The 277,320-nt window shown below is 46.1% G+C and overlaps 4 protein-coding genes, 2 long non-coding RNA genes, 1 other non-coding gene and 1 pseudogene across 7 annotated transcripts; 7 read left to right on the top strand and 1 right to left on the bottom strand.

The window, feature by feature from the left end:
• The first annotated feature begins 22,056 nt into the window (after positions 1-22,056).
• On the top strand, positions 22,057-26,294 carry LOC123072682 (putative box C/D snoRNA protein SPCC613.07). The gene is made up of 5 exons (XM_044496290.1): positions 22,057-22,341; positions 22,434-22,659; positions 24,211-24,279; positions 24,733-24,865; positions 24,960-26,294. The coding sequence occupies exons 1-5, from the start codon at positions 22,092-22,094 to the stop codon at positions 25,923-25,925; spliced, it is 1,644 nt and encodes a 547-aa protein (XP_044352225.1). The 5' UTR covers positions 22,057-22,091; the 3' UTR covers positions 25,926-26,294.
• A 968-nt stretch (positions 26,295-27,262) lies between these two features.
• LOC123072679 (ubiquitin-fold modifier 1) lies at positions 27,263-29,630 on the top strand. The gene is made up of 4 exons (XM_044496287.1): positions 27,263-27,469; positions 27,557-27,654; positions 28,771-28,803; positions 29,417-29,630. Exons 1-4 carry the CDS (start codon positions 27,381-27,383, stop codon positions 29,494-29,496), a joined length of 300 nt encoding a protein of 99 aa, XP_044352222.1. The 5' UTR covers positions 27,263-27,380; the 3' UTR covers positions 29,497-29,630.
• Positions 29,631-43,083: 13,453 nt separating this feature from the next.
• LOC123072681 (uncharacterized) lies at positions 43,084-44,192 on the top strand. The gene is made up of 3 exons (XR_006435301.1): positions 43,084-43,544; positions 43,664-43,846; positions 44,077-44,192. It is a non-coding gene; the product is annotated as an uncharacterized lncRNA (long non-coding RNA).
• A 5,993-nt stretch (positions 44,193-50,185) lies between these two features.
• Positions 50,186-51,789, top strand: LOC123072678 (GDSL esterase/lipase At5g03600). The gene is made up of 4 exons (XM_044496286.1): positions 50,186-50,598; positions 50,714-50,994; positions 51,089-51,365; positions 51,445-51,789. Exons 1-4 carry the CDS (start codon positions 50,295-50,297, stop codon positions 51,681-51,683), a joined length of 1,101 nt encoding a protein of 366 aa, XP_044352221.1. The 5' UTR covers positions 50,186-50,294; the 3' UTR covers positions 51,684-51,789.
• Positions 51,790-58,227: 6,438 nt separating this feature from the next.
• On the top strand, positions 58,228-127,933 carry LOC123072680 (ubiquitin-fold modifier 1-like). The gene is made up of 7 exons (XM_044496288.1): positions 58,228-58,313; positions 58,740-58,749; positions 59,040-59,081; positions 96,134-96,153; positions 126,141-126,166; positions 127,211-127,243; positions 127,851-127,933. The coding sequence occupies exons 1-7, from the start codon at positions 58,228-58,230 to the stop codon at positions 127,931-127,933; spliced, it is 300 nt and encodes a 99-aa protein (XP_044352223.1).
• Positions 127,934-130,900: 2,967 nt separating this feature from the next.
• On the top strand, positions 130,901-164,124 carry LOC123066874 (GDSL esterase/lipase At5g03600-like; annotated as a pseudogene).
• Positions 164,125-194,475: 30,351 nt separating this feature from the next.
• Positions 194,476-194,549, top strand: TRNAI-AAU (transfer RNA isoleucine (anticodon AAU)). The gene has a single exon. It is a non-coding gene; the product is annotated as a tRNA-Ile (tRNA).
• A 75,672-nt stretch (positions 194,550-270,221) lies between these two features.
• On the bottom strand, positions 270,222-275,348 carry LOC123066873 (uncharacterized). Its single transcript, XR_006431462.1, has 4 exons — positions 274,889-275,348; positions 274,613-274,721; positions 270,833-270,913; positions 270,222-270,397 (listed from the first exon to the last, which is right to left on the bottom strand). It is a non-coding gene; the product is annotated as an uncharacterized lncRNA (long non-coding RNA).
• Between the last annotated feature and the right edge of the window lie 1,972 nt (positions 275,349-277,320).

The raw sequence follows: 277,320 nt of genomic DNA, 5'->3' as shown, positions 1-277,320 counted from the left end.
GACGCCACGCCTGCTTAGCTAGCATTGCGTCATTGAACTTTTCCAAATCCCGAAATCCCAAGCCTCCCTTCGATTTGGAGATAGCCATTTTTTCCCAAGATTGCCAATGGATTCTTCGTTTGTCCAATGATTCATCCCACCAGAACTTTGACATCACTGTCGTTACTTTTTGACATAAGCCTTTAGTGAGCTTGAAACAGCTCATAGAATAGGCCTGTATGGCTTGAATCACAGCCTTAAGAAGAACCATACTTGCTGCAATCGACATCAACTTCTCACAGTAACCTTGTACCCTGGACCTTGCTTGCTCCTTAATATGAACGAAGCTATTTTCCGTGATCTTTCCCGCTGCTGTAGGCAACCCCAGGTACTTCTCGGTCAAAGCTTCCCTGCAGATTTGTAAGTTATTTCTTACCCCTGCTTTGGCCGAAGCCCTACAATTCAGGCTGAAAAAGACGGAGCTCTTTGCCTTGTTTACACACTGGCCAGATCCCAAATTGAAAGCTTGAAGGATTTCATTCAGTCTCTGCGCACTCCTTGAATCTGCCTTCATAAAAACCAAACAATCATCCGCAAACAAGAGATGCAAGATCCAAGGGGATCTCAACCCAGGTCGGATTCCTCTGTCAATCCAGCCAGCATCGTAATTTTTTAGCAAGCATGAGAGCCCGCAAAGTAAAAACAAATACGAAGATATAGGATCACCTTGCCTTAAACCTTTGGAGGGATGAAATGATGGCAAAAGTTCTCCATTCATCTTCACTTGGAAAGATACGGAGTTGACACATCTCATAACAAGAGACACCCAGTCCTCAGAAAAACCTAGCTACAACATGATGCCTTGAAGATAAGACCATTCAACCCGATCATACGCCTTCATCATGTCCAGTTTAACCGCACACCATCCCTGCTTAGTCCTCTTCCTTTTCATTGCATGAATGCATTCATAAGCCGTAAGTGCATTGTCAGTGATCAAGTGCCCTGGAACAAAAGCACTTTGCTCCTCCGCAATGATTTCATCTAAAATCTCCCTCAACCTGTTTGCCAACACTTTGGAGCAAAGTTTGTAAATAACATTACAGAGGGAGATAGGTCTATATTGTGCAATATTTCTCGGATTTTTAACCTTTGGAATAAGTACTATTACAGTCTTATTAACAGCCTTAGGCATGTGGCCACCATTCAAGAAATTTAGAACAGCACGCGTCACATCCTCCTTGATAGTCGACCAATGATGCTGATAGAAACCCGCATGGAAACTGTCTACACCAGGTGCCTTTGAAGGCGCCATTGCAAACAAAGCTTTTTCAACTTCTTCTGCGCAGAAGGGTCTAGTCAGCCTGTCGTTCATCAAATTAGTTACCATCACGGGCACATGGTGCAGAACCTCATCGATAACCACTTCATCCTGAGCTATATATAGCTGAGTGTAAAAGTTCCGCACCTTCGCCTTTACCTCGTCCCTGCTATCAATTATCATACCATCTGCTTTCTCAAGTACCACAATTTTTTTTCTATTTTTTCGCCTTGACGCCTGGGCATGGAAGAAACCCGTGTTCCGGTCTCCTGCCTTCAGCCAGTCTGCCCTCGACCTCGCACGTGCCATGATTTCCTCCTTCAACAGGAGATCATTTAACTGTCTCGCTAGCTCCTTCTCCCTCCCGGAGGACCCATGATAAAGTGAGTTCGCCTTCTCCTGCTCAAACTCCCTTCGCACCTTCTTCAACTTTCTCTTTATGTCACTGTCGGTGTCAAAACCGGCGGATCTCGGGTAGGGGGTCCCGAACTGTGCGTCTAGGCGGATGTAACAAGAGACAAGGGACACGATGTTTTTACCCAGGTTCGGGCCCTCTCGATGGAGGTAAAACCCTACTCCTGCTTGATTAATATTGATGATATGGGTAGTACAAGAGTAGATCTACCACGAGATCGGAGTGGCTAAACCCTAGAATCTAGCCTATGGTATGATTGTTGTTCGTCCTACGGACTAAAACTCTCCGGTTTATATAGACATCGGAGAGGACTAGGGTTACACAGAGTCGGTTACAATGGGAGGAGATCTTCATATCGTATCGCCAAGCTTGCCTTCCACGCTAAGGAAAGTCCCATCCGGACACGGGACAGAGTCTTCAATCTTGTATCTTCATAGTCCGGGAGTCCGACCAAAGGTCATAGTCCGGCCAGCCGGACACCCCCTAATCCAGGACTCCCTCAGTAGCACCTGAACCAGGCTTCAATGACGACGAGTCCGGCGCGCAAGTTGTCTTCGGCATTGCAAGGCAGGTTCCTCCTCCGAATATTTCATAGAAGATGTTGAACACCAGGGTAGTGTCCGGCTCTGCAAAATAAGTTCCACATTCCTTCGTAGAGAGAATAATATTTGCATCAATCAGATCTGCTGATGTATTCCGTGGCGTGACATCATGCCATAGCCAGGTTCTTTATTCATTTTATTGTTCCACCTTAGCGCGCTTTAGCGAGGCGGTTTCCCTGCCACGTCTTGTCAAAGCAGAGATCGTGTCCCCTTATTCCGGGATTATCATCAATACGGGTGTGGGTAACCCAACCGCGCCATTTAACCGCCGCGCTTGGGAGATAAGCGAGTTTTATTAGGCCGGTGGGGGGCTTGTTGTTTTGGCCACCCATATAAGGGGATAAGAATCCGCCCTTTCCATTCACGCCTTCTTCCTCCTCTGCTTATCCATCTCCGCGCACTCGAGCTCTAGCACCCAAGTCCGCACATCTCACCTCAACCTTCTTCAACCATGTCCGGAGCGGGAGGCAAGTGGATGGCCTCCTCCGTTACGGAGGGACACATCAAGAAGCTGCGCAACACCGGATATTTGTCCAGCGACATCGCGCACCGGCTCCCCGACAAGGGGCAGCTCATCCCCACCCCCGGGCCCCATGAGAGGGTGGTATTCCTTCCCCATTTCCTCCGCGGACTGGGCTTCCCACTCCACCCCTTCGTCCGGGGGCTCATGTTCTATTATGGCCTAGATTTCCATGACCTGGCCCCGAATTTCATCCTCAACATCTCGGCGTTTATCGTCGTGTGCGAGGCCTTCCTCTGCCTCCAGCCCCACTTCGGCTTGTGGCTCAAGACCTTTAATGTCAAGCCGAAGGTTGTGAAGGGCAGCCAAGCGGAGTGCGGAGGCGCCATGATGGGCAAGATGCCAAACGTCACATGGCTCGAAGGCGCCTTCGTGGAAACCATCAAAGGATGGCAATCGGGGTGGTTCTATATCACCGAGCCGTGTGACCCTGAATGGGCAGCGGCCCCCGAATTCAGATCTGGCATCCCCACACGGCTCACCTCCTGGAAAGAGAAGGGCCTGACATGGGGCGATTCGGAAGAGCTGACCGGACTCCAAGCCTGCGTCCAAAAGCTAGTGAACAAGAAGCTCAAGCTTGTCAACGTAGTCCAGGTCATGCTCATCCGCCGGATTCTCCCGTGCCAACAACGGGCTTTCAATTCATGGGAGTTCGATCCGGCGCAGCACCAGACCTTGAACAGGCTCTTCGACACTATGTACGAAGAGGCCTGGAAGGTGTTGTTCAAGGGTGCCGAGGCCCCCGCATCCACTACTGAAGATCGCGGATTCAGCTCGCAGCGTCCAGCTGACGAGGTAAGCCATGTTATCCTTTATGGGACACGTGCTTTTCATAGTTTGACTCTATGTGGGATCTAAACTCCCCCTCCTTTGACAGGGCTGGCCGAAGAAGGCCGGGCAGACTAACTGTGCGGCTCCTTTGCCAGAAGACCCAGCGGACGCCCGCTTAACGGGGTTGATGGTTCCGGCGCCTCACGTGGTGCTGGATAAGAAGGCCAAGAAGAAGGCCGCGGGAACCCGAAAGAGTTCCCGGCGCCAGGTGTTATCGGATTCATCGTCCGATGACTCCGAGGCGGACTCCTCCCGCGAAGATGAGGAGGAGAAGAAACAATCTTCTTCCCCAACGGGGGAAGGAAAGAAAAGGAAGGCCTCCCTAACTAGGGAGGCCAGAGGGTCCAAGAAGGAGAAGACCCTTCTGCCGGACTACGCCCCCGATGCCGAAGACGGCGAGGGGGAATGGCCATCCAGGGTCAAGCCCCTGGCAAAATCGTAAGTGTCCGGCTACCCGAACTACTTATGGCGCTCCTCTAGTATTTGATAGCTTCTCATGCCGAATTTTAATGATGCAGCCCGCCCAGAGCTCAGCTCGATGACTCGACGAGCGGCTCCTTGGGCTCGTCGGATGTGAATAGTGCTTCACTTCCGACGGCCTCCTCCCCTCTCCCTACGGACGACGCCGAGGTGGAGTCCCAGAGGGGACTAAACCAGGAGGTGGTGGTTCTGGAGGCGCCACAAGGCGACCTCTCGGACTCCAGGCCCAAAGGGGACAAAGCCCCGGAGGTATCCAGATCCGGCCCTGGGCCGGACACTGCTCCGGAACCATCAACGGTTCCAGAGTCCAACCGGCGGCGCCTTCACAAGAGGGGCAAGCCTACGACGCCGGTGACCTCCGTCCATCCGGAGGCGCTGGACAGTCTGCTGGAGGCGCTTAACGGCGCCTCCATCGACGAGGAACACCGCACTGTTATGAGTGCGGTGATTCAGAAGGTTCAGTCCGCCAAGAGCGGACTGACGGAAGCCTGCACAAGCCTGTTAACGGGCTTTGAGGTATGTGTTCAAAAACATATATAAAAAATGTTACCGTATAGACAGTAGCCCCTGATGCTTAGTTCGGTGTTTGGAAAGAAAAGCCAAACTGAGGATCTTAAAAGATATATGCAGGAGTCTAATAGGAATATGTCAATATGGGAATGCAGGCAGCGCTGCTGACCTCTGCCACACTGACGGAGGAGGTCAATGCCTTGAAGGAAAGCCTCGAGCGGTCCGAGAGCGAGCTCGGTCGTGCCAAGAAGCAGCTCGAGGATAAAGAGGGTACGTAGCACCTCTTGTAAATGTATATAGAAATACTTGGTTGCATAATAATAATAACAGGACCAACGTTAATGTTGCAGGAGCCACGATCGAGGTGGCGACCCTGAAAGAGGCGGTCTCCGAGGCCGAAAAGAGTGCGGCCTTGGAGCGCACCGAGCGAGAGAAGCAGGAGGCGCGGGTGGCGGAGGTGCGGCAAGAGCTCCAGGCTCTCGTGGAAAAACACGAGAGTTTGGAGCGTGAGTCGAAGACTCGAGAGTCCGAGCTTGCCTTGGCTCTTGAGAGTGCCAAAACCGCTAAGGCCGAGGCCCAGAAGGCCCTTCAGGAGATCGAGGCGGTGAAGAAGATAGCGGCGGGTAAGGCATTCTTTATGCAAAGCAAAAATATAAAAGTTAATTATCTGCTACTTACCCGAATCCGGAGCTCTCCAGGAGCGTTCGCCGATCTGCCTCGTAGTGTGTCTGATGCCGCCGCATACTTCCGAGCCGAAGAGGGGAGCTCGACGGAGAAAATGTTCTGTTCTCAGTATGCTGAGGCCGAACATCCGGTGCCCCTGAGCGACCAGCTGAAGCAGTTGGTCAAGCTCCACAAGGTGGCCGAACAGGCCATGAAGGGCCTCATAGCTCGGCTGTGGCCTGGAGAAGCCATGCCTGGGAGCTACTTCGGTCTGGTGCGGCGGCTGGTGGACGCGTGTCCATGGATTGAGGTCGTCAAGCGCTCCACTTGTATTGAAGGTGCCTGTCGGGCCCTTGCCCGTGCTAAGGTGCATTGGGGCAAGCTAGATGCGGAGAAGCTATTGACAGATGCGCCACCGCCGGGCAAGGAGTATCGTACGCCCAAGATGTATTACAATGGCGTTCTGAAGGGTGCCCGCCGCATAGCGGATGAGTGCTCCAAAGATGTAATTTTTGAATAAACTCGCATTTGTTATCCTGTACGCTGAAGCTTTGTTCATATGCGTTAAGCAACGCTTGTTGATTTAAAATATTACCTTCTGTGCGGCCGTTTATCAAATCTGAGAGATGCAAGTCATCGGCTTCGACCCCCATGCCACGAGTGCTGAGGTGTTCGGGATAAACCTGAGCGCTCTTGTTCTCATTCTTGGGTCCGTCTAGGGAGGCGTTCAGCACAGCGAACCAGGCCGTCGGACTTATAATGCTTTATCACTCTCACTTAGCCATAGAATTCTATAATTTTAAATTTCGGCGAAGCCCCTAGCATTTGAAAGACCGAGTTTGGGGCGCTATCCACGCCTAGGCCGGATAAGTCCGGTTCTTCGCTCGAAGCGGCATAAGTCTTTAAGGACTCGAAAAAACCTCGCGAGCAGCGACCAGTCTCTCGCACTATCATGGCAGTCAGTTTTAGCTTTCTCTACTGAGGTGTTAACCCAGCTCAACTGGGGCACAATCGCAGTAGTTCTCCCAGCGCTACCTTAGCCAACAATGCGGAACGTAAGGTACCAAAACATGGGAGCCGGGCAAACCCAACTATTGACCAAAGACATGATTCGGAGCCGATGCATATAGTGCTATAAGTTTGGGGTGCCGCACTCGTGAGAGTGTTCGGTCTTCTCACACCATGTTATGGGGTGTTGTAAGCCCCTGGTGTATTGTCCGCACCAAAGTGTACGGCTGCAGAATGTCATGACTGAACATATTTGTATATAAAAATGGATAAGTACAATAATAGGTAAGAGCTATGTATTGTTTATTAAAAAAGGGCTGCTGCGAAAGCAGAACGGTACAAAAAGTGCGGTAAGCAAGATATGGGAGCATTTGACATATTCCCCTTCAGGGGCAAGCTGCAGGATTGTAAGAGAAACATGTATTAAACTCGTTATAGAGACCACCTTGACCTTCGACGTGGCTTGCTTCCTCCCTGACTGTTGCATCGTTGGTTCGGCGATAGGATTGCCGGACAGGCCTTCCAAATAGTTGGGTCCTGAAAGTGTGTGAAAAAGGAAAACAACGAAATAGGGAGCCCCCTAGTGCAGTTGAGACGCATTCTGGGAGTGCCGTTGTTGTGCCCCTCCCCTTATCACCGTTTGGCGGGGGCTGGGGTCGGGGCCGCACTGCTATGCTTGCTCGGAACATGCCAGTTGGATTTGTTGTAGGTTACTTCGGGCTCGCTTGACGTTTTCCGGACGTTTGGCGCCTGGATTGGAGAACTGCCTTGAGAGGCTACTCTGTACTTCCGCCGCCAGGGCCGCCGTGTGCTCCTCCGTTCGGAGAGAGCGTTCTGTGTTTCCATTTACCGTGATAACTCCGCGAGGTCCTGGCATCTTGAGCTTGAGATATGCGTAGTGCGACATCGCATTGAATTTTGCAAATGCGGTTCGTCCGAGCAGGGCGTGATAGCCACTGCGGAATGGGACTATGTCGAAGATTAAGTCCTCGCTCCAGAAGTTATCCGGTGATCCGAAGACCACCTCGAGTGTGACCGAGCCTGTACAGCTGGCTTCGACCCCTGGTATGACACCTTTGAAGGTTGTCTTTGTGGGTTTAATCCTTGAAGGATCGATGCCCATTTTTCGCACTGTGTCCTGGTAAAGCAGGTTCAGGCTACTGCCGTCGTCCATTAGGACTCTGGTAAGGTGAAATCCGTCGATGATTGGGTCTAGGACCAGTGCGGCGAATCCGCCGTGACGGATGCTGGTGGGATGGTCCCTTCGATCGAAGGTGATCGGGCAGGAGGACCATGGGTTGAACTTTGGGGCGACTGGCTCCAACGCATAGACGTCCTTGAGAGCACGCTTCCGCTCCCTTTTGGGGATGTGGGTTGCGTATATCATGTTCACCGTCCGAACTTGCGGGGGAAATCCCTTCTGTCCTTTGTTGTTCGGCGGCCGGGGCCCCTCCTCGTCATCGCTATGTAGCCCCTTGTCTCTGGTCTCGGCACTTATCTTGCCTGCCTGCTTGAACACCCAACAATCCCTGTTGGTGTGATTGGCTGGCTGTTCGGGGGTGCCGTGTATCTGGCACGAGCGATCAAGTATCCGGTCCAAGCTGGATGGGCCCTGAGGGTTTCATTTGAATGGCTTCTTCCGCTGACCCGGTTTAGAGCCTCTGAATCCGGCATTGACTGCCGTATCTTCAGTATTGTCACCGTTAATGCGGCGCTTATTCTTGTTGCGGTGTGACCTGCCGTTGTTATCCTTGTTATCCGAATTGCCGGGACTCTTGCTTATGTTATTGCTACGAGCCAGCCAGCTGTCTTCTCCCGCACAGAAGCGGGTCATGAGTGTCGTGAGGGCTTCCATAGACTCCGGCTTTTCCTGTCCTAGGTGCCGGGCAAGCCATTCGTCTCGGATGTTGTGCCTGAAGGCTGCGAGGGCCTCGGCGTCCGGACAATCGACTATTTGGTTTTTCTTTGTCAGGAACCGTGTCCAGAATTTTCTGGCCGATTCCTCTGGTTGCTGGATTATGTGGCTTAGGTCATCGGCGTCTGGTGGTCGCACATACGTGCCCTGGAAGTTGTCAAGGAATGCGGATTCCAGGTCCTCCCAACAACTTATTGACTCTACTGGCAGGCTATTAAGCCAATGTCGAGCTGGTCCTTTAAGCTTGAGCGGGAGGTATTTGATGGCATGTAGATCATCGCCACGGGCCATGTGGATGTGAAGGAGATAATCCTCGATCCATACCGCAGGATCTGTTGTGCCATCGTATGATTCGATGTTTACGGGTTTGAAGCCCTCTGGGATTTGATGATCCATTACTTCGTCTGTGAAGCATAGTGCGTGTGCGGCGCCCCTGTACTGAGCTATATCGTGACGCAACTCGGACGATCTTGGTCTGTTGTATTCGGCCAGGCCGTACTTATTATGTCCGGCGTGACGGCTAGCGTCACATGACGCGGGGCGCCCATGCGATCCGTAGATCGATCTTGTTTGCCTTGCCTTATTCTCCAAGATGTCTCACAGGTCTTTTGCGTCTCCCCGTACTCTGGTATGTTTTGAGCAGTGTCGGGGTGCGGCTTGGGTCGAGGGCCTGAAGGCCTCTCTATCGCAGCCACGGGGTGGCCGATCGGGCGCATCGTACGCTGGTGATGTAGGTTTAGTTGCTTCCTCCTCAAGTTGGGGAAGCAGCTTCCGCTTCGGGTAGCTCTTGTTGGGGAACGTAGTAATTTCAAAAATTTTCCTACGCACACGCAAGATCATGGTGATGATATAGCAACGAGGGGAGAGTGTTGTCTACGTACCCTTGTAGACCGAAGCGGAAGCGTTGACGTAACGTAGAGGAAGTAGTTGTACGTCCTCCGGTTCAACCGATCCAAGTACCGTTACTCCGGCACCTCCGAGTTCTTGACACGCGTACAGCTCGATGACGCACCCTCGATCTCCGATCCAGCAGAGGCGCCGAGGGGGAGTTCCGTCAGCACGACGGCGTAGTGACGATCTTGATGTTCTCCTGCCGCAGGGCTTCGCCTAAGCACCACTACAATATGACCGAGGTGTAATATCGTGGAGGGGGGCACCGCACACGGCTAAGGAACGATCAATGATCAACTTGTCTGTTCTAGGGTGCCCCCCTACCCCCGTATATAAAGGAGGGAGGGAGGAGGTGGCCGGCCCTAGGGGGGCGCGCCATGAGGAGGGGGAAACCTACTCCAAGTAGGTTTCCCTCTCTTTTCCTTATCTTATTTGGAGGGGGAAGGAAAGAGTACTAGTATTAGGAAGTAGTACTAGTAGTAGTAATAGGAAGAGGGGGAAGGAGAAAGGAAGGGGGGGGGCTGGCCCCCCTCCCCAATTCGGATTGGGCTTGGGGGGGCGCGCCCCCTCCCTTGCTCCTTCTCTCTTCCTCCTACATGGGCCCAATAAGGCCCATATACCTCCCGGGGGGTTCCGGTAACCTCCCGGGGCTCCAAACTTCTCCGGAACCTTTCCGGTGTCCAAATATATCCGTCCAATATATCAATCTTTATGTCTCGACCATTTCGAGACTCCTCGTCATGTCCGTAATCATATCCGGGACTCCGAACAACCTTCGGTACATCAAAATACATAAACTCATAATATAACTGTCATCGAAACCTTACGCGTGCGGACCCTACGGTTCGAGAACGATGTAGACATGACTGAGACACATCTCTGGTCAATAACCAATAGCGGGACCTGGATGCCCATATTGGTTCCTACATTTTCTACGAAGATCTTTATCGGTCAAACCGCATAACAACATATGTTGTTCCCTTTGTCATTGGTATGTTACTTGTCCGAGATTCGATCGTCGGTATCCAATACCTAGTTCAATCTCGTTACCGACAAGTCTCTTTACTCGTTCTGTAATACTTCATCTCATAACTAACTCATTAGTTACATGCTTGCAAGGCTTAGGTGATGAGCATTACCGAGAGGGCCCAGAGATACCTCTCCGACAATCGGAGTGACAAAACCTAATCTTAAATTATGCTAACTCAACATGTACCTTTGGAGACACCTGTAGTACTCCTTTATAATCACCCAGTTACGTTGTGACGTTTGGTAGTACCCAAAGTGTTCCTCCGGTAAACGGGAGTTACACAATTCTCATAGTTACAGGAACATGTATAAGTCATGAAGAAAGCAATAGCAACATACTAAACGATCAAGTGCTAGGCTAACGGAATGGGTCAAGTCAATCACATCATTCTCCTAATGATGTGACCCCGTTAATCAAATGACAACTCTTTTGTCCATGGCTAGGAAACATAACCATCTCTGATAAACGAGCTAGTCAAGTAGAGGCATACTAGTGACACTATGTTTGTCTATGTATTCACACATGTATTATGTTTCCGGTTAATACAATTCTAGCATGAATAATAAACATTTATCATGAAATGAGGAAATAAATAATAACTTTATTATTGCCTCTAGGGCATATTTCCTCCAGTCTCCCACTTGCACTAGAGTCAATAATCTAGTTCACATCACCATGTGATTTAACACCAATATTCATATCTATATATGATTAACACCCATAGTTCACATCATCATGTGACCAACACCCAAAGGGTTTACTAGAGTCAATAATCTAGTTCACATCGCTATGTGATTATTACCCAAAGAGTACTAAGGTGTGATCATGTTTTGCTCGTGAGAGAAGCTTAGTCAACGGGTCTGTCACATTCAGAGCCGTATGTATTTTGCAAATATTTTATGTCCACAATGCTCTGCACGGAGCTACTCTAGCTAATTGCTCCCACTTTTAATATGTATTCAGGTTGAGACTTAGAGTCATCTGGATCAGTGTAAAAGTTTGCACTGATGTAACTTTTACAATAAACTCTTTTATCACCTCCATAATCGAGAAACATCTCCTTAGTCCTTATTAAGGATATTCTTGACCAATGTCCAGTGATCTACTCCTAGATCACTATTGTACTCCCTTGCCAAATTCAGAGCAAGGTATACAATAGGTCTGGTACATAGCATACTTTATAGAACCTATGACTGAGGCATAGGGAATGACTTTTCATTCTCTTTCTATTTTCTGCTGTGGTCGGGATTTGAGTCTTACTCAATACCTTTGCAACACAGGCAATAACTCTTTCTTTGACTGTTCCATTTTGAACTATTTCAAAATCTTGCCAAGGTATGTACTCATTGAAAATCTTATCAAGCGTCTTGATCTATCTCAATAGATCTTGATGCTCAATATGTAAGTAGCTTTTACTGAGGTCTTTTCTTTTTAAAGAACTCCTTTAAAACACTCCTTTATGCTTTGTAGAAAAATTCTACATCATTTCTGATCAACAATATGTCACTCACATATACTAATCAGAAAGGCTGTAGTGCTCCCACTCACTTTATTGTAAATACAGGCTTCATCGTAAGTCCATATAAAACTATATGCTTTGATCAATTTATCAAAGCGTATATTCCAACTCCGAGATGCTTGCACCAGTCCATAGATGGATCGCTGGAGCTTGCACATTTTGTTAGCACCTTTAGGATTGACAAAACCCTTTTGGTTGTATCATATACAACTCTTCTTTAGTAAATCCATTAAGGAATGCAGTTTTGACATCCATTTGCCAGATTTCATAAAATGTGGCAATTGCTAACATGATTCAGACAGACTTAAGCATCGATACGAGTGAGAAAACCTCATCGTATTCAACCCCTTGAACTTGTTGAAAAACCTTTTGCAACAAGTCGAGCTTAGTGGATAGTAACACTACTATCAGTGTCCGTCTTCCTCTTGAAGATCCACTTATTTAACATGGCTTGCTGATCATCGAGCAAGTCAATCAAAGTCCATACTTTGTTTTCATACATGGATCATATCTCAGATTTTATGGCCTTAAGCCATTTCGCGGAATCTGGGCTCATCATCGCTTTCTCATAGTTCGTAGGTTTATCATGGTCTAGTAACATGACTTTCAGAACAGGATTACCGTACCACACTGGTGCGGACCGTACTTTGGAAGACCTACGAGGTTCTGTAGTAACTTGATCTGAAGTTTCATGATCATCATCATTAGCTTCCTCACTAATTGGTGTAGGAATCACTGGAACTGATTTCAGTGATGAACTATTTTCCAATTCGGGAGAAGGTACAAATTACCTTATCAAGCTCTACTTTCCTCCCACTCACTTCTTTCGAGAGAAACTCCTTCTCTAGAAAGGATCTATTATCAGCAACAAATTTGCCTTCGGATCTGTGATAGAAGGTGTACCCAACAATTTCCTTTGGGTATTCTATGAAGACGCACTTCTCCGATTTGGGTTCGAGCTTATCAAGTTGAAAAATCCTTTTTCATATAAGCATCGCAACTCCAAACTTTAAGAAACAATAGCTTAGGTTTACTGCTAAACCATAGTTCATGCGGTGTCGTCTCAACGGATTTAGATGGTGCCCTATTTTAAACGTGAATGGAGCTGTCTCTAATGCATAACCCCAAAATGACAATGGTAAATCAGCAAGAAACATCATAGATCGCACCATATCCAATAAAGTATGATTACGACGTTCGGACACACCATAATGTTGTGGTGTTCCGTTGGCGTGAACTGTGAAACTATTTCACATTGTTTTAGTTGAAGACCAAACTCGTAACTCAAATATTCGTCTCCGCGATCAGATCGCAGAAACTTTATTTTCTTGTTACGATGATTTTTTTTTACTTCACTCTGAAATTCTTTGAACCTTTCAACTATTTCAGACTTATGTTTCATCAAGTAGATATACCCATATCTGCTCAAATCATCTTGTGAAGGTCAGAAAATAACGATACTTGCCACGAGCATCAACACTCATTGGATCGCATACATCGGTATGTATTATTTCCAATAAGTTAGTAGCTCGTTCCATTGTTCCGGAGAACGGTGTTTTAGTCATCTTTCCCAAAAGGCACGGTTCGCAAGTACCAAGTGATTCATAATCAAGTGGTTCCAAAAGTCCATCAGTATGGAGTTTCTTCATGCGCTTTACACCAATATGACCTAAACGGCAGTGCTACAAATAAGTTGCACTATCATTATTAACTTTGCATCTTTTGGTTTCAATATTATGAATATGTGTATCACTAAAATCGAGATCCAATGAACCATTTTCATTGGGTGTGTAACCATATAAGGTTTTATTCATGTAAACAGAACAACAGTTTATTCTCTTACTTAAATGAATAACCGTATTGCAATAAACACGATCAAATCATATTCATGCTCAACGCAAACGCTAAATAACATTTATTTAGGTTTAACACTTATCCTGAAAGTTTAGGGAGTGTGCGATGATGATCATATCAATCTTGAAACTACTTTCAACATACATCGTCACTTCACTCTTAACTAGTTTCTGTTTATTCTGCAACTCCCGTTTCGAGTTACTACTCTTAGCAACTGAACCAGTACCAAATACCGAGGGGTTGCTATAAACACTAGTAAAGTGCACATCAATAACATGTATATCAAATATACCTTTGTTCACTTTGCCATCCTTCTTATCCGCCAAATACTTGGGGTAGTTCTGCTTCCAGTGACCAGTCCCTTTGCAGTAGAAGCACTTAGTCTCAGGCTTAGGTCCAGACTTGGGCTTCTTCACTTGAGCAGCAACTTGCTTGCCGTTCTGCTTGAAGTTCCCTTCTATCCCTTTGCCCTTTTCTTGAAACTAGTGGTCTTGTTAACCATCAACACTTGATGCTCTTTCTTGATTTCTACCTTCGTCGATTTCAACATCACGAAGAGCTCGGGAATCATTTTCGTCATCCCTTGCATACTATAGTTCATCACGAAGTTCTACTAACTTGGTGATGGTGACTAGAGAACTCTGTCAATCACTATCTTATCTGGAAGATTAACTCCCACTTGATTCAAGCGATTGTAGTACCCAGACAATCTGAGCACTTGCTCACTAGTTGAGCGATTCTCCTCCATCTTTTAGCTATAGAACTTGTTGAAGACTTCATATCTCTCAACTCGGGTATTTGCTTGAAATATTAACTTCAATTCCTGGAACATCTCATATGGTCCATGACGTTCAAAACGTCTTTGAAGTCCCGATTCTAAGCCGTTAAGCATGGTGCACTAAACTATCAAGTAGTCATCATATTGAGCTAGCCAAACGTTCATAACGTCTACATCTGCTCTTGCAATAGGTCTGTCACCTAGCGGTGCATCAAGGACATAATTCTTCTGTGCAGCAATGAGGATTAACCTTAGATCACGGATCAAATCCGCGACATTGCTACTAACATTTTTCAACACAGTTTTCTCTAGGAACATATCAAAATAAACATATGAAAGCAACAACGCGAGCTATTGATCTACAACATAATTTGCAAAATACTACCAGGACTAAGTTCATGATAAATTTAAGTTCAATTAATCATATTACTTAAGAACTCCCACTTAGACAGACATCTCTCTAGTCATCTAAGTGATCATGTGATCCAAATCAACTAAACCATGTCCGATCATCACGTGAGATGGAGTAGTTTCAATGGTGAACATCGCTATGTTGATCATATCTACTATATGATTCACGCTCGACCTTTCGGTCTCCATGTTCCGAGGCCATATCTGTATATGCTAGGCTCGTCAAGTATAACCTGAGTATTCCGCGTGTGCAACTGTTTTGCACCCGTTGTATTTGAACGTAGAGCCTATCACACCCGATCATCACGTGGTGTCTCAGCACGAAGAACTTTCGCAACGGTGCATACTCAGGGAGAACACTTCTTGATAATTAGTGAGAGATCATCTTAAAATGCTACCGTCAATCAAAGCAAGATAAGATGCATAAAGGATAAACATCACATGCAATCAATATAAGTGATATGATATGGCCATCATCATCTTGTGCTTGTGATCTCCATCTTCGAAGCACCGTCATGATCACCATCGTCACCGGCGCGACACCTTGATCTCCATCGTAGCATCGTTGTCGTTACGCCATCTATTGCTTCTACGACTATCGCTACCGCTTAGTGATAAAGTAAAGTAATTACAGGGCGTTTGCATTTCATACAATAAAGCGACAACCATATGGCTCCTGCCAGTTGCCGATAACTTCGGTTACAAAACATGATCATCTCATACAATAAAATATAGCATCATGTCTTGGCCATATCACATCACAACATGCCCTGCAAAAACAAGTTAGACGTCCTCTACTTTGTTGTTGCAAATTTTACGTGGCTGCTACGGGCTTAAGCAAGAACCAATCTCACCTACGCATCAAAACCACAACGATAGTTTGTCAAATAGACTCCGTTTTAACCTTCACAAGGACCGGGCGTAGCCACACTCGGTTCAACTAAAGTGAGAGAGACAGACACCCGCCAGCCACCTTTAAGCACGAGTGCTCGTAACGGTGAAACCAGTCTCGCGTAAGCGTACGCGTAATGTCGGTCCGGGCCGCTTCATCTCACAATACCGCTGAACCAAAGTATGACATGCTGGTAGGCAGTATGACTTATATCGTCCACAACTCACTTGTGTTCTACTCGTGCATATAACATCAACGCATAAAACCTAGGCTCTGATACCACTGTTGGGGAACGTAGTAATTTCAAAAAATTTCCTACGCACACGCAAGATCATGGTGATGATATAGCAACGAGGGGAGAGTGTTGTCTACGTACCCTTGTAGACCGAAGCGGAAGCGTTGACGTAACGTAGAGGAAGTAGTCGTACGTCCTCCGGTTCAACCGATCCAAGTACCGTTACTCCGGCACCTCCGAGTTCTTGACACGCGTACAGCTCGATGACGCACCCTCGATCTCCGATCCAGCAGAGGCGCCGAGGGGGAGTTCCGTCAGCACGACGGCGTAGTGACGATCTTGATGTTCTCCTGCCGCAGGGCTTCGCCTAAGCACCGCTACAATATGACCGAGGTGTAATATCGTGGAGGGGGGCACCGCACACGGCTAAGGAACGATCAATGATCAACTTGTCTGTTCTAGGGTGCCCCCTACCCCCGTATATAAAGGAGGGAGGGAGGAGGTGGCCGGCCCTAGGGGGGGCGCGCCATGAGGAGGGGGAAACCTACTCCAAGTAGGTTTCCCTCTCTTTTCCTTATCTTATTTGGAGGGGGAAGGAAAGAGTACTAGTATTAGGAAGAAGTACTAGTAGTAGTAATAGGAAGAGGGGGAAGGAGAAAGGAAAGGGGGGGCTGGCCCCCCTCCCCAATTCGGATTGGGCTTGGGGGGGGGGCGCCTCCCTCCCTTGCTCCTTCTCTCTTCCTCCTACATGGGCCCAATAAGGCCCATATACCTCCCGGGGGGTTCCGGTAACCTCCCGGGGCTCCAAACTTCTCCGGAACCTTTCCGGTGTCCAAATATATCCGTCCAATATATCAATCTTTATGTCTCGACCATTTCGAGACTCCTCGTCATGTCCGTAATCATATCCGGGACTCCGAACAACCTTCGGTACATCAAAATACATAAACTCATAATATAACTGTCATCGAAACCTTACGCGTGCGGACCCTACGGTTCGAGAACGATGTAGACATGACTGAGACACATCTCTGGTCAATAACCAATAGCGGGACCTGGATGCCCATATTGGTTCCTACATTTTCTACGAAGATCTTTATCGGTCAAACCGCATAACAACATATGTTGTTCCCTTTGTCATTGGTATGTTACTTGTCCGAGATTCGATCGTCGGTATCCAATACCTAGTTCAATCTCGTTACCGACAAGTCTCTTTACTCGTTCTGTAATACTTCATCTCATAACTAACTCATTAGTTACATGCTTGCAAGGCTTAGGTGATGAGCATTACCGAGAGGGCCCAGAGATACCTCTCCGACAATCGGAGTGACAAAACCTAATCTTAAATTATGCTAACTCAACATGTACCTTTGGAGACACCTGTAGTACTCCTTTATAATCACCCAGTTACGTTGTGACGTTTGGTAGTACCCAAAGTGTTCCTCCGGTAAACGGGAGTTACACAATTCTCATAGTTACAGGAACATGTATAAGTCATGAAGAAAGCAATAGCAACATACTAAACGATCAAGTGCTAGGCTAACGGAATGGGTCAAGTCAATCACATCATTCTCCTAATGATGTGACCCCGTTAATCAAATGACAACTCTTTTGTCCATGGCTAGGAAACATAACCATCTCTGATAAACGAGCTAGTCAAGTAGAGGCATACTAGTGACACTATGTTTGTCTATGTATTCACACATGTATTATGTTTCCGGTTAATACAATTCTAGCATGAATAATAAACATTTATCATGAAATGAGGAAATAAATAATAACTTTATTATTGCTTCTAGGGCATATTTCCTTCAGCTCTTGGGTGGGCGTTCTAGTTTATACTCTTCGGCCGCCAGGACTTCGGTCCATCTGTCGGCTAGCAAGTCTTGGTCAGCTCTAAGCTGCTGCTGTTTCTTCTTGAGGCTGCTTGCCATGGCTATGAGTCTGCATTTGAAACGCTCTTGCTCGACGGGATCCTCTGGCACGACGAATTCATCGTCTTCGAAGGGAGGCATGTAATTGTCGTCCTCATCCTCTTTGTCGGCCGCTCTCTCATGAGGGCTGGCTCCTTCGTCCTCCTGCACTGAATCCTGCTGGAGGGGGTTGTCTTCGGCACTGTCCGGCGTATTGTTATCTCCGGTGTCGGAATCGCTGTTTTTGCTTTGGCGGGACTTAGAGCGGCGCCGCTGACGTCGGCGCTTGGGTTGCTTCTTGGAGGGGTCATCCTCCGTTTTCTCCTCGCCATCCCCCGCTTTAGGGGTGTCCACCATGTATATGTCATATGACGAGGTGGCTTTCCAGTTCCCTATAGGCGCTGGTTCTTGTTCGTCTCCTTCATCGGCGTCCATGCCATCGATGTCTTCGGAGTCGAAGTCGAGCATGTCGGTTAAATCATCGACAGTGGCTACAAAGTGGGTGGTAGGTGGGCTACAAATTTCTTCGTCGTCCGCGTCCCAACAGTGTTGGCCGTAGTCCGGCCAGGGCTCTCCTGACAAAGAGAGAGACTTTAACGAATTCAGGATGTTGCCGAAAGGTGAGTGCTGAAAGACATCCGCAGCGGTGAACTCCATGACCAGAGCCCGATCGGGCTTAACCGGGAGAGGTGCGGGATTAACGGAGTCCGGATCGGAGTCCGACACCTCGGAGTCACGGCCTTGCGAGGGACTAGGCCGGTATCCGGCTCTATCGCCGTAGAGATTGCAGTTTCCGGGGTGGCGTCTAACCGTCGGTCCCCGACTGGCGTAGTGGGCTCCGAGCTAATGGTCGGAGCAGACACCTAAGCGGCGCTCTGGGCGTTGTCCGATGACAGAGCTAAATCGTGCCCATCATGACAGTGCAGCGCGCCCGGTTGTGGCTCGAATCCGTCGAAGATCAAGTCCCCGCGGATGTCGGCCGTGTAGTTCAAGCTTTCAAACCTGACCTGATGGCCAGGGGCGTAGCTCTCGATCTGCTCCAGATGGCCAAATGAGTCAGCCCGCAATGCGAAGCCGCCGAATACGAAGATCTGTCCGGGGAGAAAAGTCTCATCCCGGACCGCATCGCGATTGACGAGCAAAGAAGCCATCGGGCCTATAAGGCGACGACACAGAGGAACTCTCGATGAAAGCACCAATGTCGGTGTCAAAACCGGCGGATCTCGGGTAGGGGGTCCCGAACTGTGCGTTTAGGCGGATGGTAACAGGATACAAGGGACACGATGTTTTTACCCAGGTTCGGGCCCTCTCGATGGAGGTAAAACCCTACTCCTGCTTGATTAATATTGATGATATGGGTAGTACAAGAGTAGATCTACCACAAGATCGGAGTGGCTAAACCCTAGAATCTAGCCTATGGTATGATTGTTGTTCGTCCTACGGACTAAAACTCTCCGGTTTATATAGACACCGGAGAGGGCGTCGGTTACAATGGGAGGAGATCTTCATATCGTATCGCCAAGCTTGCCTTCCACGCCAAGGAAAGTCCCATCCGGACACGGGACGGAGTCTTCAATCTTGTATCTTCATAGTCCGGGAGTCCGGCCAAAGGTCATAGTCCAGCCAGCCGGACACCCCCTAATCCAGGACTCCCTCTGTCACCAAACTTCTTGTGCTTCCAATCTGTGAGTTGGCCCTGCATGTCATATAATGAGGAGTTGAGGTCCTCTAGTGTAACAGCCCTATCATTCTTCTCCCATGCAGCCTTCACCGTAGGCTCATACGTTTCCTCTCGTCGCCATGCTTCCTCATACATAAAACGGCATGGGCCACTCGCCTCCCAATCCACTTGTTTCTGTATTCAATCACCAACAAACAGTGATCAGATTGTGGCGTCGGGACATGCCTAACACTAGTTGCATCATACTGCTGGATGAAGGCTGGATCAGTAAAGTAACGGTCCAGCCGTACTTTGACATTTGCTGCACCCTCCTGCCGGTTGTCCCACGTAAACAGAATTCCGGCAAACCCCAAATCCTGAAAATTACACACATCAATGGTCTCCCGAAAACCCTGCATTTGCCATTCAGCACGTTCGTTTGAACCGAAATACTCCGTGTTGTCTGTGATCTCATTAAAGTCACCACCACATAGCCATGGAACATCACTCTGAAACTGGAGAAATTCCAACAGTTTCCAACTTTCCTTCCTTTCACTTCTCTTCGCCTTGGCATAGAAGCCTGTAAAACGCCACTCTTTTTGGTTGCTACCCACATTCCGTACCATAACATCAATATGCTGATCTGACAAGTTGCTTAGCTTTACATCCACCTCCCTAGACCAAAAAAGGGCAAGTCCGCCGCTCAAACCGACACTACTGACTGGTATACACCCTTCAAAACCTAACCTTGCACGTAAATCTGCTACTCTGTTCCCCTCAATCTTCGTTTCAGACAAGAAGACCAGGGTGGGCACTTCCACTCTCACCAAATGGTGGAGTTCCCGAACTGTCTCCGGGTTCCCAAGCCCTCGACAGTTCCATATTATGCAATTCATTGCTCCTGGCGGGGTTGTACACCAGCCTCCGCCTTTTCACTTGATATTTCCCCCTCAACTGGTTTCTTCTTCTTGGAGTCTCTACTATCCTCCTTTGAGAGGTCAAGTTGCTCGCTCTCCATAGCTCTCTTCTTATTCAGAGTATCCTGGTCCAAGATCATGAGCTGGTTTGAGCGATTCCCAATGCCTTCTGTACTGAGATCCACTCGACGATACACTTTGTTCTGACCAATTCCACGTGACCTATCAAGACCTCTTGCAAAACCAGCCCGACCAGCATTGGCGCCACCACGTGAGTTGAACTGATACACTGCATTCCTGACCACACCCGTGGTGTTCTTCAATGGTGAAGTCACTTCTTCTTCTTTCTCCACCTCCTCTTCTTCGTCCTCCCAAACCTCTTCTCTTCTGACTCCAGAACCACCCGCATTGCCACTCTTCGGGGGTGCAGTCCCCCAGTTCTTACGATTCCCTGACCATCTAAGCTTCTCTCCATATGGTGGAAAGCCCTCAGCATCATGTTCTCCTGGTTCTGGGCAGAAAGCTTTTGCATGACCCAGACGACCACATGAAAAGCAGAAATACGACACTCCTTCATATTGAATATCATACAGTATAGTTTTCTTGGTTCTGGACGATTCCAACTGCACCCATCTCATTAAAGGTTCCTGAACTTTAATCCACACTCGTGCTCTGAGTGATTCTCCAAATGCAAAGCCCTTCGAATCGACATCTAGCTTAATAACTTCTCCCACCATGCCCGCAATCCTCTCCGGCCATGGCGGATACCGGAGATTGAACGGCAGATTTATCACCCTAGCCCAAACCTGTAATTTTTCAAACTTCCAATCAGAGGGTCGGGCTCTGCTGTCAAACAACTCCAAGATCACCGCGTGTTTCCCCACCATCCACGATCCACCTCCGTAGATGCGATCTCTATCACGTTGGGTCTCCAGATTTGCCACGAACCTGTTTTCCCCTACCGGATTGAAGTTCAGTCCCCGTGGGTTTCCCCACGCAGGGCGAAGGGCCTCTTCAATGGTGTTAACATGAAGAAATTTCCGATGCAGAACCTTCCCCACCAGCGCCCACTGGGGGGGGGGGGGCGCTCCTTCATCCTTCTGATCATCCACCACCAGCTTCCTGTTCTCCTTCTCAGTCAGACTCATCCTCTCCAGCATGTGTTCCACCCGTTCCCTTGATTTCCTTGATTCCTCTGACGCCATGTTGACTCTCCCTGACCCTAGACACCGCCCCTCCTCGTGCTCCAAGGGTGGGAAGGTGCACCAGGCTCCCCCTTGATCACCCCGAGAGCAGCGACCGGAGAGGCGCCGATCCAGGCTCGAGGAAGCGCCGCCCGCGTCCAGGAAAGCTTGCGAGCGCGTCGTAGATCGAGATCGCCGCCGCCGTCGCCTGTCTCGCCACTAAACCCTAGAAAATGGTTCGGGCATGGTCCGAGTAAAGAGCAATTTATGGAGTTTCTTATAGGTGACTCTAACCCTAGAAAAAAAAATCTTTATTTTACACTCTATCAAACATATCAAAGCACAAATAGAAATTAGTAATTGGTGTATCACCCTCCGCCGGATAAAAACCCCACCTTTCCCACCTCGCTCGCCGCCAGAGAGACGCCCAAACGGTCACCGCCGCCGGCCGCCCCGCCCCGCCCCGCCCCGCAGCTAAACCCCTCGCTAAACCCTAGCCAGAACCCCCCCCCCCCCCCCCCCCCCCGCCGCCGCCGCCGCCGCGCCGCCTGCCCCCCGGCCTCGGCATGGAGGGGGAGCCGCCCGCCAGCGCCGCCGCCGCCTCCGGCCCCGGCGGCGGCGGCGGCGGGGAGAAGGGCGCCCCGTGCCAGGAGTGCGGGGAGCAGCCGTGGAAGTACCGGTGCCCGGGCTGCTCGCGCCTCACCTGCAGCCTCCCCTGCGTGCAGGCCCACAAGCGCCGCACCGCCTGCTCCGGCAAGCGCCCCCGCACCGTCCCCGTCCCGCTCGCCCAGTTCGACGACAGCCAGCTCCTCTCCGGTGACGGATCCGCCCCTCGCCGCCCCCTCCCTCGCTCGCCGTGGCCTCCATCCGCGCTCACCGTGCGTCCCCTGTTTTTTCCCCGCCTGCAGATTACAACTTGCTGGAGGAGACGGGCCTGGTCAGGGAGTCGGCCCACCGGCTGCTCGGCGACTTCGGGCGCAACTACGGCTGCAGCTTCGAGGGACGGCACGGCGCCCAGCTGCCGTCGTGGCTCTCCTTCCTCCGCAAGGCCGCGGAGCGCCGGGGGGTCCGGCTCGCCTTCCTCCCCAGGGGCATGACCAGGAGGGAGCGGAACCGCTCCCGGCACGACAGGAGGTATATCTTAGTGCCGCTCTTTCGATCGATCGATCCTGTCTGTCGCGATATGATGATGATATTACTGAAGTTGATTTTGTGTCAATGGCTGTTAACTGAAACTGAAGATACTGAAAGTAAATGGATACTGTAGAGAAGTGAAATGCTCTTAAATAAATATAAGAGTGTTTGAGTTATTGCTTTGCCTATGTATTCAGTAATCATCTACTCCCTCTGTGAATAAATATAAGAGTGTTTAGATCACTACTTTAGTGATTTAAAGTTCTAAACGCTCTTATATCTCTTTACGATTAAATTTGGGTCCTGGTGATATATAAGAAAGTCAATTAAAATGTTTTTCATTGACCATTTGTAGTAGTATAGATTTCTCAAATGATTAAACGAAATCCTCCTATGTCTAGAACTAGAAGACATTTGCCGAAAATTAGGATGCAGAAGCTAGAAGGATGCACAACTAAAGGCAAGAACAACTAATTAACTAAAGAACAAGGCTTCCTTAAAAGAGAAACTAAAGAACAGAGGGGCAAGAGTAGAGACGAAACAACCTTCGGCAGCCCATCTGTTGACTGAGGCTGATGCAGACCATGAGGAGGCGACGCTTGGATCTCTGGTTACTCTGTGCCACGATCACAGAGGCACAGACCAAGCAGCGAAACACAACTCTGATTGTTCAGATTTTCAGAAGGGTGGATTGGATGTAAAATCAGTAGGAAACCCCCTAATTTATATGTTGCAGTTGAAAGAACCTGCAGCCCACTGCCATCGACACCTCTCTTCTCAGGAAATTGAGAATCCATCGGAGGAGAATAGAGCAAGGATACGAGGCGTCCAAGAGTTAATTTCCAGCTATTTAATTTGGAGAGATTTGATTTGCCACCGAGCTGGGGCGAGTCAAGGAAGAGAGAGGCCGTGTGGAATTTGATGCGCTATGTAAACCGCCTCTAGAGTTCTCCTGCGTGTGAATGTGATAGAAAGAGATGAAGAAGAGACAATAGTTGGGCCATGGGCCTGGGTTGGTGTTTGGTTCCATGGTTGGCCCGTGTCTTTTTCTCTTTATTTATAGTTCAACAAACTGATTAATCTTTAATCTCTTAATCAGAACTGATATAATACTTAAAAGAACTGCCTAAAAAACGTAAAAGAAAGTTGGGGGGCCTGCACAGCTTCTCCAGTTGCACTGCTGGATGTATGGGCCTGCATGTTGCTCAACAACTTTTGCTACTCGGAAGTTCAGCAAGTTTGCTCTAGTCCTTGATTGTTGTGGTTTATGTCATACTTAATGTGATTATGATTCAGTTTGACCTTTGCATGATTCCATGGTTAGGCGCTTCGACTCACAACTGATAAGTTTTCCATGCAAGTTTGTCCTCTCCTTGCTATTTGGGCAATAACACAACCACTGTCAGCACATTGGCTACAACACGTTGAGAATCAATATACAGTGCTTTATTTTGTTAATAATTTGTGCAAGCATCCCATGTCTAAATACATTTGAATGAACCTTACCAGTGGTATCACTCCCCCTCCTTATGTGTAAATATCTCTTTTCAGAAGTGACTGCATATACTGGACAGTCGAGTGGAAGTTCAATTCAACAGATATTGTCCTAACTGACGAGCAGTAAGTTTTCTAATCTATCAGCATGGAATGTCTCCTCCTGTTTTTCCTGTTTGCAATCCTTGTTAGTTTAGCACCATTTAAAGATGACAAGATATACTCCCTCCGTTCCAAATTACGCGTCATGGTTTTAGTTGAACTAAAACCACGACGAGTAATTTGGAACGGAGGGAGTATATGTAAAAGCTACTCCCTCGGATCCATATTAACTACCGCTGATTTAGTACAAGAGTACTTAAAATTTCTGAAGTAGTTGCTCTGTATGTCATGGAGATGATCTGTCTATCATTTTCAGACTTCTTATGTCACATATTTTCTGATTCTGCACTTACTTAGTACTACCAAACATTTGGAAGCAGAGCTAAACATTCATATATATCTTGCGCTAGTTAGTTTGAGCCATACATAAATATAGAATCTCCCTTTCCTTCAATGCTCATATGCCTTCTTTTCCAGGACAGACGAGAATGCAAGCTTGCTCTCTTTACTGGAAAAGCATCTGACTCCTTCCCCGTGGAAGGACCAGCTTACGCCATATCGCAATACTGAACTGCGTGATTTGAAACTGTTCATTCAGAAGTCTGCCAAGGTACTGCAGTCAAGTTACCATGTGTCTTCTGCGGTTATTGATCTTTGCTCTAAATTTGTATTAAACCGACTTCTTGTGTTTAACATTGCTGTAGAATTCAAAGTCGCCACACCGTCAACTCAATATAGAAGAGCCCTTGCGCCCCCAGCTGAGGGGCACTCTTATTGTCGAGTACCCAACTATCAATGTCTTCCTTCCATCAGATAGTTACGAGTTTCAAGTCGAGAAGCCTGCAAACAAGATTAGTAGACAGGAGCAGCCCCCTGGCAGCTCGAACGATAGTCCCCCTATAGAAGGCACTCAGTTTCAGGAGGAAGAAATAGAGGAAGGCGAGTTGTCTCCAGAGACGCAGGTTATTGATCTCAAGGATTGTGGACCGTCACGTACCGCAAATCTTTCTCAAGTGAAGGTTACGAGTGAACCTAAGATGGACAGCATGCCGTCGTATGTCCGCGGTCTGGCATTCGGTGGTAAACAGGGGGAAGTGGATCAACATAGCAAGATGGCATCGAACATGACTCCTGGGTCTCCCAAGGCTAAATCCTGCATGAAAGTCTACCCGGTGGACTTGGACGAAGAAGTTGAAGGCGGGACCTTAGAGGGGCAGGTCATAGACCTCAAGAATCTTGTCACTTCAGATCCTGGCAATATTGGTCCACCCAAATACATGAATTGCAAGACGGATTCTTCAGTGCTGTCTCCCATCAGTACTCTAGCATCTGAGGTCTCGAGTTGTACTCAGGAAGAAGAACACAACCTACAAAGCACGCTGCCACCGAACACAACTCCTGAAGCTCTGAAAAAGAGATCTCTCACGAAAGTCTACCCGCTGGACACGGATGACGCCCAGGGGCTGCTGCTCTCGGAGCTTCCCAGCGTGGAGTTGGAGCAGGAGATGGGAGACGCCTACGAGGATCTGTTCGGGGACTTGAACCCCGACGACTTCCTCAACTTCGACCTTGAGACAATGGACGTGGACGGATACGGCGAAATGAGGTCCCCGTTGAAGCTCTGGGACGACCTGGACTTGGAGGAAGGCGAGATCCCCTCGCAGCTCTGAAGAAGAGACCTGGGTGCTCGGAACTCGACACGAGAGCTTGGAATCCGTTTGCCCGGAGTGTTGTGGAACACTCCCATGTAGCATTGGCATTGGTACCACCTCAGGTGCTATTTATTCGTTGTTGTTTTTCTCTTGGTTCCGGTTGTCGTCGGGGCGGCATGGAGTTGTATTTCGAGTTTTGATCTTGTTTGCTGCTCCTTGTAGTTGCAGAGATTTTGAGGCTGTAACTCTGCAGCTGCAAGGCCTGTCAAGCAAGCGGTAGTCGTGAACTGAAGCTGGTGGTCGGTTTATCGATCATAGTTGTGTGTAAAATGCCGTTGTGCAAAGGCTGTGGTGTTATCTATGAACGCATCATCAATCTGTTGATCATCAGAGATATTTTGCTTTCTTTGTTCACCGTTGCTGAACCTGCAGTTTGCATAGCCTTAACTGAAGCTTGCTCATGCTCCGCTGGTAAGGGATTTTTTTAAAATGCAGGTAAAAGCTTTGCCTTGTCCATTAGATAAGAGAGTAGAGTTTGTTACAAGACATTCAAATACACGGCATGCGGATTGCTCTCGTGAAATAAAAGACCCTAACTTCTTTGCACCGACGATGACCCAAATGTTGGCCTCGGTAGAGATGGAGGAAAACAAGATCGGCGGTGGAGCACTCTTGCGTTTTGCTCGTTTCATATTCTCCATGAGACAAGTATGATGATGGAGGCCTTGGTTTGTCGGTTTGGCGTGCCGTTGGAGCAAGTGCTTGCCCACCACTCTTCCACCGAGTCGAGCAAGGGCCAAGCGGATGTGCCAAGCCCGAGTATGAGGAATTTCCGAATGACTAAAGACCAAAGCCGTCGGGTGTAGCGGCACTTGTAGATAAGATGAGATCCTCATTCTTGCATCCTCTTGCAAAGAGGGCAAAGACCACAATTTGCCCACCCTCGCTTTGACAATCTATCCGCCCACTAAATTCTATCTTGAAGGGGCTACCAAGCAAAAAATTTGACATTTGGAGGTGCCCGAACCTTCCAAACCATCTTATCCATGGATGAAAGGACCATCCCTAGGAATTGCACCTTGTATGCGGATGCCGCCCAATATCACCCACTAATCCTATGTTTTTATAGGATTTCATCCTCGGTGAGCTCGTCAAGGTGGACCTCATTTAGTAGGGAATGTGTGAGTGAGAGACGGAAACTGCAAAAATATGTCTTCATGGTACAGACATACTATAATTTTTTACAATATGCATTTACTTTGGAGATATTCGTCGGATCTGTATAAATATTTTCTCCAACGAAATAAAAAAGGAAAGAAATGAAAAAGCAGTAACGCGAAAAGGAATTTTCCTACACAAAAAGAAGGGCCAGCAGGACTCGCGAGGCGCATCGCATCGCATCGGCCGAACCAAAATTTCTATCACGCGACCCCGGCAAGGCGAACCAAGGCGGCGGCGGCGGCGGCGGCACCCATGGCGGCGGAGGGCGGCGGGGGCGGCGGAGGAGGGAAGGTGTCCTTCAAGGTGATCCTCACCTCCGACCCCAAGCTCCCCTTCAAAGTGTGAGTGCAGATCGCCCCCTCCCATCCCCTCCCCTCCGCGGACCAGATCTCGTCCTGATCCGTGTGTTCCGTGCGGTGGCCTCGCAGGTTCAGCGTGCCGGAGGCGGCGCCCTTCACCGCGGTGCTCAAGTTCGCCGCCGAGGAGTTCAAGGTCCCGCCCCAGACCAGCGCCATCATCACCAACGGTACGCCCCCCCGCCCCTCCGCGCGTCCTCCCCGTCGGATCCCGTCGGGATCGTAGTTGTCCTGCTCTGATGCGGTTTAGATTAGGTGTGTCGCGTGAGTCTATCAGGTTGCGATTTAACCGGGGAAGTGTTAGGTAATCCGCGGCTTCTCTGCTCGGTGGGATTTGTCTTCATGTTGGAATGGTTGATAGTAATACAGGTGTTCTGTTAGGTTCAAATATGCCCTGTGAATTTGGGGGAGAAAGAGAGTTACTTTGTATTGTCGACGAAGATGAGGAATTCAGTGGGAAGTCTGTATGGTCGTGGGAACAGGGAATGCGTAGCACGGTTTCAACATGTAGTCTCATCCAGACAGATAGGTTACTCATCTGTTCCGACTTTGGCAATCTAAGTGGTGATTCCATAGGGTGATTTGAGGCTCTCTGCGGATGTTTTTCGCCGCTCCTGAAGTCCTGAGGTATGGATAGCGCGAGTAGGAGCCCTTGTGATTTTATTCTTGCTTCCCAGGGCATGCCCGAGGTTTTCCAGTGATGGCTGGCATTCATGGCCCTATGTTCTTAGCCTTATGAGTTGCTCAGCAGTGATTTCTAATGTTTCAGCTTTTTCACCTAGACACGGCCACCGCATATTTTTGGGCTTCTAGTGTTTGATGATTGAGCCTACCACATATACCTTATCATTTTTATGATGGTGTAGTGGTTAGGAATATGGACTTATAGTCCTTTGATTTTCTAGTGAATTCATATGTGCTAATCTCATTTTGGTAACACAAATTTTTAGCCCATCAAAGATGGAAATTTTTAGTCCATCAAAGATGGAATTCTAGATCAGCATGCAAGGATGTGTTATTTCCCGGCTTGTTTCTTTTTACTTTGCTGAAAACCTGCAGTGTAGTTTTGAACTGTTAGTTTCGTTGCCTTTTGGTGTGTGGTTGTCAGAGCTAACATACTAACATGAGCCTTTTTAACTTCTTACAATGCAATCATCATTTGATTATGCGCTGTCAAGCTTCAGATAGTTACAGCAGAAAAATGTTTGTTCCTTATTGTTTTGCTTTTTTGTTTGACATAGACAATGTTCTTATTTGAAATAACATTGCATTTCCCCCCTTTGCAGATGGAGTCGGCATCAACCCACAGCAAAGTGCAGGTACTATTTGCAGATACCCACGTTTACATTTTGTTCAGATCTGTGTTCTTTTTCAGTTCTTGACGTGCAACAATGTTCTGTTAGCTACAGGATTTCCTTGACATGCAACAATGTTCTTGTTAGCTACAAGAAGTCCACCAATATGTTTTCGCCACACTAATTATGTTGCATAGAAATATTTGAGTTACTGGGCTAAGTTAGTCGTCTGAGTTAAGCAAGACTGGTTGAACTGTTTGGGGCCACTGCTTTTTTGCATGTTCATATTATGAACCATTCGGTTTGTGTTGGTCTGCTGGCACTAAATTTGGCTACTAGAACTTAGATAAGGTGGCCAGTTTGATTGTAGAAAGGAGTACTTGATAAACCTAATAGCTTTGCAGCTCTCTCTTCCTCAAAACACAGTTCTCTCTGAACATAAGATAAATATCTTCAGGGCACTCATTGCCCTTCTCTTATATCTTGATTAACTCTGAGCGGCATTCTAGGGCTTGCGTATGGTATGCCATATATTTAGTACATGTATCTTAGTCTAGCCAATAGGACACCACATCCCTATGTAAATCTGCCCGTTTTCTTCCATGCCTGCTGATGTAAAACTATTGTTAATTTGCAGGCAACGTGTTCTTGAAGCATGGCTCTGAGCTGCGCCTCATCCCCCGCGACAGAGTTGGAGCGCCGGTGGCGTCTTTCTAGTCATTGTTAGAGTCAACAATGAAGAATCCTATATAACAGGAATAAAAGCATGTCCATGCTTGGTTGTATAATGGATGTAACATGGTTGAGTATAATCCTATGATTGACAGGATGAATATATAGCTTGCCAGACAGTGCCATGTGTTGCTGTCTTTGTTTGCAGGCCCTGATTTCCTGGTAATGCTCTTAAAAACCAGGGAGCGAAAAATATACCTGGCACACCAGTGCTGGATATCTCATTTGTTTCCGAGGAAAAAAGACATTGACCTATGCTTTTGCCTCTGCCTTCTTCTGTTTCTCTGATACCCTTGCGCCTTGTCGGGCGTGAGGCGTCAGCCAGGTCGTCCACAGCGACTGTTGCAAGGAGCAGAGAATGCAGGCGTTGATGTGCTGCGGCATGGGGAGGTCGAACCGCTGCATCAATGACCCCTTTTGCCTATACAGAATCGATCTGATTTTAATTCTCTGTTTTAATTAGAAGCCATGCAAGAAAATGTTTGCCTTCTTAGGTGTCGTACTTCCACTAACATAGGAGGAGACAGGTTCTGTAGTAACACTAGTTCTATAGTTCATTGTTCATTGAGAAGTAGGTACTCCCTCTGTTTTAGATCACTACTTTAGTTATTTAAAATGTCTTAAATTTCTTTACAAAGGGATTACTTTGCATCAGAACCAGCTTTTGTTTTGTGTTCATGACAAGGCACATCTTGAAGTTAGCTTCCAATGCACTCGCAAGCTAGGAGAATATGTGCCGTAGAGGCAAGTGTGTTGTCTATCTTTTAGAGAAAAGGCGACGGCCGAGCCTCAGAAAAGGCTCAGACCTGACCTTTGCCTGGCTTTGAATTAACAAAGCCATCAAGGCTAGGAGTACAAATGAACAACTTACAAGGGAAAAAAATACAGAGTGCTATAACAACTCACAACCTAACAACAATACATACAAACTAAAAAATAGAAGGGGAAGCACAACCTGAATTGCCAAGGCCAAACATTTAGAACAACAGCTACACCAGCAACAAGGTGAGAACGCCAGCATCGGTGGCCATTGCCATCGCCTACTCTCGCAGAGCCTGCAGAAGACCACAATCCTCTCGCCCTAGCTCGAAGGGCACCGTACCGTGGGAATGTAGAAAGCTCACCGAGAGCGACATGAACAAAACCAATGAACAGAACCAATAGAGCATCCCGGACGTGAGGAATCAGAGCCCGAACCACACCCACATGTCTACCACGACCTCACCACCGGGCACAACCAACCACACATCCAAACACGAGTTGAAGAACGATACCACAAGACGAAGACCGGCCGAAGATGTACAGGAAGCCGCCACCATCCGCTCACAAACAAGCAGCAAGAGCCAACCTTGCAGCCACGCACCCCGGATGACGCCTCCGGGAAGGGATGCGACGAGCGGGAGCGAACCTCAACAAGGCCTCCAAGGAGGGAGCCGACGCCAGATGACGTCGTCAATGTCGTGGCCGCCACCGATGACCAAGGGTTTCCCCCGTTCCCCCTCCACACCCCGCCCACATGCCCACAAATTTGTCTCCTGCCCAGAAGGCAACCTGTGGAGCGCCATGCTTCCGATGGGCACGAGAAAGTCCGCGGAGCTTATGCTAGGCATCCTACATTGTTGCCAAATCGAGAGCTAACTGAATTTGCTGAAAAGTAGCTAACGAAGAGGCCAGAGTAAGATGGCTACCGTGGCAGCAAATTTGGGCAGCCATGGCATCCCGCACATCACGAGACAGGGTTTAAGTGGCAACATGGGCCTTTAAACCCGATGGATCAGCAGGGACTGGAATGGTGCTGTGAGATGATAGGGGGGCCTCAATCTTCGTCGGATGCCCGACAACTCCTTGGTTGCGTACACGTGCTAGACGTCGAGATTGCGGCAATGGAGGAAGTCCTCTCTCTGGCCCCTTTCACTGGATGTCACTCCTGCTCGAGCTTGAGTCACTACTCGTAGGCCATAGCTCTGGTAACCCTCAATACCCCGAACACCCCATGAGACACATTGGGAGTTCATGTCATCCGTGTTCAAATGGGTTGCAATGCAAACTCCGTGAGTCATGGCTTACACGCTAGGTAGGGAGCAACCGCGAACAACAGTTTGGCTCGGAACTCCCCATAGAAATTGCCGATGCCATGGACCTTTTTTTTCGACGCCATGGTCATTGATTCTATCTTTATTGCTAGCTAATGTAGTCACTCTTCATTGGTAGAAAAAAAACACCCGAGATATTAGGCCTCTCATAGTGGGTTATGTTCCTAAAAATAATATCAATATGTCTCTTGATGCCCCAAGAAGTACTTGAAACTAGAAAATGCTTCAGGGTGCATTTCATAATCTTGTTTAGAAACAATGTTGACAACACAAAATTCACTCATCCTCGCATAAGGTCATTTTGTTAGAAGGCGCAAGACTATGTCCGAGCTTTTGATCCTAACATTGACTTCATGTCATTTGATAGTCATTCAATTTCCAGGTATCCTAATCAATATAGCCAATTGACATTGATAGAACATGAAATAAAGCAGTTGAGAGACGTGTGGTTGCTTCATGTCCCCAGAATAGCTCAGAATCGAGCAAAATACATAGTTCTTGGTGTCATAGGTGTGTTTTAAAGTTTTATGCGATTAATCCTATTGAACTATTGTGTCAAAATACATATTAACTCCAATAAATTAGGTGCTTATTTGTTGTACAAGGAATAATAAAATCATAAACAAGGAGATATTCATAAAAGAGATTTCATTAATAAAACTATTTTTTGGTTACAAACATAGTACAATTTAACATATTTATTATTTAAATTACTAATGAAAATAGACGTGGATTAAGGTTCTTTATTTTTCTCTTTAATAAAAATTAACCATTTCTAATAAAGGTTCAAACTAACCATGGTGAACAATTTATCAGTCATGATTGTCATAATTCTATCATTGACGCTGACACATCTGTATTGCCTCCGTTTTATCCCTCCACCACGCATATTCGTGCTTCATATATGGATTATTTGCTAGACATAGGCAAAATCAAACGCTTTTAATTTGAAAAAATTACAACGTATGACATCAAGATTCAAGCCACAATATCATATAATGCATCACCCATTTGTGTGTTCACTTTAATAAATTCTGGGTCCATGAGTTTAAGGTAAAAGTATATCATTGAAATGTACATGTGTTGTGCTAGAGTAAACTATAATTTGTAACAAAAGCTATTAATTTTTTTGACTCATTACAGCCTAAAACATCTTAAAATAAATTTTCTTATACATATTATTAAAAACGAATGAACTGTGTATATATGTGTGTGTATCATTAAATATAATGGGTTATTTATCTAACATTTATGGAATAAGAAATATATCTAGATGACAGTGTCATGTTTATGATTTATTACAAGTAAATAGAAAATTCTAGAGTATAAAAGGTGTTTACTAGTAGTCTGTCATGGGATTATTGGCATTTGCTTTACCTGTTTTCTTAGTCAAACATGTCTTACATGATACAGTTGGTTTAGTAACCGTTGTCAACATGTTTGTGTGTGTGGTCTGGACTCTTGACTTGGTATTGAAATATATCATCACTTATGATAATCATCCATGTAGAATCAAGTTATCAACCAGAGGAGAGGTGAATAGAAGATTTTAAGAATTTTTTGAAAAACACTTAATAACAAAGTAAAATAGAGTAAACAAAACAATACAAGTACTGCAAAGAGGAATTACTAAACTAAAGAAGTCAATAACTTAGGAGAATCTGAGCCATAACTAATAAGCTAGAGACAGAAGCACGCTAGATAGGAAAAATAATTAAGTAGAAGTACATGAAAATAAGTATAACAAAAATAGACAAACACATTTCCGTACAACAACATAGAGAACAAAGCTAGACATGAAGCTAGACAACAGATAAACAATAAGTACTCGAGAGCAAGTCTTCGCACCAGTCTCAAAGAATGAAGGAGGGAAAATGCTTCAACACGGAGGCAATTACAGAATGTAAAGTCACTGCAAAGAAATATAACCTGTTGCTGGAGAAACACATTGTGATGTGTTACCCCAGTTCAAACTGCTTGCACAATTCTATGCCTAGGTTGGAGAAGCTGAGCCGCAACTTTGAGAACACAGTGTTTGGTTGTCATCTCTGATTTTGCCTGCATCACATGCATGCATGTCTCAGTTGGGCCTGGTTGAGGAGAACAAGCAAAAAACCACTATCTGCACATCATTTGGTCGCCCGCATCAAAGCTTCCTATGGGAAGCCTATGGTCGTGGGAACAGGGAAATGCATAGCACGGTTTCAACATCTAGTCTGGTCCAGGCAGATAGGTTGCTGATCTGTTCCGGCTTTGCCAGCCAAGTGGTGATTCACTGAGGCTTTCCGTGGATGGCTTGCACCGTTTTCTGAGGTATGGATAGGGCGAGTAGGAACCCATGTGGCCTTTATTTTGCTTTCCGCCACATGCTTAAGATTTTCCAATCATAGTTGGCACTTCGTGACCTGGATTGTTTTCCATCTGGACATGGCCACTACATATCATCTGACTTCTACTGTAGGTTCTAGCGCTTGATGAATGATGATGACGATAGGCTATCACATACCACATTTTGTATGATGATCTGACTGTGAATGTGGAACAACAGTCCTCGGGTTTTTCCTGTCTTGGCGAATTCATTTATGATGGTCTCATTTGTTAACGGAAAACTTTAGCCTATCAAAGATGGAATTCTAGACCAGCATGCAAGGATGTACTCCCTCTGTTCGGAAATAAATGTTAAACTAAAACCGCACCACTTATTTCTGAATGGAGGTAATATTATTTCCCAGCTTGCTTGTTTGCACTCCTTCTGTACACAAATGTAACACGTTTTAGGTCGCTACTTGGTGACCTAAAACGAGGGAATACTCTGTAGAAAGCCTGCAGTATAGTTTTGGACTGTTAGTTTTGTGGCATATTGGTGGTGAGCACTAACATAATAATAGTAGCATGGTCCTTTAATAACTTCTTAATGCAAATGTGATTTGATTATGAGCTGTCAAACATGTGGCCAGCTTCAGGTATTTTCAAACTCATAAAGGCTTGAGACAAGGGGATTCGATGTCTCCCCTCTTATTTAATATATGTTGACCGTTCTTATCGGCAGGTCCAAGGCGAATGGCATAGTAGATGGACTCGTTCCTCATCTAGTTGATGGGGGAGTTTCCATTTAACAATATGCGGACGGCACTATTCTTTTCATGGAGCATGACATTGCAAAAGCTCGGAACATGAAATTAGTTTTATGTCTCTTCGAACAATTGTCGGGGCTAAAAATCAACTTTAAGAAGAGTAAATTGTTCTGCTTTGGTCGGGCCAAAGAGGCGCAAGAAACATATAGACAATTGTTCGGGTATGAATTAGGTTCTTTGCCCTTTAGTTATTTGGGCATACCGATTCGTCGTCGCAAACTTTCCAATAAAGAGTGGAAATGCATCGAAGATCGAATTGAAAAAAAAACATAGCTGGTGGAAGGGCAAGCTAATGTCGTATGAAGGCCGGCTAGTGCCTATTAACTCAGTACTTACTAGTATGCCGATGTTCCTGCTATCCTTCTTTGAGGTACCCAAGGGGGTACAAAAGAGACTAGATTTTTTTCGATCTCGATTCTTCTGGCAGTCAGATGAGGCCAATAAGAAATATCGTCTAGCACGATGGGGTATAATATGCCGACCCAAGGATCAGGGAGGTCTCGGTATTGAAAATCTGGAAATTAAGAATAAATGCCTTATGAGTAAATGGCTATATAGGTTATCAGTAGAGACTGATGGTATGTGGGCACATACACTAGTAGGAAAACACCTATTAGTCTCGGTTCATAAGGGCCTTTAGTCCCGGTTCATGAACCGGGACTAATGGGTCGTTACTAATACCTCCACCAATTAGTCCCGGTTCAAACACGAACCGGGACCAATGTGACTCCATGTGGCCTGTGCGCTGAGCCCAGTCAGGGGGGCCTTTGGTCCCGGTTGGTGGCACCAACCGGGACCAAAAGTCCATGTTTTTTTTAGAAAAGTGGCTGCTTTAGGGGTTTTGGGGGTTATTTTTAGGTTGTTATTAGCTAGCTAATAGAGAGAAGTGTCCTCTCTTATATCTTCATCCTTGGTTTACTAACGCTGCTGCTATATATGTTCATTTCACCCGCTAATATAATAACTCATGCATGCTCGCATCATACATCATCATATATAATAACAAGTCTTACTAATCATGCATCATCATACAACTTCTACTCGTTATTAATAATAAGTCATACGATCATCATCCTCATAGTCATCGAACCCAACCCTACATAATTGTTCTTAGCACATGATCATCAGTATCAGGTAGGACCTAAACACCCTTAAGGTAAAATAGCATAAAACAATATAGACCCTGACTCTTCATTATGAAGAATGGCGATCATCCCGTCTCCAATTATTGCCCTTCGTTGCTTTTTGCTTCCAAGAAGCTCCTTACGACTGTCCATACATTTTTTCCATTCTTTGATTGTGATGTCTCCACTTCTTTTAGAAACCCGATATGGACAGTTGAGATTCGTAGGAAGACCTGGTTGTATGTTCAAAACATGAAGGGTACCGAGCGTATACATCAGATAAGGCACACAATCATTCGGGATTATCTGTTGAAAAACATAGTAATAACTTCGTAGTTAGCAATGATGTATTTTATAAGTGTGCAAAAAGATGCACGGATGTCGTAATAGTAAAAAATCTTACCAGGGTATCTCCATGGTAGTTACCGTAGTTCAACACGTGCACTAGTGGCACGTATTAACCATAATGTTGAGGAGTTTGATTGTAGATATTATAATTCTCAAGATCAGTACAAAATGCGACCAGATGATTTTTCTCATGATAAGTTAATTCGGAGCCTTCGGTGTAGTAGGTTCTATCTACCATCTTCCGCACATTCTTTGAAGAACGAAAATAAGCTATCAATGGAAATAAGTTGTCAACTATTTTAAAGTAAACAATATAAATTACTTAATAACTATGTCAAGCTCACATGGGGGAAGAATTGGAGGTGTATCCATAAGGACGCAAATCGAAGGTCTCTCTTGCTCGATTGTAGGATCACCAAGATCCATGGTGACAAGCATACCCTCATCAAAACCATACATCTTGCAAAGTGCTTCCCAATTTTTGCAACCAAAATGGGTTACACTCTGAGCATTGTACAACTTTACTTGAAAATCCACACCATGATGGGTACTTAGGATAATTTTTTTGGTTTCCATACTTTCATGGTCTTCAAAACCCATCCTCTCCAAGACATAGTGTCTTGCAAAGCATGGGATAAGCTAGTCGAATTGGAAAAGATGAAAAATACACGTTAAAATAGTTGAAGTCGTGCTTAATTACGAAATAAAACTATTGTCGTCGTTGCGTACCGTATGAACATCGAAGGTCTCCTCGAGCTTAATACTGAAGCGCCGATCTTCGTCCAGCTCAATGAACCTGTCGCACATACCTCGATCGTCGTGGCACCAGTCACACTCCCCCGGGCGGTTTTCGTCGTCCGAGTATGACATTTCCGGCCTATGTTCATAATTCAAATATTAAACTAGATCATTATTATTAATCACGGGTTAACTATCGGTGATGTACGTAGCTCCTCCTTTCATTCCCGAGTGAATTATTACACCAAATTGTCTATCACACGGGAATGAAGGAGAACTTATCCAATATGAGCATTCAATAAGCAAAACCAAATCATAAAATAAGCAAAACCAAATCATAAAATAAAGTAGTATTCAAATTAGCATGCATTCAATAATTATAAGCAAAAGTACACCATCTCTTGGTGTCCGTACATCGTCGAATATTATCACTAATATAGCATCACTAATACAACTAGAACCGTAGCGTCCGACGGGTATCGTCGCAGGCGGTGGACACCCAAAGATAAGGAACCATCACAGGATCATAGCTCCAGTGAGATCCCTGAAGAACCTGCCAGGTATTGTCGAACCTGCCCTCCAACGCAACCATGTAGCGACGGACGTGCTCGTCCTCCTCGCTGACACGGTGACGTACCATCTCCGCGGTGTCCGGAAGCCTCAGCACCGTCACTGGCCCACGCGACCGCCACCAAACAAGGATCGGGTCAACAACGGGCTGCCTCCTCACCAACCTACGTCCCCCGGAAGGTAGCACCTCCCAATACCAGCCCGGCGGAGCCCAGCCCCGAATATGGCCCTGATCAAGCAGTCCTCCACCGCCGAGTCGACGACGACGAGGATGCAGGATAGGCATCGCCGACGTTGATGCAGGAACTACTTCTATATATAGTTAAATAAAGTAGTTTTATTAATTAAATCAACTATCTAGTTCAACTACTAAGCACTTACTATAAATAAATAAAGTAGTACTTACTAAAAACAAACTACTTCTATATACAGTAAAATAAATTAGTTTATTAAATCAACTAGCTAGTTCAACTATATATGAAGCACTTACTATAAATAAAATAAAATAGTACTTACTAAAAATAAACTAGTATTTTTCTAACTAATTATATTAAAACATTTCTCTTCTTATTTTTTTCCTTTTTGTAAATACTATGAACAAAAAAATCATTAAAATTCTATGAACAAAATTAATTACACAATCTAAATATCACCAAAAAATCTATTAACAATAATATCACCAAACATGCATATTCAACAATAATATCACCAAAAAAATCTATTAACAAAAAAATCTAACACAATATGAACAAATTAATTACACAATCTAAATTAACATACTATGAACTACATATCTAAATTACTACACATCTAATTTAACAAAAAAATCTAAAAAAAATCTAACACAATATGAACAAATTAATTACACAATCTAAATTAACATACTATGAACTACATATCTAAATTACTACACATCTAATCTAACAAAAAAATCTATGAACTACAAAAAAATCTAAAAAAATCTAACAAAAATCATATAAAGTTGCTCACGGCGACGGCGATGTGCGGCGTTGGGGCGGCGCGGGCTGGGGCGGCGACGTTGGGGCGCGCGGCAGGGCGGGGCGGGGCGGCGACGGCGTCGGGGCGGGGTGGCGACGGCGTCGGGGCGGGGCGGCGATGGCGAGGTGGCGGCAGGGGACGGCGCGCGGCGTCGAGAGAGGAGGAGGGAGAGATCAAAGTGGGGATGCGGTTTTGAAATTTTCCTAATTGCTACTTATATAGCAAAGGCTTTGGTCCCGGTTCGTGGCACCAACTGGGACCAATGCCCCCTTTAGTCCCGGTTGGTGGCACCAACCGGGACCAAAGGCCTCTTTTCAGCAGCCCAAAGGGCGGGAATCAAAGACCTTTGGTCCCGGTTGGTGCCGCCAACCGGGACTAAAGAGGGGCATTGGTCCCGGTTTGAGCCACCAACCGGGACTAAAGAGTGGCATTGGTCTCGGTTGGAGCCACCAACCGGTACCAATGGACCCGTCTAATTACTTATTTATTTTTTGCAGCTGTTTTTTAGTTGATTCTGTCTGCAGCTGTTTTTTTAGTCCCACCTCGCCAAGCGAGAGGCACTCGCAGCTGTTTATAAGCCCTGAGTGCAGAAACAATGAAGAAGAGGCTCAATGCTCACCTGCACATTGGTTAGCTTCAAGCCTTGAGGAATAGGGTAGACCGCACAGAGCTATGTGCAGTGCAGTTGACACTATTCTGAAAGGCTTGAAGCAAATTAACGAGCATTGCGCCTCTTTTTTATTTTTCATGACTTTTTACAACTCAGAAATAAATAGAAAAAAATATATATAGCAGAAAAGAAAAAAACTATATAAAAAACTACTCAGAAATAAATAGAAGAAAAAATAGTCGTGATTAACTTTACTAAAAAAATGAGCATACATGCTTATTTTTAATGACTTATTACCACTCAGAAATAAATAGAAAAAAAATAAATGTAGCAGAAAAGAAAAAAACTATATAAAAAACTACTCAGAAATAAATAGAAGAAAAAATAGTTTTGGTTAACTTTACTAAAAAAATGAGCATAGATGCTTATTTTTAATGACTTATTACAGCTCAGAAATAAATAGAATAAAAAATAGTTGTGATTAACTTTACTAAAAAATGAGCATGATGCTTATTTTTAATGACTTATTACAACTCAGAAATAAAAAGAAAAAAAATAGAAGAAAAGAAAAAAAACTATATAAAAAACTACCCAGAAATAAATAGAAGAAAAAAATAGTTGTGGTTAACTTTATTAAAAAAATGAGCATATATGCGCTTATAGAGAAAATTCGACCTAAATTCATAATAAATTTCTACTAACTTCAGAGAAATTTAGTATGAATTTAGGTCAAATTCCCTGTATAAGGGCATCTATTTTCATTTTAAGAGGAGCTCAACACGGCAGAGAGGGAGGGGCTTATAAACCGGTGTGAACTCCCTTCGGTTGGCGAGGTAGGACTAAACTCTGGCCGCAACGAGGACCAACCCTTTAGTCCCGGTTGGTGGTATGAACCGGGACTAATGGGCTGCCTTTGGTCCCGGTTCATGCCTCCAACCGGGACCAATAGTGGTGGGCCAGGAGCGAGGACCATTGGTCCCGGTTCGTCCCACCAACCGGGACCAAAAGGTCCAGACGAACCGGGACCAATGGCCCACGTGGCCCGGCCGGCCATCGGGGCTCACGAACCGGGTCCAGTGCCCCCATTGGTCCCGGTTCTTGACTGAACCGGGACTAATGGGCTGGCCCTGCATGGACCATTGCCCCCTTTTCTACTAGTGATATATTACACAACAAATATTTGCAATAGAAAACTCTTGCCCAAGTCACCGCGAGGCCAAATGGCTTGGCATTCTGGAAGGGGCTTATGAGAATGAAAGACTTGTTCTTTCGTAGGATCAGATTTCTTGTTGGCAATGGGATGCCAACAAGATTTTGGGAGGATACGTGGTTAGGGGAGACACCTTTAGCCATACAATATCCAAGCCTTTCTAATATTGTGCAATGTAAGGAGGATTACGTAGGCACAATATTACAATCGGTTCCCTTGAATATCCAGTTTAGGCAATCTTTAGTTGGGTAGCGTTGGAATTCCTGGATGCACTTGGTACGGAGATTGATGGATGTTCAATTATTCGACCAACCTGACTCATTGCACTGGAAGTTGGCTAGAAACGAGGTGTTTACGGTAAAAATCTTTTTATATGGATCTAATTAATTCCGGCCCAATCCCGAGGTCTATACAGATCTGGAAGGTTAAGGTTCCCTTGTGTATTAAAATCTTTATGTGGTTTGTCCATAAGCAAGTGATCCTCACTAAAGATAATTTCTTAAAGCGACGATGGGTAGGCAGTTCACGATGTTGTTTTTGTAATCATGATGAGACAATACAACATCCCTTCATAGATTGCCCTCTTGCCAAATTACTTTGGCAAAATTCATATAGCCTTCGATATAATTCCTTCAGGTAGCATTGAATCGTTATTTGGGACGTGGTTAGCTGGGGTGGAACATACTACTGCAGCTCGTACGAATTAGAATATGTGCACTTGTGTGGGCTCGAGGTGAAAAACAGAAAAATCCGTACGTGCGGGGGGCGTTCGTGCGCCGGAAAAACGTTCTGTGTTCTTCCTCCTCTCCGATCGTGTCTCCGGCGATCATCGTCGAGTGCCGCAGCCTGTGGTTCCAACAACCAGCTTTTGTGTACAGAAGAGTAGATGATCACCATGGGGATTGGTCACGTGCAAAGCAATAAAACAGGCATCAAACAGTGCATATCATTTTTCTGACATTTTACATGAAGTGAGTGCATATCTGAATAGCCTTACATTTAGCTTTGTGATTCTCTCATTCTGAAACTTACATCTCCTGGAGTACTCACCGCCATTCTCATTAGCTTCTTTAATCTTCTCCCAGACGCCTTCTTGAGCTTGGAAATTATATGCTTTAAGTCCAGCTAAAAGGACACAGCTTCGTTAGTTAATTCGTTCTTTTTCTTCCATGTCTGGTGATGTAAAACCACTGCTCTTTTGCAGGCAACGTGTTCCTGAAGCATGGGTCGGAGCTGCGCCTCATCCCCCGTGACAGAGTTGGAGCGTCGTCGGCGGCGTCTTTCTAGTCGTCATTGTTAGAGTCAACAATGAATGAAGAAACCTATATAACTGGAACAAAAGCAGGTCGATGCTCGGTTGTATAATGGATGTAACATGGTTGAGTATAATTTACCATGGTTTAGGTTCGTTTTTATGTGCATATACAACACTTAAACACCATCAACTAGTCATGGAGAAGACATGAGCATAACTCTATACCTGCACAACTAGACCCGATAGTCTAACTCACAGGATCCATAACTGCTTTTTGCCAACAACCCACGGCAGTGCACTAAGCAATTCAAGCGCAAACTATCGCCGTGTTGTGAGAGTTTAGATTCGAAGGGTTATTGTCGACAGCAGGGCGAGTTGTCCACAGAGCTTCTTTACACCGTGTGCGACAAGTCCAATAAATTTTTCTATTGGGACGACATGCACCCCATGCACGCGGGATGGGAGGTTGTCATGAAACAATTGGAAAAGCCCTTGAGTTGAGGGAGTTTTTAGATCAAGACTAGTCATGGAGAAGACATGAGCATAACTCTATACCTGCGCAACTAGACCCGATAGTCTAACTCACAGGATCCATAACTGTTTTTTGCCAACAACTCACGACAATGCACTAAGCAACTAGACATGAGCATAACTCTTTCCATTGTTATGGCCAACAATGAAGAAACCTATATAACAGGAATAAAAGCATGTCGATGCTTTGTTGTATAATGAAAGTAACATGGTTGAGTATAATTTACCATCAGCAGCCAGCCAGCCCTATGATTGACAGGATGAATATAGTTTGCCAGACAGTGCTATGTGTTCCTGTCTTTCTTTCTTGCAGCCCCTGATTTCCTGGTACTGGTCTTGAAAACCAGGGAGCCTCTGCTTGCAGTGTGGACTTTTTGAGAGAGAGAAAAAATACACCTGGCGTACCAGTGCTGGATATCTCAATGTTTCTGAGAAAAAAAGGCATTGGCAACCTATGCAGCAGAATTTCTTGCTGTGAAGCCAAAAATGACATGTTTGCGTCTGTCATCCCTCTGCCTATATGCAGAATCAATCTGATTTTAATTCTCTGTTAGTTAGAAGCCGCGAAGGAAACTGTTTGCCTTCTTAGGCGCCACAAAATTGTTAGGAGACAAGGTTCTGTAGTTCATTGTTCATTCAGAAGTAGGTACTGCACTGCACCGGAACCAGCTTTCTTTCGTCTTCATGACAAGGCCCAAAAGATCGTGGCGAATTGGGGTTTAACACAAGCTCTGCTCCCTCGCAAGCATGGCGGCTCCTGCCATACCAATACCCTGATTTTTTTTTCTCTGAGAGTGCGTCAATGGCGTACTATATTTTTATAGAACATACGTACAAAACATGTTGACAAGAAGTGTAGCACAAATGCGAACATTCGGGCGACCACGATGCACCAACTCGGACACCTACACTATCACCTAGGCTAATCCAAGCCATGGCGCAACGGTTGAGGCTGGATGCAGGGACGGAGACAAGGGGGGACGAGGGGGGGCTAGACCCCCCCCAACGAAGTTGTTCTCCTCAATAGCGATTAGTTAGATCCGTTTATTAGCAGGCCTTTTGACTTGATTCGCCCCCCCTGTCCACTTGTCTCGTGTAACACCGTGAAACCCCTCGGGCAGCCCATGTACAAGAAACAACAGATCACAACCCAGCAAAAAAAAGGCCCACCATCGAGGTCAAAGAAAACAGAGCCCACCGGTCAAGGGCTTGCGACCAGGAGCACCAACGCAGTCTGCTACAATCCTGGCGATCGACACGATTTTATATCGCTCCAACAGAACGCACGCAGATTGCGGCTCGTGCGATCTTTCCATCTGTCGTCGCCTCCAATCTCCGCCTACCCGCAAGATTAGCTTCAGTCTCCAAGCGAAGATCATAGGGGGGTTGATCGAGATCCGCCACGGCTGATTACCTGCACGGTTAGTCCCTTACTTCATCTCCTGATCTTTAATCTGCTCTAATTTGTGTGGTTGTTCCATAAAAAACCTACGAACATGAGAAGTTAATTACAGTAGGAAATATTGGCTGTTGTGTGTAGATACGAAGAGGAAGAGAAGAATGGAAAACGTTTCCTAGGGCACTTGCTTCCAACCGTTCAAGCCTAGCAATCCCAATTGATCATTTCCTCAGCAACCATAAAGGAGATTAGGAGAAACACCACCACCATGAGCGACCACGGAGGAGATGATGCACGGAATCTGACATCCTCTTTGCGTGTATGGTACGTCCACTCTCATAATTAATATCAGCTTCAAATATCTGATTTTTGTGGGTTAAAACGAATGATTGTTAATTGATCGACATGAAAACTGAATTTGGAATCAATAGATAGATATTGTATTGTCTACCAAATTCGTAATGCAATCAATTTGGAAACTAAATTTGTCTTGCCAAAAATGCACATTTTAATAGTTTTTTGTAGTGTTCACACTAATGAAAACACTAGTTCAGGCTTAGGTTTTTGCAAGGAATTTTTTTTATGGTTAACCGATGCCCAACTGCCTATAAGAGCTCAAGTCTGCAACTCGCCCCCCCTATACAAAATTCCTGGCTCCGTCCCTGGCTGGATGTCGCTGGGACGGGGCCGTCGTCGTCCGAGTTGGAGCGGCTCGTCCGCTTCATCAGGGAGCTCAGCAGCATTAGGTCATGTCTGAAGCCCAGGATTACTGAAGAATAGCACAAGCTACGCTAGCCTCTCATTACATGTAAGATAATGGCAATTCTTGAGTTATGCGGATCGATCATGTTTTTCTCAGAAAAGTTTATGCAGCGCGATCAATTTGTTAGAGTTGTGTCGAATATATCATTGTACAAGATAGGTTATAGTTGGACATGATTTTGGACTGTATGTTGACAGGGTAGGAGTCGTGTCCTAATAGGACACTTGTATTCTAGACCTCTCATATATAGCGAGGGTAGATACACGATGTAACATGTGGCAACATATTAGCATATGCGCGCAGGGGGAGCCGGTGGCGTGTGCCGGCGCCTGGGCGGCCGGGGTGCGGTATTGTAGCAGTGTCATGGGGAGGAGCGCCCGTAATCAGGACCCGGGAATATATCCATGATGGTGAACCTCGTTAACAAATCTCGGTGTCGTGCTTGTGTGATTGCTTGATCCTCAGTTGATCGACGATAGCCTTGAATTTATTGTAACAAGTGGTATCTCTACTCCTAATGGAGGAGTTGGTAGCCTGGTACGGTTTATTTTCATCCGGTTTTCATTCGTCACCTCCCACCATCCCCACCAACTGGTTTTCTCATTTCCATTAAAAACCCAAATCTTATTGAAGGAGATATCTTGTTTTGTGCTTACTTTGACAGGTTTTGATTCATTCCAATCACGTAAATAAATAGGTAATTAAGAATTCAGAACTCGCACCATATATTTGAGATTACCTTCCTAAAATATAGACATAATATTTTCCTCGATAACCTTCCAAACAAAATGAGATATTCATCAATAACAAATCATTAATCCTGCGCATTATGTCATTATTATTATCTCCACCATTAATTGACTATCACAAGTTTCCTACAACAAAAGAATATATCATTTACTTGTGGGCGTATGCACCCGCGCGCCCCTGCGGAGGACGCCGTGCGCGACACCATGGAGGATGTCGCAGCCGGGCCTAACACTTGCGTGGTACTCGAGAATGCCAAGGCGTGCATCACGGCGTCAAGGACGGCAATGACGGTAGGCGTGTCATCATACCACTACGCACATGTGTTCGTGGACACGGTCATATTATATTTCTTGTCATTAATACACAGAAATACACAGACTACATTCTCAATTCAAGTATGTCCATTCAAATGTCAAGAAATTCGTTAAGGAAATGTGTCCTACAATACTTGGTAGTCACTGTCATTCGTAACAGCCATTCATGCGAAAATATTTTGGAAATCGAGCGCTGAATCAATTTGGAAATAGAACCATTAATGTAATTAATTAACTAGACGGTTAATTATGTATGCAATTAATTAGGTCCATTTAAATAGAAATTATTTTTTACACCCAATCAATTTTAAAATCAAGCCATTAATGTAATTAATGGTTTAGATAGACACTTAATTATACCTACAGATAATTAGAAGTAGTGATTTTTTCCAATTAGGTGAGTAATTAGTCGATTTGGTTGGCAGTTAATTAGGCGTGCAAAGAATTCGGTAGGTTGTTAATTATTTGTGTAATTAATTAATTAAGCAAGCAGCTCATCACGTTGAATCATTTTAAAGGCGCTCGTCGGCAAGGACAATCAACAGGCTCTCAGCGACATGGTCGAGCACCACTTGCCAACATGGAGAATGGACACCATGCGCCCGCGACATGGACGGCCTAGCGTTCACCAAGATGGATGACGACCATGCTCTACAGGATGTCCACATGTTGACGGTTTTCGAAACGTTCGCGGATGAGTACAACACGATACTAGATTGGCGAGGTGGTTCATGCTATAGTTGAAAGGGAGAGTGCTCCATGAATAAGAAGGAAAAAAGGAACTAAAGCGACCAAGTGGTCCATGGTGTTGGAGATGGAAGGAGTGTTCCAAAAAATATAAAGAGAAACTAAAAAGAAAGATTCTTATAAAAAATAACTAGGGATGAGAATTAAAACTGGCGAGGAAGGAGGAAGAAGAAGAAGATGAGGCGTCGCTGACAAACGCGCTGATGTTGGCGTCAACGAAACGGGTTGGCGAAGAGACCAGGAGTAGATGATGTGGGGAAGGACGAGGAAGAGAAGAACATCAATTAACCCTTCTAACAATGAATGGTATCTGGGCTGGAGGTGGAGCTTATTGGTGACTAGGAATACTTTCAGGTTGCCACTTACCTCCCATGTCAGTGTGCATTTGCGAAGTTGAATGGACCTTTGAGACTGATATCTATAGTTATTTATTATTTTATGTCAATAGTATGCGTTAGTTTAAACCACTCTATTATACAGTAAATATGAAAATTTTGATCTTTGTTGCAAAGCATGACGAAGGTGAGGTGGGTGTCCTTTGATTTTAAAGGAGGCTCCAGCGAGAAATGTTCCACTAAGGCGGGAAACCGAGTGAGAAAGAGAGGGTCCGAGCGAAAAAGGGGGCGATACGTTGTGGGGTGGGGTTTTTGTGTTGGACCCATGTGTTGGAGATAACATGGGGATAGTCCAAACAACCGCATTTCTTTTCCGTATTTGGTCTAAATTTGGGGGAGCCCGGACTGTCCATATTTGAATTTTGAAGATCCTACTAAGCGTTTGTTTGATGTTCGAGCACGTCCGGACATTTGAGAACAAATGAGCTTTGATCTTACAGACAACCTTAATCATTTGTTCGATTAATTTATATATGCATAGCCCGTAGGGCGTTTGCTAGTCATAAGCAAGGTTCGAGAAGTTCGCTGATGGTTAATTTAGAGGATGGATTATCGTCAAGTTTGGCACGAGGAGCGTGCGGAAGATTTGTTTCGCGGAGGTCTCAGGTGTGCTCTCGACGAGATCAAAAAAGAATAACGAAACAGGCGACGGCGAGCAGTCTCCAGAAATTCACGTGTCCGGTCGTGAGAAGAACTCGCCGAGACTGGGATCACGGATCAGAAAAGAAATACGGCGGCGGCTTACGCGTGCAGGGGCAGATGACACGTGCGCCTTGCATGGTTGCAGCAATCTGTTTGATCGGCGTGCGGCCCATGCGGCTTGGTGGACAGCAGTCGATGGAAGGCAGCGGCGCGTTGGATTGCTGCAGAGTTGCACCGCGTGAGGCCAACTTGACCCCATTCTGTTCGGATGTGTCTCTTTGAGGCAAAATAGACAAATCGGACGGCCCAGCACGCGGGCGTAAACGGACTTTTGTCCGTTTTCTGTCGCTTTCAACCCATCCCGGCTCAACTTTGCGTCGCTTTGGGGAAACGGACAGCGGGCGGATGGACGGGACGCGTGCGCGTGTCTGTCCCTGACCCGTCCGTCGGTGGCACAAAGCAAACCCCCCGCGCCTCATTTGACGTCATTTCCCCCAAACCCTCCCATGTCCATGGCCGACGCCCCGCCAAATTCCGGCGGCCTGGCCGTCGACCGGCCCGCAAAGGTGAAGAAGAAGGCGGCCAAGGGTCCAAGGAAGCCACGGTCGGAATGCACGCCGGAGGAGCTCGCCAAGATGGACGCGGAATCGGCGAAGAGGAGGGACCGGAGGGCGGCCGTCAAGGGCAAGACCGCCGCGGCCAAGTTCGCCGCCGAGCGCGATGCGGTGGAGGTCACGCGGCGCAAGGCCGAGGTCGACGAGAAGGAGGCCATCGTCAACAAAGTACACGCGCTCCTAATGCTTGGCCTTTGCCATCCAACGGGTTTATCTGGAGCGGCCATTGGCCCGGCGAGCACAGGCTTGTCGGTCGCCAGGCCTCAGCACTGCTCGTCGCCGACGTCACGGACCACGTCTATGTTGCCCGGCTTTCCCCCGCCAAGGCACGATGGACAAACCCGTTTTTCGAGCTCGCCGGATGTTGGCGTGATCACGCCGTCCACCCCGCGCCCCTTGGCTGTCATCGACCTCAACGTCACGCGAGGGTCCAGCAGCGGCGGCCGTCCGTCCGTCGAGATGCAAATAAAGCAAGTACGACCACCATTTACGGGCACCGTGACGTCGCCCCGCGTCCTGTTTGACGAAATGGCAACACCAACGCCAACGGTCGACGACCCCTTCTACAACCAGTTCATGGAGCAAGTGATCTTCGAGGGTGGGCATGGCGTTGCCTACAGTCCCGACGAGACCCAAAGTCAGGATGGCCACGCCCAGTACGTTGCGGATGAAGAGGCCCACGACCATGCGGACGACGACCGTGGTGACTCGTGGCATGAAGATGATGTCATCTATTGCGAAGGTGATGGCGATGAACAAGATGACATTGATATTGATATTTTGGGCGAGCCATTGTTCATCGACGAGCTCACCCAAAGAGCGGAAGTATAAAAAAGGAAGAAGAGCATTCACACGGGTTCATATTCACAAGACGAGGACAAGTTGATTTGCCAATGTTGGATGAAGATTAGCCAAGATCCGAGGACCGGCGTGCAACAAAAGGGCCTTATTTTTTGGACGAGAGTCCACAAAACATTCCATGAAAGAAAGATGTTTGAACCCTACCAAATTACGAGCAACCGTGGCATCACCTCGATTCAAAAGAGGTGGTTGTTCATCCAACAAAAGTGCAACAAATATTGTGCCGCACTTGAGAGCGTTGAAGCACGGCGCGTGAGTGGTCTCAGCATTGGGGACTTGGTATGCTCTCCTCATCCTAGTTCTTTCGTTGCTACGGCCATGAGACTTTGGCCTCATATATGTTTGCATGTTCATTTGTTGTTGATCATGTGATGTCGACGTTTCAATCTTTGGAAGCATTCAAGGCCCGGCACAATGATAAGCCATTCACTCTTACGCATTGTTGGACGCTCATCAACATTGCGGGTGGAGGAGCAATTGATGCTCACGGCGGCGCAGTGGCAGGCACGACGGCGACAATGCGGTGGCGGCCTTGACCACGAGGACAGCGGCAGCAGCACGGCGTTGGGCAGCGGAGGGAGCCTGCGCGGCCGGTGCTACAACTGCGGCCAGCGTGGGCACTTCCGGCGGGACCACACGAAGCCGAAGAAGCGCGCAGAGGAGGAGGAGAGGGCTTTTCTCGCCGCCGACGATGCTGGGCCGGCACTCCTCTAGGCCATGGCTTAGGGGGTGATTGTTGGGTGAATAAGCCATGTCCTGCACGGTGGTGATCGGCGTCGGGTGCGCTAGGTACGGTCTGCAGGGCACGAGCACTGTGTGCGCGTGGGTATGTTAGTTGGCGACAAGCCCAGAGGGGTGATCGCGTCAGGGCGATGGACCCGGCTGCGTTGTGCCACGGAGCGCCGGGCGTGGAGATCGTGTGAGTGGGGTGTGTCGGGAGCGCGACGTGGTGCGTCAGTGCGTGCACGTATAAGTCCCCCTACCCCCGTGTGTTGCAGCTGACGGTACCGAGTTTGAGCTCGTGTGAAAATACAGAAAAGCCGTCGGCGAGGTGAGGTGTTTGTGCGCCACCAAAACTTCTGTGTTCATCCTCTCGCCACACTATCTTGTGTGTGGTGATCGTCGGCTAGCCGTGATTCCATTTTTGGTATAAAAAAAAGAAGAAAGTCTGAGAAAATGCAATAACCAGGCACAACAAGTCAGCTGTCCTAGTTCGCTAAAGCTGGTGGGGAGGAAAATAGATCATTAGTATAGAAAGTGGCGGTGCGCAACAGCGTGGAGGAGGGGAAGAGGGCATGCAGAGATGTGCAGCTGGCCAGTGAACGACGACGCCCCGTCCATGACAAGCCCGATTTCGACTTGCTTTGCTGGTCAATCCGTGTCCGGCGGTGCTGTGGATCTGACTCTGGTCGAGGCCGCAAGCCCGATTTCGACTTGCTTTGCTGGTCGATCCGTGTCCGGCGGTGCTGTGGATCTGACTCTGGTCGAGGCCGCAAGCCCGATTTCGACTTGTTTTGCTGGTCGATGATTCCATAAATTGAAGAGAGGGCAAGGCCATGATGTACGAGCAGCTCAGACAAGCGCTTTGCGTTCCTGATTTTTAGTTGGCGAAACAGTAGCGGCTGGGCGATCGTGATCCTCGGGCCGGCAATAGTAGAACCATCCGCCTCCACACCGCCGGAATCGATGAAGCTTCTCCCGGCCGTCCTCGGCCTCGCCCTCCTCCTCCTCGTCCTGTGTCCCAATGGCGTGGAGGCCCGGCCTGCGCCTACCGGCGGTCATGAGAAGAAGTCGTCGAGCGCCACCTTCTTTGTCTTCGGGGATGACTTCGCTGACAACGGGAACCTCCCTCCGACCGAACCCGTCACCGAAATGTCGCGGCAATGGGCTTACCCCTACGGCTCCAACTACGTCGATGCCGATGGGTTTCCGCGGCCGAATGCCCCGTCCGGCCGCTTCTCAAACTACAAGATCCAGCCGGATTTCATCGGTAAGTACTATTGTTATACTTATTTATATTGCCCTAAAACAAGTATTCTGTTATATTGTAAATCCCTTGTGCATCATAATTAACCCTTACTCATTGTTCTATTGATAACTTGCAGCAACAATGTTGGGGTTGGAGGAAGCCCCTCCAGCACATGCCCGTACAGCAGAGAAAACTTGCGACCCGTCCGGCATGACTTTTGCTACGGGTGGCGCAGCGGTGTTGGATAGTACATCACATGAGGTTCCCACCTTTACCAAGCAAGTAGATACTTTCAGGAAGATGGTCAAAGACGGGACCATCACGGAGAAACAATTGACTCACTCTGTAGCGCTCGTGGCCTTCTCCGGCAATGATTATGCAAGCACCGGCGTCATTGGCCTAAGTAGCCCCAACGATGTGAGTACTATATCAACATAGTATGCATACACTAGTTTGAACAATTAATTTGTTTGTGCATCTTACTAACTTATTTTTCATGTATGTGGTGCAGATTAATGCTTATATTGGGAAAGTGACAAAAGAGATGGCTGCTAATGTGGAGCAATTGTTGAACCTTGGGGTGACAAAGGTTCTTGTCAACAACTTGCATCCTGTCGGTTGCACGCCATCACAAACCCGAACTAACAACTACACTACGTGCGATATTTTTGAAAACTTGGGTGCTTCCATCCATAACAATAACCTGAAACAAGTTATGACAGCAAAGAAGAATGTCCACATCGTCGATCTGTACACCACATTCATTAATATTGTGGATCATGTGCCTGGTATGTATCTGCATGCATTCAAAAGTGTCTTTATTTTAAAATTTTCTAATCTAATTTAGTTTGATGTACATTAATGCAGGTAAAGGCTCAGAGCAATCGAAGCAATTCAAGCGCAAACTATCACCGTGTTGCGAGAGTTTAGATTCGAAGGGTTACTGTGGTCAGCAAGGCGAGTTGTCCACAGAGCTTCTTTACACCGTGTGCGACAAGTCCAATAAATTTTTCTATTGGGACGACATGCATCCCACGCACGCGGGATGGGAGGCTGTCATGAAACAATTGGAAAAGCCCTTGAGGGAGTTTTTAGATCAAGACTAGGTAATCAGCTTTCATATGTCGTTGTAGCACTTTTCATCCATGATGACAATATTCTGTTTGTATTTGTTCGATAATTTCAAGCGTTTCAAAGACTGCATTTTCTGGATTCCAGGATAAATATTATATTGCATTTGCGTCTTCTTTTGTGAAAACTATATTCCTAAGAAGTAGTTAGTGTATTTCATTTGGCACATCTACAATAAAGATGTGTTCTAACTATACAAACCAAATGCTTGCCTTTATGCGGCTCAATAAGCCCAAGGCATTTCCACACCGTTTGATTATTTGTTGCCGACGTGATCTACCGGGTTGGCATGTTCTAGGGGTGACTGATGCCTTGTCTCTGAATTGAGGATTGATATAGGGGTATGTGTGGATACCCACCCGAGTGGGTATGGTTTAGGTTCGTTTTTATGTGCATATACAACGCTTAAACACCATCAACTAGTCATAGAGAAGACATGAGCATAACCCTATACCTGCACAACTAGACCCGATAGTCTAACTCACAGGATCCATAACTGTTTTTTGCCAACAACCCACGGCAGTGGTCCCCGCAAAAAAAAAACAACCCACGGCAGTGCACTAAGCAATTCAAGCGCAAACTATCGCCGTGTTGTGAGAGTTTAGATTCGAAGGGTTACTGTGGACAGCAAGGCGAGTTGTCCACAGAGCTTCTTTACACCGTGTGCGACAAGTCCAATAAAATTTTCTATTGGGACGACATGCACCCCATGCACGCAGGATGGGAGGTTGTCATGAAACAATTGAAAAAGCCCTTGAGGGAGTTTTTAGATCAAGACTAGTCATGGAGAAGACATGAGCATAACTCTATACCTGCGCAACTAGACCCGATAGTCTAACTCACAGGATCCATAACTGTTTTTTGCCAACAACTCACGACAGTGCACTAAGCAATCCTCTCACAAAACATTGCAACCCACCAACACCTCCGGCCCGCTTGCCTCCAATCTGCGACCTTGCCTAATATATCCATGACGAGCTCCCTGGGTCTCTTTTGCTGCTCCACCCTATTGAAGACTCTCACATTTCTGTGCGAGGACCAGGTGAAGACTCTCGCATTTCTTTGCTTTCACGGGGACGAGATGGAGACTCTTGCATTTCTTTGCTTCCAGGGGGACCATTTGACCGCTATGACTAATGTGTCGAAACTCGAAACCAATACCCTGATTCTCCGTGTGTGCAGATTCTGAATGCTACCCCTTTTTGTATTTGCGCGAACCAATGGCAACACTGTTGCACACGGTTTTCACTGGAAACGACTCGTCGACGTGGCATGCCATAGAGTATGGCCTTGAATTTCTCAATAAATAAGAGACTATCCGGCGAGTGGGAAATTGGGTGAACATTTGGGTTTGGCGTGGCCACTCGATCCCAAGAGAACCCCCTGCGACCTACCCCCCCCCCCCCCCCCCCCTCCCGAGGCCAGTGCCACCTCCACTGGGTGGTCGATTTCATCTAACAAGGAGGTAAAAAGAATCCGGCTAGGCTTCGACAATATTTTCTGGAGCTGGATGTTGAGGAGATTGCAAAGATCAAGCCTTAGAGCACATGGAAGCGTGAGCACTCGGAGAAGCATGGTTTACAGTTTGCAGCGCTTATTGATTGCCCTTGGACGAGCATAGGGTAGCGGCGCGTCGAGCAATAAACTGGCTAACACTCGCCCAGATTGGAAGTCCATATGTCAGTGCATGGTGCCCCAAAAATGTGTATTTTCGTATGTAAGTTAGCTTCCAATGCACTCTCAAACTAGGAGAATATGTGACATCGAGGTAGTGTGTTGTCTGTCTCTTGCCCACGGGGCAACGGTGTGGAGCGCCATGCCTCCGATGGCCACAAGAAAGCCTTTTATGGATCCTATATAACTGGAATAAAAGCAGGTCGATGCTCGGTTGTATAATGGATGTAACATGGTTGAGTATAATTTACCATCAACAGCCAGCCAGTCAGCCCTAGCCCTATGATTGACAGGATGAATATATAGCTTGCCAGACAGTGCCATGTGTTGCTGTCTTTGTTTGCAGCCCCTGATTTCCTGGTAATGCTCTCAAAAATCAGGGAGCGTCTGCTTCGAGAGAGGAAAATACACATTTGTTTCTGAGGAAAAAAGACGTTGCCCCTGCCTTCTTGTGTTTCTGGGATGCCTTCGCCCCTTGTGGGGGCAACTGTTGGCAAGAGGCAATCGATATGATTATAATTCTCTGTTTAATTAGAGGCCCCAACCCCCAAGCTCTGCTCCCTCGCAAGCATGGCCATACCAGCACCCTGATTCTCTGCGTGCAGATTATAAATGCTACCCCAATGGCAGCACCGTTGGACACGGTTTTCACCGGGAAGACTCTGTCGACGTGGCATGGCATAGAGTATGGCCTTGAATTGCTCAATAAAGAGACTATTTGGTGAGTGCGAACATTTGGGCTGGAAGTTAGCTTCCAACTGCCGTGGAAGTAACTGTGTTGTTTGTCTCCTGCCCACAGGGCCATCGGAGGATGGCCACCAGAAAGGTCCGCAGAGCTTGTGCAAGGCATCCCTCCCACATTGTCGCCAGACTGCACAAACCGCATCCTCCCGGCGAGAGCTAACATAATTTGCAGCAAAATAGCTAACGGGAAGACCAAAGTAAAAGGGCCGTGGTGGCAGTGATTTTGGGCCCGAAATGCTGCCATGGCATGATTATTCCCGTGCTTCGCGGGATAGGGTTCAAGTGGCAGTAGGGTCCTTTAAACCCGATGGATCAACAAGGACATGGATGATGCTGTGAGATGACAAGGGCCCCTCAATTTCCGTCGGATGCCCGGCAACTCCTTGGTTGTGTAGACGGGCTAGAGGTCTGAGATTGTGTCCATGTAGAAAGGCTTCTCTCTGGCCCTTTCACTAGATATCACTTCCTTACCTCAACAAAAGAAACTAGATGTCACTCCGCTTGTGCTGGAGTCTTGACTGCTCGGAGACCATACCTCTGGTAGCCCCCAATACCTCGGACACCTTATGACACGCGTTGAGTTCATGTCATCCGTGTTCAAATGAGTTGCAGCGCAAACTCCGTGAGTCATGGCTTAGCACACTAGGTAGGAAACAATCACGAAAGGCAGTTTACCGAAATTGCCGACTCCATGGCCCCAACGCCACGGACCTTGATTCTACCTCTTTTGCTAGCTAATGTATTCACTCTTCCTTGGTAGAGAAAAAACACCCGAGATATATTAGGCCTCTCAGAGTGGGTTTAGTTGCTAAGAAAATAATAAATATCAATATGTCTTCTGATGCCCCATAAAGTACTTGAAACTATTAAATGCTTTGGGGTGCATTTCATATTCTTCTAAAATTATGTTGACAACACAAATTCACCCATCTTCGCATAAGGTCATCGTGTAAGAAGTTGCAAGATTATGTCCGAGTTTGTGACACTAACATTGTCTTCATTTCATTTCATAGTCATTCAATTTCCGGGTATCCTAATCAATACAGCCAATTGACATTGGTAGAACATAAAACGAACCAATCAACAGATGTGTGGTTGCTTCATGTTCCCAGAATAGCTCAGGACCAAGCAAAATACATAGTTGTTGCTGTCATCGCTGTTTTTTCAATGTTGTATGTGGTTAATCCCATTGAACTATTGTGTCAAAATGCATACTAACGCCAATAAGCTAGGTGCTTATTGGTTTTAAGGGACGTAATGAAAATGGTAAACAAGGAGCTATAGTTTCTTTCAGTAGAGATATCATTAAAAAATATTTTGTGTCACTTTAACATATTCATTATATCTCCTCCTCCTCCACAAAAAAGCTAGGGTTTCTGCCTCCCACCGGCGCCGCCGCAGGTCCGCCTCCTCTCCGGTGGCCCTAGGGCCATGGGGGCGCAGTGGATCTCGGCAAGGGCCGGCGGGAGGGCTTCGTTTTTAGTTGTTTCTTTCAGTTTTGCTAGGGTTTGTGTCCTACTCAGGAACACGAGACGGCGGCGGCTCGCTGAAGATGGAATAAAGGTCTCCCCGCCTAGCCCCCGTTCAAGCGGTGCGTCTAGCATCGTTGGTGGGCGTGTGAAGGTGTGTCTCGGGTGGATCTATCTTTGGCGGATTTGCTCGAATCTCGTCGTTGTTCGTCTATGTTCGTCTGTCTTCAGATTGGATCTTTCCGGTCTACGTTATTTTTCATCTGCGGCAGTTGCTATTCTGGTGCGCTGGTCCTACGGGGCCTTAGCACGACGACTTCCCGACTGTCTACTACAACAAGTTGTGCCCGACTCCCGGTGATGGAGGGGCGATGACGGCGGCGCGCCTTCGGCTTGCTTCAGTGCTTGCAGTCGTCGCTAGGTGGTCCACGGATCTGGATGTAATATCTATTACTTCTGGTATTAGTTGTATTGCCATGATTGAAGATGAATAGATCAAAAAAATTCTCGCAAAAAAACATATTCATTATATAATTATTGATGAAAATATATGCGGATTCTGTCTGTTTATTTCCCCCTTGGTAAAAATTGGCCATTTCTAATTCAAATTCAGACCATCAATACAACACAGTTTGTTGGCTATGATTATCAAAATTACATCATTGACTTTCATTATTTAATTATTGATGAAAATAGACGCGGATTATGAATGTTTATTTTCCCCTTAATAAAAATTGATTATCTTTAATTCAAATTCAAAATATCAATAAAACGCAATCTATTGGCTATGATTATCGAAATTCCATCATTGGCTGACACATTTGTAGTTCCTCCATTTCATTCCTCCACCACCAATTTTCTCGCTTCAGAAGTGATTTTTTTGCTGCCTAGCCATAACCAAAATCAATCACCTGTAATTTGAAAGAACTGTAACGCATGTGCACCGGGATTTGGTCAACAATGTCAAATAATATAACACTCATTTATTTGTTCACTTTAATAAATTTTGTGTTCACAAGTATTTAAATAAATAAGTGCAGTTCGTGAACTAAAGTCAGTTCAAACATTTTTTATATAAAATTTTTATACTTGAAGTCATCTTTATCAAACTACAACCTTTGTTAATATATTTTATACAATTTAAATAGCATAAATAATGTCTCTAGATATAATAATAGTGATTTTAATACAATATAAAGCATAATTGTAAGATGTACATTTGTTGTGCTATAGTCAACTGTATTTTTTTCATAAAATGTACTAATTTTTTTCGAGACATTGGCCATTAAAACATCTTTAAAAAATTCCCTCAAATTCAAGGGAAAATAAAAATAAAAAAATAAAAAACATATATTTAGGATTACAATATTAAAGTCGTGCAAATATACTATGTATATATTTGTGTGTATCATTAAATATAGTGGGCGAGTTATCTAACATGTATGGTATAACAAATATATCTTGATGACACTATCATGCTTATGATTTAGTATAAGTAAATGGAAAATTCTAGAGTATAGAAGGCTTCTACTAGTAGGTTGTTGCCGGGTTATTTTCATTTGCTTTACCTATTTTTTATTAGTCAAATGTGTCTTACATGTTATAGTGGGTTTAGTAACTGTTGTAATATGTGTGTGGTCTAGACTTGGTATTGAAATATCATCACTTATAATAATTGTGAATGTAGGATCAAGTTATCAATGAGAGGAGGGATGGAGAGATTTGAAGAACTTCTTTGAAAAACACTTAGTAGCGAAGAAAAATTGAGTAAACAAAACAACACAAGTAATGTAAAGAGGAATAACGGTTAACCAAACTGAAGCAGTCAACAACTTAAGAGAATTTGAGGCATAACTAATAATTAGCTAGAGACAGAAGCACGCTAGATAGAAAAATAACTAAATAGAAGTACATGAACATAAATATAAAAATTAGACAAGCATACTTTAGTATAACTAGCAAACATGCCCGTGCGTTGCAACGGGAAAATCACATGCTTTTACCTAATAAGCATTGCTCAAGATCCCCTATAGATCCAAGTCTTCTATTTCAACACGGGAACGCACCGGTGTTGTTCTTTATCCTCCTTTTCACCCTCATCGACAATGGTCATGACGTTCACCGCATTCGAACATGGTCAATTCCAAGGCCATCACAAGGGAATGTTGGACTTGAGGGCCGCCCTCTGCAAACTCTGTGTTTCGCTACGGAATGATGGACATTTCGGAGACAACATCGGAGCGGCGGCAGCGGCCATTCATGATGTTTACATTCATCTCAATATAGACGATACAGACTCCCCACTGAATTCCTGTCTCCAGCTCCTGCACCATGGCTTCCACGACGTCCAGTGGTGCTGGTCCAAAGCAAGTCCATGCCCACCTACAAAAACCGCACCACACGGGGGTCGTGAAAATGAGGACCATAGTGAGGGTAAAGTCCCATGAAAGAAGAGCATACTCCACGGTGTCAAACATAAATGTATAGAATTTGTACATGTATAAGCAACAAATATTTTTTGCGGATGGTATAAGCAACAATTTTAAATGGAATGTAATCCAGCTTTCTGTTTTAAAATGTTGTTTCATTCAAAGTAACCGCATATGGCGGCGGCGTCTCGGTCTCGGCACCCATGGCAGCGGAGGGCGGCGGCGGTGGAGGAGGGAAGGTGTCCTTCAATGTGATCCTCACCTCCGACCCCAAGCTGCCCTTCAAAGTGTGAGTGCATATCCCCCTCTTCCCTCCCCTCCTCGTACCAGATCTCGCAAGCATGGCGGCTCCTGCCGTACCAATGCCCCGATTTTTCTCTCCGAGAGTACGTCAATGGCGTACTATATTTTTATAAAAAAATGCGTAGAAAACTGTTAGCCTTAATCTTGATTTCATGTATATGCATATTTAGTTTGAGTTTTGCATGTAGTTTAGGTAATAGAGTAACTTGCCGTGCGGCTTGTATGTACGTAGTTTTGGTTCAGCAGGGGTGCAAAGGCAAGATGTCGAAGAAGGTTGCGCGATGCGACAAAGACGACGAGATGCCGAGTACCGCGAGACGCGGTGCAGCCGTGTGAGACGGGCGCTGCAGGAAAAAGTTGAAGCCAACTCCGCATGTACCAGAACTGGATGGATCAGTTTGGAGCTGAGGAGAACCAGTATAGTTAGTTAGCACACGAATAGTATTGGATTGCATCGTGTGCATGTTAGAGGTTGTTAGCTAGCTTCACGCACATAGATATGTGTGGCCGTTGAGAAGAGGTGGCGCAAGTGCTGTGCATGGCGTGCGTGTAGGTAGTGGAGTAGTGGGTCAAAGTGGCGTGAGTTTAGGATTAGTAGTGTAGCCGGTTGGGTCATTTGTATGGGATATTTAAGGTGAACAAAGGAATGAGAAAAGTGGCAGAGGCCGTGAGGGCCCGAGGAAAAATGTAGTTCATGTGTTCTCACCAGGAGCAAGAGGCGAAGCCATTTTCCTCCTTGGTGAAGTGTGTGTCTGTGTGTGTTCTTGAGAGAAACCACAAGAAAGAAGGTTGAGATGTGAGAGGAAGTTGCGATGGAGAGAAGAAGGAGCGGCGCCGCGAGGAGGCGGCGCCAACAAAAACATGTTTACAAGAAGTGTAGCACAAATGCGAACATTCAGCTGACCACGATGCACCAGCTCCAACACCTACACTATTACCTAGGCTAATCGATGTCATGGCGCAACGGTTGAGGCTGGATGTCGCTGGGGCAGGGTCGTCGTCGTCCGAGTTGGAGAGGCTCGTCCGGTTCATCAGGGAGCTCAGCAGCATCAGGTCATGTCTCAAGCCCAGGATTACTGAACAATAGCACAGGCTACGCTGGCCTCTCATGCACTACAGGTAAGATAATGGCAATTCTTGAGTTATGCAGATCGATCATGTTTTTCTCGGAAAAATTTGTGGAGCGCGATCAGCTTGTATCTCAAGTTCATTTGTGGAGATGCTTCATCAAAGAGTAATTTGCTGTTCAGTAGTCAAGCGATGTATGCTATTTCTGATGAAATTATGCATCATGTTTTGCCGTTCAATCTGGGCCTGGGCCTGTATCTGTCCACTGGACGGTACGGACACACTTTCTTCCGCAAACCAAGATAAACATAGGGGGCTTTGCGGGCATCCCAGCTCCCAATCCCGTGCCTGACCGCCCTGGCCCATCCAAACCCCCTTTTTCGCCCGCACGCACTTCCCATCCGAAACAGTTCGCGCCACTACAGAGGGTCAGTGCCACATTCATGCCCGGCCAGAGCGAAGCGACCATTGGCGCCGGCGTTGAAGCGACGCGCCTCCCGCCCGCACTTCCCGTCCGAAATAGTTCGCGCCGTTTCAGAGCGTCAATGCCACATTCATGCCCGGCCAGAGCGGATGCGACCACTGGCGCCGGCATTGAAGTGACGCGCCACCCATGCCACTTTCCGGTGCAGGCGACTGCTCCGCGTTTAAACGACACGACGGTCGTCCACACGTCCGTCTGCCGCCCACATTAATGACACACAGTTGCTAAGGCGTCTACTCCGACGCCACCTGTCCGTCCCTCTGCCGCTCACTATTGCTATATGAATTGCTGCCCCTACCATATCGGCAGTCATCCACTTTCGATCCCTTTCACCTGTCCGCACCACTCCCACCATGGCTTTCTCTCGCTCCAGAGCTCTCTAGGACGGGTCCACGCCGCAACAGAAGAAGGAGATGGCCGTCATTGGTGCCAGCTGGCTGGCTGGCAGGCGGATGGAGGAAGACGACGTCCCAATGGAGGACGCGACTGATGACGAGACGGCGCCACCTTCCTAGCCAGCGCCACCCTCGTCGGTGCATTGCACCATGATCATCAGCAAGGCCCATGCACATTACATGGACATGGTGCAGGAGGAGCGGGAGGAGTAGTTCCGGGAGGCGTAGGCCAACGCCACCTACAACCACCAGCTCCTCCGGGGGCACCAACATGCGGAGGGGTAGCTCGCTGCCGGCAGAGAGATCGCGTTGGAGATGGACTTGGCGGAGCAGCTGGCGCTTCTCGAGTCATATCGCTCCGCCCGCGAGATCCGCCTTGCCGGCTGGCGATACCGCCAGCATCAGGCGAAACTAGAGGCCGCCTACAAGGAGTTCGACGAGGCGGCGGACGAGGTGTTGGGCAAGACCGACGATGAGGCGGAGGACAACGTCGGCTCCGTCGAGGCGGAGCCACGACGCCGAGCTCGAGGAAGAGTAGAGCACGGTAGGTTCCTGTCGCTCGGGTCTCAAGAAGGACACCGCTCCTCCCCTTCCATTGAAACCAAGCTTGGTGGGATGAACATCGTCGGTTGATTAGCCGCTTGGCGACGACATGGTGGCGGACAACTTCACTTCATGGGTCTCCAGAAGTGGAGGTTACAGAGCCGGAGCTGGAGAGCGTGAGGCGGAGCTGGAGAAGGCGAAGTTTTAGTTCTCGGGGCTCGTGGCCGGACACAGGGAATGGGCACCAGCGATCATAGATTAGGCGTATTAGTTATATCATTAGAGCCGGACGAGCACATCTTAGTTGATGTATGTCCGAAATGTAATGAAATTCGTTATGCTTATATGACATTCGATATGTTTATATGAAACTCGGCCGTGTTTCAACGAATTTCGTCTAGTTAGTTCACATTGTTGTCCAAATGTATATGGGGAGCGTTGGATGGCGGCCTCCCGCATTCTTATCCACAGACAGATGCTGGAGAAAATTCGCGGGTTGCCGTTCGAGATGCCCTTACTAGGGAGCAGTTGTCACTTGATTGGAAGCTGACACGGATCTTTGACACTTTAATTTCGGACACTTCTACTTTGGTACATCTTTCTAAACACAAGAACAGCCCAGATTAGCACATACCTCTTAAAAAAGGGGCATGATAGTCATATTACTCTTCACCTGTCATATATGTATACATTGTACATGGAGTAGGGTTACAGAAACCGGCACACGTAACCCTCCGTCCTGGGCTGGCCCATTTATTTTTCTTCTGTTTTTAACCTTCAAAAAATAGGTGCATGAAGTAAACCTCTTGGATTGCTTCAACTCACTATAACCAACTAGGACAACTCACTTGTTGTGCCTAGTTTCTTCTTTTATTCTTGTTGTGCATCTTCTCGTTCTGTTTCTTCTTCTTTTGTCTGGCCTTTTTTCTTCGGGTTTATTTGTTTTTAATCTTTTTTTCATTTGCTAATTTTTTGAAGCTTTTCTTAAAGTGAATTTTTTCAAATCCGTGAACTTATTTTTAATCCATGATTTTTTTTCAAATGAATGAATATTTTTAAATTTTTTCTTCTCAAATTCATACGAAAATTCAAATCGATGATCTTTTTCTCGAGTTCACAAACTTTTTCCAAGTTTGTGAACCTTTTTGTCAATTTCATTAACTTCTTTGTCAAATTACCAATTTTTTTAAATCAATGAACTTTTTCAATTTTATGAATATTTTTGTCATACTTTTTTAAACTTATGAAGTTTTCTTTAATCTCAAGGTGGGCGGTAGAAACCGAGAAGTCAATTTTTACCATTCAGTTTATTTTAAATTCCGATTAGCAAAACTGTAAACCAAAATGACCATTCGGTTAATCGGCTTACTCCGTTCGATGTTCAGATTACATCGAGCCAACTCATCAAATGTGCTTCTTTATATTATGACACTCGGTCACATTATATAGCAGAGCTCTATGCCCCCATATTTGTTGCTCAGTGAGGTGGGACTAAATTGAGCGCTATGGACGGCTGGGCGCACACGTGACCGAAAAGCTCAATCAGGTTTGGGCGTGCGTGGTTGGATCAGTCCATATGGCGTGTAGAGAGCGAGCTCCTCCACTTGCTAATTGGCGTGGGCTTGGCCCCTTGGGTCCTTAGCTCCACTCGCTACGGCGACAGTTTCTGTTTTCTTGTTAATTCATTTTTCTCCAAACTTTATTATTCTTTCTGAAACCTGTTTAAAATTTTGAAATATTGTTTGAAATACTAAAAAATATTTTTGTTTCAAACAATGTTGAGGATATCGCTTATCGTTATCGTCTCAGTCAGCTGGAGATTAGAGATTAATCGGAAACTGGCCGATTAATTGATTTTATTGGTCGACTATTAATCGAATAGTTTTTTGCAAATCCCAGGTTCTCAATACTAAAATGCGCTATATTCAACACCAAGACAATATTGGACAGAAGTGTTACCTTGATTCCTAACCTTTGAATCCTCGTATAATGACAAACAAAATAGGACAACAATACATATTGCGTAACAAGGTCCACAAAATACAAATAGACATAGTTTTTGCAAACATAGTGCTATGAATAGGTTCAATTTATCGGTAGTCCCGATAAATCACTTGTAAGAGCTATAAATCGGCCGAAAATATAAACATTGAAGATAAGGCATAATCTTATCGGTCACTCCTCGAGCAGCGATAAATCAGAAGATTAATCACTGAATCGGAAGATTTTTTGAACAGTGGTTTCAAATATTGTTTACAATTTTATAAAATATTCTAGAATTTAGAAAATATTCCTCTTTTTTGAATTTTTTGTTCACAAGTTGAAGAAATATTTGTGTTTCAAAAATTTGATAATTTTTTAATGTATGAGATTTGCAATTTGTGTTCACCATCAATTATTGGAAATTTCTGAAGAAATTTCAAGAAATGATTTGGATATAAGAATATGTTCTTATTGATTGATAATGACAAAAATTATAAACAACCGAAGCATTCAAATTAGGAAACTTACATGTTCACAACAGCACCCATCTGCCCTAGTCTAGCACACTCCTCTTAAATGGTGTTATTTTGGACCATGGGTAAATGATCCCAACTTCTTGCGCAACTTGACACGGACATATGAGGTATCCATGCCAGGTTTAAACAACTTCCAACACCATTTGCATGCGGTAACATGTTTGGCCATTTATAGACCATTTTCACCAAAAAAAACTTCAGAAAATGCAAAACTTTGGTCTTAGAAGCTATTGGGAAAATTTTGGGGCTTGACGGATGTAAAAAATAACATGCTTTCAAGTAGACCCTTCTCGCCCTATCTGAACACCATCGGTTGCACATGGTCTATTTTTGGACATCCTTAAAATGGCCCCAACTTTTTCAAGCAGGCATGCAATGATAGGCATCCATGCCTAATTTGAACGACTTTCAGCATCATATGCAAGTCGAAATATGCCCAACCATTTATCGTCATTTTTTTACAGAGAAAGCTTTAGAAAATACAAAACTTGTCGAAAACTCAAACAACTTGGCATGGTGTCTTGATTGAATTGGTGATAAAAGGCAATGAAAAAAATTGGGGTCATTTAAGAGATGTCGAGAAACGAGGTGCTCCCAAAAGGATCCTTCTCGCCTAGATGAACAGCCTCCATTAAATATGGTCTAGCTTCAGACATCCTTGAAATGAACCTAAGTTTTGCAGGAAGGTGGGCATGCCCATGGTATGAATCCTTGCCAGGTTCGAATGATTTCTGGTCATTTATTGGTATTTTTTCACCGGAAAAAACCAAAAAATGCAAAACTTATTGAAAATCCAAACAACTTGTCAATTGTCATGGTGCCTGAATTGGTCGTACAATGCTATGGAGTAATTTCAAGGATTTCGAGAAACAACATGTGCTCACACAGAGCCTTCTCGCCTACCCGAACACCCTCCGTTCAACATGGTGTATTTGGGCATCCTTAAAATGACCCTAACTTTTGCAAGCAGGTGGACATGCCCATTGTAGGCATCCATGTTAGGTTTGAACTATTTCTGACACTGTATGCAAGTTGCGATATGTCCGGCCATTTATCGGCCTTTTTCCACGGGAAAACTCTAGAAAATGCAAAAATTATCGAAAACCAAAGAACTTGGCATGGTTCCTTGAATTGGTCATGCAAGGCTATGGAAAAAATTTGGAGCTCTTTTAAGGACGTCGATAAACAACATGCTCTCAGAGAGAACCTTCGAGCCTACCGAACACCCTCCGTTCAACATGCTCTATATTTGGACATTCTTAAAATAATTCCAACTTTTCCAAGCAGGTGAGCATGACCATTGTAGGCATCCATGTCAGGTTTGAACAATTTTTGACACCGTATGCTAGTTGCAACTCATCCGACCATTTATCGGCCTTTTTTCACCGGGAAAACTCTAGAAAATGCAAAAATTGCCAAAAGCCCAAACAACTTGGCATGGTGCCTTGAATTTGTCATACAAGTCCATGGAAAAAGATTTGAGCCCTTTGATGGTTGTCGATAAATAACATGCTCTCAAATGGAGCCTTTTGGCCTAGCCAAAAACCCTGAGTTGAACATGGTGTTTTTTGAACATTCTTGAAATGACCACCAATTTTGCAAGCAGGTGGGCATGCACATGGTAGATATCAATTTCTGGTTTGAAGGAAAAAAGTATTTAAAATCATAATTTATATAGTAAATTTTTTTAAAAGCATTTAATAAATATTTGATGGAAAAAAGAATTTCAAACCATAATTTTAAAAACTTCCTTTAAATTGTTATTTTGGTATTCAAAAGTAATGTATATTGTTTGGCCAATAAAAAAAATCAAATAAATTCAAAAGGAAGAAAAATGAATTAACGACAAAAATAGAAGATAACGAAAAATAGAAATAAAAAAACACTCAGGCATGGCCCAACTAGGCGACAACATCGCTCCCGTTGGGCCTGTTGGGTTGGCCAAGGGCTCGCAGATTTCAAAAAGGTTCACCGACTAAAGAAAAATGTCCCTGTTTTCAAAATATGTTCACAAATTCATACCATATTCCTATTTTTCAATACTTGTTCACAAATTAGAAAAATGTTCGATAAATTTCAAATAATTCTTGCGCTTTCAAAATTTGTTTGGAATTTAAATTAAGTTCCTGTTTTCAAATCTATTCTACACAAATACATAAAAATTGTTCATGTTTTGTCATTCTTAGCAATTTATGAAGACACGGAGATTTTCTTTGGAATTTATGTACAATTTATTAAAATATGAATATTTGTTTTCTTGAACAAAATTTGAAAGAACGAGCATTTTTTGAAATTTTAACAAGAATTCAAAGCACGAGCATATTTTGGAAAAAGAAGATTTTTTTCAAAAATGAGCAAAATACAAATAGAAAAAGTAAAGAATGCAAATTTTCTAGAAAACCAAAATCAATAATCAGAAAAAATATTCGCAAATTTGAAAAATACTTCTTGTATTTGAATTTTTTTTTGGGTTTGGCAAAATAAAGTTGCAAATATACTGAAAAGGCTCATGGATTTGAAAAAAGTTCAATAAAGTGTTAGCAAAAAAATTGAGAAAAAGTTCATGGAGTTGGGAAAAGTTCATGAAATTTGGAAAAAAAGTTCACGAAGTTGAAAAAGATTCACATATTTGAGAAAAAATTTGATTTTTTGGAAAATTCATGCATTTGCGAAAATTCAACAAAAATAAAAAGATAAGATAAATATAAATAATATAATATAAAAATTGTGTAAAAACAAAAAATAAACAGCCAAAACTGCCCGATAGAAAAGGAAAACCAGAATCTTTATTTTTAGCGTTATATTTTTTTAGGGGAAATTTTTACCTTATATTTGACACACTACAAAGAGATGAAAAAATAAGTACTTTGACATAGGAGGTGTGGTATCCCACGTGGTTAACGTGTCGGACTATGAACCATGAGCTTCTGAGTTTGAGGCTAACAAAATGCCCTTATTTTTTGAAGGTGAATTTTTTTTGGGCAAATAAAGAAATATAAAAAAGAATAGAACTAAACAAAAATAAGGCCAAACATGTTGGATGAATAAGCCATGTCCTGCACGGTGGCGATCGGCGTCGGGTGCGCCAGCTACGGTCCGTGCAGGGCATGAGCACGTGTGTGTGCACGCGTGTGCATGCGTGGTTATGTTAGTTGGCGACAAGTCCGGAGGGGTGATCGCGGCAGGGCGCTGGACCCGGCTATGTTGTGCACGTATGAGCGCGACGGGCGTGCGAGACGTGGAGATCGTGTGAGTGGGGTGCGTCGGGAGCGCGAGTGGTGCGTCTGTGCGCGCACGTATAAGTCCCCCACCCTCCTGGTTGTTGCAGCTGAGGGTACCGAGTTCGAGCTCGTGTGAAAATACAGAAAAGCCATTGGTGCGGTGATGTGTTTGTGCGCCACCAAAACTTCTGTGTTCATCCGCTCGCCACACTATCTTGTCTCCCGTGATCGCTGGCGAGCCATGATTCCATTTTTGCTATCAGTTGGCATCAGAGCTTAGATTGGATCCTGCCGGCGGCCATGGCGATCGTCCCGCACGACACTGGAGGGGGACGGTGTCGCTCTCGCTGTCGATGCTCACGCCAGACAACTACGCGGTGTGGGCGATCAAGGCAGAGCGATCCTCGACACTCAGACCCTTTGGGAGGCAGTGCTGTCGAAGGGCGATGCGCTGGTTGACGCGAAGAAGGACAAGACGGCGCGGACAGTGCTGCTCGTCGCACTCTCTGAGGATCTATTGATGCACGTGTCGACGAAGAAGACAACGACAGAGGTGTGGGCTAACCTAAGGACGCGCTTCGTCGAAGCCGATTGTGTCAGGGCGGCATGGCTCTCCACCCTCTGCGACAATTTTCATTAGCTGCGCATGGACGACAGCGAGGGGTTGGATGCATATGCTAGGAGGATCAGGGCATGGCGGCGAGGTATGCGAGCCTCGGGTCGACGCTCAGCAACGCGGATTTGTTGGGTTGGATGTCAAACCTGAATGGATTTCTGGAAGAAGAGTTGTATATGATGCAACCAGAAGGTTTTGTCGATCCAAAGGATGCTAACTAAGTGTGCAAGCTCTAGCGATCCATTTATGGACTGGGGCAAGCCTCTCGGAGTTGGAATAAACGCTTTGATAGTGTAATCAAAGCATATTGTTTTATACAGACTTTTGGAGAAGCCTGTATTTACAAGAAAGTGAGTGGGAGCTCTGTAGCATTTCTAATATTATATGTAGACGACATATTATTGATTCGAAATGATATAGAATTTCTGGATAGCATAAAAGGATACTTGAATACAAGTTTTTCAATGAAAGACCTCAGTGAAGCTACTTACATATTGGGCATCAAGATCTATAGAGATAGATCAAGACGCTTGATTGGACTTTCACAGAGTACATACCTTGATAAAGTTTTGAAAAAGTTCAAAATGGATCAAGCAAAGAAAGGGTTCTTGCCTGTAATACAAGGTGTGAAGTTGAGTCAGACTCAATGACCGACCATAGCAGAAGATAGAGAGAAAATGAAAGATGTTCCCTATGCTTCAGCCATAGGCTCTATAATGTATGCAATGCTGTGTACCAAACCTGATGTATGCTTAGCAATAAGTTTAGCAGGGAGGTACCAAAGTAATCCAGAAGTGGATCACTTGATAGCGGTCAAGAATATCCTGAAATATCTGAAAATGACTAAGGATATGTTTCTCGTTTATGGAGGTGACAAAGAGCTAGTCGTAAATGGTTACGTTGATGCAAGCTTTGACACTGATCCGGACGATTCTAAATCGCAAACCGGATATGTGTTTATATTGAATGGTGGAGCTGTCAGTTGGTGCAGTTCTAAACAAAGCGTCATGGCGGGATCTACATGTGAAGCGGAGTACATAGCTGCTTCGGAAGCAGCAAATGAAGGAGTCTGGATGAAGGAGTTCATATCCGATCTAGGTGTCATACCTAGTGCATCGGGTCCAATGAATATCTTCTCTGACAATACTGGTGCAATTGCCTTGGCAAAGGAATCCAGATATCACAAGAAGACCAAGCACATCAAGAGACGCTTCAATTCCATCCGGGACAAAGTCTAGGTGGGAGACATAGAGATTTGCAAGATACATACGGATCTGAATATTGCAGACCCGTTGACTAAGCCTCTTCCAGGAGCAAAACATGATCAGCACCAAGGCTCCATGGGTGTCAGAATCCTTACTGTGTAATCTAGATTATTGATTCTAGTGCAAATGGGAGACGGAAGGAAATATGCCCTAGAGGCAATAATAAAGTTATTATTTATTTCCTTACATCATGATAAATGTTTATTATTCATGCTAGAATTGTATTAACCGGAAACATGATACATGTGTGAATACATAGATAAACTGAGTGTCACTAGTATGCCTCTACTTGACTAGCTCGCTTATCAAAGATGGTTATGTTTCCTAGCCATGGACAAAAGAGTTGTCATTTGATTAACGGGATCACATCATTAAGAGAATGATGTGATTGACTTGACCCATTTCGTTAGCTTAGCACTTGATCATTTAGTATGTTTCTACTGCTTTCTTCATGACTTATACATGTTCCCGTGACTATGAGATTGTGCAACTCCCGTTTACCGGAGGAACACTTTGTGTGCCACCAAACGTCATAACGTAACTGGGTGATTATAAAGGTGCTCTATAGGTGTCTCCGAAGGTACTTGTTGGGTTGGCGTATTTCGAGATTAGGATTTGTCACTCCGATTGTCGGAGAGGTATCTCTGGGCCCTCTCGGTAACACACATCACTAGAAGCCTTGAAAGCAATGTGACTAATGAGTTAGTTGCGAGATGATGTATTACATAACGAGTAAAGAGACTTGCCGGTATTGAGATTGAACTAGGTATTGAGATACCGACGATCGAATCTCGGGCAAGTAACATACCTATGACAAAGGGAACAACGTATGTTGTTATGCAGTTTGACCGATAAAGATCTTCGTAGAATATGTAGGAGCCAATATGAGCATCCAGGTTCCGCTATTGGTTATTGACCGGAAACGGGTTTCGGTCATGTCTACATTGTTCTCGAACCCGTAGGGTCCGCACGCTTAAAGTTAGATGACAGTTATATTATGAGTTTATATGTTTTGATGTACCGAAGGTAGTTTGGAGTCCCAGATGTGATCACAGACATAACGAGGAGTCTCGAAATGGTCGAGACATGAAGATTGGTATATTGGACGACTATATTCGGACACCGGAATAAGTTTCGAGGGTTATCGGATATATACCGGAGTACCGGGGGGTTACCGGAACCCCCCGGGGGGTTAATGGGCCACTTGGGCCCAAAGTGGAGAAGAGGAGGGGCGGCCAGGGCAGGCCACGCGCCCCCTCCCGCTCTAGTCCGAATTGGACAAGGAGGGGGGGGGGGGGGCGCCCCCCTTTCCTTCCTTCCCTCTCTCCCTTCCTTCCCACTCTCCTACTTGGACAAGGAAAGGAGGGAGTCCTACTCCCGTGGGAGTAGGACTCCCCTTGGCGCGCCCTCTTCCTGGCCGGCCGCCCCCTCCCCCTTGAACCTTTATATACGGGGGCAGGGGGGCACCTCTAGACACAACAATTGATCATTGATCTCTTAGCCGTGTGCGGTGCCCCCCTCCACCATAATCCACCTTGATAATATCATAGCGGTGCTTAGGCGAAGCCCTGCGTCGGTAGAACATCATCATCGTCACCACACCGTCGTGCTGACGGAATTCTCCCTCGACACTCGGCTGGATCGGAGTTCGAGGGACGTCATCGAGCTGAGCGTGTGCAAGAACTCGAAGGTGCCGTAGTTTCGGTGCTTGATCGGTCGGGCCGTGAAGACGTACGGCTACATCAACCGCGTTGTGCTAATGCTTCCACTTTCGGTCTACGAGGGTACGTGGACACACTCTCCCCTCTCGTTGCTATGCATCACCATGATCTTGTGTGTGCGTAGTAATTTCTTTGAAATTACTATATTCCCCAACAGGAAGGTGTCCTTCAAGGTGATCCTCACCTCCGACCCCAAGCTACCCTTCAAAGTGTGAGTGCATATCCCCCACTTCCCTCCCCTCCTCGGACCAGATCTCGCAAGCATGGCGGCTCCTGCCATACCAATACCCTGATTTTTTTCTCCAAGAGTACGTCAATGGCGTTCTATATTTTTATCAAAAACACGTAGAAAGCATGTTTACAAGAAGTGTAGCACAAACGCGAACACTCGGGCGACCACGATGCACCAGCTCCGACAACTACACGATCACCTAGGCTAATCCAAGCCATGGCGCAACGGTTGAGGCTGGATGCCGCGGGGGCGGGGTCGTCGTCGTCCGAGTTGGAGCGGCTCGTCCGGTTCACCAGGGAGCTCAGCAGCATCAGTTCATGTCTGAAGCCCAGGGTTACTGAAGAATAGCACAGGCTACGCTGGCCTCTCATGCACTACATGTAAGATAATGGCAATTCTTGAGTTATGCAGATCGATCATGTTTTTCTCGGAAAAATTTGTGCAGCGCGATCAACTTGTATCTCAAGTTCATTTGTGGAGATGCTTCATCAAAGAGTAATTTGCTGTTCAGCAGTCAAGCGATGTATGGTATTTCCGATGAAATTATGTATCATGTTTTGCCATTCAATGTGGGCATGTATCTTTCGCAAACCGAAGACAAACATAGGGGGCTTTGCGAGCGTCCCAGCTCCCAATCCCGCGCCTGATGGCCTTGACCCATCCAAACCCCTCTTCTCGCCCACGCGCACTTCCCATCCAAAACAGTCCGCGCCACTCCAGAGCGTTCGTGCCACATTCATGCCCGACCAAAGCGGAAGCGACCACTGGCGCCGGCATTGAAGCGACGCGCCGCCCGCACGCACTTCCCATCTGAAATAGTCCGTGCCGTTCCAGAGCATCAGTGCGACATTCATGCCCGGCCAAAGCGGACGCGACCACCGGCGCCGGCATTGAAGTGACGCGCTGCCCACGCCGCTTCCCGGTGCAGGCGACTGCTCCGCGTTCAAACGACACGACGATAGTCCACACGTCCGTTTGCCGTCCACATTAATGACACATAGTTGCCAAGGCGTCTACTCCGACGCCACCCGTTCGTCCTTCTGCCACTCACTTTGTTATATGAATTGCTGCCTCGACCATATCCGCGCTCATCCGCTTTCGATCCCTTTCACCTCTCCGCACTACTCCCACCATGGCTTCCTCGTGCTCCAGAGCTCTCTAGGACGGGTCCACGCTGCAACAGAAGAAGGAGATGCACGTCATTGCCGCCAGCTGGCTGGCCGGCAGGCAGATGGAGGAAGACAACGTCCCAATGGAGGACGCGACCAACAGCGAGACGACGCCACCCTCCTTGCCAGCGCCACCCTCGTCGGTGCATTGCACCATGATCATCGGCGAGTCCCATGCACATTACATAGACATGGTGCAGGAGGAGCAGGAGGAGTAGTTCCGGGACAAGCAGGTAAACGCCGCCTATAACCAGCAGCTCCTCTAGGGGCACCAACAGGCATAGGGGCAGCTCGCTGCCGGCATAGCGACCGCGTTGGACACGGACTTGGCAGAGCAGCTAGCGCCGCTCGAGTCCACTACTAGTAGCTCTTGAAATACCTATAGCAGTAGCGCTGGGTCCAGTGCTACTGCTACGCGCTACTATTAAGTTGTAGCAGTAGCGCTGCCCTGACCAGTGTTACTGGAGTAACGCTGGTCAGGGCAGCGCTACTGCTAACTATCTGTAGCGCTGCAACAAAGCAAGCACTGCTGCTAGATGCATTCCAGCGCTACTGCAAGTATTCCTGCTTTCAAAGATTTATACCCCCTATACTTATTTGTGATGTATTTGTGCAGGCTCTATACAGTAGTTTCATCAGATCATAATAAACATACACCATTCTCATCATATCATACACATACAGTAGTCTCGTCATACCATCATCATCATCATTCAACACAAATATCATCACATCTCGAAAATAGCGATACACAAGTCATGTCATGTCTTGAATAAGTGCAACTGCATGGTCATGGCACACACACACAAGTTTCACCATCTCTATCTAAACCATGATGTAGAAGAGAAGAGCGATCAGCATGAGCAAGAGCGCGATTATGTAATACTTGAGGCACCGGCGGTTCCGCCCCCGCTCTTGCCGAAGCGTCCACCTCAAGTAACTACTTTCCGCTTCGGCTCTGCTATCGGACCTTCTGTGGCTAGCACCCGGGTACTTGTCCCCCTGAGCCTGAGCGCCTGGCCAGTGGTCGTAGACTCCTTAAACCCTCCCAACGAACACGGCGTAGCAGTCCTTGGACACCAATCTTGCTACCCACGCATACAGGAGTCCTACCCGGACATGGGGGATGATTCTATGCTCTATCTTCACGGCCCACCTGTCCGGCCCATATTGGATAGGCCGGACACCTGGGGACCCCCAAATCCAGGACTCCCTCAAGGGGCTGGACGCGTATGCTACGAGGATCAGCGGCATGGCGGCGAGGTATGCGAGCCTCGGGTCGATGCTCAACAACGCGGAGATGGTGAAGAAGCTGCTCGACACTGTCCCCAACCGTCTACACTCTGCGGTGGCCGGAATTGAGCAATTCTGCAATATCAACGAGATGCCGTCCTAGGAGGTGCTGAGCCGGCTGAAGGCTTTCAATGAGCGCTCGGGAAGATGCGTGCAGGCTGGCAGCAAGCGGGCGGAGGAGGAATTGATGCTCACGGCGGCGCAGTGGTAGGCACGTCAGCGACAATGCGGCGGCGGCCTTGACCACGACGACAGCGGCTGCAGCACGGCGTCAGGCAGTGGAGGGAACCTGCGCGGCTGGTGCTACAACTGCGGCGAGCACGGGCACTTCCGCGCGGGACTGTACGAAGCCGAAGAAGCGCGCGGAGGAGGAGGAGAGGTCACTTCTCGCCACCGCCGACGCTGGGCCGGCGCTCCTCTAGGCCATGGCTTAGGGGGTGATTGTTGGGTGAATAAGCCATGTCCTGTACGGTGGCGATCGGCGTCGGATGCGCCGGCTACGTTCTGCAGGGCTCGAGCATGTGTGTGCGTGGGTATGTTAGTTGGCGACAAGTCCAGAGGGGTGATCGCTTCACGGCACTGGACCCAGCTGCGTTGTGCGCATAAGAGCGCGACGGGCGCGTGAGCCGTGGAGCGCCGGGCATGGAGATCACGAATAGGGTGTGTCGGGAGCGTGACGTGGTGCGTCAGTGCCCGGACGTATAAGTCCCCCTCCCTCCTGTGTGTTGTAGCTGAGGGTACCGAGTTTGAGCTCGTGTGAAAATACAGGAAAGCCGTCGACACGGTGAGGTGTTTGTGCGCCACTGAGGGAGTCCTGGATTAGGGGGTGTCCGGATAGCCGAACTATAACCTTTGGCCGGACTCCTGGACTATGAAGATACACGATTGAAGACTTCGTCCGTGTCCGGATGGGACTTTCCTTGGCGTGGAAGCTAAGCTTGGCGATACGGATATGTAGATCTCCTCCCATTGTAACCGACTCTGTGTAACCCTAGCCCTCTCCGGTGTCTATATAAACCAGAGGGTTTTAGTCCATAGGACGAACAACAATCATACCATAGGCTAGCTTCTAGGGTTTAGCCTCTCTGATCTTGTGGTAGATCTACTCTTGTACTACCCATATCATCAATATTAATCAAGCAGGAGTAGGGTTTTACCTCCATCGAGAGGGCCCGAACCTGGGTAAAAATATCGTGTCCCTTGTCTCCTGTTACCATCCGCCTAGACGCAAAGTTCGGGACCCCCTACCCGAGATCCACCGGTTTTGACACCGACATTGGTGCTTTCATTGAGAGTTCCTCTGTGTCGTCGCCATCAGGAAGGATGCCTCATCCCGTCTTTAAAGATGGCACTGTTGCTAAAGGAGCTTTGACTATCGGCCAAACTCTCCGGCTAGGTGGTTTTCTTATGACCGCCTGTTCGGCCGCCGCGCCGACGATGACTTCTCGGGTTATCGAAAGCAATCTTCACGTCAACTCGGAACTCGCCGAGCAGTTAGATCCGACGGAGCTCTCTTCCTTAAACGAGCTCCTAGATCGCATCGCCGCCCTGGGAGTCGCTACAGACTACGATCAGATTGGGCTTAAACCCGATCTGAGAGAGATTAACTCTCCCCAGGTCACCCATCACGTTGCTGTGGTGGAGGAACAATGCGGCGACCCTTCATCTATCTTAAGGACTAGCTATGTCTGGATTCCCGATCCCTCCAAGCCGGATACCCGCGGAGGGGAGGACGTCACTCAAGACCTGAACTTAGAGTCAGGCAACGGGCTAGATTCAGTGGACAACATCCAAGAATCCAAGCTGCCGAGTTCGGAAACTCCTTGGCCCTTGAGCCTCAGATCGGGTGAGGTTTCTGATCTAATTCCACCCACCCACCCGAACATAGGCGATCTATCCAATATTAGACAAGAGCCCGAGAAAACAGTACATCATTACTGGGCCAGATTCCTCCTTGTTATGAACAGGATAAAGGACTGCCGCGAGGAAGACGCAATTTCATTCTTCTGCAATAATTGCATGGACAAGGGAATCCTCAACGCCATAGGTCGCCGTGAAATTACATGCTTTGCTGACTTGGCGTCCATAGTATGAAAGTACTGTGCGATGGAAAGCGCCTGGAAAACCGAAGTAAGATTTTGGGACAATCCGGCCCTGAATACAAACCCAATCCGAAATAAAAGGATGCATTATCGCCAATCACCCGGGTTAAACACCAAAAAACAAAAAACCCCTACGGGGCATGGAACCGTACTGGAGGGATGGCTCAACGGACCCTGTAAAATTCATAGTACAGAGGGCGCCACCCCAACTCATAGCCTTAGAGCATGTTGGATAGTCCGGCAGGTGGCCAAAAGTGGCGAAGAGCTTCTAACCCCAGCATCCACAGAGCACCGGCCCAGGGATACCAGTACGGTATTAACAGTCTTCGAGACTTTCGCATCAAATAATATGCGCAAACGAACACTCCGCAGCCTTGCCGAAGTCTACCAAGTAGCAACAATAAATCCATGGAGTGACACGGCTATTACCTTTAATGCCAGTGATGAACCTAAATTCCGAACAGCCCGAGCACCAGCAGCATTGGTACTCAGTCCAATAGTGGACGACTTTCGCCTTACCAAGGTACTCATGGACGGTGGCAGCGGATTGAACCTCATTTATGAGGAAACCCTTCGAAAAATGGAAATAGACTGGAGCCGCATTGAGCGAAGCAGCACAACCCTTAGAGGAATAATACCCAGTCGGGAAGCATGCTGCACAGGAAAAATCACACTAGATGTGGCGTTCGACACGCCGAATAATTACAGGTCCAAGGAGGTCACGTTCCAAGTGGCCCCGTTTAGCAGCGGATACCACGCTCTATTAGGGCGAGAGGCATTCACAATTTTTCAAGCTATACCCCATTACGGGTACATGAAGCTCAAAATGTCCGGGCCCAACAGAATCATCACTCTTGCTAGTGACCCAGACATAGCACTCCGCGCCGAAAATAAGACAGCCGCACTAGCCCTTGAGGCACTATCCGAAGCCCTAGCGGCTGAGGAACTGACTGCGCTGCGCTCCACGGTGAACAAGGACGATGTGATACTCGATAAAGGATCCAAGTCCACCTCCTTTAAACCAGCGGACAAAATAGTCAAATTCCAAGTCCACCCAATGGACCCTACAAAAACGGCCTCCATCGGGGCACAATTAAACCCTGATGTAGACGCCGCACTACGAGAATTCCTACGCGAAAATTGGGACATTTTTGCCTGGCACCCTTCAGACATGCCAGGAATCCCACGCCAGCTGGCCGAGCACAGCCTAAACATCCTAAAAGGATTCAAGCCAGTCAAACAGGCTCTTCGGTGTTTCTCTGAACCTAAGAGACAAGCCATGGGAGAGGAGCTAGCCAAACTACTGGAGGCCGGATTCATCAGAGATATAAAACATCCGGACTGGCTAGCAAACTTGGTGATGGTACCAAAGAAGGACAAATCCTGGCGCCTATGCGTCGATTTCAAGGACCTCAACAAGGCTTGCCCAAAGGATCCCTTCCCCCTCCCCCGCATCGATCAAATTATCGACGCTACCGCAGGACACGATTCATTGTGTTTCCTCGACGCATACTCCGGCTACCATCAAATTAAGATGGCAGAGCCTGACCAAGCCGCAACAACATTTATCACCCCATACGGCCCATTCTGCTTCCACACAATGCCCTTCAGGCTCAAAAACACCGGCGCAACATATCAGCGCATGATTCAGACATGTCGGTCAAACCAGATCGGCAAAACAGTGGAGGCATACATAGATGATGTGGTCGTCAAAACCAAGCATGTCGAAACTCTAGTAGACGACTTGAGGCTCACATTCGATAATCTCCGAACATATGACATCAAGCTTAACCCGGAAAAATGCGTTTTCGGCGTACGAGCCGGAAAGCTCTTGAGCTTCAGTGTATCCGGTAGAGGAATTGAAGCAAACCTAGCCAAGATCCGAGCTCTGTCACAATTGGATATACCAAAGGACCTCAAACAAATACAAAAATTGACTGGATGCGTGGCGGCTCTAAGCCGCTTTATGTCCCGTTTGGGAGAAAAGGCATTACCCCTTGATGTCTACTACACAACCTTCTTCTTGTAGACGTTGTTGGGCCTGCAAGTGCACAGGTTTGTAGGACAGTAGCAAATTTCCCTCAAGTGGATGACCTAAGGTTTATCAATCCGCGAGAGGCGTAGGAGGAAGATGGTCTCTCTCAAATAACCCTGCAACCAAATAACAAAAAGTCTCTTGTGTCCCCAACACACCCAATACAATAGCAAATTGTATAGGTGCACTAGTTCGGCGAAGAGATGGTGATACAAGTGCAATATGGATGGTAGATATAGGTTTTTGTAATCTGAAATAATAAAAACAACAAGGTAACTAAGGATAAAAGTGAGCGTAAACGGTATTGCAATGATGGGAAACAAGGCCTAGGGTTCATACTTTTGCTAGTGCAAGTTCTCTCAACAATAATAACATAGATAGAACATATGACAAGCCCTCAACATGCAACAAAGAGTCACTCCAAAGACACTAATAGCGGAGAAAAAATGTAGAGATTATGGTCGGGTACGAAACCACCACAAAGCTATTCTTTCGGATCGATCTATAGAAGAGTTCGTACTAGAATAACACCTTAGGACACAAATCAACCAAAACCCTAATGTCAGCTAGATACTCCATTGTCACCTCAAGTATCCGTGAGCATGATTATATGATATGCATCACACAATCTCAGATTCATCCAACCAACATAAAAGTACTTCAAAGAGTGCCCCAAAGCTACTACCGAAGAGTCAAGAACGTGTGCCGACCCCTATGCATAGGTTCCCAATGTCACGAAACCCGCAAGTTGATCACCGAAACATACATCAAGTGGCACATGATATCCCATTGTCACCACAGATAATCATGGCAAGACATACATCAAGTGTTCATAAAAGACTCAATCCGATAAGATAACTTCAAAGGCGAAACTCAATTCATCACAAGAGAGTAGAGGGGGAGAAACATCATAAGATCCAATTACAATAGCAAAGCTCGGGATACATCAAGATCATGCCATAGAAGAACACGAGAGAGAGAGATCAAACACATAGCTACTGGTACATACCCTCAGCCCCGAGGGTGAACTACTCCCTCCTCGTCATGGATAGTGTCGGGATGATGAAGATGGCCACCGGAGATGGATCCCCCCTCCGGCAGGATACCGGAAAGGGGTCCCGATTGGTTTTTGGTGGTTCTAGAGGCTTGCGGCGGCGGAACTCCCGATCTATCTTCTGTTCTGGAAGTTTTAGGGTACGTAGGTATATATGGGTGAAAGGAGTACGTCGGTGGAGCTACGGGGGCCCCACGATGCAGGGGGCGCGCCCAGGGGGGTGGGCGCGCCCCCCACCCTCGTGGGCAGCCCGTATCTCCCCTGACGTGCACTCCAAGTTCCCTGGGTTGCTTTCCTTCCAAAAATAACTTCTCCAGTTGATTTCGTTCCGTTTTGACTCCGTCTGATATCCCTTTTCCTCGAAATACTGAAATAGGCATAAAACAGCAAATCTGGGCTGGGCCTCCGGTTAATAGGTTAGTCCCAAAAATAATATAAAAGTGAATAATAAAGCCCAATATTGCCTAAAATAGTAGATAAAGTAGCATGGAGCAATCACAAATTATAGATACGTTGGAGACGTATCAAGCATCCCCAAGCTTAATTCCTGCTCGTCCTCTAGTAGGTAAATGATAAAAAAGACAATTTTTGATGTGGAGTGCTAGTTGGCATAATTTCAATGTAACTCGTCTTACTTGTGATATGAATATTCAGATCCGAAAGATTACAAAATAAAAGTTCATATTGATAAAAGAAATAGTAATACTTCAAGCATACTAATCAAAGTAATCATGTCTTCTCAAAATAGCATGGCAAAAGAAAGTTCATCCCTACAAAATCATATAGTTAGGCTATGCTTCATTTTCGTCACACAAAGATGTTCCCAACTTCTATACCCCCGATGACAAGCCAAGCAATTGTTTCATACTTAAATAATCTCAAACTTTTTCAACCTTCACGCAATACATGAGCGTGAGCCATGGATATAGCACTATGGGTGGAATAGAATATGATGATGGGGATTGTGTGGAGAAGACAAAAAATGAGAAAGTCTCATATTGACGAGGATAATCAACGGGCTATGGAGATGCCCATCAATTGATGTCAACATGAGGAGTAGGGATTGCCATGCAATGGATGCACTAGAGCTATGAATGCTCAACAAAAGAAAACTAGTGGGTGTGCATCCAACTTGCTTGCTCATGAAGACCTAGGGCATTTGAGGAAGCCCATCGTAGGAATATACAAGCCAAGTTCTATAATGAAATATTCCCACTAGTATATGAAAGTGACAACTTATGAGACTCACTATATGGAAACATGGTGCTACTTTGAAGCACAATATATGAGACTCACTACATGAAGAACAAAGGTGCTACTTTGAAGCACAAGTGTGGAAAAAGAGATAGTAACATTGCCCTTTTTATTTTTTATTTTTTTATTTTTTTGGGCCTTTCTTTTTTTGTTGGCCTTTCTGTTTTTTTGGGCCTTTCTTTTTTTGGCCTTTCTCTTTTTTTGTTGGGCAATGCTCTAATAATGATGATCATCACACTTCTATTGATTCAACATAAGGATTACAACTCGATACTAGAACAAGATATGACTCTATATGAATGCCTCCAGCGGTGTACCGGGATGGTGCAATGAATCAAGAGTGACATGTATGAAAAATAATGCATGGTGGCTTTGCCACAAATACGATGTCAACTACATGATCATGCAATGGCAATATGACAAAAGTAAAGTATGTCACGATGATGATGGACGGAACGGTGGAAAGTTACACGACAATATATCTCGGAATGGCTATGGAAATGCCATAATAGGTAGGTATGGTGGCTGTTTTGAGCAAGATATAAGGAGGTTTGTGTGTGATAGAGCGTATCATATCTCGGGGTTTGGATGCACCGACGAAGTTTGCACCAACTCTCAAGGTGAGAAAGGGCAATGCACGGTACTGAAGAGGCTAGCAAAGGCGGAAAGGTAAAAGTGCGTATAATCCATGGACTCAACATTAGTTAAAAGAACTCATATACTTATTGCAAAAATTTAGAAGTCATAAAAAACCAAGTACTACGCACATGCTCCTAGGGGGATAGATTGGTAGGAAAAGACCATCGCTCGTCCCCGACCGCCACTCATAAGGATGCACAAGCCAGGTAAACTTCATGTTTCAAATTTGTTACACAACTTTAACCATACGTGCATGCTACGGGACTTGCTAACTTCAACACAAGCATTCTTTAAATTCATAATCACCCGACTAACATGACTTTAATATCACTACCTCCATATCTCAAAACAATTATCAAGTATCAAACTTCTCTTAGTATTCAACACACTCATAAGAATTCTTACAATCTTTTATGCTTAGCATATTAGGATTTTAAGAAAATTATCATGCTATTTAACACTATCAAAATAATATAAGTGAAGCATGAGAGTTCATCCATTTCTTCAAAATAAAACACCATTATGCTCTAAAAGATATAAGTGAAGCACTAGAGCAAACAACAAACTACTCTGAAAGATATAAGTGAAGATCAATGAGTAATCGAATAATTGTGCAACTATATGAAGACTCTACCATTTAATAATTTCAGATCTTGATACTTTATTCAAACAGCAAGCAAAGCTAAATAAAACTACATTGCAAGGATAGCACAACTCACGTGAAGAAGCAAAAACTTAGGCTCAACCGATACTAACCGATAGTTGTTGAAGAAGAAAGGTGGGATGCCTACCGGGGCATCCCCAAGCTTAGATGCTTGAGACTTCTTGAAATATTATCTTGGGGTGCCTTGGACATCCCCAAGCTTGAACTTTTGTGTCTCCTTAATTCCTCTCATATCATGGTTTCTCTTTTTATCAAAAGCTTCATTCACAACAAACTCAACAAGAACTCGTGAGATAGGTTAGTATAAACCAATGCAAAACCTTATCATTTTCTACTGTAACAAATCACTAAGATTATTATTCAACATTTCATACTAAATTCCTCTGCATATTTAATACTCCTATCCTCAAATAGATTCATTAAACAAGCAAACATATGCAAACAATGCAAACATAACAGCAATCTGCCAAAACAGTATAGTCTGTGAAGAATGCAAGATTCATTATACTTCCCTAACTCCAAAAATTATGAACTAAAATTCCCACTGTAATAAATTTATCATAGATCAATATGCAAAAAGATTCAACATTATACCACTCTCTGACTTTTCTAGGGAATTTTTGCAACAGCGGTAAACTTTCTGTTTTCAAACAGCAACATGCATACTAGCAAAATAAGCATGGCAAAGGCTATCCTTGAACTTTTTATTGAAACTAAAGATGCAAAACACTAATCTAAATAACAGCAAACAAAACAAAACAAAATTACATGACTCTCCAAGCAAAACACATATCATGTGGTGAATAAAAATAGAGCTCCAAGTAAAGTTATCGATGAACGAAGACGAAAGAGGGGATGGCTTCCGGGGCATCCCCAAGCTTAGGCCCTTGTTTGTCCTTGAATATTACCTTGGGGTGCCTTGGGCATCCCCAAGCTTAGGCTCTTGCCACTCCTTATTCCGTAGTCCATCAAATCTTTACCCAAAACTTGAAAACTTCACAACACAAAACTTAACAGACAACTCGTGAGCTCCGTTAGCGAAAGAAAACAAAACACCACTTCAAGGTACTCTAATGAAATAATTATTTTATTGGTGTTAAACCTACTGTATTCCAACTTCTCTATGGTTTATAAACTATTTTACTAGTCATAGAGTCATCAAAATAAGCAAACAACACAATGAAAACAGAATCTGTCAAAAACAGAACAGTCTGTAGTAATCTGTAACTAACGCAAACTTCTGGAACTCCAAAAATTCTAAAATAAATTGTTGGACCTGAGGAATTTGTCTAGTAATCATATGCAAAAAGAATCAACTAAATAACACTCTCCAGTAAAAAGTTGAAGCTAATCTCGTGAGCGCTAAAGTTTCTGTCTTTTACAGCATGATCATAACGACTTCACCCAAGTCTTCCCAAAGGTTCTACTTGGCACAAACACTAATTAAAACATAAAACCACATCTAACCAGAAGCTAGATGAATTATTTATTCCTAAATATAACCAAAAAGCAAGAAACTAAAAAAAATTGGGTTGCCTCCCAACAAGCGCTATAGTTTAACGCCCCTAGCTAGGCATGATGATTTCAATTATGCTCACATAAAAGATTGGAATTGAAACATAAAGAGAGCATCATGAAGAATATGACTAGCACATTTAAGTCTAACCCACTTCATATGCATAGAGATTTTGTGAGCAAACAACTTATGGGAACAATAATCAACTTGCATAGGAAGGTAAAACAAGCATAACTTCAAAACTTTAAGCACATAGAGAGGAAACTTGATATTATTGCAATATGTAGAAGCATATGATCCTCTCTCATAATAATTTTCAGTAGCATCATGAATGAATTCAACAATATAACCAGCACCTAAATCATTCTTTTCATGATCTACTTGCATAGAAATTTTATTATTCTGCACATAAGCAAATTTCTTCTCATGAATAATAGTGGGAGCAAACTCAACAAAATAACTATCATATGATTGAAAATTAAGATCAAGATGACAAGTTTCATGGTTATCATTATTCTTTAAAGCTTACGTGTCATCACAATAATCATCATAGATAGGAGGCATGCTTTCATCATAGTAAATTTGCTCATCAAAGCTTGGGGGACAAAAAATATCATATTTATCAAACATAGCTTCCCCAAGCTTGTGGCTTTGCATATAATTAGCATCATGGATATTCAAGGAATTTATACTAACAACATTGCAATCATGCTCATCATTCACATATTTTATGCCAAGAATTCTATGTAATTCTTCTTCTAGTACTTGAGCACAATTTTCCTTCCCATCATTTTCACGAAAGATATTAAAAAGACAAAGCGTATGAGACAAACTCAATTCCATTTTTTGTAGTTTTCTTTTATAAACTAAACTAGTGCTAAAACAAGAAACAAAAAGATTCGATTGCAAGGTCTAAAGATATACCTTCACTTACCTAGCCTCCCCGGCAACGGCGCCAGAAAAGAGCTTGATGTCTACTACACAACCTTCTTCTTGTAGACGTTGTTGGGCCTGCAAGTGTACAGGTTTGTAGGACAGTAGCAAATTTCCCTCAAGTGGATGACCTAAGGTTTATCAATCCGCGAGAGGCGTAGGAGGAAGATTGTCTATCTCAAACAACCCTGCAACCAAATAACAAAAAGTCTCTTGTGTCCCCAACACACCCAATACAATAGCAAATTGTATAGGTGCACTAGTTCGGCAAAGAGATGGTGATACAAGTGCAATATGGATGGTAGATATAGAATTTTGTAATCTGAAATAATAAAAACAGCAAGGTAACTAAGGATAAAAGTGAGCGTAAACGGTATTGCAATGATAGGAAACAAGGCCTAGGGTTCATACTTCCGCTAGTGCAAGTTCTCTGAACAATAATAACATAGATAAAACATATGACAAGCCCTCAACATGCAACAAAGAGTCACTCCACAGACACTAATAGCGGAGAACAAACATAGAGATTATGGTCGGGTACGAAACCACCACAAAGCTATTCTTTCGGATCGATCTATAAAAGAGTTTGTACTAGAATAACACCTTAAGACACAAATCAACCAAAACCCTAATGTCACCTAGATACTCCATTGTCACCTCAAGTATCCGTGGGCATGATTACACGATATGCATCACACAATCTCAGATTCATCCAACCAACATAAAAGTACTTCAAAGAGTGCCCCAAAGCTAGTACCGGAGAGTCAAGAACGTGTGCCAACCCCTATGCATAGGTTCCCAATGTCACGAAACCCGCAAGTTGATCACCAAAACATACATCAAGTGGCACATGATATCCCATTGTCACCACAGATAATCACGGCAACACGTACATCAAGTGTTCATAAAAGACTCAATCCGATAAGATAACTTCAAAGGGGAAACTCAATTCATCACAAGAGAGTAGAGGGGGAGAAACATCATAAGATCCAACTACAATAGCAAAGCTCGGTATACATCAAGATCGCGCCATAGAAGAACACGAGAGAGAGAGAGATCAAACAGATAGCTACTGGTACATACCCTCAGCCCCGAGGGTGAACTACTCCCTCCTCATCATGGATAGCGCCGGGATGATGAAGATGGCCACCGGATATGGATCCCCCCACCGGAAGGGTACCGGAAAGGGGTCCCGATTGGTTTTTGGTGGTTCTGGAGGCTTGCGGCGGCGGAACTCCCGATCTATCTTCTGTTCTGGAAGTTTTAGGGTACGTAGGTATATATGGGTGAAAGGAGTACGTCAGTGGAGCTACGGGGGCCCCACGAGGCAGGGGGCGCGCCCAGGGGGGTGGGCGCGGCCGCCACCCTCGTGGGCAGCCCGTATCTCCCCTGACGTGCACTCCAAGTTTCCTGGGTTGCTGTCCTTCCAAAAATAACTTCTCCAGTTGATTTCGTTCCGTTTTGACTCCGTCTGATATTCCTTTTCCTCGAAATACTGAAATAGGCATAAAACAGCAAATCTGGGCTGGGCCTCCGGTTAATAGGTTAGTCCCAAAAATAATATAAAAGTGAATAATAAAGCCCAATATTGCCTAAAACAGTAGATAAAGTAGCATGGAGCAATCACAAATTATAGATACATTGGAGACGTATCACCCCTTTATCGCATCCTCCGGCGCACCGAACACTTCAAGTGGATGGATGCCGCCACGGCCGGACTCGAAGAAATAAAAGCCATATTGGCAACAAACCCGGTCCTCGCCGCGCCCAACATAGGCGAACCAATGCTATTATACATCATGGCAACTCATCAAGTTGTAAGCGCGGTGCTCGTTGTCGAACGAGAAACGGACGGACACAAGTTCCCCCTTCAAAAACCAGTTTACTACGTGTCCACTGTCCTCACTCCATGCAAGTCACGGTATCCGCATTATCAAAAGATAGCGTACGCGGTGTTCATGGCATCCCGGAAGCTGCGACACTACTTTCAAGAGTGTTTGATAACAGTAGCCTCTGAAGTACCTGTTAACGACATTATAAACAACCGCGACGCCACGGGCCGGATTGCCAAATGGGCCATTGAGCTCCTCCCGCTTGACATAACCTATAAGCCAGGGCGAGCTATTAAGTCGCAAGTTTTGGCCGACTTCGTCGCTGAATGGACTGAAGCCGAACTCCTTAAAGAGTCCGACACATGTTCCAACTGGATCATGCACTTCGATGGCTGCAAAATGTTGGCTGGTCTGGGGGCTGGCGTCGTTCTGAAGTCCCCAACATGAGATACAGTTCAATACGTACTCCAGATAATGTATATGGACTCCAACAACGCAGCCGAATACGAGGCCCTTCTACATGGTCTTCCGATGGCAGTATCCATGGGCATTCAATGCCTAGAGGTGCGCGGGGATTCGAACCTCGTAATATCTCAAATAAATGCAGACTTTGATGCCTAGGATCTGAAAATGGCAGCTTATCGCAACGCCGTCCTAAAACTGTCAGCTCGGTTCAAAGGGATCGAATTTCACCATATAGCTCGGGAAAACAATCAGGCAGCAGATGTCTTGGCACGCATTGGCGCAAAGCGCGAGGCCGTCCCCCCAATATCTTCTTAGAGAGGCTGTTCAAGCCATCCGTAGTATGGGAAGGGGAATCCGGAAATAATAGCCTGGACCAAACAACACTGCCCAACACCGAACATTCTGACACAACTGGAGGTTCTGCCAACGAAGTAACATCTTCAACCCACGTAATAATGGCAGTCATTGCCCTGTGGACGGAACCATTCCTAGCCTACCTAACCAGGCAGGAACTTCCTGAGGACCAAAACGAGGCACACTGCATAGTGCGGCGATCTAAAGCCTATAAAGTCCATGAGGGAGAGCTTTATAAGAAAAGCATGACCAGAGTTCTTCAAAGGTGTATCTCCAAAGAGGAAGGGCGGAATCTTCTGGCTGAAATTCATGCCGGACTCGGCAGGCACCACGCCGCAGCCCGGGCCCTTGTAAGCAAGGCCTTCCGTGCAGGATTTTATTGGCCGACGGCCCGGGCAGATGCTCAGGACTTAGTCCAACGATGCGTCAGTTGCCAGCTCTTTGCTAATCAAAGCCACATGCCACCCACCGCCCTCCAAACTATACCCATCACCTGGCCCTTCACGGTCTGGGGGCTTGACATGGTGGGACCCCTTAAAGGAGGAACCCACAAGCAAAAATACCTACTGGTCATGGTGGATAAATTCACCAAGTGGATAGAGGCCAAGCCTGTTAAGACGGCCGAATTCGGACCGGTGATAGACTTCATATCAGGGGTCGTACACCGTTACGGCGTCCCCCACAGCATCATCACTGATAACGGCACGAACTTCATGGCCGACGAGGTCAAACTCTGGTGCAAAAACATGGGCATCAAGCTCGACTATGCTTCAGTCTATCACCCTCAAACTAACGGTCAAGTCGAGCGAGCAAATGGTCTAATCATGAGCGGCATCAAACCCAGATTAGTGCGGTCCCTCAAGGAATCTAACACACACTGGGTAGAGGAGCTCGACTCCGTACTCTGGGGGATGCGGACCACGCCGAATCGCACCACCAGATTCACACCATTCTTTATGGCATACGGCGCAGAGGCAGTTCTGCCCTGCGACATAATTCATGACTCACCTCGTGTGCACATGTACGAAGAAAGAGAAGCCGAGCTCGATCGACAAGACAGTTTGGACGCCTTGGAGGAGGAGCATGACATGGCAAAAGCCCGTTCCGCATCCTATCAACAGCAGGCTCGAAGATATCAAAGCAGAGAAGTACGGGCCAAAACTTACAATGTTGGCGAGTTAGTTCTACGCCTGCCGGACAAGAAAAATGACAAACTCAAGCCCAAGTGGGAAGGTCCCTTTATTATCGACCAAGTCCTGACCGGTGGAGCGTACCGTCCGCGAGATGCATCGGATAACCGACTCGAGCCGAACCCATGGAACGCAGCCCGTCTCCGAAGATTCTATGCCTAGCGCCGGATTCTGAGTTCCTCTCCTTCCTCTTTCTATTTTTTACACATTAGCTGTCTTATATTTCTCTCCTTCTCCCTCTTTTTCTCTTATAGCCTTTAATGGCTCGTTAACGCATTGTTCGCACACACTTGACGCGCTATCCGCGCTCATTATACCTGGGGGCTTCTTTAATAGAAGCTTATTTGTACGGGCTTCATGCCTAACACATGTGTCACGCTTCCGCATGTACCTTTTATTCACCATTATATGCATTGATATGACTTAAGTTTTGGCCAAGCTGGGTTGCCTGGCTCCTGTGCTTACCCCTACGTTCCCGATTGTTCGGCTAGGTGGTAAAGGGAGCACCTCTGCGATTGTTACTGCCGGGTCAGCCGGATGTGTACCTCAGACTGGGTGAAGCCTAAAGCTAGCGTTCTTAAGGGAATATTCGGTCGGTGAACTAAAGATGATTTCTCACTTATTTATTTATCTGCCCCCAGATGCTTTTCTGCTTTTTTCCCAGTCCGTACATGCACTTTAAGGCATGCCTCCCAGGGAAAGGAACCCCTAACGGAACTATTCTCCCTGGAAGATGTTTCTTACTAACCATGTAATATAACATAACTAGTTGGGCACTTGTCTGTTCAAGCACTAATGACCCCTACGCCTGGTCTCCACGCATGCCCCGGTTCTTACATAACTGTGAGGGTATTCGGACACACTCCGGACTATAGGGTCCCGAGGTTCAAGCGAAAAGGTCCGCCATGACAAATGATCTACAATCCGGCTAAAAGGCATTTTTACATGTCATCTTAAATTACATAGTCAATTTGACTAGGTGTATTCCTCCTCAATACCATCTAATAGGCTGTCTAGTTTACAGTCCTGTTGGGAATACTTTGCGGCCAATTCTACTTGGTCGTACACTAAGCTCACAGGGATCTCCTTCCCATCGGGCCCCACAGGTCTGACCTCGGCCATGTGGTTTGGGTCAGCCTTCGTGTACCGCGTCTTCACCATGGCCCAGGCCTCCCTGGCGCCTTGACGGCAGGCCTATATCTTCCATAATCGGAAGCGCCGCCCCGCTCCCTTAAGCCTCTCTGCAAGCTCTCCAAGGCCTTCGGGCAGGGAGACAAATGGCCACAAGGCCTGGGCGACGCCTTTCATCACCTGCCGAACTCGTTCGTGCAGTTGTAAGAGCTCGGGAAGAAGGTCACCTGTATAACCGGGCATTTCCTCTGCAGGAAGACCTGTGAGCATACCTACAAACATAACGCTGTTAGTCGACTTCCTCGCCGAACTCTTTTTTAAAGTTCGTTCAAGCACTTACTAAACATGCCGCGTCGAAGCCGCCGATTCTCCTTCACGGAGTCCGACAGCTGGGCACGAACATCCTTTAGTTCCTCGCCCAGCTGGGTGTTGGCATCTTGGAGATTATTCTTCTCCTGCCTCACCCTCGTAAGCACGCTCTCGCCGGCCTTTAACCGGCGCAAGAGTTGTTGCTTGTCCGGATCTACTCCGGCGCCATCTGCAATGATATTGTCAGATTTGCACACACGCCGCAACATACTTATCTTTCGAAGCGTATATTACCAGAGGGGGTCTCCTTGGCCTCCCCTGCAGCGGCTAGTGCAGCCTCAAGTTGGGCTTTGCACTCTTCTAGCTCCCGGGACAGTTGGGTATTCTTTTTTGTAAGGTCCTGCATAATAAATGATCCTTAAATCAGTTATTTTAACTGCTTCAAGTCTCGGGGGCTACTGGCATATATAACCATCAAATTTTCTCACCCGTATGTCTTTCACATACTGCTCCGTGGCTCTGGCTAGACCATTTTGAGCGGCACAGAGGTGCGCATCTCCCGAATTGAAGGCATCCAATGCCTCTTGGGAGAAACATGCGTCACGAAGAACTATCCGACAACGCCTGTGATTCATGGCACTCTCCACCTCGGAATTGGTGGCAGACAGTTTGTCGGCATCCTCTGTCGGAGGAGCGTCCGACGCACGCCTCGTGTTTGCCTCCGCTTCTGGACCTGGCTTTGGAGCCTGGCTGGTGGAGGCTCGATTGGCAACCTCTCCGGATATAGTCCGGCGAGCTCTCTTTTTCCTGAAAAGAGCATGGGCGTTAGTATGCCTTCCGGGAATAAAACCTAGGAATAAGATGGCACGCCATACCGTTGCGCCGGCGTCTCAATCCGGACCGCACTTCTTTTCAGCCTGCTGGGACTTGCTGCCCCTTGTTGGCTAGCCACCGCAGGCTCGGCCTTCCGCCTCAAGGGCTCCCCCTGCAAAACACCATTGGTATACGGTGATCAAAAATAAGCACGGATGGATCATTTTCAAAGTATTGGGACTTCGATCTAAGTTACCTGTGAGTCGGGAATTATTCCGGGGTAATCGGCCGTAATGGCGACCAAGGCATTGTCGATGCTCAGTTGGTAAAATACCCCATTGATCAGCTCCACGGATATGTCCGGATCCTCTTGGGAGGCCGGATCGAGGGACCGTTCCGGATCCTCGGGTTGTGGAGGAGGGTTGTTTATATCCTTTACGGCCCGGCGCAATTCCTGCGTCGAAATCACAAGATAAGGTATTTAACTATGGGAATATGGAACGGATGGGCAAAAAGAAGTGTCCGCTTACCCAGCTTGGAGGATTGTACATAGAAAATCCGCCCTGTGGATTGCCGCGGAGGAACTCCTCCTGTTCTCCCGTGTACAATGCGGACAAGGCCTTCGTCAGAGCAGCAACCGATCCCGGCCCCTTACGGCCGCAGCGGGTGGCATCATCCTCCCCGTTGAAATCCCACATGGGGTGGCCTCTATACTGAAGCGGCTGCACCCCCCGCATAATGCATGTGGCCATGACCCTGATCATGGTCAGTCCAGAATGAGCTAACAACCTTATCCGGCTCATCCGGTAAAGGACGCCCTTGTCATTTTCCCTCTGAGGGCTCCGTGGACGCCAGCTTAGGCACTTCTTCAAGGGAGCATTATTGAACTCGGGGAGGCCGATCCGAACAGGGTCCGGCAGGGGGACATCTTCTATATAAAACCATTCTGAAGGCCAGCCTTCGGACGCCTTCCTTGGGGTTCCGGATAGATATCCGGTCCCGGCGATGCGCCATAGTTCGGCTCCGCCCACTTGATATATCGACCCCTCCTGAGAACGGGGCACAAGGCAGAACAGCTTCTTCCACAGCGTGAAATGAGCCTCGACGCCCGAGAACAGCTCGCAAAGGGCTACGAAGCCCACAATATGCAATATGGAGGCAGGCGTAAGGTTTTGCAGCTGGAGGCCGTAGAACTCCAGGAGCCCCCGGAGAAACGGATGAATTGGAAATCCGAGCCCTCTTATCAGATAAGGGACAAGGCATACCCGCTCTCCTTTGGAGGGACTGGGGACGCTCTCCGCTTGCTCTCCGCCATTATAGGTGGCAAGTCTGGCTCGAACCGGGACCATGAAGGCTGGGGGAAGGAATCCCTTGGTTTGGAGCGTCACTAGCTCGTTGTGCAGGACGGAAAATCTCTCCCAACCTCCAGGCTGAGGACTGGGAGGGCGAGAGGAGGAGCTGCGTTAACTGGCCATGATGGAATGGATCTCTGTCGGATGCGTTCCGATGAATGCTCGTGAAGGGAAGATGGTGTGATTCGGATCTAAATCCTCGTCTCTTTTATAAGGCAGCTTATTTGCGCAGCTAGGGGGGTAAAAGTAAAAACACCCTGGCTTTTCGCATTCGTTTGACACATGGAAGACGGCCATTATTGGGCGTGGAAGCCAAGGAGCACAATATTCATGAGAAGACGAACACTATTCAACAGGTACACAGAATTTGGAGAAGAACCCGCCTTGCAATGCCGAAGAGAAATCTGCGCGCCGGACTCATCGTCATTGAAGCCTGGTTCGGGGGCTACTGAGGGAGTCCTGGATTAGGGGGTGTCCGGATAGCCGAACTATAACCTTTGGCCGGACTCCTGGACTATGAAGATACAAGATTGAAGACTTTGTCCCGTGTCCGGATCGGACTTTTCTTGGCGTGGAAGTCAAGCTTGGCGATACGGATATGTAGATCTCCTCCCATTGTAACCGACTCTGTGTAACCCTAGCCCTCTTCGGTGTCTATATGAACCGGAGGGTTTTAGTCCGTAGGACAAACAACAATCATACCATAGGCTAGCTTCTAGGGTTTAGCCTCTCTAATCTCGTGGTAGATCTACTCTTGTACTACCCATATCATCAATATTAATCAAGCAGGAGTAGGGTTTTACCTCCATCGGGAGGGCCCGAACCTGGGTAAAAACATCGTGTCCCTTGTCTCCTGCTACCATCCGCCTAGACGCACAGTTCGGGACCCCCTACCCGAGATCCGCCGGTTTTGACACCGACAGCCACCAAAACTTCTGTGTTCGTCCTCTCGCCATACTATCTTTTCTCCGGTGATCGCCGGCGAGCTGTGATTCCATTTAAGTTATCAAAACAAAATAAAAAAAGAAGAAAGTCTGAGAAGATGCAAATAACCAGGAACAACTAGTCAGCTGTCCTAGTTCGCTAAAGCTGGTGGAAGTAAACTAGGTGGGGAGTTCGAATCCTTCCTCTCGCACCTATTTTTTAAAGCAAGGCTCGATTTCTGAACGGTAAGATTTATTTTCTTCATGTCTTAGTTTGGAGGAAAATAGTTGATTAGTACAGAAAGTTGCCGTGGAAGTTCAGTTCATACATCAACTTATTCTAGCATTTTCCGAACATATATATGGATGATGAGGAAATGCAAGAGGAATTTACTGTGTTGACTAGACACCATTTCAAGGCAATACACCGCCAATATGTTCTTGTGATCTAAATTCAAATGTACCAATTTTAACTTTGGTAGTCACTTGGTTCTACTTTGCCTGAGGAAAATTATGCTTATTTACCAATACAACCCAACAAGTCCTCATGAGAAACACGCATGAGCATTATCCTTGTGCTGCGTCTGGAAAATTCCATTAAATCGATCGCCGTGTCAGCGTCACCTCAAGTGTTCAATGTCAAGGAATAAGAAAACTTTAGTTGTTTGAGTGAAGCAACGGTTGTCTGCCATCATTCCCGTCCCTCCCTCGTGCAGTGGCGCCGCCCCGCACCGGGGAGCCCCCGCCCTCCTCTTACAGCCTCGCCCCTCCTCCGCTCCCCTCCGCCGCCGTCGCCCAGGGCGTCACAGGGCAAAGCCCTTGTGGCGTAGCGTGGCGGCAGCGGTTTCTCCTTGGATCTTGATCTGGTTGGGAGGCGGCGCTCCTCTCCGGCCAAATCGGCGGCGGTGGCGCAGATCGGCGGCGACATGGAAGTGGTGCGGTGGCAGCGGGGGAGGACGACACCAGCCACGGCGGATCTGGCCTTGACTCATGTCGGGCTAATTTGTTGTGCTACCGATCTCAATCGCCGTCGGCGGGGCACTGCTCCTGGACTTGATTTGCAACACAAGGATGTCTAGGGCGCTGGCCCTAGGCTTGGTGGTGGTGGCCTTCTTCTTCGTCGGAGTTGGTCGGCCGGCTGGCTGTGCTCGCATGGTCATGTAGTGACCGGCGGCGGAACTTGGTTTGTGGCAGCGGCAAAGTTCTGTCTGGATCCCGGGGCGGCCGCCCTGGAGGGTGGAGGCCGGTAAAGCTCGGGCTTCCTGCGGTGGCATGGCGTGGTGCAGTCCCTATCCAAGGCGGATCTGTGACGGTGATGAGCGTGCGGGATCCTTCTCGGCGGCTCTCGGGGCTTGGCAAGGCGGGGTGGGAGCCCTCCTCTTAGGCTCCAGTGGTGGCACACTCTGGCAGTGGCCGGTGCGCCAGGGGTCCCAGGGTGGCACTGTTGCTGCGGTTGGTCGCCGGATCTAGGCGGCTGGATCTGGGGCTTTGAAGGCGGTCGAGACAGTGCACAGGTTGTTGGGTGGATTTCTTGGGACGGATCCGGGTGAAAACTTGATCTTCGGTGGATGGCCGGAGACGGTGATGACGATGCCCTTACCATCGTTTCCTTCATGAAGGCATCATCGAGGTGAAGCTCCCAACTCCACTCAATACCTCGGGGGGAAACCCTAGATCAGCTGATCGGATGTTGGCGGCAATCATGTGTCGTAACCCCCTTGGGGGCGGCATTCTTGGAGGTGCACTCGGCTTCATGGGACCAACGGGCGACTTTTTTGGTGGAGCGGTGCTTCATCCATACATTGATGGCAATGGATCTGGATGGCGTGGCGCAATGTAGATTCGGAGTTCGATGTGGGAGGATGGACTTGCGCAGGAGGACGACGCTGTCTGGCATCGTGGTGGCGTCGATGGCTGAGAGACCTGGCACGGTAGATGCAACAGTACAGCTCTGAAGATGGACTCGTGGAAGGTGGCTGCGGCGGCCCCATACCCGGCAGGCGTCCTGGTTGAGGAGTGCGCCGGACTGGTAGGTGGCCCATACCAGGCAGGCATCCTGGTTGGGACCTCAGGTCTTAGATGTTTAGGTTTGGCTGCGATGTCTGTTTGGTATTAGGCCCAGACTATCAGCGCCCCTTCATCAACTGGATAGGTGTAGCGACAGTTGTTGCTTAGACGGTGTCTTCAGTCTTACTGTTGTATGACTTTGTTAGGTCTTGTGAGAATAATTAATAAGGTGGCCGCATGCATCGCCCAGATACAGAGGCCGGGGATCATCCTCCTTTTCTAAAAAAAAGTATGACAGGTATAAACTCCTGTTTTGAAGAGCCCCTTTGCAATTGTTACTGAGAGCATCTCCAGCCGCGCCCCTAACATAGCCTCCCGAGGCGATTTTTTTGCGCCGACGCCGGAAAAACGGCCCAGTCGCGCTCCCAGGAGCCCGTTTTTCGCCGGCTTGGGCCGAAATCAGCGCCAGCAGACCCAGGCCGAACTCGGCGCACTGGGGGGCGCCCGGGGGCGCCGGGGCGAGTGGTTTTGGCGCCAAAGATCCATGGGCCCGCTGAGTCAGCGAGACGCCGCTTCGTCGCTGTCGGTGTTAAAACCGGCGGATCTCGGGTAGGGGGTCCCGCATTGTGCGTATAGGCGGATGGTAACAGGAGACAAGGGACATGATGTTTTTACCCAGGTTCGGGCCCTCTCGATGGAGGTAAATCCCTACTCCTGCTTGATTAATATTGATGATATGGGTAGTATAATTGTAGATCTACCACGAGATCAGAGAGGCTAAACCCTAGAAGCTAGCCTATGGTATGATTGTTGTTCGTCCTATGGACTAAAACCAGCCGGTTTATATAGACACCGGAGAGGGTTAGGGTTACATAGAGTCGATTACAATGGGAGGAGATCTACATATCCGTATTGCCAAGCTTGCCTTCCACGCCAAGGAAAGTCCGATCCGGACACGGGACGAAGTCTTCAATCTTGTATCTTCATAGTCCAGGAGTCCGACCAAAGGTTATAGTCCGGCCATCCGGACACCCCCTAATCTAGGACTCCCTCAGTAGCCCCTGAACCAGGCTTCAATGATGACAAGTCCGGCGCGCAGATAGTCTTCGACATTGCAAGGAGGGTTCCTCCTCCGAATACTTCATAGAAGATTTTGAACACAAGGATAATGTCTGGCTCTGCAAAATAAGTTCCACATACCACCGCAGAGAGAATAATATTTACACAAATTCAACCTGCTGACGTATTCCGCAGCGTGACATCACACCACGGCCAAGCCTTTATTCGAATTGTTTTTACTGTGCCACCTCAGCGCGTTTAGTGCGGCGGTTTCATTGGCACGTCTTGTCGAAGCAGAGGTCGTGTCCCCTTATTCCGGGAATCTCATCAATGCGGGCGTGGGTAACCCAATCGTGCCCATTGGTATATTTCCTCAATTGAAGGCGAGTCCCAAACGGTCACGGGGAGGGCTCTTGGTATTCAACCTCTTTATAAAGAGACCAAGGCTCTACTGCTTTCTTTCAATTTCAATCGAATCCGCCTCTCGCCTCGAGTTCCAACACCCAAAGCTCCAGATTCAGGCGCTTCGGACCTTCGATGATGTCCGGCTCCGGCCTTCAAGGCCGGTGGATGCCTTCCTCTGTTACGGAAGAAGACGTGCTAAAGCTAAGAGATGCCAGGTATCTAACAGGTGAAATCTCGCATAGGCTACCTGCTCAAGGGCAGGTTATTCCCACTCCCAAGCCTGGTGAGAGCGTGGTGTTCGCGTCTTACTTCCTTCTGGGTCTAGGCTTCCCGACGGACCCCTTCGTGAGGGGGCTCATGTTCTATTATGGGCTGGAATTTCACGACTTGACTCCGGAGTCCATCCTCCACATCTCATCGTTCATCGTCGTGTGCGAAGCCTTCCTCCGCATTACTCCTCACTTCGGATTGTGGCTTAAGACCTTTAAAGTAGAGCCAAGGATGATCGAGGGGCAGCACGCGAAGTGCGGTGGCGCTGTTATAAGCAAGAATGCTGACGCCCCATGGCCCGAGGGCTCTTTTCAAGAGGAGTTCAGCTTATGGCAACGAGAGTGGTTCTATATCACAGCTCCCAGGGGCACCAAGTGGGTGGCACCACCTGCCTTTCGCTCGGGTCCCCCACCACAGCTAGCGTCATGGGTCAATAAAGGGTTTAACCGGGGGCCGTCCAAGGATGTGCCCTTGTTGCAGGGCCGCATTCGAGATCTCCTAGAGAGAGACATCAATCTGGTCGCGGTGACGCAGGTCATGTTGATTCGCCGCACCTTGCCCTGCAAACATCGCCCCCTCCATCTGTGGGAATTTAATCCGGAGGGACCACGAGCTCTCCAACATTTTAAGGGCGCGACGCCCATGGAGATGTACAAATTGTTCTTCGGATCACAAGCAATGTGTCAGGACTCGACCGAGGACGCAGGTCTGAGCTGCAATCGCCCAGATACTCAAGTAAGTAGCCCTGTACCCGGACACGCCATCCGTATATTTATCATAAAATTGCCCTTAAAAGAGCTGTCCTTTAAACAGGAGTGGATAGAGAAAGCAAAGCTAATCAGGTGTCCGGCCCCCCTCCCTGAGACCACGCCGGATCCCGTGTTAACCAGGATGCTGGAGGTTGCGCCTTTGGAAGAAGGCGAAGGGCGGAACAAGGAAGCTACCGCCTCCTCGAAGGAGGCTGACAGGAAAGGAGGAATCGAGAATTCCTCCATCCAGGGGAAGAAAAGGACCGCCTCCGAAGACCCGGAGACCATGGTCTCAAAGCGGGGAAAAAAATCTTCGTCAGAGGGTCTTGCGCCGGGGGATGCCTCGGCCGCACCGTGCCCCCAAGGGGATCAGCCCTCCAGTGAGCCGTAAGTAGAGAGGGGAGTTTTTAAAATAAGAGACACCCCTGTTCTATTTTCTGAGGAAGATAACCAAATTTTTTCACCTTGTAGTTCGGATCTCAGCCCTTCTCAGCAGAGCTCATCCTCAGGGGATCTTCGGCCGGAGATGATGGAGAGCAGAACGCCTCCCCCTGCCGTACCGCCGTGCGAGGCGGGCGACCCTGAGGTGTCGTCACGGAGGGTTTCTCTGAATCCGGCAGGGCCGGAAGGCAGTCGTATGGACCCCAAAGCCCTTTGTGTCCAGCCTTTGAAAAAGGCCATCGGACGAGTCCGGCACCGTTCGGTGTGCGGTCGGAGGAGCTGAAGGATCTGCTCGGGCGAGCGTCTATCTTAGAAGAATACCGTGCATTGATGGGCACGGTGATTGAAAGGATTTCATCCGCGGAGAGCGGGTTGCACGAGGCCGTCAGGAGTTTACTGACAGGTTTTGAGGTACGCGAAATGATGCACCTTTTGACAGTTCTGCATATAAAAGACGCGCCCTGTATAGATAGTAGCCCCTGAGACTCGATGCGTTGTCAAAAATGATGGCGCGCCGAGGATCATAGTCCCAGGTATAACATGTCGCCATTCCTATGTAGGTGGCGAAGTGTCCGGTTGCTAGCCGGACTGATGAATTTGCCGAGCTAAAGCGGCAACTTGACGTGGCAGATGCCGACATCGCGCTTGTTAACAAGCAGCTTGACGAGGCACAAGGTATGTAATTTCTCCGAAGACACCCGGTAAGAGGAGCTTGATGCCTGTACCTTACAACATGTGTGCTTGATGCAGATGGTGCCGCTGCCATGGAGAACCTTTGGGCGGAACTTGCCCAAGCCAAGGAGCAGGCCAGGAGAAGCGATGCGGCTGCCTTAAAGGCGACTGAAGAGCTGAAAGCCGAACAGGCTTCTCACTGCCGAAGCAAGAAGGAAATGGCCGAGATGGCTGTGAAGTTGAAGAATGCTGCCGACCACTGCGAGCTTCTTAAAAAAGAAGATCAGGCAGAACAGGAGCACCTGAAGAAGGCCTCTACCGAGGCCAAGCATGCTCGCTCTGCGATGAGAGCTATGAAGGAGGAGCTACGTCAGGCCGGAGATATCGCGGCTGGAAAGCCCTTTATGCTGCGGATGAAGTTCGTGGATCCTAAATATGCTCCGTTGGACCGGTTGTGGAGTGCGGTGGACACTTACCTGGACTTGGCGACGAGTGCCGCAGACGCGTCCGAACACTTCCGAGATCAAAAGGATCAAGAAGTGGAAAAGCTTTTCTGGTCGCAGTTCCACAATCCAGAGCGCCCACTTCCATTAACTGATCGTTTGGCCGCATGGGCGGAGCTGAATAGGTTATCTGGACTCGCCATGAAGTATGTCATGAGTCATCTATGGCCGGAAAGGCCTGAGCCGAAGAGTTATTTTAGCTTGGTGCAGCAATTCCTTGGTGCGGTGCCGCATATCAATGCAATGAAGAGGTCAGCGTGCATCGAGGGTGCGCGGATGGCTCTTGCCTGTGTCAAGACATACTGGGCGGAGATGAAGGCTACCGATGTTGCATCCCAAGATTCTGACAAGAGCCGAGTAGCTGCCGAGCACTATTTTCAGGAAGTTCTGCAGGGTGCTCGTTTAATAGAAACGCAGTGCTTGCAGGATATTATGTTCGAATAACATGTATTATTGTAAAACAATGTTTTGAGGGAATATAAGAACTTTTTATACTTGTGCCTTCAAGAATTAAAATACCTCCTGTGCGACCGTTAATGTATATGTATATATAACCTGAAAGATGGCAGTCGTCGGCTTCAGCCCCCACGCATATAATGCGGGGGTGTTCGCAGAAGGCACATTTTCACACTTGATCCAACGTCTTGGTCCTATAAAGGAGGTGATAGCGCAGCGAACTAGGCAACCGGACTATAATGCTTTATCACTTTCACTTAGCCATAGGAGTTTGACAGTGGGGCTACTATATAGCCCCTGGGGCACCGCGCTCACCCGACTTCGCGGCGCGTGTGTGCCTGGCCGGGAAACGGCCCTTCGTTAATGCAGAGGAATCCTAAAGATTCCGGCGGGTCATCGAGTGGTGGACCAGTCTCACGCTATATCATGACAGTCAGTTTTCGGATTTCCCTACTGAGGTGCTCGCCTGGCCGAACTGGGGCACAATCGCAGTAGTTCTCCTGGTGCCGCCTTAGCCGATAGAGCGGAACGTAAGGCAGCAAAACATAGGAGCCGGGCAAACCCAGCATTTGACCAAAGACATGATTCGGAGCTGATGCATATAAGGCCAAACTCGTGACGCCGAACACTCCCTAAGGTATTCGGTCTTTATGAAAACGGGCTGAAGAGCAACTTTAGTAATAAGCCCCTAGTGTCCAGGTACGCGCAAAATTCTGACGTGGCCACATGCCAAGACGCCAGCCTCCACCTCGGTTATAGCAAGAAACTGGGGGATGTTTATCAACAAGAGACGGTAAAAAAGGTTTACGCAGGGTATTAATCTGAAAAGAATCCTTGGAACGGGTCCCTACTGCACGTCTGCGTCTGTGTCTCCGTTGTGCCGTATCCTGGATGGGTGTAGCATGGTGTTCATCTGTAAAAGAGAGGAACTTAGTTGAAAAAGATCGTGCGAAAATGTACGTTATATTAAATAAACAAAGTACAATTTAAAAATGAATAAAATTGAGCTTTATTGTCTCTTGTTGTACATGCGCGGAGCCCCTTGAACGGGGGTATGCTGCTAGTAAGCCCTTGTATGTTTATGCTGGACTCGTCTAGCCATGTCCGGGGTCTGAACGACCTGTTTAGGTGCTTTGATTAGTGAAGCCGGTTTAGTGTGTGGCTGTTAAGGCAGGCGCACAATCTTCCGCGCTCGAGGAACACTCGATATTTTCCTTTAATGAGATGATGCCTCGTGGACCGGGCATTTTAAGTATAAGAGATGCATAATGCGGTATTGTGTTAAAGCGGGCGAAAGCTTCACATCCCAGTAGTGCTTGATAGCTACTTGTAAATGGGGCGATGTGGAAGGTTAGCTTTTCGCGGCGGAAGTTATCGGGTGAGCCGAACATAACTTCTAGCAGGAGAGAGCCCGTACAATGGGCATCTGGGCCTGGCGTTATCCCTTGAAAGGAAGTGTTGCTATGGCGAATTGTTGTTGGGTCTATCCCCATTTTGCGGATTGTGTCCTGATATAGCAGGTTTAAATCACTGCCGCCGTCCATTAGGACTTGTGTAAAGTGGAGTCCGTCAATCGGATCTAATTAATACCAAGGCAGTCCAGCCTGCATTCCGGATACTTCTAGAGTAATCCTGATGGTCGAAGGTGATTGGTTTTAACAACCAGTGGCAGGACTCCTCTGGGTATGCCGTATGGCGCGTATCTCTATGGGCGCCACTCTGTTCTTCCCTTTTGTCACGTGAAGTGAATTTACTGTTTTGACTTCTTGTGGGAAATTCTTTTGTTTTCCGGTGCCCTGCTTGTGGGGTTCGTCATCGTCCTCGCTTGATGTGTCGAGGCCCTTGTGTTCGGTGTTGAGTTTGCCGGATTGCTTGAAGACCCAACAATCTCTGTGGTATGGTTTGCAGGCTTCCCGGGAGTACTGTGGATTTGACATATCTTGTCCAAGATTTTTCTTAGGTTAGATAGCTCGTCCCTGTTATCCTTGAGGGGCAGCTTTTGATTCTGCCGAGAGCTTTTGAATCCGGCGTTGACTGCCGTGCTCTTCGGGCTGTTTCCCTTGGTCCGGCGCTGGTCCTTGCTGCGTCGCGGTTTCTCGTTTCCATCCCTAACTTCGGATGTACTTGGGTCGCTGGTACTGCATCGTGCCAACCAGCTATCCTCTCCTGCGCAAAAGCGGGTCATGAGGCTTGTTAATGCGGCCATTGTTCTTGTCTTTTCTTGGCCGAGGTGTCTGGAGAGCCATTCGTCTCGAACACTGTGTTTGAAAGCTGCTAAGGCTTCGGCGTCCGGACAGTCGACTATCTGGTTCTTTTTAGTAAGAAATCTGTTCCAGAGTTTCCGGGCTGACTCTCCGGGTTGTTGAGTTATATGACTTAAATCATCTGTATCCGGAGGTCGGACATAGTTCCCTTGAAAATTTGCCCGAAAAGCATCCTCGAGCTCTTCCCAACTTCCAATGGTGTTTTCGGGAAGGCTTAAGCCAATGCCGGGCTGGCCCTTTGAGTTTGAGGGGTAAGTATTTTATGGCGTGGAGATCATCTCCTCTAGCCATGTGTATGTGGAGGATGTAATCCTCAATCTAGACTCCAGGGTTTGTTGTTCCGTCGTATGCCTCTATGTTTACGGGCTTGAATCCTGCCGGAAATTCATGATCCAGCACCTCATCAGTGAAACATAGGGGGTGTGCGGCACCCCTATATTTGGGTGTACCGTGATGTTCGGATACTTGATGCGTTGCATTGCTTACTAGAGCTTGCTTTCTTGGCCCGTAGATAGATCTAGCTGGGCCATCTTTTTGATGCAAATCCTTGTGCGGACCGCGTGCCCGATTGTGCGCGGCGCCATTTGCCGCACTATGTAGGCCATGGGGTCGGTTATCCGACCGGGTGGCTTCCTTATTTTTTGATTGCGGAGGCTCTAAGGCTTCTTCATCAAATTCCGGCAGTAATTTTCGCTTCGGATAACTCTTTGTGTGGCGACTGTCGCCATATCTGTCTGCGGTGTTGATTACTTTGCTCCATCTAATTCTGAGTGCGTCTTCCGCTGTTTTGAGCTTCCGTTTCTGCTTTTTCAGGCTACGCGCAGTGGCGATGAGCCTTTTTTGGAGGTTCTACTGCTCCAGCAATCTGTCCGGCGTGAGGTCGTCCGGACTGTTATCTTCGCCGGGGACGGGTTGTTTATCCAAGTTGCCCTGTTCGGACGATTGCTCGATGGCATGTTCGTCATGCGCCGGTTCGCCCTGCTCTATGGCTGGGTCTGTATGGCCGCTGTCTCTATCGAGGTGGGGTTTGGAGCGGCGCTTACGCCGCCGCTTTGACTGCTTTTCGAGGGAACGATCCCTCGTTGCGCCCCTTTGTTCCTCGTCGTTGTTTCTTTTAGGTGTGTCCACCATGTATACATCGTGGGATGAGGTGGTTGTCCAGTGCCCTATAGGCGCTGATTCCTGTTCGTCTCCTACATCGTCGTCCATACCGTCGATGTCTTCAAAGTCGAAGTCAAGCAAGTCGGTTAAAACATCGACAGAAGGCTACGAAGTGGGTGGTGGGTGGGCTTTGAATTTCTTCATCCTCCGCATCCCAACCTTGCTAACCATAGTCCGGCCAGGGCTCTCCTGATAGAGAGAGAGAGATTTTAGTGAATTCAGAATGTCGCCGAAAGGCGAGTGCTGAAAGATGTCCACGGCGGTGAACTCCATGATCAGCGCCCAATCGGATTCGATTGGCAGGGGCGCGGAAGGTTCGGAGTTCGGAGAGGAGTCCGACACCTTGGAGTCACGAGCTTCGCAAAGGACAGGTATGGTGTTCGGCTCGATCATCATAGAGATTGCAGCCCCCGAGGCGGTGTCCAGCCACCTGTCCTCGATTGGCGCAGTCGGCTCCGAGCTAAGGGTCGGAGCGACACTGGTGCAGCCTCCAGGGCACTGTTCGGCTGCAGAGCTAGATCATGCCCATCGTGACAGTGCGGCGCGCTTGGCTGTGGCTCGAACCCGTCGAAGATCAAGTCTCCGTGGACGTCGGCCGTGTAGTTCAAACTTCCAAATCTGACCTGATGGCCAGGGGTGTAGCTTTCGATCTGCTCGAGATGGCCAAGCGAATTGGCCCGCAGTGCAAAGCCGCCGAATACGAAGATCTGTCCGGGGAGAAAAGTCTCGCCCTGGACCACATCGTTGTTGATGATCGGAGGAGCCATCGGGCCTAAAGATGACGACACAGAGGAACTCTCAATGAAAGCACCAATGTCGGTGTCAAAACCGGCGGATCTCGGGTAGGGGGTCCCGAACTGTGCGTCTAGGCGGATGGTAACAGGAGACAAGGGACACGATGTTTTTACCCAGGTTCGGGCCCTCTCGATGGAGGTAAAACCCTACTCCTGCTTGATTAATATTGATGATATGGGTAGTACAAGAGTAGATCTACCACGAGATCAGAGAGGCTAAACCCTAGAAGCTAGCCTATGGTATGATTGTTGTTCGTCCTACGGACTAAAACCATCCGGTTTATATAGACACAGGAGAGGGTTAGGGTTACATTGAGTCGGTTACAATGGGAGGAGATCTACATATCCGTATCGCCAAGCTTGCCTTCCACGCCAAGGAAAGTCCGATCCGGACACGGGACGAAGTCTTCAATCTTGTATCTTCATAGTCCAGGAGTCCGACCAAAGGTTATAGTCCGGCCATCCGGACACCCCCTAATCCAGGACTCCCTCAGTCGCCCTCATCGCCTCGGTTCCCGCGAAAACAATGCCAAGGCTGCCGTGCTGCCGTGCCGGTTAGCCTCCATTGATGCCTCACGGGAGGCGCAGTGAAGATGCCGCCGACGCGCGTCCCGCCCACTCCCGCCACGCGTCCTCCCGCATGCCGTCTCCCCGCTGCCCCCTCCGGCTATAAAAGGCACCCACTCCCCGCCGGTGAGCGCCACAGCCTCCCCCTCTCCCTCTCGCAAAAGCCTTCTACCCGCTGACGAGCAAAGCAAACATGGCCGAGAGGTTCCCAGGCGACGACGCAGCGGCGAACGGCTTCAGCCGCTGACACCTCCAAGAGCTGGAGGCGCGCTTCCTCTATGAGGCCGAGTACCCGGCGCCCCCTGACATGCGCGTGCCGGGGGCGTGAAGACTGAGCGTCGGCGGTGTCCCTGTGCCGCCGGTACTCGAAGGGGCGGCACGGAGGGTGGAGATTGCCCGCATCCATTCCTCGCTGACGGAGGAGCAGCGGAACCAGCCGAGGTACGCGCCCGACACCCAAACGCTGTGGACGATGTACTTCCAGCGCCACCGCGAGGAGCAGATCGCCTCCATCAACGGCATCATTCCCCGCGGCCGCCTCAACGCCAAAGGACGACGTGAGTGGTGGGGCTTCCCCGGCCGCACCCTCGACGCCATCCTCGACGACATCGAGACCGGCAACGTGCCGCGGCTGGAGTACCCGACGCGACTGTCCTCCTCTCACCGCCGGGGCAGTTCTTGGATGCCGCGGCGAATGGAGCCAGGGTCGTCCTTGTCGTCGGGCTCCGGCTCGCCGGCCCTCCACCCTGTCAGGCCCGAGCTAAAGGGGATACCGCCCGGGCATCGCGCTCGCAGCGGCACCCTCGTCATCAACGAGCCCTCACCGCCTGCGATGGCACCAACGAGGCGCTCCCTACGCCTGGTCCGGCCGAAGCCCGAGCCGGGCTTGCTCCCCGTGAAGCCGGAGCACGTCGACATGGTGGCCCCCGACGACGAGTCCGCCCTCAAATGGGCGAAGGAGGACTACGTCCGCGAACAGGTACGCCGCCAGCGCCGGGCGTACCTGGAGCACCAGGCCCGTCGCCGCGCCGAGGAGGGTGGCGTTATCGTCATCGACAGCGACGAGGAGGGCGAGGCCGGGCCTTCAAGCGCCTAACCACGTGTCGGCGACCCCGTCCAGGGCTGCAGCAGGGACGTCGCAGGAGAGGCGCGACGACAACTACACCCGCTTCTACAAGCTTCTTGGCATGTAGAAGACGACGGCGGCGACGGCAGCGGCTAGGCTTTTTAGTTTGTTTTTTAAGTTAGGCATAATTCTTGCATGTTTTTACGTTTTTGTACAAATTTCAATGAAGTATGGCCGAGTTTCTGCAAAAATCGCCGAGTTTGCAAAACTTTGAAACGAACTTCACCGAACACAAAACAGCGTGGAGGAGGGGAAGAGGGCATGTAGAGATGAGCAGCTGGCCAGTGAACGACGACGCCCCGTCCATGAGAAGCCCGATTTCGACTTGCTTTGCTGGTCAATCCTGTTGTTGCCGCCGTTTCTCGCAGCGCCGCTCTTCTTCTAGCTCTCACAAACACACACATGGTGACGAACTCTACACACGCACGCACACACACATGCACCAAGGAAGATGACCAAAATGGCTTTGCCAAGAGAAACTTCCTTGATGCCCACCGTGGCTACATTGTGTATCTAGCCCTCACGTCCTCTTTCTCATTACTTGATATGCAACATATATACAAGGGGATGGCCTCACACATGTGCTAACTAGCCGCAGGTTCGGCCACTAACTCCACGTACCGCACGCCCAGGTAACTACCCTGGAATCCCTCCCAGCTAACAATTTATCCATGCAGCCACTAACTAACCCGTGCATGCATTTGACTCGACCAAACACAATACTGTTGTAGTTTGCACGCACACTCGCCACAACCCGGCCATCACATGGCCACATGCATGGCTTATTGCCATCAAATCCGTGTCCGACTGTGCTGTGGATCCGACTCTGGTGGAGGCCGCAAGTCCGATTTCGACTTGTTTTGCTCGTCGATGATTCCATAAATTGAAGAGAGGGCCAGGCCATGATGTACGAGCAGCTCAAACAAGCGCTTTGCGTTCCTGATTTTTAGTTGGCGAAACAGTAGCGGCTGGGCGATCGTCATCCTCGGGCCGGCAGTAGTAGAACCATCCGCCTCCACACCGCCGGAATCGATGAAGCTTCTCCCGGCCGTCCTCGGCCTCGCCTTCCTCCTCCTCGTCCTGAGTCCCAATGGCGTGGAGGCCCGGCCTGCGTCTACCGGTGATCATGAGAAGAAGCCATCGGGCGCCACCTTCTTTATCTTCGGGGATGACTTCGCTGACAACTGGAACCTCCCTCTGACCGACCCTATCACCGAGATGTCGCGGCAATGGGCTTACCCCTACGGCTCCAACTACGCCGATGCTGATGGGTTTCTGCGGCCGAATACCCCGCCCGGCCGCTTCTCAAAGTACAAGATCCATGAGAAAACGGCTTGTCAATGTTTCTGCCAGCACATACACTGCTTAGTCCAAACATTTTTTATATAAAACTTTTATACTTAAACTCAATTTATCAAGCGACAAGCTTTGTCAAAATATATTTTATATAGCTTAACTAGCATAGTTAACATCTTTAAATATAATAATAGTGTTTTCACAAAATACTCATTGAAATATACAGTTGTTGTACTAGAGTAAACTATACTTTGTAATAAAAGCTACTAAATTTTTGAGTCATTGGCCCTTAAAACATCTTAATTAAATATATTTTTCCTTTAAATGTGAGGATAAATAAATAAATAAACGACTAATCTATCCACCAGTCGACTGTTCATTTGCTTCAAATCCGCACGACCCGACAGCTGTCTGATCCAGATCCAACGGACCGCGTCGCTCCTGGTGCGCGCAGCGCGGGTGGCGGTAGCCGTTACCATCGATGTGTGTCGCTGACTAGTGGGTCCACTGGAACCGCCCATATCGCCCAATGCCACGATCCCCACTCGTCCCCTCTCGCGTTCGCCCGCACTACTTCTTCTTCCTCTGATTCCGGCCATTCGAATCTCCTCTCGCTCCCCTCCCCCTCGTGCACGACGGTTGCTGCTGGTGGCGCGTTCCGGTTCGCGGCGGACGACGACTGGTGGATACGGTGAGAAACGCATTCCCCGCGCCCTGTTTTCCTTCTCTTTTTGCTCCGCCGCTCTGGTCCGCCATTGATTTAGGTTGGAGCCGTCGAATCTGGTAGATTGTTGTTCCTACTAGGTTAGATTAAGGCCGGCTTCTAATTTCTGAGTCGAAGTTGAGTAGCGCATCCCCCATTCCCCCACCCATCCACCCGCCCCGCTCTGTATTTCCTGTTGCTCCGCCTCCATGCTTTGCCGTTGATTTTTGGTGCTCGGACTCTTTGATTCCGGCGGTCGTTGTTGCTATTAGGCTAGGTTATGTCGCCTTCTAAGTTCAGTTTGAATATGGTTCGGACATCTGGTTTAATTTTGTGGTAATCGTGGGCGTGGATAGGTCTTAGTGGTGGTAAGTGTGGTTGGTTCTAATAGGGATTTTGTGATGGTGTTACTGTTGTGGATGTGGTTGTTTAGGACATCCAATAATGTTTGGTGTTTATGGATTTCAAGTTGTGCATCAGTGGATGAGGATTTAAAAAGCAACCCTAAGTTTTTTCACATAATGTTGTTTTATGTTGGTTTTGTTAGATGCGGTTTGTCCATTGATTAGGCTTTTGTGCTGCTCCAATTAGGTTGTTTACATTGCTTGATTTGCTTGTTATGTTTTGTTCCGTTCAATTATCATGATGTCTATATTGAACTTACCAACTATATTGCACTCAAATTACCAGATGCTTTAAACTCTGTTATTTATCAGTGTTATCTTGTTATGGTTGAATTATCATGGTGATGGTTTTACACTTACCACTGTCATCTTACCGTAGTTACCATAAGTTTTTGCTAGACTAACTATATGTAGCACAACGCTTATTTCTCATTCATTTTGTTTTGGTTGGGTTATTAATGAGCATGTGTGAATGCTATTTCTTATCATTGGTAATTTGGTTGTAACTTACCAATTGCATTGTGCCTCAATTATCAGTCTCACATGCTTTTTATATACCTATGCTATCTGTTTTACTTTTTTTAGCATGTGCGACCAATTTGCAGTTTGCTTGTTTCCTTTTATCAGCTGTATTATTGCTTTGTCAAACACTGGTTTTATAAACAATGTATTCATTTTTTCCCTACGTGTCAGGGAGACAATGCCGAGGAAGCGTAAAGGAGATGGCGATGGAATCGATGAGGTTCCTTCGAAAAAGGTGAAACGCCCTCCTCCGCGGAACAGAGCCTCACCCAGTTCGCTTCTTCTAGCATGCAAGGACATGAATGATGACAGGAAGGGTGCCATTGATGATATGGATTTAACTAGCCTTCGAAACATCCAATGTGATCATCTATTCAACAATCTCAGTGTGTGGCTTGCTGATCTCTACGACCCCAATTCGCGTGAGGTGGTCGTACCAGGCCGAGGCAGGCTTCCGGTCAATGAAGAATACGTGCATCGTGTTATGGGTGTGCTGCGTGGAGGGAATGATGTCCCTTACAACCTCCCATCTGAAACTGATATTGAGTTAGGGCTTGAGTTGTTTGGCGAGCTCGGATATGCCCCTAAAATGACTGATCTTGTTGATCTCATAAAGGGTTCTGAAAATTCTGATGACACTTTCAAGCGTATGTGGCTTCTGCTTGCGGGGAATACAGTCATTGCCCCGACCACCTCCAACAAAGTTAGCCCCCGTTGGTATGCTGTGCTGGTAAGTTTTTTTGTGAATATGTCATTTTCTTTCTTGTGTGCCTGATAACTTTTATATATGTCAGTGTGATAACTTTCATATTTTTTGTGGTGCATTCGGTGAACTTCAGTGCTGTTTTTTATATTGCAGCGTGACATCAATGGTGTTAAGAATCTCAATTGGTCCAAATTTATTGCTGATGAACTGCACAAGGTGCTGTTGAAACGCAAGCCTACCAGGGGTTGCCTTCTTTTCTACAATGTAAGTGACGATGCTTTCCTCTTACCTTCTCTTTTGTCATTTGTCATTTTCTTTGTCATTTTGTGGCTGATTTTTGTAAGTGTTTACCATGGCGCTTCTGTTTTTCTTATCAGCTGTTGTACATTCATGCGATCGATCTTTCTGGACTTGGCATCGAACTGCCTGATGGTCCTTTTCCCATCAATGTATGGACAAAGAAGCTGATAACTCTTGTCCTCAACAAGGATGTTCAGGCTGACAAAGTTTCTTTTGGGAAACTACCGGTAATATATATCTATGTTTTTCAGTTCACAGTCTGCTTTTCAACTGCATTTTATTTTCATTGTTTGTTTGTTGTTACTTATCTGTGATGGCTACATTTTTTTCTAGTTGAAGCCTGAGTTTGGCATGAATTTCTGTCTCTTTGGTGGTGTGGAAGGTCTTGACAAGTTTATGCGTGTTCATACTGCCCCAAGCTGCAGTGAAGAGGTGAGCATGTAACCTAGTTTCTTGATCTTTTTTTTGTTGCTATTTTATGTTCTTTCATTGGCTGATAAATTATTTTTTGCACCCATTTGTGGTTACCCTGATTTGTTGCCAACTTGTCACTCTTTAGTAATCTGGATTATTTCCATTGTGGCATATCCTCTATATAAAATATAATTATGATGCAACCATGTGATAATTATTAGTGCAATGCCTTGATAACTTTGCAGCATTTCTGTGATAACTTGATATCATGATAACTTTTGGTTGCATTTATTATGATGATTGTAGCATTCCTGTGATAACTTGATATTCATGATAACTTTTGTTGCATTTTTGTGATAACTTACTAGTTATTTCCATTCTTTTTTCATTTTTTTATGTTGAACAGAAATTTGCCAAATCAACTCAGATAGTTGCTCTATTCACGTCCGCCATGGCTGGCATCCTAGGCAATCTTGTGGAATCATTCACCGCTTTAGATGATGAGGGCCATTCACATGCATCTCGTCAGGTAGACGCTGGATTGAACGTTATCTCCTCTGCCGCCCGTATGACGTCAAGGACTACGCGGTCATCGCAAGGCAGGCGGACAGAAAGTGCTGGAAAGAATGTGGCTGAAGATTCTGACAGTGATGACTATCACGGAGGCGATGATTCTGATTCTGACGCTGACTCCGATGATGATGATGATGACTATCGAGTTGTTCGTCGTCGCCCTAAAGATCCTTTTGTTGCTTCAGGCAGTGGTACCGTGGATGTAGATATGGGCAGCGGTCCAGCTGATGATGAGACCACACATCTTGATGGTGCAACTGTCAAAGCCCATGATGGCACATGACCAAATGTTGAAGACACCCCTATCCGCCCTGTCGGCGATAACCTCGTTGAGTCTCAGATCTTACTCACTGGAACATCTCATGCAGCATCCGTCGAATCAGGTGATCGAGGGCTTAGCCAGCAAGGTCTGATAGACACGCAAGCTGAGGCGGCCACTCACTCTTCTGTCAAGCGGTGCGGTGCTGAGCTTTTGAAAAATTTGGCTTACTAGAGGCGCAAGAAGCTGAGGCTACCATCACCCCCCCATTCAGCTTCACCAACTGTGCCATCACCCCCCGTCCAACTTCACCAGCTGTGCCTGCCAGCCCATCGCAAAGGCCGTCTTCACCAATTGCACTGTCAGCATCTGAGATTCATGAAGCTGTGAAGAAAGTTGTGGTCCAGGAGCTTGGTATACGCGTGGCTGAAAAGGGAACCGGTGCCTCCGTCCCACTGTCCACTTTGCGGAAGGAGGCCCCACGCAGGTGAATTATTATTTTCCAATGTCCTTATCAATTATGTGCCTGAAACAACATGGTAAATACAGTCGTTTGTTTAAGGTAGTTTGGGTAATTTCATGCCGGTGATCAACTTGCTTATTTTTTATCTGCAGGGCCCCCGGCAAACAATCTGTTGCTGCTAAGGATTCAGGGATTGCACCAGTGAAAAGGTATTCAAATTGTTACTTCCGTTCATGTTCAGCAGTTATTTTGTTCTTGTTGTGTGATAACTCATGTTGATGAACATTGATAACTTAACTTTGCCCCCCCTGGTAATTTAGAGTTACCAATCTTGATAGTTGTATGTGCTTGTAACATTTGGTTATTTTTTTCATTCAGTGCACCTATGAAAAAAGTTGCTGCTGCTAAGGGTTCTCCAAGTGAACCAGGAAAAAGGTGTTCACATACCTATCTAGTTTGCAGTTATTCAAAAATAATTGTTGGTTTTTTTGTTCATATGATTTGATAACTTTATATTTATAGTCCTTGATTACTTTGTAATTTTTTCCCTGGATGCTACTTATACCTGAAGTATATGACATCCTTTTTTGATTGAAGCATGTGGTAACTCAGGTTTAACAACATGTGTAATCTCACTACTACCCTTGTGTATCGATTTTTTCAGTCGTTCAAAAGATAAAAGTGCAGTGAAAAAGGTGAAATTCGCCAAGACCAGATCCTCTCCACGACTAAGGGCAACATTGTCGCAGACAACGTCATCGGAGACAACAGAAGTTATCCATCTTGATGAATCTCCCACGGCGACATCTCCGTCTGAAAAAGCAGCAGCATCTAGCGAGGGTGCATCTGATGCTGTTGCGGCGACATCGGCTGGTGTTTCTGATGACACTGTTTTTCAGCTAGCTGCAGCGGCAACTGTTACTGCTGCTGTTGAAGATATCGCCAGTGTGGCTGTAGCTATTGAATGCGAAAATGAAGTCGTCCCTAATATAGCGCATGATGGAAGTGAAGGTAGTTCTGTTCGCCATCACATTTGTTTTTTGTTTCTTGTATTTTTATGATGTTTTTTATTGACGATGTGTTTAATCTTTTTCCGCTGTAGCTGAGAAAGTTGTGGGAAGTACCAGAGACAATATGCCTACTGATACGGCTATAGCTGGAGGTGAAAAGAATGATGCCGATAATCCTGTTGTCACAGGTTGGTAACTTTATTTTCTTATGTTGATAACTTGTCTGTCTAATACATGATAACTCAAGATATTGTTTCTGGCACTAACAAATACAATGTCATCTACATGTTTTCCTGATGCCTTTTTTCCTTATTTGTGTGTTACTTGTCATGTTTTGAAGCAGTAGCTGACCATGCACTAGAGTTGAGCACCCCTGGAGCTAGAAACTACGATGGTAATTTTATGCCACCCAGCTGCTCTCTTAGGCTGGATGACATCTTTGGTGCGAGTCCTCAAGTGCCACCATCTACTGAAGCAACTGCAACGGCTCAAGCTGCACCAATGTTGGCTCAAGTACCACCTGCAGCACCAGAAGCACCTGCGGTGGCGCCATATGCTCAAGTACCACCTGCAGCACCAGAAGCACCTGTGGCGGCGCCATCTGCTCAAGTACCACCTACAGAACCAGCTACTGGCCCTGACGTCGTTCTAGGGCTCGCAGCTCCTGTTGATGCTGACTCGAAGGGCAAGGCATTGATGAAAGTTACCAAGGCTCAACCGGTTGCTTGGGCTCCGCCACCCAACAACTCTGGTAAGTGAAGACCTTGTGTCTTCGCTTTTATGCCGAGAGAGTGATGGATTGAGATATGTCAGTGTTCATCGTATTGTTTTGTGCCTTGGTGTGCTCTTTTTATTTATGTGTTTGGGACTTTCTATCATTCCGTGTGTATGGATGAATGTAATACTACTTATATGCTGTGTGTGATGTAAATGAACATATGTGCTTTCAGTACCCGTAATATATATTTCTGTTGTGTCCGCTATAATATTTTGTACGATGCTAGCATAGACGATAAGTCCATCCTCCTCCCCCCCTGGTAACTTCGTCAGTTTTGAAAGCCGATGTTATCTGTTACTGACTTTTAGTAAGCGCGTGATACGTACATCTCCTATCATTGCTTATTTATTTTCCTTAATTCATTGTCATGCTTACAAAACAGTACTGTACTCGTAGTTATTCATCTGAACTTTTTCATTACTCCTTCAATTTTTTCCAATCACCCTGATAACTCCATATGACATATCTTGGTAACTCAAATGTTCAAATCCTGTCAGTTTATGATCCATTGACACAATAACTCCAGCCATATGCATTCTTTGCCAATTCTGGGCTATACAATTCTTTTTGGTCTTCCTTTTAACATGTTATGATGATTAGTTTATATCACAGCTGTTGCTCGTTATGCACCAGTGTTATCTAATTTGTTCCTTAAAAGGCCCATACAGGTGTGCTGGTAATCCACATTCACATTGCCTGGTATATTTTATATTGTGTTCCTGATAACTTCTTGTATCTTGTCTCAATTTTTAATACCTGATTTTTTTGCAACAATTTATGTTGTTTATCACTACTGTTCATGTCCTCATCGCTGTTTTTTTATTTAAGTGACACCGGAAGCTGGTCGTGTGCAAGTGTATGATGTTGAGATTGACGATGATGAGGTTCTCATGTGGTGGGAAGAATTTGAACATGGCAATCCAGCATTAAAAGGGAAATCTAATGTTCAAATAGGTGATTTTTTTTCTGCTCCATGAACATTTCAACCCTTGCACAAACCACTTTCTTTGTTTTTTCAATTATGGACCACCACTTGATAATCAAAACATGTGGCAGTTGATATGTTTTGACCCATCACTTGATAATTCTTTCTCCCATCTGATGATAATTCATGGTTTTCCCTTTTTTCGGTTTCTACCAGACAACCCCCAAAGTCCAACATTTGTTACACCAGAGTTACCACCTCGCACAGAGCATTTAGTACGCAGTTCAACACCTAAATCCTTTATTCGGAAAGTTAGGGTCATCCACCCGTCCAAATACCTGCTCCCACCTTTTGCCACCCTCACACCGAGCGAGGAGGCAGAGTACGTTTACAATGAAGTTATCAAGCATACTACTGATTCTAACTCTAAGATTAAAGAGTATGTTTCCATCCTTTTTCTCATCTCTCTTAACACAAATCATTATTTTGTACGCCTTTTTTTAAATGTATTTTTTAAATCTTTTTTTTGTTTTTTTGTTTTTTGTAGTCTTAGGGTCATCAACATTGATGGTAGGTGGGTTACCCTTGGTGAGCTTGCCAATTGTGTGAAGGGAGTTGGGCAACTATCAACCAGCATTGCCGAGTTACATGTTCGCGTTCTCTAGTATAAGGAAACGCCAAACAGGCTCATCTTCCCTTGGGTGCTCTCTGTGTATCTGTTGTTAGGAGACGTCAAATCCAAGTGTTTACTGAAGTATTTTCGACGGGACAAGTTTTACATTCTTAGTCACCAGGATCAGGTATGTTATGTTTGATGGATCTGGTAACTGTACAGTTAGTGTCTTGGTAACTTCCTGATAATATCATGTAACTTCCTATTATTTGCGGATATTGTTTGTTCTTCATGTCATGATAACCTGTTTCATGCACACTGGTAACTTTTGACCTTTCTGCCCTGATAACTTCCTTTTCTAGTTGCCTCTCGTTGTGAATTTCATCACCATTTGTTATCTTGGTAATTTTGTTTCTTTTCCAACTACTTTTATGCTTACTGCCTTTTTAAATTTTTTCAGCTGCTATTCCCTGCTTTGCAAAAGTTGGGCCGCGGTCCAAATGACGGGCATTGGTATGTGTTGTCACTAAATCTTAGGGCGAAGCGGTTTGAAGTTCTAGATTCATTGCGTGACCAATATAGTCCTTCTCTTCTCGAGCATGCGACAAGATACATGAACGCAATAAAGAAGGCCTGGTTGATAAATTACAAGGACTCGCATAAGTAGATTGAGGACTATGAACTTGTGTACATTGATGTGTTGAAACACGAAAATGGGTTAGTTGTGGATTACTCACCCTCTTTTTAACATCCCAACTACATGTTTGTCATCCCTGTTTATTTTGACCCGGTCCGAAACTCCAATTAAACTGATTTTGTGTTGTTTTTTTCATCACAAATGTTTCAGCATTGATTGTGGATTTTTCGCCTGCATGTTCCTTGAGGTGTGGGATGGCAAAAATGTTCCAGCCTTATCTCATGAACAAATTCCAGCTCTCCGGAAAATTATGACATTGAGGTGGCTAGATCATTATCAAAACAAATGCAAAGAGTGCGCTATCATCTGTTTGGCAGCGGGTGATGAGGTGATATTTTTTTTACTACATCGTGATAAGTTCTACCAAACTGTGATGATAACTTTTTTATTTGAATCTATCATGACAATGCCATGGAGCAAAGTGTTGACATGCTATTTTACTATAGTATACACAGTCCAAAATCACTGACTATATGATATAATTCACTACTGTGATTATAATTTGTTCATAAGCAATTTTTAGAAGTGCAAGGAGGACTAATTTTTTGTCCATAAGTAATACAATGCAGTGCTGGTAGCCTTCAAAAAATGTAGATATAAAAACATTGGCTTTTACAAATCCATGTCAATTCCATCATACATTGCTGGTAAATGGCATAATAATGTACTGATAGCTTGGTTAAGAAATAAAAATTTTGGATTTACAAATCCATGTCAATCCCATCAAACATTTGCTGGTAACTGGCATAACAGGGTACTGATAGCTTGCTTAAATTATAGAGATACACTTTGTTTTTGCATTACAAAGCCATGATAAAATCTATGATACAAGCTTATAACTGGAATGTTATGGGGCTCATAGCTTGCACATTATGGTCCATGAAAAAAAATGCAGCCACCATCTTCCATTTTAATAGCACCTCCTTCATTTATCTTGCTAGGGGAGATTTGCATGTGCGTTTGTCATGTTCCAGACTCCCGCACACACCACATTTCCTTTTTGTCTTTGGTTTTGCAATCTCAAAACCTGATTGCTTTCTTTTTGACTTTGGCCGCCCTTTCGTTACAGTCTTGGGAGGGTCTAGTATCAACTTTGCGTTTGAGGATGGAGCTGCATCAGGATGTGGGGGTTGGATGACAAAAGCCTGATTGTTTTTGCTAGCATGTATCGTCACCCGCACACTTTCTTGCTGTGTGGCAGGGTTACCCTGTCGCTGCACATTAGTAGCACTTTCTTGTTGTGTGGCGGTGTTCTCCTGTTGATTCACATTAGTGGCACTTGTTTGCTGTGTGGCTGAGTACTCCGGATGTCTTGCATCGGGGGCGTTTTGGTGATGTGTGACAGGGTTGTCTTCATTCATCCGCCCCACATGTATCGAGCAGGGATCCGGCTGTCCTTGAAACGATCCTTTTGCTTCTTCCTTTTCCTTTCTTGCTTTTTTAAGTTGATTGTTCTTCAGGATTTCAAGCTCCTCCTTGAAATTATACAGGTGCTTTCTTGCCAATCTGGTCCCGTCATCTGTTAGGCAAGCATCTTTGGCCGATGCCTTAAATTCCTTAAGAATTGACGTGTATCGCATGACGCTTTTATCCTCCTCTGGCATCGACTTCTTAACTGTCGGCTGTTCGAAATCAGGTTGAATAAGATCCTCCTCTGGATCCCAGGTCCACCTCTTTAGGATGTACTTGTCAGGTATCTCGTATACCCCAATTTGGTCCATAACTCGTAGTACGTGCGCGCACAGTAGCCCGTCACGATCAAACTTGCAGCAACTGCACGAGTATGTCTCTTCAACCATGTTTGCTTGCACATGGTAGTCCCTGTCTCCATATTTCGGTATTATCCCGCGCACTGAGCTGACCTTGAAAGTACCATCATCCAATGCGTCGCATCTGTATGCTGATTTCACCTTCATCTCCACCTGGAACTTGCAAAACAAGTTATGTGTGTATAGCCCCCGCACCTGCATCTTCAGCGGGTTCATCGAGTACATTTCGGTTTCTTTGTACACTGTTTCCAACTGCTCTTTTGACACGCTAGCCATCACCTTATCCTGTATCGCAGTGTACTGTTGTGCGAATTCGACCAGTGAGTTGTTTGGGTTGACATACTTCTTGAGCACATAGTTAAATCCCTCGCTTCTTGCTGTGGTCTGCAAGAACGGGAAAAAGTCGTGCATATAGTATACCGGGACCCAACACTTCCTGTTCTCCCACAACCAATGGAAATGCTCGTTGTCAGTCTGGCCATACGCTTCGATCATCACCCACCACTTGTGCTCAAACTCATCAACTGCATTCATAATATAAACATGGTAACATCAATTATTGGAGGATGGTAACATCTGTTCAAACATAGCTGGTAACTAGGAACACCAATGCTGTTGATAATTATGTCACACACACATGGTTACTTTAGTTGAAGGATCATGGTAAGTACTTTGCAGACAGGATAAGATTTTCTTTTTCCAAAGCGAATACCACTCTGTGTGTGTAGTACAAGCAACATTTTTAACTAGCAACAAAAAGATACTCATATTAATCAGACTAGCTGGTGATTGAAAAGTTTTGTTGTAACTAGTGGGATGAACAACTGAAATGTGTACATCAAACATGGACATTATAGGGGTAGTACAGAAAGCAACTAATGTAGGTAATTTTGTTATAATCCTCTGGTAACTTGTCACTTTGTTAGATGGTAACTATTGTTATCATGCATCTAAACCCATTTTCTATGTGCCTATTTTTTATGTGTTTTAAGCTAGTGAGGGGTGGGAAGTAAAATACCAGTCAGGCTGTTGTCAACACAATCCTTGAATGCATTGTTTAGTGGGTCATTGTCAGCCATCAGCTTCCCAAGCTTCTCTCGTGCTTTTTTCATTATATGCCAGCGGCAATTCCTGTGTACTATCCCGATGAAGACCTCATCAATAGCACTCCTCATTGCAAAATCTTGATCTGTTATTATGTTCTTTGGCGCAATTCCACCCATTGCATGCAAGAATGCATTAAACAGCCACACAAAGTTACCAGATAGTTCGTTTCGAACAAACCCACAACCAAATTGGATCGACTGCCCATGGTTATTAATGCCAATGAAGGGTGCACAGGGCATTTTGTACATGTTTGTCATGTATGTTGTGTCAAATGAGATGACATCATTGTATCTAGCATATGCCCTGCGCGACGCACCATCTATCCAGAATAAATTCTCCACTCTGTCCTCATCATCAAGCTTTATTCTCCAATAGAAATCTGGATCTTGTGCCTTCATATCTTGGAAGTACGAGATTGTGCTCCCCACATCAGCATGGCGGTACTCCATCCGGAATTTAGCTTGCTGGTTTGCGATGTCCTTTGTTGTGTATGGTACATCTTTAGGATTTCCGTAGAACCATTCCATTAGTTGCATCTGTCTGGCTGTCTCTATGTTGCATCCGTGCAATATCTTCAAGAAGTCCTGCTCATCTTTTGGAATGTTCCTATGTGATGATAGGAACTTTGTCAAGGACGGCTTTCTTATTAGAGGGTGGTTGTGGTCGTCGTTGAAGCGTTTGACTCTCCACCACGCATCCGTGTGGGTGATGTAAAGGTGGGCCGGACATCCCGACCTCACAACCTTCCCTCGTTTCCTCTTCTTCACGATGCCTTTTGGGTCCTGCACATCCTCTATCTCTTCCTTGTTTGTTTTTGGCTTGCCGTATTTCCCACAAACCAGGAGGACTCTGCTTACAGTATTATCTTTGATTGTTTTTCTGTATTCCAGTCTCATTCCAAACCCATGTCTCTGTGCATATTGCCTGTAGTGTTCATAAGCTTCCTCAAAAGTATCAAACTTCATCATTTCATCAGGAGGTTTCGGTGTGGAGTATGCCTCGGTATTTTTGTCTCCCTGTTCAGCATTCTCTCCCCCTGTTTCTGGACTCGCTGGCTCGCTGACTGAACGATCAAAGAAGCTTTCTCCCCCCCCCTATGCTGCTAGTAGTCGGTTCTTTGCTTGTTTCTCGAACCATCGGGTTGCTTCTAGAAGTAGCACCTATAATGTTTTTGAAAGTTGTTATTTTGTGTTATATTTTTCTGCATGCCAAAACTAGTGGTAACTTGTACTCCAGTTGATTGGTAAAGTTTGCATGCATTAAGATGTTTTTTTTGTAGCTCTAAAGTGAAAGCATGAAATTCCAATTGCAATACATATTGCATGATAATTCGTATGCAGTAAGTGAGGTAACTGTGCCTAAATTCATGGTAACCAGTGAAAGCATGTAATTCCATTTTCAATACAGATTGCATGATAATTTGTATGCAGTAAGTGTGGTAATTGTACCTAAATTCATGGTAACCTGTGTGCATCAAGCTACGTCATTTGTCAACTGTTTCATGGTGAATGTGATAGTTGTAAATAACCTAAGGTGGTAGTTGCAATTCAAGTACGATGGTAACAAATTTGTGTACAAAATTGTGGTAGCATGGTAAATGTTTTACCTTCACCTGTTTTGGCAGAACCAAAGCTTGCCGTGTGTGCATATTCACACTGTTGGTTTGTCCCCATACCACTCATCATGACATCCACATTACCCCCGTTGTGATGCGCCATTTTCTTGTGTCGTAGCACCTGCTAGTACATATGATTGCACCAATTAATTTTCCACAATTACTAGCAATCTTGATTATTTTTTCACAACAACTATTTTTTTCCTTTTAATGCCATGATAACTTCTGTTTTATAACAGTATCGTTTTGGCAGTAACCAGCATATGGGAGTATGACAGCGACAGTTTCTATGAACCTCATTTCATGAACATCATTTTTATCAAAAAAGAATGGTGGCAACAATGTAAATCAACACATGGTATTCTTGTAGTGTTTTTAGCACCTTTGGTTCTGAGTTTTTCCTGGTAATTTGTAATGAATTAGCACGATAACTTGTTCTGACATGGGTGTGTTCAATATATAAAGGATGGGTGTGTTCAATATATAAAGGAAGAAAGGGATCTTTTTTTATGTTGAATAAGTCTTACAGGATGCTGATTACTCAATGCACACACTCTGGTAATCTATTTTCAATCGAGATGGTATGTCAGTTTTAATGAGAAAATTCATACATGTATTTTCTAACTTGACTGTAAAAGATGAAATTTAGTCAATCTTTTTGTTGGTAACCTGACTGAATTTGAGTGGTAACTCAATTTCAACATGGGAATTACACACATGTAGTAAAAATACTACCTTTTCTTGCATGCTTTAGTTCTTGTTGTTTTTTCCCCATGTTTTCCCCCCTTGATTTTATTGGTATGAAATGCAAATGCAGCATGGGTATAGAGGTAGCATGGGTATAGAGGTTGAATCACTTACCTCCTTTCTTCTTTGACTGATTATGACGAAATATGGACGAATTGATGATAACCCCTGTGATGTTCTTGTGGTAAACCGGGGCCCTCCCTCAAATCCTTGTGTTTTGGTGTTGTTTTTTCATGGTTTCCCTTTTTTTTGGTGGATCTGATCTGGCATCGATGTTGCCGGCGATGGTGGTGCGTCGGGGAGAGAGGAGAGAACTGATCGGGGCAGGTGGCTGTTTCTTGCGATGGAGGTAAGAAAGTAGGGTTTGGGTGGTAAGTCACGTGCAGGAGGGGGGAGGTGGGCCAAATTGGGCCTCGATCCGTTGCGCGGGGAAGGACGCAGTAGGGGGGAGGTGGGCCTAGCGAGAGAAGTCTGGGTCGTGGGTGGAGCTGCCGAATTGGATCACGCGCGGGAGGGACTCAGGTTCCCGATCGTGCGGATCTGTCGCTAAACCACCAGTCGGCTGGTGGTTAGTCGCGTCCATAAATAAATATAATTACATGCCTTGAGGATTACGTTATTGAAATTGTGTGAATATAGTGTGTATCATTAAATATATTGTGCGAGTTATCATCATGTATGGTATAAGAAATATATCCAGATGACAATATCATGTTTATGATCACGTCTAAGTAAATAGAAAGTTCTAGCGTATAGAAGGTGTTTACTGAAGGGGAGCCTTGGCGCAGTGGTAAAGTTGCTGCCTTGTGACCATCCTGGAAACAGCCTCTTGCAGAAATGTAGGGAAAAACTGCGTACAATAGGCCCAAAGTGGTCGGACCCTTCCCTGAGCCATACTTAAGCGGGAGCTACATGCACCGGGATGCCCTTTTATAGAAGGTGTTTACTAGTAGGCTGCGATCGAATTATTGGCATTTGCTTTTACCATCTTTTCTTAGTCAAATGTGTTTTACAGGTTACATGGGAAGTTTAGTAACCGTTGTCAACATGTATGTGGTCTAGAGTGTAGACTTAGTATTGACATATCGTCCCTTATAATAATCGTCCATTCATGATCAGTTATAAACGAGGAGGGATGAATGTGAGATTTTAGAATTTCTTCAAAAAAAAAACTTAGTAGCCAAGAAAAATAGAGTAAACAGAAAAACACACGTATTGTAAAGAAGAATAACTGAACCGAAGCAGCCAATAATTTAGGAGAATTTGAGGCATAACTAATAAGCTAGAGACAGAAGCACGTTAGATAGAAAATAACTAAGTAGAAGTACATGAACATAAGTATAGCAAGTAGACAAACACACTTCCATACAACAAGATGGAGTACAAAGCTAAGCATGAAACTAGACAATGCATAACCGTAAGTACTCAAACAACTCTACACAACAGTCTCAAAGAATGAAGGAAGGGAAATGCTTCAACACAGAGACAATTACAGAATGTAAATTTAGTGTGAAGAAATATAACCCATTGGTCGAAGAAGACACAAAGATGTGTTACCCCTATTCAAACTGCTCACACAATTCTATGTCTGGGTTGGAGAGGCTTAGCCGCAATTCTGAGAACACTTAGTCCTCGCCTTAGAGCTAAGTTTCTTGGAACTCGTCCAGTCATTCTGAGTAGATCTTGAGGTGATCTCTAGACCTTCACAGACTTGTTCTTCAATAATTCCACAATCTAGATGGATGCTCTTGAACAGACGCCTAACAGCCTACAAGATGCACATTCCTCAATACTAAGAAGCTCAAGTTTGGCTTCAATTAAACTCTTTAGGGATGCTCAATCACTTTACGTTCTTAGGCTATGTTTTTTCTCACTTAGGATTGTCTTAGATCAGTGTAAGGAAAAATGGGATGCTCACACAACACTTGTCAATTTTCTCATAGAGCAGCCAACCACTTATGGTTGAGGTTGGGGCTATTTATAGCCGGTGGTTAGCGACCCAGGGGCAGGGGCTGATGTGACAACGGAAGTGCACTCACAATGTTTGCATGACACATGGCTAACGGTCATATTTCAAATGGTGCATGTGGACTTTCTTGTGGGGCAAGACATCCAACTCTTCAGTGAAGACATATAACTCGGCCCTCACCCCTGCATAAGCCCATCGCGCACTACACAACACTCTCTCGTGGAACCCCTCAGGGATCATGGTTTGGGCTGCTCTGATGCAATTTAGAGGCTCCCCTCTAGACAATCTAAGGAAGGGAAAAAATGTGCCTGTGAACTGGAAGGATATTGAAAAAGATGATAAATTCATAGCATGGTATCGACTAAACTTTGCACATATATAGTATGGTCTGGAGAGGTTACCGATCAATCTGGTTTTTGGCAAGTTAATTAGCGATTCTAGGGGCGACGACTCGACGCTTTATGTGGATGTCTTGCACCTTTTCTGAGATATGGATAGGACGAGTAGGAACCCTTTTGATTTTTTACTTTGCATTCCATACTTTGCTTTCCAGGGAATGTCCGAGGTTTTCCAATTGTGCCTTGCACTTCATGACCTTATGTCCTTAATGTTAGGCTAGTCATAGTGGGAGTACCTGCTACCTCTTGAGCTTGCGTTGGTTTTTCCCTTGAAGAGGAAATGATGATGCAGCAAAGTAGCGTAAGTATTTCCCTCAGTTTTGAGAACCAAGGTATCAATTCAGCAGGAGACGACGCACAAGTCACCGAATACCTGCACAAACAATCAAAAACTTGCAACCAACGCGATAAAGTGGTTGTCAATCCCTTAATGGTCACTCGTAAAAGTGAGATCTGATAGAGATAATAAAGTAAATATTTTTGGTATTTTTGATGTATAGATTGGAAAGTAAAGATTGCAAAACAGTAAACGAGATTCAACAATATGGAAAAGACTTTAATATAATGGAAAAGGGACCCAGGCCAATAGGTTTCACTAGTGGCTTCTCTCGAGATAGCATGTATTACGACGGGTGAACAAATTACGGCCGAGCAATTGATAGAAAAGCGCATAATTATGATGACATCTAAGGCAATGATCATGAACATAGGCATCATGTCCGTGTCAAGTAGACCGACTCCTGCCTGCATGTACTACTATTACTCCACACATCGACTGCTATCCATCATGCATCGAGAGTATTAAGTTCATAAGAACGGAGTAACGCATTAAGCGAGATGACATGATGTAGAGGGATAAACTCAAGCAATATGATATAAATCCCATCTTTTTATCCTCGATGGCAACAATACAATACGTGCCTTGTTGTCCCTACTATCATTGGGAAAGGACAACGCAAGATTGAAACCAAAGCTAAGCACTTCTCTCATGGCAAGAAAGATCAATCTAGTAGGCCAAACTAAACCGATAATGTGTGAGTTATCATCATGTATGGTATAAGAAATAGGGTTAATTAGATAAATGGGACTTCGAAAAATGCCACTGGAAATGGCATGAATTGTCACTTTTCAAAGTTTGGAAATTGCAGTGACATTTCTCGGAATCGCCAGATTTGGAGTGGCATTTATCAAATCAACCCTAAGAAATATATCTAGATGACAATGTCATGTTTATGATCAAGTCTAAGTAAATAGAAAATTCTAGATTAGAGAAGGTGTTTACTAGTAGGTTGTCACCGGATTATTGGCATTTGCTTTACCTATCTTTTCTTAGTCAAATGTGTCTTACAAGTTACAAGGGAAGTTTAGTAAGAGTTGCCAACATGTGTGTGGTCTAGAATTTAGACTTAGTATTGAAATATCGTCTCTTATCTATACCTAATAATAAAGGGCAATTGCTTCTTGCGGTAGGTCATAGAAATTGCCCCCAAAGTTGCCCAATGCCACTTTTTTTAGTAAAACCCACCAATGCCATCTATAAGTGATAAAAAAACGTTTCACACAGGGCAATCCCCCGCCTGAGTTGGTCCATGCAGCAGGGACATCCTATATTGTGCTCTGCGCAGTGGGATAGGACGGAGCGTGTCCATTTTTTATTTTTATTTTTCATGATTTTATAAAAAATGTTTTCTTATTAAAACAAAATTTGAAATTTTGTTTTAAATGCTCGAAAAATCAGAAAATGTTCAAGATTTTTTAAGGCGTGTAGTAAAAAATGTTAATGAAATTAAACAAATTTTGCAAATTGTAAAAGTGTTCATGAGTGAAAATATCCTAGAAATTCAAAAACTGTTCATGACTTACAAAATAATTTATTCATTCATATAATGTTCGCAGATTCAAAAAATGATCATGCATTTTTAAAAATGTTACTTTAATCAATAAAGTGTTCGCGAATTTCAAAAATTGTTCCACTAATTTCCAAAACAATGTTCTTCCATTCTAGGAATGGTCGCCGGTTCAAGAAAATTGTTAAAAAATGTTCACTATTTTGAAAAAATGTTTACAAACAGTATAAAATGTTCATGAATTCAAAAAATATTCTGAGTTTAGAAAATGTTACAAAATTTGTAAAAGTCTTCATGAATTTGAAAATGTTCACGAGTTTAAAAAAAATGTTCATGATCACGAAATTGAGAGTGATACTGTATCTCAGGGATGTAGCAAAATGTGATCATGGCCATTGGAGATTATGATTTTCCCCGGTTGCAAAGCACGGCCCTTTTTGCTAGTAATAATCATCCATGCAGGATCAATAATAAATGAGGAGGGATGAATGAGAGATTTTAGAATTTCTTCAAAAGACACTTAGTAGCAAAGAAAATAGAGTAAACAAAACAACATAAGTACTTTAAAGAAGAATAACTGAACCGAAGCAGCCAATAACTTAGGAGAATCTGAGGCATAACTAACAAGCTAGAGAGAAGCACGCTAGATAGAAAATAACTAAGTAGAAGTAGATGAACATAAGTATAACAGGTAGACACACTTCCATACAACAAGATGGAGTACAAAGCTAAACATGAAGCTAGACAACAGATAAACCGGAAGTACTCAAACAGTCCTTGCAACAGTTTCAAAGAATGAAGGAAGGGAAATGGTTCGACAAAGAGGCAATTACAGAATGTAAATAAATCGATCGTGGCTCGCGTCCCTCGCGTTGCCCCCGGCCTGGGCGACTCGGGGGGCCTCCAACCCTAGGCACCGCCGCCGCCCCCTCCTTCTCCCCTCCTCGCGCCGTCGCCGGGTGAAACCCGCGTGGCAGACGGTGGCGGCGGGGGGATTCCCTCTCCCGACTCCCCTTCTTCCGCGGGCAGCGGATCTAGGCGGCAGGCGACGGTGTCCTGCGGCGGCAGGCCTCGGCGAGCGGTGGCGGGGCGCGGGGCACGCGGCGGCGAGCCACGGCAGGCGCTGGCGGCTGCGCGCGGGGCAGACTCCGGGGCGGCGGCGCGGGCTTGGATCCATCTGATACAGTGGGCGCGGCCTTGGCCTCCCCTGCTCGGCCGGCGGGTCTCGGTGGGGGGGCTTCTCCGTGCTGAGATCTGGCAAGCGGGATCATCCAGATCCCAGCAAGGACGGCTGTGACCCGTGCACGAGAGATGGAGGTCTTCGATCAGATCTGGGTGAAAACCTGCTATTGGCTATTGCCAAGGCCGGCGATGGCGACGCTGTCTGCATCGTTCCCTTCCTGAAGGCATCGCCGTGGAGACGTTCAAGGCCACTCTCTGCTACCTCCGGGGGAAATCCTAGATCAGTAGATCGGATGACGGCGGCTCTCTGGTGTCGTTTCCCCCTGGGGGCGTCATTTTTGGAGGTGCACACAGACTCGAGGGACTAGAGGACGGCGACTTTGGTGGAGCGGTGCTTCATCTTACACATTGATGGTGGTGGATCTCGACGGCATGGTGCTGTGGAGACTCGGTGCCTGATGCGCGGAGATGGACTCGTGTAGGAGGAGGATGCTGTCTGGCGTCATGGGGTCGTCGATGGCAGAGTGGCCAGAGAAGGTAGAAGCCTCAATATGATCTGAAGACGGACCTGTGGAAGATGGCGGCGACGACACACGAGTGCCTCTGGCCGGATTGTGCCCCAGACCCGGTATGTGGCTCGGCTGGGGCTTCCGAATATGTTTTGGCTTCCGGCTTTTGATGTTAGGCTTAGGTGAGTGGTTTGGGTAGTGGCCCAGCTAGCACCCCTTCATCATTTTGGATAGGAGTAGCGGCATGTGTTGCCAAGACGGTGGATTCAGGCACATTTTTGTAATACTTTGTAAGATCCTCGAAAATAATCAATAAAGTGACCGTATGCATCTCCCCGATGCAGAGGCCGGGGGTCATCCTCCTTTTCTAAAAAAAAGAATGTAAATAAATGAAAAGAAATATAACCCGTTGGTCGAGGAAGACACAAAGATGTGTTACCCCTGTTCAAACTGCTCACACAATTCTATGCATGGGTTGGAGAGGCTAAAACGCAATTCTGAGAACACTTAGTCCTCGCTTTATTTTCCCTGAGGTTCCTTGGAACTCGTCCAATCACTTTGGGTAGATCTTGAGGTGATCCCTGGACCTCCACAGGTTCTTAGGTAATTCCACAATCTGGATGCTCTTGAACAGACGCCTAATAGTCTACAAGATGCACATTCCTCAATACTAAAAAGCTCAAGTTATCCTTCAATTAAACTCTTTAGTGATGCTCAATCACTTTACGTTCTTAGGCTATGTTTTTTTTTCTCACTTAGGATTCTCTTAGACCAGTGCAAAGAAAAATGGGATGCTCACACAACACTTGTCAATTTTCTCATGGAGCAGCCAACCACTTATGGTTGAGGTAGAGGCTATTTATAGCCGTGGGGTAGCAACCTAGGGGGCAGGGGATGATGTGACCACGAAGGTGCACTCACAATGTTTGCATGGCACATGGCTAACGGTCAGATTTCAAATGGTGCACGTGGACTTGCTTGTGGGGAAAGACATCCAACTCCTCAGTGAAGTCATATAACTTGGTTCTCGCTCCCGCCTAAGCCCCTTGCGCACTACGCCGCGCCCTCTCGTGGCACCCCTTATGGTTTGTGGTTTGGGCTACTCTGATGCGATTTAGAGGGTCCTCTCTAGACGATTTGAGGAAGGGAAAAAATATGCCAGTGAATTGGAAGCCTATTTTATTTTTGATATAGAAGATGAGAAATTCATAGCATGGTATCGACTGAACTTTGCACATATATAGTCTGGTCTGAATAGGTTATTGATCTATCTGGGTTTTGGCAAGCTAATTGGCGATTCCAGGGGCGACGACTTGATGCTTTCTGTGGATGGCTTGCACCTTTTTTGAGATATGGATAGGCGAGTAGGAACCCTTGTGGTTTTTATTTTGCTTTCCAAGGAATGTCCGAGGTTTTCCAATTGTGCCTTGCACTTCATGACACAGACAAGCGCCATCATCACCAACGGTACGACCCCGCCCCTCCGCTCCGCTCTAGCTATGCGCCGCGTGATCTCGTGGGATCCTGTCGGGAACGTGGTCTTGTTGCTCTGATTCGATTTGGATTAGCTGCGTTGCGAGAGTCCAGCTTTTCTGCGCCGTTCGGTGGGATTTTCTTCATGCTGGGACGATCGATGACATAGGCCTTCTTTAGGTTCAAAATTATGCCTGTGATTTCGGAAAAGGAGTTAACTATGTATTGTTGACGCGGGTGAGAAATTCAGTGAGAAGTCTGTATGTTTATGTGAACAGGGCAATCCACAGCATGCCATTGGTTTCAGACATATAGTCTGGCCCAGATAGGTTACTGATCCATGTTTGGGCTGTGCCAAGCTAATTGGTGATTCCAAGGGTGCCTTGATGCTTTCTGTGAATGGCTTGCATCGTTTATGAGATTTGGACGGCGTGAACAGGAACACCTGTGGTTTTTATTTTGCTTTCTGGGACATGTCCGCGGCTTTCCAATCGTAGTTGGCACTTCATGACCTTATGTCTCAGCCTTATGAGATTGTCATTGCTGGTCTGTACCGTCTCAGCCTTTTCATCTAGTGCCTGCCTACCACATATGCAGACATGCCTCGTCATTTTTATGGTCATGTGGCGATTATGATTGGAAATGTGGTACAACAATCCTTGGACTTTGCCATCATAGCAAATTCAGATATGCTAATCTCGTTTCATTTGCTAACAGAAAACTTTAGCCTGTCAAAGATGGAATTCTAGATCAGCATGCATTTCCTGGCTTGTTTGCTTTTTTATTTTGCAGAAAACCTGTGGTATAGTTTCAAACTGTTAGTTTTGTTGCCTATTGTTGGTGAGGGCTAACATAGTAACAGGGGCCTTTTAACTTCTTATTAATGCAATTGGCATTTGATTGTGAGCCGTCAAGCTTGTGACCGAATTCGGACTGTTAGAGCAAAAAACAAAATGTTGGTTTAATATTGTTTTGCTTGTTTGTTTGACATACACAATGTTTTTACTCGAAATAACGTTGCATTTACTCCCTTTGCAGATGGAGTAGGCATCAACCCACAGCAAAGTGCAGGTACTATATGCAGGTACCCACGTTTACATTTTGTTCAGATCTGTTTTCTTTTTCAGTTGTTGACACACAACAATTTTCTGTTAGCTACAAGAAGTCCTTGACATGCGACAATGTTCTGTTAGCTACAAGAAGTTCACCAATATATTTTCAACACACTATTTTGTTCCATAGAAATGTTTTGAGTTACTCGGCAAGTTAGTTGTCCTAGTTATGCAAGATTGATTGAGCTCCTTTATGCCGCTGATTATTTTTGTTGTTGTTGCGGTTCATATTATAGATCATTTGATTTGTGATGGGCTGCTGGCACTAAATTTGGCTACAGTGGCCAGTTTGATTGTAAAAAAGAGTACTTGATAAACCTAATAGATTTGCAGTTCTCTCTTTATCAAAACATAGGTCTGTCTAACATAAGTTATTTATCTTGAGGACACTCACTGCCCTTCTCTTATATCTTTACCAACTCTGAGCCGCCTTCTAGAGCTTGCATATCGTATCCCATATATTTAGTACTTTTTATCTTAGTCTAGCCAACAGGGCACCACTTCCCTATGTCAATCTGCCCCTTCTCTTCCATGTCCGCTGATGTAAAACTATTGTTAATTTTCAGGCAACGTGTTCTTGAAGCATGGCTCTGAGCTGCGCCTCATTCCCCGTGACAGGGTTGGAGCGTCGTCGGCCGCATCTTTCTAGTCGTCATTGTTAGAGTCAACAATGAAGGAACCTATATAACAGGAATAAAAGCATGTCGATGCTTGGTTGTATAATGGTCATGGATGTAACATGGTCATCTTGTAGCTATGCTTGACATGATGAATATAGCTTGCCAGACAGTGCTATGTGTTCCTGTCTTGTTTGCAGCCTTTGATTTCCCGGGATGCGGGATCGATCTGATTTTAGTTCTGCGGTGTTTGTGCGCCACCAAAACTTCTGCGTTCATCCTCTCGCCACACTATCTTGTCTCTGGTGATCGCCCGCGAGCCCTGATTCCATTTTTGCTATCAAAACAAAATCAAAAAAAGAAGAAAGCCTGAGAAAATGCACAACGAGAAGAATAAAATAAGTAACCAGGCACAACAAGTCTGCTGTCCTAGTTCGTTAAAGCTGGTGGAAGTAAACTAGGTGCCTGGGAGTTGTTTTGTTTTGTTTTGAGAAAGGTGCTTGGGAGTTCGAATCCTACCTCTCGCACCTATTTTTTGAAGCAAGGCTCAATTTCGGAACGGTAAGATTTCTTTTCTTCATGTCTTAGTTTGGAGTAAAATAGATGATAAGTACAGAAAGTTGGTGTGGAAGTTCAGTTTATACATCAACTTATTCTGGCATTTCCCAAACATATATATGGATGATGAGGAAATGCAAGAGGAATTTAGTGTGTTGACTAGACACCATTTCAAGGCAATACACCGCCAACATGCATGTTCTTGTGATCTAAATTCAAATGTACCAATTTTAACTTTGGTAGTCACTTGGTTCTACTTTGTCTGAGGAAAATTATGCTTATTTACCAATGCGACCAAACAAGTCCTCATTTTTTTCCGAAACGGAGGCAAAAGATTTGCCTCATCGATTAATTAAGAGGAAGAGAGTTGCCCAGTTAATTAACGGAAAACCAGGCGAAACCCGTTACATATAGACCACATGCGGACTACTCGAAACTCCATGACCCCACGGTAAAAATACAAAACGAGCAACAACCACAATCGCCGCACTTCTACATCGCAAAGAAAACCCCAACGAATCCAAAGCTGTAGACAACAAACACCAACAAATCCACAAAGACGAGCCAATCAGAGATGATGGTCGAAGAGACTGAGTATCATTCATTAAGCAGCAACAGACGCTTTACCAATGGCGCCACTCTTTTGGCCTATGCTCCTGAGAGCCTTCTTCACCTTCTTGATTTTACCCGAAGAAGCCTTCTCCACTAGTAGGCAAGCAATTGTCTTGCCAGACCCAGGGCTAGCGGCCTCCAAGCCGGCGAGCAAGCGGCCAAGCTTTTTCGTGAAGACCACCTCGTCAATACGTGCCCACATAGCTTCACGGTCAAAGATGGGCGACCGGATGGACTTTAGCGCATTAGAATTTGGTGCCAAAGCACCTACCTCATCAATCTCGGCACCCACAGGTGCCACCTGGCCCACAACCACAGGTGATAAGACAATAGCAGCATCCAATCCTCCACGATCCACCAAGGCGAGAGGCTGACTGGGCTCCAACAATGGCGGTGAGGTCGCAACCGGCATCGCCCAGGCTCCTCCAACCGACTCCATCTCCGTAGGAAGCACCATCGAAATAGGCGAAGTGGGCTCCCCACAAAGCTTCTGTAGCTCAGGCATAATTTGCAGCACTGGTGCCACGACCTCAACAACGGCTTCACTTTCAGAAGCAATCGGCATGACAGGCAGCGACAACGGGCGAGATGTAGCACGAGGGGAGAGATCTCCATACATGCTTGCTTCCCCGTCGGCAAAACCAACCTGGATCTCGGCAGTAGGGACACAACGGGCACAACCTGAAGCTTGGCGAGAGCAGCCTCTGCACTTGCCAAAACACTCCCAACTCGCGTAATGCAGTCGCGAAGCTCCGCTCGGAGCAGCTCGGTCTGCTCCACCAGGACGGGCCGCAACGCCACATCAACGGGGTTGCATCGACAAATGATGCAGGCAGTGGGGTGGATGGTGGAACAACATGTCGCGGTGGCGTAGTCTGGATGATGCGGAGCTGTGCATGACAGAAACGCGCTTTATGGCCGAATCGAAGGCATCCCATACACCGAAAAGGGTCCCTGCACTCACGAGCACGATGACCTTTGGAGAGGCACCGAAAGCATCGACCCTTGAGCCACGCCGAAGGAGGCGCCCAAGCATTTGGAGCGGGCTGATCAAAGGCATTTGAAGACTGCGCCCGGCGGCGCCCGACGACGAGGTGCCAGTCTCCCAACATTTTCCCACGAACTGTTGGCGCGCAACACATGGGATCAGCGGGCATCCCCTTGCTCCTGAAGCATCCAAGCCAGTCCCCCCAACCAGGACGCACGGGAGAAAGCGCCGGGTCGACCGATACCAACAGCAACGGAGTAGCCTTCATCCCTCTCGGGGCCATCACCGGCAGCTACCCTGGCTAATGAGAAACAAGTCCTCATGAGAAACACGCATGAGCATTTTCCTATTCAAGTATGACTGGTATAAACTACTGTTTTGAAGAGCCCCTTTGCAACTGTTACTGAGAAGGCGACACCCAAGATCGAGGCCAACGTTGAGCTGCTACAATGGCTCAAAGACAGCAGAACTTAACGTGCTGACGGCTCCAACTGGGGTGGAGGTTAACAGCAAAACCGGAGAGAACCCCGTCCGTGGGAAGGGCCAGGACAACTGGCAGCGCGGCCGACGAGCTGACAGCGGTGCGCAGTGGCGTGGAGGAGATCTGGTGGCCGGAGGAGGGGAAGAGGGCATGCAGAGATGAGCAGCTGGCCAGTGACCGACGACACCCCGTCCATGACAAGCCCGATTCCGACTTGCTTTGCTAGTCAATCCGTGTCCGGCTGTGCTGTGGATCCGACTCTGGTCGAGGCCGCAAGCCCGATTTCGACTTGTTTTGCTGGTCGATGATTCCATAAATTGAAGAGAGGCCCAGGCCATAATGTCCAAGCAGCTCAGACAAGCGCTTTGTTGCGTTCCTAATTTTTAGTTGGCGAAACAGTAGCGGCTGTACGGCAGTAGTAGAACCATCCGCCTCCACACCGCCGGAATCGATGAAGCTTCTCCCGGCCGTCCTCGGCCTCTCCCTCCTCCTCGTCCTGTGTCCCAATGGAGTGGAGGCCCGGCCTGCGCCTACCGGCGGTCATGAGAAGAAGCTGTCGAGCGCCACCTTCTTTGTCTTTGGGGATGACTTCGCTGACAACGGGAACCTCCCTCTGACCGAACCCGTCACCGAGAGTTCGCGACAATGGGCTTACCCCTACGGTGTTGGGGAACGTAGAGGAAATTCAAAATTTTCTACGCATCACCAAGATCAATCTATGGAGTAATCTAGCAACAAGGGGAAGGGGAGTGCATCTACATACTCTTGTAGATCGCTAAGCGGAAGCGTTGCAAGAATGCAGATGAGGTAGTCGTACTCGTGGCGATTCAGATCGCGGTCGATTCCGATCTAAGCGCCGAACAACGTCGCCTCCGCGTTCAACACACGTGCAGCACAGTGACGTCTCCCATGCCTTGATCCAGCAAGGAGAGAGAGAGAGGTTGGGGAAGACTCCGTCCAGCAGCAGCACGACGGCGTGGTGGTGGTGGAGGAGCACGGTACTCCAGCAGGGTTTCGCTAAGCACTACGAGAGACGATGAATGAGAGAGGTAGGGCTGCGCCTTGGGAGAGAGAGACTCATGTGTTGGGCATCCCCAAAACCTCCACTATATATAGGGGCAAGGGGGAGGGGGAGGCGTCCTAGGGTTTCCCCTAGGGGGGCGGCGGCCAGGGCAGATGGGATCTCCCCTTTGGGTGACTTGGCCCCCAAGCCAGGAGGTGGGAACCCTAGATGGGGCGCCCCAAACCCCCGGTCACGTGGGAATAGGTGAGGGGCGCACAACCCCTTAGTTGGCTGGTTTGCCCCCTTCCCTTGGCCCATGAAGCCCCCCAACACTTGCTGGGGCTCCCGAAATACCTTTCGGCCATGCTGGTCATCACCCGGTACCTCCGAAACACTTCCGGACTCCAAAACCCTTCGTCCAATATATCAATCTTCACCTCCGGACTATTCCGGATCTCCTCTTGACGTCCGGGATATCATCCGGGACTCCGAACAACGTTCGGTAACCGCGTATATACCTTTCCTATAACCCTAGCGTCATCGAACCTTAAGTGTGTAGACCCTACGGGCTTGGGAATCATGCAGACATGACCGAGACGTTCTCCGGCCAATAACCAACAGCGGGATCTGGATACCCATGTTGGCTCCCACATGTTCCACGATGATCTCATCGGATGAACCACGATTGTCAAGGATTCAAGCAATCTCGTATACAATTCCCTTTGTCAATCGGTACGTTACTTGCCCAAGATTCGATCGCCGGTATCCCAATACCTCGTTCAATCTCGTTACCGGCAAGTCACTTTACTCGTTGCGTAATGCATGATCCCATGACTAACTACTTAGTCACATTGAGCTCATTATGATGATGCATTACCGAGTGGGCCCAGAGATACCTCTCCATCATACGGAGTGACAAATCCCAGTCTCGATTCGTGCCAACCCAACAGACACTTTCGGAGATACCCGTAGTGCACCTTTATAGCCACCCAGTTATGTTGTGACATTTGGTACACCCAAAGCATTCCTACGGTATCCGGGAGTTGCACAATCTCATGGTCTAAGGAAATGATACTTGACATTAGAAAAGCTTTAGCAAACGAACTACACGATCTTGTGCTATGCTTAGGATTGGGTCTTGTCCATCACATCATTCTCCTAATGATGTGATCCCGTTATCAATGACATCCAATGTCCATGGTCAGGAAACCATAACCATCTATTGGTCAACGAGCTAGTCAACTAGAGGCTCACTAGGGACATGTCATGGTCTATGTATTCACACATGTATTACGGGTTCCAGTTAATACAATTATAGCATGAACAGAAGACAATTATCATGAAAAAGGAAATATAATAATAACCATTTTATTATTGCCTCTAGGGCATATTTCCAACAGTCTCCCACTTGCACTAGAGTCAATAATCTAGTTCACATCACTATGTGATTGTAATGAATCCAACACCCATTGGGTTTGATCATATCTCGCTTGTGAGAGAGGTTATTAGTCAACGGGCCTGAATCTTTCAGATCCGTGTATGCTTTACAAATCTCTATGTCATCTCCTAGATGCAGCTACCATGCGCTCTTTGGAACTATTCCAAATAACTGCTCTACTATACGAATCCGGTTTACTACTCAGAGTCATCCGGATTAGTGTCAAAGTTTGCATCGACGTAACCCTTTACGACGAACTCTTTTAACACCTCCATAATCGAGAAAATTCCTTAGTCCACTAGTTACTAAGGTTAAGTTAGACCGCTGTCATGTGATCCATTCCTGGATCACTCTTGTACCCCTTGACTGACTCATGGCAAGGCACACTTCAGGTGCGGTACTCAGCATAGCATACTGTAGAGCCTCTGTCTAAAGCATAGGGGACGACCTTCGTCCTTCTTCTCTCTTCTACCATGGTCAGGTCTTGAGTCTTACTCAATACTCACACCTTATAACAGAACCAAGAACTCCTTCTTTGCTGATCTATTTTGAACTCCTTCAAAATCTTGTCACGGTATGTATTCATTTGAAAGTACTATTAAGCGTTTTTGATCTATCCTTATAGATCTTGATGCTCAATGTTCAAGTAGCTTAATCCAGGTTTTCCATTGAAAAACACTTTTCAAATAACCCTATATGCTTTCCAGAAATTCTACAACATTTGTGATCAACAATATGTTAACAACATATACCCATCAGAAATTCTATAGTGCTCCCACTCACTTCTTTGGAAATACAAGTTTCTCATAAACTTTGTATAAACCCAAAATCTCATTAAAGCATACATTCCATCTCCGAGATGCTTACTCCAGTCCTTAGAAGGATTACTGGAGCTTTGCATACTTGTTAGCATCTTTCACAATTGACAAAACCTTCTGGTTGTATCATATACAACCTTTCCTCAAGAAAATCATTGAGGAAACAATGTTTTGACATCCTATCTGCAAGATTTCATAAATAATGCAGCAACTGCTAATATAATTTCAACAGACTCTTAGCATCAATACGAGTGAGAAAGTCTCATCGTAGTCAACTCCTTGAACTTGTCGGAAAACATCTTAGCGACAAGTCGAGCTTTCTTAATGGTGACACTTACCATCATTGTCCGTCTTCCCTTTTAAAATCCATCTGTACCCAACAGCCTTACGACCATCAAGTAGTTCTTCCAAAGTCTACACTTTGTTTTATACATGGATCCTCCCTCGGATTTTATGGCCTCGAGCCATTTGTCGGAATCCGGCCCCACCATCACTTCTCCACAGCTCATAGGTTCATTGTTGTCTAGCAACATGACCTCCAAGACAGGATTACCGTACCACTCCGAAGCAGTACGCGTCCTTGTTGACCTACGAGGCTTGGTAGTGACTTGATCCGAAGTTTCATGATCACTATCATTAGCTTCCACTTCAACTGGTGTAGGTGCCTAAGGAACAACTTCCTGTGCCCTGCTATAGATTGGTTGAAGTGATGGTTCAATAACCTCATCAAGTCTCCACCATCCTCCCACTCAATTCTTTCAAGAGAAATTTTTCCTCGAGAAAGGACCCGTTTCTAGAAACAATCACTTTTGCTTCCGGATATGAAATAGGAGGTATACCCAACTGTTTTGGGTGTCCTATGAAGATGCATTTATCCGCTTTGGGTTTGAGCTTATCAGGCTAAAACTTTTCCACATAAGCTTCGCAGCCCCAAACTTTTAAGAAACGACAGCTTAGCTTTCTCTAAACCATAGTTCATACGGTGTCGTCTCAACGGAATTACGTGGTGCCCTATTTAAAGTGAATGTGGTTGTCTCTAATGCCTAACCCATGAACGATAGTGGTAATTCGATAAGAGGCATCATGGTATGCCCCATATCCAATGGGGTGCATCTATGATGTTCGGACACACCATCACACTATGGTGTTCCAGGCGGTGTTAGTAGTGAAACAATTTCACAATGTCTCAATTATGTACCAAACTCGCAACTCAGATATTCATCTCTATGATCATATCATAGACATTTTATCCTCTTGTCACGACGATCTTCAACTTCACTCTGAAATTACTTGAACCATTCAATAACTCAGACTTGTGTTTCATCAAGTAAATATACTCAGTATCTACTCAACTCATTTGTGAAGTAAGAACATAACGATATCCACTGCGTGCCTCAGCACTCATTGGACTGCACACATCAAAATGTATTACTTCCAACAAGTTGCTTTCTTGTTCCATTTTACTGAAAACGAGGCTTTCAATCATCTTGCCCATGTGGTATGATTTGCATGTCTCAAGTGATTCAAAATCAAGTGAGTCCAAACGGTCCATCTGCATGGAGTTTCTTCATGCGTATATACCAATAGGCATGGTTCACATGTCTCAATCTTTTCAAAAACGAGTGAGTCCAAAGATCCATCAACATGGAGCTTCTTCATGCGTTTTATACCAATATGACTCAAATGGCAGTGCCACAAGTAGGTGGCACTATATCATTACTATCTTATATCTTTTGGCATGAACATGTGTATCACTACGATCGAGATTCAATAAACCATTGATTTTAGGTGCAAGACCATTGAAGGTATTATTCAAATAAACAGAGTAACCATTATTCTCCTTAAATGAATAACCGTATTGCGATAAACATAATCCAATCATGTATATGCTCAACGCAAACACCAAATAACAATTATTTAGGTTTAACACCAATCTCGATGGTAGAGGGAGTATGCAATGATTGATCACATCAACCTTGGAAACACTTCCAAAACATATCATCATCTCACCTTTAGTTAGTCTCCGTTTATTCCGTAGCCTTTTATTTCGAGTTACTAGCACTTAGCAACTGAACGGTATCTATTACCATGGTGCTACTAGGAGTACTAGTAAAGTACACATCAATATAATGTATATCCAATATACTTCTGTCGACCTTGCCAGCCTTCTCATCTACCAAGTATCTAGGGTAGTTCTGCTTCAGTGACTGTTCCCCTCATTACAGAAGCACTTAGTCTCGGGTTTGGGTTCAACCTTGGGTTTCTTCACTAGAGCAGCAACTGATTTGCCATTTCATGAAGTATCCCTTCTTACCCTTGCCCTTCTTGAAACTAGTGGTTTCACTAACCATCAACAATTGATGCTCCTTCCTGATTTGTACTTTCGCGGTGTCAAACATTGCAAATATTTCAAGGATCATCATATCTATCCCTGATAGGTTATAGTTCATCATGAAGCTCTAGTAGCATGGTGGCAATGACTTTGGAGAAACATCACTATCTCATCTGGAAGATTAACTCCCACTCGATTCAAGTGATTGTTGTACTCAGACAATCTGAGCACAAGCTCAACGATTGAGCTTTTCTCCCTTAGTTTGCAGGCTAAGAAACTTGTCGGAGGTCTTATACCTCTTGACGTAGGCACGAGCCTGAAATCCCAATTTCAGCTCTTGGAACATCTCATATGTTCCGCGACGTTTTAAAAAATGTCTTCGGTGCCTCAATTCTAAACCGTTTAACATTACACATTGAACTATCATGTAGTCATCAAAACTTGTATGTCAGATGTTTGCAACATCCACAAACGACGCTCGAGGTTCAGCACACCGAGCGGTGCATTAAGGACATAAGCCTTCTACACATCAATGAGGACAATCCTCAGTTTACGGACCCAGTCCGCATAATTGCTACTATCGACTTTCAACTAAATTTTCTCTAGGAACATATCTAAAACAGTAGAACTAAAGCGCGAGCTACGACATAATTTGCAAAAAACTTTTGACTATGTTCAGGATAATTAAGTTCATCTTATGAACTCCCACTCAGATAGACATCCCTCTAGTCATCTAAGTGATGCATGATCCGAGTCAACTAGGCCGCGTCCGATCATCACGTGAGACGGACTAGTCATCATCGGTGAACATCTTCATGTTGATCGTATCTACTATACGACTCATGTTCGACCTTTCGGTCTCTTGTGTTCCGAGGCCATGTCTGTACATGCTAGGCTCGTCAAGTCAACCTAAGTGTTTCGCGTGTGTAAATCGGGCTTACACCCGTTGTATGTGAACGTTAGAATCTATCACACCCGATCATCATGTGGTGCTTCGAAACAACGAACTTTTGCAATGGTGCATAGTTAGGGGGAACACTTTCTTGAAATTATTATGAGGGATCATCTTATTTACTACCGTCGTTCTAAGAAAATAAGATGCATAAACATGATAAACATCACATGCAATCAAATAGTGACATGATATGGCCAATATCATTTTGCTCCTTTTGATCTCCATCTTCGGGGATCCATGACCATCATCGTCACCGGCATGACACCATGATCTCCATCATCGTTTCTCCATGAAGTTGTCTCGCCAACTGATTACTTCTACTACTATAGCTAACGGTTTAGCAATGAAGTAAATTAATTACATGGCGTTATTCAGTGACACGCATGTCATACAATAATTAAAGACAACTCCTATGGCTCCTGCCGGTTGTCATACTCATCGACATGCAAGTCGTGATTCCTATTACAAGAATATGATCAACCTCATACATCACATATATTTCATTCATCACATCCTTCTTAGCCATATCACATCACACGACATATGCTGCAAAAACAAGTTAGACGTCCTCTAATTGTTGTTGCAAGTTTTTACGTGGCTGCTATAGGTTTCTAGCAAGAACGTTTCTTACCTACGGCAAAACCACAACGTGATATGCCAATTGCTATTTACCCTTCATAAGGACCCTTTTCATCGAATCCGATCCGACTAAAGTGGGAGAGACTGGCACCCGCTAGCCACCTTATGCAACAAGTGCATGTCAGTCCGGTGGAACCTGTCTCACGTAAGTGTACGTGTAAGGTCGGCCCGGGCCGCTTCATCCCATAATACCACCGAATAAAGATAAGACTAGTAACGGCAAGTAAATTGACAAAATCGACGCCCACAACAACTTGTGTTCTACTCGTGCATAGAAACTACGCATAGACCTAGCTCATGATGCCACTGTTGGGGAACATAGCAGAAATTCAAAATTTTCTACGCATCACCAAGATCAATCTATGGAGTAATCTAGCAACAAGGGGAAGGGGAGTGCATCTACATACCCTTGTAGATCGCTAAGCGGAAGCGTTGCAAGAACGCGGATGAGGTAGTCGTACTCATGGTGATTCAGATCGCGGTCGATTCCGATCTAAGCGCCGAACAACGGCGCCTCCGCGTTCAACACACGCGCATCCCAGTGCCGTCTCCTATGCCTTGATCCAGCAAGGAGAGAGGGAGAGGTTGGGGAAGACTCCGTCTAGCAGCAGCACGACGGCGTGGTGGTGGTGGAGGAGCGCGATACTCCAGCAGGGCTTTGCCAAGCACTACGAGAGACGAGGAGGGAGAGAGGTAGGGCTGAGCCTTGGGAGAGAGAGACTCATGTGTTGGGCAGCCCCAAAACCTGCACTATATATAGGGGCAAGGGGGAGGGGGAGGCGCCCTAGGGTTTCCCCTAGGGGGCGGCGTCCAGGGCAGATGGGATCTCCCCTTTGGGTGACTTGGCCCCCAAGCCAGGAGGTGGGAACCCTAGATGGGGCGCCCCAAACCCCCTGGTCACATGGGAATAGGTGAGGGGGGCGCCCAACCCCTTAGTGGGCTGGTTTGCCCCCTTCCCTTGGCCCATGAAGCCCCCCAACACTTGCCGGGGCTCCTGAAATACCTTTCGGCCATGCTGGTCATCACCCGGTACCTCCGGAACACTTTCGGACTCCAAAACCCTTCATCCAATATATTAATCTTCACCTCCGGACCATTCCGGAACTCCTCGTGACGTCCGGGATCTCATCCGAGACTCCGAACAACATTCGGTAACCGCGTATATACCTTCCCTATAACCCTAGCGTCATCGAACCTTAAGTGTGTAGACCCTACGGGCTCGGGAATCATGCAGACATGATCGAGAAGTTCTCCGGCCAATAACCAACAGCGGGATCTAGATATCCATGTTGGCTCCCACATGTTCCATGATGATCTCATCGGATGAACCACGATGTCAAGGATTCAAGCAATCCCGTATACAATTCCCTTTGTCAATCGGTACGTTACTTGCCCGAGATTCGATCGTCGGTATCCCAATACCTCGTTCAATCTCGTTACCGGCAAGTCACTTTACTCGTTCCGTAATGCATGATCCCGTGACTAACTACTTAGTCACATTGAGCTCATTATGATGATGCATTACCGGGTGGGCCCAGAGATACCTCTCTGTCATACGGAGTGACAAATCCCAGTCTTGATTCGTGCCAACCCAACAGACACTTTCGGAGATACCCGTAGTGCACCTTTATAGCCACCCAGTTACGTTGTGACGTTTGGTACACCCAAAGCATTCCTACGGTATCCGGGAGTTGCACAATCTCATGGTCTAAGGAAATGATACTTGACATTAGAAAAGCTTTAGCAAACGAACTACACGATCTTGTGCTATGCTTAGGATTGGGTCTTGTCCATCACATCATTCTCCTAATGATGTGATCCCGCTATCAATGACATCCAATGTCCATGGTCAGGAGACCATAACCATCTATTGATCAACGAGCTAGTCAACTAGAGGCTCACTAGGGACATGTTGTGGTCTATGTATTCACACATGTATTACGGTTTCCAGTTAATACAATTATAGCACGAACAATAGACAATTATCATGAACAAAGAAATATAATAATAACCATTTTATTATTGCCTCTAGGGCATATTTCTAACATACGGCTCCAACTACGTCGATGCCGATGGGTTTCCGCGGCCGAATACCCCGTCGGGCCGCTTCTCAAACTACAAGATCCAGTCGGATTTCATCGGTAAGTACTATTGTTATACTTATTTATTACCCTAAAACAAGTACTCTATTATATTGTAAATCCCTGGTGCATCATAATTAACCCTACTCATTGTTCTATTGATAATTTTCAGCAACAATGTTGGGGTTGGAGGAAGCCCCTCCAGCACATGCCCGTACAACGGAGAAAACCTGCGACCCGCCCGACATGACTTTTGCTACGGGTGGCGCATCGGTGTTGGATAGTACATCACATGAGGTTCCCACCTTTACCTAGCAAGTAGATACTTTCAGGAAGATGGTCAAAGACGGGGCTATCACGGAGAAACAATTGACTCACTCTATAGCGCTCATGGCCTTTTCTGGCAATGATTATGCAAGCACCGACGTCATTGGCCTAAGTAGCCCCAACGATGTGAGTACTATATCAACATAGTATGCATACACTAGTTTGAACAATTAATTTTTTTGTTCATCTTACTAACTTATTTTTCATGTATGTGGTGCAGATTAATGCTTTTATTGGGAAAGTGACAAAAGAGATGGCTGCTAATGTGGAGCAATTGTTGAAGCTTGGGGTGACAAAGGTTCTTGTCAACAACTTGCATCTTGACGTTTGCACGCCATCACAAACCCGAACTAACAACTACACTACGTGCGATATTTTTGAAAACTTGGGTGCTTCCATCCATAACAATAACCTGAAACAAGTTATGACAACAAAGAAGAATGTCCACATCTTCGATCTGTACACTGATACGTCCATTTTGCATCATGCTTTTGTATCGATATTTATTGCCTTATGGGCTGTTATTACACATTATATCTCAATACTTATGGCTATTCTCTCTTATTTTACAAGGTTTACCATGAAAAGGGGGAATGCCGGCAGCTGGAATTCTGGCTGGAGAAGGAGCAAACGTTGGAAACCTATTCTGCATAGCTCCAAAAGTCCTGAGACTCCACAAAACAACCTTTTGGATTTAATAAGAATTTATGAGCGAAAAAAATAGGCCAGGGGCCCACACCCTGTCCAGGAGACATGAGGGCGAGCCCCCCTATAGGGCGCCCCCCTATAGGGTGCGCCCCCTATCTCCTGGGCCCCCTGGTGGGCCTCCGGCGACCATCTTCTGCTATATCATCACTTTTACCCTGGAAAAAATCATGGGCAAGCTTACGGGACGAAACTCCGCCGCCACGAGGCGGAACCTCGGCGGAATCAATCTAGGGCTCTGGCGGAGCTGTTCTGCCGGGGACACTTCCCTTCGGGAGGGGGAAATCATCACCAACGTCATCACCAACGATCCTCTCATCGGTAGAGGGTCAATCTCCATCAAAATCTTCACCAGCACCATCTCCTCTCAAAACCCTAGTTCATCTCTTGTATCCAATCTTGTATCAAAACCATAAATTGGTACCAGTGGGTTTCTAGTAGTGTTGATTACTCCTTGTAGTTGATGCTAATTGGTTTACTTGGTGGAAGATCATATGTTCAGATCCTTTATGCATATTATTACCCCTCTGATTATGAACATGAATATGCTTTGTGAGTACTTGCGTTTGTTCCTGAGGACATGGGTGAAGTCTTGCTATTAGTAGTCATGTGAATTTGGTATTCGTTCGATATTTTGATGAGATGTATGTTATCTTTTCCTCTAGTGGTGTTATGTGAACGTCGACTACATGACACTTCACCATTATTTGGGCCTAGAGGAAGGCATAGGGAATTAATAAGTAGATGATGGGTTGCTAGAGTGATAGAAGCTTAAAACCTAGTTTATGCATTGCTTCGTTAGGGGCTGATATGGATCCATATGTTTAATGTTGTGGTTAGGTTTACCTTAATACTCCTTTTTGTAGTTGCGGATGCTTGCAATAGGGGTTAATCATAAGTGGGATGCTTTTCCAAGTTAGGGCAGTACCCAAGTACCGGTCCACCCACATATCAAATTATCAAAGTACCAAACGCGAATCATATGAACGTGATGAAAACTAGCTTGACGATAATTCCCAATGTGTCCTCGGGAGCTCCCTTACCATTATTAGAATTTGTCCAGGCTTATCCTTTGCTACATAAAGGATTGGGCCACCTTGCTGCACTTTGTTTACTTTATTTACTTGTTACCCGTTACTATTTATCTTATCACAAAACTATCTATCACCTACTATTTCAGTGCTTGCAGAGAAAACCTTACTGAAAACCGCTTATCATTTCCTTCCGCTCCTCGTTGGGTTCGACACTCTTACTTATGGAAAGGACTACGATAGATCCCCTACACTTGTGGGTCATCAAGACTCTTTTCTGGCGCTGTTGCCGGGGAGTGTAGCGCTTTTGGTGAGTGGAACTTAGTAAGGAAACATTTATATAGTGTGCTGAAATTTTCTGTTACTTGTCACTATGGAAGCTAATCCTTTGAGGGGCTTGTTTGGGGTATCTTCACCCCAACCATAAGAGGAAAGAGTTGCTCCTCAACCTACTGAACTTTATGAAAATATTCACTTTGAGATTCCTTCGGGTATGATAGAGAAACTGCTAGCTAATCCATTTGCAGGAGACGGAACATTGCATCCCGATTTACACCTTATCTTTGTGGATCAAGTTTGTGGATTATTTAAGCTTGCAGGTATTCCCGATGATGTTGTTAAAAGGAAGGTCTTCCCTTTATCTTTGAAGGGATATGCATTGCCATGGTGTAGGCTATGTGATGAGACGAGATCTTGGAATTATAAGCGATTGAAGTTGGAATTTCACCAGAAGTTCTATCCTATGCATCTTGTTCATCGTGATCATAATTACATATATAATTTCTGGCCTCACGAAGGAGAAAGCATCGCTCAAGCTTGGGGGAGGCTTAAGTCAATGTTATATTCATGCCCCAATCATGAGCTCTCTCGGGAAATGATTATTCAGAATTTTTATGCTCGACTTTCTCTTGATAATCGCAACCTGCTCGATACTTCCTGTGCTGGTTCTTATATGCTGAAGACTATTGATTTCAAATGGGACTTATTGGAAAGAATTAAACACAACTCTGAAGATTGGGGTTCCGACGATGGTAAGGAGTCAGGTATGACACCTAAGTTCGATTGTGTTAAATCTTTTATGGATACCGATGTTTTCCGTGGATTTAGCTCTAAGTATGGACTTGACTCTGAGATAGTAGCTACTTTTTGTGAATCTTTTGCTACTCACGTTGATCTCCCTAAAGAGAAGTGGTTTAAATATAATACTCCTGTTGAAGTGAAAGTAGTTGCACCTATTACAGTCGAAGAAAAGATTATTACCTTTAGTGATCCTATTGTTCCTACTGCTTATGTTGAAAAACCTCCTTTTCCTGTTAGGATAAAAGATCATGCTAAAGCTTCGACTGTTGTTCGTAAGAGTAATACTAGGATTTATACACCTCCTGAGCAAATTAATGTTGAACCTGGTATTTCTATGATTAAAGATCTCTTGGAAGAAGACTTAGATGGGTGTCGGTGTCAAAACCGGCAGATCTCGGGTAGGGGGTCCCGAACTGTGTGTCTAGGCGGATGGTAACAGGAGACAAGGGCCACGATGTTTTACCCAGGTTCGGGCCCTCTTGATGGAGGTAAAACCCTACGTCCTGCTTGATTGATATTGATATTGTGGATGTTTACAAGAGTGGATCTACCACGAGATCAAGGAGGCTAAACCCTAGAAGCTAGCCTATGGTATGATTGTAATGGTTGTTGTTGTCCTACGGACTAGAGCCATCCGGTTTATATAGACACCGGAGAGGGCTAGGGTTACATAGAGTCGGTTACAATGGTAGGAGATCTACGTATCCGTATCGCCAAGCTTGCCTTCCACGCCAAGGAAAGTCCCATCCGGACACGGGACGAAGTCTTCAATCTTGTATCTTCATAGTCTTGGAGTCCGGTCGATGATGATAGTCCGGCCGATGATAGTTCGGCCGATGATGGTAGTCCGGCTATCCGGACACCCCCTAATCCGGGACTCCCTCAATGGGCATGTTATTTCTTTCTTGGGTGAGACTGGTAATATTGCTAGACCTGATACTAAGACACGTAGACCTGTTGTAGGCACGCCTGTTATTTCTGTTAAAATAGGAGATCATTGTTATCATGGTTTATGTGATATGGGTGCTAGTGCTAGTGCGATACCTTATGATCTTTATAAAAAAATTATGCACGACATTGCACCCGTTGAATTAGAAGACATTGATGTCACTATTAAGCTTGCTAATAGGGATACCATTAAACCTATTGGGATTGTTAGAGATGTCGAAGTTTTGTGTGGGCAGGTTAAATACCCTACTGATTTTCTTGTTCTTGCTTCCCCACAAGATGATTTTTCTCCCATTATTTTTGGTAGACCCTTCTTGAATACTGCTAGTTCTAGGATTAATTGTGAAAAGAACATTGTCACTGTTGGCATAGATGGTATGTCTCATGAGTTTAATTTTGCTAAGTTTAGTAGACAACCTCGTGAAAGGGAACCACCTAGTAAGGATGAGATTATTGGTCTTGCTTCCATTGCTGTTCCCCCAACCGACCTGTTAGAACAATATTTGCTAGACCATAAAAACGATATGTTTATGAAGGAAAGGGAGGAAATAGATGAAGTGTTCCTTAAACAGGAACCTATGCTGAAACATAACCTTCCCGTTGAAATTCTTGGGGATCCCCCTCCACCAAAGGGTGATCCCGTGTTTGAACTCAAACCATTACCTGATAATCTTAAGTATGCTTATCTTGATGAAAAAGAAATATATCCTGTTATTATTAGTGATAACCTTTCAGAGAAAGAAGAAGAAAGATTATTGAAAACTCTGAAGAAGCACCGAGCTGCTATTGGATATACTCGGGATGATCTTAAGGGCATTAGTCCCACATTATGTCAACACAAAATTTCAGTGGAGAAAGATGCCAAACCGGTTAGAGATCCTCAAAGACGATTAAATCCAAAGATGAAGGAAGTGGTAAGAAAGGAGATACTAAAGCTCCTTGAGGCATGTATTATTTATCCATTTGCTGATAGTGAATGGGTAAGCCCTGTCCATTGTGTCCCTAAAAAGGGAGGTATTACTGTTGTCCCTAATGATAAAGATGAATTGATCCTGCAAAGAATTATTACATGTTATAGGATGGTAATTGATTTCTTTAAGTTCAATAAAGCTACTAAGAAAGATCATTACCCTTTACCTTTTATTGATCAAATGCTAGAAAGGCTATCCAAACACACTCATTTCTGCTTTCTAGATGGTTATTCTGGATTCTCTCAGATACCCGTGTCAGCGAAGGATCAATCTAAAACTGCTTTTACCTGCCCTTTTGGTACTTTTGCTTATAGACGTATGCGTTTTGGTTTATGTAATGCACCTGCTACCTTTCAAAGATGCATGATGGCTATATTCTCTCATTTTTGTGAAAAGATTTGTGAGGTATTCATGGATGACTTCTCAGTCTATGGATCCTCTTTTGATGATTGTTTGAGCTACCTTGATCGAGTTTTGCAGAGATGCGAAGACACTAGTCTCGTTCTGAATTGGGAAAAGTGTCACTTTCTGGTTAATGAAGGCATTGTCTTGGGGCACAAGATCTCCGAGAGAGGTATTGAAGTTGATAAAGCCAAAGTTGATGCTATTGAAAAGATGCCATGTCCCAAGGACATAAAAGGTACAAGAAGTTTCCTTGGTCACGCCGATTTTTATAGGAGGTTCATTAAGGACTTTTCTAAAATATCTAGGCCTCTGACTAATTTATTGCAAAAAGATATTCCTTTTGTCTTCGATGATGATTGTGTAGAAGCATTTGAAACACTTAAGAAAGCTTTGATCACTGCACCTATTGTTCAACCACCTGATTGGAATTTGCCTTTTGAAATTATGTGCGATGCTAGTGATTATGCTGTAGGTGCTGTTTTGGGGCAAAGAGTCGATAAGAAATTGAATGTTATCCAGTATGCTAGTAAGACTCTTGATACTGCCCAGAGAAATTATTCTACTACTGAAAAAGAGTTCTTAGCAGTTGTGTTTGCATGTGATAAGTTTAGACCTTATATTGTTGATTCCAAAGTTACTATTCACACTAATCATGCTGCTATTAAATATCTTATGGAAAAGAAAGATGCTAAGCCTAGAATCATTAGATGGGTTCTCCTACTCCAAGAATTTGACTTGCATATTATTGATAGAAAGGGAGCTGAGAACCCCGTTGCAGATAACTTGTCTAGGTTAGAGAATGTTCTTGATGACCCACTGCCTATTAATGATAGCTTTCCCGATGAACAATTAGCGGTTGTCAATGCTTCTCGTACTTCTCCTTGGTATGCCGATTATGCTAATTACATTGTTGCTAAATATATACCGCCTAGTTTCACATACCAGCAAAAGAAAAAGTTCTTTTATGATTTAAGACATTACTTCTGGGATGATGCATACCTTGATAAAGAAGGAGTAGATGGTGTTATTAGACGTTGTGTGCCTGAGCATGAATAGGAACAGATCCTACGCAAGTGTCACTCTGAATCCTATGGAGGACACCATGCTGGAGATAGAACTGCGCACAAGGTATTACAATCTGGTTTTTATTGGCCTACTCTCTTCAAAGATGCTCGTAAGTTTGTCTTATCTTGTGATGAATGCCAAAGAATAGGTAACATTAGTAGACGTCAAGAAATGCATATGAATTATTCTCTAGTTATTGAACCGTTTGATGTTTGGGGCTTTGATTATATGGGACCTTTTCCTGCCTCTAATGGTTATACACATATTTTAGTTGCTGTTGATTACGTTACTAAGTGGGTAGAAGCTATTCCAACTAGTAGTGCTGATCATAACACTTCTATTAAAATGCTTAAGGAAGTTATTTTTCTGAGGTTTGGAGTCCCTAGATATCTTATGACCGATGGTGGTTCACATTTTATTCATGGTGCTTTCCGTAAGATGCTTGCTAAGTATGATGTCAATCATAGAATAGCATCTCCTTATCACCCGCGGTCTAGTGGTCAAGTAGAGTTGAGCAATAGAGAGCTCAAATTAATTTTGCAAAAGACTGTGAATAGATCTAGAAAGAATTGGTCCAAAAAACTTGATGATGCATTATGGGCCTATCGAACTGCATATAAAAATCCTATGGGTATGTCCCGTTACAAGATGGTTTATGGAAAAGCATGTCATTTACCTCTTGAACTTGAACATAAGGCATATTGGGCTATTAAAGAGCTCAATTATGACTTCAAAGTTGCCGGTGAGAAGAGGTTGTTTGATATTAGCTCACTTGATGAATGGAGAACCCGAGCATATGAGAATGCCAAGCTTTTCAAAGAAAAAGTCAAACGCTGGCATGATAAGAGGATAGAAAAGCGCGAGTTTAACGTAGGAGATTATGTGTTATTATTCAACTGTTGTTTAAGATTTTTTGCAGGAAAACTTCTCTCAAAATGGGAAGGTCCCTACATTATCGAGGAGGTCTATCTTTCTGGTGATATAAAAATTAACAACTTCGAAGGCACAAATCTAAGGGTGGTTAACGATCAAAGAATTAAACATTATACTTCAGGTAATCCTATCAATGATGAAACTAATATTATTGAAACCATAACTCCTGTGGAATACATAAGGGACACTTTCCAGAACGTTCCAGACTCCGAAAAGGCATATGTATGTGGTACAGTAAGTAAACCTACTCCAAAACAACTCTAATGGCAATTTTTATCAGTTTTGGATTATTTAAGAATTTTAGGAAGAAAGAATTAGTCCAAAAGGGACACGAGGCTCCCACGAGAGTGGAGGGCGCGCCCCCCTATAGGGCGCGCCCCTGTCTCGTGGGCACCTCGAGTGCCTCCCGGACTCCGTTTTCTTGTATGTTATGTATTTTGGTCGGTAAAAATTCATTATATATACTCCCAAAGGTTTTGACCACCGTATCACGCAAATATCCTCTGTTTTCGTTTCGGGCTGTTTCTGTTTCAGATCTAGAGCATCATGGCGTCTCCAAGCGCTCCCAAGGACAAGTTTTTCGAGAGGGTTATCAACCCCTATCTCGCGGAGGTGCTGCATCATCCTCAAACCATTGAGATGTGTGAGGGGGTGCTGCACATCCGCGATGTGGAGGGACCAAGGCGTACCGGGAGCGTGGAGACAAAGCTCGAAGCCGTGGAGCAAGAAGTTTTCAAGTGTCAAGGGATGGTGGAGCGTGGACTCAACGCCAACAAGATGATGATCACGGAGTTCACCAACAACCACAAGCTGGATGCCAAAGTCATTGGGGAGACCATCTTCAAGCTTCAAGAGAAAATCGAGCACCTCCAAGCCCAGATTTATGACCTGCAAAACCAGAACTATGAGTATGAATGTAGATTCAAGCGAATGAGTTTGGCTGCAGATTTAAGGATCCCGGAGACTCGATCATACTTTTATGATGGAGAGCCGATGCTCTGGAAGATGGACGACAAGCCTACATCATCAACAACTCCTACTTCACCACCTCCGAAGAAATAATCACATGGGTATGGGCACTCCCCTTGGCAACTGCCAAGCTTGGGGGAGGTGCCCCGGTATCGTATCACCATCACACTCCTATCTTTACCGCTTTATTTAGTTCGATCCTTTTTAGTAGTATCTTGATCTAGTAGTTTGAAATTTAGATATCAAGTAGTTTTGAATTTTGCTTTGTGATCTCTTTATGTAATCGAGTCCGCGTGCTATCTATAATAAAGATTAGTGTTGAGTCAAGGGTTTTGCTATGTTGCTATGATCTTGAGAAAGTAGAAAGAATAAAAGAGTTCATATTGATCTTATGGATAGTGATAACTTCACACATAGAAAGTATGAGGCATAAAAATTGTTGAGAGTTGATGAACATAGCCTTGGTCATCGTTGCAATTAATAGGAAGTGATAAGGAAAAAGGAGTTCACATATAAATATATTATCTTGGACACCTCTTATAATTGGGAGCACTCATTAAGTATGACATGCTAAAAGAGTTGACATTGGACAAGGAAGACAACGTAATGATTTATGTTTTCCGACATCTCAGTTAAAGTATATTGTCATTGACCTTCCAAACATGTTGAGCTTGCCTTTCCCCCTCATGCTAGCCAAATTCCTTGCACCAAGTAGAGATACTACTTGTGCTTCCAAATATCCTTAAACCCACTTTTGTCATGAGAGTCCACCATACCTACCTATGGATCGAGTAAGATCCTTCAAGTAAGTTGTCATCGGTGCAAGCAATAAAAATTGCTCTCTAAATACGTATGACTTATTAGTGCAGAGAAAATAAGCTTTGTACGAACTTGTTGTGTAAGTAATAAAAGCGACAGACTGCATAATAAAGGTCCACATACAAGGGGCAATATAAAGTGACGTTCTTTTGCATTAAGATTTTGTGCATCAACCCTAAACGCGCATGACAACCTCTGCTTCCCTCTGTGAAGGGCCTATCTTTTACTTTATGTTTTTACTTTGTGCTTGAGTCAAGGTGACCCTCACCTTTCCCTTTTTCATTTTATCCTTTGGCAAGCTCCTCGTGTTTGAATGATCATGATATATATATATATATATATATATCCAATTGGATGTAAGTTGGCATAGGCTATTATTGTTGACAACACCTAAAGATGAATACGTTGGGAGGCAACACAATAAGCCCCTATCTTTCTCAGTGTCTGGCTGAAACTCTATAACCACAAGTATTGCATGAGTGTTAGCAATTATAGGAGACTACGAGATAGTTGAGTATGTGAGCTTGCTGAAAAGCTCTATTATTGACTCTTTCTGATGTTACGATAAATTGCAATTGCTTCAATGACTGAGATTATAGTTTGTTAGTTCCCAATGAAGTTTTTGAACCATACTTGACATTGTGAATTGCTTATTACTTGAGTATAGGAAATCATATGAAAAAATCTATATATGTTGCTGTTATTAGAATGATCATGATGCCCTCATGTCCGTATTTTATTTTTATCGACACCTCTATCTCTAAACATGTGGACATATTTTTTGATTTTGGCTTCCGCTTGAGGACAAGCCAGGTCTAAGCTTGGGGGAGTTGATACGTCCATTTTGCATCATGCTTTTATATCGATATTTATTGCATTATGGGCTGTTATTACACATTATATATCAATACTTATGGCTATTATCTCTTATTTTACAAGGTTTACCATGAAGAGGGGGAATGCTGGCAACTGGAATTCTGGCTGGAAAAGGAGCAAACGTTGGAAACCTATTCTGCACAACTCCAAAAGTCCTGAGACTCCACGAAACAACTTTTTGGATTTAATAAGAATTTATGAGCGAAAGAAATAGGCCAGGGGGCCCACACCCTGTCCAGGAGACAGGGGGCGCCCCCCCTATAGGGCGCGCCCCCTATCTCCTGGGCCCGCTGGTGGGCCTCCGACGACCGTCTTCTGCTATATCATCACTGTAACCCTGGAAAAAATTGTGGGCAAGCTTACGGGACGAAACTCGGCCGACATGAGGCAGAACCTTGGCGGAATCAATCTAGGGCTCTGGCGGAGCTGTTCTGCCGGGGACACTTCCCTCCGGGAGGGGAAAATCATCACCAACGTCATCACCAACGATCCTCTCATCGGGAGAGGGTCAATCTCCATCAACATCTTCACCAGCACCATCTCCTCTCAAAACCCTAGTTCATCTCTTGTATCCAATCTTGTATCAAAACCATAAATTGGTACCTGTGGGTTGCTAGTAGTGTTGATTACTCCTTGTAGTTGGTGCTAATTGGTTTACTTGGTGGAAGATCATATGTTCAGATCCTTTATGCATATTATTACCCCTCTAATTATGAACATGAATATGCTTTGTGAGTAGTTACGTTTGTTCCTGAGGACATGGGTGAAGTCTTGCTATTAGTAGTCATGTGAATTTGGTATTCGTTCGATATTTTGATGAGATGTATGTTGTCTTTTCCTCTAGTGGTGTTATGTGAACGTCGACTACATGACACTTCACCATTATTTGGGCCTAGAGGAAGGCATAGGGAAGTAATAAGTAGGTGATGGGTTGCTAGAGTGACAAAAGCTTAAACCCTAGTTTATGCGTTGCTTCGTTAGGGGCTGATATGGATCCATATGTTTAATGTTGTGGTTAGGTTTACCTTAATACTCCTTTTTGTAGTTGCGGATGCTTGCAATAGGGGTTAATCATAAGTGGGATGCTTGTCCAAGTTAGGGCAGTACCCAAGTACCGGTCCACCCACATATCAAATTATCAAAGTACCGAACGCGAATCATATGAATGTGATGAAAACTAGCTTGACGATAATTCCCAATGTGTCCTCGGGAGCTCCCTTACCATTATTAGAATTTGTCCAGGCTTATCCTTTGCTACATAAAGGATTGTGCCACCTTGTTGCACTTTGCTTACTTTATTTACTTGTTACCCGTTACTATTTATCTTATCACCAAACTATCTATCACCTACTATTTCAGTGCTTGCAGAGAAAACCTTACTGAAAACTGCTTATCATTTCCTTCTGCTCCTTGTTGGGTTCGACACTCTTACATATCGAAAGGACTACGATAGATCCCCTACACTTGTGGGTTATCATACACCACATTCATTATTGTGGATCATGTGCCAGGTATGTATCTGCATGCATTGAAAAGTGTCTTTGTTTTAAAATTTTATAATCTAATTTAATTTGATGTACTTTAATGTATGTAAAGGCTTAGAGCAATCGAAGCAATTCAAGCGCAAACTATCGCCATGTTGCGAGAGTTTAGATTCGAAGGGTTACTGTGGACAGCAAGGCGAGTTGTCCAGAGAGCTTCTTTACACCGTGTGCGACAAGTCCAATAAATTTTTCTATTGGGACGACATGCATTGTCAGGACCCCGACTCGATGCCACATCGATCTAGCATGTAACACCTCATATCACTTTGCGGCCTCACGCACGGTATTCCCATGGGTGTCGCCTTACCTTTGCCCGGGACCGTTTGCGCCTTTTGGCACACGTATATGATAGTGTCGCTAGCATCCATATGATAAGGAGCCCGGGCTAACATGGCTAGTTGTAAACCCAAAGTGGCACAAACTTACAGGGACAGGCATCCATGAACCAGCATCGAACGTGTCGGTCATCAGCGAGTGAATCCAGGCTGTAGCACTGGGCTAGCAGGACTCCGGTGAACCGGGCTGTAGCGGGCTAACAGGACTCCGGTATTCATCGCGTGACATTTCCCCGAAGGGACAGACACAGGAACGAAGAAGGACACATGCCGGCCAGCCTAAGTGTTCCGGAGCAGTAGCAAGCTACCATGGCTCGGTGGAAACACTAGGAGACATTTCCCGGTAAGAGAGGCTACTAAAGATAAACAACTAGATAGTCAGATCCCACACATACCAAGCATTTCAATAACATACACACAATATGCTCGATATGTGCAAACACAACATGGCATCACAACATGACTCTACGACTCAAGTATTTATTCAATAGGCTCAGAGGAGCGAGATATTACAATCATGGGTCTCATGACCCAACAATCAGAGCATACAAGTCAAAGCACATACGGAAGCTTAACATGTCTGAGTACAGACAACTATAAATGAAAAAGGCTGAGAGGCCTGACTGTCTACCAGATCCTGCCGAGGGCACAAGATCGTAGCTGAGGTAACAAGCTAAACGTCGAAGTCCACGTGGAACTACTAGTGAGACTGAAGTCTCTGCAAAAACATAAATTAAGCAACGTGAGTACAAATGTACCCAGCAAGACTTACATCAGATCTCTCTACATATGCATCATTATCGACAAGGGGGTGGTGGGGTTTAACGGCAGCAAGCCAGCTTTGACTCGGTGGCTATCCTGAACTACGACTGCAAGTAACTCTTTTGAGGTGGCGCACACGAGTCCACATATTCACCATATCAATACACCACTATGGATCTGCTCCCGTCTCCCTACGAGAACGCCATCCATAGCACTCACGCTTATCTTGCGTATTTTAGAGTATCCACTTTCACTTGTCTATGAACTATGCAAGGGGTCCAAGTTTCCATATCCGAGGAATCCGGCTATTCGAATAGATGATGTTAACCCTGCAGGGGTGTACTTCTTCACACACGCTCTAGCCACTTACCCCCCTGTACACGTCATGTACCTCGGCAACCTTCAAGCGGAAGTCGGGCGAGGGAGTCGGCCACGACCTGACTAACCGAGCAAGTCTCTAGTCCAGGTTTATCGCCTATTCGGGTTCCATCCGCAAGGAGATCCGGCCGGGGTGTCACTCACGGCCCCAAACGATGTGAGCAGGGTTCCCAAGCCCACCATCCGGGTGCTACTTGGTACACCGGGCCACTGTGCCTAGTCTGTAACAAGCCCACCTGTACCGGGTGCCACTTGGTAGACTACTAACACTACGTACAAACACCAGAAACTAGTTGCAACTCCTGGACAGAGATCAAGTTGATTAATAAGTCGAGAGGGGCACTTAAGCATTCCAATGCGCGGTAGTAGCTGGTCATGGATCACAAACACAGAACTCAGTTCCTAAGGACGGCTGCAATGAGACAACCCACCATGTACTCCTACATGGCCTCTCACCGCTACCTTTACCAAATCGTGTTCACACACTTAGCTCACACACAGCAGGACATGTTCACACGCCTCTGATTCATCCCCGATGAATCAGACCTGACTCAACTCTAAGCAGTAGCAGGCATGACAAACAAGCATGAATGAGTAGGCACATCAGGGCTCAAACAACTCCTACTCATGCTAGTGGGTTTCATCTATTTACTATGGCAATGACAGGTCATGCAGAGGATAAAGGGGTTCAACTACCGCAGCATGTAACAGTTGAATCGGTGTTGTCCTAATGCAGTAAAAGCGAGCAGGAGCGAGAGAGTGGGATTTTATCGGAATGAACAAGGGGGTTTTGCTTGCCTGGCACTTCTGAAGATAGCATTGAGTCTTCATCAGTGTCAACGATCACATCGTCGGTACAACGTCTATCGAGGGGAACAACACCGGCAAACACAGAGGAAACATGATCAATGCAATGCACAATATGATGCATGCTATGACATGGCAATATGAATGTGTTTTGGGCTAATGCACCTAGCTATGGTTTAAATGAAGTTGGTTTGAATACATGATTCAAACTCCAACTCCATATATGATTATTTAAATGCCCTTTATTTGTTTTGTCCAAAACAGTGGTCATAAGTTGTTCTAACATGCATGAAAATGGTACAGATCGATAGATTGGATTTTTCTGATAATTTTTCATATATAAATTATTTCATTTGGAGTTACGGTTAATTTTCTATGATTTATTGAAGTTTTAGCTATTTCTGGAATTTCCTGATTATTTATAAAATAAACTAAATTCCAGAAAAGGAATATTGCGTCAGCATGGCGTCATGCTGACCTCAGCAGAGTCAACAGGGGCTGGTCCGGGTCAAACTGACCAGTGGGGTCCACTGGTCAGTGACACAGCGCTGGCTGGAGTCACAGACATGTGGGGCCGGTCAAAAGCCACGTCAGCGAGGTCAACGCCGACGCGTGGGGCCACTGTGATTAATTTAAACTAAACAGAAAATAAACTAAGATTAATTAAAGCGTGGGGCCTAGGTGTTAGTGACATAGGGCTTAGTTAGTGGGGTGATTAACTCCTAACAGCTGCTATCACCGTCGGCTAATCACCGGCGTAACCAGGATGCGGCGGCGTTGCCCGTCCGGCCAACTCCGGCGACGGTAGCTCGCGCGGCTGGGCGCGTTGGAACCAGAGCAAGGAGGCGCGTCGATTGGTGGCCTCAGGCGATGCTAGGGTGGCCGGGAACGTCGACGGCGTCGAGTTCCGCGGCGGTGCAGTTGCGGCTTGCACGGGTGCGAGGACCACGGTGCACGATTGGGCGACCTGATGCGCGCTACGGGTTCCTGGAGAAGCCCGGAGCACGACTCCATGCTTGGGTTGGTCGGGCGGGACGGCTAGAGACGGCGAGCTTCGCGGCGGCAGCAGCGGGTGCTCGGCCATGGCGGGCTGCGGTTAGAGGGCGGAAACAGAGGGGGTGAGCACGGGGAAAAGTGTAGGATCTCACAAAGATTCGGTAGAGAAGGTCAGCGGCCTCGGGGACGGACGGAAACCGACGAATCGACGGAGATGATCTCCGGGCGCCAGCGGTGAAGACGAGGACGTTGGCGACGAAGCAAAGCCCTCCGGCTCGTTTCCTTCAGCTTGGGGATGTGGTGCTCGATTGCGGAGCTGCTGGGCACGGTCACGGGACGAGGGGTGGCCGGTGGTCATGGCTACGGCGAGCGGCGCTCTCAGGTGCGTTCGGTGACGAGAGGGAGGGAGAGCAGAGGAGGAGGAGGGGGTCCAGAGAGAGAGGGCGGTCGAGGGGGTCGAGGGCGTCTCCGTGGCGTTGCGGGAGACGTCCAGGGGGAGGAGGAGGCAGCCAGGCAGGGAGGAGGTGGCCGGGGCGCGTGGCCGCGCGCGCCGGGCGCGTGCCCGTCCTCCTGGCAGGGAGGAAGACGACAGGGGAGGAGAGATGGGCTGGTCCAACAGTGTTGGGCCATCTAGGTGGGCTTCGGTGAGCGCCAGGTAAGTTTCAGGTGAGTTTCTATCCTTTTATTGTTTCTCTGTTTCTGTTTTTATTTAATCTTTTGCCACTGTTTTGAATTTAAAACAATTCAAACAATGCCAAAAACTCCTCTGAATATTTTTATTTTGCTAGATGGACTTTTCCAAAAGCTCATAAAATATTTCAGGGGTATTTGAAATTATATTCTAATTATATGAATATAATTCAAATTCAAATAGCTAATGATTTAAATTCAAAGTCCCAAGATTAAGTCCTTAAAAATGTTCAATATTTTGGTTGGGACCAGAACCCTTGCCAAAAATTATCAAACATTTAAGAGGAGCATTTTGGAACAATGAATGAGATTTTAGGGTTTTTTTGCCCTTCTTTTATTTAGGGTTTTGAGGCTTCCAAAGTTCCTCAGTTCAAATTTCAAAATTTAAACATGATGCAAACACCAGGCAGCACCAGAGGCTAGGGATGTGACAACTCGCCCCCACTAAACAAGAATCTCGTCCCGAGATTCAAGCGTAGGGTAGGATGAAGGGAAACGCAACTAACGCAATCTTCACGATCCAACTTGCACTTCATAGGAACGTTGATTTGATCACCATCTTTGTCTTGATGTCTTGCTCTGAGAACTCCAACTAGCATGATAGCAAGAGGAAAAGGACAACTCCGGAAGAATCGATTTTCTCGTAGATCAATCAACTTAGGATTAACTCTCGGAATGAGATATAGCAACATCTCTTGAGCTGAGACACGAAACTCACATCTAGAAGATGGAGTGGAACAGATGACGAAGGTTCACTAGGTAGACAATAATTCCACACTTAAAAAGGTGGTAAACGATTGTCACGTAGCGAGGAGTTGAGTTGCCATGATACCACAACGAGACACCTTAGGGATGATGACTCGTAGATATATCCCCTTAGGTGGAAAAAAGAATTACTTTTGATTCCGAGATCATTGAAACTCTTTATACCAGCCTAAGGTAATTCTTGAGTGATCGTTTGGAGGGGTTCGGTAGAATGGCATACTCGGACTTGGATGATGTGGATTACCTTGTTGAAGACAACGTAATGGATGATTTTGCTTACCATCGGAAATGGAAGAGACCCATGGTAGAATGGCACAATGGTGGTGCAAGCTGGGAATAGAATGCAAATGCTGGGAATGATTCTGGTAACTGGAAAGAACCCAACAATAGAGAGTGAATTCACTGTTTGAAAGGTCATAGCATTGCCGAGGAAACTGAGAGGAATCCCAGTTAGAGCCGATGATAACATGTAGCGCTTGTGCGTGCTCTCAAGAACTTGAGCATTTCCATAATCATCAAGGTTTTACCAACATCCGTGCCAAGGATCCTGGCAACACAACTTGCTACCATGATGAATGATGATGGATGATGCAGATGCAAAGGAAGATAACACTTTCTCAGATTTCACCCTAGCAATGCCAAGGAAAGAAAATCTGGATGATCGACCGAGAGACATTTAGCACTCCGCTTCTAATGTTCTCCTTGATGTGCTAGTGTAACCCATTCATAGATATGGTTTGATATCTAGAACATCAAGTAAAAAGGTCGGACTTCGGAACACAGAAATCCATAGGGGCAACTAGGGAGTAAATCCTACGAAATCCCTATGGGGAGGTGGCCAACTTTCTCAATCAAAAGCCTACAATAATGGGTCTTCCGGCTAGATGTGTTGGCCACGACATCCACTTTACCGGTTATAGAGGGACCAATATTGTAGTTTTTGGGAACATTCCAACCATCAAGTCTGCCTGAGATTCAGATCTGGTTGGTGTCAGGATATTCCAGACTCATCGAGTCTAGGAAGAAAAATGAAAGTTTGCAACACAATTCGACGAGATAACGTTGCGAGATTCTCGGGAAATGAACTATGATAGCAAACTCCAAAGCATGAGCTGGTTCTGCTACGCACGTGTGAACACGCTATTCCAGGCAAACATGATCACATGGTAGTCTTACAATAAAACACTACCGAGTTCAGGTTGGGACCCATCATCGAGGATATCGAAGTTCTTTCATAAGTCTGGATTAGCTCTTATGAAGATACTCCTTCTCCTTGAACAAATCAGTCAGTGGCTTGGTGTGCTAGGGATACATATGGAATGAAGATGATCAGTCTATCAGACCATAGAATACTTCGCACATGCATGGCTGACTTGGGATGGTTCCAGAGGAGCAGAAACAAACTTTCTCGAATTCACGACGGCAACTTACATCAAATGCACGTGAATCAAAGGAAGTCACTTCTTTCATCCAAACATATGCTTCATGAACGGAGCACGAAGGCATTGCTTACAAAGTTTCCAACACTAGGTTGATGTTCAATATGAATCATGGGGGAGACAAAATGCTACTGATGGGCTCAACAACAACTCATCGGAATTTCCATATCACTGGACTTCCACCATCATGTGAACAAGGTGATAGTATTGGTCAGAGCAAAAGATATAATGGTGTATGCTCGAGGGACAGCCACGAGTAAGACAACATTACGAACATCGTTGGTTCTGATTTGATTTGATGATAGCCTATACTTAAATCAAAGTTTTTGATAAGACCATAGGTCCAGCAACTGATCACAGGGACCAATCGATGAAGATATCATCTTTCTTCAACACACACACACAAAAAGATATCCCTTAACATGAACTAAGTCGGACAAGCTTTTATCTTCCAACTCTCCAAGTTGTTGTTTAGCTTATCCAACTAGCTCAGGGTATCCAACACAGACTCTTGGAGAAGGGGTGGTTTACAGGAATAAACCAACTTGATCACGAGCTCAACATAACAGTCAGGAAACAACCCGGTAACACTTCCAAGAAGATATTTGCAAAGTCACGAACCACCGGTATGTTACTAAGCTCGAGAATAATCTTGCTTTTGAGGGCAAGACGACATGATCAAATGAGTGAGGACTTGAGATAATTCCTAACTCATGGGTCGAAGAGTGCACCAGAAATAAGGACTAGGTAGCACAATCAGTCTTTGGGTGACAATTCAATAATCAACACGCTAAGAATGAGGTTATCGTCCTTTAACTACCAACAACAAGTTGCTAGGAGTATTGATTTCACACATCACGATTCACTTGACGACAATCCGGTCATAACAACACGGGAACGGAGAAATGAATAATGATGGAGGGAAGTATCACTGCACCAAGAATTTATAGGATGGTGTGCAATTCCTATAACAATCCCGATATAAAAGATGGTAATACTCCAAGGTAGAACAGAGCAAAAGCTGGATTAGCAATTTGTTCTGCGGAGCACAACTTCTTTTACCCAATCCTGGATATGGATGAGGTACTGGAGTTTGTTTCTCCTAGTCATTCTGGAATACAATGGCTTGACGAACCACAGGAGTAATAGACATCGATGAACGAATGCACACATAACCTTGACTATCAATTGATAGACGAGGGTCAGAAGACAACTAAAGAGGGACAACTCCAAGGAACATACGATTTTCTGAGTTGTGGATGCATGGTTTAGCATGTCGAACGAAGTTCAACATATTTCTTCCGGATAACCCATGCAGAAAGGTAGAACTGGCAGAGCCACAATATATAATGGAGAACTCATCAAGAGCACTCTGGTTATGATCGTTCAGTTTAACGAGGAACTTCTGCCATAAGTAGTTCATGGTATTTGTAAGAAGAAGATACCACGGACTTCAAGGACTATCGCAAAGGTTACTAATATCCTAAAGGAACTAGCAAACACTATCAACATGAAGTAAGTAGAGTGAATCTCGGGTTCAAAACCCAGGGGTAGAATACCTACTACTAAGTAGCATCACGGAATGCTTTCGAGAATAAAGGCCAGAATCATCACACTAGGACACAAATCATGGCTAAATTACTAGATGATCCCCTAAGACACCTAGGGTCATAATACCAGCTCCAACATATATGTCAAGGCAATAGAATACCTCAACTCAACAATTAGTGTGATTGAGCTGGCATAAAGGAACATCGAAACCAGAGGGAAAGGATTTTGCAAATGCATCAAACTGTTTAGAAACCTGGGATGACTCGGACAACATAACGGCTGTAAATGCTCAGAAAAGATTTGAGACATTCACAAAAATGGTGGCATAACCACTCAAAAGCACAATATCAAGGTTTCGAGATCAACAATTAACATACAGAAGTCGTAGGAACTGAACTCAAGCTTAAATCCAACAATCTTATAAATCTACGGATTAGTAACACGTGATCCTGATAGAAAGAAGAGAAAGCCTAGTTCCTTAACCCCGTAGGAAAGATAAGATGACTCAGATCAGAAGGGCATAAGGTATAAGGAGTAAAAAGAGCCTTACGTCCATCCCACAATCAATTCCCTTATATAACTAAAGAATTTCTAGACTCAACTTCGACCAGTTTGGCTTGGTAATCCTACAGGCAGTCAGGCTCTGATACCAAAGCTGTCAGGACCCCGACTCGATGCCACATCGATCTAGCATGTAACACCTCATATCACTTTGCGGCCTCACGCACGGTATTCCCACGGGTGTCGCCTTACCATTGCCCGGGACCGTTTGCGCCTTTTGGCACACGTATATGATAGTGTCGCTAGCATCCATATGATAAGGAGCCCGGGCTGACATGGCTAGTTGTAAACCCAAAGTGGCACAAACTTACAGGGACAGGCATCCATGAACCAGCATCGAACGTGTCGGTCATCAGTGAGTGAATCCAGGCTGTAGCACTGGGCTAGCAGGACTCCGGTGAACCGGGCTGTAGCGGGCTAACAGGACTCCGGTATTCATCGCGTGACATTTCCCCGAAGGGACAGACACAGGAACGAAGGACACATGCCGGCCAGCCTAAGTGTTCCTGAGCAGTAGCAAGCTACCATGGCTCGGTGGAAACACTAGGAGACATTTCCCGGTAAGAGAGGCTACTAAAGATAAACAACTAGATAGTCAGATCCCACACATACCAAGCATTTCAATAACATACACACAATATGCTCGATATGTGCAAACACAACATGGCATCACAACATGACTCTACGACTCAAGTATTTATTCAATAGGCTCAGAGGAGCGAGATATTACAATCATGGGTCTCATGACCCAACAATCAGAGCATACAAGTCAAAGCACATACGGAAGCTTAACATGTCTGAGTACAGACAACTATAAATGAAAAAGGCTGAGAGGCCTGACTATCTACCAGATCCTGCCGAGGGCACAAGATCGTAGCTGAGGTAACAAGCTAAACGTCGAAGTCCACGTGGAACTACTAGTGAGACTGAAGTCTCTGCAAAAACATAAATTAAGCAACGTGAGTACAAATGTACCCAGCAAGACTTACATCAGATCTATCTACATATGCATCATTATCAACAAGGGGGTGGTGGGGTTTAACTGCAGCAAGCCAGCTTTGACTCGGTGGCTATCTTGAACTATGACTGCAAGTAACTCTTTTGAGGTGGCGCACACGAGTCCACATATTCACCATATCAATATACCACTATGGATCCGCTCCCGTCTCCCTACGAGAACGCCATCCATAGCACTCACGCTTATCTTGCGTATTTTAGAGTATCCACTTTCACTTGTCTATGAACTATGCAAGGGGTCCAAGTTTCCATATCCAAGGAATCCGGCTATTCGAATAGATGATGTTAACCCTGCAGGGGTGTACTTCTTCACACATGCTCTCGCCACTTACCGCCCTATATACGTCATGTACCTCGGCAACCTTCAAGCGGAAGCCGGGCGAGGGAGTCGGCCACGACCTGACTAACCGAGCAAGTCTCTAGTCTAGGTTTATCGCCTATTCGGGTTCCATCCGCAAGGAGATCCGGCCGGGGTGTCGCTCACGGCCCCAAACGATGTGAGCAGGGTTCCCAAGCCCACCATCCGGGTGCTACTTGGTACACCGGGCCACTGTGCCTAGTCTGTCCCAAGCCCACCTGTACCGGGTGCCACTTGGTAGACTACTAACACTACCTACAAACACCAGAAACTAGTTGCAACTCCTGGACAGAGATCAAGTTGATTAATAAGTCGAGAGGGGCACTTAAGCATTCCAATGCGCGGTAGTAGCTGGTCATGGATCACAAACACAGAACTCAGTTCCTAAGGATGGCTGCAATGAGACAACCCACCATGTACTCCTACATGGCCTCTCACCGCTACCTTTACCAAATCGTGTTCACACACTTAGCTCACACACAGCAGGACATGTTCACACGCCTCTGATTCATCCCCGATGAATCAGACCTGACTCAACTCTAAGCAGTAGCAGGCATGACAAACAAGCATGAATGAGTAGGCACATCAGGGCTCAAACAACTCCTACTCATGCTAGTGGGTTTCATCTATTTACTATGGCAATGACAGGTCATGCAGAGGATAAAGGGGTTCAACTACCGCAGCATGTAACAGTTGAATCGGTGTTGTCCTAATGCAGTAAAAGCGAGCAGGAGCAAGAGAGTGGGATTTTATCGGAATGAACAAGGGGGTTTTGCTTGCCTGGCACTTCTGAAGATAGCATTGAGTCTTCATCAGTGTCAACGATCACATCGTCGGTACAACGTCTATCGAGGGGAACAACACCGGCAAACACAGAGGAAACACGATCAATGCAATGCACAATATGATGCATGCTATGACATGGCAATATGAATGTGTTTTGGGCTAATGCACCTAGCTATGGTTTAAATGAAGTTGGTTTGAATACATGATTCAAACTCCAACTCCATATATGATTATTTAAATGCCCTTTATTTGTTTTGTCCAAAACAGTGGTCATAAGTTGTTCTAACATGCATGAAAATGGTACAGATGGATAGATTGGATTTTTCTGATAATTTTTCATATATAAATTATTTCATTTGGAGTTACGGTTAATTTTCTATGATTTATTGAAGTTTTAGCTATTTCTGGAATTTCCTGATTATTTATAAAATAAACTAAATTCCAGAAAAGGAATATTGCGTCAGCATGGCGTCATGCTGACCTCAGCAGAGTCAACAGGGGCTGGTCCGGGTCAAACTGACCAGTGGGGTCCACTGGTCAGTGACACAGCGCTGGCTGGAGTCACAGGCATGTGGGGCTGGTCAAAAGCCACAGCAGCGAGGTCAACGCCGACGCGTGGGGCACTGTGATTAATTTAAACTAAACAGAAAATAAACTAAGATTAATTAAAGCGTGGGGCCTAGGTGTTAGTGACATAGGGCTTAGTTAGTGGGGTGATTAACTCCTAACAGCTACTATCACCGGCGGCTAATCGCCGGCGTAACCAGGACGCGGCGGCGTTGCCCGTCCGGCCAACTCCTGCGACGGGAGCTCGCGCGGCTGGGCGCGTTGGAACCGGAGCAAGGAGGCGCGTCGATTGGTGGCCTCAGGCAATGCTAGGGTGGCTGGGAACATCGACGGCGTCGAGTTCCGCGGCGGTGCAGTTGTGGCTTGCACGGGTGCGAGGACCACAGTGCACGATTGGGCGACCTGAGGTGCGCTACAGGTTCCTGGAGAAGCCCGGAGCACGACTCCATGCTTGGGTTGGTCGGGCGGGACGGCTAGAGACGGCGAGCTTCGCGGCGGCGGCAGCGGGTGCTCGGCCATGGCGGGCTGCGGTTAGAGGGCGGAAACAGAGGGGGTGAGCACGGGGAAAAGTGTAGGAGCTCACAAGGATTCGGTAGAGAAGGTCAGCGGCCTCGGGGACGGACGGAAACCGACGAATCGACGGAGACGATCTTCCGGCGCCAGCGGTGAAGACGAGGACGTTGGCGACGAAGCAAAGCCCTCCGGCTCGTTTCCTTCGGCTTGGGGATGTGGTGCTCGATTGCGGAGCTGCTGGGCACGGTCACGGGACGAGGGGTGGCCGGTGGTCATGGCTACGGCGAGCGGCGCTCTCAGGTGCGTTCGGTGACGAGAGGGAGGGAGAGCAGAGGAGGAGGAGGGGGTCCAGAGAGAGAGGGCGGTCGAGGGGGTCGAGGGCGTCTCCGTGGCATTGCGGGAGACGTCCAGGGGGAGGAGGAGGCAGCCAGGCAGGGAGGAGGTGGCCGGGGCGCGTGGCCGCGCGCGCCGGGCGCCTGCCCGTCCTCCTGGCAGGGAGGAAGACGACAGGGGAGGAGAGATGGGCTGGGCCAACAGTGTTGGGCCGTCCAGCTGGGCTTCGGTGAGCGCCAGGTAAGTTTCAAGTGAGTTTCTATCCTTTTATTGTTTCTCTGTTTCTGTTTTTATTTAATCTTTTGCCACTGTTTTGAATTTAAAACAATTCAAACAATGCCAAAAACTCCTCTGAATATTTTTATTTTGCTAGATGGACTTTTCCAAAAGCTCATAAAATATTTTAGGGGTATTTGAAATTATATTCTAATTATATGAATATAATTCAAATTCAAATAGCTAATGATTTAAATTCAAAGTCCCAAGATTAAGTCCTTAAAATGTTCAATATTTTGGTTGGGACCAGAACCCTTGCCAAAAATTATCAAACATTTAAGAGGAGCATTTTGGAACAATGAATGAGATTTTAGGGTTTTTTTGCCCTTCTTTTATTTAGGGTTTTGAGGCTTCCAAAGTTCCTCAGTTCAAATTTCAAAATTTAAACATGATGCAAACACCAGGCAGCACCAGAGGCTAGGGATGTGACATGCATCCCACGCACGTGGGATGGGAGGCTGTCATGAAACAATTGGAAAAGCCCTTGAGGGAGTTTTTAGATCAAGACTAGGTAGTCAGCTTTCATATGTCGTTGTAGCACTTTTCTGTTGGGGAACGTTGCAGAAAATAAAAAATTTCCTACTCGTTTCACCAAGATCATCTAGGAGTTCATCTAGCAACGAGTGAATAGATGCATCTACATACCTTGTAGATCGCGAGCGGAAGCGTTCAAAGAACGGGGATGATGTAGTCGAACACGACGTGATTCGAATCACCGGAGATCCTAGCACCGAACGGACGGCACCTCCGCGTTCAACACACGTACAGAACAGCCACGTCTCCTCCTTCTTGATCCAGCAAGGGAGGGAGGAGAGGTTGAGGGAGATGGCACCAGCAGCAGCACGACGGCGTGGTGTTGATGGAGCTGCAGTGCTCCGGCAGAGCTTCGCTAAGCAATAAGGAGTTGGAGGAGGTGTTGGGGAGGGAGAAGGAGGCAACCTAAGGCCAAGGACTCAAGGTATGAAGTCCCTCCTCTCCCCCACTATATATAGGGGTGCCAAGGGGGGTGGCCGGCCCTAGGAGATCCAATCTCCTAGGGGGGTGCGGCGGCCAAGGGGGGTTTCCCTCCCCCCCAAGGCACCTAGGAGGTGCCTTCCACTAGTAGGACTCCTCCCCCTTGGAAACCCTAGGCGCATGGGCTTAGTGGGGCTGGTGCCCTTGGCCCATGTAGGCCAAGGCGCACCCCCTACAGTCCATGTGGCCCCCGGGGATGGGTGGCCCCACCCGGTGGGCCCCCGGGACCCCTCCGGTGGTCCCGGTACAATACCGATAACCCCGAAACTTGTCCCGATGCCCGAAATAGGACTTCCCATATATAAATCTTTACCTCCGGACCATTCCGGAACTCCTCGTGACGTCCGGGATCTCATCCGGGACTCCGAACAACATTCGGGTTACTGCATATACATATCCCTACAACCCTAGCGTAACTGAACCTTAAGTGTGTAGACCCTACGGGTTCGGAAGACATGTAGACATGACCAGGATCGCTCTCCGGTCAATAACCAACAGCGGGATCTGGATACCCATGTTGGCTCCCACATGCTCCACGATGATCTCATCGGATGAACCACGATGTCGAGGATTTAATCAACCCCGTATGCAATTCCCTTTGTCAATCGATATGTTACTTGCCCGAGATTCGATCGTCGGTATCCCAATACCTCGTTCAATCTTGTTACCGGCAAGTCACTTTACTCGTACCGTAATGCATGATCCCGTGACCAAACACTTGGTTACTTTGAGCTCATTATGATGATGCATTACTGAGTGGGCCCAGTGATATCTCTCCGTCATACGGAGTGACAAATCCCAGTCTCGATCCATATAAAACAATAGATACTTTCGGAGATACCTGTAGTGCACCTTTATAGTCACCCAGTTACGTTGTGACGTTTGATACACCCAAAGCACTCCTACGGTATCCAGGAGTTATACGATCTCATGGTCGAAGGAAGAGATACTTTGACATTGCAAAAACTCTAGCAAATGAACTATACGATCTTGTGCTATGTTTAGGATTGGGTCTTGTCCATCACATCATTATCCTAATGATGTGATCCCGTTATCAATGACATCCAATGTCCATAGCCAGGAAACCATGACTATCTATTGATCAACGAGCTAGTCAACTAGAGGCTTACTAGGGACATGTTGGTGTCTGTTATTCACACATGTATTACGATTTCCGGATAACACAAATATAGCATGAATAAAGACAATTATCATGAACAAAGAAATATAATAATAATGCTTTTATTATTGCCTCTAGGGCATATTTCCAACAGTCTCCCACTTGCACTAGAGTCAATAATCTAGTTACATTGTGATGAATCGAACACCCATGGAATTCTGGTGTTGATCATGTTTTGCTCTTGGGAGAGGTTTAGTCAACGGATCTGCTACATTCAGGTCCGTATGTACTTTACAAATCTCTATGTCTCCATCTTGAACATTTTCACGGATGGAGTTGAAGCGACGCTTGATGTGCCTTGTCTTCTTGTGAAACCTGGGCTCCTTGGCAAGTGCAATAGCTCCAGTGTTGTCACAGAAGAGCTTGATCGGCCCCGACGCATTGGGTATGACTCCTAGGTCGGTGATGAACTCCTTCACCCATATTGCTTCATGTGCTGCCTCCGAGGCTGCCATGTACTCCGCTTCACATGTAGATCCCGCCACGACGCTCTGCTTGCAACTGCACCAGCTTACTGCCCCACCATTCAAAATATACACGTATCCGGTTTGTGACTTAGAGTCATCCAGATCTGTGTCGAAGCTAGCGTCGACGTAACCTTTTACGACGAGCTCTTCGTAACCTCCATAAACGAGAAACATTTCCTTAGTCCTTTTCAGGTACTTCAGGATATTCTTGACCGCTGTCCAGTGTTCCTTGCCGGGATTACTTTGGTACCTTCCTACCAAACTTACGGCAAGGTTTACATCAGGTCTGGTACACAGCATGGCATACATAATAGAACCTATGGCTGAGGCATAGGGGATGACACTCATCTCTTCTATCTCTGCTGCCGTGGTCGGACATTGAGCTGAGCTCAATTTCACACCCTGCAAAACAGGCAAGAACCCTTTCTTGGACTGATCCATTTTGAACTTCTTAAAAATCTTATCAAGATATGTGCTTTGTGAAAGACCTATGAGGCGTCTTGATCTATCCCTATAGATCTTGATGCCTAATATATAAGCAGCTTCTCCAAGGTCCTTCATTGAAAAACTCTTATTCAAGTAGGCCTTAATGCTGTCCAAAAGTTCTATATCATTTCCCATCAAAAGTATGTCATCTACATATAGTATGAGAAATGCTATAGAGCTCCCACTCACTTTCTTGTAAACACAGGCTTCTCCATAAGTCTGTGTAAACCCAAACGCTTTGATCATCTCATCAAAACGAATGTTCCAACTCCGAGATGCTTGCACCAGCCCATAAATCGAGCGTTGGAGCTTGCACACTTTGTCAGCATTTTTAGGATCGACAAAACCTTCCGGCTGCATCATATACAATTCTTCCTTAAGGAAACCATTAAGGAATGCCGTTTTGATGTCCATTTGCCAAATTTCATAATCATAAAATGCGGCAATTGCTAACATGATTCGGACGGACTTCAGCTTCGCTACCGGTGAGAAAGTCTCATCGTAGTCAATCCCTTGAACTTGTTGATAACCCTTAGCGACAAGCCGAGCTTTATAGATGGTCACATTACCATCCGCGTCTGTCTTCTTCTTAAAGATCCATTTATTTTCTATGGCTCGCCGTTCTACGGGCAAGTCAGTCAAAGTCCATACTTCGTTTTCATACATGGATCTTATCTCGGATTTCATGGCTTCTAGCCATTTGTCGGAATCCGGACCCGCCATCGCTTCTTCATAGTTCGAAGGTTCACCGTTGTCTAACAACATGATTTCCAAGATAGGGTTGCCGTACCACTCTGGTGCGGAACGTGTCCTCGTGGACCTTCGAATTTCAGTAGGAGCTTGATCAGAAGTATTTTGATCATCATCATTAACTTCCTCTCTAGTCGGTGCAGGCACCTCAGGAACATTTTCTTGAGTTGCGCCATTTTCCGGTTCAAGAGGCAATACTTCATCAAGCTCTACTTTCTTCCCACTTACTTCTTTCGAGAGAAACTCTTTCTCCAGAAAGGACCCATTCTTGGCAACAAAGATCTTGCCTTCGGATCTGAGGTAGAAGATATACCCAACAGTTTCTTTAGGGTATCCTATGAAGGCGCATTTTTCCGATTTGGGTTCGAGCTTTTCAGGTTGAAGTTTCCTGACATAAGCATCGCATCCCCAAACTTTTAGAAACGACAGCTTAGGTTTCTTCCCAAACCATAATTCATACGGTGTCGTCTCAACGGATTTCGACGGAGCCCTATTTAAAGTGAATGCGGCAGTCTCTAAAGCATAGCCCCAAAAAGAAAGCGGTAAATCGGTAAGAGACATCATAGATCGCACCATATCTAACAGAGTGCGATTATGACGTTCGGACACACCATTACGCTGAGGTGTTCCAGGCGGCGTGAGTTGTGAAACTATTCCACATTTTCTTAAGTGTGTACCAAACTCGTGACTCAAGTATTCTCCTCCACGATCTGATCGTAGAAACTTGATTTTTCTGTCACGTTGATTCTCAACTTCACTCTGAAATTCCTTGAACTTTTCAAAGGTCTCAGACTTGTGTTTCATTAAGTAGACATACCCATATCTACTCAAGTCATCAGTGAGGGTGAGAACATAACGATAGCCACCGCGAGCCTCAACACTCATTGGACCACACACATCAGTATGTACGATTTCCAATAAGTTGGTTGCTCTCTCCATTCTTCCTGAGAATGGAGTCTTGGTCATTTTACCCATGAGGCATGGTTCGCACGTGTCAAATGATTCGTAATCAAGAGACTCTAAAAGTCCATCAGCATGGAGCTTCTTCATGCGTTTGACACCTATGTGACCGAGGCGGCAGTGCCACAAGTATGTGGGACTATCACTATCAATCTTACATCTTTTGGTACTTACACTATGAATATGTGTAGCATTACGCTCGAGATTCATAAAGAATAAACCATTCACCATCGGAGCATGACCATAAAACATATCTCTCATATAAATAGAACAACCATTATTCTCGGATTTAAATGAGTAGCCATCTCGAATTAAACGAGATCCTGATACAATGTTCATGCTCAAACTTGGCACAAAATAACAATTATTGAGGTTCAAAACTAATCCCGTAGGTAAATGTAGAGGTAGCGTGCCGACGGCGATCACATCGACCTTGGAACCATTCCCGACGCGCATCGTCACCTCGTCCTTCGCCAGTCTCCGTTTATTCCGCAGCTCCTGTTGTGTGTTACAAATATGAGCAACGGCACCGGTATCAAATACCCAGGAGTTACTACGATTACTGGTAAGGTACACATCAATTACATGTATATCAAATATACCTTTGGCTTTGCCGGCCTTCTTGTCCGCTAAGTATTTGGGGCAGTTCCGCTTCCAGTGACCACTTTCCTTGCAATAAAAACACTCAGTCTCGGGCTTGGGTCCATTCTTTGGCTTCTTCCCGGCAGCTTGTTGCTGGGCGCGGCAACTACCTTGCCGTCCTTCTTGAAGTTCTTTTTACCCTTGCCCTTCTTGAACTTAGTGGTTTTATTGACCATCAACACTTGATGTTCCTTTCTGACTTCTACCTCTGCTGATTTCAGCATAGCAAATACTTCAGGAATGGTCTTTTCCATCCCCTGCATATTGAAGTTCATCACAAAGCTCTTACAGCTCGGTGGAAGCGACTGGAGGATTCTGTCAATGACCGCATCATCCGGGAGATTAACTCCCAGCTGAGTCAAGCGGTTATGTAACCCAGACATAGTGAGTATGTGCTCACTGACAGAACTATTTTCCTCCATCTTACAGCTGAAGAATTTGTCAGAGACTTCATATCTCTCGACCCGGGCATGAGCTTGGAAAACCATTTTCAGCTCTTCGAACATCTCATATGCTCCATGTCTCTCAAAACGCTTTTGGAGCCCCGGCTCTAAGCTGTAAAGCATGCCGCACTGAACGAGGGAGTAGTCATCAGAACGTGCCTGCCAAGCGTTCATAACGTCTTGTTCTGCAGGGAGAACAGGTGCATCACCTAGCGGTGCTTGTAGGACATATGCTTTCTTGGCAGCTATGAGGATGATCCTCAGGTTCCGGACCCAGTCCGTATAGTTGCTGCCATCGTCTTTCAGCTTGGTTTTCTCTAGGAACGCGTTGAAGTTGAGGACTACGTTGGCCATTTGATCTACAAGACATATTGTAAAATTTTAGACTAAGTTCAAGATAATTAAGTTCATCTAATCAAATTATAATGAACTCCCACTCAGATTTGACATCCCTTTGGTCATCTAAGTGTTACACGATCCGAGTCGACTAGGCCGTGTCCGATCATCACGTGAGACGGACTAGTCATCGTCGGTGAACATTCTCATGTAGATCGTATCTTCCATACGACTCGTGTTCGACCTTTCGGTCTCCGTGTTCCGAGGCCATGTCTGTACATGCTAGGCTCGTCAAGTTAACCCTAAGTGTTTTCGCTGTGTAAAACTGTCTTACACCCGTTGTATGTGAACGTAAGAATCTATCACACCCGATCATCACGTGGTGCTTCGAAACGACGAACTGTAGCAACGGTGCACAGTTAGGGGAGAACACTTCTTGAAATTTTGTAAGGGATCATCTTATTTACTACCGTCGTTCTAAGTAAACAAGATGCATAAAACATAATAAACATCACATGCAATTATATAAAGTAGTGACATGATATGGCCAATATCATATAGCTCCTTCGATCTTCATCTTCGGGGCTCCATGATCATCTTGTCACCGGCATGACACCATGATCTCCATCATCATGATCTCCATCATCGTGTCTTCATGAAGTTGTCACGCCAACGACTACTTCTACTTCTATTACTAACGCGTTTAGTAATAAAGTAAAGTAGTTTACATGGCGTTCTTTAATGACACGCAGGTCATACAAAAAATAAAGACAACTCCTATGGCTCCTGCCGGTTGTCATACTCATCGACATGCAAGTCGTGATTCCTATTACAATAGCATGAACATCTCATACATGACATATAGATCATTCATCATTCATCACAACTTTGGCCATATCATATCACAAAGCACTTGCTGCAAAAACAAGTTAGACGTCCTCTAATTGTTGTTTGCAAGTTTTACGTGGCTGAAGTAGGGTTCTAGCAAGAACGTTTTCTTACCTACGTGAAACCACAACGTGATTTGTCAACTTCTATTTACCCTTCATAAGGACCCTTTTCATCGAATCCGCTTCAACTAAAGTAGGAGAGACAGACACCCGCCAGCCACCTTATGCAACTTGTGCATGTTAGTCGGTGGAACCGGTCTCACGTAAGCGTACGTGTAAGGTTGGTCCGGGCCGCTTCATCCCACAATACCGCTGAAGCAAGATAAGACTAGTAGCGGCAAGAAAGTTGACAAATCTACGCCCACAACCAATTGTGTTCTACTCGTGCAAGAAGAACTACGCATAGACCTAGCTCATGATGCCACTGTTGGGGAACGTTGCAGAAAATAAAAATTTTCCTACTCGTTTCACCAAGATCATCTAGGAGTTCATCTAGCAACGAGTGAATAGATGCATCTACATACCTTGTAGATCGCGAGCGGAAGCGTTCAAAGAACGGGGATGATGTAGTCGAACACGACGTGATTCGAATCACCGGAGATCCTAGCACCGAACGGACGGCACCTCCGCGTTCAACACACGTATGAAACAGCCACGTCTCCTCCTTCTTGATCCAGCAAGGGAGGGACGAGAGGTTGAGGGAGATGGCACCAGCAGCAGCACGACGGCGTGGTGTTGATGGAGCTGCAGTGCTCCGGCAGAGCTTCGCTAAGCAATAAGGAGTTGGAGGAGGTGTTGGGGAGGGAGAAGGAGGCAACCTAAGGCCAAGGACTCAAGGTATGAAGTCCCTCCTCTCCCCCACTATATATAGGGGTGCCAAGGGGGGTGGCCGGCCCTAGGAGATCCAATCTCCTAGGGGGGTGCGGCGGCCAAGGGGGGTTTCCCTCCCCCCCAAGGCACCTAGGAGGTGCCTTCCACTAGTAGGACTCCTCCCCCTTGGAAACCCTAGGCGCATGGGCTTAGTGGGGCTGGTGCCCTTGGCCCATGTAGGCCAAGGCGCACCCCCTACAGTCCATGTGGCCCCCGGGGATGGGTGGCCCCACCCGGTGGCCCCCCGGGACCCCTCCGGTGGTCCCGGTACAATACCGATAACCCCGAAACTTGTCCCGATGCCCGAAACAGGACTTCCCATATATAAATCTTTACCTCCGGACCATTCCGGAACTCCTCGTGACGTCCGGGATCTCATCCGGGACTCCGAACAACATTCGGGTTACTGCATATACATATCCCTACAACCCTAGCGTAACTGAACCTTAAGTGTGTAGACCCTACGGGTTCGGAAGACATGTAGACATGACCAAGATCGCTCTCCGGTCAATAACCAACAGCGGGATCTGGATACCCATGTTGGCTCCCACATGCTCCACGATGATCTCATCGGATGAACCACGATGTCGAGGATTTAATCAACCCCGTATGCAATTCCCTTTGTCAATCGATATGTTACTTGCCCGAGATTCGATCGTCGGTATCCCAATACCTCGTTCAATCTTGTTACCGGCAAGTCACTTTACTCGTACCGTAATGCATGATCCCGTGACCAAACACTTGGTTACTTTGAGCTCATTATGATGATGCATTACTGAGTGGGCCCAGTGATATCTCTCCGTCATACGGAGTGACAAATCCCAGTCTCGATCCATATAAAACAATAGATACTTTCGGAGATACCTGTAGTGCACCTTTATAGTCACCCAGTTACGTTGTGACATTTGATACACCCAAAGCACTCCTACGGTATCCAGGAGTTATACGATCTCATGGTCGAAGGAAGAGATACTTTGACATTGCAAAAACTCTAGCAAACGAACTATACGATCTTGTGCTATGTTTAGGATTGGGTCTTGTCCATCACATCATTATCCTAATGATGTGATCCCGTTATCAATGACATCCAATGTCCATAGCCAGGAAACCATGACTATCTATTGATCAACGAGCTAGTCAACTAGAGGCTTACTAGGGACATGTTGGTGTCTGTTATTCACACATGTATTACGATTTCCGGATAACACAATTATAGCATGAATAAAGACAATTATCATGAACAAAGAAATATAATAATAATGCTTTTATTATTGCCTCTAGGGCATATTTCCAACATTTTCATCCATGATGACAATATTCTGATTGTATTTGTTCGATAAATTCAAGTGTTTCAAAGACTATTTTTTCTGGATTTTAGGATGAATATTATATTGCATTTGCGTCTTCTTTTGTGAAAACTATATTCCTAAGAAGTAATTAGTGTATTTCATTTGGCACATCTACAATAAAGATGTGTTCTAGCTATACAAACCAAATGCTTGCCTATATGCGGCTCAATAAGCTCAAGGCATTTCTACACCGTTTGATTATTTGTTGTCGACGTGATCTACCGGGTCAGCATGTTCTAGGGGTGACGGATGCCTTGTATCTGAATTGAGGATTGATATAGGGATATCTGTGGATACCCACCCAAGTGGGTATGGTTTAGGTTTGTTTTTATGTGCATATACAACGCTTAAACACCATCAACTAGTCATAGAGAAGACATGAGCATAACTCTATACCTGCACAACTAGACCCGATAGTCTAACTCACAGGATCCATAACTATTTTTGGCCAACAACCCACAACAGTGCACTAAGCAATTCAAGCGCAAACTATCGCCGTGTTGTGAGAGTTTAGATTCGAAGGATTACTGTGGACAGCAAGGTGAGTTGTCCACAGAGCTTCTTTACACCGTGTGCGACAACTCCAATAAATTTTTCTATTGGGACGCCATGCACCCCACGCACGCAGGATGGGAAGCTATCATGAAACAATTGGAAAAGCCCTTGAGGGAGTTTTTAGATCAAGACTAGTCATGGAGAAGACATGAGCATAACTCTATACCTGCGCAACTAGACCCGATAGTCTAACTCACAGGATCCATAACTGTTTTTTGCCAACAACTCACAACAGTGCACTATGGAATCCTCTCACAAAACGTTGCAACCCACCAACACCTCCCGCCGCTTGCCTCCAATCTGCGACCTTGCCTAATATATCCATGACGAGCTCCCTGGGTCTCTTTTGCTGCTCCACCCTATTGAAGACTCTCACATTTCTTTGCTTCCACGAGGACCAAGTGAAGACTCTCGCATTTCTTTGCTTCCACGGGGACCAGATGGAGACCGAGGGAGTCCTGGATTAGGGGGTGTCCGGATAGCCGGACTATAACCTTTGGCCGGACTCCTGGACTATGAAGATACAAGATTGAAGACCTCGTCCCGTGTCCGGATGGGACTTTCCTTGGCGTGGAAGGCAAGCTTGGCGATACAGATATGTAGATCTCCTCCCATTGTAACCGACTGTGTGTAACCCTAGCCCTCTCCGGTGTCTATATAAACCGGAGGGTTTTAGTCCGTAGGACGAACAACAATCATACCATAGGCTAGCTTCTAGGGTTTAGCCTCTCTGATCTCGTGGTAGATCTACTCTTGTACTACCCATATCATCAATATTAATCAAGCAGGAGTAGGGTTTTACCTCCATCGATAGGGCCCGAACCTGGGTAAATACATCATGTCCCATGTCTCCTGTTACCATCCGCCTAGACGCACAGTTCGGGACCCCCTACCCGAGATCCGCCGGTTTTGACACCGACATTGGTGCTTTCATTGAGAGTTCCTCTGTGTCGTCACCTTTAGGCCCGATGGCTCCTCCGATCATCAACAATGATGCGGTCCAGGGCGAGACTTTTCTCCCCGGACAGATCTTCGTATTCGGCGGCTTTGCACTATGGGAAAATTTGCTTGGCCATCTGGAGCAGATCGAAAGCTACGCCCCTGGCCATCAGGTCAGATTTGGAAGTTTGAACTACACGGCTGACATCCGCGGAGACTTGATCTTCGACGGGTTCGAGCCACAGCCGAGCGTGCCGCACTGTCATGATGGGCATGATCTAGCTCTGCCGCCGAACAGTGCCCTGAAGGCTGCACCATTGTCCGCTCCGACCCTTAGCTCGGAGCCAACTGCGCCAATCGAGGACGGGTGGCTGGACACCGCCTCGGGGGCTACAATCTCTACGACGATCGAGCCAAACACCAGCCTTGTCCTTTGTGAAGCTTGTGACTCCATGGTGCCGGACTCCTCTCCGGACTCCGAACCTTCCGCGCCCCTGCCAATCGAATCTGATTGGGCGCCGATTATGGAGTTCGCCGCCGCGGACATCTTTCAGCACTCGCCCTTCGGCGACATCCTGAATTCACTAAAGTCTCTCTCTTTATCAGGAGAGCCCTGGCCGGACTATGGTCAGCAAGGTTGGGATGCGGACGACAAAGAAATTCAAAGCCCACCCACCACCCACTTCGTAGCCACTGTCGATGATTTAACCGACATGCTCGACTTCGACTCCGAAGACATTGACGGTATGGATGCCGATGCAGGAGACGACCAAGAACCAGCGCCTATAGGGCACTGGAAGGCCACCTCATCGTATGACATATACATGGTGAACACCCCAAAAGAAGGGAAGGGCGATGGAACAACGGAGGATGACCCCTCCAAGAAGCAGCCTAAGCGCCAATGTCAGCGGCGCCGCTCTAAATCCCGCCAAAGCAAAAATGGTGATTCCGGCACGGGAGATAATAACACCCCGGACAGTGCCGAAGACAACCCCCTCCAGCAGGATTCAACACAGGAGGATGGAGAAGCCAGCCCTCATGAGAGAGCGGTAGACACAGAGGTAGAGGACGATAATTACATGCCTCCCTCCGAAGACGAGGCAAGCCTCGACAACGACGAATTTGTCGTGCTTTAGGATCCCGTCGAACAAGAGCGTTTCAAACACAGGCTTATGGCCACGGCGAGCAGCCTCAAGAAAAGCAGCAACAACTTAGAGCTGACCAAGACTTGCTAGCTGACAGATGGACTGAAGTCCTTGCGGCCGAAGAGTACGAACTCGAACGCCCCTCCAAGAGCTACCCAAAGCGCAGGCTGCTACCCTGATTAGAGGAGGAAGCACCTAAACCTACATCACCAGCGCACGACGCGGCCGACCGGCCACCTCGTGGCCGCGACAGAGAGGCCTCTCGGCCCTCCGCTCAAGCCGCACCCCCGCGTCGCTCAAAGAATACCAAGGCACGGGGAAATGCGCCAGACCTGCGAGATATATTGGAGGACAAGGCAAGGAAAACAAGATCGATCTACAGATCGCGTGGGCGCCCCACGACACATGACAATAACCGTCATGCTGGATACGGCAAATCCGGCCGGGCCGAACACAGTAGACAAAGCTCATTTGAGCTACGTCGTGATATAGCCCAGTACAGAGGCGCCGCACACCCACTATGCTTCACAGATGAAGTAATGGATCATCAAATCCCCGAGGGTTTCAAACCTATAAACATCGAATCATACGATGGCACAACAAATCCTGCGGTATGGATCGAGGATTATCTCCTTCATATCCACATGGCCCGCGGTGATGATCTACACGCCATCAAATACCTCCCACTCAAGCTTAAAGGACCAGCTCCACATTGGCTTAACAGCTTGCCAGCAGAGTCAATTGGTTGATGGGAGGACCTAGAAGCCGCCTTCCTCGACAATTTCCAGGGCACCTATGTGTGACTACAAGACGCCGATGACATAAGCCACATAATTCAGCAGCCAGAGGAATCAGCCAGACAATTCTGGACACGGTTCCTAACCAAGAAAAATCAAATAGTCGACTGTCCGGATGCAGAGGCCCTCGCAGCCTTCAAACATAACATCCGTGACGAGTGGCTTGCCCAGCACCTAGGACAGGAAAAGCCAAAATCCATGGCAGCCCTCACAACACTCATGACCCGCTTTTGCGTGGGAGAAGACATCTGGCTAGCTCGTAGTAATAACATGACCAAGAGCCCTGGTAATTCGGATATCAAGGATAGTAGTGGCAGGTCGCGTCGCAACAAGCACAAGCGCCGCATTAACGGCGACAATGCTGAGGATACGGTAGTTAAGGCCGGATTTAGAGGCTCTAAACCCGGTCAGCGGAAAAAGCCATTTAAAAGAAATACTCCGGGCCCGTCCAGTTTGGACCGAATACTCGATCGCTCGTGCCAGAGACACGGCACCCCCGAAAAACCAGTCAATCACACCAACAAGGATTCTTGGGTGTTCAAGCAGGCAAGCAAGTTAAATGCCGAAAACAGTGACAAGGGGCTGCATAGCGATGACGAGGAGGAGCCCCGGCCGCCGAACAATAGGGGACAGAAGGGCTTCCCCCCCACAAGTGCGGATGGTGAACATGATATACGCAACCCACATACCCAAAAGGGAGCGGAAGCGTGCACTCAGGGACGCATATGCGTTGGAGCCAGTCGCCCAAAAGTTCAACCCATGGTCCTCCTGCCTGATCACCTTTGATCGAAGGGACCACCCCACTAGCATCCGCCATGGCGGATTCGCCGCATTGGTTCTAGACCCAATCATTGACGGATTTCACCTCACTAGAGTCCTTATGGACGGCGGCCGTAGCCTGAACCTGCTTTATCAGGATACAGTGCGAAAAATGGGCATAGATCCCTCAAGGATAAAACCCACAAAGACGACCTTTAAAGGCGTCATACTAGGTGTAGAGGCCAACTGTACAGGCTCAGTTACACTTGAGGTGGTCTTCGGATCCCCGGATAATTTCCGAAGCGAGGAGTTAATCTTCGACATAGTCCCGTTCTGCAGTGGCTATCACGCATTGCTCGGACGAACCGCATTTGCAAAGTTCAATGCGGTGCCGCACTATGCATACCTCAAGCTCAAGATGCCAGGCCCTCGAGGAGTCATTACGGTCAATGGAAACACCGAACGCTCTCTCCGAATGGAGGAGCATACGACGGCCCTTGCGGCGGAAGTACAAAGTAGCCTCTCAAGGCAATTCTCTAGTCCGGCTATTAAACGTCCGGACACCGTCAAGCGTGCCCGGAGTAACCTACAACAAGACCGCCTGGCACGTTCCGAGCACGTGTAGCAATGCGGCCCCAACCCCAGCCCTTGCGGAATTGCGAAACCAGTACTACGTGTACATAATTACGCTCTGGAAATACCATGGGCATAGGGGGAGGGGCACGACCACGGCATGCCCAAAATGCGGCTCAACCGCACTAGGGGCTCCCGATTTTGTCATTTTTTTTCTTACTTTCAGGACTCCACTCTCCGGAAGGCCTGTCCGGCAGTACAATCGCCGAACACACGATGCAACAGCCAAGGAGGTAGAAAGCTACGTTGAATGTCAAGGTGGTCTCTATAACGAGCTAAATACTTGTCTTACATACCATCCCGCAGCTCGCACCAGGAGGGGGACATGTCAAATAGTCCCATCTCTTGCTTATCGCACTATTTGTATCGTTCTGCTTTTACTGCAGCCTTTTCGAATAAACAATACATAGCTTTTGTCTATTATTGCATTCCTTGTTTATGTGAATATGTTCAGTTATGACATTATGCAACCGTACACTTTGGTACGGCCAATACACCAGGGGCTTAAGTACCCCAGAATATGGTGTGAGAAGTCCGAACACTCTCATGAGTACGGCACCCCGAACTTATAGCATTATATGCATCGGCTCCGAATCATGTCTTGGGTCAATAGTTGGGTTTACCCGGCTCCCATGTTTTGGTACCTTACGTTCCGTTATATCGGCTAAGGTAGTGCTGGGAGAACTACTGCGATTGTGCCCCGGTTGAGCTGGGTTAAGCACCTTAGTAGAGAAAGCTAAAACTGACCGTCATGATAGGGCAAGAGCTGGTCGCTGTTCGAGAGGTTTCGAGTCCCTAAAGACTTATGCCGCTTAGAGCGAGGAGCCGGCTTTGTCCGGCCTAGGCGTGGATAGCGCCCCGAACTCGGTCTTCCGAGTACTAGGGGCTTCGCCGAAATTTAAAATTATAGAATTCTATGGCTAAGTGAGAGTGATAAAGCATTATAGTCCGATTGCCTTGTTTTTTGTGCCGAGCGCCTCCCTCGAAGGACCCAAGAATGGGAACAAGAGCGCTCAGGTTTATCCCGAACACCCCAGCACTCGTGGCATGGGGGCAGAAGCCGATGACTCGCCATCTCTCAGATTTAATAAATGGCCGCACAAAAGGTAATATTTTAAATTCAAAAAGCGTTGCTTAGCACATATGAACAAGTTTTCAGCGCACAGGATAACATGAGCGAGTTTACTCATAAATTACATCCTTGGAACATTCATCCGCCACAAGGCGGGCACCCTTCAGGACGCCTTCATAATACATCTCGGGCTTGCGATGCTCCTTGCCCTGCGGTGGCCCATCTGTCACCAGTTTCTCAGCAGCCATCTTGCCCCAGTGCACTTTAACACGGGCAAGGGACCTACGGGCGCCTTCGATGCATACGGAGCGCTTGATGACTTCAAGTCATGGACAGGGATCCGCCAGCCGGCTCACCGGCCCAAAGTAGCTCCCAGGCATGACCTCCCCAGGCCATAGCCAGACTATAAGGCCCTTCATGGCCTGTTCGGCCACCTTATGGAGCTTGACCAACTGCTTTAGCTGGTCGATCAAGGGCACCGGCTGTCCGGCCTCAGCATACTGAGACCAGAACACCTTCTCCGTTGAGCTCCCCTCCTCGGCCCGGTAGTAGGCGGCCGCGTCGGACACACTGCGGGGCAGATCTGCGAATGCTCCTGGAGAGCTCCGGACTCGGGTAAGTAACAAGTAATTCACTTTCACGTGCTTGCTTTGCATAAAGAATGCCTTACCCGCCGCTATGTTCTTCATCACCTCAATTTCCTGGAGGGCTTTTTGGGCTTCGGCCTTCGCAGATTTGGCGCTCTCAAGGGAAGAGGCAAGCTCGGACTCTCGAGTCTTTGAGTCAAGCTCCAAACTCTCGTGTTTTTTCACGAGAGCCTGGAGCTCTTGCTGCACCGCCGCCACCCGCGCCTCCTGCTTTTCTCGCTCGATGCGCTCCATGGCCGCATTTTCTTTGGCCTTGGACATCGCTTTCTTCAGGGTTGCCACCTGGGTTGTGGCCCCTGTAATACTCACGTTGGTCCTGTCTTTTTTTGCAACCACATCTTTTTTATATATTTACATAAGGTATTACTTACCTTCCGTGTCCTTGAGCTGCTTCTTGGCAAGGCCGAGCTTGTTCACGGATCGCTCGAGGCTCTGCTTCAATGCATCGACCTCCGCAGTCAGTGCGGCAGATGTCAGCAGCGCGGCCTGCATTCCCATATTGACATACTTATGTTAGACTCCTGCATATATCTTTTAGATCCTCAGTTCGGCTTTTCTTTCCGAACACCAAACTGAGCATCAGGGGCTACTGTCTATGCGGTAATATTTTTACATATCTTAAATACATACCTCAAAGCCTGTTAGAAGGCTGGCATAGGCTTCAGTCAGCCCGCTCTTGGCGGACTGAACCTTCTGGATCACCGCACTCATAATAGTGCGGTGCTCCTCGTTGATGGAGGCGCCGTTAAGCACCTCCAGCAGATTATCCGGTGCCTCCGGTTGGACGGAGGTCACCGGCGTCGTAGGCTTCCCCTTCTTACTAGGGGGGCGCCTACCGGACTCCGGAACCACTGAAGGTTCCGGTGCGGTGTCCGGCCTAGGGCCGGACTTGGAGCCCTTGGGGGTTTTGTCCCATTTGTGCCTGGAGTCCGGGAGGTCACCTTGCGGCGCCTCCAGGACCACCTCCTCCTGGCTTGGACCCTTTTGGGACTCCACCTCAGCATCATCCGCAGCGCGAGCGGAGGAGGCGGCCGGAAGTGAAGTGCTATTCACATCCGACGAGCTTAAGGAGCCGCTCGACGACACGCCGACCTGGGCTCGGGGCGACTGCATGATTATATTCGGCGTCAGAAGATACTGTGCAACAAAGGAACGCCATGAGTTATTTTGGTATCCGGATACTTACGATCTTGCCAGGGGCTTGGCCCTGGATGGCCACTCCTCTTCGCCAGCGTCGGCGTTTGTGGAGTAGTCCGGAGGAAGGGTCCTTCCCTTCTTGGACCCTCCACCCCCCCACTTGGGGCGACCTTCCTTTTCTTCTCCCCCCCCCCTGCAGGGGGAGAGACCTCTCTTTCCTCCTCCTCGTTTTCGTGGGAGGAGTCCACCTCGGAGTCATCGGACGATGAGTCCGACACCACCAGGCGCCGGGAACTCTTTCGAGTTCCCGTGGCCTTCTTCTTGGCCTTCTTCTTCGGCACCACGTAAGGTGCCGGAACCAGCAGCCCCGTCAAGTGAGCGTCCGCTGGGTCTTCGGGTAAGGGAGCCGGACAGTTGATCTGCCCTACGTCTTCTGCCAATCCTGTCAAAGGTAAGGGAGTTTAGATCCTGCATAGAGTCAAACTATGAAAAACAAGTATCCCATAAAGGGTAAAATAGCTTCGCGCGTTGGCTTGATGCTGCGCGCTGAATCTGCGATCCTCGGTAGCGGATGCGGGAGCCTCGGCGCCCTTGAACAGCACCTTCCAGGCGTCTTCGTACGTAGTGTCGAAGAGCCTGCTCAGGGTTCGGTGCTGTGCCGGATCAAACTCCCACAAGCTGAAAGCCCGTTGTTGGCACGGGAAGATTCGGCGGATGAGCATGACCTGGACTACGTTGACGAGTTTGAGCTTCTTGCTGACCAGGTTTTGGACGCAGGTTTGGAGTCCGGTCAGCTCTTCCGAATTACCCCACGATAGGCCCTTCTCTTTCCAGGAAGTGAGCCGCGTGGGGATGCCAGATCGGAATTCAGGGGCCGCTGCCCAGTCAGGGTCACGCGGCTCGGAGATCTAGAACCACCCTGATTGCCACCCCTTTATGGTCTCTATGAAGGAGCCCTCGAGCCATAGGATGTTGGGCATCTTTCCCACCATGGCACCTCCGCACTCCGCTTGGCGGCTGCCCACTACCTTCGGCTTGACATTGAAGGTCTTCAGCCATAAGCCGAAGTGGGGCTGGATGCAGAGGAAGGCCTCGCACACGACGATGAACGCCGAGATGTTGAGGATGAAGTTCGGGGCCAGATCATGGAAATCCAGGCCGTAGTAGAACATGATCCCCGGACAAATGGGTGAAGTGGGAAACCTAGTCTATGGAGGAAATGGGTGAGGAACACCACCCTCTCATGGGGCATGGGGGTGGGCATGAGCCGCCCCTCATCTGGGAGCCGGTGCGCGATGTCGTTGGACAAGTATCTGGCTTTCCTCAGCTTTTTGATGTGCCCCTCCGTGACGGAGGAGGCCATCCACCTGCCTCCCGCTCGGACATGGCTAGAGAAGGTTGAGGTGGGAAGTGCGGACTTGGGCGCTGGAGCTCGAGTGCGCGGAAATGGATAAGTGAAGGAGGAAGAAGGCGTAGATGGAAAATGCGGATCCTTATCCCCTTATATGGGCGGACGAAACTACGTGCCCCCACCAGCCTGGTAAAACTCGCTTATCTCCCAAGCGTCGTAATTAATGGCACGGTTGGGTTACCCACGCCCGTATTGATGAGAATCCCGGAATAAGGGGACACGATCTCTGCTTCAACAAGACGTGCCAGGGAAACCGCCTCGCTAAACGTGTTGAGGTGGGACAGTAAAACGATTCGAATAAAGGCTTGGCCGCGGTGTGATGTCACGCTGCGGAATACATCCGCAAATTAGTTTGTGTAAATATTATTCTCTCTACGGCGGTATGTGGAACTAATTTTGCAGAGCCGGACACTATTCTTGTGATCAAAATCTTCTACGAAATATTCGGAGGAGGAACCCGCCTTGCAACGCCGAAGACAATCTGTGCGCCAGACTCGTCGTCATTGAAGCCTAGTTCAGGGGCTATTGAGGGAGTCCTGGATTATGGGGTGTCCGGATAGCCGGACTATAACCTTTGGCCGGACTCCTGGACTATGAAGATACCATATTGAAGACTTCGTCCCGTGTCGGGATGGGACTTTCCTTGGCGTGGAAGGCAAGCTTGGCGATACGGATATGTAGATCTCCTCCCATTGTAACCGACTCTGTGTAACCCTAGCCCTCTCTGGTGTCTATATAAACCGGAGGGTTTTAGTCCGTAGGACGAACAACAATCATACCATAGGCTAGCTTCTAAGGTTTAGCCTCTCTGATCTTGTGGTAGATCTACTCTTGTACTACCCATATCATCAATATTAATCAAGCAGGAGTAGGGTTTTACCTCCATAGAGAGGGCCCGAACCTGGGTAAAAACATCGTGTCCCTTGTCTCCTGTTACCATCCGCCTAGACGCACAGTTCGGGACCCCCTACCCAAGATCCGTCGGTTTGACACCGACAGAGACTCTCGCATTTCTTTGCTTCCAGGGGACCATTTGACCGCTATGACTAATGTGTCGAAACCAATACCCTGATTCTCCGTGTGTGCAGATTCTGAATGCTACCCTTTTTTGTATTTGTTTTTTGCACGAACCAATGGCAACACTGTTGCACACGGTTTTCACTGGAAACGACTCGTCGACGTGGCATGCCATAGAGTATGGCCTTGAATTGCTCAATAAATAAGAGACTATCCAGCGAGTGGGAAATGGGGTGAAGATTCGGGTTTGGCGTGGCCACTCGATCCCAAGAGACCCCCCTGTGACCTACTCCCCTCCCGAGGCCAGTGCCACCTTCACTGGGTGGTCGATTTCATCTAACAAGGAGGTAAAAAGAATCCGGCTAGGCTGCGACAATATTTTTTGGAGCTGGATGTTGAGGAGATTGCAAAGATCAAGCCTTAGAGGACATGGAAGCGTGAGCACTCGGAGAAGCATGGTTTACAGTTTGCAGCGCTTATTGATTGCCCTTGGACGAGAAGTAAACTGGCAAACACTTGCCCAGATTGGAAGTCCATATGTCAGTGCATGGTGCCCCAAAAATGTGTGTTTTCATATGGAAGTTAGCTTCCAATGCACTCGCAAACTAGGAGAATATGTGACATCGAGGTAGTGTGTTGTCTGTCTCTTGCCCACGGGGCAACGGTGTGGAGCGCCATGCCTCCAATGGCCACCAAAAAGCCTTTTATGGATCCATTTATCGAAGGCTTACCACCCATTATTTTATGATTATGTTGCAAGCATGAGTTTTAAAAGCCTTTTGATCCTGGAAAATAGGACCGTCAAATAAACCAACTCCCATAAAGTAAAATATCATCCATTTCAAGATAGAATCCTATACTATAAGTACTGAGGTTCAATGCCACATCATTGGCCATTGTAACACTTTACTTTGGTATATTATTTTTTATTAAGAGTGGACTTATGTTGATTGCTAACCTTACAATCAATGGGGAGATTGTTGGAATTGATCACTACAAGAAATATGTCAACTAGTGACCTTCTATCAGTGACCCTGGAAGAATTGGTCATAGATCTATGACCATTACAGACCAATTGGTCAAAAGCTATTCGGGGGGCTCCAAACCCTAAACTATAACGACCATTTTGGTCAGAAAGGTCGTAATTTCCTTACACAAAATGGTCATAAAGCAGATAGCACTGGTCTGCTACCTTATTTCTAGCTGATCATGACCAATATAGATGGTCATAACCTTGTAAATTGTGGTGGGTTTCTATGACTAGGCCCCACCTCATCAGTTTTGCCTATGTGTCATGTCCATGTGGCAGTTTTTGCCCTAGGTTGTGAAGCAACCTATATTTCTGTCATTCCCAAAATTCCCAAAAAAATCTCATAAATTCTTTGGGTCATATCTTTGTCAAATATGTAAAAAACCTTCCATGTGTAGTTCAAAAATAATTCAAAAATATTCATTTTCCTATTCTGTTCAGAAAAACACTTTGTGAAGGAAGTACCACTTTGAAATGTCCAAATGGTATCCATTTTCTATAGTGCTTTCCTCTACCCAAATAACCATCCTCCACCAAATGCCAGCTCAATCCATTCATTATTTTGAGCCCGGCTTCAACATTCGTATTTATGTCCAGTGTGGTGCTTTGCAAAGCAAGTACCACCTAGGATCCTCCTTTTGAGCTGAAAATTTGTGAAGACGGTCTTCTTAGTAATTGATCATCCTCAGCCAAAACTCACACCCATTAGCCATGTGCATTTCCCGTACCGCTAATCAAACACTTGGCTGCTTATTCATGTTTGAGCATCGATTGGTCTCTTCGTGAGAATCTTATGTTGTGATTTTCTTCCTAGCACCTACCTGGGGAGTGCCCAACCCACTAGACATGCCTAGGCATCCCAAAACACATGGCAACGCCACGGTCACGCGGTGATCACGCGGCAGGCATGCGAGTTTACACGCTCTAGAGTTGGGGCCCTCGGCCATCGTCCAAACCTCAACGTATCACCACCAAACCATGTATTTATGATTAAATAGGTCCTTATGTAACTAGAAATGATTTTTGGAAAAAATAAATAGCAAACTATGAGGCAGCTGCAGTTCAAATTTGACCTGCTTCCAACTGAATCGGCAGGAATTTGTCTTTTTCACCAGAGGTGGATCAAAACTTTTGACACCCAACCATTTTGTCAATTGTGCATTAAATATGGCCGAGTATTTTATAAAATTTATTTGGTCCAATTTTGCAACAAATATATGGTTGATCCTTCATAAAAAAAACTCATTTCAGGCACTCGGAAAATGGAAAATGGATTTTCCGTGCAAAGAAAATGAAAACTTCCTTGGGCAACATTGTTTGCCATTCCAAGATGCACCCTTGTGCACAATATGAGACAATTTGAACAAACTATGCCATGAATGTGGTCATAAGATTGATCATTTGGCTTGAAAGCCATGAATCTTCATGCATGATAGCTCATTTCTGAGAACCCTTTTTTAAAATAATTTCCGTATTACAAGTTTATTATTTTTCCTGGAAACTTGGTCACATATAATGACACAATGCGAGGGTTTTTCAATTTTTCAATCTTTTTTTGAATTTTTTATGCCCGTTTCAAAATGCGGTCAAAACGGCGGGCTTGACCGTTCCTAGCTAGTGGTTGAATCTTGGAAAACTTTTGATGCTTCTCTAATTAAATAGATACTTATGTACCTAGAAATGATTTTTGGAAAAAATAAAGAGCAAACTATGAGGCAACTGCAGTTCAAATTTGACCCGCTTCCAACTGAATCGGCAGAAATTTGTCTTTTTCACCAGAGGTGGATAAAAACTTTTTACACCCAACCATTTGGTCAATTGTGCATTAAATATGTCCTAGTATTTTATAAAATTGATTTGGTCCAATTTTGCAACAAATATATGGTAGGTCCTTCATAAAAAAACTCATTTCAGGCACTCGGAAAATGGAAAATGAATTTTCCGTGCAAAGAAAATGAAAGCTTCTTTAGGAAAAATTCTATGCCTTTCCAAGATGCACCCTTGTGCACAATATGAGATCATTTGAACAAACTATGCCATGAATGTGGCCATAAGATTGATCATTTGGCTTGAAAGCCATGAATCTTCACGCATGATAACTCATTTCTGAGAACACTTTTTTAAAATAATTTTCGTATTACAAGTTTATTATTTTTCCTAGAAACTTGGTCACATATAATGGTACAATGCGAAGGTTTTCCAATTTTTTGATATTTTTTGAATTTTTTATGCCCGTTTCAAAATGCGGTCAAAACGACGGGCTTGACCGTTCCTAGCTAGTAGTTAAATCTTGGAAAACTTTTGACGTTTCTATGATTAAATAGATACTTATGTACCCAGAAATGATTTTTGGAAAAAATAAAGAGCAAACTATGAGGCAGCTGCAGTTCAAATTTGACCCGCTTCCAACTGAATCGGCGGAAATTTGTCTTTTTCACGAGAGGTGGATCAAAACTTTTTACACACAACCATTTGGTTAATTGTGCATTAAATATGGCCTAGTATTTTATAAAATTGATTTGGTACAATTTTGCAACAAATATATGGTAGGTCCTTCACAAAAAAAGTCATTTTGGGCACTCGAAAAAATGGAAAATGAATTTTTCGTCCAAAGAAAATGAAAACTCCCTTAGGCAGCATTGTTTGGAATCCCAAAATGCACCCTTGTGCACGATATGAGATCATTTGAATGAACTATGCCATGAATGTGGCCCTGAGATTGATCATTTGGCTTGAAATCCATGCATCTTCACACATGATAGCTCGTTTCTGATAATACTTTTTTCAAATAATTGCCGTATTACAAGTTTATTATTTTTCCTGATAACTTGGTCACATATAATGACACAATGCGAAGGTTTTCCAATTTTTTGTTTTTTTGAATTTTTTACGCCCGTTTCAAGATGCGGTCAAAACGGCGGGAATGACCGTTCCTAGATAGTGGTTGAATCTTGGAATTTTTTTGGTGATTCTCTGATTAAATAGATACTTTTGTACCTATAAATGATTTTTGAAAAAAATAAAGAGCAAACTATGAGCTAGCTGCATTTCAAATTTGACCCACTTCCAGCTGAATTGGCGGAAATTTGTCTTTTTCATGAGAGGTGGATCGAAACTTTTGACACCCAACCATTTGGTCAATTGTGCATTATATGTCATAGTATTTTTTAAAAATGGTGTGGTCTTATTTTGCAACAAATATATGATAGGTCCTTATAAAAAACATGTTGGACACTCGAAAATTTAAAAATGATTTTTGTGTGCAATGTAAATGAAGACCACAATATCATCATTGTTTGAAATCCTAAGATACACATATGAACACAATATTGGGTCATTTAAACATACAGCATGAAGCTAATATGTTGAGTGTTTACCTGAAATAAGAGGGTAAAAAATATAAAAGAAACAAAAGAGAAACAACACAACTACATAAGCTAGACTCTGATTGGTGGAACCACCTGTCACATAGATCGATGACATGGTAGACATCCTACCATCCATTGCTAGCAATCCCACCATCCATCCATCCATCCATCTGAAGAAACCCACCGCACCAAACCCTACCTAGATCAACTCACTGACCTATCCTCCCTTCCTTCCGCCCGCCACCTCACTCTCTCTCCCCGATCCAGATCGACGCCGCCACCCCTCTCTAACCCTACCTTCCCGTCGCCGGCGGCGGCGCCCTCCCTCCATCGCCCTCTCCTCCTCCCCTCCTCATGGCCGCCTCCACCACGCCACAAACCCCGGCGACGGCCTCATGTAGATTCCATCCTGCTCCCGTCCGGATCACGGCGCGAATCCCATACTCTAATCCCGTAGCAGCCAGTGTAGCCACCCCCACCTGCTCTCCTCTCCTCTGTTCCGGGTTCTATGGCCAGATCCGCCACCGCCACAGCGGGCCTTCCGGATCCGCACCATCATCGAGCTGGATCTGCACCTCGTCGTGCGGCCTCGTTTGCCTTCACGGACTGGGTTTCGGGAGTCTCCAACAGCGGCGTGGCTCCGGTAGTTCTTTCCCCTCCATCCTCGCCGGGATATACAACAACCACCGCCCCACCCACTCCTCTTCTCCCCTCACCTCACCTTCTTTTCCTTTCCATCCCTACAGGTGCATGGACGGATCGAGGCGCCGGATCCCGAAGCAAGGCGGCTTGGAGGCCTCGCGCAGTTGACGGCAGACGTGATTGAGGTGGACCTCAACGCTCGCGCACCCCTCCGAATTCTTCCTCCGTGCCCTTCTTGCCTGCGGCACCTGCATACAACACGCTATAGGTGAGCACATCCAAACCATGTTTATTCGTCCATTGATTGATTCAAACACACCATCCTTCAGTATGTACTAAAGTGCTGGAAGAAGTACACCATCAATTTTTGAGGCTCCAGTGTTGTGCGAATGAATACACTAGCTTGTGTTTTTCTACTGCAGTTTGTTTTCCTCTTCTATTTTTTCCTTTAGTGGTGCTTGCAGCCTGACAAGATATCTCAATGTATCAGACCGCCCCGAGTCACACTTTTGTAACTAAAGAAGAATAGATTGTTTTGTTGTTCTGATGGAATTTGTGAGCTTCATGTCCTCTCCAGCCACTCTCAGTCGGTCAGTCAGTCCAGTTTGGTTTGGTTCCTGGATCGAAGTGATGACACTGGAGGTGGTGCTTTCACAGAATTGTATCTGTACTTCTGCACAAATCATATATCGAGCACTGTAGTGCTCCTGAAATCCCTTTTGTGCATGTAATCTTTTGCTTAATAATGGCAATCCTTGAACATTAGCGCTATCTAGTTTTTGTGTGCTATCCATCCATCCATCATGCCAGCATGATTTGTTCTCCCGCTTCATAAAAAGTATGTCTAATTGCAGTTGTGCAGTCCATACTATCTATCGTTGGTGACCGACACCATTCAACAGTTTAGTTTGGCGACGATTAGTTTGCAGCAAGGAAATCATGGTGAATATAATCTCTCATTACATCACATCCAGCAGCCATGAGCGTGTGAGGATTATATGATGTACTGACAATAGATGTAATTACGATGTCGTTAGCTCTGCAAGTAGACCCTATAGCTGCATCAGAGTGACCTTATTCAGTAGTATGCGCTCTGAGCATCAAGTTCATAATTGTTATAGTTTAGAACATCATGTGCTCTATTAAACACCCCTATTACTGAATTAGAGTGACCCTTCATGTTTTATATCCTGTTTATACTGTGATTACTCTAGCTTAACGCAGTTTCTCACTTCCCAGGTAAACGACTCGTTATCATACAACAACGTGATACCGGATGGGTTCTACTTGATCCAAGGGATGGGCCCCTTTGTGTGGTCGATGTGCACCAACGTGCATGAGGAGAACCGGATACCCTTAGTGGAGTCGCTCAAGTCTGTCTGCCCTGACAATTCTTCCATCCAGATGATCCTCGTCGACAGGAGAGCTGATTTTGATTGACTCGCTGCCTGCCTAATTGATTGAGTCATTATACTTTGGTATGCAATAGTCTGCACTGCAGTAGCAACACATCCACCATAAATCTTGCTGCTTGAGCCTTCCTTATCACTGACACAACCTATTTTGTGGTTCCTGCAGTCAAGGGAGTTCCTGCTCCACTCGCAAGGAGCGACCATTGCTATGGGAGCCTCTCACCTCTTCGTGTGGCGGCCTTCTGTTCTTGTTCCACTTCGCAAGGTTGCCTTCTGTTCTTGTTTGGTAACACAATACATAGTCATGGATTGTCAAAAGTGAATATTTTAAGTAGAACTTACTGCAAAACCTGGGGTGCATTGGCATGTTCCTTTCTTTATGCCATTCCTGTAATCTGTTTGCTCGGCGTCTACATGGGCTGGATGACTCCCACGGTGCTCATTACCTTCCTGTTGTTCTAGTTGCTTACAGAATCTTTGCTCTACTCCTTGCAACTTAATTCTTGCTTGCTCTCATGTACAGTATGTTTGCTTGCAAGAAGTAGTACGATGAAATTGTACAGTTTGGTTGCAAGCAAGCAAACTGAAATGAATTTGCTTCCTTGCAAACTGAACTTAATTTGTACTCCTTCCATATTTCGAAATGAGAAATCTTATTGTCAACTCTTATGCTGGTAGGTCACTATTGGAACTGGTACATTTGGGGTTGTATTTAAGGTAAACTTCTGACCTTGGGGTTGTATAAACTGGATGGTGAAACTATACATTCAGTTAAACATCATTGAATTTGAATTGGATGTTGAATGCCAGTTTTTGCATAGTGTAAACTACAAGCAGTTTGCCATGAAATTCTATTTCTTTTTCACTTTTAAGAAACAATCACTGACCAACAGCAGTAATATTTATGCACAATTATGCAAAGTTTACTGAAATTTTGAGCATCTACAGTTTACTGAAATTTTGTTTGACTTGTCCATGATTATGCAGCAAATTAAACTTGTGTTTACTTAAAATTGTCCATGATCATGCAGCAACTTAAACTTGTGTTTACTAAAATGGATGCTTTTGATTCCCATTCAACAATATAGCGACAAGTGAAAGCCTACATAAACACCATTGCCTGAAATTATACATATTGCTTGTGAGTTCTAATTGTGGCCTAGTCAAGAAAAAACATGATTTATTGGTCTCTTTTTATTGTCAAATATTAGAAACTTAAGAAAGTATATTGAGATGAGCTAATATCTATTAGGCACATATTGCTTGTGGACATGCATGGTGCTGCTGAAGCTACACATGTTCTCCACCACAAACTTTGTAATGTCTCCTCATTTTTTCCTGCTTGTGATCTTGTTATGCAAAGTGGTTGAAGTACCTTCTTTTTCTACCCATCTTCATGAAGCCTATATTAAATGCATAATCTATACAAATTATTCTATAAGATTTGTAAAAGCAAACATTTCACTATGCAAGTCTGTAGTTTTATTTGCCCTTTCTAGTACTTTCCTGCTTACATTACTGTTGCAATTCCATTTGTTTGGTTCTGACCAGTAGCAGTACACTAATGCTGGAAGTCTTTGTGTTCACTCTTTTATAGGTGCGCCAGGACAAATTTGAAGTGCAAAGCCATGAAGCCAAGTGCAAAGCCGTGATGCCAGAGATTTGTTTGTTCTGTTTGACTGTAATAGGCTGTAGACTGACATTGTAACAGATTTAGTGTTATTTGATAAATTATGTTCGTTTTGTTTTGTTTGAAATAGTGATTTAAAAATTTGTCAAATGGAAACCTGATTAGTGGGATCCACTTACCAAAATAATCTGAGCGATGTTGAAATATCTGATGTGTGGGACCAATATATGAGGTTATGATTTTTTTGAGCAGTATGTATGAGATTATGAAATGTGGGGCCTGTCTGACTAGTGGGCCCGGCTCCAACATATATGGCTGGTAATATTTGAAGTATTTTGTGTGTTTTCTGTGTGCCAATTTAAATATTGTGTATTTATTTATGTTAAATTGGAAAATGAAGAATGTGACCCTGACAAAAAAAACAAAAAAATGAAACTGTTGAGACAAAAAGGCCATGGGACAAAAATAAAAAGGCTGCAATGTTGGCTTGGTCCATGAAGCTGACAAAAAATTCATAGGACAAAAATATAAATGGGCTGAATTAATGTGCTCGGCCCATATAAACACCGAATTGGATCGGGCTGATTCTTGTGCCACATCAGATTGCCACGCCAGATGCCTACATGGCCTGGGGAGGCTGCTAGTGACCAAAACAAAATAGTAGGCATATTTTGGTCGTAAACGTCTACGACCTTCTCACAGAGAAGGTCGTTAATTTCAGTTTACGACCGTCAGCTTTTGATCATCTGTTTTTGGTCACAAAAAGGTCACAAATGGAAAATAATGACCATTCAGTGACCAATAGTCAAAGTCACAAGTTGACATATTTTTTGTAGTGGATCTCAGGTTGTGATAGACCTAGAGAGAAGGGGGAGTCTTTTTCCATGATGGTGCTTTGATTGGGGGCACCTAGAACCAACATATGGTTTCGGTCCTTCGCCCATCGGCCCGTCGTATATAAAGAAGAGGCCAAAACCGCTTCGTGTGTGTGCACACATATACGAGTTAAACCTTGCTAGAGGGCTAATTATACCGATGCTAAAAAAAGAGAGTTGATGGGCAGAAGACCCTCTACTACCACTGGCTACCGCATGGTAGTGTCGGCGGCCCTCCCGCGTCCCTGCTGCCGTCTACCCTGTTGTTGCTCTTCTCCTCCGAAGGATTCCACATCACTGGAGACTCACGACAGCAAAATCAGGGACTATCCCATCTTGGTCATACAAAATCACGGTTAGTATGTAATCTTCCGATGTGCTTCAGGTGTTTCAGTCAGAGATCCATATCCTATTATGTTAACCCTTAAGGATTATCTCTAACATACTCCAGTCAGTGTCACAATGAAAAACTCTAGGGAACCCATACCTTCAAATGCGTGGAATATTGCAGTTAGCAAATGTTCTAGGAGTTCAATAATCTCTATGGTTTTACATGTCACATACAAAGCTTTCAATGAGAAGTGCCACCGACCAGAAGAATCTAAATCTGAATTCCCCTGCTCAAAGCTGTGAAAAGGTGTGTGCTGTTAAATTTCATCCTTCCCCCAATCTTCACCACCCTGCTCCACCGCACCTTCTCTCTTTCGCTACTTCGAGGTTGCTAACTAACTTTGGCAATTTTACAGATGCTTTAGTGGACCATGTGAATTACCACTTCTTTTCTTTATTCTTTGTTATTATATCCAAACCATTCAATCAATATCCATCTGGGGATTCATCGTCATTCACAATACCAGATGGAGCTGAGTTAAGTTGTGATGGTGTTCGCAAGCATGACAAGCACAATTTTTCTAATGCAACGTCGAGATCGAGCCGGCCGGCATAACTTTTTTTTGCGAGAATGAACGGTCTGGTAATGGTAGTCTTATGTGTGTCTCGATTTCCCGTGGTAACTAACAAAGGCATAGATGTTTGCATTGCTAGTGTAATTGCTATCTCGAAGGCATAGATGTGTGTCTGGATTTCTTGACTGACACCTCTTCTGATCTTTAGGTTTCTTTGTTTCGTGGGCTAAGTGTACATGTGTAGGGTGAACAAAAACAGTTTTGTTTTGGCTGATTCAAATGTTCCTTTTTTTGAACTTTCACAACTTTATTTAAGAAACAACCATGTCTTTTACAATAAAGGGGATCAAGAAGTTTGGGGGGTTATCATTGCACACCCCTGTTTCTTGTCCTTTGAAACTTAAGCAGGCAAGTTCATGAGCACACCCATTAGCTTCTCGCGCACAATGACTTATAGTCGCTTTGCCGAATGAACTCATCAACTTTCGATAACCATCGATAATCACTGCTCCCGACACCCGATACTCGGACAGATTCTGGATAGCATGGAGAATCTCCAATGAATCACTCTCAATTGCAATAGATAGAATACCAAGATCATATGCAAGTTTTAGCCCCAATAACACAGCTAACGCCTCCATCGTAGGAGCATCAAGTGCATGTTGTTTAAACTCCACAGCTGCAGCAATAAAACTACATTTCGAGTCGCGTAAAGTTGCTCTACATGAACCTGCACCTCTGTCCATGTGAAACAAAGCGTCCACATTAATTTTAATACACCCTTATGCCGGCCTAGACCAACAAGTGTCCCGTTGGATAGGCTTTATCTTATCTGCTACCCAATTTGCAACAATTCCTCTGATTTGCATAGCAGTTTGAGCTGGCGTTGCAATCTTCTAATCATGTGAGACCTGGCGTCATTCCCACCATATGTACCAGCACGCGACCATCACCAATTCCAGCGCATTTTCTCAAGGAACTCGAAAGCCACCTGGTAGCTTTGAGCATAACATCTCGTCGAAAATAAGAGATCCTGACCTTTGTGATAGCTGTCACGCAGTCTAGTAGACCAAGTTCTTTCCATACCTCACAAGCTCTCTTGCAGATAAAAAGCATATGTCTTAGATCTTCTGGGTCAATTTTGCACACCGGACATGCATGTTACCGGTGTCTTTATATATTTATCCACCAGAGTGCAATAACAAGGCACAATGCCATGCAAAGCCCACCAAGTAAAAAAATGTGCACCTTGGGTGGTACCTTCGTTTCCCATAGAAACTTCCAAACAGGATGTGGTTCACTTCTTCCTCCTCCTGTTACACTGCCAGCTCTGGTTCGATACTCCGCTTTCCATTCTGCATGATATGCCAATCTCACAGTAAAACACCCAGACTTACAAAGTTGCCATGCTATGAAGTCCGGTTGATCTTGAACTTTGATGCTTTTCCCTTGTGGTTGAAGTAACTAATATATAGCATGGAAAACTAAAAAGCACACAAGAGGCCTATTAGCTCAGCTGGTTAGAGCGTTGTGCTAATAACGCGAAGGTCACAGGTTCGAGACCTGTATGGGCCATCATTCTTTTTTATCCCTTTTTTCTACACAATGGAAAATGCGAAAAAATGGCACCAGGGTTCGAACCGGAGACCTTCAGAGACTGACGTGAGAACCATCTACAACACGAAACCTTTGTGTACTATATACACTAGTAAGCTTGCACATGCAACACATGTCTCGGCTAATGCTCTTCTCAAAGATACTATTCCCAATCAAATATAGTTGTTGATGGTAGTGTAAGAAAATGACACACACAAAAAAGTCAAGGTAACGCTCATCATATAGGCTCTAAACCATGTTTTCAGGACCTTACATCTAGCAGAGTTAGGTTTAAGGTTGTTGAATTTCATTTTTTTTCATAATTTATCTCCATATAAACAGAGATCATTGATGGTGCTTTCAAAAACTCTAAACATTCTGGTTGATCACAAACTACATAAAATAGATATGTGTGAACACCATGTATTTTTGGATCAATGTTGCAACTTCCAAATTGCAAGTTATACTTTTCCTCCCCAAGAGAATTTACAAAGGTATGCTTAGCAAGGGAGCATCAATGTTTGATTCTGTCAGATGGCAAGAAGGCACTCATACATTTTCAAGGCAATATTACTTCCAATCAAACGTCATGCATCGCTTCTTTTACCCAGGAGATGAATTTATCCAGATAATCTTTTAGACCATCCATCACTTTCATTTGCCTGCAATTGCAATTCCAGTATGTATACCATTCAACAGGGTGCACATGCACAGAAAAATAAGTAAGCAAGACAAGTTGGGAGGTGTACATTACTAACTGAAAATGATCTTTTATCTATTTGACATTGTTTGCTTTGGGCAAAAAGATTGTGAAGTATTGGTTGAGCCACGATATGAGTATTCATTCATATGGTTCAACAATGATACAAGCAAAAAAAATCTCATTAATTGATGATCGGACTTCTTGGATTGAGGTTAGCTGGGAAAAAAACCAAGAGCACTCATTATTTAATATTTTGCAAAAAAAATGTTATCATTTAATGAGAGCTATCTCCCTTGATCTCCAAGTGCTAAAAAGGCAATGAGACATGGGTGAATGAAAAATAAACATACATAGAAGATATAAACTTTAGCCCTTGGATATGTTTGTTCACTTATATGATCACAATAATTAAACATATCTTGTTGTCCATAATCAAAGCAAAACATATCATGTGCTCAGGTAGACATCATGAAATAAATGCCAATTATGTCATCAGATACGATAAGCCCACAAGCAAAGATAAATGGAATGACATGCCATGAAATCTCTAGCCAGGTTCTCTTTTTAATACCCGGAAGAAGAATCTAGCTGGTCTCTTTCAATTGTGCCTCCAACTTTGTTCTGTGACAGCGACGTGGAGTTTGGACCAGATTCCCTGGGAGCATAAGAGAAGTCGTGAAGAAATGATCTTTACGTATGCAGTAGTTCAAACATGGTCCTATTGAACAGTTCCAAGATGAAGCCATGCTACTTGGTGTTGCTGCCTACAAAGGACACCTAAAATGATCACCGAGAACATTCTATTGATCCTTCTATTTTCTAGAATGACATCAAGAAGTAACTTCCTGGAATGGTATGATAGTTGTAGTACTTAGGAATTTATTATCCCTTTCATTTTCTAGGCATACATTTTATCACGTACAGCCTGATCCTTCTGTTTTTTGTACAAGAAAACTGAATTCCAGTTTGAATCACATCTAATCTATGAACTACTTTGGCTGGATAGAAGAGTTTCAATCGTGGCAAGAATCAATATGAAAACAATGTGCCAGGAATCAGACGTGGATAGCACAAAGATTAAGTCCATACCCTATTTTGGCGGTGGACTTGCTACGGCGGCAACGGCGGGGACGAAATCCGTTGACGGCGGCGGAGACCAGCGACAGGAGGCTGCTGGCGACGAGGAGACTATCCGGAGACCATGATGGCAGAGCGATCTGTTGCGCCGGCGAAGGGTTTAAGAAAAATTTCCAAAATTTTGCCCGTGGCTATATATATAGCTTGACCATGTCGGTGTGACCGAGTGGAACAACTCGGTGGCACCGAGATGCATAACTGTGTTCAGTTACAGCAAATCGGTGAGACCGAAAAGTTCAAATCGGTTGCACCGAGATTGAAAACTCAGATCAACTTGATGATCTCGGTAGGACCGGAATGGAGGGATTAGTCAGACCGAGAATCACTAAGAGGTTTTGGAAGTTTAAGTCTATGATGAATCGGGGACTCCGAGTGCTCCTCACACAGAGTGGTTTGAATCTGACTTGATCAAATTTTGTGATGTAGCATGAATAGAGTTTGAGACGAGAAAAGCATAGATAGCTAAAGAAGGTTCTTAGGCATTCTTGTCCATCCACTTGGCACAAAGAAAAAGAATCCAAACAAACAAAACAACAAGTGGATGTCCTTGAATGAGTAAAATATGCACTAACATGCTCACACAATAAGATGGCAATTGAAATATGTGGCAAAGCATGCACAACCAATTTTAGCATCTATCAAGCAATTGGCGATGACTAGGTCATCTATATATGAGTATATTGACTTAGGAGTCAAATGAGAAATTTGATCATAGGTCATACTCATCGTTTAAGCTCAAGTGGGGTTACCAATTTTACATAATGCATTAATGTGTTCACACCATTAGAGTTGCTTTGACTCAATTCTTAGAGTTAAGCTCCCCCTAGATATGAGATCCCCCCTTAGAGGGATGAACTAACCTTGGGTTTTGTCGATGACGACTTCATGTAGGTGTTGAAGATGTAGATGCTCAATGTTGATGTAGATCATTTGGAGCAATCCTTTGGAGTGAGTTGCACTTTCAACTTGCCTACATGGGTTAGTCCCACAAGGAACAAACAAGAATATCCATAGACATAGAGTGATGCACACACAAGATGATGTCCATGAAAACATTAGGTTACCTTGTCCCTTGCCTTACCAACATGAGGGTTTGTGACTCCTTGAACTAGTGCAAGATGTGAAAGTTGATTGCACTTGTTCTTGCCAAAATGATATGAGTGAAGAATGTTGGCGGAGTCACCCTCAAGAACTCTCTAGTTCTTCTTCTTCGGGATCCACATCATCTTGATGGGAATCCTTGGAGTTGTAGTTGTACTTGATGAAGTAGAACTTGACGTAGTCTTGGGGACCCACTTGAACGAGGCTTTAGGTGCTTCTTCAAATGCATCAATCTCTTCTTGAAGCTTGTCCTTGCCTTTGTTCTTGTGGTCTTGTGGTGGAAGATCATCTTGAGCTTGTGTCCCCTTGAAGGAAGTAGGATCATACTTCTCTTGTTGAGGAACAAACTTTGTCTTGGGGTATTGATCTTCTTCCCACTCAACTCCATTGGCGTTGAACTTTCGTTCAAAACCAACACCTTGATTCTTCCGGTGCCTTCCTTGCTTGCGTACAATTTCCTCGAATTGCTTACTCCCGGCAAGGCTCTTGTAAACACCTTTCTCTATAATTCCCTTCAATAAACTATTTTCTTGCTCAAGTGTAACTTGGCTAAGAGAATCATTAGTGGAATCAAGAGAACTACTAGAAGCAACAACATTGGATTTGACATTATTATTGTTACTACTAGAGGAAGTATCTTTCTTGTACTTGTTACTAGACTTGACTTGAGGCATGTAAGTAGATAAGAGTAAACGCTTGGCAATGTAAGAAGAACTTTTCTTGCGGAGATCATCATTGATTGCCTTTAAGAACTCATGCTCTTGCTCAAGATTGAGCTTTTCAAAGCGTAACTTCTCATGAGCCCTTAAAAGTTCTCGATGATCTTCGAAGATAGTTTCATGAGCCAACTTAAGAGTGTTTAGTTCTTTAGTTAGAAGCTCAATTTTCTCCTTATCATTGTCATTCGTTTGATTAGCATGATTAATTGACGTTTCATCATAGTATTCATCACTAGAGTTGTCAACAAGTAAATCATCATCCACAAGCAAGTCATCTTCATCACTATTAAAATCAACATACTCGGGATGTGTTACCTTTGGACCTTTGGCCATGAAGCATCTTCCAACACCTTCATTTGGTGAGTCAAATATGTCGTAGGAGTTGGTTGACACAAGTGCTAGACCGGCAACACCTTCATCTTGAGTATATTCGGAGTCGGAGTGATAGCTTCTCTCGGAGTGATTGTCGGAGTCGGAGCCGGAAACCCATTCACCAACATGAGCTTGATGTCTTCGTTTTGTGTAGCTCCTTGATGACTTGTCCTTTCTTTCCGAATCCTTACTTCTCCGTGAGGGTCTTCGTTCATAACGATCATCTCTACTCCTCCTCTCTCTTGGTGGTGATTCTTCTCTTTTGCTCCTTCTTCTTGGAGAATCTTCTCTTCTTTTGTAGGGTGTCGTACACTCATTGGAGTAGTGTCCGGGTCTCCCACAATTGTAGCAATTGCGCTCTCGACTAGAAGATCTCTTGTCATTGTAAGACCTTGACTTGGAGCTTCTTTCTTTGCTTCTACTTTTGTAGAATTTGTTGAAGTTCTTCACCATTAAGCTCAATTCTTCATTGAAGGTTGGTTTCTCACTTGATGATGTGGGGGCTTCACTTGAGGCTTTGTAAGCACCACTTGACTTGTTGTGAAGTTCCTCCTTATCCTTGAGTGACATCTCATGAGCAACAATCCTTCCAATGACTTCCGTTGGCTTGAGATCTTTGTAGTTTGGCATCATTTGGATCAATGTGCACACGGTATCATACTTTCCATCCAATGCTCTTAGGATTTTCTTGATGATGAATTTGTCGGTCATCTCTTCACTCCCTAAGCCGGCAATCTCATTTGTGATAAGAGCAAGCCTAGAGTACATTTCAGCGACACCTTCACCATCCTTCATTTTGAACTTGTCAAGCTGACTTTGGAGCACATCCAACTTGGATTCCTTGACGGACTCGGTACCTTCATGCATATCAATCAAAGTATCCCAAATTTCCTTTGCATTCTCAAGACGGCTGATTTTGTTGAATTCTTCGGGGCACAATCCGTTGAAGATGATGTCACATGCTTGAGCGTTGTATTGCAGCATCTTCAATTCTTCCGCATTAGCTTCACGGTTCGGTTCTCTCCCATCGAAGAATTCACCTTGCAAGCCAATACAAATAATTGCCCAAACGGCGGGGTTATGTCCAAGAATATGCATTTTCATCTTATGCTTCCAACTAGCAAAATTAGTACCATCAAAGTAAGGACCTCTACGGTGATAATTTCCCTCGCTAGACGCCATACTCTCCTAGGTTGTGAAACCAAGGCTATGACCACCAAAAGCTATGGAAATCAAAGCAAATGGAGACCAAGGCTCTGATACCACTTGTAGGACCTTGAAGTATGTCTAGAGGGGGGTGATTAGACTACTTGACCAATAAAAACTTAACCTTTTCCCAATTTTAGAGTTTGGCAGATTTTAGCTATTTTAGGACAAGTCAAGCAATCATCACACAATTCAAGCAAGCATGCAAAGAGTGTATAGGCAGCGGAAATTAAAGCATGCAACTTGCAAGAAAGTAAAGGGAAGGGTTTGGAGGATTCAAACGCAATTGGAGACACGGATGTTTTTGGCGTGGTTCCGATAGGTGGTGCTATCGTACATCCACGTTGATGGAGACTTCAACCCACGAAGGGTAACGGCTGCGCGAGTCCACGGAGGGCTCCACCCACGAAGGGTCCACGAAGAAGCAACCTTGTCTATCCCACCATGGCCGTCGCCCACGAAGGACTTGCCTCACTAGCGGTAGATCTTCACGAAGTAGGCGATCTCCTTGCCCTTACAAACTCCTTGGTTCAACTCCACAATCTTGTCGGAGGCTCCCAAGTGACACCTAGCCAATCTAGGAGACACCACTCTCCAAGAAGTAACAAATGGTGCGTTGATGATGAACTCCTTGCTCTTGTGCTTCAAATGATAGTCTCCCCAACACTCAACTCTCTCTCATAGGTTTTGGATCTGGTGGAAAGAAGATTTGAGTGGAAAGCAACTTGGGGAAGGCTAGAGATCAAGATTCATATGGTAGGAATGGAATATCTTGGCCTCAACACATGAGTAGGTGGTTCTCTCTCAGAAATGGTAAGTTGGAAGTGTAGGTTCGTTCTGATGGCTCTCTCCACGAATGAAGAGGAGGTGGAGGGGTATATATAGCCTCCACACAAAATCTAACCGTTACACACAATTTACCAAACTCGGTGGGACCGAATCGTTAAACTCGGTCGGACCGATTTAGTAAACCTAGTGACCGTTAGTGATTTTCGGTGGGACTGACATGCATCTCGGTGAGGCCGATTCGGTTAGGGTTAGGGCATAACGTAATCTCGGTGAGACCGATTACACAAACTCGGTGAGACCGATTTGGTAATAAGCTTTCCAGAGAGTTGGTCAGGTAAACTCGGTGGGACCGATTTGCTCTTTTCGGTGAGACCGAAATGTTACAAAAAGGAAACAGAGAGTTTACATTGCAATCTCGGTGGGACCGATCGCTCACTTCGGTTAGACCGAAACGTTACGAAGGGAAACAGAGAGATTGCAACCCCATCTCGGTGAGACCGAGATCCCTATCGGTAAGACCGATTTGCTTAGGGTTTGTGGCAGTGGCTATGACTTTTGGAATCGGTGGCGCCGGATAGAAAGAATCGGTGTGACCGATTTTGGCTTTAGGTTTAGGTCATTTGTGGATGTGGGAAAGTAGTTGAGGGTTTTGGAGCATATCACTAAGCACATGAAGCAAGAGGCTCATTAAGCAACACCTCATCCCTTCTTGATAGTATTGGCTTTTCCTATAGACTCAATGTGATTTTGGATCACTAAAATGTAAAATGAAGAGTCTTGAGCTTTTGAGCTTGAGCCAATCCTTTGTCCTTAGTATTTTGAGGGATCCACTTTCATCATCCATGCCATGCCATTCATTGAGCTTTCCTGAAATAATAGTCTTGGAATAGCATTAGCTCAATGAGCTATATATTGTTATGAATTACCAAAACCACCTAGGGATAGTTGCACTTTCAACTAGTAATGGCGCACCACTCCCACGGTGCGCCATTACTAACTTGGCCCAAAAATTCCACCGAATGCACCCCCCGGACCGCCTTTTCAGTTTAAAATAAAATAAAAGAAACTAATGGAAATGTCAAAAAAATAAAAGAAAATAAGTTTCCCATGTGATATGTGGCCTACTTGTTGAGAAAATTTACAAATATGAATTTCGACTTTATTTGCAAAATCTCTCTGGAATTTGTAAAATGGGCATAACTTTTGCATACGACCTCGGATTAAAAAGTTTTTTATATGAAAAATCATCTACTCGAAAAGTTACATCTAAATATTTTCAAAATCCCCAAAAACCTAACAGAAAAAAGTTAAGGGGCTTTTAAGATCTAGACAGAAAAAATGGAAAAAATTTCAAACTTACTAGTGGCGCACCGTTTGCTAGGTGCGCCACTAGTAACAGAAAAAATTGGTTTAAAAAAATTGGATTTTTCTTTTTAAAATATGATACGTAATATGACCGGGAAGTTTGATATATTTTTTCAAAATTTCATCATACTTATGAACATGAACAAAGTCCTAGACATCAACAAGGTTTAATAGGATTGATATGATAGATATATCAACAAGTGCCCGTGAAGTGAGGTGGTGCTGGGGTTGGATAGAACTGCGAAGTTAAGCGTGCTCGGGCTGGAGTAGTGTGAGGATGGGTGACCTTTCGGGAAGTTTGACCACAGAGTGTGATTTGACCCGAGATTAAGCATATTGACCTAAGATTAAGCCATAGTGACTCCTATGTGGTGCGCCATTAGTAAAAAATACTAGTGCCACTAGTAGGCCTTTTCCTAGTAGTGCAATCATCATGGTGCCCAGCTGCGACGTATCTGCAATGTTGTCTACTGTCCCATCTATGATCTCTAAGAATTTTCCATAAGTAACTATTCTAAAATATACCTAGCAAGCTACATGTGTAATATCACTCGAATTTAAACAAATGATAACACAATATTCAGATGGATAAAATCACATCACCGTTGGATAAAGAATGCTGCTGTCTGAGAGCGTGGAAAGTCCACGACCTGTCTGGAATCATTGAATACTAACAGATGTTTCAGGAAGTAAACCCTCATTTCATTAGTATTTTAGAAAGCATGTACATCGGAGTCAGTCTCTCTATCACAATAAATTCTAAAAATTAGCATCAGTCTAAAAGCTTTCGAGGTGGTATGTTAAAAAGAGGGAGAGAGAGAACAAGGTAATAAACAAAGAACAGTTGTGGTTTTACCTGTAGTCAAATGTAGGGAAAATATAATGAAGAGCATTCACTACTAAATCCACGGTGGCGATATCTATTACAGAAGTATCCACCAAGTGGCCATGTTGAACTTGTAAGCCAAAACAGGGGTCAAAAAAGTGAAAGACATACAACAAGCTGGTTAAATTTGAACTCTGATGTCATAATTGAAGAGTTCAAACTTAATATAAGTGAACTCAAAATGAACTGCAGTCTTTTCTTATATAACAACAACCTTGACAGCGACTTTTTTCCCATCATGCATGTGTTGTGGCGGCATGGACTTGCACAAGAGAAGCACTTGCAAGCGGGAAAAGGAAGAATTGTGCAAAAACGTACACCACCAGAAACGTACACCAAATTTTATGTCAGAGTTTCTTCTAAACTAAAATAGGCTGAGCATAAATCCAGGTTCTGATTCAAGGTGAATACTCTGTTGTTCAACAACTGAACTAAGCACGCTCAGTCTGATTGTTTGGTTTTGCTATTCAATACAACAACCAAGTTACTTCAGCAGGGTGTAGGACAATGTTGTAATGCAATGAAGGAACTAACAGTTTGTGGCAATTCTCCAATCTCTTTCTTGAAGACTCCGCAGACGTCCTCGTATGAGGAAACTGGGCACCTCTTTCGCATCGGCGCCCTCATCGTCTGCACATACACATGTGGTAGTACAAGCAAACAATCAGTTGTTCCTTACCCACAAAATTATGCAGTCTTACAACAGATGAATCCAAAGCGAATTCAGGCGTGTCCACACAGAGTTAGGAATTCCTTTCCGTACCAGTTTGCGATGTGCTGGCCGAGCTTCATGTAGATGCCGCCTTTGCGGAAGCAGAGCTCCTGGAGGCAGTTGGCGAAGAGTCCGCCCTGCGTGCACCCACTTCGTAGGAAGGGAGGAGGCGTGCGACCGGAGAGGCGGGCGGCTGGATCACGCGCGGCCGCGTTCGCCGGATCCCACCCCGCGTGCGCCCAATTCGTGGTTAGGGAAGCGACTTGCGACCGGAGAGGCGAGGGATGCGGGCGCCACCGGGCCGCTGGATCGCGCGCGGCCGCGTTTGCCGGAGCCCGCACCGCATGCGCCCACTTCGTGGTTAGGGAGGAGACCCGTGCGGCCGCGGGGGGGGGGGGGGGGGGGGGGCTTGAGCGCGGCATCCTTCGCGGGTGGCCGGGCACGCTCGAAGGGTGAGATTAGGGGCAATAGGTGGGTGGTTAGCGTTAATTTCGGGCTGGGATTACTCGTGGGTGCGATACTTCTGTGTGGCAGAGTTTTGGTCCGCCCTGTGGATGTGTTTTCTTGTTTAATAGTAGTATAGATATAGAAGTATAGATAATGTGTCTGACAATCCAGCAAGCTGACCCACTAACTGAATCATCTAAACGTTTCAGATAGAAAATCAAGCCACATCAAGCTCGAAAATCTTTCAGCTTATGGTATATGCTTAACACAACCGTGACTGAACTGTTCTTCCAGACAACCTGCTTCAGACATCAAATAGACGGAGATGAACTATTCGAGCGTGGTACATTAAACAAACATTTTATACAAGAACAAAAGAACAAGCTTCAAAGTTTGCTTCCCAGGAATTTAGTTTAACCGGTCGACGGCAACAGCACCCACAGTGAGCACACTAGCTTAGCTACCGGTGACATCGAATGGCCGGCAGCTCTCTCCCATGCCCGGGCCCCAGCTCCGGCATGAACGCCAGCACGACCTCCACCATGTACACTAGATCGGAAACGGGCCAAGGCGCGTGGTGCCTAGCTGAACTTGTTGTCCCAGCATTTAAACAAAGCACAGTATCGTTGCTACGTGGTATGCGATCATTTGTCAAAGTCATGGCATAAAGCAAGGCAATCACATTTACCAAACGCACAGAAAACATGAGGAATTCTATCAGTAGAACCATTCGCCTGGAAGTTCATAGGAAATTGGAAATATATACTTGTGCCAAAAGTGAGCAAGCTCGATCAATCTACAACAAGTTCGATACATATAGCGTACTTTTCATACAGCAAAAGCAAGCCACAGCGGCAATGTGAGGCAAAAACCTACATAGTTCCACAGAAGCATATTTTGGATAGATCCACCTGATCGTCTTGACGTTCGACCTTTCATACGCCACATCACATGTGTTAGAGTTGTGTCGAATATAGTGTACAAGGTAGGTTACAGTTGGACTCTGAGTAATATTGTGTTTAGGTAGGATATGGAGTCGTGTCCTAATAAGACACTTGTATCCTAGGCCTCTCATATATTGCGGGGCTAGACACGCGATGTAACCTATGCCAACATAATAGCACCGGAATGCAGGGGAAGCCGGCGGCTTGTGCCGGTGTCCAGGGCGACCGGGTGCGGTATTGTGATGGTGTCACGGGGAGAAGTGTCCGTAGTCAGGCCCCGGAGATGTAGCCATATCGGTGATTGTGTGATTGTGTGATTGCTTGGTCCTCTGATGATCGACAGAGTGCCTCGGATTTATTCTAACAAGTGGTATCATGAGCTAGGTTGTTCGAAGGTTGCTGGATTGTCGATCTAGAGGTGGACGCATGGAAGTTGTCAGTGAGATCTTGCAAGATGCAATGTGTACGATTGGAGGCATGGCAGCGGTATTTGTCGTGTCGGTGGATCAAGTTTGCTGAGATAAGATTCGTGGAAGACGGCATCGTGTTTGATGGAAAGAGCAATCGGAAGCAGCGCTTTTGTTGGTGAACTCGGCGAGATCGGCATCCGCATTTGCTGGGATCGTGGCGGTTTGATCCGAGCGGAACACGTACAGGCGGTGGCCACCAGGTGCGTGTGCAGGGCTGTAGGCAAAGGGTTGGACGCACGCTCAAAGCCGAGGCGGCTCGTGGGCATGCCGCGTAGCTAGCTGGCCCAGGTGGGGCTGGTCGTGTGCTTGGTGGGCAAGGCCCTTGTGTAGCCACGAGGTACAGGCGTGAAGTGGCCCAGGAGCAGCAGCTGGTTGTGCAAGGCCCAAGGAAAGCCACGTGCGCGCAGCTGAATTCGAGGAGAATTGGTATTGTGCCCGGACTGGAGCGTTGCATGCACTAGAGATTTGTTTGGCGAAAAAAAAACAGCACAAGGGTTTAGTCACATCGTGATGCTGTCATGGAAAAAGAAAAGAAAAAGAGAGGCCAGCTACAGACGTGTGATGAATCAGGTGTTTGAGCTAGTTAGCTTTGTTGATCTGATTTGGTATGTTCACACGGGAAGGCTATGTGGACTTCACTTCGTTTTTCTTTGTTGGTACACATTTGTATTTGGATGGCGATGGTCACGGTGACGGCTTGAGGACTCTGGAATGTGTTTGTAGTCGAACAAGTTTGGCTGGGTTGGACTAGATGGTCTGACGGATCGACGTGAGTCGGTTGGAACAGAAGATGGTGGTGGGATCGGCGACAGCGTGACCAACTTCTGGGCGTGGAAACATGTGGCGCGGGCCCCGAGGGTTTGTGTGGCTTCGACAAGACTATAGCGCAGGGTTGATTCAAGACGATGCACATGAGAGCTTGAAGTTGACGGGGTGCGAGAGTGGACTGATCATCTACCATGGAGTTATGTTGAAGGTGGAGCTGGATTGAGGGGCTATGGTGTAAGGATACAGGGAATCGAAGCCTATTCAGCAAGGGGGAAAAAAGCGAGTGACACGTAGTTCACACTGGAGCCCAGTGGTCTGATGGAAGCATGAAACTCGTCATTGGTTGGTGATGATCGATGGTACTCTGCAGTGGGGGTTGAGTGGTGTGGGTTTGCGACCCTTGAGAGTCGACCGAGACAGCGGAGGCTCAACGCGGTAATAGCGGCGAGGCGTGCGGTATACACGGGATATGGAGACGGGCCAGGGCTCTGGTGGTCATACATGTGGTGAGACAACTGCAAATTTGACTCGGGATGTGACAACAAGCAACGGTGAAATTCCTTCATGTTTCAGACAGGCGGTTAAGAAAGGAGCGGTGATGTTGAGTTCATGTAACTCTTATGTGTGACACCCAATATGTGAGTTGTTCCCTTTCACGCAGGTCAGATCAGTGTGTGATGGCGTTGGACGAGTACTCTGGAAGTTGGGAGCACAAATTGAGTAACAAGGAACTTAATTTTGCTTGAGTGTTGACTGTGGTCAAGAAAATAAGAGACTACAAGTTGCAGGTGGAGTCATATGGAGTATTTGGAGTAGTAGCGGTGCTCATGGGATAAGCTCAAGTCCAATGTACATGGAAGTTTGACGCATTGACGAATTCAAGGTGGTGGAGAATATTCGCCAAGGTGGAGTTTGTTAGAGTTGTGTCGAATATAGTGTACAAGGTAGGTTACAGTTGGACTCTGAGTAATATTGTGTTTAGATAGGATATGGAGTCGTGTCCTAATAGGACACTTGTATCCTAGGCCTCTCATATATAGCGGGGCTAGACACACGATGTAACCTATGCCAACATAATAGCACCGGAACGCAGGGGAAGCCGGCGGCTTGTGCCGGTGTCCAGGGCGACCGGTTGCGGTATTGTGATGGTGTCACGGGGAGGAGCGTCCGTAGTCAGGCCCCGGAGATGTAGCCATATCGGTGATTGTGTGATTGTGTGATTGCTTGGTCCTCGGATGATCGACAGAGTGCCTCGGATTTATTCTAACAACATGAACCTGCCATGAGTAGTTTGTTCAGTCACTTGAAACAGGTAACACTTCTCCAATTGACAACAGAGTTATGAACCTTGAACTAAACTTTTCAAAGTTTGATTTATCAATGACAGCTACCTATGCGTAGTGTCGAAACCGAAGACTCATAAGAGATTTCTTTCCATCTTTAACCAACCCCGTAGTTATTGTCGCTCTTCCGTCTACACCTTTCATCAGACGGACTTGCCCCATGGCGCATCCATCGCGCTTCCAACATGACACAATCCTGGTAGAGATTAGAGTAGACCATGTTCTGTTAAAAGGATAAATTGGTTAGTAGTTCATGTAGTCCTATAATTCATCATATATTTTACCTAAATAGTGATACTTTTCTGCTCAATGAACAATGCAGAAGACATCAACAATACATGTATTAGTTACTAACTAAAGGTGTGCTACCAACACACTTGAAAGGCAGAAAACATGAACAATACATATCAAGCCTTAAAATAATCCATTTAATAAAAGTATGAATAAAATTCAAAGGACAGATTTAATCTGCTCCCAAATGTATGTAACAGTAACATGTAGCTTGTATGGAAGAAAAGAAAGCAAGTCACATGATTTGAAGTAAGAGAACTGAAGATTTAGCAGAAAATTATGACTAAAAATGAATGAACTGAAGAAAGCAAGTCACATGGTATGCTACAGATTTGTGGCCTCAAATCAACTCTTTTCTAATTTTATCCTTCCCCAACCATTGTGGCTTGAGGATGCCATGGTTTTTTCCTGTACTTGAGGATGCATGTACATACTACCATAGGTTACTATAGGCCTCACATGTCACAAATGCCCTCCCTCTCCCTCTCCCCCTCTCCTCCTCCCTCCCTCCCTCCCTCCCTCCCTCCCTCTCTCTCTCTCTCTCTCTCTCTCTCTCTCTCGGGCTCCTGCTAGTATCATGCTGTTAGAATAAATCCGAGGCACTCCGTTGATCATCCGAGGACCAAGCAATCACACGAGCATGACACCAAGATTTGTTAACAAGGTTCACCGATATGGCTACATCCCCGGGGCTTGACTATGGGCGATCCTCCCCGTGACACCGTCACAATACCGCACCCGGTCCCCCTGGACGCCGGCACATGCCGCCAGCTTCCCCTGTGTTCCGGTGCTATTATGTTGGCATATGTTACATCGTGTGTCTAGCCCCGCCATATATGAGAGGCCTAGGATACAAGTGTCCTATTAGGACACGACTCCATATCCTATCTAAAAACAATACTACTCAGAGTCCAATTGTAACCTATCTTGTACATAATATTCGACACAACTCTAACAAACTCCACCTTGGCGAATATTCTTCATCACCTTAAATTTGTCCATGTGTCAAACTTCCATGTACATTGGACTTGAGCTTATCCCATGAGCACCGCTGCTACTCCAAAGACTCCATATGACTCCACCTGCAACTTGTAGTCCCTTCCTTTCTTGACCACAGTCGACGCTCGAGAAAAATTAAGTTCCACATTACTCAAGTTTGCGCTCCCAACTTTCAGAGTATCAGTCCAACGCCATCACACACTGATCACTGACCTGCGTGAAAGTGAACAACTCACATATTGGGTGTCACACATAAGAGTTACCTGAACTCAACATCACCTCCCCTTTCTTGACCGCCTGTCTGAAACTTGAAGGAATTTCACCATTACTTGTAGTCATCCCGAGTCAAATTCGCAGTTGTCTCACACATGTATGACCACCAGAGCCTTGGCCCCTCTCCATGTCCCGTGCTAACCGCACGCCTCGTCGCTATTACCGCGTCGAGCCTCCGCTATCCCGGTCGAGTCTCAAGGGTCACGAACCCACACCACTCAACCCCCACTGCAGAGTACCACCGATCATCACCGACCGATGATGAGTTTCATGCTCCCACCAGACCATCGGGCTCCAGTCCAAACTGCATGTCACTCGCTTTCCACCCTTGCTGAGTAGGCCTTGATTTCCTAGATCCTTACACCGTAGCCCCTCAATCCAGCTCCACCTTCAACATGACTCCATGGTAGATGATAAGTCCACTCTCGCGCCCCGTCGACTTCAAGCTCTCATGTGCACCGTCTTGAATCAACCCCGCGCCATAGTCTTGTCGAAGCCACACAAGCCCTCGGGGCCTGCGCCACGTGTTTCCACGCCTAGAAGTTGGTCACCATCAGCATTACACACCTATGTCGTCGTCGCCGATCCCAACACTGTCTTCTGTACCAACCGACTTGCGTCAATCCGTCAGACTGTCCAGGCCAACTGCCCTATGTGTCTGAGCTGAGCCGAACTTTCCTAACTGCAACCATCTGCAACTCTTCACAGCCATCATCGTCCATCTTAACTGGCTTGACACCCTGCAACACCTTCAAGCATACCTACCGCGCCAACAATCTTTCACCCAAGGTTTTCAGTTCTATTGAACTTCTCCACCTCAAATCTGGTGGCCGATGACATCATGATTCTTCGTACGACTGAAGCTGCGAAAAATTATCTGAGCTTCCCTCTCATGTGATGCCCAAGTACACAAACAAATATGTACTACTAGCAAATTCCAACCAAAAAGAACCTTCTGGTCTTCACCTGTGTAGCTCCCTGGCACTCAAGTCCCCATGCTAGTACTGCCCTTTGTGTCAAATCTGCTCCTGAAGGATACACAAACGATGGATATTTTCCTTTGCCGATCTAAATCTGTAGGTTACCTTGATGTTGCACGTCTACCGGCTCCTCTAGGGACCCGGTCCCTCTTTTTTTCTTTCTGAAAACAGATCTCAACATGCCTTGTACCTTCAACGTGTCACGAAATCCATGATGCTCCTGGACGGACCTCCCGCATGCCGCCTAGTGATAACCCGCAAGTATACGGGATCAATTGTAGCCTCTTTTGATAAGTAAGAGTGCCGAACCCAACGAGGAGCTAAAGATAGAACAAATATTCTCCCAAGTCCTATCTGCCACTGATACGACTCTACGCATGCTTAGTGTTCGCTTTACCTAGAACAAGTATGAAACTAGAAGTACTTTGTAGGTGTTGTTGGATAGGTTTGCAAGCTAATAAAGAACACGTAAATAAAAAGTAGGGGCAGTTTAGATAAAGAAGCAATGAAGTAAATATAGCGAGTGTGGAAAAGTGGTGGTAGGAGTTGTGAAATTGTCCCTAGGCAATTGACTACGTTACTAGAACGGTAATCACTACTGCAATTCTATTCGAGGGAGACGCATAAGCTAACATACTTTCTCTTCTTGGATCATATGCACTTATGATTGGAACTCTAGCAAGCATCCGCAACTAATAAAGATCATTAAGGTAAAACCCAACCATAGCATTAAAGTATCAAGTGCCCTTTATCCCATACGCAAACAACCTACTTACTCGGGTCTGTGCTTCTGTCACTCATGCCACCCACCATAAGCAAATCATAAACATATTGCAAACCCTACAGCGGGAATCCCTCATGCTTGCGCGACACAGGGAGCACCATAGGGCAGCATCAATAATAAAACATGCAATTCAAACCAATCATAGCAATTCATCAATCACCGGTAGCACAACGAAAATCTACTCAGACATCATAGGATGGCAACACATCATTGGATAATAATATGAAGCATAAAGCACCATGTTCAAGTAGAGGGTACAGCGGGTTGCGGGAGAGTGGACCGCTGAATATAGATGGGGGAAGGTGATGGAGACGTTGGTGAAGATGGCGGAGGTGTTGGCACTACTAGGAAAAGGGCTATACATGGGTTGACACTAATGGCGCATCAGGGAAGCAGTGCGCCACTACTACATACTAATGGCGCACCATCAGGTGGTGTGCTATTAGTGTGGAAGACACTAATGGCGCACCAGACAGAAGGTGCGCCACTAGTAATAATTTTTATTTTATTTTTCCATACATACTAATGGCGCATCCGAGTGAAGTGCGCCATTACTAGTTCTAACTAGTAATGGCGCACCAGCCACAGAGTGCGCCAGTACTGTATTTTTTTTATTCTTATTTTTGCAAAACTACTAATGGTGTACCGTGTCATAGTGCGTCATTACTAGTTTAAACTAGTAATGGCGTACTATGACACGGTGCGCCATTAGTATATATATATATATATATATATTTTACTTTTTTGCAAAACTACTAATGGCGCACCACCTGCAGGTGCGCCATTAGTAACTAGGGTTACTAATTGCGCATTTGCGTGGTGCACCATTAGTAACCTGGGACCCCAACAAGATATTTTGCACAGCCACACCTACCCACTCACTTTCCCCACTTCATTCCCTCCACCTCCTTCTCCAAGCTTTCGGCTGCCTCCTCCTCCTCACCTCATTTGCACCATAGATTCATCAAAATTAAGTGGTGAAATTACCTTTTTTTGATATTTAAGTAAGGGGAAAGCTATCTTCATGTTGTAGATCTACTTTTTTTCTCCCTAGCTTGCTCCAACAACGTGCATATGCACTTTTTGTGGCCTAGCTAGATCTATGTATGCTTGTGGTGTTGCATATATTTGTGGTGTTGCATATGTTTGTGGTGTTGCATATATGTTTGTGTTTGCAGGTACCGGTATTTGAAATGCGATAGTTGCCAATACTTTGCCGGAATGTTGATTCATTTCCGTTTCGGCGAGAATTTTGGCACTATGCATTCTTTTTGGTCCTATTTTTAGGGAAGGTCATGCCAAATTTTTTCTTGGTTCTAAAATATCGTTTTGTTCTACCCCGCAGGCGACCATGGTCCGCATGATGACCGAAGGCATCGTGAATAGGTTTTTGAGCTCCGCGAAGGACGAGATGCTTCAAAAGAACGAGACAGAGATAAGATGTCCGTGTCGAAGATGCAAGCTGAAGAGCCTTATTGCGGACCCGTATTTCGGGCAGGTGCGGGACCACCTGCTCTTGCGTGGTTTCATGGATGGCTATCGGTGGCAAGGTGATGAAGATGACTATGAATTCGTCCATGGGGGCCGGGCAAGAAATGAGGAAGGACAACAAGACAACCACCGCGGCGAGGGCGGGCGAGAAGACGAAGAATCTCCAGGACATGATCACGATGGTGATGCTGTACACAGTCATCATGTATAAGATGTCGTACATGATGATGATGAAGATCAAGACGAAGGGCATGATCATGAAGATGAAGATGCCGGAGCAGACGACGATGGAGGCTGGGTGCAGGACCCTCATATTCAAGAGCTGCTTCTCAGGCAGACGGATAACGCAAGAGCTGCCGCCCGAGAGAAAGCCAAGCTGGATCAACTGGAGATAGATGCGGTTACTCCATTGTATGAAGGATGCAGGCCCGAGGATACCCGCCTGAAAGTAACGCTGATGGCTCTGGAGATGAAGGTAAAACACAAAATGACCGACGCATGCTTCGACGAGAACATGTCATTCTGGCACGAACATATTCCCAAGGGGAACAAGTGCCCGACCAGTTTCGAGGAGGCGAAGAAAATCGTGTGTCCTCTGGATTTACTGCACGTGAAATACCATGTGTGCATGAACAATTGCATCATTTATCGGGACGAGCACGTGGAGTCTACCATATGTCCGGTGTGCGGCGTCACTCGATACAAGAAGAGGAAGAAAGCTCCTCGAAAATCGGTGTGGTACTTTCCGATCACTCCTTGTCTGCAGCGGTATTTAACGGACCCTAAGGTAGCAAAGCTCCTGCGTTGGCACGCAGATAGGGAGAAGAAGAAGCGGGAAGATGCGGGAAATGATCCGGAGATAAATAAAAAAGACAAGATGCCGAGTCACCCTAAGGATGCGAGCCAGTGGCAAGCGTTGAACTTCGAATACCCCGAATTTGGGAAGGATCCAAGGAACATCGTGCTAGGCGCGAGCACCGATGGAGTCAATCCATTTGGCAGCCAGAGAAGCACACATAGCACCTAGCCTGTGTTTGTGTGGATGTACAACCTTCCCCCCTGGTTGTGCATGAAGAGGTAGTACATTCACATGAGTATGCTAATTGACTGGCCGAAACAACCAGGGAACGACATCAATCTGTATCTGGGGCTGCTGAAAGAGGAGCTAGACACGCTGTGGAAAACGCCCGCCAATACGTGGGACGCCGCAGAGAAAGAATATTTCCCTATGAGAGCCGCACTGCTCACGACGGTGCACGACTATCTCGGTTACGGATATCTCGCGGGGCAGGTAGTCCACGGATTTTCTGGATGCGTAAGGTGCATGGATGACACAACGTATCGCCAGCTAGATAGAGATCCTGGGTCTTCGAAAACCGTGTTCATGGGACATCGAAGGTGGCTTCGCGACGATGACCTATGGAGGAAATGCAAGGATCTGTTCGATGGTGAAACCGAACCCCGAAAACGCCCGCGTACGAGGAGCGGCGAGGAAATAGACGAGCTGTTGAAAAATTGGAAAGATTGCCCACTGCCGGGAAAGAAGCAAAAGGCGCCAGAGCCGGGAAAGAAGCGAAAGGCGCCAGAACCGCTGCTGAAAGTATGGAAAATGAGGTCTGTTTTCTGGGACTTGCCGTACTGGAAGATCCACCGTGTGCCTCACAGCCTTGATGCCATGCATATCATGAAGAACGTGTGCGAGAGTCTGCTTGGTACTCTGCTCAACATGCCAGAGAGGACCAAAGATGGGCCGAAAGCAAGGGCAGACTTGAAATCAATGGGCATCAGGCAGGAGCTTCACACTAATGATGATGATGATGATGATGATGATGATGATGATGATGAGGCGAAGCAGGACACAGAAACTCGTCGCAAAGGCAAAAAGGCCAAGAAGATCGGAAGTGACTACCCTCCCGCGTGCTTCACTCTAAGTCAGGAGGAGATCGAGCAGTTTTTCACCTGCCTCGTAGGAGTAAAACTTCCTTACAGTTACACGGGGAAGATAAGCAGATACCTAGACCCATGCGAAGTAGAAGTTCAGCGGGATGAAGTCTCACGACTGTCACGTGCTGATGATGCAGATACTTCCAGTTGCAATCCGTGGGATCATGGACGCGCACGTCCGTGAAACGCTATTTGGCCTATGCAACTTTTTCGACGTCATCTCTCGGAAGTCGATTGGCGTGAGGCAACTCAGAAGGCTACAGGACGAGATCATGGTGATACTATGCGAGCTTGAGATGTACTTTCCGCCCGCATTCTTCGACGTTATGGTGCATCTGCTGGTCCATATCATGGAGGATATCATCCAACTAGGGCCGACGTTCCTGCACAGCATGATGCCGTTTGAAAGGATGAATGGTGTCATCAAAGGATACGTTCGCAACATGTCACGTCCAGAGGGAAGTATAGCCAGGGGCTTTATGACCGAAGAGTGCATCTCCTACTGCACGAATTATCTAGGCATCGAGAACCCCGTTGGTCTGCCCGTCAACAGGCACCTTGGCAGGCTCGCTGGATGGGGTCACCGTGAGGGTTGCCGCGAAATGCATGCCGACTTCGAGGGTCGACTCGACGACTTTGAAAGAGCAAACCTAGTCGCGCTACAACACATAGACGTGGTCGATCCTTGGGTGGTAGAGCACAAAACCTTTATTGAGAAGACGTACAATGACCGAGGCCAACAGAGGACGGACGGAGATATAATCAAAGAGCACAATTCATGTTTCACGCGTTGTGTTGTGGATTTGTCACGGCAGATGTCCTAGCGAAAGGACTTAGTCGTGGAGCCATCGCTACGAGTTTACTTGAAGGGGTTAAAGCGGACACAAAGACACGAGGGTTTTATACTAGTTCGGCCCCTTCGATGAAGGTAAAACCCTACGTCTAGTTGCGATGGAATTGATGTGGTCTCGATGGCTAGGGAGCAAACAAGCTTCGCCTAGACTCGAGTTGTCGTTGTCCTCCTGAACCGCCGCCGGGTCGTCCCCTTATATACACGGGTGACGCCCGTCGGTCCATAGAGTCCCAACTGGTCCATACTCGTATCCCGGTTGGTATCTCTCTGTTCCTAACTTACAATACAAGTTACACATCAAGCCGGTTTACGGCTACAGGTTCTAAACCGGCTACAGGCCTTGGGCCTTCATCTGTCATACCACTAATGGAGTTATCCCGGCCCAAGCAGGCCGGTTCACGCCTAGTGGTAATATCCCCAACATTAGGCCCCAGATTGATTTGAACTGGTTCATGTCAATCCCTCACAAAATCTGGTGTCTTGGACATCTTCGGGTAATTGGTAAACCGCCGTGTCGTCATCATTTCTGGTTGCTGTAAGCCGGCATGACGTCATCATGAAATTTTATCATTTATAATGCCCTCTTTTAACAATAGCTCCTGGATCCGCGCGCTTGACCTAGCTCTGTTGCCTTATAAATAAGACCGAAGGGTCATTTCTTTCCCTTTCCCTTCGTCCCTTCTTCTTCGTCTTCCTCGCGTCGCCAGCCTTGGAGCTCCGCCACCGACGTCGACCTCTGCTTCGTCTTGGGCCGCTGCATCAACCTGAACGTACCGGAGCCTCACGGCATCTTTCCGCATCTTCTCCGTTCCCGGTAAGCTTTCTCCTCTTCTTGACCTAGATCTGTTCTTAGGGTTCCATGTTCGTGCTGTGTTCGTCGTATGCTCATACCAGTTTTCTGACCTTGAATGAATCTGTGAATCCCTGCTGCATTTAGTAGTAGTCTTTAAGCATCCACCTGTAGTTTCTCATCTAAGTCCATATATCTCTCGCACATACCCGCTCAATGGTTCACTTCTGTTTCTGCCTTACTCTTCGGAATATTTTCTGTTTTTGTGAGCTCGCGGTAGATCCGCGGCTGTGATAAGATCATGTGAAACTTGTTTCTGCATACCTAGTTATCCATAGCTTCAATTTCTTCCGATGCTTAGGTCAGGCGGTTTAACTTATCATAGAAAAAAGTTACTAAACCGGTATATACCATTAGTCCCCTGGCTGAACCGCCAGAATCCACATGATGCCGCATTGTGGAAGACCGGTTTATAGGTACTGCCTCCGGTTTATCGTAGTTTTAGATCAACACCTTCTTTTACCCAGCGTGTTCTTGAACCGGATCACCTATTTCTTGTAGATCTCGCCATGGCCAAACAAGTGTATGAGTGCAATTGGGTTCCTTCTCGCCTCACGGAATCACAGTTGGACGATCTAGTCTTGATCGGCGCTTTAGACAGTAAAGATACGATCCACTGGAGGGTTCCTGGAAATGAATGTCCTCCCACCCCCCAGGAAGGAGAGGTTGTGGTCTTCGCAGATCACTTGGCCCGGGGCTTCAAACTGCCCGGCTCTAAATTTTACCGGGATGTGTTAGCAAATTTTCAGCTCCATCCACAGGATATTGGCCCCAACTCTGTTACCAATCTATGCCACTTTCAAGTGCTCTCTGAGGTATACTTTCAAGAGGAGCCTTCAGTTGAGTTGTTTAGAGACCTCTTCCAACAGAAAACTACCCTTAGAACATAATTTGAGCAAATAGCCATTAGCCCCCAAGTGCCAAGTTGAATACCTGTATTGAGCTTGGGACTTTGCAATCTAGTAACTTTTGAAAACTGAAGGTTCATTAGCCCCCAAGTATCAGGCGTATAACTTTGTTATGTGGTTGATACTTCAATTTCTTGGACCGCTTGTTTAAAGCTAAATGATGTCTGTATGCAGGCTGAGGTGAGAATCAAGGAGGACCGGATTGCTGATTTGCAGGAGGCCTTGAAAACTCAACAAGCTGAAACCGACAAGGCAAAGGAAGAATTAACCAGCGCCTTGAGCATCGCTGAACAGCTGAAGGAAGGCTTCAAGAAAGAGCGGGCTGATTGGGACACTGAGAAGGCCGCTTTAACCAAAAGAGCGGAAAATGCTGAAGCTGCCCTTAAACTGGTGGCGGATGAACTGACGTCCGTAAAGCGGCAAATACACTCCATGACCGCTGCGATCTTTGGTAAGCTCCTTTTAACTTTTGTGATAATCTGAGGTATTGTTGTAGGCACACGCATCGGGCACTTGGGAAACGATGTGTGGAAGAAACTGAAGGCTGCCTACACCTTAGTGGAACAATTATATACCGGAGCCCAGCGGATCATCACCACAGCCTCTCCTAACAACCCGGCACCTTCTTTAATCCAGGACACTCTTAACATGTTGTCGATGCTTCCGGCCCGGATGGAGGAGCTGAAGAAATCTGCTGCTCGAACCGGAGCTATTAACGCCTTGATCCGGGCAAAGGCATGGGTGCCAGATTTCGACCCTGTGGAAGCATCTCAAGGCTATCCCAGCCTGAAGGAAGATGGCTCTGAATTCAACGAAGAGGATTTAAGGGCAATAAACCGTGCAGTGCGCCCTCTGGCTTGTCAGCTAGCTGAAGAGGCAGACTTGACGCATTATCAAGCACAATACAATGACCAGAACAAGCGAGTGCCTGCCCCAACTCTTGAAGCGGAGAATCTGATCCCTCCAATCCGTAAGCACACTTACGCTCCTGATATTGAACCGTCTTCCCTGATACATGAAGAGGCTGTTTTCCAAGCTTTAATGGGAATCGACTGGACCACTGTTGATTTCCAGCCAATCGGTAGGGACGAAGAAGCTGAAGCGGATGATGACGAGGAGCAGGCCTAAACCGGGAGCCGGTTTATATAGCTGTCCTTGGAATCTTTCCAAAATAACAAATGATCTTTATTCGGGCACCGTGATGCCTTGTAACAGGATAGTTAATACTTCTATCTTCAATATGCCTTTGTGCATAAGTACTGAAGCTTTTGTTCGAAAAAACCCTCCATTCATATTCCCTGCCATGTCTTGGCATGAAGCTGGTTTAGCCAAGCTTTCAAGTGGAGGTTTTATAAACCATTACCGTCAACAAGGGGGGAGAGAACAGCTCCCGTATAGACCGTACTAGGTCAATATAAACCCCCTTGTTACTCCATGATGTTAACAGGAAAAAATAAAAATAAACCGGGCATACTTCTCCGGATTAAAGGGGAATCAAATCCATAGGCTAAACCGGAAAAAAGGTGTTTTGTTGACATAAAAGGAACCCAACAAAAAACTAAGAACAAACAAGCCATGAAAATACCATGGAAACCCAGGCAATGATAAAAATTGTTTGCAAAAATATGCTATACTGAGCTGATCAGATGGTATTACCATGGTCGGACAGGACCAAGCCCCCAATAGGAGTGACAATGATTCAAGTCAGCCAGGTCCCCAAATGATTCGTGGCATATATGCCAGATCAAGAGGCGTGGCAATGGTTCGGGTTCGACCAAGCCCCCAAGTGATTTTGTGGCCTTAGGCCGACCAAGAGGCGTGACTGGTTCAGACTTGACCATGTCCCCAAGTGATCTGGTGGTGTCGCCTATCAAAAGGTGTCGCGTTGGTTCGGACATGACCAAGGCCCCCAGTGATGTATAAAAAGCAAATGTCAAGGGGTAAACTGGAGTCCGCTTTAAAAACAGAGCCACTCCATGTAACCACGCATGATAAGAAAGACAGAGACCCCGCTTTAGCTGAGGCTCCGGTTTTATTATATCAAAGATAATATATACACTGTCATGATATGTACATAGATAGAGCCGATGGCTCAAGTGTAGTAAGGCCGAAGATGAGCTATATTCCACGGCCTGTTAGTCTCCTCCTCTGATGTACGTGAGTCTTTATGCTCTCGAATATCAATCAGATAGTACGACCCGTTGTGCAGATTCTTGCTGACCACGAAAGGTCCCTCCCAAGGTGGGGATAACTTGTGTATATCTGTTTGGTCTTGGATGAGCCGAAGCACCAAATCTCCTTCTTGAAAAGTTCTGGTTCTAACCCGGCGACTGTGATAGCGACGAAGATCTTGTTGGTAAATCACCGAACGGGCAGCTGCTATATCACGCTCCTCGTCCAATAGGTCCAAAGCGTCTTGCCGTGCTGTCTCATTGTCCGCTTCGACATAAGCTGCCACCCGAGGCGAATCATGCCGGATATCACTAGGGAGAACTGCCTCTGCTCCATAGACCATGAAAAATGGCGTGTATCCTGTGGATCGGTTTGGCGTAGTATTGATACTCCATAGCACAGATGGTAGCTCTTCAACCCAACATCCTGGTGTTCTTTGCAATGGGACCATAAGCCGGGGTTTGATGCCTCGCAAGATCTCTTGATTAGCTCGTTCTGCCTGTCCATTGGACTGGGGGTGTGCCACTGACGACACGTCAAGCCGGATATGCTCTCATTCACAGAACTCCTTCATAGCGCCCTTAGATAAATTGGTACCATTGTCAGTAATGATACTGTGTGGAAAGCCAAACCGGAAAATCACCTTTTTGATGAACTGCACCGCTGTTGCTGCATCACACTTGCTGACAGGCTCCGCTTCAACCCACTTGGTAAATTTGTCAACTGGCCACCAAAAGGTGGGTTTTCTTATCCTTGGATCTTTTAAAAGGTCCGACCATATCCAGCCCCCAAGTTGCAAACGGCCACGTTATTGGGATCATCCTCAATTCTTGAGCCGGCACATGAGCACGCCTTGAAAATTTCTGACATCCATCACACCGTTTAACCAAGTCCTCCGCGTCAGCATGCGCTGTCAACCAGTAGAACCCGTGACGAAACGCCTTTGCCACCAGAGACTTTGAACCGGCGTGGTGTCCACAATCCCCTTCATGGATTTCTCTTAAGATTTCACAGCCTTCCTCAGGAGAAACACAACGTTGAAACGGCCCTGATACACTGCGATGATGCAATTCACCATTGACAATCGTCATAGACTTGGATCGCCGGACTATTTGCCTGGCTAGAATCTCATCCTCTGGTAACTCCCCCCGGTTCATGTACATAAGATAAGGAACTGTCCAATCCGGAATAGCATGCAATGCTGCCACCAATTGAGCCTCCGGATCAGGAATAGCCAAATCCGCTTCACCTGGGAGCTTGACTGACGGGTTGTGCAGCACATCCAGAAAGATATTAGGCGGGACCGGTTTGCGCTGAGAGCCCAAACGGCTTAAAGCGTCCGCCGCTTCATTCTTCCGACGGTCCACATGATCCACTTGATAACCCTTGGAAGCAACCCGCAATATTATCCACTTCCCGACGATATGCAGTCATGAGCGGGTCCCTAGAATCCCAAGTGCCAGACACCTGTTGAACCACGAGATCCAAGTCACCGAAGCACTTAACCCGGCTTAAGTTCATCTCTTTAGCCATCCGGAGACCATGGAGCAAGGCTTCATACTCAGCTGCATTATTAGTGCAAGGGAACATTAAGCGGAGAACATAACAAAACTTATCGCCTCGTGGGGAAGTTAACACGACTCCAGCCCCCGAGCCTTCCAGTTGCCTGGATCCATCAAAATGAATAGTCCAATATGTGTGATCCGGCTTCTCCTCTGGTGCTTGTAGCTCCGTCCAGTCATTGATGAAATCAACAAGTGCTTGAGACTTCACCGCCGTCCGAGGCACATACTTCAGTCCGTGTGGCCCAAGCTCTATAGCCCACTTGGCAATCCGGCCAGTCGCCTCCCGGTTCTGTATGATATCACCCAAGGGAGCTGAACTGACCACTGTGATGGGGTGCCCTTGAAAATACTGCTTCAACTTCCGACTGGCCATGAAAACACCATAGACCAGCTTCTGCCAATGCGGATACCTTTGCTTGGATTCAATAAGCACCTCGCTGATATAATAAACCGGCCGCTGAACCGGATATTCCTTGCCTGCCTCCTTGCGTTCCACCACAATAGCCACGCTAACTGCCCGAGCATTGGCTGCTACGTATAATAATAGTGGCTCCTTGTCGACCGGAGCTGCAAGAACAGGCGGATTGGCTAACTGCCGCTTCAAGTCCTCAAATGCTTCATCAGCAGCCGGACTCCAAATGAAATGGTCTGTCTTCCTCAGCATTTGGTACAAAGGAATGGCCTTCTCTCCGAGGCGGCTGATAAACCGGCTTAGTGCGGCGATTCGGCCCGCCAAACGCTGAACATCATTGATGCACTTCGGTTTAGCCAGGGAGGTGATAGCTGTAATCTTCTCCGGATTAGCCTCAATTCCTCTATTAGACACCAGGAAACCCAGTAACTTGCCTGCCGGAACACCAAAGACACACTTGGCCGGATTAAGCATCATCTTGTAAACCCGCAAGTTGTCAAAGGTTTCCTTCAAGTCATCCACCAGCGTCTCCTTCTGCCTTGACTTTACTACAATATCATCCACATAGGCGTGCACATTGCGGCCGATCTGTTTATGCAGGCAATTCTGTACACACCGTTGATAGGTGGCTTGGGCACTCTTGAGTCCGAAGGGCATAGATACATAGCAGAAGGCTCCAAAGGGAGTAATAAACGTTGTTTTCTCCTGGTCCTTAACCGCCATTTTGATCTGATGATATCCAGAGTATGCATCCAAAAAACTCAAACGCTCACAACCCGCCGTGGCATCAATGATCTGGTCAATGCGGGGGAGGGCAAAAGGATCCGCTGGACAGGCCCTGTTAAGATCTGTGTAATCCACACACATACGCCAAGTGCCATTTTTCTTAAGAACCAGCACCGGATTAGCAAGCCACTCTGGATGGAACACCTCAATGATAAAGCCAGCTGCCAAAAGCCTGGCCACTTCCTCTCCAATGGCCTTTCGCCTTTCTTCGTTAAACCGGCGGAGGAATTGTTTCACCGGTTTATACTAGGATCCACATTAAGAGTGTGCTCAGCGAGTTCCCTCGGTACACCTGGCATGTCGGATGGTTTCCATGCGAAGATGTCCCGATTCTCACGGATGAACTCGACGAGCGCGCTTTCCTATTTGGGATCCAAATTGGCACTGACAGTGAACTGCTTAGATGAATCGCCGGGCACGAAGTCAACAAGCTTGGTCTCAGCTGCCGATTTGAACTTCAGATCTGAATCATGCTCTGTAGTCGGCTTCTTCAAAGGAGTCATATCCGCCGGATCACATTGTCCTTATAGTACTTCAACTCCTCCATGGCACAGACCGACTCTGCATAAGCCGCATCACCTTCCTCACATTCCAAAGCGACCCTACGGCTCCCATGAACCGTTATTGTCCCCTTGTAACCCGGCATCTTGAGCTGCAAGTAGATATAACAAGGTCGCGCCATGAACTTGGCGTAAGACGGCCGGCCAAACAAGGCATGATATGGGCTTCGGATCTTCACCACCTCAAATGTTAGTTTTTCCGACCGGGAGTCGTGCTCGTCCCCAAAAGCCACGTCCAGGGCTATCTTACCAACAGGATATGCAGATTTGCCAGGCACCACACCATGGAACACCGTATTAGACGGTCTAAGATCTTTGTCTGTTAAACCCATGCGGCGGAATGTCTCATAGTACAGTATGGTAATACTGCTTCCTCCATCCATGAGTACCTTGGTGAATTTATAACCCCCCACCTAAGGGTCTACCACTAATGCTAGCTGGCCCAAATTATCAACCCGGGGCGGGTGATCCTCTCTGCTCCACACGATAGGTAGCTCCGACCACCGCAAGTAACATGGTAAGGCCGGTTCAACAGAATTCACCGCTCGCTTGTGGAGTTTTCGGTCGCGTTTATCCAAGCTAGTTGTGAAAACATGATATTGCCCATTGTTCAACTATTTTGGCTGGCTCTGATAACCCGACTGCTGCTGCTGCTGGCCGTTCTGATTATTCTGGTGATTCTGACCGCCCTGATTGCGACCTGAACCGGAAGCTCCATCGTGATCCGGCCCATGAAAATCGGATCCTGAACCGCCACCTGACCCGTGATCATACCGGAAGGCATTAGAGTTCTTGAACTCCTGCATGATATAACAATCCTTCCAAAGATGGTTAGCCGGCGCCTCCTTCGTCCCGTGCTTCGGGCAAGGCTGATTCAGCAAATAACTCAAGCGGCTTGCGTTAGGATTGGGAGCCCCATTACGATTTGCCGCTTTACCTCTGCGCCGCTGCCCCCTGTCCTGTGCATTAGTGTTGGCCACAAAGTCCATGCTGCCATCCGCCTTGCGCTTGCCTCCATTTCCATGACCCACCGGTTTGTACTGCTGCTGTTTGGAGTTGCTATTCTTTCTTCCCTTCCTTGCTTCATCATCATCAGTCTCGGGATCCTTGGTACTGTCCGAATCAGCATACTTCACTAGAGCTGCCATGAGGGTTCCCATGTCATTATAGAACCGCTTCATGCGTCCCAATTTCAATTTTAAAGGCTCAAACCGGCAGTTGCCTTCCAGGGTTAAGATCGCAGAGTCAGCATTAATCCTGTCGGACGAGTGCAAAATTTCCGAAACGCGGCGCACCCAATGGGTCGTTGATTCTCCTTCCCCCTGGACACAAGCCGCCAGGTCTACCATGGATTTGGGTTGCTTACACGTATCCTTGAAATTCTGGATAAACCGGGCCCGCAACTGGGCCCATGAGCCGATAGAATTGGGCGGTAGGCTCTTCAACCAGGTACGAGCCGTGCCTTCAAGCATCATGGTGAAGTATTTTGCACACGCGGTCTCATCCACGTCTAACATCTCCATGGCCATCTCATAACTCTCTATCCACGCTTCAGGGGATAAATCAGCGGTGTAATTCGGCACCTTGCGTGGACCCTTGAAATCTTTGGGCAGGCGCACATTGCGTAAAGCGGGGATTAAACAAGGCACTCCCAAAGCGGATGCGACTCCTGGTCCGGCGAAGGTGGTAGGGCGAACCGGTGTAAGTTGACCCGCATCATCCTGTGCTGCTAACTCGGCCTCCCTCCGTGCCCGGGCCCGGTCCACCACATCCTGAGCATCGCGAACACCACCTGCCAGGTTATTGCCACGGGCCGCTTCACGGCCTCGCGCATTGCTCGATATGGCCGGTTCATCCAAGCGCCTGCTATAGCTCCGGCTTGGACGGGGCGTAGAGTGAATCCGATCACGGCTGTATGAATATGCTTCCTGCTGAATCAGCGCGGTCCGGAGAAGCTCCTTAACCCGGCGCGTCTCTATCGCTTGCGGAGAGTCCCCTTCAACTGGGATAGCCTCTAATCGCGCGGCAGCTGCAACAAGGTTGTCCATAGGATTAGAATAATGACCTGGGGGCGTCTGGACCGGCGGAAGAATCACAATGTTCTGCTGAGGAGGTTCCATCAGGCGAGGTTGGACCGTCCCCCCTGGTCCTGGTGCCTCAATCCGGTTTGTCTCCAGGTGCTGCGGCGGATTACTGGGTCCAGCTCCTGGAGTGTGAAAGAGATTCCGGGGATCAAACCCTAACGGCAGGCGTGATCTGTGCTTCCGCTTTAAGACCTCCTGTGATGCGTTCTGGTCAAGCATGAGCTTATAAGCCTGGGCGTCCAAAGCGGCCCGCTCTGCGGCCATCCTGTCTTTTTCTGCTGCCAGATCCGCTTTGGCTTGCACGATCTGCTCTCTCACCTTTGCAATTTCTGCATTATGGGCCTCCTGATCCGCCGGATTGTCCTCTGCCATAAGCGCGGCTAGTGCATCAAACAGATCAGATAGAACTTGAACCGGCGGGCGCACAAGGCCTCCTGCCCTGCTGCTGCTGCCACTGCTGATCCGGAGAGCATCGCTGCGGCGGTCGAAGAGTGATTCGCCGCCTGTGTGCCGGCCATGAATATTCCAACCCGGTTGACCTGGCCTGGGGGGTCCGGAATACTGTCGCCATCGGAACAGCCCCTAACCTGGTCGTCTTGTAACTGGTATAGTGATTCGGTCTCTCCGGTCGAGGACTCGTCGCCGGAATAGACGACGGTCTCGCTACCGTGTTCTGACTCGTCCTCACGCCCTCCTCCGTGGATGACTCCAACGAAGGCACGCTTCACGGCCGGTTTAGCCTGGGTAGATCTCGCACGCTGAGCCGTCTCGACGAGGTCGATGCAGATGTCCGGCTCAGGCCCCGGCTCACCGATCTTGCCGATGAAAACGTGTATGCCACCAAAGGGGACCCGGTACCCGTACTCAATCGAATCGGCCTCGGGACCCCATCCTGCGTCGTCGATGTAGATCTTGCCACGACGACTCTTGGTCATCTGGCCCACAGCATAGCCTTCGAGTCCTTTGAGCTTGCCCTCCAAGATCGTCAAACCATCGTGCGATAGCCCCACGGTGGGCGCCAACTGTCGTGGATTTGTCACGGCAGATGTCCTAGCGAAAGGACTTAGTCGTGGAGCCATCGCTACGAGTTTACTTGAAGGGGTTAAAGCGGACACAAAGACACGAGGGTTTTATACTATTTCGGCCCCTTCGATGAAGGTAAAAGCCTACGTCTAGTTGCGATGGAATTGATGTGGTCTCGATGGCTAGGGAGCAAACAAGCTTCGCCTAGACTCGAGTTGTCGTTGTCCTCCTAAACCGCCGCCGGGCCGTCCCCTTATATACACGGGTGACGCCCGTCGGTCCATAGAGTCCCAACCGGTCCATACTCGTATCCCGGTTGGTATCTCTCTGTTCCTAACTTACAATACAAGTTACACATCAGGCCGGTTTACGGCTACAGGTTCTAAACCGGCTACAGGCCTTGGGCCTTCATTTGTTGATACCACTAATGGAGTTATCCCGGCCCAAGCAGGCCGGTTCACGCCTAGTGGTAATATCCCCAACACGTTGGTTCAAGCAGAAGCTTCTGTCGTACCCTTTACATGAGGATTCTTCCGCGGAAGAACAACTCATATTTGCCTTGTCACAGGGCGCCGAGCACAACCTGATGACATATGAGGCATACGATATCAACCGCTACACATTCCACACCGATAACAAGGACATGAAGAGCGATGGTTATCAGAACTCTGGGGTAACGATGGAATCCTACACCGGTAACGACAAGGACATATACTACAGAAGGATCGAGGAGATCTGGGAGCTGAGCTACGCTGGAGAGAAGGTCCCAATGTTCTGTGTCAGATGGGCCAAGAGCGTCCTAAAAGAAGATCGGTATTTCACCACCATGGTTATACCCGAAGCCAAATCCAAGATCGCGGGCGCAAACGTCACCGCGAAAAATGAGCCATGGGTACTGGCTTCCCAAGTGGACCAATGCTTCTCCATTACCGACTCGTCAAAGCCCAGTCGTGTTGTCGTGAGGAGATGCAAAAGGAAGATCATCGGAATGGATGGAGTAGCCAATGAGCAAGACTTCGACAAGTACGGCGACCCGAAGATCGAACATGACGACGACGATGAAGTAGCAGCACACACCACAAGAAGAAGCAGGACCACCCTACCTAAAGGACGTCCGTTCCATAGAAGAACTCCATTTGCGAAAAAGAAGGGCAAGAAGATTGTGAACAGATAGCTAGCTAAGATCGATTGTCTTTTAATTGTAGTCTTCATTTCTCGATTGTATTTCATGGGCACTTTTTGATATCATGAATAATTTTAAATTTCATGGGCACTTTTTGAATTCATGAGGTCACTCGATCTCGATCCCCCTCCACCGCCGCCGACGAGCACCCGCCCCCCCGCACCCTCCCCCGCTCCACCGCCGCCGCCGATGATATTTTCAAGTAACAAATTTGAACATATTTTTTACAAAATTATTACTGTTTTTATAAAAAAATATTACTGTTATGATTTAAACAAGTTCGAACATATTTAAACACAAATAAATATCAAACAACATTTAAAATGCAAAAAAACTAATATTGTGGAGCCTGGGAACCGAACCCAGGACCTCCTGGTGTGTGATGCGTGCTGACCAGTCGGCCTAGTGGGCGGGTTCTGATGTGGATTGGGTTAGGTGGAATATAATCTGTGCTCGAACTGTAATAAAAAAACATTCTAATGGCGCACCTCTGCGGGGTGCGCACCTCTGCGGGGTGTGCCATTGCTATCTATAAAAAATGATTTCTAATGGCGCACCAACGGGTGGTGCGCCATTAGTAAGCTTCCCCCTAGCTATCCTCCCTCTCCCTCGCCAGATCTCCTTCGACCCTCTCTCCCTCGCCACCAGATCCACCCGCGCGCTGCCTCGACCCACGATGCCGCCGCCCCGACCCTCGCCGGACTCCACTCCCGCCGCCCCCGCGCCCCCGCGCCCCCACCCCCGCCGCCCCGACCCTCGCCGAACTCCACCCCCGCCGCCCCCGCGCCCCGCGCCCCCACCCCCGCCGCCCCCGCGCCCCCACCCCCGTCGCCCCGACCCTCGCCAGACTCCTCCTCGCCGTCGGCGCCGAGCAGCGACGCAGCACCATACGCCCCCGACGCTCCTCCTCCCCTTGCCCCTCCTCCTCCTCCCCTTGCCCCTGCCTGCGCAGCTGACGGCCCCTTCTCTGTCTCGCAGGGCAAGGTCTCCGGCGCCTCTACGACACCGACGCCTCCAACGTCTACGGCGTCTGCACCTTCTTCCACCTCCGGCCACCGCGGCCTCACCGTCAAGTAGACGTCAAATTCGTCTCCGTTGAACCGTCCCCGACCATGCCGTCTACTCCTCTGCGACCGCTGTGAGATGCTCTTCAGTTTCCCCTCCTCCCCTTGGTCGTTTGCTTCCTGTAGCGCTGTCCCTGTGATTAATGCTTCATATGATGTTCAATTTTTGCATAAGTTGAAGAAACAATAGTTCTACTGACAAGCAGAAGAAAGGACTGGGCTCTGGTCCAAATGATGTTTAACATGAATTTAACTAAACAGGAATTTTATGTTGTTGCTGCTGAAGATGAGTAGTTGTAGGAAGATGATGCATAGTAGTTTTATGTTGTTGTAGTAGTTGTAGGATGTTATTGTAGTTGAAGTTGCAGGAGTAGATAATGGAGTACTGCCAATTTACTGTTAGTAAAGATGTTGAACACACAACTGTTGTTTACTCTAGTGATAGGATTAGTAGTGGTGGCCATCTAGTTGGACTACTACTACTAGGACTTGCTCCAGATTTTAGGATTTCTTTTCTTTTAGGATTTATTTTCTTCTAGGACTAGGTTTTTATTATTTTTCTGTTGTGATTGTTTTTTGAGCTCTTTCTTTTTCATTTCCTACTATCCTTATCCTAATTATCTTAAAATGTTATGATGTGTGTAACAGTATTAGAACTTGGATTTGCTAGTGGACTTTGGGAGTTTCTTAGCCAGCTTGGTGACTCCATATTTTTCACTATTTCAGCAAGTCTTTTGTAAGCATTAAACTTTCAGCACTACATTTTTATCTTATGTGTACATCTGTTTGCTTCCAATTGCTATATATGTATTGTTGTTACTAAAAATGATGAAGCTCCTGTCAATTGCTATACATATATATGTGTATGATGATCCTCCTTTCCTGCAGTAGTATAACTAGGATATAAAGCACATTGAACTAACAATCTTGTATGGTGCCTAAACTACAATGATTCAGGAACATCAGATGACATAGCATGTGGATATTGACATAGGATGGGTAGATTAATAAGTGAGCCAAAAGTGATGGACAAACCTCATGCTAGGAATTCTCAAGGGTTGCATCTTTATGAATGACCCTAATTGTCACTGACAATATCTGGACAGATTGAAAACAATTTAACTTCAGTACTTCAAGTAATTTACATGAAAGATTTTTGAAGTCCAACTTCTGAATCCAGAATTTGATTAGTTCCGTAAATATGTATGACCACAGATTTGTAAAGTTTCAGAGATTTGTATGACCAAAGATACAGTTCAGATTTGATTAGTTCCATAAATTTGTATGACTAAATATATATTTCAGATTTGTAAAGTTTCAGAGATTTGTATGACAAAAGATACAGTTCAGATTTGAATTGTTTCAGAAAGTGGTATAACCAAAGATGCTATTGTATATAAATGGGCTGATGTAGAACTGTTCTTCATCTTTACAGTGCTATTGTATAGAAATATGCTGAATTTAGCAAAAAAATGGGGTCCTGGGAGAAGCCACTGCTGCTTGAGGCCCTTGAGAGGCCCTTCATGTCGTGATGATTTTGCAGGTACCCCGAGAGGCCCTTGAGTTTGCCGTAATGTCGATTAACTTCCGTTCCGGCAAATTCGGGTACTCCATATGTCCTATTTTCAGCAAAGGTCATGCTGAAATTTTCCATGAATTTTAGCATGACTTTGCTAAAAATTGGACATATGAGGTACTTGCTACTAATGCATGGGCCGGGGTATCTTAGTACTTAATTAAGTAGGATCAACTTCCCCTTTATTCTTGCTGCATTAAACCCAACTTAGAATTCTCCTCAGCATTGATAAACCCTAGATGATAAACCCAACATAGGTGGCAATAGAGCCAAGTGATTAGTGCAATAAACCCAACATAGGATTTTAGTGTGCCTCGGCATCGACAAACCCTAAATGATAAAAGCTTAGCTTTTAGGATGCCTCGGTGTCGACAAACCCTAAATGATGAGACCATGATCTTGTTCCTTGACAATGACCAGCTTTTTGACCAAACTTTTTTCCTATTTAGAGCGAAACATGGCCCACAACGATGAGGTCGGCGGTTCGGGCGGCAAGCAATTCTGGGAGCTATCCCAGGAGTTGGAGGAAGAACATCACCGCTATGAGGACGCCGTGGAAGACACCGATCCTGACTACACAACCCCTAGTGGCATCGGGGATGACACCACTGATGGTGCCGCCGAGGATGCCACCACTGATGATGGCGGCGCACACACAGATGGTAGCCAACCGAAGAGGCAACAGAAGGACCGGCGCCCGAGCGTGCTCGGCACCGTCAGGGAGGAATTTACTGAAGTGGAATCCGATGGTGCCCAAACAAGTAGTCAAGGGGTACTCGATTCAGCTCGGGTGCATTCTCCGGAGCACCGTCTCGATCAACACCGAGAACCTAAGGCATAAGGACCACGGGAATTTGCGCAGCCTCCTCTTCACGAAGCTGCACGAACGATACAAGTTCCCCGCTGAGTTTGCAAACACACGCCTCTCAGGGAATAAAGTGAACAGTACCACCCTCACGAGGATGAGCACGGCCCTGTCTACTTGGAGAAGCACGGTGAAGGCAATGATTGACAAAGGTGGTAGTTATGACAAGATCAAGGCGAAATATCCTTTGATGAGCGAAGATGAGTACAAGGAGTTCAAGATCAAGTGCGAGAGTAGCGCAACCTCCGAATCAAGTCAGTGGGGGAAAGAAATGCGGAAGTTGAACTTAGGGGTCCACCAACTCGGTCCCGGTGGTTACAGAGTGGCGGAGACTATATGGGAGAAGGAGGACGCGGAGCATGCCGAGCAAGGCCTACCACCCCGCTTCGAGAAATACCGTGACAAGCAGACCAGGAACTTTCTCAGGGCCCGGTACAAGGAGGACCCAGTAACAAAGGAGCTTACCACGGATCCGAAGATCAGGGCGCTCGAGCTTGTTCTGGTAAGGAATACACCCCGTGTAATTAGCTCCATATGGTTGCATTCTAATTAATCCCCAATATTTCTAAATGGTTCACGTTCCTTCCGCTAGACACTGAAAGTAGTAGCACGGGGTCGTCTCAGAGCTCCCCTTTCGACACCCCTTTAAATAGGGCGTTGAACGTAATTAAAAACAAGGATAAGCTCAGTAAGCCGATGTCACCTGGTCGTGTGGCCGGCAAAGGCTTGTCCACAAAATGGTCGTCATACTATACCGCTGGTGGGCGAAAGTAGAAAAAGACCAGTTCGGAAAGCCAGTCGCGCGAGGTTGAAGCACTCAAGGCACAAGTGGCGTGGATTCCGGAGCTTGTCCAAGAGCAAGTGGAACAACAACTGGGAACGAAGCTCAACACCATGGTGCCTACGTTGATTCATGGGCTGACGACGTGGATTGCGGGCGGCCAACAGGGGCCTCCCCCAGTTGCCAGCTTCACGGCCAGCAACTTGCACAATGCGCAGGCGGCGCCATTGCTGTCTCCGGCGGCACCATTGGTGTCTCCGGCGGAGGCGATATTCGTGTCTCCGGCGCCGGCACGGGCATTGGAGCTTAATGCACCCGGGTGTACACTGGCCGGCACCTCGCCAGCAAGCGGCCCCTCCGTCAGTTGCATGCCCGCCGTTGGCGGTGCCTCGACATTAGCCGACCTCGATGGCATCACGGTAACTAAGCCTCTCAACCGATAACTTAATCTCCTTGCCTTTGACTGGGCATCCCTGACGCCCTACATGTTTTCGCAGGGCGCCGCCGACGTTCCTTGCACTTCGTGGGCAGCGAGTTGGTCGATGTCACCAAGGGCAGAATCGTTCAACCGGGCAACCCCATGTTCCACGGTAATCCGATGCCACCCATAGTGTATAGGGTTGAAGTGGTTCGGGTGCTGCCAGGCTGCGACGAGCTATTACCTTCGATTCGACCCGCTGGGGCCAACGAAGAAGATGAGATGACCCTTAGTGCCTGCGTAAACTGGCCCCTGCTTTAGCCGAAGAGCCAGATTCGTTTGGGGGCGGGGGACACCACCCCACAGACAAGACCGCCAGTCGTGCCGGTGCCAAGCCATGGCAAGAACGCCGCAATGCTACCGGACCTACCGGACATCCCTATGGCACAGGATCCGGACAGCCCTATGGCACAGGATCCGGACGGCGACGACAATGACGACGGTACATTTACCAAAGTTGATAAGTACTTTGCCGAACATGGGTACGCTGACATACGCTTTCTCAAGAACCCAACCAAGACGACCGCGATCTAGCTGGTACGGCGGAGAAAACCAATTGCAACAGGCGTCGTCTGGCATTCAGTTCTCAGGACACGCCTCCAGCTCCCGCCTTCACCGAGCCTCAGATAGCCGAGGTGCGAAATATTATCAGCCCCAACACGCTCAAGAAGGCGGTCTGTGAGCAGAACTCGGTCCCATTACAGGAGATCAAGAAGAAGGGACGGAAACGAAAGATTAACAAGGGCGCCGGTGCGAGCCAGCCGGCACCAAGTTCGATCCGTGCTCAGGACAGGCCACCTTCACCTAAGGATATCTCGAGGAGGGTGCATGTGGCGGGTAGGGCGATGCTACCGCCAAATATGTTGAATGCTGCAACCGGTGCTATGCGGAGTCTGCACGACAGTGTTCTTTCTTTGGAGAAGCGGCGTCTGAGAGAGAATGATGTGGCATACCCGGTTTTCGTGGCCAAGGTGCCAGAGGGCAAGGGCTTTGTGGATGGCGACATCGGGGGTATGATCGTCCTGCGGTTTGATGACATCTTTGCTATGTTTAACCTTCATCCGCTGCACTACACGTTTGTTCGGCTGTTTTCACTAAGTATGGAGATGCGGATCATTAGAGACAAGACCCCGGACATCGTGATAGTCGACCCCTTCAACATGTGTGCCAAGCACTTGAGCAGCGCTGGGGACCGCCAAGTTGCAAGTTCACACCTCGAAGGCGTCATTCTGGCAAACCCAGATAAGGGTAACTTCCTTGTGGCTTACTTTCCCGAGTAAGTCATCCCTTAACCGCCCCGTAACATATTATTTCTTAGATTTCGACCATTCTTTTTTTTTCTAACATTCCGTGTTCTGTGCAGTGACACACATTGCACACTCATCCTCTTAAGCCCGAAATATTCCATGGCCACGTATTTCGACCCGAACCGTAACTCCAAGATAGACTACACAAATGTCACGAAAGTTCTTGATGATGTTCTCCCCGGCTACACCAAATCTGGAGGCACCTTCACCAGGGCAGTTCGTAAGTACGGCAAGCACACGTTCTCACACAATACGAAGTTCTGCTGCGTCAAGCAGCCGCCTGGCGGTCAGAAGGATGCCTACTATGCCCTCCATCACATGCGGGCGACCGTAAGGGACCATCATCAACTTCTGCTACCAGATAATCTCAAAGATTGGGCCGCGAGCTTGTCGGTAGTCCAGGACGCGGACCTCAGACAAGAATTCTTTCGCATCCAGTCAGAGTTTGCGGACATCATCCATCAAGATGTCCTTCATACCTCGGGGCAGTTCTTCCTCAGATATCAACCGTCCAACAGTGAGATAGATGAAATGCTACAAATGCAGGGTGACAACAACCGCGATTTCATGACCATCACGATAGACGGCGGCTTCATCCACGCTCCTGTCCGATGAGTCGAGTCAAAAGTAGTGATGTGTAGTTCTGAAACATTGATTGGCTCATGTTGTAATTAAACTTTAATGAATTCGTATGTCTCTTTGGTTTGGACAGGCCTTCAACTTAGATGTAATCGATGCTATTTATTAGTAGGACCATGAATCGTGCTATTAATGTCTTGCTTTTCTCTTTCGGTCCTTTTGTTGCATACTTACATATTGCTTATGTATTGTCTGTTGTTTGGCTTGTGCATAGAGATGCCATCGTATGTCGTGTACAAGGGTAATGTTCTCGGCGTCTACGACGACTGGGAGGAGTGTCGGAGACAGGTTCACCGTTTCAGCGGTAACAGTTACAATGGGTACACCACTAGGGCGGAGGCCGAATCTAGATACGCCCGCTATCTAGCGGGAGAGAGGAGGGAGCATTGGAGGAACCAGATGAAGACCAGTCTGATCGCGATGATGCTCATGGTGATGACCGCAGCTCTCTTCTATGTGATGGTAGTTTAGATGATCGATATCGACTTGTAATGTGAAGACAAACTCAATACTCGCGGTCTTGAGACTTGTAATGTTTTATGTTTGTTCGGTCTTTTGAATTCGGAGACTAATATGATGAATTGTATTCGGAGACTAATCTTCTATTGTATTCGATGAATCTGCTCTTGCTATGTGATGCTGTCTATATTCTGTCCAGTAATATATTTTGTAACTTGTGCAAAAATCCGAAAAATAAAAAAAAAAGAAAAACCAAATATTCATACTAATGGCGCATCAGCTCAAGGTGCGCCATTAGTATGCCAAAGGATACTAATGGCGCATCACAACAGGGTGCGCCATTAGTATGACAAAGCACATGGTTACGTATGGCCCCCCGGGAGGCACACTAATGGCGCATGGTGTTACATACTAATGGCGCACTAGGTGGTGCGCCATTAGTATACCAGATACTAATGGCGCACTAGGTGGTGCGCCATTAGTATACCAGATACTAATGGCGCACAAGTGGTGCGCCATTAGTAAAAAATACTAGTGGCGTGATACTAATGGCGCACCGGTAGTGCGCCATTAGTTGGCAAAACCGGTGCGCCATTAGTAGGCCTTTTCCTAGTAGTGTGGTGTAGATCGCGGTGATGATGATGGCCCCCAGCGGCGTTCCGGCGCCACCGGAAGCAAGGGGGAGAGAGCCCCCCTTCTTCTTCTTCCTTGACCTTCTTCCTAGATGGGAGAAGGGTTTCCCCTCTGGTCCTTGGCTCCCATGGTGTGGGAGGGGCGAGAGCCCCTCCGATATTGTATCTATCTCTCTTTCTCTCTCTGTTTCTGCGTTCTCCTGTTCTGCCTTTTCACCATTTCGTATATATATGGAGATCCGTAACTCCGATTGGATTGAAACCTTCGCCTAGATATTTTTCCAAAAATTAGGTTTCTTGCGGCCAAAGAAGGGCGTGAACCCCCTTATGAGTGGCCTAGGAGGGTGGGGGGCACGCCCACCTGGAGTGGGCGGGGGCCCCTATCTCGTGGCCACCTCGGGCACCGTCTCGCGTTGAGTTTACCTCCCAAAAATCATAAATATTACAAAATAATTCTCTGTCCGTTTTTATCCCATTTGGACTCCGTTTGATATGGGGTTTATGCGAAACATAAAACATGCAACAGACAAGAACTGGCACTGGGCACTGGATCAATATCTTAGTCCCAAAAAATAGTATAAAAAGTTGCCAAAAGTATATGAAAGTTGAATAATATTTGCACGGAACAATAAAAAATTATAGATACGATGGAGACGTATCACCTAGCTGCTCAACTCACGGCTTCCTGCATGCCTATAGGCCTCCTGCCTAGGGCCACGCCCACGTGTACACGGAAATTCGCCGCCGCCGCCGGCGGCTTAGCGCACGCCCATCCAATCTGCATGTTTCGCCACTGTACGCTCGCACGGTCAATCCACCGATCAACCGCCGCACGTCATGTTTGCTGCTTGCACACGTATCTCGCTCTGATTTGCTTTTTCCGATCTCGCAGAGAACCATGCCGTAGTCGGCTGCATCTCAACTCAATCCTTCCTCTAAATCAACGATCCACATCCTCCAGACAACCTAGCTCTGATACCACTTGTTGGAATAAATCCTAGGCACTCCATCGATCATCCGAGGACCAAGCAATCACACGAGCATGACACCAAGTTTTGTTAACAAGGTTCACCGATATGGCTACATCCCCGGGGCTTGACTATGGGCGCTCCTCCCCGTGACACCGTCACAATACCGCACCCGGTCGTCCTGGACGTCGGCACATGCCGCCGGCTTCCCCTGTGTTCCGGTGCTATTATGTTGGCATAGGTTACATCATGTGTCTAGCCCCGTTATAAATGAGAGGCCTATTAGGACACGACTCCATATCCTATCTAAACACAATACTACTCAGAGTCCAACTATAACCTACCTTGTACACAATATTCGACACAACTCTAACATAGGGCCGAAGTCTGTCATAAGTCAGTGTTGCTCTCCGGTTGGGCCTGGTTGACGCATGTGGGTCGGAAACGCTGGTGATAGCGGATCCGGAATTGCGTAAAAATTGGTATCAGAGCCCAGGTGCCCGAAATGAATCTCGGTAGACTCACGGGTGGTCGGTCATGGTTGGTGGGTTGGAAACGCTGGTGTTAGCGGGCCCATGGATGACCAATGTGTCAGGGGAGATTGTTGGGTTTAGTCCCACATCGATTGTGGGGGAGACATAACACGACTTATAAGGGCGGGGGTGTCCCCTCCTAACAGGCTAGTCTTTTAGGGCGAGAGGGCCCAGGGCCTGTCATAAGTCTGTGTTGCTCTCCGGTTGGGCCTGGTTGACGCATGTCAGTCAAAAACGCTGGTGATAGCGGACCCGGAATTGCGTAACACATGCGACCTCTACAACTAAGGAATTTCAGAATAGTTGGTTCAGACCTCCAAATTAGAAGAGGGATTCAGTATGATACTTGAATTTAAGCTTGACGTATCGATCTTCCTGTTTCACAAGACCCTACCATGTCCTATTATCTGAGATAGTTCTTGTTCCCTAAACTGCAGGGTAGGAGGTTCACCTTTGTTGTAGGCTGACTTTGCTTGGGGAGACAGTAGCTGCAGGATCGGAGGAGGCTGAAGCGAGCTCGAGTCGGTCAGTTGCAGCCACCCACAATGTTTTATCACTTTCAAGCCTGGAACACTACAACAGCATGTGAATATACATGAAAAGTAACATTGACACATTTTTACATAATGTCGTATCCAGTGTCTCGTATTTAGAAAATAGAAGCCATTTCAAATATGATTTTGGGACATATCTCAAGAGAAGTTCACAAGCTAAATCTGCCTAAACATGCATTTTTTATCATTTGACATAAAAACAATAGTCTATCTTATGCGGAGCATCCCTCGCTCATCCCCATGGACGTGCCTACATCTCCCTCAACACCACTTGGACCCATGACAAGAGCCCGAGCTAAGGCTATCGAAAATAAGGTGAACTCGCTCCTCTCCGAACTCCCTCTTTCTACTCACGAGACATGGCTACTACCTCATTCCGAGACTCTATGTGTAATCAGGTACAAGGAGGTGAGCCAAGGATCTACTACTTGCAAGAGCCAAGACGGCGAGGACCCCAAGCATGTTGAAGAAGAAGAAGAGATGCTGCTGAAGCTACAGGCATCGGACGTCCGACCAAGCCCGGACGTCCGACGACTCCCAGGCCACAGACGACCGACGCCCTCCGGACGTCCGACAGCTGAGCATCCAAACCAAATCTACGGACGACCGAGACCACCGGACATCCGACCGATGCACGCCCGAACCGAATCTACGGACGGCCGACGACTTCCGGACGTCCGGACCGTCATGAAGCTCCGGACGACTGCCCCCCTTCGGACGTCCAACGCGCCCACGACAGAGCTGATTCTACGGACACCCGAGCCCGACCGGACGTGCGGACCGTCCCGAGCCTCCGGACGTCCGACACCGTCCGGACGACCGACACCTGAGTGACCGCGCATGCGGGCTGGAGCCCTTGTACCCCTTCATTTTGACTTCCATTTGCACTAAGACTATAAATAGGACGCCCCCACCTCCTGGTACGGGTAGCATAGGTTTAGCTCATATTTTGTGTGAGAGCCTTGCTCATCCACTTGGCTACTTCTCCTTGGAGCTCAGGACCTCTTCGGAGAAGATCCCCCAAGCGGATTCAAGACCCCTTTCTAGGGAAGACCATCAAGACCTCCGTACAGAGAAGAACGGTTCCTTTGTATCCTTACCTTTCTTGATCGTGGATCTTATGTCACTCTATGTTGTCGATGATCTAGCACTCGTGTGATTGATTTTATGTTGGTTTAGTGTTCCCTCTTGTTCTCCCCGTGTTTCTTCCCTCGAGTTCTTCCGCGTGTTCTTCGTGATTCCCCGTAGGATCCCTCCAAACGTGAAAGATCGACCACTTAGGGTTCCACCCTACATCATCTTGGTATCAGAGCCAGGTTGATCACGTTTTTGGAGCCCCTACCCCGTGTTTTCTAGCTTGATTTTGTTGATTTTGTCCCAAAATCCAAAAATCCCCACCAAAAATAGCCCCAAATTTTTTTGTGATTTGTTGGTTTGAGGAAGTTTTGTTGATTTTGATCCATGGATTTGCTTGGTTTCAAGTGGATCTAGCATCTCCCCAAGTTTCCCCATCTTTCATTTTCAAAATCCCGCGAATTTTGACCCCGAAATCTCCATTTTCCGCTCCAAATTGCGCCCCCAAACTCGGATTTCGTGTTGACCCCGACCCACCGGACGACCGACGATTTACGGACGTCCGGACCCCCTCGAAGCACCGGATGTCCGACCTTTTCCGGACGACCGGAACCCCTAACCCGAACCGAATTTATGGATTTCCGACTTTTCTGGACGTCCGACGCCCCGGACATCCGACCTTTCCGGACGTCCGTAACCTGTAGTTTCAGACTTCGGCTGATTTTTGTTTTGTCCATAACTAATTCATCCGAACTCCGATTTTGATTTTCTTTAGCTCGTTTTGAAGCTCTTGACATCCCCCTTCCCACAAAAATACCACCAACATCATTTGACTCTATCTAATTTTTGGAAATTTGGCAAGTTTGCCTAGGCCCTCCACCATATCATCCGCATAGCCACCACCGACTTCCGCAACCTAACCCATTTTGCTTGCCATAGAATTAGTGGTTGCTTGAGTAGTGATTGGAGTCTCCTAAGGTGTTTAGTATACTTAGGGACAATTGCTTCTTCATCAACCACCAACACCATATCTTCCGCAAAGGCGTGCCCACCATACATTTCACCACCCCCAACTTAACCCAATTTTGTTTGAGCTTTTTTGAGTTGTGGCTTGTGTCTCCTAAGGTGTTTCGGCTACTTAGGGACGGAAACTTCAACTCGGAGACGTGTATAGCCATCATTCCACTTCCACATTGTCAAGTGCAAACCACCTCTGCTCTCCGCTACCACCATTTTGACATTTGACGTTTGAGATTTTAAGTTCGCGGTTTTTTCGTTTCCTAAGGTGTTTCGGCTACTTAGGGACGAGTCTCCATCATCTTGGTATCAGAGCCACGTTGATCACGTTTTCGGAGCCCCTACCCCATGTTTTCTAGCTTGATTTTGTTGTTTTCGTCCTAATTCCGAAAATTCCCCACAAAAATAGCCCCAAATTTTTTTTTGTGATTTGTTCGTGAGTTGAGATTTTGTTGGATTTGGTCCATGGATTTGTGTTGCTGCGTGTGGATCTAGCTTTCCCCACCCTCCCCACCCTTTTCCATCCACCAAATCACTCGATTCCGACCTCACCATTTTCTTCTTCCGCGAAATCTCGCAGTTCATCTCAAGCCCAATTTTCGCCCAGGCTCCGGACGACCGGAAAAGGTCGGACGTCCGACGAAGTCTGGACGACCGTAAAAGCCCGGACGTCCGTGAAACCCTGACGAAACTGAAGTTTGACAGTGAGGCCACCACCATAACCCCTACATTCCACCACATTTTCCAAACCCACATACACCACCATCTTCCCGATACCTCCTATGACGATTTTGACACAATTTGGTCTTTGAGATTTTGAGTTGTGGCTTCCGTATCCTTTTGTGTTTCGGCTATCTAGGTACGGTTCGATTTCATCATCACCACGGCTAAACTTCGCAAGGGTCTCATCATCGCAAGGACGGTAACTTCGACGACCTCTTTGTCATAACTTGCAATTGCATTGATACCCACATTGTCCCTACTTTTGCGTAGCTTACCCATCGAGACTAGCCGTTGAGTATTGCAGGCAATGTGACTTGTGCACATTAGTGATCATACTACATAGCATACCATACCATAGTGGTGCATATCTTGAGATCAACTTGTGTGTCACAAAGTTGTCATAGCATAAACAATCGCTATCTTGGTTCATGAAGTTTTGCATGAGAAAAGAGCTCAAAAGTGATAGAGCCACCCAAGCTTTTAAGCAAAGAGCTTATGAACAAGAACCATAGCATCATACTACATTAAGATTGTCATATTGGATCATCTTGGATCATTGCACCGAAATACCATACATATAGCATACGTGGGATAGAGATAGTTGCATTTTTGCCTAGTAGGTTGTGCACAAGTTTGCGTATTCGCCTATTGTGCAATCGTGCTAGAGTCTCTCTAGTATTGTGCAACAAGAGCATTTTCGTGGCTTCCACATTTTGGCTCACTTTTGGATTGCACAATCCCATTTATATATTTGCGTGTGTGTTTCCGTGTACCATTACTTGCTTGGTCTACTTGTTTCATTTGCAAAATTGTGAACCTTTTCCAACATTATTGAAGCTCACTTACTATTGCATCAAATTTTGTGCCACCATCCTAACCAAGCTCCACCATAAGCTTTTACGTGTGTAGGTGTGAGAACCGACAAGAATTGGTACCAAAAGTGCTATTTCATTGTCTGCATTTGAGTGAACTTGATTCACCTTCAACTTCGGTCAAGGTACATTTGGTACACGTTCTTTTCCTTCTACCACTTACATTTTATTGAAATGATGGATAGGCCAAGTTCTTCTACAAATCCACCTCTCATCGAGAACATCGACGACATGTCATCATTCGTCACAAAGAGCCACCTCTTTGGTGCTCAAAGGGTGTTACACCAAGAACAACAAGCTATGAGCGACCGCATAGACAACCTCGCCACCGACTTGCGACTCTCCGAGCAACGTACAAGAGACTACTTCGATAACAAGTTCGGCTCTCACAAGTAAGAGAATGATGCAAGAATGGACGAGATCCGCGCCTTGATGCGGAACCGGCATCCTTCCACTTCTTCATCCTCAAGACGGAGCCGCTCAAGTCGACACTCCGACGACACCTTCTCCGACACAAGTACACCGTCATCGACCATTCTTCGACGAGCCGCGCGTCAAGACCGTCAGGCATCTGACAACCCGCTACATGACAAGCATTCACAAGAACAAGTCGACGAGCAAATCCCTCCTCCTCAATCAAACCAAGTCGCTTTTGCTCAAGCTCAAGAACGGCAACGACTACGGCGCCAAGAGGAAGAACGAGCGCATCTACACCAAGAGGAACAAGACGCCGAGGCTCAACGTCTTCAACAACAACAACGAGAAGCGCAAGCTCTTGAGGCGCAACGTGCCCTTCAAGAATCAAGTCGAGCCGTCGCTAACCGCAATCGCGAATGGCGCAATCAAGAGGAAGCCCTTAGAGAAGAAATCCAAGAGAGTAACTACCAACCGCGTGTGCAACGTCAAGCTCCACAAGCTCGTCAAGCTCCACCTCAACCTCAAGTTCAACAAGAGCAAGTTGATCATGGACTTCATCCGCGCCAAGAGCAACGTGACGATGATTATCCTCCACGTCAAGGGCGTCATCATCACCATCGCCAAAAACACAATGAAGAGCAACGCTATGGCAAGCTCAAGTTCACAATGCCCAAGTTCAATGGAAGAAATGATCCGGAAGAGTACCTCTCATGGGCATTGAAGATCGACAAAATATTCCGCTTGCACAACTATGAGGAAGAGAAGAAGATCGCTATGGCATCACTTGAGTTCCAAGACTATGTGCTCATATGGTGGGAACAAGTGCTTGAACACCGTGAAGCAAGAGGTGAACCACCTATCACCACTTGGGCTCAAATGAAGGAAGTCATGCGAGCACGTTTTGTGCCAACCTACTACAACCGCGATCTCTTAAAGAAGCTACAACTCCTCAAGCAAGGGACAAAGAGTGTTGAAGAATACTACAAGGAAATGGAGATAGCCATGATTCGAGCCAATGTCAAGGAAGATGATGAGAAAACAATGGCACGTTTCTTGAATGGACTCAATCATCCCATCAAGAAGATTGCCGACTTCCAACCCTACTCCAACCTCATTGAGCTCGTGCATCAAGCAACCAAGGCGGAACGCCAAGTGTAAGATGACTTCAAGTACGCCAAGTACTCATCCAAGACCTACGGCTTCTCCAACACCCAAGCTTCAACGACTCCTTCAACATCTACATCAACCAAACCTTCTCAAAGCAACGTCGACAAGTCAAGTTACAAGAAAACTTCGGCAAGTTCAAGTCGTCTTCCTCCTACGACAAGCAACTTCAAGCCGCATGCTTCATCATCTACTCCAATCGATGAGACCGTCAAAACAAGCTCCTTCAAGTGTTTCACTTGCGGCAGTCGAGGCCACAAGTCCTACCAATGCACGAACAAGCGCACCATGATCCTCAACGACGACGGCACATATGACTCAATGAGTGAAGAGGAGATGGAAGCCCTTGAGCAAGTGGCCATGCACCGGCGCGTGAACGAGTATGAAGATGATCAAGTCTTTTGTGATGAGGATTCGAGCCCCGTTCTCATTGTCTCCAAAGTCTTGACACTTCCACATCAACAAGAAGAAGACCAACGATGCCACATCTTCCACACTAAGGCCCGCATCAATGGAAGGTCCGTCAAGGTCATCATCGATGGAGGTAGTTGTCACAACTTGGCAAGTGAAGAATTATGTTCCAAGCTTCAATTGGTCAACAGGAAGCACCCGCACCCCTACAAGGTTCAATGGCTAAGTGACTCTGGCACTATACGAGTCGAAGATACGGTCCAAGTATCCTTCAAAATTGGTGCTTATGAAGACACTTTGGAGTGTGATGTGGTCCCAATGACCGTTTGCCACCTACTTCTTGGTCGACCATGGAAATTCGACTGTGGTGTCATCCACAATGGGAGCACCAACCACTATAGTTTCAAAATGAAAGGGAAGGAATATGTGCTACGACCTATGTCTCCTAGTCAAGTGATAGCCGACAAGCAAGCCACCAATCATGGAGAGAAGAGTGAAAAAGTGACACACCCAAAAGTGAGTGAGAGCCACAAGCCAAATATGAGCGCCTCTTCGTCTAGAGAGAAAAACCTCATCCTATTTGCCACCAAAAGTGAGATAAGAGAAGTGTGTGAGAACCCATCGAGTGTGATGCACTTCGTCCTTGCGTGCAAAGATGGAGATCCCACAACTAACACCTCTCACGAGCTACCTTTAGTGTTTCAATCTCTTTTGCAGGAATTCAAAGATGTTTTCCCCGATGAGCTACCTCCGGGTCTACCTCCACTACAAGGCATTGAGCATCGAATCGACCTCATCCCCGGAGCGCCACTTCCAAACAAAGCTCCATACCATGTCAATCCCAAAGAAACCAAGGAGATTCAACGGCAAGTACAACAACTCATCGACAACGGTCATGTACATGAAAGCTTAAGCCCATGTGCCGTTCCCGTTATACTCGTGCCTAAACCCGATGGAAGTTTCCGCTTGTGTTCCGATTGTAGACCCATAAACGCCATTACCGTTCGTTATAGGCATCCCATTCCTCGCTTAGATGATATGCTTGATGAACTTAGCGGAGCCAACTTTTTCTCCAAAATTGATCTTAAAAGTGGCTATTATCAAATCCACATTCAAGAAGGTGATGAATGGAAAACCGCTTTCAAAAGAAAATTTGGCTTATATGAGTGGTTAGTGATGCCCATCGATTTGTCGGAAGCACCCGGAACTTTCGTGCGTCTTATGCATCATGTGCTTAGACCTTACATTGGAGTCTTCGTTGTGGTTTACTTTGATGATATCCTTGTGTTTAGCAAAACCATGAAAGAGCACATTAATCATGTTAAATCTGTGTTGCAAACCCTCAGCAAGGAAAGCCTTTATGCGAACTTGAAAAAATGCACTTTTGGAGTTGACAAAGTGATTTTCTTGGGTTTTGTTGTCTCTTCCAACGGTGTCCATGTTGATGAAACTAAGATTAAGGCGATTAAAACTTGGCCCCAACCCACCAATTTGCAACAAGTGAGAAGTTTCTTGGTCTTGCAGGATTTTACCACCGCTTTGTGAAAAACTTTAGCACAATTGCCGCTCCTTTACATGCTTTGAGTAAGAAGAATGCTCCTTTTGTGTGGGGATCTTTGCAATCCACCGCTCTTGATGAGCTCAAGTCTTTACTTACTCATGCTCCGATTCTTGCTTTGCCCAACTTTGACAAAACTTTTGAGGTTCATTGTGATGCAAGTGGTACCGGAATTGGCAGAGTTTTGATGCAAGAAAAATGAGCCATTGCTTATTTTAGTGAAAAACTCTCCGGTACTCAACTTAATTATCCCATCTATGACAAAGAATTGTATGCTTTAGTACGTGTGATACATGTTTGGGAACATTACCTTAGACCTCATGAATTTGTCATCCATACCAATCATGAAACGCTGAAGTACTTGAAAGGCCAAACTAAGTTGAACAAGCGTCATGCCAAATGGAGTGAATTTATTGAATCTTTTCCATATGTCATCAAGTACATTAAGGGTAAAGAAAATGTTGTTGCGGATGCACTTTCACGCATATGCACTCTTGTCACTCAACTTGAGTTAAATGTTATTGGTTTTGAGCATATAAAAGACTTGTATGAGCATGATCCTTCTTTTGCTACTACTTATGCTAAGTCTTTGACACACACGTCTTGGGAACAATACTACATAAAAGAAGATTATCTTATGAGAGCTAACAAACTTTGCATTCTCGAGTCTTCTCTTTGTTTGCTCCTTTTGCAAGAGGCTCATGGAGGCGGATTAATGGGACACTTTGGACGCGACAAGACTTTTGCCACGCTCTCCAAGAACTACTTTTGGCCCAAGATGTTTCGTGATGTCTCACGCTTCACCAACCGTTGCTCTACATGTCGCAAAGCTAAGTAAAAAGCTCAATCCCATGGTCTTTACATGCCCCTTCCTATTCCTTATCAACATTGGGAAGACATTATCATGGATTTTGTACTTGGTTTGCCTAGAACTCAAAATGGCAAGGATTCCATCTTTGTTGTTGTGGACCGATTTTCTAAGATGGCACATTTCATTCCTTGCAACAACATAGACGATGCTTCACATATTGCCAATCTCTTTTGTAGGGAAATCTTGCGACTTCATGGAGTACCAAAGACGATTGTCTCGGACCGCGACGTCAAGTTCTTGAGTTACTTTTGGAAGACCCTATGTGCCAAGCTCGGAATCAAGCTATTGTTCTCTTCGGCATACCATCCTCAAACCGACGGCCAAACGGAGGTGACGAACCGTACACTCTCCACTCTACTTCGCGTGTTGATCAAGAAGAACATCAAGGAGTGGGAGGCGTGTCTACCCATCACTGAGTACGCCGACAACCGTGCAAGACACTCCACGACCGGCAAGTCCCCCTTCGAGGTCATCTACGGCTTCAACCCTTTGTCCCCATTGGACATTCTACCTCTTCCTCTACAAGAGCGAACCAACCTCAACGCAAGTGCTCGTGCAAGCTACATCAAGAAGATGCATGAAGATACAAGGCACACCATCGAGCGCCAAGTACAATGACTAGCGACCAAGCTCAACATCAACAAGCAACCCATGGTATTCAACATTGGTGATCTAGTGTGGCTACATCTTTGCAAGGACCGCTTCCCCAACGAACGCAAGTCCAAGCTTCTACCTCGCGCCGATGGACCTTTCAAGTTTCTAGCATGCTACAACGACAACGCCTACAAGATCGACCTGCCACGAGGCAAGTACAACGTGAGCGACATCTTCAACGTCAAGGACCTCGCACCTTTCCATGGTGATGCACCTTTTGATCTGAGGTCGGATCTCTCCCAAGGGGGGGGGAGATGATGCGGAGCATCCCTCGCTCATCCCCATGGACGTGCCTACATCTCCCTCAACACCACTTGGACCCATGACAAGAGCCCGAGCTAAGGCTATCGAAAATAAGGTGAACTCGCTCCTCTCCGAACTCCCTCTTTCTACTCACGAGACATGGCTACTACCTCATTCCGAGACTCTATGTGTAATCAGGTACGTGGAGGTGAGCCAAGGATCTACTACTTGCAAGAGCCAAGACGGCGAGGACCCCAAGCATGTTGAAGAAGAAGAAGAGATGCTGCTGAAGCTACAGGCATCGGATGTCCGACCAAGCCCGGACGTCCGACGACTCCCAGGCCACGGACGACCGACGCCCTCCGGATGTCCGACAGCTGAGCATCCAAACCAAATCTACGGACGACCGAGACCACCGGACGTCCGACCGATGCACGCCCGTACCGAATCTACGGACGACCGACGACTTTCGGATGACCGACCCCCTCCGGACGTCCGACGCGCCCACGACAGAGCTGATTCTACGGACGCCCGAGCCCGACCGGACGTCCGGACTGTCCCGAGCCTCCGGACGTCCGACACCTTTCGGACGACCGACACCTGAGTGACCGCGCATGCGGGCTGGAGCCCTTGTACCCCTTCGTTTTGACTTCCATTTGCACTAAGACTATAAATAGGACGCCCGACCTCCTGGTACGGGTAGCATAGGTTTAGCTCATATTTTGTGTGAGAGCCTTGCTCATCCACTTGGCTACTTCTCCTCGGAGCTCAGGACCTCTTCGGAGAAGATCCCCCAAGCGGATTCAAGACCCCTTTCTAGGGAAGACCATCAAGACCTCCGTACGGAGAAGAACGGTTCCTTTGTATCCTTACCTTTGTTGATCGTGGATCTTATGTCACTCTATGTTGTCGATGATCTAGCACTCGTGTGATTGATTCTATGTCGGTTTAGTGTTCCCTCTTGTTCTCCCCGTGTTTCTTCCCTCGAGTTCTTCCGCGTGTTCTTCGTGATTCCCCGTAGGATCCCTCCAAACGTGAAAGACCGACCACTTAGGGTTCCGCCCTACATCACTATCATTTGACATGAATATTAAGACATGAGTTCATATATCTAATCTTGGCATGAATATTAAGACACGAGTGATTCAAAGCAATAGTCTATCATTTGACATAAAAACAATAATGCTTCAAGCACACTAATAAAGCAATCATGTCTTTTCAAAATAACATGGCCAAAGAAAGTTATCCCTACAAAATCATATAGTCTGGCTATGCTCCATCTTCACAACACAAAATATTCACATCATGCACAAACCCGATGACAAGCCAAGCAATTGGTTCATAATTTTTAACGCGCTTCAGCTTTTTCAACCCTCACACAATACATGCGCGCAAGCCATGGACATAGCACTATAGGTGGAATAGAATATGATGATGGGGGTTATGTGGAGAAGACGAAAAAGGAGAAACTCTCACATCGACGCGGCTAATCAACGGGCTATGGAGATGCCCATCAATTGATGTCAATGCAAGGAGTTGGGATTGCCATGCAACGGATGCACTAGAGCTATAAGTGTATGAAAGCTCAAACTGAAACTAAGTGGGTGTGCATCCAACTTGCTTCACTACTAGGGAAAACCTTACACACAGAATTTCAGTAGCAGCGCAGTTTAAAAACGGGCGCTACTGCTAACTAGCAGTAGCGAGCTTAACGGAACCGCCCTACTAATAACTAGGTAGCAGTAGCGCTCTATGTGAAACAAGCGCTACTACTATAATTGCCACGGATTTGCCTCCAGGCTAGATATAGTAGTAGCTCCCTTCCCTGGACGCGTTGCTGCTAAAGTACTTAGTAGCAACGTTTTTCTGCAAAACTCGCTGCTGCTAAGTGTTGCACCTAATTAAGTTTAGTCCCATACTGCTAAGCGAACAAGGTGTTTACCACCTTAAATATGTTACTTCTCAAACTACCTCGAGCACTTGGTCTTCATTGAACTATATGTGTAGGATTTGTGGCTGCAATATGAATCTTCACCAGTGCCTATACAGGTACTGTGAGGATTCATGTTGACTATTTAGATTCTACGCAAAAAGATCAATGATGACCAATGTATATTTTTGATGCGTGCTTAGACTTAGCAGTAGCGTTTTTCTGTAAAACGCGCTATAGCTACTTCGACTTAACCACCAGCCTGCTCAAAATTTCACTAAGTCCTCCTCCCCCCTGTTCCCCTACTCCTCTATCACCGCCGCCCGAGCCTGAGCCTGCCCTCACCGCCACCGCCCGAGGCCGCCCTCAACCTCACCGCTGCCGCCCGCCGCCGCTCTCGACCTTACCGTCGCCGCCGCCTCCCCCACCCCCGCCGCTCTTGACCTCACCGCCGCTGCCGTCCTCCATCCGCCACCGAGGTACTCCCTCCTTCCGTGCCTCCTCCTGCTACCGTGCCCTCCTCCCTCCTCCTCCCACCGTGCCCTCCTCCCTCCGCCTGCGGCCGCCCCCTCCTCCCTCCTCCTCTGGTCGGCCCCTCCCCCTCCTCCTCCGGCCGCCCACTCCCCCTCCTCTCTCCTCCCTCCCTCCCTTGTCTCTGTTCTTGCAAATCATAGGTGTTTTGAATAAAATAGAAGTAAGAAAATTTAGGGTAGAACTAGGGTAGTAGAATTTTTAGCAAGTGTTTAATAAGAAATGGTTTATTTAGTAAGTGATTAATATAATTAGTTTATTTATATTAGGTACTTAATAGAACTAGTTTATTTGGTAAGTGCTTAATAGAACTAGTTTATTTATAGTAAGTGCTTAATAGCACTAGTTTATTTAGTAAGTAGTTAATAAAACTAGTTTATTTAGTGATAGGATTATATATAAGATATTTTCAAATGTTTTTTTTCATATTTTGAACCATTGAAATGCAATGACCATCGCTAAATGGCCTATGTTTTGCCGGAGTGTTGATTAATTTCCGTTCCTGCAAATTTCAGGCGCTCGGTATGTCTTTTTTAGCAAAGGTCATGCCGGATTTTTTGGGTTTTGCTGTCGAGTTATAATCTTTGAATTTTGAACACAGGAGATGTTTGATGACGATGGGACCCCAGAGTGCGGGTACTGCTACGATGACCGTGGTGTGTGCGACAGGTTTCCTCACCTGCAAAATGATAGGTTTTTCATCGTGAAGCTGGAAGAGACCTTTGATGTTTGTACGGTATGCAATGACAAGCATTTCATCATAATAAATATCATCACTTGTGTTTCTTTTGTTCAACGTGTAATTTATGGATTTTTTTCAATACGACTAGTACATCATGTGGCATGCTAGACCATATGTATTGGAGAAGCTTGGTTTTGGTTTAGATGACTTTGAGAATGTGGAGACGAGGAGGGCTCACTTAAGAACTAAACATGGTTATGAGTTTCTGGTGAAGTTCTACAATGTCGTTGTTCGCTCCCATTTTGGTTGCGCTAATTGGGAAGCTCTCTGCAAGGCATATGGACTTGAGGAGGGAATGCGAATAAGATTTGATATTCGTCCCGAAGATTATGATGATGATAATATCGACATCTGGGTGGATGTGGATATGCCTCCAGTTTTACCTAGATGTGAGTTTGTCAAACTAATTTGTTAAGTTCAGTAATTTATGTTGTTAATTTAAAAATATTTGGTGTTCGTCCGTACTAAACATATTTATTTATAATTGTCAGCTTATTTCTTATCTTCAAGAAATACTCGGAAGGTAGTAGACAACACATACTACAGCTATGATTCCAAGCTTAATTATGAGGAGAAAGGTTATCTTGTCTCATTCATAGAAGATGTTGAGGCCTTCAAAACCAGTCACTCTATCAGCCCAAATTATACTAGATACGTGCCACTAGTCCATAAATTTCTTGATGGTAACTTCATTGCCAAAAACTTGGTAAGATTTTGTTAACGATGGTAACTTTATTGCATACATTATTCTTAAGTAAACTACATTGCTAACTATATATGTTACTATTTCGGTTTTGAACAGAGGCTCCCGAAGCAGCTTGTGCCTGACATGCTATGTACCGAAGGTGATATGCATATGGTCATCATAATGAGTACTATGATGATGATGAGGAGGAGTTGTTATTATAACTAGTGACGAAGTTGTTATATGATGTCTCATCATGAACGAAAATGATGATTATGAGGAGTTATATGACAATGATATATTATGATGATAAGTTGTTAATGATATTGTGATGATGATGATAAGTTATTATGTCATTGGGTGAAATAACCGCGGATTAGTTTCAAATGGATGGATCCAAAGTGACCATTATATTGGTTACTTTGGATCCATGCACTTAAAACTAATCCAAAGTTCTTTCACCTAGTGATTTAATAACTCATTATGATGTTAAAACAATCTCTAACTTGCTACTATATGAAAAATTGTATACAGGTGTATGAATATGACCTAAAATAAAAAAGAAATGGAACTATCAATAATAGTAGTAGCGATTGTTCTGGAAAGCGCTACTAGTAATTATTAGTAGCGCCCGTTGGGGAAAGCGCTGCTACTAAGTAGATATAGCAGTAGTGCGTGCCAGCAGGCGCTACTGCTAAGCTTTAGCTGTAGCGCCTTATCAGTAGCGCGCTTCCCCGCGCTACTGATAGGCCAAAAACCAGCGCTACTGCTAGGCTTTTCCCTAGTAGTGTTGCTCACGAAGGCCTAGGGCATTTGAGGAAGCCCATTGTTGGAATATACAAGCCAAGTTCTATAATGAAAAATTCGTATATGAAAGTGACAACATAGGAGACTCTCTATATGAAGAACATGGTGCTACTCTGAAGCACAAGTGTGGTAAAAGGATAGTAACATTGCCCCCCTTTTTTGCGGGCTTCTTTGGCCCCCTTTTTTTATTTAGGCTCCTTTGGCCTCTCTTTTTTATTTTTTATTTTTTTATTTTTTATGGGGCAATGCTCTATAATGATGATCATCACACTTTTATTTAATTACAACTCGATACTAGAACAAAGATATGACTCTATATGAATGCCACCGGCGGTGTACCGGGATGTGCAATCATCTAGCATAGCAATGACATCAAAAAACGGACAAGCCATGAAAACATCATGCTAGCTATCTTACGATCATGCAAAGCAATATGACAATAGATGCTCAAGTCATGTATATGATGATGATGGAAGTTGCATGGCAATATATCTCGGAATGGCTATGGAAATACCATGATAGGTAGGTATGGTGGTTGTTTTGAGGAAGATATAAGGAGGCTTATGTGTGATAGAGCATATCGTATCACAGAGTTTGGATGCACCGGCAAAGTTTGCACCAACTCTCATGGTGAGAAAGGGCAATGCACGGTACCGAAGAGGCTAGCAATGATGGAATGGTAAAAGTGTGTATAATCCATGGACTCACATTAGTCATAAAGAACTCATATACTTATTGCAAAATTTTATTAGCCCTTGAAGCAAAGTACTACTACGCATGCTCCTAGGGGGATAGATTGGTAGGAAAAGACCATCGCTCATAAGGAAGACAATCAATAAATACCTCATGCTCCAACTTCGTTACATAACGGTTCACCATACGTGCATGCTACGGGAATCTCAAACTCCAACACAAGTATTTCTACAATCAACAACTACCCAGTAGCATGACTCTAATATCACCATCTTTATATCACAAAACTATTGCAAAGAATCAAACATATCATATTCAGCGATCTACAAGTTTTATGTAGGATTTTATGACTAACCATGTGAATGACCAATTCCTGTCATCTCTCTAAATAGATATAAGTGAAGCAAGAGAGTTCAATTCTTTGTACAAAAGATATGCCCACACTTCAACAAATATAAGTGAAGTAAAAGAGCATTCTACAAATGGCGGTTTTCTATATGAAGAGAAACAGGCAATCCAAACTTCAAATTGTATAAGTGAAGCACGTGAAGCATTCTATAAAGCCATACTCAACAGATTTAAGTGAAGTGCAATGAGCATTCTATAAATCAACCAAGGACTATCTCATACCAGAATGGTGCATAAAAGAAAAGTGATAACTAAATGCAAAAGATGCTCCAAGACTTGCACATATCGCATGAACGAAACAAATCCGAAAACATACCGATACTTGTTGAAGAGAGAGGGGATGCCTTCCGGGGCATCCCCAAGATTAGACGCTTGAGTCTCTAAATATTTACTTGGGGTGCCTTGGGCATCCCCAAGCTTGAACTCTTGACTCTCTTCCTTTTCCTCGTATTGAGACCTCCTCGATCAAACACTTCATCCACACAAAACTTCAACAGAAAACTCGGTAAGATCCGTTAGTATAATAAAGCAAATCACCACTCTAGGTACTGTAGCAAACCATTTCATATTTTGTTTTTGCATTGTGTCTACTGTAATATAGCTTTTTTATGGCTTAATCAACTGATATAAATTGATAGTTTCATCAAAACAAGCAAACTATGCATCAAAAACAGAATCTGTCAAAAACAGAACAGTCTGTAGCAATCTGAACATTCACCATACTTCAGGTACCCCAAACATTCTACCAAAATTAGGAAAAATAAACAATTTGTATAGAAAGACAGTGCAAAAATAATCATAACCGTTTGATGTTCCAGTAAAAAAGATAAAATCGTGCACTACAGCCAAAGTTTATGTCCTGCACCGTACAAACCAACAAGCATTGTAAACATCCTAAAGGCAAACCTTAGCACATTATTTTTTATAATACAATGGAATTGTACAAGGGGATAATTATTTTTGATGAAAAGTTTCTGTAATCAAGATTCACAAAGTTTCCGTGAGCATGAACAAAGTTCAAGGAGCTCTCCCACTTCAACAATGCTTGTCTCTCTCACTTTCACTTTCCTTTGAAAAGTTTTGGGTTCCCCTCTTTATTTCTTTTGTTTTTAAACTATATGAAAGCACTCAACAGAAATAAATGACTCTCTAAAACTTCCGGGTTGTCTCCCTGGCAGCGCTTTCTTTAAAGCCATTAAGCTAGGCATATAGTCCTCAAATAATGGATCCACCCGGATCCCAAGGTATATCAAAGCCAATTTTAATTAACAATAATTTGTAATTTAGTAGTGAGCAAAAAGTAACATATATCATGCAACAATGAAGTCTAACTCTCTTCCTATGCATCGGCATGTCATAAAAGAACAATTCATGCACACCAAGTAAAAGCCAATGCATAGTATAAGCAGTTTCTTGCAATTTCATAGTATGGGAAACATAGAGAGGTGGAGATATAGTTCCTCTCTCATAATAATTGCAAGTAGGAGCAGCAAGCATATGCATATTATATCTATCAAAATCATCATGTGTAGTATAAAAAGGCAACTCATCAATATAAGCCTTAATAAGCACAAACTTCTCCGATATTGTGCAGTCGGGAGAATTCAAAAAGATAATAGGACTATCATGTGTGGGTGCAATAGCAAAAATTTCATGTTTAACATAAGGAACTATAGCAAGTTCATCTCCATAAGCATAATTCATATTGGCATCTTGGCCACAAGCATAACAAGCATCATCAAAAAGGGATATTTCAAGAGAATCAATGGGATCATAGCAATCATCATAGCAATCATCCTTTGGTAAGCACAAAGGGAAATTAAACAATGTATGAGTTGAAGAGTTACTCTCATTAGAAGGTGGGCACGGGTAGCTAATCCGCTCTTCCTCCTTTTGTTCTTCGCTCTCCTAATCATCCTTTTCATCCAATGAGCTCACAATTTCAGTAATTTCTTCTTCCATAGCTTCCTGCAAAATATTAGTCTCTTCTTGGACAGCGGAGGAGTCCTCGATATATGGTTTAACATAGGCATTAGAAGCATAATTATCATAAAAATATTCAAGTAAGGCAAAATTTTCAGATTTATAGAGTAGCATCATACTTTTCAATCAAAGAAGCAATTTCCTAAGCACCCTTAAAAGCAACAGATTCTTCAATTTGTTGAACATCATAGTAATTATAAACACCCTTAACATACAAAGATACGATTCCATTATCACCAGACAAGCATTCATAGGGAAGGTGTTTCTTAGGGTTTTAAGGACAACAAGTAAAATCATATAGTTCACATAAAGTCCAAGCATAGTATTACAAACGATGAATTTGATCCAGTACAAGTTTCCCTTTTTCAGATATATGGTGTCGCACATAACAAGCATGCTCATCTAAAGATTTGAACTCAACTAAGCTAGTGGGGGTTTCAGCATGAGCACAAAGGGATCAAAGATGATCCAAGTAAAAAGCTTCAGGAGTGTGATAGATTTTGAGTGGTTCTTCAACCATTGGTTCAGTAGGTACAACAATTTTTTTGGTATTTTGTGTTTCCTACCCATAACTAAACAGAGAAAACAACTAAGAACAACAATTAAAAATTACTTAGTGATAAAGCAAACAAGCACACATGAGAATATTCACCCCACGCTATGACTCCCCGGCAACGGCGCCAGAAAAAGGTCTTGATAACCCGCAAGTATACGGGATCAATTGTAGCCTCTTTCGATAAGTAAGATGTCGAACCCAACGAGGAGCTAAAGGTAGAACAAATATTCTCTCAAGTCCTATCTTCCACTGATACGACTCTAAGCATGCTTAGTGTTCGCTTTACCTAGAACAAGTATGAAACTAGAAGTACTTTGTAGGTGTTGTTGGATAGGTTTGCAAGATAATAAAGAACACGTAAATAAAAAGTAGGGGCTGTTTAGATAAAGAAGCAATGAAGTAAATATAGAGAGTGTGGAAAAGTGGTGGTAAGAGTTGTGAAATTGTCCCTAGGCAATTGACTACGTTACTAGATCGGTAATCACTACTGCAATTCTATTTGAGGGAGAGGCATAAGCTAACATACTTTCTCTTCTTGGATCATATGAACTTATGATTGGAACTCTAGCAAGCATCCACAACTACTAAAGATCATTAAGGTAAAACCCAACCATAGCATTAAAGTATCAAGTCCTCTTTATCCCATTCACAAACAACCTACTTACTCGGGTCTGTGCTTCTTTCACTCACGCCACCCATCATAAGCAAATCATAAACATATTGCAAACCCTACAACGGGAATCCCTCACACTTGCACGACACGTAGAGCACCATAGGATAGCACCAATAATAAAACATGTATTTCAAACCAATCATAGCAATTCATAAATCACCGGTAGGACAATGAAAATCTACTCAGACATCATAGGATGGCAACACATCATTGGATAATAATATGAAGCATAAAGCACCATGTTCAAGTAGAGGGTACAGCGGGTTGCGGGAGAGTGGACCACTAAATATAGATGGGGGAAGGTGATGGAGACGTTGGTGAAGATGGCGGAGGAGTTGGTGTAGATCGCGGTGATGATGATGGCCCCCGGCGGTGTTCCGGCGCCACCGGAAGCAAGGGGGAGAGAGAGCCCCTTCTTCTTCTTCTTACTTGACCTTCTCCATAGATGGGAGAAGGGTTTCCCCTCTAGTCCTTGGCTCCCATGGTGTGGGAGGGGCGAGATCCCCTCCGAGATTGGATCTATCTCTCTGTCTCTCTCTGTTTTTGCGTTCTCCTGTTCTGCCTTTTCACCGTTTCGTATATATATGGAGATCCATAACTCCGATTGGGTTGAACCCTTCGCCCAGATCTTTTTCCAAAAATTAGCTTTCTTGCGGCCAAAGAAGGGCGTGAACCGCCTTACGAGTGGCCCAGGAGGGTGGGGGCGCGCCCACCTGGAGTGGGTGTGGGCCCCTATCTCTTGGCCACCTCGGGCACCGTCTCGTGTTGATTTTACTTCCCAAAAATCACAAATATTCCAAAATAATTCTCCGTCCTTTTTATCCGGTTTGGACTCCGTTTGGTATGGGGGTTTCTGCGAAACATAAAACATGCAACAGACAGGAACTAGCACTGGGCACTGGATCAATATGTTAGTCCTAAAAAATAGTATAAAAAGTTGCCAAAAGTATATGAAAGTTGAATAATATTGGCATGGAACAATCAAAAATTATAGATACGACGGAGACGTATCACCTAGCTTCTCAACTCATGGCTTCCTGCATGCCTATAGGCCTCTTTCCTGGGTCCACGCCCACGCGTACATGGAAATTTGCCGCCGCCGCCGCTGGCTTAGCGCACGCCCATCCAATCTGCATGTTTCGTTGTTGTACGCTTGCCCGATCAATCCACCGATCAACTGCCGCACGTCACGTCTGGTGCTTGCACACGTATCTCGCTCTGATTTGATTTTTTTCGATCTCGCAGAGAACCACGCCGCAGTCGGCTGCATCTCAACTCAATCCTTCCTCTAAATCCACGATCCACATCCTCCAGACAACCTAGCTCTGATACCACTTGTTAGAATAAATCCGAGGCACTCCGTCGATCATCCGAGGACCAAGCAATCACATGAGCATGACACCAAGATTTGTTAACAAGGTTCACCGATATGGCTACATCCCCGGGGCTTGACTACGGGCGCTCCTCCCCGTGACACCGTCACAATACCGCACCCGGTCGCCCTGGACGCCGGCACATGCTGTCGGCTTCCCCTGCGTTCTGGTGCTAGTTTGTTGGCATATGTTACATCGTGTTTCTAGCCCCGCTATATATGAGAGGCCTAGGATACAAGTGTCCTATTAGGACACGACTCCATATCCTATCTAAACACAATACTACTCAGAGTCCAACTATAACCTACCTTGTACACAATATTCGACACAACTCTAACATAGGGCCGAAGGCCTGTCATAATTCGGTGTTGCTCTCCGGTTGGGCCTGGTTGATGCACGTGGGTCAGAAACGCTGGTGATAGCGGACCCGGAATTGCGTAAAAATTGGTATCAGAGCCTAGGTGCTCGGAATGAATCTCGGTAGACTCATAGGTGGTCGGTCATGGTTGGTGGGTTGGAAACGCTGGTGTTAGCGGGCCCATGGATGACCGACGTGTGAGGGGGAGATTGTTGAGTTTAGTCGCACATCGGTTATGGAGGGAGACATAACACGACTTATAAGGGCGGGGGTGTCCCCTCCTAACAGGCTAGTCTTTTAGGGGGAGAGGGCCCAAGTCCTGTCATAAGTCGGTGTTGCTCTCCGGTTGGACCAGGTTGACGCATGTGTGTCGGAAACGCTGGTGATAGCGGACCCGTAATTGCGTAACACATGCGACCTCTATAACTTAGGAATTTCAGAATAGTTGGTTCAAACCTCCAAATTCAAAGAGGGGTTCAGTATGATACTTGAATTTAAGCTTGACGTGTCGATCTTCCTGTTTCACGTGACCCTACCATGTCATATTATCTGAGATAGTTCTTGTTACCTAAACTGCAGGGTAGGAGGTTCACGTTTGTTGTAGGTTGACTTTGCTTGGGAAGACAGTAGCTGCAGGATCGGAGGAGGCTGAAGCGAGCTCGAGTCGGTCAGTTGCAGCCACCCACAATGTTTTATCACTTTCAAGCCTGGAACACTACAACAGCATGTGAATATACATGAAAAGTAACATCGACACATTTTTAAATACTATCGTGTCCAGTGTCTCGTATTTAGAAAATAGAAGCCATTTCAAATATGATGTTTGGAACATATCTCGAGAGAAGTTCACAAGCTAAATCTGCCTAAACATGCATTTTTTTGCCTGAACACTTGGAAATCAACAACTTACTATAAATTACATCTCCAAACAATGTGGTTCAGGTTGAAATGAACCCAACATTTAATTTTTATTAAAAACAGAATATATGCAAAACTAATCCTCCAAAAACAACCTGTTGTGGAAAGCATTTTAGAACATGTGTGGTTTTTCTTCGTGTCTGAAACAAATGCATGTTTACATGAGAGGAAAAGTCACAATAAACGCTACTCCGTACTCCCTCCTTTCCGGTTTATAGGGCTTATCTCAAAATTTTAGTTTGTCCATTTTCTAAGGCTCAATTTGGTTGTTCTCCATCACATGTTCAGATTCCAAGGTGCATTAACTCATTGCATGCAAGTATTAAGAGAAAATTGACCAATGCATGTTCTGTATGCATGCATGTATTGCAATTAATACATTGGTAAACATATTTTTTTGGGGAAAACTTGAGCATTAATTGGGTGTTTTTGCAAACTACAAAAAATATTCCACCACTCACCATCTACCTTGGTTGATGAGATTTTTGAATTGAGCCCTATAAAACGGAAAGGAGGGAGTATCTCATTGGAAAGCTGACTGGCTACTAGGCATGGAAGAATGCTTTCACCAGGGAGACTTTGCTAAAATAAGAATAAAAATTCAAGCAGACTTGACAACAGGAGCATACAGACCTTTGTCGATGTCATTGTCATCTTTGATTTAATAGAGAAATGAGAATAGTTTGAATACCCTTTATTTTCTGAACCTGAATACACATATACAACTGATGTTTGTCAGTTCCAAAATCCAGCCCAAACTGAAATTATCCATGGCCATGATCCATTCAAAAATTTACAAAAAAAATCCATTCAAAAGTAAAACTGTGGCACACGATCAGAAGAGGGCTCACCTTCAAAGTTAAAAGGCATCCATTCAAAAGTAAAAAGTATTTACCGGCTAATAGTAACTTAATAAAATTCTGCTATACTCTAAGCACACACTTATCAACCCAAAATGGATTGACCATACTGCATTTGTATATCAGGAGGTAGCTAGTCCAGAAATAACAACAAAAGATGCAGGGTAAAGAGCATGTCTCACCTGAAGACGATAAAAGAAGAACAGAGAGTAGCAACAGATGATAGAAACATGAAACTCTTTGTTGCCGAGTGTCCCGAGAGCTTCTCCGGTCAAATTTCTGTAAATGCCCCGTTCAATTAGAAGACCACCATAACTAGTGTGTATCTGTTTGAGGTACTCGTTCGACTGCTCTGCAATAACTGAAAGTATCTGCCACTTTAGTACACAATTTGTCAAAATAGAACTTAAATATTTAACAAACTGAAAAGATGGAAAAGAAAAACTAGAATTGAAATATATACAATTAAGATTCATTTACATGCAATGCTATTGGAGAAACAACTAAATAAATGATCATTATTTTGATCTATCATAACAACTCAATGGCCACCTTTTCTTATTTTGTTCTCTGACCAATGATTTTTATTCATCTTCAGTTAGTATTGGTCCTTGATTTACTATAGGTGTATCGCCCAAAAAAATTACAATCTTATATATGGCTTAGAAATTGGAAGGAAATAAGAATATAACTACATACAGACTAAATGTAGATAGCTCGTTGCTCTTTTTTTGAGAGACAGGGAGATATGGACCTAGGTGCACCAATTATGTCCCTACCATAAGCCTCTCTCATCCCTCGATCTCTCACAACTTACTGCCTCCCAATCTCTCTCTTAGTCTCTCACCACAACACCGCCACACAACTACCTGCCTCCCCCAAAGGCATGCACACAACAGCAACAATATCACCACACATCCGGCCAGGGCACCGCTCGTTCCCATCACCAGCTTTTATTTTCCATGCATGCGAAAATTGTTCTTATAAATGATGACTAACCTGCATACTAAAGAACACTATCGTTGAATTAATCTACAAATTAATTTTTGAGCTAGAAATGGCATGTAGTTAATGGGACTATCCACTTTGGTCGACATTCCAACTTCTTCTAATGACCAGGGAATCTTCCCTTATGATGATCCAATACTGCAGCGACATCCTAAGCTAAGTTTTTATAGAACACATATAAAGCAGCCCGGCAACTGACCTAAACAAAGGCACAAACTGACAGAAAACAAAGGAAGCCACAACAATCCAAAGGAAGAACCAAAAAAAGACCAGCACAAATGGAAGAAACAGACACACATATAGTAGGAGATAAACAAATACATGCAAGGAAAATAATACAACAGAACATGCAGGGTGTGAATTGGTGGCTTTACCTTTTACGTACTTAGGTATACCAATTCACCATCGTAAGCTAACCAATAGAGAATGGAAGTGCATTGAGGATTGTTTTGAGAAGAAATTGAGCTGCTGGAAAGGCAAGCTGATGTCATACAGAGGACGCTTAATTCTCATTAATTCGGTCCTCACGAGTATGCCCATGTTTCTTCTCTCTTTCTTCGAGGTTCCAGTGGGAGTCCGTAAGAGGCTAGACTTCTATCGATCACGCTTCTTCTGGCAGAGTGATGAACTTAAGCGAAAATACAAACTTGCTAAATGGGATATCATCTGTAGGCCGAAAGACCAAGGGGGTCTAGGTATTGAGAATCTAGAAGTGAAGAACAGATGTCTCCTTAGCAAGTGGCTGTTTAAGCTTTCTGTCGAGACGGAGGCCACTTGGGCTCAGATCTTGCCGAACAAGTACCTTCACTCCAGAAACCTTGTCCCAGGTGACAGTGCGGCCAACTGATTCGCCTTTTTAGAAAGGACTGATGAGAGTTAAACCACTCTTTTTCAATAGGACAAGATTCATAGTTGGAAATGGTAACGCTACGAGGTTTTGGGAGGATACTGTTGGAAATATTCCCTAGAGGCAATAATAAAATGGTTATTATTATATTTCCTTGTTCATGATAATTGTCTATTGTTCATGCTATAATTGTATTGATCGGAAACCTTAATACATTTGTGAATACATAGACCACACCATGTCCCTAGTGAGCCTCTAGTTGACTAGCTCGTTGATCAACAGATGGTCATGGTTTCCTGACTATGGACATTGGATGTCATTGGTAACGAGATCACATCATTAGGAGAATGATGTGATGGACAAGACCCAATCCTAAGCATAGCACAAGATCGTGTAGTTCGTTTGCTAGAGCTTCTCTAATGTCAAGTATCATTTCGTTAGACCATGAGATCGTGCAACTCCCGGACACCGTAGGAATGCTTTGGGTGTACCAAACGTCACAACGTAACTGGGTGACTATAAAGGTGCACTACAGGTATCCCTGAAAGTGTCTGTAGGGTTGGCACGAATCGAGACTGGGATTTGTCACTCCGTATGACGGAGAGGTATCTCTGGGCCCACTCAGTAATGCATCATCATAATGAGCTAAATGTGACGAAGTAGGTGTTTACGCGATCATGCATTACGGAACGAGAAAACTGACTTGCCGGTAACGAGATTGAACGAGGTATTGGGATACCGACGATCGAACCTCGGGCAAGTAACGTACCGATTGGCAAAGGGAATTGTATGCGGGATTGCTTGAATCCTCGACATCTTAGTTCATCCGATGAGATCATCGTGGAACATGTCGGAGTCAACATGGGTATCCAGATCCCGCTGTTGGTTATTGGCCGGGGAGCCGTCTCGGTCATGTCTACATGATTCCGAACCTGTAGGGTCTACACACTTAAGGTCCGATGACGCTAGGGTTATAAGGAAGATTTGTCTGTGATTACCGAATGTTGTCCAGAGTCCCGGATGAGATCCCGGACGTCACGAGGAGTTCCGGAATGGTCCGAAGGTGAAGATTTATATATGGGAAGTCATCGTACGGTTACCAAAAATATTCGGGGGTATACCGTTTTGTACCGGGACCACCGGAGGGGTTCCGGAGGTCCACCGGGTGGGTCCATCTGCCCCGGAGGGCCTTATGGTCTGTAGGTGGAAGGGAACCAGCCCCAAGTGGGCTGGGCACCACCCCCCTAGGGCCCATGCGCCTAGGGTTGGGGGGAACCCTAAAGGGGGCGCCCCCCTTGGCTTGGGGGGCAAGCCCCCTCCCCCCTTGGCCGCCCCCCCCCCCCTCTAGATCCCATTTAGAGGGGCCGGCCCCCTTCCCCCTTCTCCCTATAAATAGAGGGGTGGAGGGAGGGGTGCAGCACCACATCCAAGGCGCAGCCCCTCCCCTCCCCAACACCTTTCCTCCTCCGCAAGAGCTTGGCGAAGCCGTGCCGGAGAACTGCCACTCCATCACCACCACGCCATCGTGCTGCTATTGGATCCTTCTTCCTCAACCTCTCCCTCCTCCTTGCTGGATCAAGGCGCGGGAGACGTCACCGGGCTGCACATGTGTTGAACGTGGAGGCACCGTTGTTCCGTGCTTAGATCGGATTCGGCCGTGATCTGAATCGCTACTTGTACGACTCCTCCAACCGCGTTTCTTCTTGCAACGCTTCCGACTCGCGATCTTCAAGGGTATGAAGATGCACTCCCCTCTCTCTCGTTGCTATTTACTCCATAGATTGATCTTGGTGATGCGTAGAATTTTTTTAATTTCTGCAACGATCCCCAACAGTGGCATCATGAGCTAGGTCTATGCGTAGTTTCTATGTACGAGTAGAACACAAGTTTGTTGTGGGCGTCGATTTTGTCAATTTACTTGCCACTACTAGTCTTATCTTGTTTCGGCGGCATCGTGGGATGAAGCGGCCCGGACCGACCTTACAGATACACTTACGTGAGACAGGTTCCACCGACTAACATGCACTAGTTGCATAAGGTGGCTAGCGGGTGTCTGTCTCTCCCACTTTAGTCGGATCGGATTTGATGAAAAGGGTCCTTATGAAGGGTAAATAGCAATTGGCATATCACATTGTGGTTTTGGCGTAGGTAAGAAACGTTCTTTCTAGAAACCTATAGCAGCCACGTAAAAACTTGCAACAACAGTTAGAGGACGTCTAACTTGTTTTTGCAGCATATGTCGTGTGATGTGATATGGCCAAAAGGATGTGATGAATGATATATATGTGATGTATGAGATTGATCATGTTCTTGTAATAGGAATCACGACTTGCATGTTGATGAGTATGACAACCGGCAGGAGCCATAGGAATTGTCTTAATTTATTGTATGACCTGCGTGTCATTGAATAATGCCATGTAATTACCTTACTTTATTGCTAAACCGTTAGCCATAGTAGTAGAAGTAATAGTTGGCGAGACAACTTCATGAAGACACGATGATGGAGATCATGGTGTCATGTTGGTGACGATGATGATCTGGCGCCCCGAAGATGGAGATCAAAAGGAGCAAAATGATATTGGCCATATCATGTCACTATTTGATTGCATGTGATGTTTATCATGTTTTACATCTTATTTTCTTAGAACGATGGTAGAATAAATAAGATGATCCCTCATAAAAATTTCAAGAAAGTGTTCCCCCTAACTCTGCACCGTTGCAAAGGTTCATTGTTTCGAAGCACCACGTGATGATCGGGTGTGATAGATTCTAACGTTCGAATACAACGGGTGTAAGCCAGATTTACACATGCAAAACACTTAGGTTGACTTAACGAGCCTAGCATCTACAGACATGGCCTCGGAATACAAGAGACTGAAAGGTCGAACATGAGTCATATAGAAGATACGATCAACATGCAGATGTTCACCGATGATGACTAGTCCGTCTCACGTGATGATCGGACACGGCCTGGTTGACTCGGATCATGGATCACTTAGATGACTAGAGGGGTGTCTATCTGAGTGGGAGTTCATTGAATAATTTGATTAGATGAACTTAATTATCATGAACTTAGTCTAAAAATCTTTACAATATGTCTTGCAGATAAAATGGCCCACGCTAATGTTGTCCTCAACTTCAACGCGTTCCTAGAGAACCCCAAGCTGAAAGACGATGGTAGCAACTATACGGACTGGGTCCGGAACCTGAGGATCATCCTCATAGCTGCCAAGAAAGCATATGTCCTTGAAGCACCGCTAGGTGAAGCACCTGTCCCAGCGAGCCAAGATGTTATGAACGCCTGGCAGTCGCGTGTTGATGGTTACTCCCTGGTTCAGTGCGGCATGCTTCACAGCTTAGAACCGGGGCTCCAAAAGCGTTTTGAGCAGCACGGAGCATATGAGATGTTCCAAGAGCTGAAAATGGTTTAACAAGCTCATGCCCGGGTCGAGAGATATGAAGTCTCCGACAAGTTCTACAGTTGTAAGATGGAGGAGAATAGTTCCGTCAATGAGCACATACTCAAAATGTCTGGGTTGCACAACCGCTTGTCTCATCTGGGAGTTAATCTCCCGGATGACGCGGTCGTTGACAGAATCCTTCAGTCGCTTCCATCGAGCTACAAGAGCTTTGTGATGAACTTAAATATGCAGGGGATGGAGAAAACCATTCCTGAGGTATATTCGATGGTGAAATCAGCGGAGGTGGACATCAAAAAGGAACATCAAGTGTTGATGGTGAATAAAACCACTAAGTTCAAGAAAGGCAAGGGTAAAAAGGGCTTCAAGAAAGATGGCAAGGGAGTTGCCGCGCCCAGTAAGCAAGCTGCCGGGAAGAAGCCAAAGAATGGACCCAAGCCTGAGACTGGGTGTTTTTATTGCAAGGGAAATGGTCACGGGAAGCGGAACTGCCCCAAGTACTTAGCGGACAAGAAGGCCGGCAACACCAAAGGTATATGTGATATACATGTTATTGATGTGTACCTTACCAGTACTCGTAGTAGCTCCTGGGTATTTGATACCGGTGCGGTTGCTCATATTTGTAACTCAAAATAGGAGCTGCGGAATAAGCAGAGACTGGCGAAGGACGAGGTGACGATGCGCGTCGGGAATGGTTCCAAGGTCGATGTGATCGCCGTCGGCACTCTACCTCTACATTTACCTACGGGATTAGTTTTAAACCTCAATAATGTTTATTTAGTGCTAGCTTTGAGCATGAACATTGTATTTGGATCTCGTTTAATACGAGATGGCTACTCATTTAAATCCGAGAATAATGGTTGTTCCATTTATATGAGAGATATGTTTTATGATCACGCCCCGCTGGTCAATGGTTTATTCTTAATGAATCTCGAACGTGATGTTACACATATTCATAGTGTGAATACCAAAAGATGTAAGGTTGACAATGATAGTCCCACATACTTGTGGCACTGCCGCCTTGGTCACATTGGTGTCAAACGCATGAAGAACCTCCATGCAGATGGACTTTTGGAGTCTCTTGATTATGAATCATTTGACACGTGCGAACCATGCCTCATGGGCAAAATGACCAAGACTCCGTTCTCCGGAACAATGGAGCGAGCAACCAACTTATTGGAAATCATACATGCTGATGTGTGCGGTCCAATGAGTGTTGAGGCTCGCGGTGGCTATCATTATGTTCTCGCCCTCACTGATGACTTAAGTAGATATGGGTATGCCCACTTAATGAAACACAAGTCTAAGACCTTTGAAAAGTTCAAGGAATTTCAGAGTGAGGTTGAAAATCAACGTGACGGGAAAATAATGTTCTTACGATCAGATCGTGGAGGGGAATATTTGAGTCACGAATTTGGCGCACACTTAAGGAAATGTGGAATCGTTTCACAACTCACGCCGCCTGGAACACCTTAGTGTAATGGTGTGTCCGAACGTCGTAATCGCACTCTATTGAATATGGTGCGATCTATGATGTCTCTTACCGATCTACCGCTCTCATTTTGGAGTTATGCTTTAGAGATTGCCGCATTAACTTTATATAGGGCTCCGTCGAAATCCGTTGAGATGACACCATATGAATTATGGTTTGGGAAGAAACCTAAGCTGTCGTTTCTAAAAGTTTGGGGATGTGATGCTTATGTCAAGAAACTTCAACCTAAAAAGCTCAAACCCAAGTCGGAAAAATGTGTTTTCATAGGATACCCGAAGGAAACCATTCGGTATACCTTGTACCTCAGATTCGAAGGCAAGATCTTTGTTGCCAAGAACGGGTCCTTTCTGGAGAAAGAGTTTCTCTCGAAAGAAGTAAGTGGGAGGAAAGTAGAACTTGATGAAGTACTGCCTCTTGAAGCGGAAAGTAGCGCAGCTCAGGAATATGTTTCTGTGGTGCCTGCACCGCTAGAGAGGAGGTTAACGATGATGATCAAGGTACTTCGGATCAAATTGCTACTGAACTTCGTAGGTCCACGAGGACACGTTCCACACCAGAATGGTATGGCAACCCTGTCCTAGAAATCTTGTTGTTAGACAACGGTGAACCTTCGAACTATGAAGAAGCGATGGCGGTCTAGATTCCAACAAATGGCTTGAAGCAATGCAATCCGAGATAGGATCCATGTATTAAAACAAAGTATAGACTTTGACAGACTTGCCCGATGATCGGCGAGCGATAGAAAATAAATGGATCTTTAAGAAGAAGACGGACGCGGATGGTAATGTTACCATCTATAAAGCTCGACTTGTCGCTAAGGGTTATCGGCAAGTTCAAGGGGTTGACTACGATGAGACCTTCTCACCCGTAGCGAAGCTGAAGTCCGTCCGAATCATGTTAGCAATTGCCACATTCTACGATTATGAGATATGGCAAATGGACGTCAAAACGGCATTCCTTAACGGCTTTCTTAAGGAAGAATTGTATATGATGCAGCCGGAAGGTTTTGTTGATCCTAAGAATGCTAACAAGGTATGCAAGCTCCAGCGCTCCATCTATGGGCTGGTGCAAGCATCTCGGAGTTGGAACATTCGCTTTGATGAAATGATCAAAGCGTTTGGGTTTATGCAGACTTATGGAGAAGCCTGTGTTTACAAGAAAGTGAGTGGGAGCTCTATAGCATTTCTCATATTATAAGTGTTTTTCAATGAAGGACCTTGGAGAAGCTGCTTACATATTAGGCATCAAGATCTATAGAGATAGATCGAGACGCCTCATAGGTCTTTCGCAAAGCACGTATCTTGATAAGATATTGAAGAAGTTCAATATGGATCAGTCCAAGAAGAGGTTCTTGCCTGTATTGCAAGGTGTGAAATTGAGCTCGGCTCAAAGCCCGACCAAGGCAGAAGATAGAGAAAAGATGAGTGTCGTCCCCTATGCCTCAGCCATAGGGTCTATTATGTATGCCATGCTATGTACCAGACCTGATGTAAATCTTGCCGTAAGTTTGGTAGGGAGGTACCAAAGTAATCCCGGCATGGAACACTGGACAACGGTAAAGAATATCCTGAAGTACCTGAAAAGGACTAAGGATATGTTTCTCGTTTATGGAGGTGACGAAGAGCTCGTCGTAAAGGGTTACATCGATGCTAGCTTCAACACAGATCTGGATGACTCCAAGTCACAAACCGGATACGTGTATATTTTGAATGGTCGGGCAGTAAGCTAGTGCAGTTGCAAGCAAAGCGTTGTGGCGGGATCTACATGTGAAGCGGAGTACATGGCAGCGTCGGAGGCAGCACATGAAGCAATCTGGATGAAGGAGTTCATTACCGACCTAGGAGTTATTCCCAGTGCGTCGGGCCTGATGACTCTCTTCTGTGACAACACTGGAGCTATTGCCCTTGCCAAGGAGCCCGGGTTTCACAAGAAGACCAGACACATCAAGCGTCGCTTCAACTCCATTCGTGAAAATGTTCAAGATGGAGACATAGATATTTGTAAAGTGCATACGGATCTAAATGTAACTAGATTATTCACTCTAGTGCAAGTGGGAGACTGTTGGAAATATGCCCTAGAGGCAATAATAAAATGGTTATTATTATATTTCCTTGTTCATGATAATTGTCTATTGTTCATGCTATAATTGTATTAACCGGAAACCATAATACATGTGTGAATACATAGACCACAACACGTCCCTAGTGAGCCTCTAGTTGACTAGCTCGTTGATCAATAGATGGTCATGGTTTCCTGACCATGGACATTGGATGTCATTCATAACGGGATCACATCATTAGGAGAATGATGTGATGGACAAGAACCAATCATAAGCATAGCACAAGATCATGTAGTTCGTTTGCTAAAAGCTTTTCTAATGTCAAGTATCATTTCCTTAGACCATGAGATTGTGCAACTCCTGGATACTATTCATGATAATTGTCTATTGTTCATGCTATAATATTTCCTTGTTCATGCTATAATTGTATTGATCGGAAACCGTAATACATGTGTGAATACATGGACCACAACACGTCCCTAGTGAGCCTCTAGTTGACTAGCTCGTTATTCAATAGATGGTCATGGTTTCCTGACCATGGACATTGGATGTCATTGATAACGGGATCACATCATTAGGTGAATGATGTCATGGACAAGACCCAATCCTAAGCATAGCACAAGATCGTGTAGTTCGTTTGCTAAAAGCTTTTCTAATGTCAAGTATCATTTCCTTAGACCATGAGATTGTGCAACTCCCGGATACTGTTCATGATAATTGTCTATTGTTCATGCTATAATATTTCCTTGTTCATGCTATAATTGTATTGATCGAAAATTGTAATACATGTGTGAATACATAGACCACACCATGTCCCTAGTGAGCCTCTAGTTGACTAGCTCGTTCATCAACAGATGGTCATGGTTTCCTGACTATGGACATTGGATGTCATTGATAACGGGATCACACCATTAGGAGAATGTTGTGATGGACAAGACCCAATCCTAAGCATAACACAAAATCGTGTAGTTCGTTTGCTAGAGCTTTTCTAATGTCAAGTATCATTTCCTTAGACCATGAGATCGTGCAACTCCCGTACACCGTAGGAATGCTTTGGGTGTACCAACCTCACAATGTAACTGGGTGACTATAAAGGTGCACTACAGGTATCCCCGAAAGTGTCTGTTGGGTTGGCACGAACCGAGACTGGGATTTGTCACTCCGTATGACGGAGAGGTATCTCTGGGCCCACTCGGTAATGCATCATCATAATGAGCTCAATGTGACTAAGTAGTTGGTCACGGGATCATGCAATACGGAACGAGTAAAGTGCCTTGCTGGTAATGAGATTGAACGAGGTATTGGGATACCGACGATCGAATCTCGGGCAAGTAACGTACCGATTGACAAAGGGAATTGTATACGGGATTGCTTGAATCCTCGACATCGTGGTTCATCTGATGAGATCATCGTGGAACATGTGGGAGTCAACATGGGTATCCAGATCCTGCTGTTGGTTATTGTCCGGAGAGGTGTCTCGGTCATGTCTACATGATTCCCGAACCCGTAGGGTCTACACACTTAAGGTTCGATGACGCTAGGGTTATAAGGAAGATTTGTATGTGATTAACGAATGTTGTTCGGAGTCCCGGATGAGATCCTAGACGTCACGAGGAGTTCCGGAATGGTTCGGAGGTGAAGATTTATATATGGGAAGTCATCATACGGTCACCGAAAATATTCGGGGGTATACCGGTATTGTACCGGGACCCTCGGAACCCCTCCGGTGGTCCATCGGGTGGGTCCATCTGCCCCGGAGGGCCTTATGGGCTGTAGGTGGAAGGGAACCAGCCCCAAGTGGGTTAGGGGCCACCCCCCCCCTAGGGCTCACGCGCCTAGGGTTGGGGTGAACCCTTAAGGGGGCGCCCCCCTTGGCTAGGGGGGCAAGCCCCCCCCCCCCTTGGCCAGTGCCCCCCCCCCCCTCTAGATCCCATCTAGAGGGGCCATCCCCCTTCCCCCTTCTCGCTATAAATAGAGGGGTGGAGGGAGGGGTGCAGCACCACATCCAAGGCGCAGCCCCTCCCCTCCGCAAGAGCTTGGCGAAGCCCTGCTGGAGAACTGCCACTCCATCACCACCACGCCGTCGTGCTGCTGTTGGAGCCTTCTTCCTCAACCTCTCCCTCCTCCTTGCTGGATCAAGGCGCGGGAGACGTCACCGGGCTGCACGTGTGTTGAACGCGGAGGCACCGTTGTTCTGTGCTTAGATCGGATTCGGCCGCGATCTGAATCGCTACATGTACGACTCCTCCAACCGCGTTCTTGCAACGCTTCCGACTCATGATCTTCAAGGGTATGAAGATGCACTCCCCTCTCTCTCGTTGCTAGTTACTCCATAGATTAATCTTGGTGATGCGTAGAAATTTTTTAATTTCTGCAACAATCCCCAACAGATACATGGCTAGGGGTGACGCCCCTCGCGCTCCAATATCCTTCTTTGTATAACATTGTTTAGCATAGAGACGCTTACGTTGCAACAGTTATGCAGTCAACTCCGCTCAATATTCAATTTAGGAGGACGCTAGTGGGAACCCGTTGGGAAGCTTGGCTCAATCTTGTCAGAAGATTGATGGATGTTCAGCTGTCTCAACAGCCCGATCATTTGTGCTGGGAACTAACTAAGAACGGTGAATTCTCGGTTAAATCCATGTATTGGGATGTTATCAACTCTAGTGTGATTCCTAGATCGAAACACGTTTGGAAAGTTAAAGTTCCTTTAAAAATCAAAGTGTTTATGTGATTTGTGCATAAACAAGTTATTTTAACTAAAGATAATTTGACAAAACGCAATTGGACACGATCTACCAGATGTAGTTTCTGCGACCAACACGAATCAATCAAACATCTCTTTCTGGATTGTCCTCTGGCAAAAAATTTGTGGCGGTCGGTTCACATAGCTTTTAACATTACTCCACCGAATTCTATCAACACGTTATTTGGGACATGGCTTGATGGGATAGATTACGATATAGCGACACATTCGTGTAGGAGTATGTGCTTTATTATGGGCAGTCTAGCATTGCAGAAATGATTTGGTCTTTAGCAGAAAAACAAATATTTATTTTTTGCAGGTTATCTTCAGAGCCACTGCGTTGATCTATATGTGGTTGCTACTCACTCCGACGGAGGCCAGGGAGCGTTTGGTTACTGGGTCTACCCGATGGGAGATGGTAGCATGGGATATTTTCAACCGGTTTGGATGGCGGTCATGTAATAGGATAGGCATGTAGTGCTGTTATCTTTTTATGCCAGCCGGTTGTGGCTTTTCCATTTTACTTTTTAGCTCTTGCTGAGCCTTTTTTCATTCATTGTTCGAGACTTGGAGACTTATGTTGGATATTTTTCTTATTAATAATATTGGCTGCATGCATCATTCTGATGCAGAGGCTGGGGCGTACCCCCCTTTTCGAAAAAAAGAACATGCAGTATACCTACTTCCAAGATGGACAACCTAACCACCAGATAATAGTAATGACTGCCCTTGGCGGCTACAAAACTGGCTAGTAACCTGAAAACAAATAGCAACCCCAAGCACTAAATTAGCCTTGTAAAACAGTAAATAAACAAAGCAAATAATAGATCAAATTAACCAGGCAAAGCACAACAGCAATAATAATCAAACAATTCGTACATCATACATAGAAGCCACATTTTACATAGGAATGCACCTTCCTGACAGCACACCCATGGAAGCCGAGTGACAACTACCATTTTCTAGAGATCGTATCTGCCATGCAATTGGTTTGCTTGGTAACCACTCTAACACGACATGGGTAAGCAACAAAACAAAATAAGGAAGAAAAAAAAACACATAAAGAGCATGCAGAACAACGGTCCTCGGTTCTACCACAAACAATACAAGAAACCAAAAGCATATGCCACACTCCACTGCAGGCAATGCACATAGCCGCAGGAAAAATTGCAGACCGACACGGACAACAACCTTGGCAGAGAAAACTACATGGCGGTTCTCGATGGGAGGGGGATCACCATGTCGTAGGTGGTGCGTCTTGCCACGCGTTGCCTGCAAATAGGTGGGCAACCATATATGAGAACTCCAGCACATGGAAGGGAAGAAAAGGAGGTCATGTAAACATCTGAAAGCTGCATGGTGAGACACTTCTTACTAAACATTGCCTTTCAAAACAACCTGGTAAAAAAGCTAGGATACAAGGGCAATTTCTATTTTTTGTGAAGCTTACTTGTCCTCTCAAATGCATAGGTAGAAAAATAGATCAACCTCAACATTTAATAGAACTCAACAGAACAACCAACAACTAAATATCTGCTTATCATATAATTACAAACTGAAAACTGGGAACAAACACGGCATGCAAAAAAATCTAGCACCTAAGAAAGGCACTTTGATTTCACTGAATTGCAACCACGATAAGCACAGAGCCTCTTTTTTCTAACCAGCTGTGTGATTTGTTTGACCCTTAAAGTTAAATGACCGAACAGGGATTAATAAGAACAGACCAACAAACAGATCATGTAGTTAATCTAACAGACTGTGCGATTTTCCTAACCCTTAAACTAAATGACTAATGTTGGATTAATCAGACTAACACATAGATCATCTAACTAATGTAACCAGCGTGTGATGTGCTTGGCCCTTAAGCTAAATGACCAAAGCATGGACTAATCCAATAACACCAGCCCCCGCCAAATCTGCCCCTCCCTCTCTCCTCCAAAAGCCCCACTAATAAGCACAAAGAAACGAAAAGAAAAAAAACACCAAGCACACCCATTTGTGCAGATGAGAACAAAAACACAACCCTAGTAGGATGCAGCCAAGGAAGGAAAGGCACATGGCAGCAAACAAATAAGGCATAAAAGAAAACCACTAAAATCCACCCACAGGATAACACTCTGCCTCCACCAATACAAGAAACGACAAAGGAACGCACTCATTTGTTAGCGGGCTTTGCTACAGCTACGGGAAGTTTTAACGGAAAGTTGTTACGGAGATGAGGTGGAGACTTAGCATTCATCATGATTTTGGGCCCGCTGCTAAAATCAGAGAGCGAGAATCAATGAGATTAGAACACCTCATCCCGTAACCTTCGTCTGTAGGCTGAGCCCCGTAAGTCTAGCATTTTTGGTAGTATGCACACCCACACGAACGACACACACCGATGCACGAGCACTGGCCTAGATATGCAAAGGAACAACAGCTTAGAGAAGAAGCAGGCGAGGGGTCAACATGCAGTTCCCTGGACATGGACGAAGACGTGAAGGCCGCCACGGATCCAACAAGATCCAAAATAAGGAGCACCTGACATTACAAAGCAAAATAAATGTCAACATCACGGCTCAGCTGAAGTAGATGATGAAAACCGGGTCAAAACGGAGATTTACCCACAGGTCGATGAGCTCAGTAATAAATCCGGACCAGCGATGGGAAGAACTACAGATCTGCAGGCAAAAGAGACCCAAAATAAATCATAACCGACCAATCCAACGGGGAGAAAGCACAAGCGACGGTGGGAATCACCTTAACCAGCGTCATGGCGGGACAATTCCACGGAGCAGGCAACATAACAACAGAGGGGAGGGCAGCGAAACGAAAGAAGAGAGGAGGAGCGGCGCCACCTTGCCCTGCAGCTCCCTCCTGCGCGCGCGGCGGCGATGAGCGCGCGTTCGGCCACGACCACCTCACCTGGCTGCTCCCTCCAATGTGTAGCCCATCTTGCCCACCGATGCGGGTGCTCCTCCACGACTCGAGCAGTAGGGCCGCCGGCGATCTCGTGGGGAGGAGGGAGGCTCATAGGAGCAGGAGCGGCTGGGGCCATCCAATGGTGCGGGAGAGCATCCGATGGCGCGGGAGAGCGACGACGTGGCTGCTGGATGGGGAGAGCAGTGGCGGCGGTGGCTAGGGTTATCGGGGAGGAGAGGAGAGAGAGACGGAGAGACGGGAACGAAGGGGGCGAATGAGAAGCGGGCCAGCCGCCTCCCCCACCACATACCCGCATGGAGCCAACCACCGTCCACCATGCAGGCGGCCCGGACAGGAAAAGACGTAAAAGCCCTCGGCAGTGGGCAAGATTTACGTGCGGTGGCACGGGATATTTACTGCCGGCGCGCGCGCGACTGGACGCACAGGCCACACCCGCACACCCACTCGCTGACGGACGCGGCCCACCCCGCCGGGACCCCACAGGTCAGCGAAAACCGGTCAAACGGAAGGAGTAATCGACGGTGCGAGCCAGACGGGATCAACCATGCTACAGGGGGCGGGGATTCGATCCGACGGCCGACGTCCTCCCACCGCTCGATCGGACGCCCGGGAACCCATCAAGCAAATCGATCCGATGGCCGAAATGCTCTAATCGCTGTGAGCACCCGTAGCCCCCTTCGTCTCATCTTTCTGGATGAATGGATAACTACTAGCTATTCCTGTGCGGCGCCACGCTGCGCCCTGTAGATACATCATGTTTATGTATGTTGTCTTTGTTTTATCAAATAATTTCAACCTAAAATAAGAGAGCTACATGGATAAGCTTGTAATTACGAAAAAAGAAGTCGTACATAGAGGCAAATTGGAAAGGATATATTTATTATCACCATAGTGTCTATGTAATTTTTGGGACCCGCTATATAAACTCCACCTTTTTTTATGTGCATATGGTTTTTCGGAGTGAATAACATGACGAATGCATTATATGGATAGGCAATAGTTGTCACGTATACCATAAATGTACCGTTAATCACCGCTCATCGTGGAATGTAACTTGTCTCACGCATATGCAAAACAGACGCTAACAAACCCTCAACAATTACGTCATGAACACCCATCACGACCTACACATGCAGAACAGAAAATAATAGATCAGAACCATCTAACATAGTCACATCAATTCCTATAGTATTATACATGCACGTAGGCAAGTCATCCTCGGTGACCATGCCAAACTCAGAACATGCACCATCCAGCAAACAAATCGGAAACTACCGCCCCATGCCGTCCGACCTAGCTCGCTACGTGCACTCAGGCAGTGCAGCCCGCCATAATCCCCAACTATACAACATGGCTATACACATTATTTGATTTTAGGCTGCAAAAAAGCTGGAAAAAAACACAAATGCAGGAGTCCTGAAAGCATGGAAGCATCGAATTTTCCCACTGAAGACAGCAAGTGAATACACCAAAAAATAGGTCAAAAATGTGAAAGGGAAAAATAACAGGGTAAATAAACTTGGAAGAAGACCTATAGGGAGTAATCCCTCTCCGATCTAGTTTTTTTTCTCAAGAAAGCATAAAAAAACAGATATAAATATGAGAGCACATACAGAAAAATTGCACACTTCCATGTCTTACAGATACCGCCATTGGAGCTGAATTAATCAAACTGAGCGAGTTTATTGTATTAGCAAAAATACTAAGCATTTGATAATGCATGCGTGGAAATAAACACTTCTGACAGATTACTTAAACACCCAACAGCTTCTGAATTCTGTCGAAATCCATATATGAACACAAAATAAATAAGTGAGGAGTGCCTTTGGAGATGGAACTATTTACATCTGGAAAAATGAGTTAATCATGCTGCAAATTAGGATGCATGACTAAACATCTCACCAGGATGTTTAGTGAGGTACGATGTTCCTATTTAGACAATAATAATACTACAAAGTTGCTAGATGATCTTGCCTATTGGTAAATGCATGCTTATATTTTTCTTACATAAAAAACAGATTAATAGAGCATTTGTTATCATACCATCTCTTCAGTTCTTTTCTCTTGTCAAGAAACGCTCCAATTTTGCAACACGATCTCCCATAGGACCACGGACCAAGCAGCCCATCGGTGCTCTCACAGCCTCAGTTTCCTGCTTGCACATGATCATGGCAGCATGCAAGAAATGTCACTGATAGCATCACTAAGAAGTATCCAAGAAACAACACTGTTCCAATTTTTCAAATTACTATACATAATCATACGGTAAGCACTGCAGTAATTAATTAAGAACAGCTTAAGATAATGCGACGAATATACCTCAATGAAGCAAGGAACTGCTGGTCATTATCTCTGGAAAGCAACGCATTGAGTTTTTTTATCATTAGCACCTCTTCTCACGCGACACGCTCCTCTGGGCTTTAAGACCAGTACACTCGTAGTACTAATAGCAGCAGAAAGAATTGCTGAAAACTAAGAAGTCCATCTCGTTGTAGGCAATTGGTGAATCTGCCGGTGGAATGCGACATAAGGAAGTCCATGTCGTTGTACACGTGCAACTGGCGCCTTCCTTATGTACGAATCCAGGCGGCCACCGGCTCACTGTTCTTCCGGTGCGAATATGACGGCTGCGTCGTCTGCCTCGCCATGAACGGTCGCTGCACGCTGCCGCTGGAAGAGTTCGAATCCAGACGTCGAGGCGCTGCACTGGGTGGCAAGCATGCAGGGCCTTCCAATATCGCCGTCCAGTGCGCGCAGCGAAACATAAGGCTGGCAGCGTGCTGGCTGGGAACGAAGCCCGAACCTATTTATAGGAACGCAGGCCACCAGGACCATCGGCGACCAGAACAGCCGAGAAGAGCGGCGTCCGGAAATTACGGGAACGGCGGCACCGCCTTGATTCTCAGAACATGCGTACGTGCCGATATAAGAAGCCAATTAAAACACAGCCATCGCAACGCGAAGCAACCAGACGACTGAGATAGCGACCGCCTATACATCGGAGACCAACGGCTCACGTACTATAGATGGTAATCAAATTGAAAGCAACCACACACGTGGCACACTCCACCACAACGACGAAGCACACGAGAAGGCCAGGCCGAGCTGCCGACGAAAGTGGATGACACGCAGGCGTATGCATGCGACAGCTGAAATAAACAAAGCGGCAGTCAACATAGAGGCATCCAGATCCAACTGAAACCGCCAAAACCGAGTAACCAAAATCGCATGCAGTGCACACATGCACTCCAACGAAAAACACGCCGAGGCGCATGCATGCACTGCAGGAAGCACTCCAATGAAAACATGCCCCGCCGCATGCAGTGCATGCATGCACTCCAATGGAAACACGCCGCTCCGGTGCACGCTCAATCAATACCAAACTCTGGAGCAAATCCAATATAGAATCGCTAGCTGCACACGGATGGCTACACGACCAGATCCCCCACTAAAGCACGTGTCACCCACCCATTGGTGCGATTTTAAAAAAAAAATGAAACTCCATGGGCACTAGCACCCACGGTTTTATTGATATAGAAGAAGCATCCCTCATGAGAATTCCAGAAATTCGTCCCCGACGTGGATCGAACTCTGGTCGTTAGGTTTACAATCATGCGCCCCCAACCACTGGGCTATGCCCACGTCCTCATTGGTGCGATTTTTGTTGATAAGAAAAAGTAAAAAAAAAACTGGGTAATAGAAACCTGGTCAGGTTTAGTATATTAAGAATTATGAGCATGGTTAAGTTGCACATATGAATTTTGCTGGGGTAAACTCCAAGGTATATGGTCCAACATAAATTCTCAATCACCATGTTTCGGATCGCAAACAAATAAACTGATAAGCTGACCATGATGAGCACTGCAAAAACATCTAGTTTGTACCATCAAATATTTTTTGCTCCGCAAAGTCCTCCTTTTCCCCTTTATATATCGCTCCAGGACAGCCGCCAAGGCCGCTTGATTCTCAAAGCCTTTTCTTATGGCTTGGGTGGCGTCGTTAGATCCGTTGTACCGCCACAACGGATGGGTGCGATGTTGAAGCCGTTGGACTCCTCTGCCAATGGCCACAGCCATCATGTTAAGGATGGTAAGCTTGTGATAGGCAAGAGAGGAAACCTGGGCGGCTAGCCGAGTGACCTTTTCTTTTTTTGACAACATATAGGCCCTCAAAGAGAGCCCTTGATTTTATTTATTTGCAACCCAAACAGTGTACAGAGATCAACTTTCCAAAAGGAAAGGAGATAGAGTTTAAAGCTTGCTGAGCTTTACATCCAGAAGATTTGCTGCATAAGATTGAAGAACTAGAGACAACTCTTTGCATAAAAGCTTTCTTAGCTAGGGAATGAGCACTGACATTCCCATTCCTAGGTATAGACCTGACATCATATGATGAAAGAAAAGAAGTGTGATTAAGAAATTCAGCAAGCATAGGTCTTATCCTTCAATCTCCTGGACTCTCTAAAAGGTTTCTTGCTTTAGCCACCTGGACAAGATTCCTGCAATCAGATAAGAAAATAGCAGTATTCCATCCTAGAGCTTTAACCACCTCAGCTGACAGTGATAATCCAATAGCTTCAGCCTGCAAAACAGAGCAAACATTTTTTGCAGCAGCTTGAACAAATACAGTATGGCTGTTACTAACATTTCTAAGAAAAACTCCAAGACCAGCTTCTTCTTTTGCAATTTCCGGATTGTACGCAGCATCACTGTACGCCAAAAGACCTGCATTTTGGAACTGTATATTTTGAA

Source organism: Triticum aestivum, chromosome 3B (assembly GCF_018294505.1).
Source record: "Triticum aestivum cultivar Chinese Spring chromosome 3B, IWGSC CS RefSeq v2.1, whole genome shotgun sequence".
NCBI lineage: Eukaryota > Viridiplantae > Streptophyta > Magnoliopsida > Poales > Poaceae > Triticum > Triticum aestivum.
This window is presented reverse-complemented; position numbering and strand designations above follow the sequence as displayed.

What these genes read in the sequence shown, in the direction of transcription:
- LOC123072682 (XM_044496290.1), top strand. Translation starts at nt 22,092, where the DNA reads ATGGAGGGGGAGCCGCCCGCCAGCGCCGCCGCCGCCTCCGGCCCCGGC. An exon ending in ATTGTCCTAACTGACGAGCA is followed by an intron (nt 24,280 to 24,732) that starts GTAAGTTTTCTA and finishes CTTCTTTTCCAG; the next exon opens with GACAGACGAGAATGCAAGCT. An exon ending in TCATTCAGAAGTCTGCCAAG is followed by an intron (nt 24,866 to 24,959) that starts GTACTGCAGTCA and finishes ACATTGCTGTAG; the next exon opens with AATTCAAAGTCGCCACACCG.
- LOC123072679 (XM_044496287.1), top strand. Translation starts at nt 27,381, where the DNA reads ATGGCGGCGGAGGGCGGCGGGGGCGGCGGAGGAGGGAAGGTGTCCTTC. An exon ending in CCCAAGCTCCCCTTCAAAGT is followed by an intron (nt 27,470 to 27,556) that starts GTGAGTGCAGAT and finishes GTGGCCTCGCAG; the next exon opens with GTTCAGCGTGCCGGAGGCGG. An exon ending in CAACCCACAGCAAAGTGCAG is followed by an intron (nt 28,804 to 29,416) that starts GTACTATTTGCA and finishes GTTAATTTGCAG; the next exon opens with GCAACGTGTTCTTGAAGCAT.
- LOC123072678 (XM_044496286.1), top strand. Translation starts at nt 50,295, where the DNA reads ATGAAGCTTCTCCCGGCCGTCCTCGGCCTCGCCCTCCTCCTCCTCGTC. An exon ending in GCCTAAGTAGCCCCAACGAT is followed by an intron (nt 50,995 to 51,088) that starts GTGAGTACTATA and finishes TATGTGGTGCAG; the next exon opens with ATTAATGCTTATATTGGGAA. An exon ending in TATTGTGGATCATGTGCCTG is followed by an intron (nt 51,366 to 51,444) that starts GTATGTATCTGC and finishes ACATTAATGCAG; the next exon opens with GTAAAGGCTCAGAGCAATCG.
- LOC123072680 (XM_044496288.1), top strand. Translation starts at nt 58,228, where the DNA reads ATGGCAGCGGAGGGCGGCGGCGGTGGAGGAGGGAAGGTGTCCTTCAAT. An exon ending in GAGGAATCGAGAATTCCTCC is followed by an intron (nt 96,154 to 126,140) that starts ATCCAGGGGAAG and finishes GCACTTCATGAC; the next exon opens with ACAGACAAGCGCCATCATCA. An exon ending in AAGCGCCATCATCACCAACG is followed by an intron (nt 126,167 to 127,210) that starts GTACGACCCCGC and finishes CTCCCTTTGCAG; the next exon opens with ATGGAGTAGGCATCAACCCA.